Source organism: Elgaria multicarinata, chromosome 6 (genome assembly GCF_023053635.1).
Source record: "Elgaria multicarinata webbii isolate HBS135686 ecotype San Diego chromosome 6, rElgMul1.1.pri, whole genome shotgun sequence".
Classification (NCBI taxonomy): domain Eukaryota; kingdom Metazoa; phylum Chordata; class Lepidosauria; order Squamata; family Anguidae; genus Elgaria; species Elgaria multicarinata.
The window spans coordinates 83,142,734-83,431,091 of NC_086176.1; the positions used below are offsets into that span (position 1 = coordinate 83,142,734).

General features: G+C 42.5%; 1 protein-coding gene across 2 annotated transcripts; it reads left to right on the top strand.

The window, feature by feature from the left end:
- Positions 1-1,550: 1,550 nt before the first annotated feature.
- ARHGEF28 (Rho guanine nucleotide exchange factor 28) lies at positions 1,551-177,039 on the top strand. Of its 2 annotated transcripts, XM_063127928.1 has the most exons (37): positions 1,551-1,581; positions 22,328-22,371; positions 46,023-46,164; positions 48,568-48,861; positions 67,088-67,271; positions 69,706-69,886; positions 74,799-74,871; positions 78,887-78,939; positions 81,020-81,080; positions 103,647-103,777; positions 105,305-105,513; positions 106,921-107,128; positions 107,410-107,521; positions 108,676-108,718; positions 109,918-110,041; positions 111,211-111,343; positions 112,647-112,702; positions 114,465-114,516; positions 115,921-116,068; positions 116,155-116,276; positions 117,924-118,064; positions 118,820-119,070; positions 120,453-120,575; positions 122,451-122,568; positions 125,320-125,574; positions 127,136-127,212; positions 128,480-128,658; positions 142,538-142,626; positions 143,601-143,783; positions 144,642-144,770; positions 146,148-146,233; positions 146,541-146,579; positions 146,679-146,726; positions 150,059-150,541; positions 152,962-153,265; positions 172,842-172,955; positions 175,167-177,039. In XM_063127928.1, exons 1-37 carry the CDS (start codon positions 1,575-1,577, stop codon positions 175,325-175,327), a joined length of 5,157 nt encoding a protein of 1,718 aa, XP_062983998.1. In that variant the 5' UTR covers positions 1,551-1,574; the 3' UTR covers positions 175,328-177,039. The 2 variants fall into 2 exon arrangements, with proteins under 2 accessions (XP_062983998.1, XP_062983999.1); XM_063127929.1 differs by lacking the exons at positions 1,551-1,581; positions 22,328-22,371; positions 46,023-46,164; ... (4 more) ...; positions 78,887-78,939; positions 81,020-81,080 and adding an exon at positions 89,325-89,519.
- The last annotated feature ends 111,319 nt before the right edge of the window (positions 177,040-288,358 follow it).

Consider the following 288,358-nt stretch of genomic DNA (forward strand, 5'->3'; position numbering starts at 1 on the left):
GATAACACTCCATGCATCTAATAAGAGTGCACTATAGTCCAGGAAAGCTTATGCCAGAATAAATGTGTTAAGTCTTTAAGGTGCCACAGGACTCTGTTTTCTCTCTCTCTCTCTCTCTCTGTGTGTGTGTGTGTGTGTGTTTATATATATATACACACACACACCTCCCAACTTAGGTTATTTAATGTATCTCATGAAGTGGACTTTAATCCACAGACGTTTATGTTTAAGTGGTACTGCAAGATGTTAGGATTATTATTATTTTTTTGCTTCAACATACTAACACAGAAACCCCTCTGGAAGTTTATTTCTGTTATACTCTCCTCTCTGATTAAACAGGGTTTGGATTTTTGGTCACTCTTTAAAAGCCTGGAAAGTGGAGGAACACCAACGGATCAGCCCAAAGGCCTCTCCCATCCAGCAGCCTGTTTCCCTGCAGTGTCCAACCCTACACATGCCTACGGGAAGCCCACAAGCAGAACATGGGTGCAGCCTCCTTGCATTCCCCAGCAGCTGGTACTGAAATGAAATAAAAGTATGCTGTCTCTGTCTCTGAATGCAGCATATAGCCATCAACGACTAGGAGCCATTGATAGCCTTATCCTCCATGAATTTGTCTGATTCCCTTAAAAAACCCTCCGTCTTGGCGACCATCATTACAGTTTGTGGCAGTAAATTCCATGGTGAAGAAGTTCTTCCTTTCATTGTGGGAGAGGGGAAAACACATCTCCCTGTCCTCCTCCTCCTCCACACTACGCATGGGCCTTTACTTGCCTCCCCCCCACCCAAGCTAAATCTCCTAAAATATTGTAACCTTTCCTCCTAGAGGAGTTGATCGTTTTGGTTGCCGTTTTCTGCAACTTTTCCAGCTCTGCCGTATCCTTGTCGAAGGGCAGTGATCAGAACTCTCGGCAGTAGTCTAAGTGGGGTCACGCCATAGATTTGTAGAAATGCACCATAGGTCAGTTTTGTTTCATTCCCTTTTTTTAAACTGTCCACCCGAAACCCACGATCCCTCTCCGAGGCAGTGGCTACGGGCCGCTCCTGCCCAGCCACTTCGTTCAGTGAACGGCCCTCCTGGATGCAAGCCGCTCCCGAGATGCCCCCGCCGGCTTGCAGCGCCCCTCCCCTGCCGTACAATTCCTGCCCTTTCGGACGAGCAGGTCAACGACAGTCCGACGGGGGTCCGCTAGAGGCCGCTGCTCGGCTGCCGGGCCCGCCGCGCCTCCCGCCCGCCCGCCGCTGCCAGCGCTGCCTTCGCGAGCGAGCCTTTCGCACGCCAGCCGAGCGAGTGGAGCGACTCTGGCGAGCGAGCGCAGCCGGCCCGGCCACTCCCTCGCCGCTCGAGGCGGCCCCGCCAGCGCTCAGGAGCGACAAGGCTGGCTGGCTGGCTGGGAGGGGCGGGCCGTGGCCGGCTCCTCCCCTCGGGAACCCAGCAGCCGCGGCCGTGGTGGGAACAGCCGCCGCCGCCGCCGCCGCCACCGTGCCGGGCGAGCCGAACCCCCCGAGGGCGCGCTCTTGCCTCGCAGCGCCGCCGCCTCGGTGCCGCCGCGAAAACTCTCCCACGCGGCGCAATGACAGGTAATGCCGCGAATGGGGAGTCCTGCGGGGCTTTGGGGGGCGGGGGCGGAGTCGGGGAGGCGCGTTTTTTGGGGTGGGGTGGGGGTCTGTGGGGGATGACTGGATTCGCTTTAAAAAGTTTCCCGCAGAAGGCGGCTCGCCCTCTTTAACTCCCGGCCAAGGTTGTTTGGCTTTCCGTCACCGTGCAGAAATCCAACCGGTGCAGTCTCCTTGCTGTGTCGAGGCAGTGAGTGGGGAAAGGTTCGCCGGTGGAATATCTGCCTGTGGTGCGGCTCGTATCTGCCCAATAGCTTCCGGCCAGACGCAGACGGTGGCGGCGAGCCCTTCCAGATGGTGCGCTGTAGAATGTGGGGCGCCGGGGAAAAGATGCTCCTTTGTGTAAAATTGAGCCGCTGAAAGTGCATTCGGGGAGAGGTGTGATGGGAGGGGGGGGGGGCATTTTCGATCTGCACCTAAGTTTGCCGTGTGTGTATAATGTCAACGCGATAAGCTACGTTTCCATTACGTCTAATGAAAAGTTTGGAGTCTGGGATAAGTTTGCATTGATGAATCCCCTCCACTAGAAGAAACACACACTCACCTTTTTAAAACAAAACATAACACTGTAAATCCAGGAGAAAGTCAGGTGCCTAGTCTAGCAGAGTAGTGTGTGTAGTAGTGGTAGTATTTGGATTTCTGTGTCTGCAAACATTTGCTTTTCCGTCCTGCCCGATACAGAGTTCTGTGTGACTCCAAGGCTTGTGTGCATCTTTGCAGCTGTGACTTTCCAGACCCAGTATAGCAATAGCTGCCTGGTTTGCTCTTGTACCGTAATATAGCTCTTTTAACTTAGGGCTTGTCTGCGCTGGTGCCATAAAGCACGCTAAACTTGATTTCATGGTGGATTTCATGCATGTCTCACCTGTGGTATCTGCACAAGGCACAGCTGTTTGGTGTCTGAAAATTAATGCATTAAAAAAAAAAAAACCTTTTCAGATTGAACAGTGTGACAAGTTGAAATACAAACAGATCTTGAAATTGGCCCAAAAGGGGGTTGGCTATAGTGTCACATTGGTTGGAGGATCGGGGCTGTGAGTCCCATAACTTTTACCTCCATCTCCCCAGGGCATTTACTGTTAGGTCTTCCTACGTAGGGTGGAGTTCTCATCTGTCATGTATCTGTCATTCTAGGCTGCTGGGAAAACTAAATGCTTTTTAAAAAAAAGTAATACATGAATTTCTTTGGTGTAGTGATTTCCTAGAACGATTGCCTCTTCTAGTTCCCTCGACACACTGGCATGAAAACAACACCTGCCAAACTCTAGCATTTTCACCCTGTCCTCAAGTGTGACTTTGATGTAAGCCTGCCGTTCTTCAAGCAGAAGAACTTTCCGTGAGACAGAAATTAAATAATGAAAGACTTCTCTAAGCTGAAGGAGGAGGCTGCTTGTTTCATCTCTGCGCATTTGAGTCACTGCCTTTGCCTCGCCTCCTTCCAAGCAGGAAGGGTGACTGGGCCTTCCCTGTACTGGGTGCAATTGAATGATCCAATCACTCCCCATGCAAAGATGTAGCAGAAGTACCCGCCCGCAGAGGAGGTGGCCTATTGCCTCCCTGCATGAGTCACTGCTCTGAGGTGACTCATTCGGTTTTGTTTCTGCTTTCTCTCTCTCTCTCTCTCTCTCTGTGTGTGTGTGTGTGATTGAATCGTTCAATATAGAAGTGTGGCACAATTATTTATTTTTTATTGCATTTATATCCCACCTTTTTTCCTCCAGGGAACCCAAGGCGGCATACATAATCCTCCTTCTCTACATTTTATCCTCACAACAACAACCCTGTGAGGTGGGTTGGGCTGAGAGTCTGTGACTGGCCCAAAGTCACCCAGTGGGTTTCCATGGCCGAGTGGGGACTAGAACCCGGATCTCCCGACTCCCAGTCCAACACTTTAGGCACTACACCACACCGGCTCACACAATTACCTTCCCTCAGACACTGCCCTTGCTTTATTCCGGCCTTCCTCAACCTGGTGGCCTCCAGATGTGTTGGGCTGCAATTCCCATCATTCCCAGCTTGCATGGCTGGGGATGGTGACAGCTGCAGTCCAAGATGATCAAGTCGGGTAAATCTGCTTTATTGCGAATCAAGAAGCTTCCCTGGAAAATGTCCCTTGTACAGAAATGCAGACCTTTCTGAGGGCCGAGTGATTCTTACCTTTCCATGTGCTAAAAGTAAGCTTTTTGTGTTTGTGGGGGTATGAACTGTTCTTCCATATTTAATCTGTGGGTGGGGGGTAAGTTCTGGATCAAGTATCAAAGTTTGGGGAGGGGACACAGTGATTTAAAGTCCGCCTCTTGCACTTGTTAATTCAGAGGGCCCCTTCCTGAGATGCATCGCCTATGGAGGTGGGAGGGCAAAACTTGTGTTGATTGCCTGAGTTATGAAGGGTAAATTCTGTGTATAAACCCCTTTATAATAGGTGTAAGAAGAAGGTCCTGAGCCCAGACCTTTTGTAGCTATCATTCCTGGCTAGATTTTGAGAAGGGAAATACTCTAATTTGATTTACTTTTTAATAAACGTGTCTTCTGCCATCATTTCACCTCAAGGGGATTGCAATAGCAAAATAACAAGAACAGACAGCAGTACAGTAAATACAGTTGTGACCAAACAAGATAAAGCTGCAAAAACAGCAGATAAAAGTAGCCCTGAAAAGACCTTGTATATCATTAAAAGCCTGAGAGAATGTAAAGACATGGGATGTGCTACTTATAACTAATGAAATGTATTCTGTGTTTGGTTATCTGTTCCCATGAAGAAAACTGACTATAAGAGGTAGCAGGCAGAAGACACAAAACAACTAACAGAATAAAGATGCACACTTTTTTTTTTTAAAAAAAAAGAGTCCGCCACATGAAAACTATTTCATAATACCTGTAGACTTGCAGGTCTATTAATTAAATCCTGTGCAAATTCTTTTGGCACATATTCACTGAGCCTTACTAGTTTGAGGTTAAGATTATGTCACAGCGTGCAAAACTGTAAATGAGACTTATTGCCGGTGTACATGGCAATGTGCGGGTGGGGGCATAGCTAAAGGGACTTTTAAAAAATGAATAAACTGTCCACTTTAGTGAGTTCTCAAAAGCCCATGAAAAATGGTGGGGGGAGACAGTGCACCTGGAGTGTTCTTTCTGTGTTTGCTGGCATGTTCACAAGTTTTAAATGCGTTGCCTGCTTGTTTCTTTGATAAAACTGCACTTTGCACACTGATTTATTGGTAATATTTCAAATGTTCAGTATGCAAAAACGTGTCCCCTCAAAGCCCTTGTGTCCTGGGAGAGAGAAACTGGAATAACTTAAGATGCTTTAATGTTTGTTTCTATTGTTGCTGTCATAAGACGGATGGTGGCAGTGGGATTTGAAAAGGAATGAGAAGCAATGTGCATAAGGGCAGACCGACTTGGCAAACTGACTCCGAGGAACACTTTAAAAGCTTCATCCCACCTACCTGCTTCCCTCAGATTATCCCCGTAGTGCTAAGCTTTCGTGGTTGTTGTTGTTTTTGCTACCGGGCGACAACGATCCTTTGCATACCAGGAAGTGAGTATAAGGGGGGAAATGTAAAAAATCATTAAAACAACGAATGACCCAATTCAAATCAAATTTGGTATGCTTAAAGCTCTCCCTAATATCTGTTACTGTGCCAATTTTGGTGTCTTTATCTTTAAAGTTTACGCAGATGTAAGCATTTCTTTAAAATCTTGCTCCTGCATCCCAGCAGCGGCTTGGAAGATATGCTCAAAAAGTAGGGGCTAAATACGGCGAATCTTTTTGTTTTATTGCACAATTAAGGCAGGATGCATGGGAGTACTTCACAATCAAAGCAGATTATAAGGTGGAAACCTTCTGAGTCCTTTGCAGTGATTGCACAGTATAACGCTGGTGTGATAAAGCTCTTAAACCTGGAAGAAGTGTGGAAAAAGATAGAGCAGAGAAAGGAAACGTGGAGCCTAGCATTGCTAGAGAGGCTGGAAAGAGGGGGAAATAACGAGAATGCAAAGGTTTCTAGTGAAAATGGATATTGATGATATATTATAGGTAGAAAAAAATGGCTGTGACTACCGTGGAAAAGGATTTGGGGGTTTTGTCAAAGAGTTCACTGATAAACCTCAATTCATTGTGCAGGAGCAGTGAAAAAAGCCTACTTGGTATTGGGAATGATTAGGAAAGGATCTGAAAACACAATTGTCAGCATCCTATGTAATGCACAAAACAAAACCCCTCCATTTGTGCCAGTGAAGTTTTCTCTCTCTCCTTTTAGCCCCTGAGTAGGAAGGTGAAGTTTGGTGAGGGGTGGAGGAAGTGGGTGATTGGGAAAATTTAAATCTCCCCAATCCATTCATGGTGGATCAGGCTTTCCACATGCTTACACTGAGAGTAAAAGAAAAGGAAAAGGAAAAAAGGTAAGGATCACCTGCACACTGTGCATTTAGCTGGTCAGTGGTTGTGCAGGTTGAGTGTTTTGAACTGGTGGCAAGGAAGGGTTGATGACACATGCACAGTGTAGTGTGGGCTGAAAAGACAAGCACCTAGCCTATGGCTAGAGGCGGAGGGGCTGTGTGAATTAGCCCCGAATCTGCATGTAAACATCGTGTTGTTCCAGTTCTTACTCTAGCACCTTGTGTTTATGTACGCATTTATACAAAAATGTATATTCCTCCAAAGGAGGTGCTCAAACTGACTAAAAAAGTGTAAAAATATAATTCAATCCCATATTTCTTTATATATTCAATCAATCTGAAAACTGCTTGACTTCATCTAAAAAGACATCTTGAAGTGGTTTGCAGCATGCAAGTCTAAAATATGAAATGTCTCCAGATAAAATATTTAAAAACAGAGAATACAGAATGTAACAGTTAACCATTTTAAACTAAACAAAATACCATTCTCAATTAGAATATTTTAAATCATAGAACTAATTAAATAAATTCTTAAAAATAAACCCAGACTAAAAGCAGCGTTAAAAAAAGCGGGGGCGGGGGGAGGTTAAGAAGAAATGCAACTGAAGAGCAACAGGCAACCGCTTGATTAACCCATGATTAATTAACCCACGTTGTGCCATTATGTGTGAACTGGGTCATAGAGTGCATTACAATAATCCAGTCGAGTTGTAATGCTTATAAAAACATGGCCAGGAAGAGAATGGAATGTACATGTTCCATAGAATATATAGAATGAGGAGGAGTGTTAAGGACATAAGAACTGCCATGCTGGATCAGACCAAGGGTCCATCTAGTCCAGCACTCTGTTCACACAATGGCCAACCAGCTGTCGACCAGTTCCCATAAGCAGGACATAGTGCAACTGCACCCTCCCACCCATGTTCCCCAGCATCTGGTGTATACAGTGTTTAAGTATTTCTGTCCCAACCAACCGCTTTAGTAGGAAGCCCACAGTCACTGCCCACAACCCACAAAGTGGACTGTATCAAGATTGGGTTGGAGCTGTTGGTGACCATATTGGAATCTAGTCCTGGAGGGAGGGTGCCGCTGAGAGTGGGTTTGGGCCCTGGTGAAATTTTTTTGGGGGTCTCCCAGCAAGGGTGGACTGACTAAATTTTTTGCATGGGATTTGTATTGATGTGCAAAAAACAACAAACAAATATGCCCTGCTCGGTATATTGGCTGATAACTGACAAAAAATTATATATCGTTATTATTTTCTTTGAAATTCACCAATTTGACAATGGATGCCAAAAACAATCGACAAATAATGATACTACTGAGAAAGACAAAAACATATGCAACATAGCTCCCTTCCGGACCACCAGGCCCTGGTAATTTGTACCGGCTTCCTCCCCTCTCGTCAATCGACAAATAATGATACTACTGAGAAAGACAAAAACATGCACTTTATAACAGTTTTGAAAACAGTATATGGAGTGTGTCCTGGGACCCAACAGTTGTCAAAACTGTTATAAAGCTCTTTAAAGCAGTAGTGTAGATCCTGCCCTAGTCACAATCTTCCCCACTAGGGTAAGACATATTGTATTTATTTCTATTTAAATTATAATAATTAGTTCTACATTTGCATCTATAACTATAAATTAGCAGATGCAAATGTTATGCAAATCACTGACTTCTTTTGTCCTCTTTTTTGTTGATGCATTTCCTCTTTTTTGGCAATTCATAAATGGCCACCCTGATCTAAGGCCTAGATTTGGCCCCGGGGCCTCCAATTGTTCAACCTTATCTGGGTCGGCTGGTTCTCAGGTATTGGTTTATGATGTACAGCCTAAAGTAGGTTGTCCTGGAGACACTGCCACTGTTTTAAAGTTTTTAATTTTGGAGAGGAGAGGGAAAGAGTTTTTAGAGGAGGAGAAAGATGGACATACAGTGTGTGTGTGTGTGTGTGTGTGTGTGTTTGGGAATTAAAAATGGGTCCCAGGCTGAGCATATAGGTGGGGCCTGGGTCGGAAAATGTTGAAGACTACTGTTCTCATCAGCACCAAATATTTTTTAGCGGCTTGCCTCTCATCAGCTAGATAACAGAAGGTGTCAAGCAGAATGCAAGTGTGAGCAGGTTAGAGAGGTACATCTGTGGAAAACAGTGGAGGCTGGTGGCTCTGATGTCAGTGGGGTGCGGAATCCACTTCAGTTTTAGTCAGAATCAATCAGAACTCTAAAGGAGCTATCCAAGGTGATGTTGGAGCCTCCATTGGTGGAAAATGTAGCAAAACAATCCATATGACTCGGATTCCTTCTGTCTGATTGGGTTAAATGATCTGCTTGACAGTTTTATCAGAAGGAGTGATTGTTTTATGTTGTACATAATGTGGAAAAGATCAATGTAAATGAGCACCTGTACTTTAAGAAGCCAAGAACAGTCTTTAGCAAGGCTTTACAGTTGTGTAATTGTTTTTTCTAGGTTTGGAACTTAGTCAACATGTGCCCTTGATGTGTGAATAGTCTTCACTGCACTAAAGCAATGCATTTTTTTATGTACAGTTTCCTGAAAAGCCAAAGTAAAATATTCAAACAAAGATATCACACTACTAAAATACTGAGGTAAAGATATCACACTACAATAAATACCACCGTTTCCTCCTGTGCCTTTAACAGGTCCTTGACTGGTAAAATCAACATGAGCTTTTCAGTGAGGTGTTGTTAAAGGCAAAGGTATAAGTGCTGGTTAAAAAAAAAGTCAGCAGCCCTGCACTGCTAAATGGAAAATCCACAAAATGTTTTATTACTTGTATTAGTATCACAGGTCCCGATCATTTTATTTAAGCGTATTCCCTTGTAATGATAAGCCAAACATTCTGACAGAATAAACAACAATGTAAATAAGCTGTGTGCAGGTTTGTGCTTACTTTGCTTCTCCCTTCCCATGAGCAAGTAAACAAACAGGGAAGGGATAGTTTCATGTGAGGTCCAAACCTGGGATGATAGTTTATTATGCCTAAACAATCCAGGATTCATAAGCCAAGAACAAACCCAGGTTTAAAGAGGCTTACAATTCCAGCTTCTTTGGGAGCAGTTAACCATAATCCTGGGTTCAGATGTTATGCGAGGGAGTTGTGAATAGACTGTGTGCATCAGCATGCTTCACTTTTGCATCATGGTTTATTAAGCCAGATCTTTTGGCTTATCGATATATGTTAGGGTGACCATATGAAAAGGAGGACAGTGCTCCTGTATCTTTAACAGTTGCATAGAAATGGGAATTTCAGCAGGTGTCATTTGTATATATGGAGAACCTGGTGAAATTCCCTCTTCATCACAACAGTTAAAGCTGCAGGAGCTATACTAGAGTGACCAGATTTAAAAGAGTGCAAGGCACCTGCAGCTTTAACTAGTGTGATGAAGAGGAAATTTCACCAGGTTCTCCATATATACAAATGACACCTGATTAAATTCCCTTTTCAATACAGCTGTTAAAGATACAGGAGCCCTGTCCTCCTTTTCATATGGTCACCCTAATATATGTGGGATGCATCCATTAACTGAAAGAGTGCACAAGTTCTGTGCCCTTGAACCTTCTCCCACAAACAGAACTAATTATTACTGTGCAATATAAATGTTAGAATAGCTTTATCAATTAAAATTATTTTTTAACCCATCACTAAGGTATCACAATTTCCTAATTTTTGTGCATTTACGTATTTAAAATTCTTCATATCCTGCCTCTTCTGCTTTTCTCCAAAAGGTGGCCATAATGGTTTGCAACAATTGTGTCGATAGCAACCTAATAAAACAAAATTCCAAACAGAAAATCTAATTTTAAACTATCAGCAGCTGTCAGAAGCTTGTAAGAATGAGCAGGTTTTAACCTGGCAGTGAAAAGCCAACAAAGCTGGTGTCATTTCTGGGCAGGAAATGATGGGAATTGTAGGACGTTTTTCTGTCTAAACATGCATAGGATTGTGCCATTATATCCTGATGTACGGATAGTGAAGGCAAACCCCTTAATTTTTTTTATGCTCAAGAACACCTTTAGAAATGCCTGTGTATAATTTGAGTGGTGTTTTTTTTAAAATATAATCAAGATTAAAGTGATTCTGACTTAATTTTATAATGCATGTGTAAAAAAGAAAACAAACACCCTATATTGGCAAGGATTCTCATTTGCAATACAAACTACCTCTCTTCTGCATTAACAATAATCACATGTTTGTGTAAATAACACATGAGAGGTTCAAAGGCAATTTAAACCTCATGTATGAAAACTCTCATAGGGTAGACACTTCCTTACTGAAGCCAAAACAAACAACAACAACAAAACCAGGTTAACCAAATATCTACCGTATAGGCTGTGTCCTCAGGTCATTTATGCCGGCATAGAGAGCCCTTGAAATCCTTAGAGTTATGGTGATATCATAATGGTTTCTTTAGAATGCTGAAAGCAAATCAGTGCAAAAACTTTGGTGCATCTACAGTTCTAGCCTTTTTTGAGTAACTTCTAAAGGCCAAACTACATCTTGACATGGAAAATCCAAGTTCAGATGTCCCAATATCTTTTTAAAAAGCTACAAAGCAGAAGGGTGGTCTGGGCTCATGCCCACTTTCTGAACTTCAGGTAGCAGAGAGCCAGTTCCCAAGCTAAGCCGTGACTTTGCATACAGAACCTCCACTTGGCCTGGTCATAGGCTGCTGCTGCATGATGTGCGAACCCGTTTTCAGTTGTCCGTGGGTTAAATAACCCAAAATTAATCTCACGACTTGTTGTCGGTTAAATAACCCACTATTTGATTCTGTTATGTGTGAACTGGGTTGAAGTGTTGAACTGGGTTGAACTGGAGCAACTCCCCTGCGAGGAAAGGTTACAATAGCTGGGATTGTTTCTCTTAAAGAAAAGCCAAGTAGGGGGAGTAGGATAGAGATGTACAAAATTATGCCTGGTGTGGATAGGGAGACATTTTTCTCCCTCTCTCATTATACTAGAACTCAGGGTCATCCCACGAAGCTTTAGGACAGATAAAAGGAAATTCTTCTTCACACAGTGCATAGTTACACTATGGAATTCGCTCCCACGAGATATAGTGATGGTCACCAATTTGGATGGCTTTAAAAGGGGGTGGTGGGCAAATTCATGGAGGAGAAGCCTATCTGTAGAAGTCTAGTCCTGATGGCTACATGCTTCCTTCAGTATCAGAAGCAGTATGCCTGTGTACGCCAGTTGCTGCTTGTGGGTTTCCCATGGGCAGCTGGTAGGCTAGTGTGTGAACAGAATGCTGGATTAGATGGACCCTTGGTCTGATTCAGCTTGTCTCGTCTTGTATTCTTAACCCTTTCCCTTGCACTGTTTCCAGATTTGAAATACCTGTGCCTCCTGTGAGAGGTGGGGCAATTTGAATGGGGAGAAGATGGAGAGGAATGGATTATCAAGCCTCCTCCTCCAAGTGCCTCTAGTCATGATGGCAGCATGCCTCTGAATACCAGTTGGTGTGGAACATGTGTGGACGGCTGTGATTGTGCCTATGTCCTGCTTGTGAGCTTCCCATTGGAGCATCTGGTTGCCCACTGGTGGAACATAATGCTGGTCTAGATAGGACAGCCTTCCCGAACCTCGTGATCTGCAGATGTTTTGGACCAACTCCCAGCAGCTCTAGCCAGCATGGTACCAGGTTAGGGAAGACTGAGGTACTATATGTCTTCTGCCTGATCCAGTATGACTCATCTTATGTTCTTATTATGCCCCAAGCCAATTCCTCCCCACCTCTGTAGCTGCTGATAAGCTTTAAAAAAGATGTTAGGAATCTGATCGTAGATCATGGTAATGTGGACCTCATCTACTTTTTTAAAGTCCTTTGTCCTTTAAACAGCATTCAATGAAGTTCTCAGGAACTGCATTTTAACTTTCAAAACTTGTCTCTTTCATTTGTTTTCAAAACTGTGGTGAATTGTGGATCTGAAAATGGTACTTTAGAAAGCACTGTTCATATTTTGTTTTTATTTTAATAGTTGTCTTTTCTTTTCTTTTTTTTAAAGGAAGGTATATCTATTGAGCTGCTTCTTTTGACTCTCTCTATTTTCTTCATCAACAAAAACGTTTCTGCTCTTTTTTTAAAAAGTGCTAATGCAGCCATGGGAGAATGCTCTAGAACCCTTTCCACTTTACATATTGCTAATGTGACTGTCAAGTTCAGATTAAGGGATCTTTATTATTAATGGCAGCCTGTTAATTTAAGAAATGCTACACCCTGGATTATGAAGCTCATGCTGATTTACCCTCTGGGGGAGGAAAAAAAAATCCTCTTATCTATAAATAACAACTTTGGATCCAAACTCCTGAAGCAATCTTATATGTCTAACGTTGACTGATACTTTTGAAATTGGTAGGCTGGGGAAAGTGGGGGTGACCCCCACTATTTTCAGTCTCTCTCTGGTGCTGCTCCTTACTGTGTTTTTGTTTCTCTCCACCTCCATGTGCAAAGCTGCTTCTTGCCCGCAGCCTCTGTTGATTTTCTCCCCCAGCACTATCCTTTACTATATAGCAGCTAACCATGACAGACCAAGTCTCCACCCTGAGCATATGTCCCTTCCAAATACCTCCCAGTCAACAAGTTCCTGCCACTTCATTCCAGGGTTTTAAAGAACATCAGGAAGTATGTTGTGTAAATTGATTTACTGACTGGGTGGGTGAAGGGAAATGGGAGCTGCAGCAGGGAAGAAAGAAACACCTGGAATGGATTTCTTTGGGAGGGAGGGAAAGACTGACTCCTTAGTTTTAAATAGGTGCTTGCTGTGCTGGAACTTGCTAGGGAAGCTGAGACAATGTTTAATTTTCAGGAAGAGAGCTGCAGGGGACTCAGGTTTATGAGGTGCAATGCCAGCTGTGCTATTAAGCCCTTCTCCTTAATTCTGTGGGAGGGGCAGGCTGCCACTTGCTTGGCGGGACGGGAAAGGGAAACTGTATGGGTTCAGAGGCACTTTTACTATATGATTGTGGACTAGTAGAAAACAAATGACTACTGTCCAGACATAATTTGTGGACACCTGGGGAGAAGCTAGATGTGGCCATCCTAACCTTATGTGACCTGATCTTGGATTGTCTATGTGTTTTCAGCCAAAAGGACTAAAATGTACTTTTAAAAAGGAAAGAAAGAAACATGCCATTATCAGGATCCTAAATTTGATATATTCTACTACCTGCTGGCCTGTGGCCCACGTCTGGGGCCCATGGCCTGTTTTATGCCCCTACTGCCTCCCACCATTGCTGAATTCACTATAGCGGTGGCAAAAAGTGGCCATTTTTCTTGAAAGCAAGGCAGGTGCATGGATGGGGAGCATACACATTATTTGGAAACAGAAATGCACTACCCACAAGCCTTGTTTTCTTAGGCAAAATTGCTGGTGTCCCCCCTTCCCCCTGTGATGGGAATTTCAATGGGGCAATGGGCAACTGGGCGAGAGGGCAAGGATACACCTCCTGGCACGTTCTGGGAGGTGCAGTGCAGGCCCGACCCCTGGAAATTGTCCACCCCCTGCTAGAGAATGCTGCATTTGACTGGTATTGCAGAATATTTATAGCCCAACTATGCTCTTTTTAAAACTTATCATCAAGAATGAAGAAAATTTAGGTATTTGTATGTGTTGCTGCTTCCAACTCACTGCTTTTTCCTCTGATTTATTCCAAGATTTTCCCTCTGATTTCATTCCGCACAAGCCGTTCAAAACAACTTGGAAATGTTCTTCAATTGCAAATATTGATAGGAGTGCCAATTTGGGAGGGATGAGCGGCAGTATTTCCTCTTCCTGTATTTTAAGCCACATGTGATTAACTCTTAGCTATAACCTGCAGCTATAATTTTGACCAATTCATTGATTCTACATACCGTGGCTATTTTTAAACATAAACAAGTAAGGAGGCCTCTGTACTAGGTAAGCATGCCAAAGGCACAAATCCCTTTGCTTGAAAAGGTGCCTGACCCATGCTGGCAACAGTGCTATACTTATTATAATTAGGCATAAATAAATAAGGTCCCACATTGCCCTTCTAGAATTTAATCTTGGTTGTATCCAAGGGCAGATCTTTTGTCCCCAGCTGAAATCTCTTTGCTGCCCCCTCCTGATTCTGAAAGGCTATCCCTGAATTAGAGCGTCAACAACAATATCTCTGCCTGTCTGAAAGTGGGAGTTTTCACACTTAATGCTCTACTCATCACCCAAAAAGAAATGCATTGCTAAAAAAGAGGACATCAATTTGCATATATTTTGCATGTGATAATTAATATGTACAGGTGTAAATTTAGAAAGAATTACTCAAAATAGAAATACAATCATAGAATCATAGAATAGTAGAGTTGGAAGGGGCCTAAAAGGCCATCGAGTCCAACCCCCTGCTCAGTGCAAGAATCCACCCTAAAGCATCTCTGACAGATGGTTGTCCAGCTGCCTCTTGAATGCCTCTAGTGTGAGTGTGGGAGAGCCTACAACCTCCCTAGGTAACTGGTTCCATTGTCATACTGCTCTAACACTCAGGAAGTTTTTCCTGATGTCCAGCCAGAATCTGGTTTCCTGTAACTTGAGCCCGTTATTCCGTGTCCTGTACTCTGGAATGATCAAGAAGAGATCCTGGCCCTCCTCTGTGTGACAACCTTCTAAGTTGTCACACACTAACAATGGAATCAGTTACCTAGGGAGGTTGTGGGCTTTTCACACTAGAGGCATTCAAGAGGCAGCTGGACAGCCATCAAGAGGATAGCTGGACAGCCTAAAGCTGGATGCTTTAGGGTGGATTCCTGCATTGAGCAGGGGGTTGGACTCGATGGCCTTGTAGGCCCCTTCCAACTCTGCTATTCTATGATTCTATAAGTATTTGAAGAGTGCTATCATGTCTCCCCTCAATCTTCTCTTCTCCAGGCTAAACATGCCCAGTTCTTTCAGTATCTCCTCATAAGGCTTTGTTTCCAGACCCCTGATCATCCTAGTTGCCCTCCTCTGAACACGCTCCAGCTTGTCTACGTCCTTCTTGAAGTGTGGTGCTCAGAACTGGATGCAATACTCTAGATGAGGCCTAACCAGGGCTGAATAGAGAGGAACCAGTACCTCATGCGATTTGGAAGCTGTACTTCTATTAATGCAGCCCATAGTAGCATTTGCCTTTCTTGCAGCCACATCGCACTGTTGGCTCATATTCAGCTTGTGATCTACAACAATACATCTCTCCCTAGTGTGGAAGACTGACTAGCTAACCTGTGTGGCTGCTCAGTCCGCTGCCCAGGTGCTTCAAACTGTGGATGGGCAATTTCAAGGCCCTTGTTGCTCTCCCTTCTTATTATGGCTCTTTATGTTTAACTCAGGCCATAGCTAGACCTAAGGTTTATCCCTGGATCGTCCAGGGGTCAAACTTGTTCATCTAGGTGACACACAGGGGATCCAGTGCTCAGGCAGGGGTGAACCCTGGATGATCCCAGGATAAACCTTAGGTCTAGCTGTGGCCTCAGACTTAGGTAGCGCAGCCCTTCAAACAGAGGACTGTCCTCTGTGGAGCAGGACATATGGCCACCCTGTCCTGAATATTAATCTAGCATACAATGTACCATGACTGCAAAACATTGCTTTGTGTATCTCAAACCTCCCCTTTCCCTGGCCACATCTCCTGGGAAACTACTCTTGAATCAGAGAGAACTAAACGATTGTGATATGGGAGTTTGCTGCTCAAGGAAAATAAAACATGGCTTCCATTCATTTCTGAAGCTGAGGCACTTCAAACTTTTGATAAAGTTCCAACAAAGTACAGATGCCAATTCCCCCCGCCCCCCAGATTAATACACACAAACTCACAAAATGACATACACTTGCACACACTTTTTTTATATGGTGTAGAACTTGTATTTTTTACTTTCATTAGGTATTGAGTTCCAACTTGTTCCAGAAGCATATCAGTTATAGATTAAGATTTATAATTAGTGAATTCTTTTGTGTCTTTAGTGATTTTGATTTATTGTTATGTACGTAGGTTCTTCTTTTTGTTGTTTTTATTTTGCTAAACTTATTTCCAAATAAAATAAAATTTCATGATGAAAAAAGAAAGAAAATAAAGTCAGATACCCCACTTAAGTAGCTCTTTGGTCCTGGCCTTTGTCAAAAGACACTTTGGGCAGTATCCAACTCTAACTTATATTAGCACTAACATAAATTCCGTTGCACTATCATAAGCTGACCCTTGTACAATGCTGGCTGGTGCGACGGGTTTCCTCAGAATACCCGTTACGTCAGCTATCACTATTGGTGTTGCGCTAGAGTCAGCGTATTCTGGTGCAATCTAATTCACGTTAGTGCTCGTGTTGACTTGGATACTGCCCAAAGTGTCCTTCGGCAAAGGCCAGGACCAAAGAGCTACTTCATTTGTGTTATTGCTAATGTTGACTTGAATGCTGTCGTTTGACTTTATATACTACTGCTACTAGCGGTCATCGTACTTACTTATCCCAATGTTCAGGACATCTTAAAAATGCCTCAGAATAGACTGACTACATGTATTTCCCTTCTGATGTTATTGTGGCATCACTGTGGTGTAGTGCTACATATTTGTTTTTTCTCCCTTTGGGTTTACAAAGCAGCTTCCAGCTGGTGGCTGTTAACACACACAGTTCCCAAACAATAGCAGCATAAAATGTTTCTGAGGGGGAAGAGGGAAGGATAAATAAAGTTAATCTGTGTGTCCAGCGGTCGTTTTGCCAAGCATTATTACATAACGTAATCTGATTTCTCTTTGTTTGTTAATGAAATCCTTTCCCCCACATTAAAACAATTTGAGTTCTGTATGTTGACACAACACACCTTCAGGCAGGCAGAGAACTTTCTTTCGGCATGTCTACACCAGCCCTATATCCCGGGATTGTTCCTGTGCATCCAAATGTCACACAGGGGATCCTGGGAGCAGGCAGGGACGATCCCTCCATTTTCCTCAGGTAACCCTTAGGTGTAGAAAGGGCCTTATATGCAGCCGATAAAGCACACCAAGGAGGTTGGCATAATAAAGGACAAAATTACTTGTCTCTAGAAAGAAAGAAAAACCCTCAGCTTCACTTCAGGCTCTTCCAAACGAGACTTTTACTCGTGCCTCACTCACAGAATCTTACAGAGGGACTAGACCTCGTTTTCCCCTCATCACTTTCCTGTGTTTTCCTACTGCTGCTTCCATGATTTTTCTTACCTCAGAAAGAAACGAGAGGAAAAGATGGAATCGTTGCACAATGCCTTCTAATTGGTCATGGTTGAAGCCCTCCGTCTGGAAGCCTTCTTCTTTGGGTCAACTGTTCCTACTTACTTTAAATACTCACAAACAGTCCAAAGGCCAACATTGCTATTTTTCTTATGATCTTCACAAGATCTTATACAAGAGCAGGAAGCCAAAGAGGATCAATTATGTGTCCTGTTGCACGTCCCTTTCAGGAAATACCATTATTAATGTGTGACTCTACAAAGACTGGTTTAAAGGAAATAATGAGTGTGTTTTCAAACAATGGCTGCTGTCCTTTTTTGCGGGGAAGACGTATAAGATGTTCCCCAGGGTGTTTGGTTTGGCTTAAGGCTGCTTGAGACGCAGGCCAGAGAAATGCATACCGGCGTAATGTAAGAATGGCTATCGCATGTCTATTTCACTGCCAGGATGTGTTTGGAGGGTAAAAATTATAAAATAGTTTGGGTAAACCAGTATTATGGCTGCCAAGCAGAAAAGCATCATATCATTTTCAAGTATCGCTAGTGCATCTCTTAAGACATGCATCTGGATGGCTTGCAGTTGCAATCCTAAACACATCAGGGATTGAGCACGTGCTTTGGAGGGAGAAAGTCCCAGGTTCAATCCAGTTAGCAGAAAGATCAGGTACCAGGTGATGGGGAAAGTGTCTGCCATTGCTAGCTAGAATACTTTACAAGTACCCTACAAGTTCCAGCAAATAATGAGTGTGTTTTCATCCAGTGAGTGTGGGGTGATAGTTAAACAGTGAGTTAGCATGTTGTCTGAACCAAAAACATTTTCTGCAGGGTGGCTTGTTAACCATGCAATGTGGCCGGTTAACCATCCAGAACAATTGAACAACAAACTATGGGTTCTCAAGGTGGCATGTTAGACAAAAATAAGCCGCAAGGCATGGTTAACAAGCCACCTTGTGGAAAATGTCCTGGGTTCAGACAACATGCTAATTTATGGTTCAACAAATAATCCATGGTTCAACAACAGCCCATATTCAACCACTGAGTGTGGGTTAGTGTGTTGTGAGAACCCAGTCATTGACTGGATTCACACAACATGCTAGCCCATGATGATTTCTTTTCCGGAACAAACCTATGATGGGTTAGCGAGTTGTCTGTGGGATGTCTCCCCCTGTCAGTGGATTATTTCCCCTAAATAAGCCACCCCAAGAACCCCTGGTCTGCAGTAAGGCTGATTTTACCTATGTGGATTAATGCGTAGTCTGTCAAGAACATGTGGGGAAAGCCTCTCCTCTTTCAAGGAGCAACTTTCCATGGTATATAAAAAGCAGCATACGTGTAGGTATTTGGTGACAAAAGTAAAGCAAAGAAGAGTGCTTTCATGAAATGCAAATTTGGAAGTGGCCATGTATCTTATAGGGTAGGCATTAGCATTGCCAACTTTCTTCCTAGGGTTTAATACTGATAATCTTGGCCTGCAGTGTCCAGACTGCATTCATCTTGAGCTGGTTTTGAAATAGGCATTTAAGAAAAGCAATCATCATCATCGTCATCATCATCATCAGCTAGGTTTGACATTTTCATGGCCAGCACTGCAGACACTAACATCTGAGTCCTAAAGAAAATAAAGACAAAAAAAGATTAGACATCCTTTAATCACTTTCTCTCACTCCTTTCCCTCAAACTGTGCTTTATTGATGCTACATTGTTTTTATGGTGGTGGGTACACTTAGATAACCAAACCTTCTGTGTCAGTGTGACTGACCCACCTTTAGTGAAAAGAAGCTGAGTTCTGCAACTTACCGTGTATAAGCTGTACAAATCATGCAAATTTGTATAATTTTGCACAGTTCTCCTAGTCATGAACTAAGTGGCTGTGCTTGAGTCCCTTGTATTCTACTCCTATTTGCCCAGAGAAAGACAACAGGCAAACCTCCAATCAGCTGGGCCCTGTGCCAAGCAGGACCCAAGATAACAGCACTGGCTCCTGGTGGATGAGCTCCTTAATGGTCAAGGGCCAAGACAGATCCTAGGCTGTCATAAGGAAGGCCAGGTAGCCAAGCCAATCATGGCAGGTTTGATTGGGCCATTTATTTATTTATTTATTTATTACATTTTCATACAGCCCAATAGCCGAAGCTCTCTGGGCGGTTCACAAAAATTAAACCCATGAAAAGCATAAAACCAACAATTTTAAAACATGAATACAAAATACAATATAAAAAGTACAACCAGGATTAAAACCACACAGCAAAAATTGATATAGGTTAAAATATAGAATTAAAACAGCAAAGTTTAAATTTAAGTTAAATTAAGTGTTAAAATGCTGAGAAAATAAAAAGGTCTTCAGCTGGCGACAAAAGGACTACACTGTAGGCGCCAAGCGAACCTCTCTGGGGAGCTCATTCCACAGCCGGGGTGCCACAGCAGAGCAAGCCCTCCTCCTAGTAGCCACCTGCCTCACTTCCTTGGCAGGGGCTCGCGGAGAAGGACCCCTGTAGATGATCTTAAGGTCCAGGCAGGCACATATGGGAGGAGGCGTTCCTTCAAATAATCTGGCCCCAAGCCGTTTAGGGCTTTGAATGTTAGTACCAGCACTTTGAATCGGGCCCGGACCTGGACTGGCAGCCAATGAAGTTGTAGAAGGACTGGCATGATATGGTCTCGCCAGCCAGTCCCTGTTAATAGGCAGGCTGCCCTGTTTTGTACCTGCTGAAGTTTCCAGACCATTGCTACAGTATGCCATTTTTATGAGGAAAGAAAACGACAAAACACAGGCAGTAGGCACATAATTAGTTTTGCCTCTGTGCATACTTTAAAAAATGATGAACGAGGGACCTTGCATTCAGAACATATTCCCTGCACGGAGATGATCTAAACATAAGTTAAAAGTGCATGTCTGAGTGCTTGAAGCGTTGCATAGCATGAATCATAGAATCATAGAATCATAGAATAGCAGAGTTGGAAGGGGCCTACAAGGCCATCAAGTCCAACCCCCTGCTCAATGCAGGAATCCACCCTAAAGCATCCCTGACAGATGGTTGTCCAGCTGCTTCTTGAATGATCTCTGTGTTGCAGGTCTACTGATTGGGTAGCCACTGGTTCTGTCAGACACCTGATCAGTGACCGGATGGTGAAAAGAAACTTTGCCCTGTGCTTTAACTTATATGGAATACTCTCCTACCCCCACCCCCAACCTAAAGATTACTTCCCAGTCAGCAAGCAACACAACGTGTGAAACAACCGCTCATAGGAGTCCATTGAAGGAGTTTTGTGTTGTTGTAGGAGGAAAAGGGTACGTTTTGCATATACAGGGGGAGAAATGTTTAAACAATTTCTGACTCATTGCATCCTGCACGGTATGAAATAACAGACTGTGCAAAAGAGAAACATATTGATTTTGGAAAATATTCAACTTGAATAGCAAATCAGCTTCTCAGTGAAGGTGACCTCCTTTAGGTCTTATTTCTGTTGTTGTCTGGTTGTTGTCATGAGGACATTGTGCTTAATACTTTCATCCCTGAATTATTCTGAGTTGGAGGGTTTTTTGTTCTGAATTAATTTCAAGTAAGATGTTTTGGGGGATGCCCGTTGCGGCTTTGATAGAAGAATAAAGGTAAAGTGTTTAATGACCTGCAACCGTTCATTCATGCAGTCTTAATAGATGGATTATCCAATTAAAAACTCAGTACTGCAGTGTACAGATCTCCACACCCAGAAAATCTTACTCCTTGCCCTTAGGGCAGCTGTCTTCAGGTCCCTTTCTGCTTTCAGGTCCACTTTCTGTCTTCAGGTCCACTTAATTTCAATTAGGGTGATCATATGGAAAGGAGGACAGGGCTCCTGTGTCTTTAACAGTTGTATAGGAAAGAGAATTTCGGCAGGTGTCATTTGTATGCATGCAGCACTTGGTCAAATGCAAACTTCATCACAACAGTTAAAGCTGCAGGAGCCCTGACTTATTTTGTACCTGGTCAGGAGGGCAGAGCTCCTGCAGCTTTAACTGTTGTGATGAAGAGGGCATTTCACCAGGTGCTGTATGCATACAAATGACACCAGCTGAAATTCCCTTTTCAATACAACTGTTAAAGCTGCAGGAGCCCTGTCCTCCTTTCCATATGGTCACCCCAGATAACTCCCTCTCAAGAAGATCAGCGAGAGGAAAGAGCTCTAGCTAGCTTCTTGCTTGAAACAACCACACCCTGCCTCAGCCTACATGTGAACACATTTACTTGCAAGTAACCACCCAGGACTGCTGTTTGGAGAGAGAGTTTATGAGCTTCTGTAAGATGGTGGGTGAGGCATCAGGCAAAACATAAGAGTGTGTTGCAATAATTGCTGAACCACTGGAAGTTCTTTAAAACACAAACATAGTTTTCCACTTTAGAAATAATCTTGATTATATTTTTCCCTGCTTAATTTTTCATCAGACTGATATATTTCAGCTCTCTGTATGGTTATCAAGGCAGCCAGGTTTGCATAGGATACTGTCAGGAAATGCATGTGTGATGAGAAGCACAGGCATCAATATCATTCCATTCTTGTTTTCTTTACCATAGGGGAAAGTATGATTCACAAGTTTTAATTCTTCGGCTAACGGTTCCTGTTAAATTTTCACTTGTTATAAAAATCCACCGGCTTGTTTGTGTTACAGACATTACATTGTCCTTTACAAAAGGAAATGAAGGCCCTGCCTTTTAATAGGGTCACACGCTTTAATCAGTAGATCGATCAACAAAACCTTTCATTTATTTAAGCGATAAATTTTAATTGGTGGGGCTGTGAATTAAGAGCTTGTGTGATTCTTTTTGAACACAATTGGCAGCTGTCCTGAAGGTTTTATGCTGGGCAAATTCGTTTAAATGGTTTTTAATTGGTCGAAAGGTTAATGTTTCCCATAGTCCCACCTTTGCAATTGCCATGTTTCCTTTGTCATGGAGAAATGTACCAAGAGCTATGGCTCTTACAGATGCTAGGAAATTGTTTGGGCAGCCATTGAGATACCATGGGGATGGGTTTCGGATTCTGAACTGCGCACAGAATGGTGTCAATGCCTTTCAATTAAGTGTGTGATAATTCTTTTGGTTTTCTCTGTTTGTAGATGCTGCGAGGATGGAATTGAGCCCTGCTGAAGTGCCTCTTTATGTAAGTTCCACAACATTAGGCTTCTGCCCTAAAGGTCCTTTCTTTTGTTTTGAAGGCGGGTTGTTGTTGGTGGTTATTGAGAAGCTGCATGAATGAAGCAAACATTCTGTGGCCGGCTTGACCGGGACTTTAAGCCGTTGAATGCTGCTGCTTCATTTGAGCTGGTATAGCAAGCGTTCATGCCTTTCCTGCAGAAATAGTTTTCACATTGTGACATCCAGATTACTGCACTTTAGCCTTGTTAGGGCTGGTAGCACTTGGAATGGAGATGGTAACTGTGGTGTGAAAATAGTCATTCCAGTTTCATTATGGTTTGGGAAAATAAATATTTCTATTATAAATGTAAATGTTCTGTCCTACACCCTGATGTCAAAATAGCCCCAATGGCAAATAAGGAAAATTGGACCTGGGGCTGGAATACAACTTTTGAATGCTTTTTAGGGGCAGCCCCACTAACCCTAAAATACATTTTGGGCCCATTCAGAAGACAACTTAAACCATGGCTTTAACCATGGTGGTTAAGCGAGAAAGCCAGGCTGTGTTCAGAAGACACCTTAAACCACGGCTTCAACTATGGTGAATAAGGCTTTTTGCTTTACTCAGCATGGTTAAAACTGTGGTTTAAGGTGTCTTCTGAACACGGCCCGGCTTTCTGGCTTAACCACCATGGTTAAGGCCATAGTTTAAGGGGTCTTCTGAATGGGGCCTTAGTGATTTTATTAGGTTGGGTCTAGACAAAGGGTGCTTCTTGGAAGAATGCTACCAACCATAAGGCAATGTGCAGCTCGTTTTTTTAAAAAATGTAACAGTTTTTCTGTGGTAAGAAAAGAAACAGAAGTAGTGGTGGGAAAACCTGGGAGGATTGCGAGAGGAAGACATTGTTGTTTGGACCCCCTGTAGAATTCCATGAATGAGGCAGGGCGATGGTGCAATGAAAGCTTTGTCTCAAAGTGCCAAAACTTCATTGCATTTAATTCTCATTGAAACCAATGGGTTGGATCCAGACGTAGGGTGCAGGCCTATGCCTGTTTAGACAGAAATAAGCCCTATAAGTCCCAGCATTCCCCAGGCATCTTGGTTGGCTGGGGAATGCTGGAAGCTGTCTGAGTTTTCTCTGTCTAAATATGCATAGGATTGCACCCTTAGTCATGCTTAGAGTAGAACCATTGAGCCACTGGGGATTTACTTCCAAGTGCAGAAAAAGGAAACTAAAACAATCGGGGCTGGAGCATCTGGAATTGTTTAACTTGGAAAAAAGGAGGCTAAGGGGAGACATGATAGAGGTGTACAGAATTATGCAGGGTGATAGGGTGGCATTTTTCTCCCTCTCTCATAAAACTAGAACCCGGGGTCAACCATGAAGCTGGTTGGTGGGAGGTTCAGGACAAATAAAAGGAAGTACTTCTTCACCCAGCACATGGTTAAACTAAGGAATTCACAACCATAAGATGTAGTGATGGCCACCAATTTGGATGGCTATCAATGACTACGGGTCTTGATGGCTATGTGCTACCTCCAGTATCAGTTGCTGGAGAACATCCTGCTTGTGGTTCCCTGGTCAACAGCTGGTTGGCCACTGTGTGAACAGAGAGCTGGACTTGATGGACCCTTGGTTTAGGCCAGCATGGCTCTTCTTATATTCTTGGACCTCTCTTGATGAGAGGTTTGCCCTGGGGGGGATCTGCAGCATCGGCAGGTCATGTATATTACACAGCCGCCATTGTGGAGCCCTCCTGAGGCATTCTCCCAAAGCCCCTCTTTTAAAAGTTTGGGCACTTAGCCCAACTTTTTCAAGCCAGCGAGGGACAGACCTGCATCTTCCGTCTATTTCCCGCCTCTGGCATTGCGCCAGAGGTGTGTCCCCAGCCATTGGCCAACCCTGATTGGGTCACCATCGGCAGCGACAGGGGGAGGGGGCAATGCAGAAAGTCAAATGGCCATTAGGCTGGCTATGCGCCTCCGTGGGCCTGCAGAGCAGCTCAGTTAAACAAAACCAAACAAACAAAACCAAAATGGAGCCACATGTGGCAGGCCCAGACAGGTGGGAGGGGGCAGCCAAGCAAGGCAACTGATCATTGGGCTGCCTCCACACTCCTGCGCAAAACCATAAAAAAACCCAAAACACAACAGACAAGGTACTGGCATGCCGTGACAGGGGAAAGCGGCTCCTCCCTCCTCTCCTGTCACAACCCCCTTGCTTTCTCCTTCGGCTGCCGGGCCGCTTCCTCTCCTCTTCTGGGGAGAGCCAAGATGATCCCCGTCCTCCCAGAAGAGCAAGGTAAAGGGGTGGGGGACTAGGAAGGGACACGCTGAGCCACAGCGGTGCCCATCCGGTGGTGTGGCACAGTGGCTCCTCCCTCCCCTCCTGTCACAACCTCTCCTTCGCGTGGGGACAACGCAAAGGTGCGTAAACATGGTGGTTTGAGGGGTAGCGGTGCCAATGCACCGCCATCAAGACATGCCCCTTATGTAAGTAAACATGCATAGGGATGTACTATATGTGTTATCCTATTTCTTACATTGCAATGTTTTATTGTTGAGCCTTGGGTTAGGGTTGCAGTAGAGATGTGAAACATTTAAGTGTTATATAAATCAGGCAATGTTCTTGCTGGTTGGGAATGAAGGGGATTGTAGTCCGAGATATCTGGAGGGCACCAGGTTGGGGAGGGCGGTTATGAATAAATAATAACAAAATTAATTGTCTTGTAAAAAGACCCAGAACCACATAATCGAACATGGGCAATCTGGCTTTGTATGAACAGGTACCACATGGAAATCAGGCACAATTGCTCTACTGATAAAACAGCAAAGAGCTGGCCTGTAATTGGTTTCTAATTCAGTATATAAACCACTTGGGAGTTCCTTCCATTAGAGAAACTCCTGCCTTATTAGTATACCTTTCATGGGAAACAAAATCAAGGCTGTATTTAAATCAGGCACTGAAAGCGGTTCTTTTGTCCATTTTCCATGAATAGATTTCTGGCTTGCTGTGTTTGGCTGAAATTCTATACATTTGGGTTTTGAAGATTTCAAAGATGTCTAGGGTGGAGATGATGAAAACGATCTTCTCCTTGAGTTTAAAAAGAAAAAGTAGTGGCATGGAACTCATAGAACTACAAAAAGATGAGTCACATACAACCTGTTTTGTTTGTGGACTGGGAAGGAGAACGGGTCAAGGTGATGATTTAGTTTGACATATTGCATCCAGCAGAAAGTGAACTGAACATTATTCAGGGTCAAACGAATCAATAAAAACCTCGCCTTGAAAAAGAGCAAGACTGAAATCCTAAGGAGAGTTGCTGGAGTTCAAATTATAACATTTGAAGTGCTCAGGTTTTGAATCAGCTTCAGCCTCAAACAAATGTAATTTTATGAGATTTAAAGGAAATCATTGGGCATCTGCAACATACAGGTGTCGTGGTGTGATTAATAAATTGACTGGTTTTGAAGTGAATAATTGGGTCAGTAAAATATTTTTTTTATAGAGGCCAGCAACTACTTCATGACAAATCTGGTCATTTCTATAGCCACCATGTTTATAGGTGTGATCAGATTCTGATCCTGTTATTGTCATTGTGGAACCACACAGAGTGGAAGCGAGCCTGGATTTAATCCTAAATGGCATCTCCCAGGACCTAGTATGAGATGTAAATATTGTTGAGCCAGTTGGAAGCAGTGACCGCTATCGGATTTAATATATATTTAAGTGGGAAAATTCTCTAAAATGAGGCAACCAGTAAAAAAGAAGTTGAAAGGGGGTGTCAAGAGGGTTAAATCCCTTCTTAATGCTTGGAGTTTATCACCAGCATGGTTAACGAGCAGTGTCAAGGGGGCCATTAGAGAAAGGAGGGCTTCCTTCAGAAAACAGAAGACTTGCCCAAGTGAGGAAAACAAAAGGGAGCACAAACCTGCACAGAGGCGATGCAAGCAGACAATAAGAGATGCAAAAAAAAAAAAAAAAAGCATTTTGAAGAGCACATCACTAATAATATCAAGTCCAACAATAAAGAATTCTTTAAATATATCAGAAGCAGGAAATCAGCTAGAGAGACAGCTGGACTGTTGGATGATGATAGAGTTAAAGGAGTATTCAAGGAGAACAAGGAGACAAGAAGCTGAATAAATTGTTTGCATTGGTCTTCACTGCAGAAGATATAGGACAAATATTGTATCTGTGCTTGAAGTGTTGTTTTCAGGGAGGGAGTTTGAGGAACTGAAGCAAACAATGGTGACAAAAGATGAAGTTTTATACTTTATTGATCCTAGGTTGCTCAAAGAACTCAGGTATGAAATTGCTGATCTTCTAAGCAAAATATGCAACACGTCCCAAAGTCGACAGGAAGATAGCCAATGTAACTCCAGTTTTTAAAAAGGGATCCAGAGAATTACAGGTTGGGTAGTATAATATCTGTTCTAGATAAATTGGTTGAAAACATGATTAAAGATTTGTAAGCGTATAGAAGGACAAGCCATGCTGAAAAAGAATCAACATGGCATCTGCAAACATAAGTCCTGTCTCAATAACCTTTTGGAATTCTTTGAGAGTATCAGTAAACATGTAGAAAAGAGTAATATTGTTTACTTGGACTTCCAAAATGCTGTTGATAATGTTGCTCGCCAAAGACTCTTGAGCTAATTTAGCAGTCATGGAATAAGAGGAGAGGTCCTCTTATGGATCAGTAACTAGTTAAAGAACAGACACCTGAGAGTAGGAATAAATGGGAAATTCTCCCAATGGAGGGAAGTAAATAGTTGGGTCCCACAGGGATCTGTATTGGGACCAATGCTTTTCAATTGGTTCATAAATGATCTGGAATTAGGCTTGAGCAGTGAAAGGCCATGAAGTGATACTAAATTATTTAGGGTGGTTAAAATAAAAAGGGATTGTGAGAAGATCCAAAAGTATCTTTCCAAAGTGGGAGAGTGGGCGTCAAAATGGCAAATGTGGTTCATTGTAAGCAAGTGCAAAGTGATGCACATTGGGGTGAAAATTCCCAACTTCAAGTATTAGGTGGCGGTGACAGACCAAGAAAGAGATCTTGGGTTGTGGTGGACAGATCAATGAAAATGTCAACTCTGTGTGCAGTGGCTGTGAAAAAGGCAAATTCCATGTTAGGTATAATCAGAAAAGGAATTGAAAATAGAATTGCCAAGATCATATTCCCTTTATACAAATATGTGATTCGACCACACAGAGGCCCTTCCTACACCTAAGGATTATCCCAGGAAAATGGAGGGATCGTCCCTGCCTGCTCCCAGGATCCCCTGTGTGTCATTTGCATGCACAGGGATGATCCCTGGAAAAAGGCAGGTGTAGAAATGGGCTTAGAGTACTGTGTACAGTTCTAGTATATTGTAGAGTGGGGGGGGAGTGCAGAAAAGAGCAACTAAAATGATCAAGGGGCTGGAGCAACTCCCCTGTGAGGAAAGGTTGCAACAGCTGGAATTGTTTAGCTTAGAAAATAAGCGAGTAATGGGGGGCATGATAGAGGTGCACAAAATTATGCATGGTGTGGAGAAAGTGGATAGGGAGATATTTTTCTCCCTCTCTCAAAATACTTCATACGTCCTATGAATCTGATTCGTAGGAGATTCAGGACAGATAAAAGGAAGCACTTCTTCATACAGTGCATAGTTAAACTATGGAACTGACTACCACAGGATGTAATGAGGGCCACCAATTTGAACGGCTTTAAAAGGTGGTTAGACAAATTCCAGGAGGAGAAGGCTATCAATGGCTACTAGCCCCAATAGCTATGTGCTACTTCCAGTATCAGAGACGGTAGGCCTACGTACACCAGCTGCTGAGGAACATGGGCAGGAGGGTGCTGTTGTACTTGTGTCCTGCTTGTGGGTTCCCAGTTGACTGCTGGTTTGCCAGTGTGTGAACAGAGTGATTAACTAGATAGACCCTTGGTCTGATCCAGCAGGGCTCTTCTTATGTTCTTATCTTACATATTTTTCATTTCGTGTCCAGTTGTCGCGTATTTACAATGGTCCACTCATATATCATAGGTGAGGAAGTTCTTAATGGAGCTCTATAAAGTCCTGCTTCCTTTCTTCTCCAAACCTACAGACGTCCGTGGACTTTCATGAAGGCAGTGTGATAAGACATTGAATGAATGAGCATCCTGGTCGTATCCTGATCCAGTCCTCTATCCCTGCCTTGGAGTACAATTTTTTTTCAAGGCATGGAGAGAAAGGGCTGGATGGGGATATGGGAGGCGTGCATTGACTTCCCCATTCCTCCTAAATTACAGTGCTCTCTCTCTCTCTCTCTCTCTCTCTCTCTCTCTCTCTCTCTCTCTGTGTGTGTGTGTGTGTGTGTGTGTAGATGACTGCAGCGTTCTATTGAGACCTATTAGAATCTTCTATATGCAGGCTCTGTACCCCTACAGTGCAAGAAGCATGTGCCCAAACTGAGTAATAACATGTAATTATAAGTTGTTCGTGCATTGCATTTATTTTTGTTAATTGCTGCTCAAGATATGCATAAGTAGAGTCACAATCTGGATTGTGATCAGGCAGTAATCCAGAAAACCATGCAACTATAAGTGTGCTTTCAGAGTTGTTTTGATATGAAATCTTTCTCTCTTTTTCACACACACACACACACACACCCCAGCTGCATGGCTATTGCTTTAGAAATTCATGCCAGGTTCAGAAGCATTCTCGAAAGCATGTGGTAGTCAAAGGAAAAAATAAAGTAAAGATCTCCACTGGTCATTCATGCAAATATTTGAATGCACAAAACAGGTTTTCTGGATTGTGGTCACTATAAATAAATATTGAGCTCATAGGAACATAGCAGTTGAGGCTGGTGGCTCTGATGTTAGTGGGGCAGTGAAATCTGACTGATTCTGATTGAAACTCAGAATGGAGTTTTGACTGAAACCCAGAGCGGATTCACTGCTCCACTGACATTGGAGCCACCAGCCTGCACTGGAACATAGGAATCTGTCTTATACCAAGGGCATCTTCAGATGAGCGTTTTTGCGAGTCCTGTTCATGACATTGTCTGTGTCTCATGCTCATCCCTCCTCTTCTAGCCTTCTTTGCGTGACAAAAAAAGACCCTGGTAAATTGGAATTATTTTTGAGACTGAGCTTTGTGCTAACTCCTGCTGTGTGCAGGAAAAGCAGTGTGATCAAAACGGCCCACTGAATGGGCCACATGCACGTTGTTTACTTCTTCTTTCAAAAGAGGGAGTAATGAGGGACAAAAGCACAGGCAGAGAAGTGACGGTAAGGACATGCGATTTCCCCCGTGTGATGATTCTTTCTAGCTGAGTCTTGTCTATTGCAGTGCCTGCCCAGGGCTCAGGCAGAGGAGTTCCATGTCCCCTGCTCCCTGACCCTTTGAACTGGAGACTCTCCGCTTTACCACTGAGCTACACTCTCTCCCCTGAGGCCATGGCCATCTAAATTTTATTTATTTATTTGTTTATTTATTTGTTCATTTATTACATTTCTATAGCATCCAATAGCCAGAGCTCTCTGGGCAGTTCACAACAATTAAAACCATGAAATGCATCATAAAATATGATATAAAATGGAAAAGCCTATAACTACAATATAAACGTACAAACCACAATAAAAAGCTTGCAGCAATGCAGAGATTTAAAGTAGAATAACAGATTTAAAACAAGAGAGCTAAAAGACTAAAATGCCTTGGAAAAGGTCTTCTCCTGGCTCCAGAAAGAGCAGAATGTGGGCTTCAGGTGAACCTCTCTGGGAAGCTCATTCCACAACCAGGTGCCACAGCAGAAAAGGCCCTCTTCTTAGTAGTCACCCACCTCACTTCCTTTGGTCGGGGTTCCCGGAAAAGGACTGCTGAAGGTGATCTTAGCGTCTGGGGAGATACATTTGTGAGGAGCCGATGCTTAAGATATAAAAGATTATTTTTTTACCCATAAAAGACTTTTGAACGTTGATGGAGAAAAAAAAAATTCTCTTAATCATAGTAGAATTTCTCAAAGCTCGTAAGGCAAGGTGAGCAGTGTCAGTAAGGGCTGTAGGTCTTACCTGACCCTCCCACACAAGTCACATATCCCGTTGGGGAAGCACAAGTCCTTAGGCATGGCTGAGTAGCATCTTGAATCCCAACCCCAAACTGCTATTATGCAAAATGCCTCTTATGTCAGAGAACTGGCATTGCATTTAGTAATGATCACTTGCTTTCAGAAACTATCATCCCTTTGTGAGCACCTTAAGCTCTTTATTTCTGCAGGGTTTGGGGAAGAAATTGAGGTCAGGGTGGTGATAGTGATGGTGAGACTATACCATCTCTGGAGTTTATTGGAGGGCTGCAGGGGACTGAGGAAGTCTATTGCTATATGCCACTGAGAGATTTCTGATATTTTTCACATGGGATTTTATTTTGTTCTGAAACAAAATTAAAGTCAGAGGCAACAAAAAACAACACACGTAACAATACAACATGATCACTAATAAACTCATAGATTATAATTCTTAATATATTACTATTATTATTATTATTATTGCATTTATATCCTGCATTTTTTCCTCCAAAGAACCCAAGGCAGTATATATAGTTCTCCTCATCTCCATTTTTATCCTCACAACAACAACCCTGTGAGGTAGGTTGGGCTGAGAGTCTGACTGGCCCAAAGTCACCCAGTGGGTTTCCATGGCCGAGTGGGGACTAGAACTCGGATCTCCTGACTCCCAGTCCGACACATTAGCCACTACACCACATCATAGATATGCTTGTGTGACAGCTAGAATAGAACAGCGTGAGGTCTAGTTCACTAGTGAAATTATCTGAAGGACTCAAACAGGTTCGGGGCTGTTAAGTGCTGAACCACTGCAAGCCCAGAGTGAGTTTTTCAGGTAGTGAGAAATGTGTGATATAGCACAAGTTTCTCTTATCAGATGTCAATATACATTTAGCCTACAATGACAAATGCTCTCATTTATTTTAGATAACTATTCTCTGAAATCTTATTTTCATGTTGCAGTTGTACAGTCACGGTAGCATTCTTTTGATCCTGCGGGAACTTGCAGATAACCTTTCTTTCCTTGTTGGTTTTGGTTAACTGCAAACCTGTGCAAGGCAATTTAGCTCTTTTTCTAGTGTGAAAACATATCTATTGTTCAGTCATGAGTTGTCCAACTTTGCTTAGACCTCACATTTAAGCATTGGTTTATGCAGAATAGGCTGACCAGCTTTTTTCTTTTTTTAAAAAAAACCTTTAAAATTCTGTTTGCATATAATAAAGTAGAACCTCCCCCCACAAAAGCTTGTGCTAAAAGCAATTGGTCTTTAAATGCCACAGGACTCTGGGTCATCTTTACTTCTTTCAAGTTAACATCTCTACAAAGCCTTGATTGGCTTTGCTTACTCTCTGGGACTTGGTTTAATTTTGTCGGGTTTCCCCCCTCCTCCTTTGGGTGTGTGATGGTGGCAGCTACTTAGGTTTGCCGTATCTAGTTTCATTCTATTCATACAGGTAGTCACATGCTTTTTCCTTAAACAAAACATCAACAACTGTTCATTAGACTCTAATCTTCAGATAGAATGTTTATAGGCTCAAAAAAGTATATTGGCTACGTGTTCGTTTTGTTAGTTGACTTGGGTTACTTAACTGCCACTCCTTTCACATTTTATTTTTCATCTTTTGCGGTTAAGGTTTTTGTATTCTTGTTCATAGCAACAGCTGCTGGGCTTGTTAAACTCCTCCATGGATGCAGCGGCCCAGTCCTACCCACTTTTAAATCCCATTGATTTTCTGTGGGGTAGTTAAACATGTGCTTAAATCTACCCCATTAAAATAAATGGGACTTAAAAGTGCATAACTTTTGGTAATATCTGTCCAGTTTATATCGAATCATAGGAACAAATAGGGGAAAAAACATGCGTATGTTTATTTATTATTATTATTATTATTATTATTATTTATTTATTTATTTATATAGCACCATCAATGTACATGGTGCTGTACAGAGTAAAACAGTAAATAGCAAGGCCCTGCCACATAGGCTTACAATCTAATAAAGTCATAGTAAAACAATAAGGAGGGGAAGAGAATGCCAACAGGCACAGGGTAGGGTAAGCAGGCACAGGGTAGGGTAAAACTAACAGTATAAAGTCCGCACAACATCATTTATTTATTTATTTATTACAAAATATTTATATTCTGCCTTTCCTCCAAAGTGCGTAATGCAGTGTTCATAGATTCTCTCCCCTGCCCCTCCAGGTTTGTCATCCCAAAGGTAGGTTAGGCAGTGAGATAGTGATTGGCCCAAGATCAATCAGCTTTATGACTGACTGGGCATTTGAACCTGGGTCTCCCAAGTCCTAGTTCAACACTCTAATTGCTGCATAACACTAATGTCTTGCCATGTCAGTTTATGTTCCTATAGGGGCTCTAAATGAAAGCCAAAGGGTTGTATCCAGGCAGTGACCCTGGGTTGTTTAACTGCCAGGGACAAGTGGAGCATGCAAGCCATTTCCAATTTTGATTAACAACCCAGCAACACCCAAATCCAGAATCTGGGCTGTTCATGGGTTAAACAGCCCAGAGATTCTGTGTTGTTTCACTCATGAACAATTCAAAGTTTCTGGGTTTGGACATCACAAAACAACTGAGAAATGGGGCATTCTTGGGTTGTTAATTGAAATTGGAAATGGCAAACGCACAGTCTGCATACTCTGCTCTTCTGCAATTCCTGGGTTAAACACCCCAGGAATGAATGCTATAACATGCAAGCCATAATGGGTTGTGCTTGCGAGCCACCATTGTGAATATTTAAGCCTTGGTGTGCAGTCGCTGTGGCTTATCATGACCTCCAAACCTGGTGCAAGGTGGGTTGCCGCTGTGGTTAGCAAACCATCCACAACTCAAGAACAGCCCATGGGTTATTTAAGCTAGGGCGGGTGCCAGCGATCATGTGAACCAGGCCCACAGACTGGTAGCAGCTCTCCAGGGTTTCAGGCGGGACTTTATCCAGTCCTACCTGGAAATGCCGGGGATTGAATTTGGGACCTTCTGAATGCAAAGCAGGTCTTCTACTAACTGACCTAGTGCCTCTGCAACTTAGTTTGGATCCGACCCATTGTGTATATTTTCTTTTCACATCTTGCGTTACCCTTATTTTGTTTATGTAACAATGAAGTTCCATAGTGGTTTAACTAAGGTCACAGCTAGACCTAAAGTTTATCCTGGGATCATCCAGGGTTCGCCCCTGCCTGAGCACTGGATCCCCTGTGTGTCACCTAGATGAACAGGTTTGACCCCTGGACGATCCAGGGATAAACCTTAGGTCTAGCTATGGCCTAACTTTTGTTCTGGCATAGTTCAGAGGCCTCTTTTGAGCAAAGGGGCTGGATATTCATCTTTAAAAGTATCAGGCAAATATGGCAGTCCTGGTTACTGCAAGACTTTCCCTGCCTGCTGTTAAGTCTAGAACTTGGAAACCCACTTTTATCCTTGGCTGCTTTTGAAATTCCAGGTAATATTCTTTGGCCGAGGCAGATGCCATCTGGCTAGGCATTGCAGACATTCGATTCTAGACCCGGACTGACCTTGTGACAGCAACCTGTGTCTATGTGATTTTTTTTTCCAAGTAGGAAGATGTCAATAAGCTTCATAAGGTGTATCACTTTCAAAGGGTGTTCTCAGTTAAATGAACCTTTTGAAATTACTTTGCACAGAGCTCAGATTTAATTATAATTTAATTATAACAGAGGTGTGATATCTTAGGAACTGGCTTGGGACTCTGTTATGATCACAAAGCAAAGGTGGATCAGAACTCCAGTGTACATGATCCAGTGCCAGCCCAGCCTCTCTAGCCAAGCCGAATGAAAACCAGATGGTCATATCCTAAGCAAATGCGAGACGAGACAGTTGGAGACTTGGTGAAGATAAGATCGAAATGTGGAGCTGGAGAAAGCTGGGAGAAGGGACAAACAGTGATCACACCAAGCAAAAGGGGGAAAGAATTGGGCTCTCTTGCCTTCTTGCTTCTTTTTTCTGCCTTTTACAAAATGTCTGTCTGATTGGCAGCTCCCAAAATGGTTTGTTAGGTACTTCAGTAGTAAACAAGAAAGGCACAGAGCAGCATAAGCCAGTGGAGAATGGTGGCTCCAATGTCATGGGGTGGTTAATCGGCTCCTGGTTTCAGTCAGAACCGGTCAGAACTGTAAAGGAGCTATCCAAGGTGCTTCAGACTGGCATAAGCAAATGGAAGATGGTTTTTAATAATGCTTTTAATAATGTATTAGTTTTAAATGTTTTAATTAGTTATATGATGTTTGCATTCATGTTGTACCCCGCCTCGATCCAGAGGGAGAGGCGGGTAACAAATAAATGTATTATTATTATTATTATTATTATTATTATTATTATTATTATTATTGGGAAAGGGCCTTCTTAGTGGTGGCACCCCAACTGTGGAATGCTCTCCCCAGGGAATAGGCCTGGTGCCTCTTTCCATGTGGCTCTTTCCAGAACCAGGCAATCTTCAGGTCTTTTAATTAAAAGTTATCTATTTGTCTTGGCTGGTAGATATTATGTTTTTATGCTGCTCTTCTAGATTGTGCTGCTTCCAATATATTTCTTTGTTTTGGTTACTAATTTGGTCTAAAAATGTGCTTAAATTTTTTGTAAACCACCTTGGGCATTTGATTGGGTGTGTGTGTGCGGCGGTGGCGTTTACAATCCCTATAATAAATACATCAAGAAATGTCATGTGGGCTAGCGTATTGACCGTATTTCCCCCTTTTTTCTGATGTTTGGACTTGTGGGAGCCACTCCGTTGCACTCTGAGCTTATAGACCAGGCAGGGGGAACCTTCCAGGCAGCCAAGCATCTTTCCCCTGCTCCAGCACTGACAAAAGGAAAAGGGCTTTTCTTCTACCTGCCACAGTTTAGTGATAACCTTTCCCCCCTTTATCAGTGCTTGGGCTCGGCTAGCAGAGTTGGAGAAATCTGCAATGGTTTCGAATGAGTTCGGGTTTCTATTAGTCTGATCTGCAGAATCCACAGCAGGCCACCTTTTCCCAAGTCATGTAGATTAGATGGACTTGTGGACTGGTTTTTGTGGGGATGGGGTGTGTGTTTGTGTGGCACTAATTTGCCCCTAGCTCTAATACAAATTAGCACGAGGAGAACAACACTCACGTTAAAAAATACCAGATTCTGTCAATGAGTGCATGAGAGAACAAAAGATGCCTGGCAACCGCGAAAAACACAGAACCTGTTCAGACGACATGCTAAGCCATGGTGGTTAAGCTTTTTGACCTAAACATTATGGCTTAGCATATTGTGTGAACTATATGACTTAGTGTGTCATGTGAACCATTCCTAACCATGGTGGCTACATAACTACAGTTTAAGCACACTCACTAGCCATTTGCTGAAAAAGGTTGAGCGGCCTAACCATGGCGTACGTGTCGTCTGAGAAGGCCAATAGAGAGAATGGATTTAACAAGATCCGTACAACCCTGGGCTGGGCAGAGGGCTTATCTCTGATTTGCTGTGGATCAGAGAAAAACCCTTGCCCTACAGCTGAGAGAGGCTCTTCTCTCAGTCCTGGAGAAGGGGGTATGCCTTTCCCTCCATTGATCTGCACGGATCAGCGAAAGAGGTGGGGCTGTGAAGGGGGCGTGTGTGAACGTGAGGAGAGCCACAGGATGGTGGTGGTTCTACCCACATTGGGCAATGGCTTGGCTCACTGCTGGCCTATGACCATCAATGTTCTGGCTCAGGATCAGTTTGGGCCTCTGGCTGAAAATGGTTCCCCATGTGTTGTAGTAGACCCATGAAATGAACCCATCGGAGACTTGAAGAAAATACACACCACCATTCTATATGTGGTGTCCAGTCCAGTCCAGTCCAGAGTGGAATGTGGGGCTTGAGGGAGAATGTTAGGCTATCAGCCTTAACACAGTTTACTATAGTTATTTTACTTTACTAAGGCTCGATCAATGGGTCATTCTTGGGGCACAGGAACAAGAAGATTCACCATATCCCTAAAGTAATGTATGAGAAGGCAGGTCCAAATTACAAATGATGTTCAGTGGAGGTTGGTGGCTCTGATGTCTGTAGGGTGCTTAATCCGCTCTGGGGGCCTTCTTTAGAATTGATATCGTCAGTGGAGGCTGATGGCTTCGATGTCAGTGGGGCAGTGAATCTGCTTCAGTTTCCAATCAGAACCAGTCAGAACTCTAAAGAGCTATCTAAGGTTGCTCTTTAGAGTTCTGACTGAAACCCGGAGCAGATTCACTGCCCTACTGAGATTGGAGCCACCAGCCTCCACTGTCTGGCCTGACAGATGGCATTTTCCTGTGTTCCTATGAGAAGCCTGGATGCTCAACATAGGGCCTCGATTCTCCTTCTCCTCCTCCTCCTCAAATTGAGGTTTTGGTATGTATAAAAAGAGCCAGTTGTTCCAGGTCAGTTCTCCTATCTTATGAACATTAGTTCTCATTATACAGGAATGTTTCAATAAGGGCATAATTTTAGTCATAACATCTGGGACAGATCTTGAAATAGTCTTGGTTTTTCTGGCTTCATACAGAAAGTGCCTGTGAGTTTTTCCAAAGTATAGAATATGAAATAAACGTTTACTTTCAGTCCTTCTCTAGATCAGGCTGCAGAGGCCTAGAGAGAGGGGACAGGATTTTTTTTAATTTAAACCTTGACTTTTTAAACCAAGAATACTGTTGTTGTCTTTTAATGGGAAAGAGTTGTTATAAATATGTTGGTTTCTCTTTTCTTTTTCTGACTATTTTGTAGTAATAAACCACCTTAGGGAATGCATAGAATGCATGGAAAGGCAAGGAATAATAAAAATAAAAAAGTTAATTGAATGCATAGCTCCTCCTAAGGATATATCCAACCTGCATCTCAGAAAAGGCCAGTGTAAGCAGATGGGTATCCTTGCAGATTACCGAATGGAAGCTTTAGCGGTTTTTTGCCCAACTGTTAGAGAATCAACCCCGGCAGATGAGGGGCTGTTCAGGGAGTGGCAAAGGCTGTACAATCCATGTCTACAAAGGGTTAATGCTGTACAATCCATGGGAAATGGTGGTTTTTGTAAGGGAGTTCTTGGTGCATTCTGCCCTGAATGCTCTTTGATAATTTAAGAGCATCATATGACCGGAGAGGGGGCAGGGGCGGGGAAGAATCACATTTCCTTACCATCGCTTTCCCCCGCTTCTGTCCCACAATACTTCCTCTTTCTTTACACGGGGAAGAAAGAGGAAGTAAACAATGACCATGTGGCCCATTCAGTGGGTGTTTTTATCTTGCTGCTTCTCCTGCACACAGCAAGAAATGGCGGGACATTTCACTACAGCTGGAAAAAGTTGGATTTTCTGGGTCTTGGTTTTTTTTGGTGATGGTGAGGGGTGGGAGACGTGCAGGAGGTGGACGTCATTGTCAAAAGGACCTGCAAAAAAAGTGAGTGGCCAGTAATGAGCATGTGATAAAACACTTGTCTGATGATGCGCTAAATGTGACAGTTGCATCTTTCTGTTGTAGGCAATTACGGCAAAATGGGAGATCAAGGGAGATCTGTACAGCACCATGAAAACTAATGGCACTATATAAATAAATATTATTAATAATAACAATAATAATAACAAGGTGGAAGGTGATGGTGATTAGAAGCGCAATCCTATGCATTTCTCGACAGAAAAAAAGTTATAGGGCTTATTTTCCTGTCTAAACATGCATCCGATCACACCCTTAAATGACTAAGTCTGTTCCCCTGAGTCCAAGAACTCAAAATGCCATGACAGAGCTGAAGCTATTCATTTCTTTAAAACATTGATCCCCATTTATTTATTGAAAACACTTATAAAAACTTAAAAGGCAACTTACAGAACATCACTATCTTCCTGGTCAACAGCTGGTTGACCACTGTGTAAACAGAAAGCTGGACTAGATGGACCCTTGGTCTGATCCAGCAGGGCTCTTGTAATGTAAATGATGCAGAAATACAAACTACAAGCCATACTTAAAATAGCAAAAGATACCCAACCAGCAGCAATATCTAAAAAAGCAGAGCAGCAATGCCAGTACATTTAGCATTGTAAAAAGCTTGGGTAAATAAAATGCCCATCACCTGGTACCTAAAAGCCATTCAGATTTTGCCAAGTGGGCTTCACTGGGTAGGCACGAGGCACTACGACTCTGAAGGCCGTTTCCTTGTCCACCATGTACCTAATCTCAGATGGCGGAAGATGGTTTGAAAGGATTGGGCAGGTTCACGTGGGAGAAAATGAGAGATACCCGTCTTTCCTTGGTCAGGTTAAATCCTGAGGCCGGTATTATTTATTTATTTATTTATTTATTTATTACATTTATATACTGCCCCATAGCTGAAGCTCTCTGGCTGGTTTACAAGCTCTCTGGGCGGTTTGAACTATGAACATAGGAAACTGCCTTATACTTTAAGTCAGATCATTCGTCCATCTAGCCCAGTATTGTCGACACTGACTGGCAGAGGCTCTCCAGGGCTTCCGGCAGGATTCTTTCCTTGCCCTACCTGGAGAAGCTGGGGATTGAACCTGGGACCTTCTGCATTCCAAGCAGGTGCTTTATCAACACTGAGCCATGGCCCCTCCCATAATTCCAGAGGTGTGGGCAGACTTAAAAGCAATTACGGCAAGGGGAGGTAGCAGGGTATTATTTTGATGAATCTTAGTGACTATTTGGAATTATGACGGGGAACTGGTGGTTGCCAGGTTGCAATCCTGAATAGAGCACTTTACTTTTAACCCCCCCCCCCCCCACACACACACTGGGGCAGGAGACTCTGCACCCATGCCTTCTTCTGCCTGTTTCCCCCTGGGTCTTTTCTGCCCCCTCTCTTGCCTAATATAGACAGCAGGTTTCCAGGTGTGCCACACACTGGGCTTGGGAGGGGAACTGAGGAAAAGATCAAAGTGCCGGTGGGCAAGCTTGTGGCTGCTGAGTTTCCCTGTTTATCAGGAATGCAAAGGCATGTCCTCAGCATCCAGGTTGCATTAGGGAAGCAACTTGATGGAGACCCTCACCAGAAATGCTGGGATCTAAAGAGCTTTTTCAGGGTCACCCAATTCTATTTTTCCTTTTTATATCTTTGATCCTTGTGCTGTTCTCATAAACAGTTTTTGAAACTTTCGCCCTCTCCTGCCTCATAGGCAGTTTTCAATGTGGCAAAGGGGACTACCTTTCAAGATAATCTAGTCTAAAGCCCTTGGGTTATTGGACATAATTCCACAGTTTTTGAGATTCCCGCCCATGTATTACAGTTGTGGGTTTCTTATGTAAAATGGCAGTGTGTGCACACACCTAAGCCTCAAAAGTCCCCCCCACAGTATAAACACAGGTTTGAAGGATTCCAACAGGTGTGGGAGAAAGTAGATCCCAGGTGCAGGGGAGTGTCAGATTAACACTGATGGAGTTAGCTGTCACCTCCGGGCCAGGAACAGACGCACATACATTCTAATTATGAAAAGGCTTTTATTAATACTGTTTGGATACCAGTTGCCAACAGCTTCCTGCAGTGAGGTTTGCAGTCTGAAATTAGTTGTGTTGAATTTTAGCATAAATATGATTTCATGTTTGCCTTCTGTTCTCTAATTGGATGAACACTGGTTGTGTCGTAAAATATTTGAATGCGTGGAGTGGTGTTTTCCAGATTCACTTATGAGCATTTAGAAGAGAAAAACAGGCCCAAATTGGTTTCAGTAGTAGGTCAGCCAACAAAAAGAACAGCTGTACTGGATTGGACCAAAGGCTTATCTAGGCTACAACAGTCAACCAAGTGCTTGTGGGAAGTCCACAAGCAGGATATGAGGGCAATAGGTATTCTCCAGAAACTAGTATTCAGAGGCATGCACCCTTTGATCCCGGAGGTAGCACATAGCCATCAGGACTAGTAGCCATTGATAGCCTTCTCCTCCTGAGTTTGTCTAATCACTTCTTAAAGCCATCCAAGTTGGTGGCCATCACTACAACTTGAAGTGGAGGCTGGTAGCTCTGATGTTGGTGGGATGGTGAATCTGCTCTGGGTTTCCGTCAAAACCAGCCAGAACTCTAAAAGAGTTATCCAAGGATAGCTTCTTTAGATTTCTGACTGGTTCTGACTGAAACCTGGAGTGGATTCACTGTACCACTGACATTGGAGCCACCAACATCCTCTGATACCTTGGGTAGTGAATTCCATAGTCTAATTATATGCTGCATGAAAAAGTACTTCCTTTTATCTGTCCTGGGTCTCCAAATTTCAGCTTCATTGGATAAACCCCGGATATGAGAGAGGGAGAAAAATATCTCTCTATCCACTTTCTCCACCCCATGTATAATTTTATACCCTACTATCATGACCCATTTTTACCAGACTTTTTTTTTTCTAAACGAAATGATGTGTAAGGGGTGCTACCATGGGAAGCCATTCAGAAAATGTATCTGAGTCCATCTTTCTGAGGGATATTCCAGATTCTTCCCCTCCCAGCCCGAATTAGTTTTTTTCTTGAAAAGCAGAAGTATGTAACCCTTTTAAATTTCAAGATATAAGGGAAAACATGCATTGATTATTCTATTTAAGTGTTCAATATGCAGTAAACTTGCTCCTATTTTGCTGTGTTGTGACTGGTACCTTCAAAGGTACCGGCATTATTGATGAACACTTACCTAGAGCTATATAAAATTTTAAGAAAACAAAAACTAAAAATAAGTAAACACTTTAGACACTTATATTTATAGTTTTACTGTTTTGTGTTGACATTTTGTCAACACATAACATTTTGCTATGATCCTGATGTATTTCTTATTTCTCGAAGTGCAATGTTTGAATTGGACGAACACATTGATTTCATCACATGTTCACTGAAAAATCAGAATCCAGGCCAATTTCAGGACCCTCTGGCTGCTGCAGCCTGGCTTTCTGATAAAGTGGTGCAGTAGAAGTATAGCTTACTGGAAACAGGTTGTGTGAAGCATTAGAAAAGAGACTATTTTTCAAGCAAAAAATGGTGCCAAAGCTATAGCCAATTGAGTGTGTTGAATTGTCGTTGCAAGGGTTAGATGCCTCAAAGAGTCTGTCCCGCTCAGGAATATTCCAAATTCTTTTCCTCCAATTGTTTAGTTTTCATTTACCATCTTAAAAAAAAGAAGAAGTCTGTAGCTCTTTTAAGTTTCAAGATATAAGGGAAAACATGCTGACAGTATTCTACTCAATTGTTCAAATATGCAGTAATTTTGCTCCCATTTTGCTATGGTCTGGCTAGTGCCTTCAAAGGCATTGGACTGATTGATAAACATTTATCTGGCACTTTATTATATTTTAACAAAATGAGAACTAAAAATAGGCAAACACATTAGCAAATGGATGCCAAAAAGCTAAGCTGTACTGATCATGTGTTTACACTCAGCTGTGCGTGCGCGCACACACACACACACACACACACACAGAGTGAAATTCCCTTGATGAACCATTCCTGGCCAGTGCCACCGTAGCCTGGCCCTTTGGTACTGCAGTACATTGGCTCTCTAAGCCTTAGTATAGAGACCATGGAAGATTTCATCTGGCAATGACCATTATTGCTATCCATTGCCCCAGTTCATGGGGATTGTCAGTCACCATTTCCTGAGTTTAGTCTGATTCATTATCAATTAGTTCACCTGCATCCTGTCTCTCCCCAGCTGCCATCACAGCCTGATAGCAAATAAGCAAAACCAAGTTTGGATAAAAAGGAAAGAAAGCCATATGCAGCAATATTTGTCAAAGCTGTTCTTCAGAGCATGGAAAAGAGAGTAAATATAATTTGTTATTGTGAAGAACCATAAAGAAAATCAAGAAACCCATGGATTCCGCCTATATTTTTGTCTGTAAAGTGAAGGGGGGACCCTTAAATGTCTTAGCTTCTGTCAGCAACTGGATTTAAATTTGATGTGCTTATTTGTTTGTCTTTGTAATTTTTTAAAAAAGTGCTGCCAGCGGAGTGATGGAACCTCACTCCAAGTTTTTGACAATCTTTACCCAGTACCCTAAGGCCCAAACTACACATTACAAGGAATTTGTGGCTGCCGCTGACCTGTATCTTCTCAATAATGTTAAAAAAGATGTGTGATGTGACAACATGGAATTAAGTTCCCCCTATTTAATTGTCTGCACCCTGCAGAGGGAAGGGAAACTCTAGCCTAGTTTGCTCACTATGGCCACAGCTAGACCTAAGGTTTATCCTGGGATCATCCAGGGTTCGCCCCTGCCTGAGCACTGGATCCCCTGTGTGTCACCTAGATGAACAGGTTTGACCCCTGGACGATCCAGGGATAAACCTTAGGTCTAGCTATGGCCTATGACTACTCATGGGTTATTTAAATCACAGGTGGACATAACTGTGTTGGAGCAAGCGAGTGTGGCGTTACACCCCACAAGTCAGTTCCCAAATGTATGTCTGAAGTTTGTAAGTCTGTGGTTTTTAGAATGTTGGCCTGAGTGGGTGGAGTTAGAATGTCTGGGGAGGGGAGGAGTGATATATAAGGGAAGGACTGAGGGGATTGAAGGAGACTTTTTAGGTACTCTTAGAGTTTTTAGCGCTCTCTGTGCTTTAGCTCTTGGTGTGTAGAGTACTTGGGTTCCGGAGAGTTTGAGGTTCAGTGTAGAGAGTGGTGTCTTTTGAGAGTGGGGTGTGGAGATAGACAGTTTGTGTATAATAAACAATACTGATAATAAAGTTCAAGAGTGATTATGTGAGAGAAAGGAAAGCGTGTATGTGAATGGGTGAAAGGATTGGATGAAAGGTTTCAAAAAGGGTTTTAAACGTTTTATTTTGAAACAAAGCTTGTGAACTTTTAAAATAAATTTTAATTATTTTGTTTTAACGAACACAAAAATTCCACGTGTCTGTTTGGCATATATTATCTGAAGTTTATACATTTAGCACCCACTCTGACAATAATTCACCTCAGCACATATAACTCACAGCATATTTTATTCTTGAAATCCTTCTCCATTTAAACCCCTTTCTCCACATAGTTTGGAGGAAGGTGGTTTTTATCCCTTGCCTCAGGTGTATCAAGCGGTGGGGCTTGGCTTGAGCAGGGAGTAGCCGTGGCCAGGCCTGGTGTTCAGAGCCTGTGTCGTGGCAGCAAGCATGCTGCCTGACCACTTATGTAAACAACCCAGGGTAGTCATAATGTGCAAACAGCTCAGAATGGGGCATTGTTTCTGTGACGTCCAAGCCTAGCACCCTAGGAGCCTTTCTACACAAGGAATTTATTGTGTGCTTGTGATTCCTTATGGTAGTTTGTGGGTGTTTTACACTATGTTGTCATCCTCCAGGGCCTTTCCCGTGCTTTGCATCTATTTTAGCATTCTCCCCCCTTTCCAATGAGGAAAGTCTGGTATATCCCGAATGGCAGCATGGAACCCTAATGTATTTGCACAATTCTGCTATACTGCAGCACCACCTAGTGGTTCTGTAACAGAATATATAAAAATGCAGAGAAAGAAAAATCCCAGAATAAAAAATATGCAAAAGAACTGATCTCAGTCTCACAAAGAATCTAGAAGCAAATGTAGGATAAAAGCCTCCTTGTTTAGAATTGCCTCTGTCTTAATACATACTGCCTGATGCTGCCTTTTCTAGCACCCGGGCCCCCTGCACAATGTTGGTTTCAGAGAAAACAATGGAGGGTGGTGATAATCTTGAGAGATAAAGGGAGTGAGAATGAGCGAGAGTGGGTTAGTGATGAACTTGAGCTAAGATCATTACTAATCCTTTCTCTCAAGATTATCACCACCCACTCTCATCACCCGTTCTCTCCTTCTCTCTTCTCTCCCTCCCTCTCCCTCCCTCCCTCCCTCTCTTTTGATATCATCACTGCCCTCTCCTCTATGTTTCTTTCCCTCCTTCTCTGTCAGAGAAACTGTGTGGGGTGGTGATGATCTTGAGGGAAAGAGCATGTGGGGAGGGCCCTGGACAGATTACCCCTGAGAGGAGAAAGGTTCCTACACTTGATTGAGGGCAACGGCTCTGGAGACGGATGTGTTAAATGGGAATTTTGACCAGTGAAAACCTTGTCGACACTTTACGCAATTTGTTTTTCATATCAAGCTGCTTCAGTCACGTCATGACAATTCCGTCCAAGGGTTATTAAAAGTAACTGTAGCAACCAGGAACTCTTCGCGAAGCAAGTCGTTCTTCACTTAAGGAAATACAGCTCCATCTAAATTTCCTCCATAAAACATGTCAGATCTTTTGCTATTGTTTCATCTTTTCTTTTTTTCTTTTCTTTAATAATGTGTAAAGGGCTTGACTTAGCTTGTTAATATCAGTAGCTGTGTGGGTAGATATCTGTTAGAATTAGTATCAATTCGAAAATGTTAATATAGAAGTAGCAAATGGAATTTATTTTTTAACAAAATGTTTAGAATACAGTGAAGAATTTTGCAATAAATCTAACCTTATATAAGAATATGGTAGTGTAAGGCTTATTACTTGAGGTCTACTGGACCGACTTTGCTCATTACCTCCTCCTGGCTCTGCATCAGGCTAGAGTTGGAAGGCGCATGGAGCGGGTGCAGAACAGGTCAGGCTAAGCCAAGCCACTTCTTCTTCTGTGGAGTCAAAACGCATCACCTATATCATCTGTTGGTACAGCAACTTAAAAGGTCAAACTCCTCTCAGGCTTCCCAACAAGTGGTGTTTTTTTATCGCCCAGCTACCCAGAATTACAATTTGCAGTATGTTTTGCTCTCAAATTACTAGCACCCATTGTGACCTGGGCTTTACACTAATATGTACGGGCCATGTCTATACCATGCATGTATTCCGGGGTCATCTCTAGGTCGTCCCTGGGCATCCAAATGATGCACAGGGGATCCCAGGGTCAAGCAGGGACAACCAGATACTTTCCCTGGGATAACTGGGACTGTAGATTTCCTGGTTTTTATGCAGTCCCAGGACACCCCTGAGGACTGCAGCTGGTGTGGTGCATGGTCATGGGTTGTCCTTTCTTCCTCGCGTGTAGCCGGGCCCAGGAAATGGGCACGGAGCTGCGCGGTGGCAGTCCGTGCCCATCGGGGTGTGTGTCAGTTTCAAAGTGTGGTTTGGGTTTTTTTTAACTTGCAGTGGAGCCCAATTGTGCTCCGTTTCCGAGGGTGGGGGTGGGGAAATGGCACCCGCAATGTCCCTCTTGATTTCTGGGACACAGGGGGATGATCCTGGAAGCTGTAAAGCCCAGGATCCTCCCTACCCTCCCAGAAGGCTCATAGATAGATATAAATGAGCCCTTGGTTATATAAAAGTATTAAAATATAAAAGGCTCATAATTGATTATACTAGTTGAATTGATTTATTATTTTGCCAAGTTATTTATATGTGGTTAATATTCTTAAATTCTGCAGTGAGAGGATTTAGTTTAAACCTAATTGAATTTATTTGTACATCATTGACACAATCCAGTGTTAAATGCTTTCAACTTCCATTGATTTCAGTAGGAATTTTTTTTTAGAACGTGCTTAACTTTTCTACTGAAATCAATGGGGCAGTTTGGATCATATACAATATATATTGCCCCCCCCCTTTACATGTTGCCTCTTCTTTGTAGTTATAAGTAATTCTCCTTAAAGATATTGCATTGAAAGAAAAGCAAACTATAGCTCAACAATGTTATGTTCATTTTCCAGGGACAGATCACAATATATGGAAAATTTGACAACGTTCTCCAAGGGGATGCTGAATTTTACTTTGTTTACAGTGGCTCGACCCAGAGGCATGTGGTTTTTGCTAAGCATGTTACTGATAACACCCTTGAATCTATCGTTCCAGGTGAGTGTTGTAGTTGCACTACATTGACCCCGTTCAGATGACACGATAAGCCACAGTGGTGAAGCATTTTGAGCTAAACATTATGGCTTAGTGTGTTGTGTGAACCATTCCTAACCATAGTGGCTACATAACTACAGTTTAAACATGCTCACTAACCCATTTGCTGCAAAAGGGTTAGCGGCCTAACTGTGGCTTAGTGCGCTGTCCGAACAGGCCCATTGTCGGGTTGACTTCCCACTATAGCATTGTTATTATTGCAAGAGGTGGTTGATGAAGTCTGATATTTCAATGGTTCTCATCACAGTGGAAGTCCAAAGGCAGGGAGGGATCTGCCAGAGAAGCACGTGTTATGGCTGATCCACTTGAGGCACACTCTCTGGCCTGAGTGATGGTGACTTGCCTCAGGCCACTCTGTGAGCTTAGTGAACGAGGAGCCTTTCAACCCAAGTTTCTGCAGTCCTTGTAGGGCACTCTGCTCACTCTACTCAACTGGCTCTCAGTGTGAGGCATATTGGCTAAGGCATCAAAGCAACGTTGCCACAGGGGGCATTTAAGGCAACACATTGCTTATATCGTCCCTGTCCAGAGCCCCCATATCATTTTTCCAGGGCCATTAGAACATGGGTGGGTGGGATTCTACACACGTACCATGGTCCTGTTCCATATCCAATGAATTTCATTAGTTAGGAAATAAAAGTTTCTGTTTTAATTCTGAAATAACAGTTTCTACATTTCTGAAATTATGCCATACCCCACACTGGGTTTTTTTCTATCATGGCACTGAGCATGCACAGCATACACATGGTTTTGGGAGTGAGGATTCCCACTATCCTGGGATTAACATCTCTGATTATTATTCCAAAATCCAAATTAGTGTCATACCTTTATTGAGCCAACCAAAAATTCAACAATACATATTAATTACATTGAAAATGTGTGATTAAAACTTAATAAAAATGTTTTAAAATGTGCAAGCTTTTGACATCTCCAGATCTCTTCATTAGGCAAGTTGTTATGAAAAGCAGATGGGGATAGAAAGGCTGACTTGATGTTGAAGTCCTGATATCTGTATGATTACAGTTTTGAAAAGGAATGAGGTTTCTCTGAATGTCTGCAGAACCTTCTTCCTCATTCTATTTGTGATCCCGCTGGCCAAGTCCTCCCCGCACCCTCCCCAAAACCTGGCAGTGCCTCTGTAGCTAGACAGTGTGGCTATTCACACAACATATTTAATCCACAGTGAAACTGCAGTGTGTGCAGGTTGCATGCGGCTGCCATTTTGAATATGCAATCCCTGCTCAGGGGTTGTCGTGCTAACCTGGAGAGCATGGGTGATGTGAGGATTAAATAACCCTCACATTAAGCCATGGTTTGTAAGGGTTTTGCATAAACCATGGTTTGTGTGGGCATAACCCATGCTCACCCAGTTCACATGACACAGCAACCCCCAAGTATGGGGGGGTTGTATGTGCAACATGGTGCCCGCAGGGGCCACGGCTCATTGTAGGTTAAATAACCCACGATAAGCTGTGGCGTGGCCTCAGAACCTGGTCAATCCTACATTGCCTAGAGCAACATGGCTTGCGCTACCATAGTTGCTGCCACATGGGTGAGCAAATAGAGAGAAGCTCTTTTTTGTTTATACTAACGACAGCCTCCTCTCTGATGGGGCAACTCTAGATAATGCATCTCTGTATTCCTGTGGTTTATTGATTATCCCTCCACCCCCAACACCCCCCCTTTCATGTGTATAATCTCTGAAAATAAAATTTTAAAATATGGTCACTTTTAATCTTTGCGCTCAAAATATTTTTGCGCTTGGTTTAGTACACATTGTCATGACTAAGCCCACATTGAAGGAGAAAAGATCTACGTGAATGTAACTGAAATTGCTTTGTTCTTTACTTGTTTTACATAATGCAAGCCATAGCTTGTGAATGATCTGTATTTGCAAAGTTTAGTTATATTCAGTAGAGGCTGGTGGCTCCAGTGTCAGTGGGGCAATGAATCTGCTCCAGGATTCAGTCAAAACCAGTCACAACTTTAAAGGAGCTATCCAACATTGGATGGGCCCTTTAGCGTTCTGACTGTATTCTGACTTAAACCAGTCAGTGACATCAGAGCCACTGGTCTCCACTGGTTATATTAACAATTTAATGCTGCTTCATTGGGAGGAAAACGGTGCCATGGAGAGCATGAAGGCCCAGTTCATGACTACTGAAGAATCTAATCAGCCTGTTCTCCACTGCATCTAACTTAATGATGCAGACATTCAAGCTAATGCAGCTGACTCATATTCAGTCCAACTTTTCCATTCTTGAAGAAAGATGGGAATATGTATATATTTTTTCACCTGGAGGCATATTATCATGGAGTGTATAAATCTTTCTCACATTTTTTCAGCTCACGGAGAACAAGAAGTTGTTTCTGTCGCTGTGGTCATGTACACAAAGGAGGGTGTACCTGTGACTCTGGGCGTCTCATCTGTAACTTATAAGCAGGACACGGCCTGTGAGTTAGCATGGTATCTAGTGAGCCAAGTGGATTGCCTCACTCCCTCTGGTCACCACACACTTCTCAGGAGGTTTGGTTTAACGGTGGACGATGTTCAGTCAGTAGATCATGATGTCATGCTAGCTATGGCCCATGAAGAGATTCCACCTGCTTGGAATATCGTGGGGAATAGTTCAGAAGATGGTAAGTGCTTCTCTTTTACCCAGACTGTACATATTTCTCTGTAATACATGTCAGATTCTAAGACTGGATTCACACTTATTTAAGCCACGGTGGGTTGTGGTAAATGCTGGCGTGTGCCAGGCGACTTCTGAATATTCAAACCATGACTGGTTGTTGTGTCATCTGAACCCGACGAGGATTGTGGCGTGGTTAACAAGCCTTGAATATTCAAAATGGCCACATGCACATGCCACAGCTCACTGTGGCTTAAATAAACCATGGTGGGCTCCTTGATCATGTGAACTGTCTGTTACTGCATTGAGTGTATAAATGGGGGGGGGAAGTTCAGTAAGAGTTCAGGGGCAGCACTGCATCATGGGTGAGGAACATTTTTTTCTGTTGAAGGCTGCATTCCCTTGGAGGTAATCTGCATGCTGGTAGTGGGCGGGGCTGAAGCCAGTGTTGGGTGTGTACACCGCCCCTTTCCTATCTTTCACTTCCTTCCACCTCCCACCCTCCCTGTTCCTCCTACTGCCTTCCAAGGGATGGACAGATTTCCCTTGCCAGAGGTCTGAATTGATTGTTTACAGAGGATTTATAAATTAGTTAGAGGTCCCCAATCTTTTTGAGTCAGTGGGCACATTTGGAATTTTGAGAGTGTCATGGGCGTTCTCACAAAATGGCTGCCATGGGCACCTTGCCCATGCATAAAGTGGCTGCCATGGTAGGCATGACTGGTTGCAGACTACTCGTTTCTCAGAACTGGTGAAAGTAAAAGAATCGTAATTTGCCCAACAACCCAAGTACAAAGTTGAAGTGGGGTTTGAGCTACAAACCCCAAAACAGCTCTTTTGAACCTAAATAAGGATGGTGCAAGAGGGTAGCGCTCTGCTTTGCACCAACCTAGCCTTCCAGTTATTTTTTTTAATTAAAAAAAAATCTTAAAAAGAAATAAAATAAAAATCAGGAGAGGCAGGGATCCTGGCAGGCACCAAGAGAAGTGTTCGGTGGGCATGTTGGTGACCACAGGCACTACATTGGAGACTCCATCCCCAGGAGCCCAGGTTGCCCTGCACTACAGGTTCTGTTTCCTGAGGAGGACAGATAATTGGAAATGTGCAGCTTTTTTTGTGATAACTCTTAATTTACAAACATACAAGCCAAGTATGGGAACATAGAAAAACATCAATTCAGACTATGAGTCTGTAAAGCTACCTAAAAGTAAAACAGTAAGTGCCTAGATCTACAGTGTTTAGTTATTATTCAGCGCTGTGACTGCTTTTATATATCCTACTTGTTTGATTTTTTCTGTGCCTGCCTTCTTGTTCTTGTTTTGCGACCACTTGCTACTGGTTGTGGCCGGGATTGCTCTGGTTAATGCTGTTCTTCGCTTGTTTTATTTCTCTGGCTTCTTGCTATTTCTCTCTCCTCATTTTCTTCTCTCAATTCTTTTCTCCTCATATCCATTCCTTATGGCTCATTCCCATTTCGTTTCTCCTAACTTAGTTCCTATTCGGTGTCTCCCCTCTTCTCAGCTGCCTTTTTCGTGTTCCTTATGGAACTGTCAATCTCTTGCTTCTAAGGCCCCTGTCATTCACAACTTGTTTATCTCTAGGTCTCTTCACCTCCTTGCTCTTACTGAAACCTGGCTTCCTGCCCATGATACTGCCATCTTTGCTGCCCTCTCTCTTGGAGGACTCTCTTTTTCTCATACTAGTCGCCCAGAGGGTCGTGGTGGTGGTGTGGGTCTTTTATTATCTAGTTTGTGCCAGTTCCAGCCTCTTTCCATTCCACCATCACATTGTTTTTCCTCCTTTGAGGTACATGTGGTGAGGCTTTTCACTCCATTGCGGCTGCGGATTGCAGTTCTGTACCGCCCTCCAGGCTCGTCCTCAAAATTTATCTCTGATTTTGATTCTTGGCTGTCCTTTTTCCTCTCTGATAACTGTCCTACCCTTATCTTGGGTGATTTCAATATTCATGTGGATGACCCTCAAGACGCTGCAGCTCTACGATTTCACTCATTATCTTCCTCTTATGATCTTAAGCTTTGGTCTGATGCATCCACACATTCCCTTGGACACTGTTTGGATTTTGTTCTCTCAGCCAGAACACAGCAACATCTCTCAGCCAGAACACAGCAAAGACTCAAAAAGGCTCAAAGAATCTTTGTTTAAATTAAAAACAAAGTCTTTACTTGCACAGAGGTTTAGTTACAGCAACATACTCACAGATGATCATAATAATTTATAGCAGCATTACAGATGAGTGGAACAAAGATGGGTGCAGGATGGGAGGATGAAAAGCATACAAAACACAGCTACTTATATAGGGTAAATCTGTATAATCATGGAATCACTAATTGATTAATTGCAAAGCATCTCATGCCAATAATCCAATAACTGTCCAGCTGTAACCTTGGCATTTGGAAAAACACTTTTTTGCTGATTGCTTCATTTTTCTTCGTGCCTCCAGGCACTTGTAAAACAGTGGGAAAAGTAAAACCAGATCCAGTCCAGGATCCAACAGCTCTTTCAACGTGTTGGCTAATGGTAGCTCGTCTTCTTCTTTTCCCCTTTCAGTAGGGGTTCCGCAAGGCTCGGTGCTTGGCTCGTTGTTGTTTTCTTTATACATGTTGCCCTTGGGTAATCTTATTCAATCTCATGGTCTCCAATATCATCTGTATGCCGATGATACACAATTATATCTTTCATCTCTGGAACTTTCTCCTGATGTTCATGATCGTATCTCGGCATGTCGTATCTCGGCATGTCGGCATATCTCAGCTTGGTTGCTTCATCGTTGTTTGAAACTTAATATGGCAAAGACAGAATTGCTTGTTTTTCCTCCTAAATCTTCTCCTCATCTCTCATTCTCTCTTACTGTCAATGATGTTACACTTACTCCAGTCAAGGAAGCTCGTAGTCTTGGCTTTATATTTGATTCCTTGCTCTCCTTTATTCCTCATATTGAGGCAGTAGCTAAATCCTGTCATTTTTTCCTGTATAATATTGCCAGGATTCGATCATTTTTGTCTGTCTCTTCTGCCAAGACTCTTGTTCATGCATTGGTTATTTCTCGGTTGGACCACTGCAACCTTCTTCTCACTGGCCTTCCTTCTTCTCACATCAGTTCATTGGTTTCTGTTCACCACTCTGCTGCTAAGATCATCTTCTTGGCTCGCCTCTCTGACCATGTTACTCCACTTCTGAAATCTCTTCATTGGCTTCCAATTCACCTCAGAATCCAATATAAACTTCTCCTGTTGACCTACAAAGCTTTTCAGAGTCAAGCTCCTCCCTAACTTTCCTCTCTCATCTCACACTATTGCCCCGCTCGTGCTCTTCACTCCTCTGATGCCATGTTTCTTACCTGCCCAAGGGTCTCTACTTCCCTTGCTCGCCTTCGTCCATTTTCTTCCGCTGCCCCTTACGCCTGGAACACTCTTCCAGAACATTTGCGAACTACAAGTTCAATCGCAGTTTTTAAAGCTCAGCTAAAAACATTTCTTTTTTCTAAAGCTTTTAAAACTTGATTTTGATCTGACTTTTATACTGTTAGTTTTACTCTACCCAGTGCCTGTTTGGTGCATTCTCTTCCCCTTCTTATTGTTTTATTATGATTTTATTAGAATGTAAGCCTATGCGGCAGGGTTTTGCTATTTTATTGTTTTACTCTGTACAGCACCATGTACACTGATGGTGCTTAATAAATAAATAAATAAATAAATATAATAATAGATCCCCCAAGGTGGCTTTTGCCACCAGGTTGCAAAACAATCCCCACCCCCACCCTTGCTGGCTGCACTCCTAATCCAAATTGTGTTCTCTGTAGCCCCAAACTGGGCATGTGGAGTGTATCACGATTAGTAGCCACCAGCTATCAATATTACAGAAATATCTTCCAGCTATCAAAAACCAATGAGCAATCATCTTGAACTAAGTTTAGAAACATTGTCGGCTGACGATTGGTAAACATTTGTAAAGTATCAATTTCTGTTAAAAATGGTAATAACTTCATTAATATGTTACCATAGCAGCATTGGATACCACATTCTCTGGTAACTTTTTTGTAAAGACAAACCACTTGGGTTAGGCAAATGACGTAGTTGCTCTCCATGCCAGCATTACTGAAGAATGAATTGGTCTTCAGAAATGAAATGGAAAATTATAAACTGCTGTTGTTTTATATTGTGAAAATTAGCGTCCAGATAAGGAAATTCAGTTTGTGCCAGGAGCTTCACAAAGCTTTAATAATTCCCCCCCTATACTTTAGTCTCTCTCTTTCTTTCTTTTTTCTTCTTTTTTTAAACCTCCCATCCATTAAGCTTTGTTTCCTTAATGGATTTAGTTCAGTTTATGAATAATACTTGTCAACAACAGACGAAAACTTTGATCCTTCAAACAAAGCAAAGATGATGGTAATAAAATATCTCCACCTTGATTCCTAGCAGATGAAGTCTTTTTATTCAAAAATTGTTATTACATATACAAAAGGAGGAATCCATTGTCTTTAAACAATCAAAAGAATGCTGCAATACAGGAATTTTGGCTAAGTAACAGCTTATTTAGTACAATACCAGCCCTAAGGATCTGTAACTGGTTGTTTTAGCCCTATTTGGTAAGTTTTGCATTGAATCATATTAGGCATAGAATATAAATAAAGGCCTATACATATGTAAATAAAGCTGGGATTATTATTATTATTATTATTATTATTATTATCATCATCATCATCATCATCATCATCATCATCATCATCTTGCTTCAGAGGAAGTAGAATTATTGTAGGTGGAGTTAAAGAGTGCAGGCACTGTGACTTCTTTAACCCCTGGTTGGTCGTGGCATGTGCTGGCAGCCATAAACAATAAAACAGCACAGGAATCTGTTAAACAGCACAGGAATCAGTAAAACAGTCAATAAAACATCAACAAAACAACCTGGAACTAGGTCTCTAAAATGCCTGGGAGAAAAGAAAGGTTTTTGCATGGCACTGAAAAGCCTCCTTGGGGAGTTTATTCCATAGATGGGGTGCCGCATCTGAGAAGGCCCTGTCTCTTGAAGCCACCCACCTAGCTTCCTTGGATGCTTATAGGAGTTTTTTGATGCTGGCCTGCACCTTTTGTAATGGAAGTCAGGTCTGATTCCAGACCAAGGCCTTTGCTAAACCTACCATTAAATCTGCGCTGGATGAGGGGAGACCCCATGATGCAAGTATCACGGGATGTCCATCCTAGTCTACACGTCAGGCGCGATGAGCTCAAGGAGAGACCCGTTGCATCCGCCATTTTTTTTAAAGGAACGAAGTGCATGAACACTCGTGCGCCAAGGTAAGGGTTGGGTTTTTTTAAAAAAAAAATGGGTTTCCCTGCTCCCCCCACCCTGTCCCTGATGGGCGCAGTGCTCCTGGGGAGCGCTGCAGCCTGTGCGCAGCTCCCGGCTCCGCAGCTTTTCTTGTGCGGAGCCGGGAAAAGCCGCAAAAACGGGCCACACACTCGTGGTCTCAGGCTCAGCCCAAGACCGGGGGAAAAAGCGGGCCCAAAGGGGTAGGCTATATCCCGGGGCCAAGCGGGGTTGATCCCTGCTTGAGCTCAGGATCCCCTGTGCGTCATCTGGATGCACAGGGATGATCCCGGGTATTACCCCGGGACATAGCCTGGTCTAGCAAAGGCCCAAGAAAGATGTGAAATTTCTTCCTAAATAAAACATTCAGTTTTATTGAGATCACTGTCAGGGCTGGATTTAAACTTGTTGTAGCCCTAAGCTATAACATGAGTGAGGCCCTTCCCCCTTCAACAAATAATAAAAAATTTAAATACAAAATACAGGCTGTACATTAAACGGAATTTGACAGTCGTGTAATTTCAAGAGTAACAGAGTTGATGGAAATCCTCAGTCTCTTTGCTATCAGAGGCACTGAGTAAGGTATCCCTGGAGATAGTTTAGACTGACCCCAACCACATAACACTATTCCCCCTTCTGAAGTGGTCTTCATTTTGTAAGATGTTTATGGTTGCTCGGTGGCAATGTTGTAAACGTTTCCCCCCCTCTTTCTTTCTAATGGGAGCCCCCTTGTAATGTGTGGACCTACGCTGTAGCTTTTTTAGCTTGTATGTATATCTGGCCCTGATCACTTTATGGAGCATAGTTACATGGGTGTCACAAAATCTTTATTGGGTGTGATGTGACTAGTAATGAATAACCCAGCTCTCTCTTCCTCCATTGCCATGCCACCAAACAACCCTTTCTTTCACTTTTGAATTGGTTTGTAAATCAGTGTGCTCCTGTGCTCTGTAATCTTGTGGTGAGGTGAAACTGACCACAGTCTCAAGGAAAGTCTGGGTAAGTGGCTTGCCAGTTTTGTTTCAGCAGGCGCTGCCCAACTCAAGGCAAAAATCTAGATGATGATAATGATGAGCCAAGCCCTGCCCTGCAGTGGCATGCCACCACAGGAGTGTTCTTGGCTTCTGTTAGTCTTAATCAAAAGCGCCAAACACCATCAAAGCAGCCGGCTTGTGCAACGCCTCCCTATTTGGAAAGCCTTTTGTCTGCCTCTTTGATTTCCTTCATTTGCTGGAGGCTGTGCCCTTTCCATCATATAGAGCCTATAAGATGTACTAAAAGGGACTGGGGGAGACCAGCGCAATCTTCCCTATCCTCTCACCACCCACAGCAAAGTTGTTCTCTCCCCTTTCTGTGATGCACCGGGGTTTGTGTATGTGTGTGATAGGTTCTGAACTTTCTGTATGGGGAGTTGCAGGACTGTCAAAGGGAGAAAAAGGGTTGGAACATGCTTTGATTGACTTGGAGTTATCATTGGCACCTTTGCAAAACAAGCCTGGCATGTTTTTCATTCAAAGACATTTTGGATGAGTTTTGCTTCTGAGTGTTTGGGACTCTTCAAAGCAGAGGTCAGGTAATCGCCCTGCAAGCCTAAAGTGGGGAAAATAAAGCAAAATACTGGTACCAGGAAGGACAAGGGTCAAGCACACATGGTAGGCCTCACCTCGTCCTGGATCCTGTCCACAATTGCAGTACAAATTGAAAAGTATCCTTTATAACTGGACAAGCAAAGGCCAAAGTTACTGGATCTGTACCAACAATAGCAGAGGTGGGGAACCACTTTGGGTCTGGAGGTCTCTGGCCTAGGCCAGGAGCAGATAGGCCCTACGGCTTAAGAGAAAGAATCTGATTCAAAGTTAGAGCAGGATGGTTTAGAACCCAGTCCAGTTGTGGGAAACTCAGGGACTGGGAACTCCACTCAGCTCTGGTTGCAGGCTGATTGAGGATGATACCCCTTATCAGCCGCAGCTGCAAGATTTGGCCTTGAACGGTTTTCAGCCTGAGATTGTGACAACTAAGCAGGAGGTAGATTCTTCAGGGAAAGGGGTGTTTCTCAGTTTAAGGCATCAGCTAAAGAGGGCAAAACAGAGACCCCCTCTTAGACATGGTGCTTGTGAGAGACCAAAGAGCCTTTACTGGGAACATCTTAATTGCCTGGAATACTTTCTTACCCGGACAGATTGTGAATTCTTCTCTGCTTTGAATCCTGTATCGTTAAAACACTGACTTTGACTTTGTGTGGGGAACAAAGCAGCGCACGAATAGTCTGTGCCTAGTCTAATAGATGTATTGCTTTCTATAAACCTCGTAAACATTGCTGTTAGCTCTGGAAAGTTGATCTATGTAACCTGGACTTCTGCAATAAAGAGTTTTGCTGTTATTTGTTTCTGTGTTGGGTTGCCAGAGTGTGTCGGGAAGTTGGTCCTAACAGGGGGCCAATCCTCCATGGGCTGGATGATGTCAGGGTCCAGATGGCACCTCTTGGTCAGCGACCCAGCTTTGCTCTGCCTGGTCTTTCCCTGCCTAGGCAAACCCTGCATAGACAGCAAAGTCCACTGAGGTGCCTCAGTGTTCCCTGGCCTTCTCCCCACAAGGCAAGGTAAGCTGATGGAACTGCAAAGGGGGCTCAGACGGCTTCGTTGTGTCATCACTTTCCCCATGCTCTGTTGCTCTACTGCTCCCTCTGTTCTCTGAGGAAGCAAGGCTTTGGTGTGGGGAAGGCACCTTGCCTGAGGCCCTGCGAGCCGGTTGGGCTGGCCTAGAAGGCCAAATTTGACCTGTAGGCCATGGGTTCCCTATCTCTGAACTGTAGAAGCCAAGTTAGTATGGATATGAGCAATTCTATGTGCCAAGTGGTCACAACTGACTAGCAAGTGGCTGTTGACATATTTTCTTTAGCTTTAATTACTGGTTGCTCAAATGATGTTATTTTGGGATAAATTGCATTATTTCTTGAGCCTGTAGCCAAAATATACAGTTCAAGTGATAACATCGAGTTAAAACCAGTCTTCTCATGCGCCAGGATGTAATAGGCCTTTGACCACCCAAACAAGCTCTATGCAAACTCTGTGCAGACATTGCAGTAAGAGAATAATTAGGGTCTTCTTCAGTGAACTTTGAAATACAACTAATAAGAATCTTTATTCTCCAGTAAGTGTTGTGAACTAGTTCTTCTGGGCTAGGTTGATGAATCACATGCCTCCATATTAAGATTACTTGGGTGACTGCAATTGCTTTTTAATTAAATATGGATATTTACTGTTTCCTCCATCCTCAAATGAGGAATAATGAATAATAAGAATTTTATAATATTACAAAATTTGATTTTTGTGAGCTTTAATGTATGCTAAAATTAATTATAAACTCTAACTAAGGATATAGGTAGGAAATACTGCATCTTATTTAACTTTGTTCCAGAAATTGAATTGACTTCCTGTTTGCTTTTATAAATGTGTCGTAGTGATTTCTTTTTACAGCAGGCTGATGGTGAATTATTTTCCAGGATCGGTTCCTCTTTCTGCATTAAATGTCATATCCAAATGTAACTTTCCTTCAGATGTATTGGACTCCCAGCATACTCCAGCCCAGGGGTGCAGAACCAGATGGGGGAGACGGATGACCCCCACCCCCTTGAGCCCTCCATAGGCCTATGACATCAGGTGGACATGGGCACAGCCTGACGTCAGTGAGTGTGGCCTCACCCACTTGACATCATTTGCTCCTTGGCCCAAGTGCCATGTAGATCTTCCCATTGGGGAAGCCCTGCGTGCAGCAAAGCCGAGCTGGGCTAGCCCCTATCACTCCAACTGATGGGGATCAATGGGAACTAGGTCAGCTCTACCCCATTTTTGTATGCTTTGTTACCTTCCTGCACTGGGGAAAGGAGGTGGGGCATGCGATGAGGAGGTGGTGGGGACTCAGCTGGCTTTATGCCACCCGTCTCTTTCAGTGTGGCAGGAAAAGTATCTAATGTTGTTAACTGCAAGTAACTTCATGTGCACATGGAATCAAAGGAACATAGGAAACTGCCTTATACTGAATCAGACCATTGGTCCATCTAGCCCAGTATTGTTGACACTCACTGCCAGAGGCTCTCCAGGGTTTCAGGAAGGATTCTTTCCTTGCCCTACCTGGAGAAGCTGGGGATTGAACTTTGGAACTTCTCCATGCCAAGCAGGTGCTCTATCACACTGGGCTATGGCCCCTCCCCTAGATTCCAACCCACCCTTGCCCAACCTGGGGCAATGGGGGATTATAGGAACTGTAGTCTAATACATCTGTATAGCACCAGGTTGTGGAAGTCTGAGCTAGTTGCTAGAGCTAGTCATTTGGTGTTTGACTCTTAAAATATACTTGCTCTGGATTTCTCTGGTAGTGTCCCAACCAAGCCATGTAGGTCAGCAAAAGTCTCTTTGGTGTTAAAATATAGCAGTAGTTTCGGAACAGTTGGGCACAACGGTGGCTTCAAAACTGTATGGCAGGAATGGATAACTTATCCCCCTCTAGGTGTTTTGACCTACATGATCACTCACCCTTCGCTATACTGGTTAGGACTGATGAGAGTTGTAGGCCAAAACATCTGGATGGCCACATATTGCCCGCCCCGGCTGTATGTGTTATACCAGTCATGTATTGAAGTCTGCCAGATGCTGGATAAACCTTTTGTTTTTGTGCTGAGCTGCAAGGTTTATTGAGCATCTTGAGGACTACCTACATGGCCATTATACTATGCAATGGCTCAGGGGCCTCACATTATGCTGTCCAGCTTTAGATGTTTAAGGGAGGAAGCTTGGTGAAGGCCATCTGCCTGCGTTCCTTGCTAGGATAACTGAGTGCCAACTAGTTCAGCCTTTCCCAACCTGGTGCCCTCCAGTTGTTTTGGACTTCAACTCCTACTAGCCCCAGCCATCATGGCCAATGTTCAGGAATGCTGGGAGCTGAAGTAAAAAACAAACAAACATCTGGAGGCCACCAGGTTGAGGGAATGCTGTTCTAGCTGTTCATCACAGGTTAGTACTAAATTAATGGGTCCACACTGTTGACATGTTTTCTTTAGCTTTAATTACTGGCTGCTCGAATGATATTATTTTGGAATAAATTCACATGTGTACTAGTCAGCATTACTTCCAGTCATTCAGAAACTGTGATGAAGAATCTGAGTTGGCTCAAAGGAGTGGACAGTCCAGTGAGGAGGAGTTTAGATCATGTATTCTTTGCTTTGGATGGTTAGCATTAATTCAGACTCCCATCATGCTAAGTTATGTTGCTTGTAGTTGGGTGAATTTCCTCATTGCTCTTGGCAAATGTGTCATCCTAAACCATCCACTAACTTTCTAAATGTAGAGTGACCATATGAAAAGGACAGGGCTTCTGTATCTTTAACAGTTGTATTGAAAAGGGAATTTCAGCAGGTGTCATTTTTATGCATGCAGACCCTGGTGGAATTCCCTCTTCATCACAACAGTGAAAGCTGCAGGAACCCTGCCTAGCGTGACCAGATACAAAAGAGGGCAGGGCTCCTGCAGCTTTCACTGTTGTGATGAAGAGGGAATTTCACCAGGGGCTCCATGCATACAAATAACACCTGCTGAAATTCCCTTTTTGATTTAACTGTTAAAGATACAGAAGCCCTGTCCTCCTTTTCATATGGACTCCCTCCTAAATGCCGTGTGTAACACCATTGCAAACCATTCAAAACAAGGGTTGAGTACTAGCATGTAGAGTTGTGGCTTGCGCCATGGGGAAACCATTCAGACAACTGGTTTGCTGTAAACAAGCCAGAAAGGCAGTCAACGGCAAACAGCGTGGTTGTGTGAATCAGTCACCGGCTTCATGCAGTTGCTAAAGTTAGGTAAGTGTCTGCAGGATTAGGGGGTTCACATTAATAATGTGTTATTGGATATGAAAGCTTGTCAACACATTAGTAGCTCAAAGAAAGATTAAGCCTGGAGCAACTGGAAGCTGTCAGCCTGCTGGGACATCTTGTCTTCCCTCCAAGACACATCTAGAGGTTTTAGCTTCCTTCCTGGAAATGAATGAGCTACATCATCCAGGGAAATCTTAGTCATTTCTGTCAGGAGAAATATTTGTTTTGTTTTTAATTATGTCAGCCAGGGGAAAGGATTCAGGTGCAAGAAAGAATAAAAGAAGACTTATGTAATAGGTTAAACAGACTGGTTTTAGCTTGATATTATCACACGAACTGTATATTTTGGCTACAGGCTCAAGAAATCATGCAAAACAAGGTCTAGCTACTAAATCCTTGCCTGGCTACCCACTTCCTTGCAGCATCTCCAGACCTCTATAATAAGAGCTGGATGGCTGATTTTCATAAGAAACAGTTTGAGGAAAAACAGTTCTTTAAAACTGGAAATCTTCCATTGTTCCCAAACGAATTTTGCTTCCCCTACTTTAAAGTAAGCTCTGGCCCCATTTGTTTTAACCATGCATTTGCTTAGAACAAATGCTGTTTAGGTTCCCCCCCCTCTTTTATTTGGTTTAGTATTTTCATTTCCCCCTATAGCCTCAGATTTCAGTGTTGTCTTGCTACTGATAGTCTGACAGTTTTCTGAAAACGTACTTTAAAGTTGGCTGGAAAGTGGAAGGCTGAAAGTGTTCTGCTATCAGAGGACATGATTATGAACCATTTAGGACACAATCCTATGCATAAAGAAAAACATCCTATAACTCCCAATGTTCCCCAGCCAGCAATTCTGGGAGCTGTAGGACTTTTTCCTGTCTAAACATGCATAGGATTGCATCCTTGGTGATACAGCCAGTGGTAGTGCAATGTGCAATGTAGTGCAATGTAAATGGTCAAGAGTGTATCCTGCTACTGCCCAGTTATGGGCAGTGATATAGAGCATCTTTACATTAAGGAAAAATGTAGACGATGACCAAGGGCGACCATGTGATGTGTAATTGAAAACTTCCCATTTCAGCAATGCTCCATAATGCTCAATGAAACAGCGCCATCCAATGGCTGTATTATAGTGCAATGCCGACTTTACACCATAAACTGTGCTTATGGTACCTGTAGAGATAGTTGAAGTACTTAATGTGATAGAGCACAACTAATGCTGAACAAAATCTCAGATATCTAGCAACAGCTTTATTAAGTATTCCTTGGGTTCTTAAGGATGCAGCATTGTGGCGAGGGGCAGGTAGAGTTCCCCTTAGCTTCGACCCAAAGAAAGACTACAGCTATCTCACCTTACAGTCCTGAGGTGCAAATCCATGATTTTGTGACCAGCAAAGTGACAGCAGGAAAGGCAGTGAGACTCTAGCTTAATAGCAGTGGACTCACTAACAGTAATGGTAGGGACAGATCCGTGCTTATCATAAAGACGTTAGCTAGTATCTTCCCAGAAGTGCAGTTTTCAGCCAACTTCGAAGTACCTTTTCATTGAAACTCTAACAGCTATGGTGGCAATTTTTGCTCCTCTAGCTGTTGGCTAACTTGATAGATGACTAACAGTGAAATCTGTCTTGATGGAACACCCATCTTTTAACGATGTTCCACTTTCTAAAATGCTTCTGAATGTGGTGCATGTTTCTTAATAAATACTTTGTTGAAGAGCAGCACTTGGGTTACTGTACTCCTGTCTTAGAGTTTGCAACGATTTATTTATTTATTGCATTTTTATACTGCCCAATAACCGAAGCTCCCTGGGCGGTTCACAAAAATTACGATGTATGTCTAGATGATTTAAAGTGGCCCAGGGGAAAATGTTCTAGGTCAGAGGCCTCTGGGGAGATAGTAAATCAATAGTTGGTTTCCTCCAGGTTTCCTGAGTGCTGGGATGAATAGATGAAACCAAGTGTTTGCTATGGTTTCTTGTTGGTCTTCTAGAATACATAACTGGAATCTAAGCAATATAGAAACTAATGTTGTAAAGCAATTCATCTGTGTTATGTTAACTTTAAGGGGTTTCTTTCAGATATGCCACTTCATTTGTTCTGATAACACAAATGTTGAGCATGGGTTCTGTTTGGTTGGAATAGCAGGTCTTTGATTATTTAAATTATATTTTCGCAGTACATAGGAAACATTCTGTACACAGGACATAACCTTAGTTGACTGCAGCTTTTAACTGGCTTGCTTTGGAGCAGCCTACTAATAATATACTTGGAAAAGCGGTGGCAAATTGCCAGGGAGAGAGTGTAGTTGAGCAGTCGGTGTAGATCAGAGTGAAATTTGCTCTTTCATTTCCCATTTATTGTGCTTGTGACGTCAGTGTTTCTGTTAATCACAGCATATGCCTATTGTAATGGTTGCAAGGTCAATTTGCAAAACCTTTCTCTTGTTTTACAGGGTGGCATTTGATTTTCCAGCTATAATTGGGAGGAAAACAAATGTACAGTCTCACTGTTGATATCTATATTTGATTATACTAGCTGAAGAATTGCTCTGTAATATAATTGGGAGAACTGGAAACATAGGATTGTGCCCCTAGCTACTTGGGACAGTTTACAACCATAAAACCAGACAACAAAATAATAACAAGAGAAACAACAAAAATACAATAATAAAATTATCAAAATAATACTAGGTTTGAAACATTGAGGAGTCAGCAGTAAAGTTAATAATCAAGCAGCAGATGAAAGATGAAATGCCTGTTCAAAGAGGGAGGCCCTAACCTGATCTCTTAAAGTATAAAGTAAAGATGCCAGGTAGATCTCCCTGGGAAGGGCATTCCATAACTCAGGGGCTCCATTTCAAACCAGCCTGTTCTTGTGGCATTTGCCATGCTTAAATTGATACTGTGCACTCTTCTTAAAGGGAGGGCTGATCATGGAATGCTTCCCTTATAGGGGCCCTTTTCACCTTTGCTGTTGGTTCCCCCCATCTTGAAATTGTTCTCAGTTGCCAATCCACAAAGACGGACTCCACGAGCCTGTGCTATGTTCCGGGCTTCAATGTGGGAGCTTGGGGTGAAGTTCAGCATCTCGCCTTAGTGGAATTTCATTGCTCTGACACAAGTCTATTGTGTAAGGCTCTGTGCTTTCCATTCAGCTGTCTGGGCCCCAGGCCATGCTTGCAAGTGGAAGGCTGAAAGGACACAGAAAGAGGGCAAAACGGAAAGAAACACATGGTCCACTATTGTTGCACACCACCAGTTGGACCTCCCTAAATTTAGCCCTGGAAATGGTATGGCAGTGTTGTAACTACAGGAGCCAAAGAAAGTGCAGGGCTAATCTCTTATGGCTCAAAACGACCAGGATGAGGTCTTCGACCAGGATGAGGTCTTCGGGCAAGTCAAAGTGTTTGATTACAATACACATAGAACAAGACAATCAAGACAATTTGGATGAAGGCTGGGAGGAGGGGATTAGGGAAAGCAGCATTGAGTGCCAACTAATGTTGAGATGGATATTTTTATTGTAATAAATGAGTAGCTTCTTTGTTCTATAAACAATGAACATTATGAAGTCTTATAAAGAGGAAAAAGGAAGCATTCTCAACAAATGCAGTAAAAATACAATGGAGCCCAGTTAAGGATCTCATCCTAGAGTTATTGCGGTCCCAAACACCCACTGAAATGAGTGGGAACTTTGGAAGTGCAAAGAATGAAGAATGGGCAAGAATTGCATGTTTGCCTAGGATATACTGTTTCTCTCTCTTGTGCTCTTTCATTGACCGTTCTTGACATCTTTTCTCTAAGGTTCTTTTATCGTAGACAGTATGAAGCAATGCTCCTTCCAGTATACTTTACTTTACAGGTGTGCTTCATGGTGGTGGCCAGCATGGCTTTTTTAGCTTCAGGTATGTAGATTGGGGTGCAGCTGTTTCCTGATCTATGTGCTTGTGGCAAAATCACTTAAATGTTACAAAGTGCCCAAGCTGTCTCATGTGGATCAGTCTAGGTTTGGAGAAAGTGATGCTTAAACCGACTTTGCCATCCTCATGCCCTCCAGTTCATTGTCAGCAGCCATGTTGACATTACGGAGGAAACAAAACAGTGGTCTGAGGGGTGTCTTCATGGTACTGGGTTGGTGATGTCTCCCTTTATTATTTATTTATTATTATTTATTTATATAGCACCATCAATGTACATTTAGACTTTCAATCCCCGTCCTCTTCCTAGTGGAAGGCGACCAATCGCAGGTCACCTTCCACCAGGCACCGCCCGGCCATGCTTCTGCTGTGACTCTGGAGCGAGGCTTAGGGGCTGTCTTGATGCCAAATTGCGCACCCTCACCTTGCTCCAGAGAAAAAAGTTGAGGTAAGTCCCTGACTTTTTTTCTCCGTAACTTCGGTGGAAAGCCCTGGGGTGGGTGCGCAATTGCAGTGGCATTGTATTATCGACGCCGTGCCACCGCGTAACCACCCCTGGGCTTACCAAGAGTTTAGACAGCCCCTTGGTTGCTGAAAGAGGAGTTCTGCTGACAAAAAATGTGGCTGGGGTGGGGGAAGGGGAGATAAAAAGAAGGTGTTGTCACTGCTAATCTGGTGGCAAATTTCACTTTCCAAGGAAAAAAGATTCCCTAAATGGGCAGCCATTTTTTGGAGGGGAATTTTATATCAGGTCTATAGGCAGGCCGAAGCATCTTGAACTGAGCCTGGAAACAAATCGAGGAAGCAGTGGAGTAGATGCCATGGTCCAAGGTCTCTCTCGCTGCTGCATTTGGCACCACAGCTTGCAGATGCTTGTCAGGGGCAGCATAACAACCTTTTACATAAGGATACTGCTATTTTAGACTTTTTATGCTTGCAGTTTTATTTATTTGATAATATTGGTATTCTTTTCTTTTTTTCCAAAACATTGAAAGTGGCATTCTTAGCCTCACAACGAGCTTGTAAAGTAGGTTAGGCTGAAAGAGTCCAAAGCCCCATCCAGTGAGATTCATAGCCAGGCAGGGAATTTGAACCTGTGTTTCCCACATCCCAAACTAACAGTCTGAACCAGTGTTATGTGGTACTGCACCACAGCTGTGAGAGTCAAAATAAAAGTATCATGTGTGGATTATTTCCAAGCAACTGTTTAAGAGCACTATAACCGTGTGTGTGTGTTGGTGTGTTTCATTCCAAACTATGTACTGTACCATTTTGTTTTTCGTAGTGTGTGTGTGTGTGTGTGTGTGTGTGTGTGAGATTCACTCCCAACTAGGTACTGTTCCATTTTAGCTTTCACCTTCCTTTGATCTCCCTATTTACATGTTTAAAAGCAAAGAAGAAAGAGGCAGGTCAGAGAACAAAAACTCTGATGTCACTGTGTCCAAAAGAGATATTTTTAAAAGGCCAGTGAGCTTGGCTCATGGTATTTTTGAGCTTGGCTCATGGTATTAAGATCTTTATATGTTAAAAAAAATATACTCTTAAATTTAACTTGTTTAGTTTAGGCATCTCTAACCCTTGGGGCTTTGGGCAGTGGTTTTCAGACTTTCTACCCTCCAGAGAACCCTTCCACATGGCTCATCTGCATTACGCCGGGTTGGCCTGTTTATCCCTTTATCCCAGTCTTGTCTGCTCTCTCAAGCAGTGGCTCTCCAGGGTTTGGGACAGAGGTCTGTCCTGCCTAGCAGGTCCTTTTAAATTGGAAATGCCAGAGATTGAACCAGAGATTCAAAGCATGTACTTTATCTCGCAGATGTTTCTGCACCACCACCACCACCACCACCACCACCACTGCGGCTTGACTGACAGATAGGATTCGCCTTCCATTTCTTGTAGCCTTTTGCCTCTCTTCCCTGGAGAAGAATTGAAAGATGCTCATCAACACCAATGGAGAAAATCCAAGATTTTAGCACTGCTATGGTGGGGCACCAGCAGGTCCACCCAGAAGCAAAAGGCAACAGCTCATGCCTTTTCTAACTCAGCTTGTACTTTCTGTGGGAAAATGTTTTTAAAACATCAATCTCAATTTGAATTGGAAATAATAAAATTATCCCCCCCCTCTCAAAATGTCAGTTTCTGCTTGGCTTAAGTTGACCACTTGTGAATGGTGCCGCTAAGCATGATGAGTCATGTGGGCTGGCCCACCTGTTGAAAGCTTGTGGAGTGGTGAGAAAGCAGTGAGTTCTTTTAAACCTGACATAAAATTCTGAACAAGATTCTAAAATATTGTCAGAGTGAGTCTTCTGAAGTACACAACATATCAGCCTCCTAAGCGAGGACTGGCAAACGAGTGGAGAAGGAAAAGAGCAGGAATGCATAGTTTCTTGATGAAGAGAAGCAAACAATAAGGAATTACTGTATTCAATTAAGGCATATACAGAATTATGATGGGAGGTTCTGGGAGGAGAACCTGGGAGGTTCTTTGAGGGGTCTGTACCTCCTTATTGGACCCTGCGTCAAATTTTGAACCCATTGGGCTCAAATTGTTGTTTTCATTTGCTGTCCACCACATAGAAGGGTATGTGATCCAGAAGAGGCATCTGTCAGGAGGGGGCAGATGATTTTCAGGGATTCTCCCACTCTCCTCCAGCCTCCCATGTCCCTTCCACCCAAATATAATCTGGAGGGTCAAAACAGTGTTGGAGGTGGCATGTGTGGATTCAGAGGGAAGTGGGAATCCCCCCAAATTGCCTCCCTCCCAATTTGACTGATGGAACCCTCTGCTGGATCAAAGAGCCTTTCATCAGCAGAGGGACACCAGTTGGATACCATCTGTAGGCTGCGGCCATCATCATTGAGTAGACATTGAAATGGGTCTTGAGCCCAGCTCAAGAATTTAGGAATAAACTAAAAATTGGTTCCCCACTCCTCACACCCCAATTATGTTTTCAAGTTTCCCATCATAATAGGAAAAGGACTTTCGGATTCTGCATATGTGGATGTTTCTTTTTGTAACTCATTTATGTCTTAAGTGAATATTGGTGTTACATTGAAGCATACATACAATTTATAAAAAACCTATGTTGTGGATTTTGGATGCATTCAAGTGTATTATTTTCAATTTTAGATTCTAAACAGAAAGAAACCCTTCTCCATCTCACAATGAGATTCGGTTTGGTTAAACTTTCCCAGTTCCTGTTATTCCAGCCAGGTGGGACAGTTGCAATCACTGTACCTAATGAAGATGGGTTCACACCATTGGACTTGGCTTTACAGAATGGACACTTCAGACTTGCTGAAATTTTCTCCAAGTAAGTGCTTGATTTAGTGTCATTTTAATGGTAAGAGCCAAATTAAATGTCTACTTTGATTTGTATATCTCTGCTAATTTCATTCAATTACCCCAATGCAGGTGTTCAAATTAAATGTCTACTTTGATTTGTATACCTCTGCTAATTTCATTCAATTACCCCAATACAGGTGTTCAAATTAAATGTCTACTTTGATTTGTATACCTCTGCTAATTTCAATGGGTTATCCCAGTGCAGGTGTTCAAATACAATCACCCCATAGGAGTTCAATGGTAGACTTAAAAGAGTGTATCCTGTTCATTATAGAATATAAACTAATGTTTGGACTCCCTTTGAGGTTATTATTTATATGTGCAACCCAACATATTCCAAGATGTTGAGGTAGATAACAACATTATACAAGTACAACAAGGGAATGGACAGAGATCCAACCCTGCTCAAAAAGTTGTAGGACTTTTTTATCTGTCTAAAGGTGCATAGGATTGTGGCCCTTACTCTTTACACCATTCCATGAAGTAGACTGTGTTCCACAAAAACTTATGTCATTAGTCTTTACGGCAGGGGTGGGCAGACTTCAAGCTTGTGGGACCTACTTTGTGTTTTACTAGAATCCAAAGATCTACTTTTGCCATATCTACACCAAGCAGGATATAACACTTTGAAAGTGGTTTGAAAACGGTATATGGAACGTGTCACGGCCCCAACAGTTGTCAGTGCACTTGAATACCTTTATTAGGGTGACCATATGAAAAGGAGGACAGGGCTCCTGTATCTTTAACAATTGCATAGAAAAGGGTATTTCAGCAGGTGTCATTTGTATATATGGAGAACTGGTGAAATTCCCTCTTCATCACAACAGTTAAAGTTGCAGGAGCTATACTAGAGTGACCAGATATAAAAGAGGGCAAGGCACCTGCATCTTTAACTATTGTGATGAAGAGGGAATTTCACCAGGTTTTGCATATATACAAATGACACCTGCTGAAATTCCCTTTTCAATATAACTGTTAAAGATACAGGAGCCCTGTCCTCTTTTTCATATGGTCACCCTACCTTTATAAACCAGTAGTATAGATCCTGCCACTGCTATCCTGGTGGAAAAGACATACACTTAAAGTTAAAGAATTCTGGGCCCAAGAATTTGTTCTGAAAACTAGAACTGAATGTTGCTCACAGTCCTACACAATAATTCACTCCCCCCCCCCACACCCACCCAAATTTTCTTAATTTCAGCAGCCTAATTTGGGAAGGTGAGTCATTTTATTGTTGCAGTAAAAACCCTTGTTTATCTACTACAAATCCCCCAGAGAGCCACCAGCAAATCCAGATCTACTTTCTGCCCAGTCCTGTTTTAAGGCAGTACAAGACTCTCTGTTGATTTTGTGGCAAGCGACTAACCCAGTCTTTGTTAGCCTGCCTCCTCAGCTTCTATAATCTTTGTCTATTGACAACCTAGTTATTAGCTACCTCTTTCACTTTCCTTACCTGGGTTGCTTTTCTATCAGATCTTGATGCTCACAAAATATATAGGAGCGGAATAACTTTGAAGGCTGCAAGGGTCTATATCCTTCTGAGAATCTGAGGCTCGTGCAATGTATTGTTGCTGAATGATTGTTAGTTTTGCCCTCTACTTCCCTTTGTCTTTCAGTGCTAAATTGCCACCTGACACAGTGAGCAAAGTAGGCTGCTATTTCTTCTCATTGCTGTGTTTTTATTGGATGCGTATTAATGTTTCCATTACAACTTCATTTCCATATTTTATTGTCAGCTGCTTATTGTCAGAGTACTATATGTAGAGGAAAGGCAGAATATTTTTTAAAAAAAATATAAAATATATATGCAGAGAAAAGCAAAACGAGAAACAAGAAGAATGGTTTAGTTGTTTATTTTCCTCCTTTCAGCCACGTTGCTTTTTTATTTCCAGTTTTGAACAATGGGCAGTTTGTAGAAGAATTTATCCGTGCTTTCATTTGCATGAGAGAAATGGATTTAACGCTGTTATCATATATGTTGTTATGAAAGTCTCACTTGTTTGGAACATTCAAACAATGCAGTGATCCCTTGAGACTATCTGTTTTGCGCTGCAGTATGCTAATTAGCCTGCTGGCTGCTAGTTCTTTTTGACTGTTCTGTATAGCTCACATTTAAATAGGCTGCATCTTTTTGCAAATAATAAAGAAAACCAGGTGTTAGATGCCTATATTATTTTCTTCTGTTACTATTTTTCCAAGTTTGCTTTGTGGTTTCATGGACAAAACTCATCTGAAAAAAACACCACAGCATTTATCGTTGATGTTACATGCCATTCTTTGCAGTGGATAGGTTAGAATTTGAAATGGTGGATGCCAGCGTGAGTGAGGAGTTGCATAAGTTTGCATTTCATGGTTCCTCTGCTCTGTACTCTTACTTCATTCGAGTGAATGTCTTTTTTCAGAAGGCAGGTCAGCCATCCGTTTGAGATTTCTAAAGTGGAGCTTGGCGAGAATGCTGTCCTACAATTTGCTCATTCATCAGGAACTCTGTCAGTGACATTTAATCGCACGGCAGACCATTTGGTAGAATCTAACGTTCAGCTCTTCAGGAAATACTTCTGGGATAGAGCTTTTCTGCACAAGGTAAGTGCCAAACTACAATACAGAGAAGTGTCTTTTTCTGTTTGCAAAACGTTTTTATCTGTTTATTCATGTTTGATAGTTAAGTTGGTCTTCCATAGATTAAAAAAACTTTGAGAATAGTCAGAGCTTTTGGTGACACAAAAAGCAAGAAATTTGTGGCACCTTAAATGCTGTCTGATTTATTATAGCATACACTGTTGTGAACTTGGACTTAATGTATCTGATGAATTGTGCTCTACTCTACAAGAGCACATATCATAGTAAATCTGTTAGCTTTTAAGTTGCCATCCAGTAGAGTGGGTTGTTTATCTGTTGTTTCTCTTATGGTAGCAGCTTCATCCCATAAAAGATGGGTGTAAAATACCAACAGCTATAAACACTTATTTTATTTATCTAAAAGTATTTTTAATCCACCATTAAAGTCACTGGGACTTACTTCTGAGTGTATATATATATGATTATAGTGTAAAGCAGTGTTGTTGTTTTAAAAAGTGTAGCTGATAAGTCATGTAACTATTGGCAAGGCTAGCCCAAGACATTTTGCTGCCCCACCGAGGCTGGTCTGCACTTGGCAGAAAGTCTTACAAGTGCCTCTCCCTCTACTATGAATAACATAGTAGCTAGTTGAAGTAGTAGTTGTATTTACTAACTAAGAGTTTGATGTCCTTTCATGATTCTCAAAATCAGTCATGTGCCTACTGGTAGGGCCATACCTGGCTAATGGGTGAAACTAGGGTGACCATATGAAAAGGAGAATAGGGCTCCTCAGCTTTAACAGTTGTATTGAAAAGGGAATTTCAGCAGGCGTCATTTGTATACATGCAGCACCTGGTGAAATTCCCTCTTCATCACAACAGTAAAAGCTGCAGCAGCCCTGCCCTATTTTATCACTGGACAAGAGGGCAGGGCTGCTGCAGCTTTCACTGTTGTGATGAAGAGGGAATTTCACTAGGTGCTGTATGCATACAAATGACACCTGCCAAAATTCCCTTTTCTCTACAAAGATACAGGAGCCCTGTCCTCCTTTCCATATGGTCACCCTAATGAAACCCATAAAAGAATAGGTGCAGGGTAGCCTTAGAGGTGCCAGGGGGAAGAGGGCCTGAGTTTGGTGACTCAGTGTTGGTCAGTGTACAGAATGCAGTGAGCTAAGACAAAAAAGGAAAGGATAAAACAATAGTATCTTTAACCTTCCTCCCCGCACCAAAAAAAAGTTCTACAGGTTGTTTGGGTCTTAGCTACAAAGCATGATGTCATTTGTTCTAGATTAGAAAAAAACAGTGGAACATGGCTTTACTTTGAGGAGACACTTCCAAGCTTTAAAAGCATGGCAAATCCTATAAATATTATAAATAATAAAAAAGGAAGCTGTAAGTTGCCTCATGGAACCACCAAAGGTGTTCCTTACCCAGGGTGCTATTTAGCCTGGGGCTTATCCTGTTTGGGTATGCTTAATTCCCAGTGAAGTTGCTGGTATTTAGGGTTCTTCCAGACAGAGGGCTCCTGGCACTAACTATCAAAAAGCAACGTGTAACTATTCTCTTTTCTTCCTTATTGGGATTTTCCTGTTAAGGAAAATAATAATAATGGAAGGAAGTGATGTGGAGACCCAAGAGGGCTACAGATGGAAGTTGATGGTATCTGGACTCCCTGTAAAATTCTGTGGATGAGAAGGTACAATTGCACAATAAAAAAAAACTCACCTGGAAGCACCCTTAGTAAAAGTGAGTGATCAAGTCCCACTGATTTCTGTAGAGCTGAAGGGTGCCTCATTTTCTCTGAACTTGCACCTATTAGAGCTTTCTTACAAATTCTTTACTGCCACAGATCCTTCACAGTGGGATGGAAATGGAAACCAATAAACGTTTCATGATAATTTGTTTTCTTAAATTAGGGGCTCATCTACACCAAGCAGGATATTTCACTGTGAAAGTAGTATGAAAGCAGTATATAAACGGCAGGAGCCGCACTACTGCTTTAGAGCAGTATGGAAGTGCACTGATGCACTGACAACTGTTGGGGCCCATTGGCACACACCATATACTGCTTTCAGAGTGCTATATCCTGCTTGGTATGGCTCCTGCCTTTCATATACCACTTTCATACTACTTCCATAGTGCAATATCCTGCTTGGTGTAGATGAGCCCTAGGTTAAATGCAGAATGTACTGGGGTACCATGGAAAACATTGTAAAACCAGTTTTTAATATTGTTATAGCTAAGGTGAAGGAGAAATTAGTTTGGTTCACACTTTTATGCTAACTTATCTAATTCACACTTCCCAAGCCAGTAGGCAAGCTGCAATACAGTTATCCTTAGTTACTGATTTATAATTGATTTATTGTATTTCTATACTGCCTTTCTAAAGCCAGTCAAGGTTATTTATATTTACACCCAGTCAAAAAAATGATGGACAAGAATTCATTATATTAGAGAAAACCACTTGCAAAAATGCATATTAAGCCAAATTGCATATAAAAATTTGTATGTTAGAAGTAATGCACATGGCAATACCTACGAATTTTCATGAAGACTTTAAAAAATGTCTGCAAACTAATGTAGAAATAGGACAAAACAAATTTAGGATTGGAAAAATGAGAAACTGAGAGAAGCCAACACTGGCAAAGCCACCCAATCCTAACCGAAATTGCTGGTGGTGTTGCTATAATGAAAAGTTGAGGCAGTTGTATGCAAATTAAACTAAATTTGTCACTAATATAAAACAATCAGGTGCTTTGTACAGCATGCATATTTTAAGGGAAAGAAGCTGGATTATGCCTGACCCAGCAATATGCCCTCTACAGTACAGTTCAAGAGAATTTGTAGGAAATGTCTGAAGAAGTCCATAGTACACAGAATAAACAGGATGTCCTGGGCAGACAAGCCACAGAAGCTGTTCAAAATTTGGAAGAGAGGCTATAAACAAGATGTAATTGTTTAAGATTAGTAGAACGGCTGGAGTTTAAACTGACCTCTGGGGAAAGCTGACAGAACTTAGGGAGCATCCAGTTTGAGGAAAATCATCCCTAGGAGATGAGGCTGAAAATGTTTCTGATCATCTAAATATGGATGAGCTACAGGCGGTGAGTGTGCAATCGGATGTTATAGCCGTCAAAGATGCCAAAGGGTTGTTAAGAGCACATGCCAGAAACATTTGGGGAGGAATACCATGTACAGGTGCGTGCGTATGTATGTATGTATAAATACACCTAGACATGACGGATTTATATGTTAATGCTAGAAGCCTCTGAGCAAACATGGGGCAGTTGGAATGCTTGGTTTTCAGTGGAAACCTGCTGGAAAGGAGACATTTAGTGGGAAATGGTCAAGTCTGATGCAAATTCTATAGGAAGGACAGAGAAGGGCTTACTGCTTTCTTTGTATGACAGAGGGCATAGAGTCAAGCTGGAAAACATGAATGGGGAAGACGGCCCCACAGGATTGCTTTGAGTGGCAATATCAGGTGGCCCCAAAAGGAAGTTAATGTTGGGGACATGTTATTGTCCCTCTAATCAAGATGTTCAGGATGGTCTTGAAATGGAGAATGAAACTAGGGAGGCATCCAAGTGAGAAAGTTTTGTAATGGTGGCTGACTTCAGTTATCCTCATATAGACTGGATAAATGTGTGTTCTGGTCATAACAAACAAATAAAATTCTTAGATATCCTAAAAGACTGTTCCCTCGAACAGGTGGTTACGGAACCAACCAGAGGAGAGGTAACCTTGGGCGTAATATTAATGGTGCCACCCAGGATGTGGTGCAAGACATGAGTGTAATTGAATCGATTAGAAACAGTGACCCCAGCACTATCAAATTGTCCACATATAGGTGGACAATTGCCAAGGAGGTCCAGCACAATCATGCTTTATTTCAAAAGACAAAACCTCTTAAACATGAGGGGACAATAACAGAAGCTCAGCAAGAATATTGTATATCTGTATATTGCAGATCTGGAAAGCACGCTTGTTATAAAGGGTCTTATGACACCTTAAAGACTAAGAGCTTCTCTACACAAGCAATTTCTTGAATGTGCATGATTGGTCACTCACTGAAGTTTGCATGTCCTTTACACAACATCATCAACCTCCAGGACATCTCCTGCGCTTTTAGCCCTTTATCCCACTTTCAAAAAGATCAGAGATAAGCTGTAATATATGTTAATGGCGCTATATCACCAATGGGTAATACCAGTGTAGCACTATAACACAACCACTAGATGGCGCTGTTTCATAGAACATATAGAGCATTGCCAAGAAAGGAAGTTTTCAATTCCAAATCATGTGTTTGCTGTCTAAAGGAACCCATTATAAACCTGGAAAGCTCCGTAAGGGTGTGGGATATTTGCTTAATGTAGAGAAGCTCTAACAAATATTTTATTGCATAATCTTTCACGGACTATAGTCTTCTTCAACTGATGTATCTGATGAAGAGGACTATGGCCCACAAAAGCTTATAGTCTTTAAGGTAACCCCCTTATTACAGGGGTGGGCAACCTGCAGTCCTAGAGCTTTGAGTGGTCTTCAGCCTAATTCCAGAAGCCTTCTGTGTTCGATCGGTTCAGCCCTCTGGCAAGAGCAATCTGTCCCTTCCCTGGCAGTTTTTGCTGGGCAGGAAGGGTAAGAGAGAGAGAGAGAGAAATGGAGTGGCAAAAAAAGATAGAGAAAAGGGATAAAGTACCCAGTGTTGCTCTGTGCCTGCCCACCGCTGGCTTTGGCTCTACCCGCTGCCAACCTGCATCCCTGACATATTAACTGCACAGGAAACTGACCTTGAATAGAAAAAAGGTTACCCAGCCCTGCTTTATAATATCTTAGGATACTATCTGAATTTTCCATTGTAAATCTTACATTGAAGATTGTTTGATATGCACACAATAACTCAGCGAGGTTATTATTTTATTTTTATTTTAAAGAATCTCATTCTGAAGCAAGCTGAGACACTGGGAGAAGTGCAGATGCCTTGCAACTCTACTGCTTCTGCCGAAGGTATAGGCTTTCAGTCTTGATTGCGGCATTATCCACAAATCCACTGTCAAATTACATGAGTTAAAATGCATTGAAATAGCATTCACTTTCTGTGCAATCCGGTGTGCAAACATTTCACAATAAATGTTCCGCTCATTGCTGTTCAGATGAGCAGCCCTTTAATAAGGCAATTATGGTCTTTCAGCCTAACCTGCCTGCAGGATTGTTGCGAGGGCATGGGGGAATGAGATAAGCATAGTAAAAGCGCTGAAATGTTAAAGCTAATTGTAAAAGGTTTTATTAAAAACAACTTCTACAGAGAAAACTTTTCTGAAGCTGTCTGGGTTTCAAAGGCAGATATAGTAGAATCATAGAATAGTAGAGTTGGAAGGGGCCTATAAGGCCATCGAGTCCAACCCCCTGATCAATTCAGGAATCCACCTTAAAGTATTCCTGACAGATGGCTATCCAGCAGCATCTTGAAGGTCTCTAGGATGGGAGAGCCCACAATCTCCCTAGGTAATTGGTTCCATTGTCGTACTGCTCTAACACTCAGGAAGTTTTTCCTGATGTACAGGTGGAATCTGGCTTCCTGTAACTTGAGCCCATTATCCCGTGTCCTGCACTCTGGGAGGATCGAGAAGAGATCCTGGCCCTCCTCTGTGTGACAACCTTTCAAGTACTTGAAGAGTGCTATCATGTCTCCCCTCAATCTTCTCTTCTCTGGCCTAAACATGCCCAGTTATTTCAGTCTCACCTCATAGGGCTTTATTTCCAGACCCCTGATCATCCTTGTTGCCCTTCTATGAACCTCGTGTTGGAGACTCTGCCATTTTCTTCTACGTGGACCCATGAGAGTGTGGGGCTCAGTATGGCAGGGCAGAGGTGGATGGTACACAGAGGACCTAAGGCAAGGAAGGGGCTTGCTTTGTGGAGACCTGGGACAAATTGTTGCAGTTGACACACTCCTGCCCAAGCCCGTGTAGCCTGGACCTACACATATAAACAGGTCTCTGAGTGAACATATTCTCACAATAGGAATAAAAAGCTGTAGCAGTCTGACTTAGATGGGCAGCTCCCCCCTCAACTGGGCTCTTACATATCCCATGCTGCATCGGTGGAACTTTCAGCCCTTCACCCATGTTTGTGGGGTTGGGGGGAGAATCAGTTCACACTTAGCCTTCCTCTTCTTGCTAAAGATCTGTTAAGGTGGGAGGTCTTTATATGCTACTGTGATTGATATTGATCTCTGAATAGGGCAAACAGGTTCAGTCCTACGCAAAAGTCAGTGCAAGTTACGTTTGTCTTGAACGAAGTATGAAGGTAGAGTTGGGATTTAATTACTTTGACTCAGTAGTAACCAATTGTAATTTCTTCTAAAATGCCAGAAGAGGGCAGAATTCCACTGAAATTATTTCAGTGTGATATATAGGGTAATATATAGAATAAGTGTTACTGGTTTTGATATTGAGGTTTTTTGCCCTTTGATTTTGATAGTGCATTTGTAATTTGGTAAGATTCAGTCCTATCAATGCAAAAATCCTTTTTCATAAAGCAAATTGGTTCCATTAAGATATTGGGGGGTTGCCTCATAGTCATAAATTTTAATCAAGATGGATAGCAACAGATGGTTGAAACGGAAAGTATATAGTAATTTAATAGATAGTAATGTTTTCATATTTTCATAGGAATGTTTAAGTTCTTCTAAAGCACCAGGCAGCAGTTACAGGCCAAATAAAACAAAGAATGAAATGTTTGATCAGTGAAATAGTTATGCTTCACAACTTGGGTTTACTCAGAATCAAACCCCACTGAGTTCAATGGGTCTTGATACCCAAGTAAGTGTGCATAGAATGACAGCCTTAATTGTTCTTGAGATAGTCCTTTAGATGATTCTTTCAACATGTAACATATTTCCTTCATTTCTTAGTTTGCTGTGCATTCCTGGTGAGGGGTAGGAGGTCAACGTAAGGTGCTTTTTCTACCTTAGCAATGATTCTCCCTTAACTTTCAAATCCAGAGAGTGCTTTATAATTAATGAAACAACCTGCTTGCTAAATGAGTCCTTTAAGGGAGAGGGTTAGATACAAATTCATGGCAAATAAGAATTTCACTTTAGAATTCAATATTTGGGGAAAGTTCTAGGAAATATTTAGTAGAACCTATTAGACCATTTCCTGGGCATTAGTATAAAAGTTTATCCTCTATCTCAGTCTTATTTATCATTTTATCTTCTGTTTTATATATAATCGTGTTGCCTTGTCATTTTCCCTAATCTTCTGTCTCCTTGGTGGATAATGGCATAAAAGAAATGAAATCTCGTTAATGCTCAGAAGCATTTTAGTGTTATTGGCTGAGGCACGTACAGCGGCTTTTTTCAGTTACAATTACTACTGTTGGTGCTTTGCTTGCCTCTTAATCTGGTGCCCTACCAGCAGGCTCCCAGATGTGGGAAAGCAAAGAGGAATCACCCAGGATCTAGGGGGAAAGTCTTTCTAGGAGATCCTGAATGTTCTGTCTGTTAGATATGGATTATGGAATCGTTTACATTTGTGCCTGGCTAGCTTGCCAGCATGGTTGTAGAATAATGCAAGGTTCTGTGCTTGAGTTCTATGTTAATATAAATGGTCTAATCTTTATCAGTGAAGCTGGACTTTGCTGTGGTTCAGTAGCTCACTGCAGTGATGCACAAGATAAAAAAAATACTTGCAGTACCAATGTGCATCAAATACAAATAGTTTTGCTATAAGTACACAGATCAGGAATTTGATGCACACGGAGCAGCCTTGAGGCAGTATTTCTTTCTAAGGGAAGGCAATGGTGCTATGTTATATGTTATACTTCATCTGCATCATGGATCAAGCAAGGGTTGAAAAATCAGACACAGTTCCTGACCAAAACATTAAAATGGTCACCTGTTTTATAAAGAATGTACCTTAGTAGCTTCAGGTACACAGCAGCTGCTTTTAGAGTCTTTTGGCATTCTACAAGTGAGTTGTGTATTTTCTTTCTTTCTTGTGTAACATGAAAAGGGGAAACTTTTCCCTCTTTTTCAGTTGAGTGGATTCCCGGAGTGTGCTTGGATGTTACATAGGATGTTACATGGGAAGCCAAAAAGGCTAATGTAACTCTCTTGTGTTTCCTCGAGACTGCTTTTATATAACTTCTAAAGCTGCCATTACAGTGTAAACTCAAAACTGAGCACAGATTTGCCTCCCATTTTAAAAGACTGGATACAAAGATGACTGAATAAAAAATAACTAAAAGGAAAATAGCAACAGAATGTGTTCATTTCTTTTTGACAGCAATGTTTACTTTTAGCTAACCACATAGGTTGTAGGGTGAGGTGCTCAGGCACAGAATATTCATGCCACTCTTTCATAATAGTGGCACTGTCTGTGTGACGAGGGAAAAATGAATTAAACATGGATTTGGTGCACTGTGTTCTTCCTCCACAGTTTTGAGAAGGAGCCAGGAAGCAAAATAATAACGTAGTCATAATTGTTCTCTCTGCACTGAAAGGGAAAACTAGTTTTTTAAACACAAGAAATTGCTTTTCTCTTTTTGTATCAAGTGATGTACACTGTAATGTGCCTGTGGCAGCCTGTGCTGCTTGACAAGTACACATTAGTCAGTAAGGACACTTTATGATTCACCATGTATTTTCACAGCATGCCCCTTTAAGACAAAAGAGCTTGTATGCAATTAGCCCATTAAAATAACACAACAGCTTATTGTAGAACCATCTAATACTTCAACCACAGGCATGCCACTACTATGGGAGTCGTGTATATTGTAAAAGAACATTGTGTATTCCTGTCGGTATGCTTTTATTTTCCTCTTTTGGTGCATGGTATATGGGGAGGGAAAGAAGGAAGACGAATTAGAGCCCAATCTTATGCATGTTTAGACAGAAAAAGTCCCACAATTCCAATTTGCAGCATTGGGAACTGCATAAACGTGCATAAAGGATTGCACCTTTAACTTCCACAGTCGGCAAGCAGAGCCTAATGAGGAACTTCTTTTCTTTGAACAGATCTGGTGGATTTTGTGTCTGAGGAGCCATCTCTTAAAAATGAAGATGTGACGGTACAGTTCAATAACCTCTTTATGAATTGCTAAAATCAAATGAGGTTCCCATACCACACCCTTTGCTTTGATATCTGAGCACCTACCAGAATTGAAGATAACATTAGCTAATGCCTGCCAAGTAGCACTTCTTTGTGTACTTGTTCCAAGACAAAAAAAGAAGTTACTGAGTAATAAAAAAAACTATCAGCCAGACAGTATTCCTGGTTATGATTACTATAGAAAAGAAGTAAACTCTTTTGCTTGGGACTCAAAGCTATGATGATTCTGGCCAGTCATATTTTAGTCAGGAAAATACATGGTAGCCTTTGAGAACTCAGGTTTTTATGGTTACAGCATTAATGCATTGGTACTTCTATTTATCATGTTGTGAGATAAAGCTTATGACAATAATTTGCCATGTCTGAAAGCAAATGTGATGTCTGGCTGATGATAAACACATTCGCTCAGTGGAAGGACTGATGAAACAAAGTCACTGGAGTATCTAATTTAATGTGTCTTAGTACAAGGTTGGGCAGACATCAGGCTTGTGGTATCTACTTTGTGTGTTTTTCACGAGAACGACAAAATTCACCAGACAGACGTTAGTGAAAAAAGTATACACATAGAATTTAAGGAATTCTGAGCCCAGGAATTTGTCTTGAGTACCAGAACATAACTGAGCTCATGGTTCTTCCATACAAAAATGCGCCCCTGGTTACCCCAAGCTTTCTCTATTTGAGCAGAATAATTGGAGGGACGCAGGGGAAAGAAGAATAATTTTGTTGTGAAACAATTTGGAGTCAGAAATCCTAGCTGATTTATTTATTTATTTATTACATTTCTATACCACCCAATAACCGAAGCTCTCTGAGCAGTTTACAACCATTAAAACCAGAAAATACATCCTAAAATACAATATAAAATGGAAACGTTTAAAACTACAGTGTAAGAGTACAAGCCAAAATAAAACCTAGCAGTGATGCAGATATTTTAAATACGGGAACAGATTTGAAACAAGAGAGCTAAAAGATTAAAATGCCTGGGGAAATAAGAAGGTCTTCACCTGGTGCCGGAAAAAGCCCAAGGTGGATGCCAGGCGAGCCTCTCTGGGAAGCTCATTCCATAACTGGGGTACCACATCAGAGAAAGCCCTCTTCTGGGTAGCCACCAACTCACTTCCCTTGGTAGGGGCTCTTGGAGAAGGGCCACTGAAGATGAACGTAGGGTCTGGGCAAATCACCCATAGATGTACCAGTAGGCTCCAATCTATCTTCTGTCCATCTAGCCTAGATGGTGCTCCATGGTCTCAGCTGTAAGTCTTTCCAAGTTTTTCTACTATCTGAGATCCTTTTTGACTGGTGATGGCATGGCTAGAACCTAAAGCCTTCTTCATTGCAAAGCATGTGCTAGTCCACGGATGATGGTCCTGTCTCTTACCTTAGAGCGCCTTGCATTTCTGATCCTTTTGCAGTGGCCCCCAGTTCACCAGCACAGATATGAATGTCAGCTAGTCAGGCTACTGTTTGCTGGATTGAAGCCAATCCAGCACCTGTTTTCTTACATGGGCGTGGTTCATGGGTGTACTTCCAAGTCTCTAAATCACACTGGGGGATGAATTTGCCTTAAAAGGGAGCAGATGGCTCTGATCTTCTGTGATCTGCATTGTCTGCTTCTTAAATTTTTAAAGGGAAGTACAGGTTGTTGACCTGCAGCTTCTGGGTGTGTTGATTCTTTGTCTGATGCCTCTGAAAGAATAGAGGTGTCTAGCAGCACAGGTCCTCCTCTTTGCGTTCTTTGAAATATAAATTTCCCAGTAACCCAAAATAGTGGATGAAGTATTGACTGTTGAGACATCATAAACCCCATGATTTGTTGTTTGGGAAAATCAGACAGGAACTTGTTGAGAGAATGATCTCTTTTTAATCTGTGTTGATGATTTGGCTTGACATTTTAGGGAAAAAAAGGATGTATACTAAAATAAAACAAGAGTATCAAGTGCTTTTTGAAAAATATATATTCCTGCTTTCTAACATTTTTTTCCAGCAGTTTTTCATGAAACACAAGCTGAAATATAATCTAATTCCCATTTGTTTTGCAGTTTTACAGAGATCATATGATTCAGCCAGTTGAAAATGAAGATGAAAATGGATTAGATTTAGGTAAGAATCAACATGAGCTTTGACCCTTTTCTTTTCTTTTCTTTTTTACAAAATCATTTATAACGTGTCAGTTATCATTGGTGAGTAGAAATTGTCATCTGGTGACCAGAAGTGGCAGATTTAGAAATCCATGCAGATTCTTTTCTCCCTTTTCCCTTCTCATTTCCTCTTCCTTTCCATTGCTTTTGAGGTCCAGTAGCTTGCTCTATATTTCTGGGATAGGCATCTTGTTCTCTCTCTGGCTCCCTTCATGCCAAGCACACACTCAGTGGGGTGGAAGCCACTTCCCAGTAAGGAAATCCCATACCACTGCAACGTGTGTGTGATTTACGTCACTGTATGCATTTTTGCAAACTGTGTCACAAACTCTGGAAAAAATATGAATTTTGAGTCCAGCTGTGGTCCGGTTCATGTTTAGGTACTGGAAGTGCGAATTTCGTAAGTTTGCATTGAAATGTGAACTGAATGAATTTCTCACTCATTCTTATCCTTTCCACAGAACATCGTTTGATTAGGAACATGGCTAGACATGGAAGGTCATTTTTGTTTTAATTTATTATTATTACACCTATATCCTACCTTTTCCCCTTTTGCATGAAACACAAATTGGCTTGCATAGCCCTTCTCCTCTCCATTTTGTCCTCACAACAACCTATGAGATTAGTTAGGCTGAGAGTCAGGGACTGGTGCAAAGAGTCAGGGACTGGTGCAAAGTCGCCCAGTGAGCAGAATGGGGTCTAGAACCCAGATCGCCTGAGTTTCAGTCCAACACTCTAACCACTACTTTACCCACTATTATGGGCAATTGGTTTGTGAGAAACAAGTCAGCTACTACCTTTTGGTGTGTTTAGCCAATGAGTAAAGCCACACTCCACAATTCAAGAACAGTGTAGAATTACCACTTACCTTCCTGATTAATTTTGAACCCTTTTTTACGGGGTTGAGTGGGTCTATCTTTGTGGAATACTGATTGCTGGTCATAGATAACAATTGCGAACTGAAGAATTTTGATGTAACTGTGATTGGGCAGTAGCACATTCAGCCCAACACAATGATCCAGTTTGCATGATCACTGCAGCTTTAACAACCCTCGAACAACCCAACAAGGGGGTTGTTACCCACTCAAACAAGCTTAGGCCTCTTGCATTCAGATGACAAGCCACATCTAAATGGGTAATTAGGCAAGTGGCACCCACAACAGCATATGTCGTGGCTTATACAAGCCACAAGCGATGATTATGGGAACTGTGTCAGTAGGTAGCAGGATCAATGCTGTAAAAACAACAACAGCAAATTTTTATTTTTATTTTTGCATTATGAAAGACCTGATCTAAAAAGTAGTCCATTGTTGTTATACCCATATTACTGGGATGGAGAGTGACGTATGACATCAGTGCAGTGAAGTCCAGTATTGTCATACACTTCTCTCCTGCCCAGTAATAGTGATATAAGATTATATTGTTTTGGTTTGTGTTGGACTTGGATTTGCTCTGCTTGCACCTCTGAACATGAACGTATGTGCTTTTTTGGCAAAAAGTCACATTTTCCAAAATGTTTGTTCATGTTCAGAAAATGTGCATTCTTAAAAAATATGCATTTCCATGCTCTTGTCTATAAGGGGGGAATGAGCATTTGTGCACTTCTTTAAAATGTGAATTTTCCCTGCACACGCTCATTTTCTCCACTTGAATGAAAGGAAATCAAACTCAGGAAGTGAGGTAATCCAAGTGGAGAACCTTGCTGATTATGCAAATCGCTTGTTTGCTCATTTCTAGAATGCTTTCTTTGGGCCTGTTCAGACGACACGTGAAACCATGGTTAGGCCACTAAATAGTTAGTGAGTGTGTTTAAACTGTGTCTATGTAGTCACCGTGGTTAGGAATGGTTCACATGATATGCTACGCCATAATGTTTAGCTCGAAATGCTTAACCACCGTGGCTTAGCATGTCATCTGGACAGGCTGTGTGTGTGTGTGTGTGTGTGCGCGCGCGCACAAATGTCATGTATGAGGGCAGAATAGGGCCCCCACTATGGCTGGCTAGCCGCTGGGCCCATCATGGCTTTGATCCTGTCCCGCCTGGATGATGTACTTTGGAGGCTACAGCCCTTACATGGGAAATCTGGAGTCGAAAGATATAAGGTAGGAGACAGTGGTTTGTTATTAGCCATCACTAGTATACTATGATTTAGCAATAACATTTATGTTATGCATGTATAAAAGTGCTGAAATTAAGTGTTGCACAGCACTGGACAGCTGGTTCCTATTTTGAAAGCTGTCCTAGGGCCTAAATGTACGTAGATGCGACCTATTTACAAAGTTGCAATGGCTTACTTTTAACTAGAAAAGTATTTCTTTTCCATTTTTTAAAACTTAAAATATGTGAATGTAAATGTCTGCCCAGAATATCTGCTGGGCTGGGGGGCGCGGGGAGAGGGAGGCTGAGGGACTGCACAATTTGAAAGAATAACAGTCCGGTTTGCACAGTTACATTGTTCAAGAGACTCGGCAGCTGAAGTTTTTGTTTAGCTGAGCTCCCTGGCTTACATTTCTGAGGAGGTGAGAGATTCTACCGGCCACAGCTTGCACTCCTGAAGATAAAAAGCGCTGAGCCCAAATGTTTGGCATGCTCTGTGGTGTGACCAAGGTAGCAGCAGAAGATTTAAAGGAGTCTGTCTTTTGAGTTCTGTTTGGTTTCCTCAGTAATTCCAATTTAATCACGCGTCGCTTTGAGGTATTTAACAGACTGATCTGCTGCACCATGTGAACCACAGGGATTGCCGTGAGATCTGTGCAAATACCGGTTTCAATATCTCCTTTTCTTACATTTATTTTCTTATCGTGATTATAAAAGATTAAAATTTACTCCCTGCTCTTAAAAGAACAAATACACCTGTTTTTAAACGTTATGGTTGCCCCCCACCTGTGCTGTGTTAGCCTCTGATGGGTGAAATTATTATTACGTCTAGTGTTGATTAATAGGGAGTTTTAGACAGTTTTGTCTTCATCCACATGTGGCATACTGGTATTGCAAAAAGGTGTTTTGTAGAACAACTGGGCACAGACAGGGCATGGAAAAGGACTGGAAACAGACCATTTACATGGTATCCGTTAGGTTATAAGGCAGAGTTAGCAAAGCTAGAGTAACTTTTATGTGCATGGTTTCTCTGCAACCATAGCATAATAATTGGCAGAAAAAACTTGCCACTCACCGGCTTCGGCTATAGCTGTGCCCATAAAAGCCTTTCTGTGTGACAGCAATAGGATTGGATCCAACCCTGGTGCAAGCAGAAGGCCACTCGTGCAATGGGAATTCCCCTTACACAATAGGACTTCCCCATCCCCTCCCCCCCCCCCGTGCAGCCACCCCCATGTGTGCCCCAGTTCGGCTCCAGAGGGTTCCCCAACTCTCTGGAACAGATCTGGAGAAAAGGGGAAGGGGAAATACATCCTTCCACTGGCAAAACAACACCATGGGATACAATTCATTGATTCTCTTTGACACTCTTCAAGAGAGGTGTCAATTTGTGCCAGCCTGCTAAAGGCTAACACATATATTGTGGCCTGAGCTTTTTCAGAGACTGGAGCCCACCCTTTCAGCTGCAAGAAGGGTTATGCCCAGTAATGTGCTTCTTCATTTGGGGACTGCAAAGCTATCGCCATTTAGTCAATATTCCAAGGGGCAAAGTGCACCCATTGTGCTGTGAGAAGGGAGCACATTCCCTCGTTCTGAATGCCTGGGTTAGTATCCAGTTGTGTCCCAGCACTAGTGCTAGTGATGTTGTGCTACTCTAAGCCAACATTCACACAGCATAACTAGCACTTTCTAGGACAAGCAGCTGAATTTGGTGGTAAATTGCCACTTTTCCCCATTGCCCTAGGAAGCATTAGTTATGCTGTTGTACATGTGTTGGTTTACCATAACCCTATCCCTAGGCAACAAGGGGACACTTCCCTGTCTTCTTTCATGACACTGTGGAGCTGTTCACACAGCACGCTAAGCCATACTCAGTGGTTGAACCATGGGTTAGCCTGTTATCTAAAAAAGGATGTTTTCCGCAGGTGGCTTGTTAACCACCTTGAACATCCCAACAACAAACCATGGTTTCTCAAGGTGGCTTGTTCGAGAAAAATAAGCCGCACCGCATGGTTAACAAGCCACCTGGCAGAAAATGACTTGGGTTCAGCACTAACCCAGGATTCAACAACCAACCAATACTCAACCACAGTGTGGGTTAGTGTGTCGTGCGAGCCCAGGGGCAGCACAGTACAGTTAGAGAAGGAAGAGTGGCCAATAGGGAGAATGGCCTGCTTGCCTGGTAGTTCTCTTCCCATGCTGTGCTATGACTTGCTTGTTCTGTGGCTGCAAAGTTTGTGAATATTCACAGAAGTGAAGATGGAGAATCATTTTGACCCACAGTTTCAACCACCACCACCACCATTTTCATTCCAAAGAGTCAGCATGGTGATTCTTTGGTTTGGTATTAATATAGACATGGCTACCGGGGGGTGAGGGTGGGGGAGGAATGTAAACAGTAGGGTCCAAAAGCCATAAAATGTGGTAAGTCTGTGACATTTCTATGCAGAACCCAAATGTATACAAAATGAGAACAGAGTGATTGATTCACAGCAATAGTCAATGGCAATATTCTTTTGCAAGCTCTACAAATGCTTAATTAATACTTGTAAGTGGGTGGGAACATACAGACCCAAGGGCCAGTTAAGTCCATGCATAATAGAGTCAAATTTCCTTATGTACTCTGGTCCAGAACTTCACACTGGACCGCCCTTTGAAGTCTTTATTGAAGTGTGGTGACTTTGAGGTCCGTGGGGAGTGGGGGGAGTTGCATTACTGCATCCTGCCACCAGAGGGTGGTAAGCAAAGGCTGGTGTGTCCATAGTGTCTCTACAACCTGGTAACAGGGCAATGAGATGTCCAGAAGAGCAGTGAAAAACGGCAACGGCTGCTCTTTGTGGAGCTGAAAACAGCTTCAGATTTGTTGACTTTGAGAGAAAATGTTTTCCCCTGGGGCTGGACAAAGAGACTCCTGGAGGACATTGGGCTACTGGTTCCATGCTGTTTGCAGATATCTTGTATCCCTTGCTTTCCCTTCCTCCTACCATGTTGAATCCTGCCTTTTGAGCATGAAGGGATGGTGGCTCTCATGCCCATCTGTATGCCTGCTTTCCCCTCAAATACCCTTTTGGTTTGTCTTGTCTGAACATGGACTGTTCTACTATTCTGACTCCCCCCCCACACACACACCACCAGATCTCTTATTGGAAACTAGGCAACTAGTGGGGGATGTCTATGGGGGACTGTTACGATGAGCACTTGCATTTCAAAATTTACTATTACATCACTGGTTAACATACATCCAATCTATCATTGCATCCAGGCAACCATTGTACTCAGTGGGAACATGGGAAATGTTGGTAATTGTTCTCCTCTTCTGGGAAATAGGAAAACATTTTAACAAGGCTGAACTGGAGCTGGAACTACAGGGAACCACTCTGAATGAGGGACTGGATCCCTTATGCAACTGTAGCTTTAAAGCATGCTGAGAACATTACATAACTCCAGTGGAATATGCCAAAGCTTGTTTACATCATAGATAGTTAAAATTGGATAGTTAATCTTGAATTTGTTGCATAGAAACTGAGATGGGCAGTCACTGGTACAGACCTGAAAATCATTTGGTGTGAGACTCTGCCCCAGTTCATGACCCCTCTCCCCATAAATTTGATGACACTATGTACCTAAACCCACAGATTGATTTTTTACTTATTTCATTTTATAACCTGCCTTCTCAGGCCATCAGGGTGTTGCACAACATTATAAGCATTGATGCATCTTATCCAGGCCACATCGTGGAACAAGCCAGAGAGCAGAAGAAACAAGGTGCTCTCTGTGCCTACCTGAAATGTCCAGGTGCTCTTTGGACATCCTAGTTGTTGACTTCGTCCAGGTGTACATGTAATGATTCTTATAGAGGCATATGCCTAGGAAACTTTACGTTGAAACAGAAAAATACTAAGGCTGAACTGAACCACATTGCCCTCTGCAAAGTGAAACCACGTCTTTCTCATGGGAAGGAGGATTTATTTATTTATTTATTTATTTATTTATTTATTTATTTATTTATTTATTACATTTTTATACCGCCCAATAGCCGAAGCTCTCTGGGCGGTTCACAAAAAAGGATGGGCTAGAAAGAGGCTGAAAATGTTCACATACACCCAAGAGGCAGACCTGCTCCCTGTAACAGATGTCCCTCTCTGTGATCAGTTTTCACCTAAAAGAAAAACAGTGTCTCCCCAGTATTATATGGAGAGCACATGTAGCACCAGTCGCATCCCTTCAGGTTATAGCACTCCATGGAAACCGTCTCTTCACAGCCCCAACTGGCTGCTGCAGTGGTGCCATCTTTTTCCTCTTGAATCAGACTTCTTTTCCTGGAAACAGTGAAGTCAGCACATAGCTACCTGGTGTAGTTTGATGTTGAAAGAAGAACATTCTGTCATCTGTGGGACAGGAGGAGGGGGAAGGAGGGGGTGGACCAGTGAGCCAAATGGCCTCTGGAACACCTCCATGCTTGAGGAACGGGGCACATGGGCCGGTGGTGAGGTTTGAAAATGTGCATTTGCGCTCCTTGCCATGGGGATAACGCGAAGGAGTGCAAATGCGGGGGGTTTCCATCAATGAATGGATGGTGGAATGAAAGACACCAGACAATCTGCAAAACAAAGACTGAATGGTTTGAACAAAATCTGTACATCCCTAGTCTCAACATAAGCACTAGCTTTACCCCAACATGTTACTTGGACAGTGCTGTGAAAGTGCATTCAATTGATCATTGTGGTCCTAACGGAAATCTCTTTGTAGTTAAAACAAACACAATCAACTGAGACAAAACAAATTTTAAAAGATCAGGTTTATGTAATTCTATCCAGGAGATTTTAAGCTTGCGAAACCTGGATTTTAATTATTGATGCAAATTTGCCCAGTGATTGCATAATTCCATCTTTTGAATTGTACCTGAATTATTTTGTCCAGCAAGTGTGTCATTGATCAGTTATGTGAGTTGGGGGATCATTTTAGTCCAGTATGCAGAAGTGGCTCTGTATATCTCTCAGTGGTTGGAAAAGTAATTGATTTGGAATAGAGGAATGTTAACAAGCTCAGATGTCATTTTCTTCCAAACTGACATTTAAGTTGATCCATGTACGCACACTCCCTTTGTGGAGTGCAAAAAGAACGCACAATGTGGAGTGACTTTCAAAGCATTTTAGTAAAAACAAAACAAAACCAGTGGACACGTTAGTTGTGTGTCTGCTTTTGTGTCGCCACATTTGAGCCTTTAAAAAACAAAACAAAATCTTTAGTTTGTGTAGTGTAATGATGGGGGAGGGATAATGAGTTTCTGCTGAATTCTAATTGCCAATGAGTTGTTCAGGGAGACTGTATAAGAATGGGAGACTTGTTGTAAATTAGTCACTAGCTCTATTGTACATTGCCAGGAGGGCAGGCCCGTGCTGTAAACTTGCCAACCTTACCAAAAACAAAAAACAATTCACCGTCAAACTCCGTATTACTATGAATGAAAAACAATTGTTTTCAAGGAATGCGTTATTAGAACCAGAATGTCTGAAGGGGCTTATCTGTCCTTCTAATAAAAAAGAGGGGAAAATATGTACTCCCTCTTTACATTTAAGAAAGATATGTGGTTTTTAGTCAGCTGTTGTTGCTTCATCCAAAAAGTACTCTGGTCTGCCAATATGCTATAAATTCTGAGGGCAAAACTGGGGGTAACAGGAGGCAGGGAGAGTCATTAGTCTCACAGAAGGACTGTTTGTAGAATTTTCCTCTGGAGTTCCTTAATCCTTTATCAAGCTCAAGCCTTAACATAATTTTACGTACTGTAAAGCAAATACAGATTAAAAGGAAGTGTTGCCTCAGATTCCTCTGTCTCTTGTAGACACACACGAAGCGTTCTCTCATTCTCTAACAACTCAGGTTATTCTTCATTTACATTTGGGAAATGAAAAGGTGAGTTAATGATTCATTGGCACACAGTGACCTTTCCAATAACTGCAGAGCAAGATGCAGCAGCCCCACGCCTGGGTGTACATCAGGATCGTTTTAACTTGATTCTGTCTGCCGTAATATTTGCCCACATGCCTTGATGCTTGTAGAGGGCAGACTTGTACAGCCTCTTTCTCTCTCCTGGGTTTAGTGCGCAATTTGATCTTGCCTTGTTCAGCTTTCTTGTTCTTTTTTTGTCACTTGACTTGCTGCTCTACACAACAATAGCACAGCTCTAAAGAAGTGTTTGTTTAGCGAAAGAAAGAATGGACTCAGATTCAGATGCACCTTTTAATTATTCTTGGCCATCCTTGCCTAAAATGAGGATTCGGAAAAGGACATCCAAACCGAAAGGTAGACAAAACCTTCCTCTTTTTCTATTATTCCTCTCTCTTTCTCTGGTTCGTTCTATGATTAGTCACACGCAGGTGGACGTAAACAATCTCTGTTTTGCCTTTTCAGAACTATTTAGGCATTTTCTTTGTCACAGATGCAGAATTGGTTTGAACAACAAATTATCTTTATCCCTAAGAATGTATGTGTACTCTTTGTGACATTCTTCTGCTACCGTAGTTTAACTTTAGCTATTTATGCAGAGGAAACTTTTACATGATTTTAGCAGAACTTATACTTATTTTAAAGTAAGCAGTTTGAGGGGTGGGGGAAGCATATGCCAAATATTCTTTAAAAGAGGGGTGTCCTGTGCAGATGTTTTGTAGAAAGTTGTGCGAGTTCCCCCCCCGCCCCCAGTGGGTGACTTTTTGTTTTAGCTACATACACAGGACTTGTTACAGAGAGAGCCCACCTCACTTACAGAATACTAGATGTATGGCAGTCAATTTCTTTCTTTAAAAAAACTTTCCTACCCTCTTTGTAGGAAAGTGCTTGAGAACTGGGGTTTATCTTGCTGTAACCATTTCACATTGAAACAAGAGCAATTTTATAGGGAAAGGTATGTAGGCAACACTGAATGTAATGAGGTTGCTGTTAACTGGGGCTGGAGGGTCTGCACTGGCTTCCAGTCTGTTTCTGGGCCCAATTAAAAGTGCTGCGATTAAACTTTAAAGCTATAAAATCACCTTGTAGCCAGGTTACCTGAAGGAGCATCTCCTCCCATGTATACCTACCCAGACCCTAAGGTTATCTTCTGATTCCCTCTTCTGGATGCCCCCACCCCATAAGATGAGGCACGTGACTTCTAGAGAAAGGGCCTTTTCTGTGGTTGCACCTCAGTTACACAGTGCAGTTCCCAGAGAGGCTCACCTGGTGCTTACGTTATGCCAGGTGAAGACCTTTTTATCCTTTCAGGTTTTTAAAATGTGTTTTTAGATCCTTGCACGGCTATCATTGTTTTTACCTTGGCTATGGCTGTTTGAATTTATTTTAGATTTTACATTATATTTGTGTATTTTATTAGGGTTCCTGCAGCTCTACCTGTTGTGATGAAGAAGGAATTTCACCAGGTGCTGCATGCATACAGATGACATCTGCTGAAATTCCCTTTTCTATGCAGCTGTTAAAGATACAGGAGCCCTGTCCTCCTTTCCATATGGTCACCCTAATTTTATGCTCTTAATCTTTATTTTGTGATCTGCCCAGAGAACTTTGGTATTCAGCAATATAGAAATGCAGTAAAATAAATAAATAAAAATACTAATGACACCCTATTTCTGCTATGATAAAATGGTGATGTAGAAATGAAAGTTCAAGCTTTTGATGCTCTTTTAATAGAAAGAAAAATTAAGAGGAAAGAAAGCATACATGCATGCACACAACTCTGTACGCATACCATCTACATTGATGTTTACAGTGAATGATGACCCTCACATGTGAATGTTGACATAGATTAAAAAGTGACCTTCAAAACTTCAGGTGCTTCCAGACGGAGGGCTCCCAGTGTCAGCAGAAGGCCTTGTGCAGCTGTTCTGTCTTTTTCTCCTTAACAGATTTTCTGTGTTAAGAAAAAAGACAGAAGTGGTAAAAAAATAAAATAAAAACAAAAATGGGAGGGTAATGAGTAGAAGATGTCATTTATACCCTGAATGAGACGAGGGCAGTGGTGGCATAAAAGCCTAATGTGGACACACTCTGAGGTGCTCTGGCTTCATCAGTATCACAGTCATCTTCCTCTTTCATAATACTAGAACCCATGAAGCTGAATGGTGGGAGATGCAGGACAGATAAAAAGGAAGCACTTCTTCAAACAGCATGTGGTTTATACTATGGAATTTGCTGCCCCAAGATGTGGTACCAACTTGGAGGGCTTTAAAAGGGGATTAGACAAATTCATGGAGAGTAAGGCTTTCAATGGCTACTAGTCATGTTGGCTGTATAGTTTTGGACACAGTATGCCTCTGTATACCAGTTGGTGAGCAACATGATTGGGAGGCTGCTGTTGCACTCATGTCCTGCTTGTGGGCTTCTCACGGGCAGCTGGTTGACCACTTGTGGGAACAGAATGCTGGACTGGAAAGGTTTTCTTTGGTCAGATTCAGCAGAGCTCTTCTTACCTTTATAGTTCAAAGGGGAAAACTGGTTATCATATCATGAGATCAAGAGGTCTACGACTGGACCGCCCATGTTTTTTTCAAGGGCAGATTCAGTCATGCGTATGCAGTTTTAACTGAGGCCATAGTGCTGGGAGGTGTAACAATATGAAATAACTTCTGGATTCAGACTGAATGGGTTGTGCTTCCTGGGAGGAGCCACAAAGTAGTCAAGGGCAATGCCCACTGCTTCTGGCCTGAGGAGAGAGTGGCTACAGCCTGAGAGACCTTTGTCTAGGAATCTTTCTTTAAGTAAAACTTGAACATTTGTTTGGAAGCGTAGTCTACAGCCCTGCTCTACACGTTGGTTAAATGCTTTCTTGGATGGTAAGCTACTCTCTCTCAACATGTCATGTGAACCATTCCTAACCGTGGTTTAATACATTATTTTTACAAAAATACATAACCACAGTTTAAACATGCTCACTAGCCATTTGCTGCAAAAGGGTTAGCAGCCTAACCATGGCTTATTGTGTCATCTGAACAGGACCATTACAACTCCCCCATTGATTTTTGTCGAAATCAAAATTTTGTGGTCGCAAAACTGGAAATATTAATGGCTAGGATCCAAAGAGTCCTCTGCAGAGCAGAAAACACTTGGGAAAGGAGGAGTTTCTGATTTCCCTTTTTAACTTCAGTCCTTCATGTCTCATTGAGACCATTCCAGAAGAAGCCATGTTTGGGGGGAAAAGGCAAACCAGTGGCTGCAATGGAAAAAAGGGCTGTAAAACCCCCACTGCATGCCTGGACTTTAGGATAGGAACATAGGAAGCTGCCTTATGCTGAATCAGACCATTGGTCCATCTAGCTCAATATTGTCGACACTGACAGGCAGCAGCGGCTCTCCAGGGTTTCAGGCCACATTCTTTCCTCGCCCTCCCTGGAGAAGCCAGGGATCGAACCTGGGACCTTCTGCATGCAAAGCAGGTGCTCTGTCACACTGAGCTATGGCCCCTACTGACCAATACATATTTAAAAAGGCGGAAGTGCCTTCACGGAAACATTATTGGTGCCTCTGTTCTTACGGGTATTATTCATCTTTTGGGAGGGGAACATTTCCCATGTATTAAAAGCCTTGCACATTGTCATAAAGCGTGGCAGTTCGATATAGGTAATTGTAGGAGGTGGGGCAGGGGAACAGCAATTGTATGTTCTTCACACAAAGATGTCCGGAGTTTTTGCTCCAAGTGGGGAAAAAACCTCATATATTAAGCCAGTGGATCTCGGTGGGGCTGGGAATCCCTTCTGCGTTTCATTTGGAACTAGTGAGAACTTTAAAGGAGTTATCCGAGGTGCTGAACCCTAAACCCCCAGATAGGTTTAGTACCTTGGATAACTCCTTTAGAGTACTCGCCGTTTCTGACCGAAACCCAGAATGGATTCACAGCCCCACGAAATCGGAGCCACTAGACTACAAAACAGGCTGAAACTCAAGCAGATCTGTTCTCTTTGAAACACATGTAAGCTTTTTGTTTTGTGGACTCCTTAGGGTGTTTGTTTTGTTACTATGATATTGATCAGATGGAAGAAACTACACAGCACAATGTGCATAAGAACAATACCTAGCAATCACGTAGCGTTTGAGAATGTTCAAAGCCATTCACATGTAACAAACCAGTAATATCTGATGTTCTGATGCTTAGAAAGAAGCACAATTGAATATTGCAGAATTAAAAACAATGGGTAAGTTTATGGCAGGCTCCATTCTTTGATAACTATGTATGACAGTGGTAACTAGAGACAGAAATACCACTTTTGAACATGGGACATTTTATCCAGTATGATTAATCCTGTGGATTTCATAGCTTTAATTCTTCAAGCTATATATTAACCCATGTTTAGATTGTTAGAGGAAATTCTGGGAAACGATTTGAAAACTATTTGCAATTTTCTTGAGGTGGAAATTAGTTATTTTCCTCCTTTTTCATATTTTTGTTCATTACTTTATTGTTATGCATGGCATTAAAAAACTTTTCATTGTTTCCAGTGGAAGTAGTTTGTGAGCTCGTCTGGGCATGGCTTCCTACACACAGTGAATTGATTTAGAGTTGTAGGTCTTTGCGAGTAAGTGCCATCTATAGCATCATCATAGCTGCATAATCTTTAATTTCTTACTGCAATTGATCTTATTGAAAAGGCTGAGAAGCAATATTTTATTTATTTATTTAAAATTTAGCTCCTTTGGTGTTCATCTAGGTATCCTATTTCTAGGGTGGCCATGTGTCCTACTTTACAGAGGGCATTCCTCTATTTGAAGGCGTCCTTTATTTGAAGGGTTGCCCAGCCTAAGGCAGGTTTAAAGATGAAGAGCCAACCGAAGGGAGAGCAGTAGGGCCCTTGAAGCTTCCCAGCAACAGCAGACGGAACAAGGCACACTGGTTACCCATGATAGGGAGGTGCATTGTATTTCCATTTTCAGTTATAGAAAATATCTCTAAATGTGCATCTATGCATATAAGTTTAAATATGAAAACTTTATGCAAAGTCATTTTTTGCCCCTTTTGTGGTTGATGCATTTCCTCTTTTTTTGAGATGTGCAAGTGGCCACCCAATCTCTTTCTGATTTCCGAAAGTGTGAGGTTGAAGAGGGAAGTGGTGCCCACCCAGCACTGTGAAGACCACACCCCACCCCGTGTGTATATTCCTCCCAACTGTGAATAACAATTCATACATTTGATCAAGGGCACTGTAATCCACTTGATTTATGCATTATAAATTTGCTATTCTCGTAAGGTATCAGAGGACTCAGTTACCTAGGGAGGCTGTGGGCTCTCCCTCACTAGAGGCCTTCAAGAGGCAGCTGGAAAACCATCTGTCAGGGATGCTTTAGGGTGGATTCCTGCACTGAGCAGGGGGTTGGACTCGATGGCCTTGTAGGCCCCTTCCAACTCTGCTATTCTATGATTCTATAACACAATACTTACTATGCATACTCTGTGTTTTGCAAGATACTGTCAGCCCCTGACACAGCCCCCTCCTGCCCAAGGCAGCATATCGGATCAATTAACACAGAAGCCAGATATTCAAATCACAGAGGGTGGGGTGGGGAGAAACTAAACTAAACCAAAGGGGCAGTGGATCAAAAAGGTTATGGCAGCATGACAAAACACCAAGAAGAGGGGCCAATTAGAGTAGGATGCTCTATAATCTGGGTGCCACAGCAGTAAAGGCCTTGTCCTACATCCTCCCATGGTAATTGGATGTGAAGCAATGTTCCTGAATGCAGTTGCAATGGATGGATAGGCTTTTGTAGAAGAAGACAGTCATTTGAACGTTTTGGTGCCAAATTATTTAAAGTGAATATTCGGCATATATTTATTGAAAATATTATTCTGTATTGCTGGAACATGGAGAGCAGGTGTGGGCAGAAAGTAGATCCACAGATGTTTTGGACTTCAGCTCCCAGCATTCCTGACCACTGGCCATGCTGGCAGGGGGTTCTGGAAGATGAAGTCCAAAACATTTGGAGATGTTTGGAGAACCTTCTGTCCACCCATAACTACAATGGCTGATCTCCCTTTCTCCAGCACGGTGTGTCTGTTTATGTGTACTGTGCATATGCACAAGTCTGGGGGTGAGCATAGCACCTCCTACTGTTGCATTTGTAGATTTCTGACTCTGGGGCAGATCCACATGTACAGCAGGGGCTACAGGATACAAACGGTTCCTTCCCACCTCCCAAGAGCTTCTGAAGAACATGTCTTTCTGGAGAAGGCCAAGGTCCACCTGGCATTCCAGAGCAAGCAACCAGATGCGCCCAGAAGTGGCATATGTGCCAAAAGTCCTCTTAAGAAACCATTTTGAAATGCCTTCTATTTTTCACTTCTGTGATTGCAAATCTTTTGCATTAGTAAACCAGTAAACCGAAGTCTGTTTTGACCAAAGTGTGGCCCTTGCTATTGATTTCACTGAAGTCTAGAGAAAATATAGCCTGTGAGTCATGACTTTGCCAGAGTTGTGCTTAAGGAATTTGTGGAACTGTAGGAATGTGATTTATAACCTGTATGTTAGATATTGCTTTGTCATTTTTTTAAAAAACTGCATTGTGTCTTCCAGTAAAAATAAATAATTGATGGAGTCAATGTGTAATTAATTGTACTGCTTTGTGAACTTGGTGAAGTCTTGAAATACTTTTCCTATTACAATATTAGTCTAAGTTATTTATGCACATGGGAAGCTGGTGAGCTACTCTTTGTGAAGGAACTCTTGAGGGATTAGAAAGTTTAAGAAGTCTGCTTTGGATATTTAGCTGCCAAAATCCACTGGAATTGTCAGTGATTTCAGCTTTGAACAGGAACCAACAGAAAGTGTAGGTTCCTTGTGATGCTCCAAGTTTCAGTTACCATGAATTACTCTTTTATTAATAGATACTTGCAACCTGATTCCCAAAGAGCTCTGCTGATCCTTCAATTTCAAGGATGTTAATAATGATTCAGCTAGTGATCAGCCATGTGGAGAACTGACAGCCCAAAACTGAGGGGTGGAGGTGAGATGGTCTCCCAAAATCAAGGGGAGGGAATTTTGAGAGGGGCAAACATTCCTGAAAATTTGGAGGGTGGTAACAGTTTTGGGGGATTTTTGGCACATGTGCCACTTCATGCTTTTACTTTTACTCCCCCTCCTTGCCACTGCCATAGGCTGTGGGAGAACTTCTCTCATCAGCCGCTTTCTGACTGCTGCCATACTGCCCCCCCCCCGCCCATGAATGCACTGGAATGATGCTTCATCATGGAAAAATAATACATAAACAAACAAATAAATGGAAAATAGTAAAGAAGCCACTGCAAAATGGTAGGCTCACCCCAACAAAATATTCAGCAGCTTTTGCACAATGCTCCTACCCAAATTTGTTGCCTGCGAATGAGCGAGGGGCGTATTTGTGCAGCAATATGATCAGCAGTTTTGAGGACTGATGTGCAAGCGGTCATGGGGTTCCATGTCAATCACTGGGCCTTAAGCACACATAACCTTTAGATCGCCTCTATTGTTGGAATTTCATAGTAAAGCATTGTTCCTGCTTCACCTAATATTTTCTTGCGAATGAAATAATAACACATAACGCTTGACGTGAGCCACCGGCAAGGAGTATGTCATATCTTAAATAAATAATTCCAGGAATGTGCAGTTTTGCAAACCCTTGAGTTCCGGTAGCACCAAGGACTCTTAGGAGGAAAAGACATCAGAGTTGCTCTCCTCTTGGTAATATAAATGCCAACATCTAGAAGTAAAGGAAAACATGGTAGTCCTTAAATGAACTAAGCTAGAGATTATATTTTCGTGGTGCAGTAGGTAAAGAATGAATATTGGCTGAAATGATATTATCTAGTTTTTGAAGGGGATGCAGAATGCATGAACAAAAGCCCCGTTATCTTCCTCCCGATCCATTCCTCCACATTAGAGGCGAGGAAACCTTTTCAGCCCTGGGGCTGGATACCCAGCAGAGAAAAGCTTGTGGGGGGGGGGGGCTGCATGCCAGCAAGGGGTGTGGCCAGATCCCAAAATGGTCAAGCCCACCCACTTTCACACCTTTTTCACACAGACATATGCACACCATTCATACACACCATTCATACTGTTCACACACGCACAGACACACCTTTCCTCAGCCCACCTCCTCAGCTGATCCCTGCTCAGTGCTCAGAAAGGGAGGCCCTCTCAGCTCTGAGCTGGGAAAAGGGCTTATTTCCAACAGCAAAACTTTTCCCTCTTGGGAACGTTTGCCTGAGGAGAAGGAGTGGGCCTGGAAGAGGGCGCAAGGCCTGGGGAACAATGGTGTTTTTCTGACATATGATTTATTTACACATATAATCAGGCTGCGCATATGTGGAGGTTCATAGCATCAACATCTCAACAGAAAGGACCAGCCCAAGGTATTTTGCTACCTGACTCCAAAACAAGATGGCACCTCTCCAATTCCATGTACAAAGGTTGATTGGACTGGTAGCTAAGTCTTTCTGGCAATGGTACAACATCCTCCATTGCACCTGAAAGCAGTAGCATAGCTTATGGGGCTCAGGGCACGTTTCATGGCACACAGCTCTTTCCTCCAATGCCTCTATGAGCTCCTAGCATCTGCTGCTTGAGCTGCCTGCCTCACTCTGCCTCATGATGGGACCTGCCTTAACAACAGATTATCTTCTTGCATGAGGTTTCAATTTTTTAACAAATGAAGGTACTTGAGCACTCTGCCAGAGGCATTAACCATCTCCTGATCAAACCCTAATCTTACACTCAAGAATCTGAGCTTTAAGGGAAACCATAGAGGACATCTAGACTAACCCAACAAATGTACAACAATATAATGTAGAAAGGCAGTGGTCTGTATTAATCTCCTACGTGGCAAGGATAATTTAACTACACAAATGTATCTGACCTAAAATCCAGGGAAGCAGAGGAGTAGCAGTATTGTCAGCATGTGGGCAGGCAACACAGCCGTGACATAGCAGCACAACGCTAGAGATTTCTTACAGTGAGGTTGCCTAATGATATTTGCAATTACAACATGAATAACACAGCATATAGAATTGCTTATGATGTCATTATGTGGGATAAAGCACCAGAAATGCCTTTTAGTGTTTCCTGGTTTGACACAATTTGAATTTTTAAAGCAAGTTTATTTCTGGCCTACTCAAATGTGTACAAGGCAACAGCCTTTTTGGTGAAATGAGCTAGAAGAAGGGAGGTCGGTGGCTCTGGCATTTTAATAGCTTTTTAAATTAATAATTACACATGAAGTCAGTTCCTGAAGGAAAACTATGTGCAGCCTTCATTCCTAGCACCTCACCGTTAGCTCGAATCTTAATTTATTGCAATACTTTGTACATGATCACTTATTAACTCCATTATGGTTACTCTAAAGGAAAGGTTGATGTTGTTGCCTCTGTATTCTAGTTAATTTCACGGTGGGCCTTTACCCAATTTTTTTTAGGTTAACAACTTAATATTTTTTAAATAACAATCCTTGTGGTTATTGTGATAACGTTACTTTAGAATGCTAATGCAGAAAAATCAACAAAATGTCAGGGACGGTATCACAACAGTGCGGATTGAAGTGCTCATGATATGAATCTTAGAATTCTGGTGGACAAATGCATAACTTAGTGGGAAGAGTTTTAAACATGGTACAGGAGGTAAAAAATATAAAGACAAAAGCAGGAATAATAGTGTTGGATATATTTAAGGTGTTTGATTGTGTGAGCTGGCAAGCACTAAAGAGAATAATAGAAAAAATGGGGTTTGGAAATAGATTCAAAGGTTTAATTGAACAATTATACTCACAAAATACAGTGGTGATAAATGATGGAATTACAGAAAAGATACAACTGGCCCGAGGAACTAGACAAGGATGCCCACTCTCACCGGTCCTATTTGTATTGGTTATAGAACTATTGGCAAATGTGATAAGAGAAGATGATAATATAGAAGTAGGATGTAATAAAAATAAAATACAAATAAATATGTTTGCAGATGATACATTGTTGACAATTCAGAATCCATTAGAGAAAATGGAAAGAATTAAGCAACATCTGAGGGATTTTGAAGAAGTTACGGGATTGAGAATAAACTGGACAAAGTCAGAGATGATGTTACTTAATTATACTAAAAAGGAAGGGAAAGATTGGGAAAGTAAAGAGAAGAATATGAAAATTAAAGAAATGATTAAATATTTGGGAATTAAAATTACAAAAAATTTAGAGGATTTAGAAAAGGAGAACTTAAACAACTTGAAAAAAGAAGTTATAGATAAATTAGAAAAATATAAAGGATTAAATTTATTGTGGTTTGGAAGAATAGCTTTAGTAAAAATGAAGATATTACCAAAGGTAAATTTTGTATTTAGAATGTTACCAATAAGAATATCTGAAAAATAGATAAAAAGTTGGCAAAATATTTTAAATAATTTTTGTAATGGGGATAGGAAAGCGAGATTAAATAAAAAAAGGTGGCATTTAACACACAAAAAAGGAGGATTAGGACTCCCAAATATAAAATTATATTACGTAGCTAATAGATTAAAACATATAGTAGAAAGTATGTTAGGAGTAGGAGACTTAAGTTGGTTGGAGGATAGAAAAGGAATGGACAAAGATTGGAAATTGGAAAATATATTTTTTAGAGAATATAATAAAAAATGGGGGAAGAAATAGAGAACTTCCTTCTAAAAAATCACTGGGAAATATGGCGTGTATATAAAAAGGATTTGCTTCCAAGTATTTCCCCAATAACACCAGTGATAATGTTAGGAAACTTTCCAGGGAACCTAAAAGATAAATTGGGGGAAATTTTAATAGAGAGGGATATAATGAAGCTAAAAAATTCGTTAAGGAGGATGAACACTCGAGAAGAATTAGAAGAGGCACTAAAGGAGAAGAATTTATCGTGGTTAAATTATTATCAATTAGAACAGTGGACGAAGAAATGGTTAAAGGACAATGGAGAGTGTAGAGAAATGACAAAATTTGAGGAATTGATTTTAAGGAGAGAAGTTGAGAAGGGAGAAAATAAAAGGATAAAAGGTTTGACAAGTGAAATATATAGAATATTGGTTGGGAAGGGGGAGTCAGAAAATATGGGCAAGATGGTCTGGGAAATTGATCTGAAGGTACAAATAGGGCAACAGAGTTGGGAGATAATATGGAGACAAAGAGTGTTGAGAAACATGTCAGTGAGAATAAAAGAGAATTATTATAAGATTATATGGAGGTGGTATCTAACCCCGGTGAGATTAAATAAAATGAACAAGCTGAACTTAGGAAATTGCTGGAGAGGATGTCAAAAAAAAAAAAAAAAAAAAGGAACGTATTTACATATGTGGTGGGAATGTGAATTTGTTCAAAAATTGTGGAAAATGGTGTTTAAAGAGATAAAAGATATTGTTGGAATGGAGATTGAAGAGACACCTATGGTGGCATTGCTATCATTATATGGAGAATTAAAGTGTAATAAAGAAACAAGAACTGATAACGAATTTGCTGACAGCAGCAAGGTTGATCATATCTAGGAACTGGAAGGTACAAGGAGATTATCATGTCGAAGATTGGTATAAAGAGATTTGGGATATTGCTATAAATGATAAATTGACATGTAATGTAAAAGTAAGAAGAGGGATAACAAAAATGAATGATTTTGAGGGAATTTGGAATCAGTTCCTAGAATATGCATTATCTAAGGGGAGTGGAAAACCACTTCCAGAAGAAACAATGAGATTTTGGAAACAGGAATAGATCCCGGGGTGGGGGGGTGCACTTTATGTTATAGGATGATGTCAAAATATTAAATTAGAAATGTTATAAGGTTATTCAATTCTATGTATTATGATTTTAATTTGTAAATTTGTTTGTTTGTTTTGTTTTGTTAAATAACAAAAAATAAGTTGGAAAAAAAAAGAATTCTGGTGGACTCTTCTTTAAGAGTTTATAAAGGCAAGCTATACAAATATGGGCTTAAATCCAATGTTGTACGAGTGGGCTTCCCCTTGCTCTCCTGCGCATCCCCCCCCCCAAAAAAATCTTCCAGATCTGCTCTGGAGTTTTCGCCAAGCAATAACATTCCCTCCCTAGTTACGCATTGCTTTTATCTTATAATAAGATGGACTATTTGATAACAGATGCAGTGGTGCCTGGTGGCTCTTATGTCAGCGGGGCAGTGAATCTGCCCGGGATTTCAGTCAGAACCATTCAGAACTCTAAAGCAGCTATCCAAGGTGCGAATCTGAAGGTTATCAGTAGAAGTTGCTACACATTTTGCCTCCTTTTCCTTTATCTCTCTAAAATTATTTTAGCCCTGTTTGCCTCCATTTTGAAATACCTTTCAGGCCAAATGAGCAGCTGAGGCACCGGTTTCACTTCAATCAAAGCCTTTTGCCACAGCATTGCTGCGAAGGTTTTGTGTGTGATACAAAGACCTTGAGCAGCCAAGATCAAGGAGCCACAAAACCTGGAAGCAGCCTTACTACTCCAGTCTTGCACAGATGAAGGAGAGCAGGAAGCCAGAAGTCTTAGATGCGAGACCCAGCAACTAGAATTAGGATCTATAGCTTTATTGGAAGACATTCAGATTGGAGGAAATTGGCAGGCTATTGCTCAGATCCCTCAATTTTTAATCTCATTTGAGTCATGTTCAGTCTCATTTGATTGAATGCTGAGGCTAGACCGTTGACCAGAGACTATTACAAGGAGCATGTAACTCCCATGTTACAACAGCTTCGCTGGCTACAGTTCCGTTTCTGGGAACAATTCAAAGTGCTGGTTGTGACCTATGAACCGCCCAGAGAGCTCTGGCTATTGGGCAGTATAGAAATGTAATAAATAAATAAATAAATAAAGGGCTGTATAACTTGAGACCAGGCTACCAAAAAGACTGCCTTCTCCCCTCCAAGCCTGCCTGGGTTTTAAGATCACTGGAGCCCTTCTCTCAGTGCTGATACCATCAGAGATGCATTTCATGGGGACGTGTGTGTGTGTGTGAGAGAGCGAGCGAGCGAGAGAGTGAGTGAGAGAGAGAGACTTCTCGGTGACTCCTCCCATGCTCTGGAACACTTTGCCATGAGAGGCTAGGTTGTCCTTCAGCCAGCAGGCAAAGATGTTTTGATTCAGGCAGGTGTGCGGGAGGTAGTTTCAATTGGTTGGCTGCTGTCCATTTCTTTTATTGTTGTGTTTTTAATTATGTTTTAATGGTTATCTTTTTAATTAAGATTTTGTTTTGATCTGTATTTTGTTGCTAGACACCTTTAGCACAATTTTTGGGGGAGAATTGGGATATAAATGTAATAAATAATAGGTTTTTTATTTATTTACAAATATACAAGCAGAGTATAAATGGAAGCAAAGAGGTACTCTTATAGCAGGTGGGAGACCTGAATTAGAGCTGTTACAGCATTCTCTAAGGCTGCACTGCCACTTAGCTAGCTCCAGTGAAACGCTGGTCTCCTCTTTCTCTGTCTAAATGCAAACTGCCTGGTGCTGCCTTTTCTGGCACCTCAGCCCCTTGCAGAGGGCTGGTTTCAGAGCCCACTCTTGCAGGTGAATTGCTCATTCAAGAAATAACATCTGCAGCTTTTACGTTCTTTTATGACATCCCTGGCACGCATTAGACAACACTTTGCACGGAGCCATGCGCTATATGTCCCTCTTTTTAAAAATGAAAATAAAAAGTTCATTTTTTGTGTCACTGGAAAATATGTATGTGCAAAGTGCTCTAAACTCTGATACATTTAGTTCAGCCTTCCTGAGCCAGGTGCCTTCCAGATGTGTTAGACTGCAACTACCAGATGTGTTGCTAGCCAGCATGGCTAGCAACACATCTGGAGGGCACCTGATTGGGGAAGGCTAATTTAGCTGTAGGTTGTTGGCAGTTTTATTATGAGATTCATTTAAAGAACAATAATAATGAACTCACTCTTTAGCCCTATTCACACATTATCTGCGGCGAAAGAGGCAGTAGGACTGCATGGTTAGTCCTACCCCCAGAGTTGTATTGTTCCTCTCCGCTCCACTGTGACCATGTGCTTTATAACATCTGAAGTGCAATGACATCCTGTGTTCATGGAGGCTCCTTTGTGAGGACACCCCGGTTGTGGAATTCCCTCGCCAGAGTGCTTCAGCTATTGTACAGTATAGAGATGTGATGTAATAAACAAACAAACAAATTTAGAACCCTGCATAATCAGGGATCTAAATCACATGAGGATCTTCTATAAGTACAGGAAGTTCCAATATGGTAATTAGGCTGAATGCGTCAATGGTGGGGGCAGAAAAAGTGGTGACTTTGGGGGCGGGGCTAAAATGTGTGGCCCGCTGCCCCTTTTGCCATAGATAATGTATGAATAGGGCTTCCCTCCACACTTTAATCCCATCCCAAAGTAAAATTGGCATTTCTTTGTTCTCAATGTCTGTGCAGGAAATAACCTGTTTTCCTGTGATATGTTTTATTCCAGTTCAACAACATTCCCCGTTTGAGGCTTATAAGAAAACCTCAAATCCCTCCACTTTCTTCGCAGCAGCCAGACTTTCTGCAATGCTGAATGGAAGCGATGAAGTGTATGCAAATCGCATGGTTGTGGATCGGGTAAGATTGGCAAACATATACTTAGACTCAGCACTGCTGTCTTCCTGTTTAAAAGTTCGTGATAATATCTTGAAACAAGGTAGTGTGGGTCTCCATGAATGTGTTTAGTTCTATTATTGTTATTGTTATTGTTATTATTAATCTCAGCAAATTTGGGCCTTTTTCTGCGATTCACAACCTTAGCATGTTGACATATACACATATGAATAAAAATATGTTAGACACAAACCGGTGCAAAGTGGTTTGTGTCCAAAATATATTGTGTCCAAACTCACTGATTTCAGTGGAGCTTCACATAATTGTTCAATGGTTTGTGGCCATTCTCCCCCGCTCCACTTCCCAAGCTAGTCCTGGTATTTTATTTAAGGAAAAAACACTTTCTGCACAGAATTACCATAAATTTAGAAAAAGGAGAGAAAGATTAAGACTGAAAACAGAGCCGTCCCAAGACATTTGGCAGAGCATCAGTTGGCACTCCACTCCTCAATTAAGCCTTAGACCGCACAGGGTTTTGTTTTATCTGAGAAAACGCTCCCTAGACATGTTGCTGCAGGATCTGCTCTTTGCATATGCACTGAGACATCCCCTTCCTTGCTAGAACTTACTGGGTTTTCTGAGCTCAGCTCCTGGTTCTAAAAAACTGTCTGAAGTTTACAAAGAAGGGATATATTAGGGACTTAAGAATTTCTCTACTGAATCATAGCAAAGAGTCCATCTAGTTCAGCATCCTCCTCTCTCCACAGTAGTCAACTAGGTATTGTATCTCCCTGCCATCTAGTACTCAGATATTCTTCCTCTGAACACAGATGCTCCATTTATTTATCATGGTTAATATCTGCTAAACCTCTCCTCCTCCTTGAATTTCTTTAATTCCTCTTTAAAGCCACCTGAGCCCACGGCCATCCCAACAACAAATAAGTTAATAAGTTACTGTGTTATGTGCCAGTCCTCAATTTGCTACTATGCCCATCAACTCACTGGGTGTCCCTAAATTTGAAACAGATCTCCTTGGAAAGGAGGACATGAGTGAAGAATAATCAAGCTCAACTGGCACAAGAAAATCACAGCAATGGAGCATCAGTGAAATGCCAAAGGTGGTATAGAGATCCTTGGATGTTTCATTCCCTCTAGCCCTACAGCTTACTGGAAATGGCTGCAGTCCCATAACCACTTACCTGGGAGTAAGCCCCATTGATCCTAATGGAACTTACTTACGGGAAGACATGTAGATGGCCGTGCAATAAAACAGAATGATTCACTAGAAAACTTTTGGGAACATGGGGTTGTATCCCTGGCTGCCCACCCACCACCCTGCAGCCCTCTTCGTGCCACCCTAACCTCTGGGAAATCCTCTGGAGCGGATTTGGGGGCTGCAGTGGGGAGGAGAGCAAGGGGAAGTTGGCTCGTACGACATTGGGTTTAACCGATTGGTGCCTCAGGACAGTTCTAGAAATGTGAGTCAGCTTCACTTCGTTTTATGATACACCTTTTGTAAATCCACTAACTAGTTTTTATCTCACTTTTTAGATGGAAGATGCTGGTGTCAAGTACGTTAATGTTGGCCAGCCTGCTTCTGAAACAGACCAGGCAGACTCCAACGATGATCCAGAGGCTTCAGGAAATACCACGGACATTCCATCTAATTTGGAGATAACGGGTTCTTATGGGCCACTCAAAAAGATGCATGCATTTAGCAATCAACGAAATCAACGTTATTCCATTATGAAAAAAAGAAGGTATGGAACTGGTTTTCGCAGTATGGAGGGTTTCCTTTTCATGCTTGGCTCAAAGAGAACAAAATTGAGAGCTTCTCTACATGAGTCATTTATTGTGTGCTGATGATTGGTCACTCATGGAAATTTGCAGGTCCTTTACACAATGATGTCAATTTCCAGGATGTTTCCCTCTTTATCCTGCTTTCAAAAGTATTGGAGATAAGCTGTAATAACAGTTTATGGCACCATATCAGCCATTTGTAATGCTGGCCTTGTGCTATAATTCAGCCACTAGGTGGCGATGTTTCATTGAACATATAGAGCAATGCCAAGAATAGAAGTTTTCAATTCCAAATCATGTGTTTGTTGTCTAAAGGGGCCCATCGTAACCCAGAAAGAAGAAAGCCCAGTAAGGGTGTGGGATTTTTACTTAATGTGAATGAATGAATGAATGAATACCTTTATTGAATAAGTCTACTGACCATTTCAAAAAAAATCACATATTATTAAAAACAAACAAATACTTAAAATTTATGATTTAAAATTCTAAAACAATATACAGTTCATAATTAATACATTATATATGACTAACAGTTAATAAAACCCCACATATATTGCAACATTTGATAAAAACTTATTAATTAATCCATTTTTTCTTAATGTAGAGAAGCTCTGAATGAATCAAAGCATCTTTCTTGAAAGAAATGAAATATTCATTAGGTTACTTACCCTCCATTAAAGAAGCAGGATGGTGCCTTTTATTAGACTTGTGAAGTTCATCCCACCAGTCTTGTTTTTTTCTGGACCATGATTGCCTAAATGAGTAGTATGACAAAAGGGCGGAACTATATCTTATGAGGCAAACACGAGGTTCTCCAATCCCATGTATCTTGGCCCTGTAAAGCTAATGTAGAAACGGACATCTGCAGAGGAGAAACAGCAGACAGGAAGGGGTGCTGAAAACTCCCCTTCCTTACAACCTCCTCCGTTTGGGTGGTTTTAGTGTGCAATCCTATGCACATTTAGACAGTGCTGCAACTCCCAGCATTCCCCAGCAAGCTATGTGTTTGGTGGTGACCCAAGAAAGGGCCTTCTCAGTGGCTGCTCTCAGGCTGTGGAGCTCCTTGCCAGGGGAGGCTAGGTCCGCTCCCTTTCTGCTGTCCTTCCAGGCAAAGACCACTTTATTTAAGAAGGCCAGTAGACTGTAAGTGGGCCTCTTGGGTTGGGTACTGTTTTGAATAATATTTCCCCCCACAAATAATTATTGTGATTTTATTGTATTTCAATCTGTTGTTTTATTGTTTTAATCAATTTGAATTGATTCTGTAAGCTGCCATGAGTGCCATTTTTGGTAGAAAGGAGGGGTACAAATAAAATAAATGATGATGATAAAGCTGCACTTGTAATTTGTCATCGGTGTGTTCTTAGTTCTAGTCTTGATGACTTGGATGTTGACAATGGAGATGAAAGAATTCCTAACCGATCTCATAACTGCTACCCTTCAATGTCTTTCAACTCGTCTGTGGCCTTGGCTGGTATGAGAGACGGGTTAAATTCTTCAGAGACAACAACTGAACTGGAGTTTAGCATGAGCAGGGCTGAATCCCTTCCTTTGTCCAGCAATCTGCAGTCAAAGGTGTTAATTATTATTCTTATTGTTTCCCTAAAAAGATAATAATACCTGAGATTATTTAATTGATGTGAGAACTTATCCAAAGATGATATTTCTCTAACCATGACATACATAAGTATAGTAGCTGCAAGTGAAATAATGATAATGTATTCATCTGGTTTTGCAAAATAGTTAATTTTATTTTAATTTTTTAAAACCCCATAAGTTACAAATGAGATGGGAAAATCTGGACTTATGCTGCTGTTATTGAAAATTGGTTCTCTAAAATGTTGGATGTGTTGTAGGAATCATTACTGTCTGGAGTTCGGTCCCGCTCATACTCTTATACCTCACCTAAAGTCATATTAGGAAAATCGCACTGTGCACGGGACTTCACAATATGTGATCCAAATGATGGTGAGCATTAATTCTATTTTCATTTTACCTTAATTCTATTTTCATTTTATATGTTCCCTTATGTTCATAGCAGGGTGAGGTTGGAATCCTTTATTCAGCCTGAGACTAACCTGCTTAATGTGCCTTTTATATAGGAGGAGAGCTCTCTCTCCCCCATGCAGGCTCATTCAAATTACCTGCACAGCATTATGCTTACCATCTTCCATATCTGGAAGAGGGCTGTATATGAAATGGGCGGCTCAAACCAAGAACTCTTGGTAGATGGCTAAAATCATGGTGCTCTCTAGATGTGTTGGACTACAATGCTGGAGGGGGGTTATGGACATGTAATCCAACAGAACTGGGAGGCACCAAATTGGGAAAGGCTGCTACGATATTCAAAGTGGTGGGGGAAAGGGGCAGAATCACATACTCTGGCCCCATCCCAGATATCCATGTGTTGATTGGCTCCTCTGCATAGAGTCAAATACAAATTGTATATGTATAGACCTTCTTTGTACAATCTGCACCTTGCATTTGTGCAGCCCAAATCTGGGGGCTGTCTTCATGGGGCCCGGTTGGTGCCACCTCCCTCCTCAACCCTGTGCTTTCCCTCTCCTGAGATGACGTCGGGTAATCCTGATGCTGAGGAGGGAGTGTGGGGTTTCTGGGCAGCCATCCAGGTTCTGGAGCCACCCCTGCCCTCTTCCTGGTGGAAGGCGACCAATTGCTGGTTGCCTTCCACCAGGCTCCACCCCTGGGTTGGTCCTGGATTGGCTGTAGAGTGACATCACATGGCGGATGTGCTGTGTTGACATCACTCCCTTTGAAAAAGTTGGGGTAAATCCCCAATGTTTTTAAAACGCAGCATCTCAGGGAAGCCGCGTGGTGACTGTGAAGCTGCGCCTGCATCACCTAACCAATGGGGCGCAGATCCACAGCCACCGTGGGGCTTTCCCTGTGTGTAGACAGCACCAAGGTTGTAAAGTATTGACATTCTGAGAGAGAGGGAGCAAAGGGTCAGAAAGAAAGAAAGGTTTTATTATTGTGCTTTTAAGCATTTCAGGCATATTAGCATACAACAACTGAACAAATTTTAGAATAGAAATCTTGTGTTTCAGGCAAATGAGTGAATATGGTGGTAAAATTGCTTTAAACCTGTTTTTGTTTTGTAGAACAACATGCATTCAGCTTGCCTCAACAGTCGGGAGATAAAAGGTATGGTTTTTCTGAACACATTTAAGAATATATGGCCCCTTTCAGAAGACACCTTAAACCATGGCTTTAACCACGGTGAATAAAGGAAAAAGCCTTATTCACAGTGGTTAAAACCATGGTTTAAGGTGTCTTCTGAACACAGGAGACCAGCAAAAGGAAAGGAAACCCCAAGTAGCACATGAGGAAAAGCCAAAGGCAAGGGGTGGAAACGGAGACATATTTCAAGTTATTCATTGGTAAGTTGCCGGCGCGTTTCAGACAAAGTCCTTCTTCAAGGCAATCTAAAAGAAGTAATATAGTATTTACAAAAATAAGGAATTGTGAAATCGTATATGCTCAAACAAAATACTTCAATATCTTTGGAATACATTGTAACATGACATCAAGATGTACAACAACTCATATAAAAAAAATTAAAACATAGTAAAAACAAGAGGTAAAACTTATACACAGGAAAACGTACTTACAATGATTGTAATTTTCTCTGGAACAGAAATGACCTCCTATGGGTGGTGAGTTACAGAAGAATGTCAAATAGATAGACACTCAGCAGTTAGGAAGATCTGTTCCTCAAAGCAGTGCCACCAAAATCAAGAGATTCATTAAGGCCAAAGGGAGTGACTGTGTTAAGCCTAATTATCCACCTTGCCTTCTTTTCCAAAAGGATTCTGTCTTGATGCCTTGTTACAATGTATTCCAAAGATTTTGAAGTATTTTGTTTGAGCATATATGCTTTCACAATTCCTTACTTTTGTAAATACTATATAATTTCTTTTAGATTGCCGAAATGCGTCGGCAACTTACCAAGAAATAACTTGTAATATATTTCCGTTTCCACCCCTTGCCTTTGGCTTTTCGTCTCGTTTCTTCTGAACACAATCTGGCTTTCTGGCTTAACCACCATGGTTAAAACCATGGTTTAAGGTGTCTTCTGAACACGTCCATTGTGTGTATTTCAATACTAGCAACTGTTTTGCTTAAGAAGGTTTATAACATAAAACCACCCAAACCCCAATCTAATGTTATATTCAAATCTTCAGATCTTGCTGCTCACCTGGCAAGGATGGAAACAGGTTGGAAACTTGCCTCTTTTCTGTGACATCTCCAGCTAGGCAGTCACAAATATGTTATTAATTAAACGTATCTGATTTTAAGAGACTGAGTGTAACTTAATGAAAGATTTACTGGTGCATTTTTAGGATTCAGGAAGAAGAATGGGACAAGTACATTATACCTACAAAATCGGAATCTGAAAAATATAAAGTCAGTCGTACCTTCAGCTTTCTGATGAGTAGAATGGCCAGTACACGAAGTAAATCCAAGGTAATTTGGGACAATGTGTGCTCTATTACAGAACATCTAGTAACAATCTTGTGAATGCTGAATAGCTTTTTAAATGCAAAGGGCAAAGTTGGCGGACGGAAATATAGCATATAGAAGTTTTTCCTCTTTATAACTAGGAAAAGAGAAACCTCTGTTTTGGATGCCCTGGGCTGCCTTACTGAGTAGAAAATATATTTGTCTACTTGAAGGGAGTATTTATTATGTGGAGAGCATTAAAATGCTGTTCCCCACCTATAGCCTGAAGTAGTGCAAACATCTGTGCTCCTTCAAAACTCTACTATCTCATTCTGCTGCACAGGTCAATTCGTCCTTAAGCATCAAACTGCAAAGATGAAGAGCAAAAAAGGACCAGTTTTCATACAAGGAAGAACAATCATAATAGTGTTATTTGTAGGGCTGCAACAAATGCCCCCCTTTTTAATTTTGGGATGAAAGTAGCACTTGTTGAAGGAATATTTCCTGTCACCCCTGCCCCAAAATGATGAAAATGAATATTTTTTTTTGAACCAGGTCATGTAATTGTTTCCTGGATCTGCTGCTGCTAGTTTTTTCTCTAAATTCTCTTCTTGAGGATCATCCCATGAGTAAGCCTAGCCAATCAGGGATCACTTAGTGAATAGGATGGCATCATGATGTCACGTAGCCCATCAGATTTGTTTAATGTGCTTACAACCCTGAAGGCAAATGAAGCATCCTTCACTCTCAATGGGTGAACGCCTTTTCTTCCTTGCATCACAGTGCCCCCAAATCTCCAAACTGGAGGAGGTTATTTAACACATTGAAAAATGTTTATTAAACAAACACTTCCTTGTAGCATAGTTATTTGCTAGTATGATACAGAACAGAAAAACTGAGGGTTGTCCACCCAAGATTTTGTGGAAGTCATTTGATTTGAGGAAGTCACCACCAGGGTGGGAGATAAGGCACGTCTATAAAATCATAAATGGATGTTCGTCTGTGGAACATTGATCTACAAAGTGGGCAGGACAGTGGAAAGATTTCCTAAAGTCTGAGTACCTTTCCTGTTTCTTGTGAATGAGACAATGGTTGTCTAGGGAGGGATGCAACTGCTGTTGGGTATATTGATATTGTAATGTCTTGACAGCTAAATAAACCTGCAATAATTATTTCTTTTTCATTCTATCAAGGCTAAAAATAAAGATGCCAAAGAGAAGGAGAAGCTTAACAGGCACCAGTTTGTTTCTGGGACTTTCACAGGGGTAATGCCATGTTTCGCCTGTGAGAAACCACTTTTGGGGAAAGAGTCATTGCAGTGTTCTTGTAAGTAGCCGTATTTTGTTCTGTAGACATTTGACATCAACAGATCTTTTATAGAAAGTTGCATCTATGCTATGGATGGATCTAGACTTAGTCATGCTTAGAGCAGACCCACTGAAATAAGTGGGACTTAAGTTAGTTATGACTAACTGAAGTCCCATTGATTTCAATAGGTCTACTCTAAACATGAATAAGTCTGGATTCAGCACTCTGCCTCTGTCTAATTTCTGTTCTGTTTACTTCAGGATAAATTGATCATATCATGAGGCTTTGATACCACACGAAGACTCAGTTCACACAACACTTTTCTCTACACAGTGTAAAATCTCCACTCAGCGGTGGAGTTTTTCGGGGGTACTCCCCACACAACATGTTCCAACTCCACCTTTGTGTGAATGTGGGCTCCCATGGAGTACAGTAAAACTCAACACGGCATTTGAGTGACAGTTCCTCCACCCTCTCTCCTCCCTCAGTCCTCCAGATGGTATCCCATTAGCTATTGCTGCAAAAAAATAAAAAATAAAAATAAAAAAAATCCCAGAAGCTCTCCTATAGCAGCACTTCCTCCTTTGGCTTCCCTAGCCAGGGAACTCTGTAGCTAGCGGGGAAACTACACTCAATACGGGAAGAAACTCCACAGAGCCCTCCAGATAACATACAACACAACGGTTGTGCAGGAACTCTTGTCTGCACAATGTGGATATCCAGGGTGGAGTGTTTAAAAAACAACAACCCTCCATTGTGGGGTGTTTTCTCTCCAGGCAACAGGTATGCTTCCACCGTGTCTAGTTTGGCCACTACAGGATGCACTTACTATCAAGAGATTGGAGCCACAGCTACCATTTACAAGGCTGCCTCCCCATGTCTCCTGGTAACGTTCAGTTAAAGAAGAAATGTGACATGACCTCATCATATGTGGGGTTTCCCCACACCTGTTCCATTTCCTTGGCTGTTGCTTGAATGGGGCAGGGAAACTTTGTGTGTGGTGACATTCTGACTAGCGTTATCTTTAATTCAGCGTTACTGGGAGGAGATGGGGAACTGTTTCTCTTGGTGGCAGCAACCTGTCCTTCTTCGCAATGGCCTTAGGTGTAAGACAGGCTAATTTAGTCTTTCATTGTTAGGTGGAATATACATTGTACTTTTGCTGTTCAGATGGCTTTTTGCTAGCCCCTTTTGAAGAAAGGAACCAATTATCATAGCTGGAGAACAGATCAAAGCAAGGATTAGATCTACCATTTTAAAATTCAGATGATCGTTGTAAGCCTTACCTTTTGAGTGAGCCTCTTTTCTTTCTTTCTTGCAGATTGCAATGCAATTGTGCATAAAAGTTGTAAGGACTGCGTCCTCGCATGCACAAAAGTAAGTTTTAAAATGGCTTGGAGATATGATTGCTTGTTGTTATATAGTCTTATGTTGGTTGCCTCCATATTGTTACCTTGTTTTACGTAATCCATAGCAAGAGAGGGCTTAGATGAGATTATGTCTCAAAACGATTGTATTTCATACAGTGCTTCATGATGATTCAAAGAGTAATTAAAGTGAATCACCACTGTTCATCAGTAAAAAGTACCAGGACTTGTTCAGGGGTGATAGAAGACTTTCAAAACAAGTACTGTAGAACAAAGTAAATTTAGTACTGAAGGTCCTGTACTTTTGTTAGCGGTTCTGTGTTGGCATCATCCTCTTCTATTCTTCACGCTGATTTGCGCTTTCTATATTTCTTTCTTTCCTTCCATTTCTTTGCTACTTATCTCTTCTCAGTTTGGGGGAAACATGGTGAGTTAAGGGGGAAATAGACGGGGCTATTCACACAACTGTCTTTGGGCCTTGGTGGTGAGTTTTCTGGTCACCTAAAGTGAAAATTGAGGCAAAGTGGTTGCTTCTGAAACATTTGCAGTAGCATGCTGTGTTGGGAACTGAAGTTCAAGAGGAACACTAAAAAAAATTCTTCAACAGCTCTATTTTACATTTGTGGTGACAAAAAAGAGTAACTAATAATGGCAAATAAAGCCTAAAAGTATGTATGATGGATAGTGTTCCAGTCTTCTGTGAAATCCAGTGTCTGAGCCTAACTTATCAAGTAAAACCTCAGGAAATAGCGCCCCTTGGTCTACACCAGCTAGAATGCTATTGGAAAACTTCCACTCAACATCATTACGTTTTCCCCAACAACATTATGCTTTTCAATTCCCCCACTACACATACACCTAAGCTACCATTTCGCTATTCTCTCTGTACATAAATTCAAATATAACTACACTGCAAAAATAAATCAATGCTATACAGATAAATTTTAATTATCTGAAGGCTGCATCAGCATAAAATAGCTGCTGTGGTATTAAGTCACTAAGACCTAATACTTCAGATCCGTAATGTTTTGGAGGAGGGATTCCATTCACTTTAATTTTTATTTCTTATTTGTTTCTTATTACATTTAGAACCTGCCTTTTCCCTTCTTACAAGGGATCTGAGGTAGCTTAGATAGTCCTCCTTCTCTCCATTTCATTCTCATGACACCCCCATGACGCAGGTTAGGCTGAGAAGCAGTGACTGCCCCAAAGTCTCCCAGTGAGCTTCATGGCTGAATGGGGACTAGAACCCGTATCTCCTGAGTCTTAGTCCAGCAGTCTAACATGACACTACACAGGCTCTTTATTTGACATCCGAGGCCTAAGAGCAAAATTCTCAAATTTAACAAGAAGAAAAATCCACAAGTGTGTGTGTGTGTGTGTATGTGTATGTGTATGAAGTGTGTATATAGAGCAGTCTTCCCAAAACATCTGGTACCCTCCAGTTGTTTTGGACTACAACTGCCAGCATACCCGACCATTGGCTAAGCTGGATGAAACTGATGGGAGTTGAAGTCCAAAACATCTGGAAGGCACCAGGCAAGGAAGGCTAGTGTAGAAAGCTAACAGTACCCCAACAACTGGCATCTCTTAGTTTAGAGAACTGTATGGAATATGAAATGGCACCACTCAGGGGGAAAAAGGGGTTCCATTAAGTATAACCAGAAATGCATAAGAGTGTTAAAGAATGTCTTAAAAATAAAATGACTGATACCGTTACATGTTGTGTAACCAAATTTTCATATTAATAAGAAAGCATTCTTCTTTACCAGAAATCCCAAGAGAGATGCCACATTAAGAACAGGACACAAGCTGTCCAGACAAGTAAGCATTGCAGTAAGAAGGCTATGAGGTGTGCCTCTCTATGTTTTCGTGTTTGGGGCACTGCAGTCAGTTAAAATTACCAGGTTAGATCCAGAGTGTCCATTCTTTGAACTTGGGGCTACTTCCATTTATAGAAGGAACGAGGTCCAGCAGAAGCTCCCACTGGCCATCCATGGGTCTTTCCTACTTTAAGAAGGGGGGAAAAGTGATCTTCACTTATTTCCCCTCCCTTACGTCCCTCTATGTCTCCTGAAAAGTAATGATGATAGCAGTTCCACTGAAAGTGAAGAGGACCTCTGATGAAATTTATTTGTTAACCCTTCCCACAGAACAGTTTTTATTTTGTAAATTGTAAATTTTTGCTGAAGATTTTAAAAAACATTTGTTAAAAACAATTCTGCCTACTAAATTTCCTTTTTTTAATATTTCATCATACTCGTCCTGTTTGAAATTTTGTAAAGAACATTTGAACATGTTGAACTGTAAAAATCACAGTTTAACATATTCAAAATTATTTGTGCATCAGATTGAGAGATATTTAGGGTGGATACTTTTGAAATGAAAGCCCTGTATGATAAACTGTAAAATCATACAATCCTGAGAAAGTGAACGTATAACGAGATATCACTCATAATTCCCTAAGCGTTGGGGTAAACCCCATGTTATTATACATTTTCTTAATCCTCATTAAAAAAATGCAACTTTTTTGTTCTTGAGTATTCTTTCGGAAGTCGTATAGTTTTTGAGTAAATCATGGTTAAACGTCACACATAACCAATGTGAACATTGATTTTATATGTTCAAATGAAATTATCTCAAAAACTAATGGTGTTAACAAAAATGTATAATTACAAAAAGTATTTGTCATTAAATTTGAAACATTTCAGAAAAAATCATCTCTGTAGCATAAACGGGTGAGAAGTTATGCATATTTAAATGTGGCAACTACATAATAGCATGGTGGCCATATTAATGACATCATCATGCAGCCCCCCACCATAGGAATTTTGTAAGACTCACTTTTCTGAGACACTTATATCATATATAAACAAAAAATATTCACTAAGCTTTTGCACTCTTTGGGTAAATAAATCCTGGTCTGGGTCTGGGACTAACATGTGGAATGGATTTAACAAAATCCGCTCATCTCTCATTCCAGCTCTGGTTTGCAATAGGAACACAGGGTGCTGGTTTATACCAAGTTGGACCATTGGTCCATCTAGCTCAGTATTGCCTGGAATGACTGGCAGTTGTTCTCCACAGTCTCCGGCAGGGTCTGGGAGATTTTGCATACAAAACGTGTGCTTCACCCCTGAGCAACAACCTTTCCCCAAAAACCCTGGTGCGGAAGCCTTTGTTAGAATTGCCCAACATTTGAAATGATCTGAAATGTTGACCTTCCAGATCCATCACTCAGAGACATTCCACAGCCAACGTTCTCCGCAATGCATCCTTCTACCTCGACACCTGTTGGATTATCTACTGTGAAAAAAGATGTTTTGCAGCAACCACACTCCTTATCCAGAAGTGTTCCGAGTACTGGTTTTGAAAGGTAGATGGCGCTGTCTGATGTCTTGCAAGAAACAAGTTCCTATCTGAGTGGTTCACGACACCGGTGTGATTTTGTTTTCTCCTCAGAAAATGTGTGTCACCGTTGGAGCCAGATACGGATACCACCAGCTGGAGATCTAGGTCACACTCGGAAGAGCTCTTGCAATCCATAGGGACAGCTTCATCTGTGGACTCTTTTATAATTGAAGGTATCTCAGGAACTCAGTCAGCATGCATAAATGTTCACATTATTCACAATCAGTGTAAAATCATATCACTTCTAAAAAAAATAAGAAAAAATGTGTTGTCATTATTATATTCATTGTCCAGTAAATAAGGCCAACAATTTGGAGACCAGTGCTCTGAGGTAATTTGAGCTGTTCTCCAACCCTTAAAAGTTTGAATATCACTTTTAAAAGCTGTCCTTATTACAGTCGTAGGGCGCCTTGCCATGGTGCAAACGGCAGGAAAGAGCCAATGGTGCGCTCTCACCAGCATTATTGATGTTGCGCTAGCAGAAAGCAACACTTGCTTCTGTTTTTCTGGCTCCTTTGTTTTTAAATTGAATAATTTTAATTTTAATTTTTAATTTTTAATCTTCTTTCTTTTACTGTTTATATCTATGCTCACCGCTCTGGAATCTGTGTTAGATAATTGAGAAGTATATAAATCTTGTAAAGAAATAAAGAAATAATGTGACAGGTTTCCAGGAAAGCTCGTCATGCTAGCCAGCGCTAGTGGCAGACAAGCGTTGGTTTCCATTAGTAGCACTAGTAGAATTGTACCATTGGATCCTTCCCAAAGCATCCAGTCTATACTGCAGCAGCTCTGTATTACCCAGTTCCCAAAACAAAGGTGCATCAGCTCCTGCCACATGGGCAACAAACTGGCCCAGTTCATGCCCCAGGAGAGAACAAGGTGATGGGGAGTGATACTGAACAGTTGCCCTCCTGTCTGTGACAGCAAAGGAGCTTCTCCAAGATCACAAACACTCTGCAGCAATGATAGATGGGAGCGTACTAGCTGCGTAATGTTTATTCGCAAGGAGCCTTTTCATCTCAGGTAGGGATGTCGGAGGAATCCGTCCAGGGGGCAAAGCTCGCTGAACTTTCATCAGCTCACTCGCCCTGGACTTTGTCTCACTTTCCCATGAGCTGGCCCAACTCGATCTGTGTCGAGTCGGGTCAGTGTGCAGATCTCCAGGTTTTCTAATTTGGGTAAAAAGCAATTTGAGCAAATCACAGCAGCAATTTGCGCAAATCGTGGGCATAATTTGCACAAATTGCAGCTGCAATCTGCTTCTTAATGCCAATTTTTAAAAATCCAGAAAAGTTCCCAGATTTCGGGAAATAGCTGCCAGCTTGGCTTGCAAATGCAAGCCGAGTCAAGGGCGCCATGGAAATCCAGAGAGCCCAAAAGGGGTCGGATTTCCCAGTGACGGACATCACGAATCTGAGCATCTGCATTTTAAAAACATATATTATTATTATTATTATTATTATTATTTATTTATTTATATAGCACCATCAATGTACATGGTGCTGTACAGATTACACAGTAAATAGTAAGCTAGAGGTTACTCTCTTCTCTTCTCCTTTTGTCTAATGGATTTCATACTTGATATACACAAGCACACATTCAAAGCAATTGACAGCCATATCTGTGATTTCCTGGTTCACACGTTACCTAGGTCTATGCAAGCTCATACCTCTGGTCCACCAATATATTGCTTGGTTCACTGGGTGAACCAGCCTTAAGCCTTAGTTTTGTTACCTAATCGTTGCCTGAGTTAAACTTGCATGTGTTCATGTTTGTGTGGCTGCTACGTTTAAGAAAGTTCCCTTTGCTTGCTGCAGATGATGTCGATGCCTCCTTATGGAGTGACCTCAGCACAGACGCTTTGGAATTTGAAGCAGAGTCTTGGAGTCTTGTTGTGGACCCTTCATTCTGTAACAGACAAGAGAAGGATGTTATCAAACGACAAGACGTGATTTTCGGTTAGTATGCAAAAGCTCCATGAAGCTGGACAGAGATGACCATATAAAATGTGCTGGGATTACCAGTGGAATGAAATTAGAATGCAGGCTACTTCAGAAATCAGAGTCAAGATCTTATTTCTACTTTGAGCATTTTGCTATTGAGTGTTCCCTGAGAAAATGAGAGCTGCAATATTCATGTAGCTTTCTCCTGAGCTCATGGTCAGTGTCAAAGAATGTATATCTCATTTGTGATCATTTTTGTAAACTGCCCTGAGAACTTCAGCTTGGGGCAGTATAGAGATGATGATGATGATGATGATGATGACAACAATCTGATAAATATATGATCTAATGTGAATCTTTAATGGATTTTACTCCAGCAAGTGTATACTTGGGCCAAATGGTGGGACCAGCAACAAAACGTTGCAATGTGGAATGCTCCTGTTCAGGATTATAGCCAGCTGTATCCTTTTCCAGGACACTCCATTACATTCCCCTTCCTCTGATGTCACCATTTCCTCTTCCAAACAGCACACTCAGTCTTCATTGGGCTGTTTTTGTCCTCATCTCCTTTTAAGGTTCCCCCCATGACTTTTTTATGTTTCTGCAGAACTTGGGGTTCCCCCAGGCCTGCTAATACCTCTCCCTTGTGTGTGGGTAGTGCTGTTTTGGCTGTCTAAGGATTGGCACTTTGAGACCAAATTCACTGTTAGTATATAGGATGTCTAGTTTCAGTTATTTTTAATTGTGTGCCTTCCTTCTCTTCACTGCAGAGCTGATGCAAACAGAAGTGCATCACATCCATACCCTGTTCATTATGTCAAAAATATTCCGGAAAGGAATGAAGGAGGAACTGCAGCTGGACCATAGCACAGTGGACAAAATATTCCCCTGTTTAGATGAGCTGCAAGAACTTCACCAGCAGTTCTTCTGTAGAATGAAGGAGAGAAGACAGGAATCAGGCCAGGAGGGAAGTGATAGAAACTTTGTCATCAGCAGAATTGGAGACATCCTTGTGCAGCAGGTAAGGCACTGAACAGAAGCAAACTTTAATCATAGTGGTTCTATGAAAGAGGAAAGGTGCAGCCATCCTTGCAAGGTAAATAGAGTATCTGTATGTCTTAAGGGAGGATTAGTAAGTTGTTGATGTTTCATTTCCTGAAAGAAATTTGAAGTTGCATACAGCTGAATGCTACTATTTAGTGGGAAATTATTCGCATCACCAAATCTTCCAGCTAAATCAGTACTAACCACTATGTGCTGAAATGGATTCTAAAATGGTTGCGTTTCCCAAATTAACAGTTCAATCCTTTACATGTCTACTCAGAAGTAAGTCTCATTGAGCTTACTTCCACATAAGTGGGTCTACGTTTGCAGCCTAAACTACAAATTATTTGAATGAGAGTGGTTTTTTAAATGGAATACAAATTTTCAGTGAGATCTGCTGTCCCTTAAAGCTGGCATGGAAAGGACCAGATGACGTCCCAGGTTGGAAAATCAACCTTGAAGAGGGGAGAAAGGGGGCGTTCTAGTGGGCGGGCAGAAGAGGAGACCAGAGATGCCAGGATACAAGCTGTCCTGAGCTTCTTCCAGCCTCTTTCCCTCTCCTTCCAAAGCACCATTGCTAGACGGGCAGAAAAGCCAGTTTAGCAAAACACACAACGATTGGAGGACAAGGAGGTGAACACGATCGCCTCCATGGCTTCTCCTGGCTTGCTGGCTTCAGTCTCATAGGGTATTGGATGCATGGGCAGTACAAGGCCCAAGTTTCAGCTATACTCTGAATTTGGCAGCCCCAAAAATATGGCAGTTTGGTCCCAAAATCCAGTGGCAAACTTCTTTGGAGCTTTAGAAAGTGCAAATTTAGCTTGAAAGCAGTGGCGGGGTGGGGGGTGCAGAAGAGGATAGAGGGGTTGCATGCAGCTCACATATTGCTCCCCCCTGCTCTAATACTTTTTGTTCTGCCAACACAGCTCTATAGGCACAATGTCCTGGATTCTCATGTAGTGCCAATGAAACTGGATGTGATGTTGTCTTGGTGCTCTTCCCCAATACATACTTGTCCATGAGAATGGGACATTAATGTTGAATGTTTGATTCACTTAATCTTGTCTGATTGTTAAAGTGTGGTTTAGTCTTAGCAAAACATAACTTTTGGGATCCCTTTTGCAAACATTTAAAATTAAAAACCAGGGACTGCATCTCATTGGTATCGTTCACATAAATACTCTCGTTGCTAACTGTAGTGAAACAGGGATAGGTTTCATTTGACTTCTACTGAGATCAGAGATCAGTCAATAGGCTGCCTGAGGCCAGCATTGCAGCGACATATAGTGTGTCAATACATTCAGTGTAAAAGCATTTGATATTCCATGAGTGCTGTTTTTAATTGCTGCTTTTTATCAGTTTTCAGAAGAGAATGCAAACAAAATGAAGACCATATATGGGGAATTTTGTAGTCATCAGAAAGAAGCAGTCAGCCTTTTCAAGGAGCTGCAACAAAATAAAAAGTTCCAGAACTTCATTAAAGTAAGTTGGTAATAGCAGATGAATTACTGCTGCAGGAAAGATTGCCTGGATGCATCTTAATTAGAAATATACTCACATGAGACTGTCCTATGAATGAGGATGTCCCTGGTTTGAATGTCACCATACAAACGTTGAGTACTGTGATTGGTAGTAGTACTATTGTTTTAATCATTATTTTAAATTTCCGTAATAGAGACTTCTTTTAAACAAATCAACCTGAGTCAACTAAATTCTGTTGATACAAAAATTCTTGACATCAATTGCTTGGGATATTGGCTTGAGTTCCATTCTGAAACTGGGCTCACAGCTTTAAGTAAGGCTTTTAGTTAGTTAGTTAGTTTATATCCCACCTTTCTGCCAAAAACGGCATTCGAGGCATCTAACAGTAATAAAATGCGGGTTAAAAACCATAATAGAAAAACAGATGCATACAAGCACAATTAAGAAATCAACAATAAAAATAATTAGACAACACCCAACCTACCTGAATAAAAACATCTTTGTCTGCTGGTGAAATGAAAACGGAGAAAGAGCCAAACTAACCTCTCTTGGCAGGGAGTTCTAGAGCTAGAACTAAACAAAGGGGGTATTTTCACGATGCTGGGTTGGTGCCACATCCCTCAAAAATCCTGCACTTTTTCTCCCCCGGGGTGGCAGACGAGGGGGTGCAGGGTTTCTGGGTGGTCATCTGGGGATTGAAGCTGCCACTGCCCTCTTCCTGGTGGAAGGTGATCAATCACAGATCGTCTTCCACCAGGCACCTCCCAGCCACGCCTCCACCGCAACTCTGGAGTGAGGCTGTGGGGCTCTCTGGACACTGTCTTGCATGTCTTCGCCTTGCTCCCCCCCCAAAAGTCGGGGTAATTCCACAGCTTTAATTTGAATAATTATTTTTAAAAATGCAGTTCAAACTGAAGCAATAATTTGCACGTTGGGCAGAGCAATCCTACTGCCCCTGGGAGAGCATTCCAGGGGCCATAGGATATATAGTGGCTTTCCCCTGCTGAGGCCGTAGGCACTATTATCACTACAGGAGGGGAAATCCAAGCAGGGATTTCACACACACACACTGGAGGAAGCTCCATGGCAGCTTCTGTCCTGATATTGCTGTTGCAATTTCAGAGAGGGTTGCAGAGGGTAGGGCAGTGCTGGTGGGAAGGAAGGAAAGGGAGGTCAAGGATCTGCCAGATCCAAAGGCCTCTCAAGCCCTGGCCCCGCCTTGGCAGTGTGAACTCCACTAGATGTGCTCAGAGGCCCATCTAGTGCGTAACAGGGTAAAGGAGGATGGGGAGGTGAAATCTGCCCCTGTTGCTTCTCCCGCCCTGAGGTAACAGCCTGGTTGGGCATGGAATTCTTAGAAGCCTCCAGGATTGGAGGCTTCCGTTTAGCAGGCACCAGTCCAGAAAGATTATACCCTTAATCAACCATACAGCATGTTTTCTGTTGGCCAGGTTGATTAAATAAACATTACAAAGAAGTAAAACACAACCAGCTCAATCCATCAGGTGAGATCCGGAATAGAAATAGGTGTCACAGGACATCTCTCTCATATAGATGTCATTATTGCATACCACAGGTAGCACTTTATCGTTACTTACAAATATTCAGAGAAGCTGCAGACTCTCGTGATTCATTGGCTTGGGGACATTATCTGATCCAATCAGAACAATTGGATTTATATAGTAGCTAGCTTATTGTCCACACCAGCCAATACCATGGCTAAACACAGTGAATGATGAATTTCTCTCAAATGAATTAAGGCAGAGAAAAATAGAGGACCCTCCTTCCCCACCAAAGCAGAGAGGTTAAACATAAACTGCCTGTTGAATATGTCAGAACAAGGGCTGCATTAAACATTTCTCTCCATATTTAAAGCTGCGGAACAGTAATCTTTTGGCTCGACGGCGAGGAATCCCAGAATGCATCCTGCTTGTCACTCAAAGAATCACAAAGTATCCCGTTCTAGTTGAAAGAATATTACAGTATACCAAAGGTGAGCAGTATTTTTAAGTCCATGTTTCACGAAAAATCCTCAAGGTTTATTGAATAAGATTAGAGCCACCAAAGGTATCTATTTTATTGCCACATATTGTAAATAGGAAAGTATCCTTCTAAAGGAAAGAATGAGTTCTGGTTTTCAGATATTGATAGGTCCAGCAAGTTTTTCCATGATCAGTGAAGAAGGAGGTCCATTCCATATGCTATAGTAATAGTTTTGTAAAACAGGTTAAGGGGCTTGTTCAGCCCAAGGCATGGGCACTTCTGCATGTGCCCAAATTTTATTTGGCTTTTAGTGACCAACATACATTTGCAATTCATCAAGAATGGCACATTTTAAGTTTTCAAGCTCTACCGGAGTAGCCAAGTTAGTTTGTAGAAGGAAAAAGAGGTGTGGAGCCTTAAACCTCTTTAATTTTGTATACTGCTGTGGTATTTTTATGTTTTATGTGGTATATAAATGTGTACAGATAAATAAAGCTCTTGCTGCGATAATAAATAGGGCTGTGCAAGCGGATTCAGAAATCCAAATCACGGAGGCCATGTTATGGCTGATCCGCCATTTCCTTGCAGAGCCCTAGGCCCCCATACAGCCTGCAACTCCCATCATGCAGTGCCTGGGAGGGCTGTACTTACTGGGGCCCAGGAACAGAGGACATATGTGTTCTCTCCACTGCCACCATTATTATTTATTACATTTATATACCGCCCCATAGCCAAAGCTCTCTTTGTCTTCTGTAAAACTCAAAAGCCTTGTGAGGCAATTGAGGCAATTGTTTGGGGAGCTGTTGACATCAGTATCGACAGCAGTGGGGTTGAGCTCATGAATCACAAAGAGGATCCATAGATGAATTCAGGCCATTGCAATTGAATCTGGCCAAAAATGACTCAACCCATTACTGCAAAAGTGAACACATCCTTTGAGTGGATATATTAACTGCTGTGCCAGAATATCCCAAAGAACTATGTCACATAACAGACAGATGCTAATGGCAACACAATTGTCTAGGATGGGGAACCTTGTCTAGGGTGGGCAACCTGTACAGGGCTGCATTGCCTCATGGGTAATCTGTCAGGGGCTGCATGTTGGCAGTGGGCGAGGCTGAAGCCAGCAATGAGCAGGACTAGAGCCAAGAGTGGGTGGGGCACTCTGTTTCTCTCTTTTTGCCACCTCATTTTCTCTTCCGCACATCTCCTCCTCCCCCCGCTCAGCGGGCTGCCAGGCAAGGGACAGATCATTCTCGGCAGAGGTCTGAACTGATAGCATGGCGGGCTTTTGGAATTAGGCTGAGAGCTTGCAGCCATAGGACGGCAGTTTTCCTCCCCCTGGTTTAGGGTGTGTGTAGCCCTTTTTAAAAACATTTTTTTAAAGTATCTTTCATACAGAGCTTGAATTACGAGGGCCATGAGGCGCCACCCACTTTTGTCATGGCCCCCTTAGCTACTGTTTTTAGAAGCTTATGGGGTTTAATAAGGACCCCATAATTTGATTAGGGATGGACAAATCTGTCCATTTCCATTTCTCTCCATTTCTCATGTTTCCAATCTTAAGCTCAGTTTGAGATTTGTATGCACCTTTCTCCAACTGCATGCAATTTCATATGCATTTTGTATGCATTTTTCCTAATGTACACATTTTTGTAAGCAATTTGCCCAATATAACCCATTTTTTAACATGAGTTTCCCTAGCATGCACATTTTTGCATGCATTATTTAATTGGAGAACTCCAATGCAAAATTTGGAGCAGTACAGATTTCAAGGATAACTGAGTTTCTCTTGTCATAATGGTTTGAAAGGGCAAAACCAGGTAAAATGCGAAATGTGGAGAAACTCTAAACCAAAGTGTGTCTGTGTAGTGAGGGGAAGATTGGGGAAAATGGAGCAGTGCTATATTCTGCTATATTCACCACCACTACCTGCAAACTTATTCAGCTAGGCTCTCATCACTGGGACATGTTTATACTGACAGTTGGGGTTGGTCAGTCTTCTGTGCAATACGTTGATCAGAATTACATGGCTTTGCTTCATTAGCTTTTCCCAGAATGCCACTCTCTGTTGCTGTGGTACACGTATCCTTTCTTGCACTGTAGCTGCTAAAGCTGTGGGGAAAGTATTGGGTTGCCTCTTACATCCCTGTTCCTTTAATTATTATTTATTACATTATTATTATTTATTACATTTATATACTGCCCCATAGCCAAAGTTCTCTGGGCGGTTTACAAAAGTTAAAAACAGTGAACATTAAAAAGAAATATACAAAATTTAAAACCATAAAAAGCATAAAATACAAACAAAAACAGACAATAATTATGTCCACAACCCAGAACAACAACAGTAATCATTTCAGTAATATAAAGCAAGCATTTGAAAAGTATTTGCAGTTTTGAATACAAATAATCCTGTGACACAGATTTCCCTATTCCTTCCTTCCTCTCTCAAAACACAAACAAAAAAGCCTCAGAGCTATGGGTGTAATTAGTATTATTAGTCCTGTCATGTAAGGGCCCTGAATCATACCCAGAAATAATTTGAAAACCATGTTCCTGATCAGCTTCTGTTAAACTCTACTCAACTTATTTCAGCAAAAAGACTACCCTTAGGTCACAATCCTATGCATGTTTATACAGAAACAACTCCTACATGGCTGGCTGAAGCATGCTGGGAGTTGTAGGACTTTTTTTCGGTCTAAACATGCATAAGATTGTGCCCTTAATTGTATGCATGTTTTTGTTTGCTTTCATACAGAAGGAACTGAAGAACATCGAGATTTATGGGAAGCCCTTGGCTTGATCAAGGACATGATTGCAGCAGTTGATTTACAAGTCAATGAATATGAGAAAAAACAAAAATTGCTGGAGATTCTCAGCAGGATGGAAAACAAAACCTATACCAAGTTGAAAAATGGGCATGTTTTCAGGAAGCAGGATTTGATCAAGAAACAGAGGACACTTTTGCATGAAGGTTTAGTCTACTGGAAAACAGCTACGGGACGTTTCAAAGGTGCTTGCAATTTAATGATGACAGACCATCTATTGTTACTCCTTTGTGGCTTTTAAAATACAGCATGATTGCATTTTCAAATATGAGCATTTCTGAGATAATGGTATGGAAATGTGTTTTGCATCTGGGCACTATTAGATATGCTTGGTAGAAAAGAGAAGGCAGCCCTCTTAGGCAGGGATGGAGAAATTTCAGGCTTCTAGGATCTACTTTGTTTTTTATTGGAACTCCAAGATCTGCCAGCCAGACCCTGGTTCAAAAGACAAACGCACTTCAAATTAAAGAATTCCGAGTCCAGAAATTTAAGTACCAGAACTGAATGGATCTTAATAGGAACTCTGCTCTGCTTTCTTCTCCTCTCCTCCCCCTGCAGCCTCTCCAGCTCCCATCCCAAATCTGTTTTGAAGTGTCTCCCAACCCTCCAGAGCAGATTTTGTGTGGACGGGACTGCAGGGAGGAATCATCTCTTCTCAGTTTTGCTGACCTAAGCAGTTCTATTGATGGAAGCAGTTCCATCAGTGGAAGGACCTCTTTGGATTCTGCTCAATCCGTCCACACAAAATCCCACTCCTAGTTTTTAGTTTCCTTGAGCATCGAAAACCTTTTTATTTTTTATTTATTTACATAATTTCTATCCTGAATCTCCCTTAAAGATAAATTTATGTTCCCAGGCTAACGAAATGGTAAGAAACAATAAAAGCACAATTTAATGAAACGGAGAACCATCAATAGATGGGCAGATGGATGTGGGAGAAGGCACAGAGAGGGGCCGTAGCTCAGTGGTAGGGCACGAGTTTTGCATGTAGAAGGTCCCAGGTTCGATCCTCAGCATCTCCAGGTAGGGCAGGAAAAACTCCCACATAAAATCCTGGAGAGCCAATGCAAGTCAGTGTTGACAATACTGGGCTAGGTGGAGCAATGGTTTGACTTGATTTAAAGCGGCTTCCTAAGTTCCTCTATTCCTAGGTGGTCCAACAGGTATGTCTACAAATTGTTTCACCTTGAGTCTAATACTAGAAAATCAATTCAAATTCAATATGTGTGTGTGTCTGTGTGTGTGAAATATATACATATTTCTGCCCTAAGATAAGATAGGAGATATTTTAAAAGCATTATTTGAATTTCATCTTAGAGTTTATGACATTGATCATGATCATGATGCCCTGCAGGCATTTTTTGTTTCTGGAAGAGCAGTCCTATGTTGGGGCAGGAGATGGGAGTGATGTGACCGATCATCCACCACTTCCAAATCCCTGCCAATCCCAGCCAGGGTGTTTTTTTTTTAGCAAGGCTTTTCGTAAGGCTAGAAGTCCACTAAAGCTGCTCCCGGTGTTTGGGGGCTTTAGTGGTCTTTTCGCCTTGCAGATCTTTATGATTTGGAATTCCCTCTCTCTCAGCAAAGGGGCATCTCCACCTCATCCTAAGCCCTCCCAGCCACTGGATCTAGGGGTTAGGATAGCACTGTGTGAATCTTTTTAAAAATTGCACTTGTCTTTCATTTATTTATTTGATATGTAGTTAGAAATTAACCTACCGCATCTCTTTGTTTTCCTCTTAAAAGATATCTTAGCTCTTCTTCTAAATGATGTGATGCTCTTTTTACAAGAAAAAGATCAGAAATATATCTTTGCAGCTGTTGTAAGTATAAATGTCTAAAATGCTCATTGTACCTTTGGATTATCTTAATGATATATTGTAACTGTATATGTCCTGGCTTCTACACTAGGTAATTCCATTTGGTGGTGTCTTTTTTGGTACCAGGCATAATCCTCATTAAAAAAAATTTTATCAGGATGAAAGTCATATTTATTGTAGTGAATATATTATTTGTTTTATTTATTTGTGAACCAGAGAGCTTCAGCTATTGGGCGGCATAAAAATGAAATAAATAAATAAATAAAATATTTATATGCTGCTCTTCAGTTTAACAAATTCCTATGATGCAGAATATCATAAATTCATGTGATTCTGTAGTTGGCCTTTCACATATCTTCTTCATAGGATGTAATAATAATAACATTGGGCAGAATCCTGCCAAAGTTAAGCACTTTAATCTGGAATTCTATACCTACTTATCCAGGAATAAATTCTTTCGAAGTCAGTGGAACTTACCCTTAATAACATGTATAGGATTGTCCTGTTTAAGTCCCATTTATTTAAATTAAGTATATAAATACCTTGCCTAGAAATAATGATGACTTAAAATGCAGGATTGTGGCCATTATTTCCATTCCATAATAAAACAGTAGTTTAGCATGTAAGAAACATTTTGACTGTGCATTCAAGGATTTTGTTATATAACACAGGCAACAATAACAGGACATACAGAGCATAAATAACATGATAGACCATATATTTCCTGGAATAAAGCAAGTTGCACTAGTGCTGTAAGATACCTTAGCAGCAAAGACCTACTGGCCTGGTTCAGACGTAACAGTAAGGCAGAATTGCCAGGAGTTCTGACTTATTGTTATTGAGCAGCGTGCTCACGCCCATTGCCTGTTCACTCTGTCTGCTCCTCCCACCAGCAAGAATGACCAAACTAACCAAAAACTAAAGAAAAAGTAGTAGTAGTTTCCTGTTATGTCCAAACTCTAAACCCGGCTTGTTGTTTCCCTACAAACCAGGAATGGGAACCTTGATTTCAGATTCTCTTTTGTTAGGGGAGCAATAAACCAATTTTATTATTTCCTCATTAGTTTCCATTTAGTTAACTACCCCCACTGGCGGGAAGATCCAAGTAGTGGTGATAGGACCATGTGCGAAAGCATGCTGCTCACAACATTAAGCCAAAGGTCTTAGCAATACTGGCTTATTGTTATATCCAAACATGGTCATCATGTATTTCATAAGTAATTATTCTCCCAAAATTTTCATACTGTGATTTGTGATTTCTTCCGTGTAGGACCAAAAGCCTGCTGTCATAGCCCTTCAGAAACTTATTGTCAGAGAAGTGGCCAATGAAGAGAGAGGGATGTTCCTGATTAGTGCCTCATCCACAGGGCCTGAGATGTATGAGATTCATACCACTTCCAAAGAGGAACGAAGTCACTGGATGAGGCAGGTTCAAGAAGCGGTGGAAAGGTACAGGCAGGAGCATTCCTCGTCGCTTTTTGGCTGTATGCTTGGTTTTACCTTAGTGCAAGAATCATCTCTAGAAATGCTCGCTGGTTCAGATTTGAGATTGGTTGGCAAACTATTTTCTTTGTGGGCCTGATTTTCCTAGGAGGGACATGCACAGTTAGTAATGGAGATACTGGCTCTTTAGTCTAACTGATCTGTGAGTCTTACGTGCCCTGGACTTGAAGGTGAACCACCCAGCCCTTTCGTGGAAGTGTAACTGAGCAGTTTGAATAGCCATGTGTTCCCAATTTTAGGCTTAAAGTGGGGTTTTGGGTGCAATGGGGCAACTCCTTCTTTGGGTTTCTTATTCTTATTCTAAACCTGTGATCCTAGTGATATAGGATATACACATGTTTTTTTTAAATAAATAAACCTATTCTTATTTCTTCAGTAAAGCAAAACTTACAGTAGCCAAGCATAGCTATTTAAAGACCTAAAATGGCCTAGGTGACCGTCATAGGCAATACTATTTGCTAGCTATGCATGGCAAAGGATCCAATCCCTTTGCTTTAAAAGGGATGCTTTTTGGTCTTTTCATCATGGATATAAAATCCCAACAAATGCTCTTAAAATATACCGATTTTTCAAATACTAAACTTGAAGATGTGAACCTTGAAGAACTAGAAGAGCAGACATTTGAATTTGCCAACTTGTGCCTCTACATCAAAATCGCTTGTGCTCTACAGAAATCACTCCACCATCACAACATCTCCCAAAAAAACCCTGCAATGGTGTCTCAGATGTCTTCATTTCCTGATTTTTCCTTTGTATTGCATGCATGTACCACACAAATCTGAATTCTTTTCACCTAAATAATGCATAAAATACATTTCCCCTCTATCTAATTTCTCCTGCTACTGGTCCCTCTGATCTTGTTTAGACAGAGCAATAGTCACAGTAATATACACGTTTTGTAAAATCTGTTCTGTCTGCAATTCACAGATTGTGAGATGCCTTTTGTTCTGTCATCTGCTCATTGATGGAATTGTTTTTCCCCCCATTTCTCCTAATTTGCACAAATTTGCATTTGTTAAATTCACACTTGTAAAAATGCGCAAATCCCTCCAATATGCAAATCCACCCTCCAAATATGCGTTTTTATGCTCTTAGCATGAAATGGGCTTTTTCGGTTGGTGATGTTTATTGTACATATTTTTCAATGAATAAATTTGCATAACATTCCGGAAAGAAAAATAATAATTAAAAAATGGACTGCAGAATCCAAGCGACTCTGGAGAAGCTGGTCAGCTGATGAATCCATGGTTCGGATTCATAGAAATCCAAAATCATTTGATTCCATTGCGGATTTCTCCAACATCCCTACTATCTTGTCACATACCGATGTTCTAAATACCATTCTTAAGAGTTTTTTTTAAAGTAACTGGCAGCCAGTGGTTTGCCTTTGTTGAACATTTCTTTTAAAATTGGGGATGGGGGAGATAGAAAGGCTTGCCAGTCAGCTGATCAGATTGTATGTAGTCCACCCACCCAAAACCACTGCAATTTTTGCATGAACCCCATGAAGGTTGCGGGAGTTCTCCTTTCACTTTCACAAGAGAACAAAAGTCCAAAGAAAGGTTGGGTCACACATAGCTAGGGATGTCAGAGAAATCCACAATGGATTTCTATGAACCTGATCCAAGGACCCTACAGTGGATTGGTTTTCAAAAATTGCACAGATTACCTGGACCTGTGGACCATTTTTTTTAACTTTCTGAAATGTTACACAAATTTATGTATTGTGGAAAAATACATAAAATCAAAAAGCACCAACCATAAATGTACATTTCTCTCATAGGCTAAAGCATGAAAATGCACATTTGTGGGGGGTGGGCATTTGCAAATTCAGGACACTGGAAAAAATCCAGTTTTGTCAGTGCATGGAAGATAGAAGAAAAGAGGATTTGCACAAATCCAAATTTGCACAAATGTGGGAAATTGGAAGAAAATTTGTCAATGTGTGGCTGATGGAATGACAGGCACCTCTCAATCAATGAAACACAGATGGAACAGACTTTCCTAAATTTGTACTTTCCTATGCACAGCTCTGTGATCTATATTTGAGAAGACTTTTTGATGAGAAGGTCATTCAGACTGCTATCCTAAACATATTTACTAGAGCATAAACCCCATTGAATACAAGTAATTGTGCATAGGATTACACTGAAATTTTAGTTTACAGCCATAACATGTTTCTGTAGGAATTGTCTTTTAGCATCTCAAGACAATGATTAATTATTGTGGTGTAGCAGAAGTTGACATTTTACATATTCTGTACATAGGATTTTGTGTGCATATATTTTAGGGGTGTGCACGGACCCCCCGCTCCGCTTCACTTGCAGATCCGCCATTTTTCGGAGCGGGTCGCTCCGCCCCGCCCCCGCTCCGCCCACTTCCGCTCCGCTCCGCTCGGAGCTCCGGATCCGGATCCGGAGCTCCGTTTTTGCCCCCCCATAGGGTTGCATTGAAAGCTAAAAAAGTAAACAACTTTTTTTCCGTTGAAGTTAGAAACCTCACGTTTGGCACCATGACACCTCATGGGCGTATACACACACACGCCAAGTTTCAAGGCAATCCCATCATCCCCTGATTTTTGGCGAATTTTTGAAAATCGGGCACCCCATTCACACCCCTTGGGATAGCTCCGTCAATTTGCATGTTAGAAACCTCAAACTCGGCACCAGGGCAGCTTATCCATGTGTCCACATGCACGCCAAGTTGCAAGCAAATCCCATCATCCCCTGATTTTTGGCGCGGCTCTACCCTCTAACGCACCTCCCATAACCCTAATTCACACCCCTTTAGATAGCTCCGTCAATTTGCACGTTAGAAACCTCAAACTCAGCACCATGATAGCTTATCCACGTGTCCACATGCACGCCAAGTTTCAAGGCAATCCCATCATCCCCTGATTTTTGGGGAATTTATGAAAATCGGGCACCCCATTCACACCCCTTGGGATAGCTCCGTCAATTTGCATGTTAGAAACCTCAAACTCGGCACCAGGGCAGCTTATCCATGTGTCCACATGCACGCCAAGTTGCAAGCAAATCCCATCATCCCCTGATTTTTGGCATGGCTTAACTCACCCCAAATTGTCCCATTCTACAACTACGTCAATTTGCACGTTAGAAACCTCAAACTCAGCACCATGATAGCTTATCCACGTGTCCACATGCACGCCAAGTTTCAAGGCAATCCCATCATCCCCTGATTTTTGGGGAATTTATGAAAATCGGGCACCCCATTCACACCCCTTGGGATAGCTCCGTCAATTTGCATGTTAGAAACCTCAAACTCGGCACCAGGGCAGCTTATCCATGTGTCCACATGCACGCCAAGTTGCAAGCAAATCCCATCATCCCCTGATTTTTGGCGCGGCTTAAACTTTTTAACTCACCCCAAATCAAGTCCCATTCTACAACTACGTCAATTTGCACGTTAGAAACCTATCCTTTGGTCCCATGACAGCTTACCCATGTGTCCCCATGGACACCAAGTTTCAAGGCAATCCCATCATCCCCTGATGTTAGGGGAACTTTTGAAATTTGAACACTCCAGTATGTCAGGGATTTAAAGTTGCAATTGCAGACAGCTCAATGGGGCCAGTTCCAAGGCAATCCCAACATGCCACGAGATAACCCTAAATCTTCTGGCACATTTGAAAAAGGGATTATTGAATTTGATAAAGTCTAAGTGAGCGCAGGAAGGACTTCTCCCCTTAGTCAAAGCAAGACACATACACCATCGCTGCAAGGCGGGAAGGGGAGAAGGGAGGGAAAGCAGGCAGGCAGCATGCATTGTAGTGCCGCAAGGATGGCTTGAGCACTAACGCATAGCAAACCAACCCATAAGTGGGCGCAAAGTGAGGCAAAGATGGCTGGTTGTTTCTTTCTAAGCCAGCAGTTACGCCTTGAGGGGCACAGAGGAGGACGACTGGGAGCAAGCGTGCCGGAGGGTGCTGGCCACGAACCGCAAAGCCCATCTCCCAGGCACCAGGCGGGCAGAGCAGGCGAGGAGTCAGTCCTGGCAGATGCCCCACCACAGCAGCACCCCGGGGGAGGCGGGCAGACAGGCAGGCAGGCATGGGTTGGCGGGCCCAGAAAAGCTGGTACCTTGCACAAGTAAGCCATAGATCTGTGGGGGAGTCAGTCCCAGCAGATCCAGCTACCTCACAAGGATGGCTCCCAGGCAGGCGGGCAGGCGCCTCCACTGTAGTGGCTGTGCTCAACTCGGCGGGCGCACTACAAGACGAGTTGAAGTGAGAGCTCACTTCTCAGGAAATGTAGTGGCTGTGCTACGGGAGATCGGTGGACTGCTGGAGCTTAGCTTTTTCTCTGAGGGGAAGTCCATGAGTTGAAGTGACAGCTTGCTTCTCAAAGACAGGGTTACAGCGGAAGAGGGGTGGGACGAGACCGGGGAGACAAGCTCGACCAGTGACTACTACTAATCCCCACATCCTGGAGGACCACAGCATCCCACACAAAGTGGCTGTGGTGAAGTCAATGGCTGTCATGAGTCGAAGTGAGTGCTGACTTCTCAGGAGGAAACTTAAACTGTCCCTAGTATGCACTAAGTGGCTGTGCTATGGGAGTTCGGTGGACTGTTGGAGTACCAGCCACAATTGGGGAAGTGAATGAGTTTCAGTGAAAGGTTGCTTCTCAAAATCAGCACACAGATCAAGGACTCCATTTGATCCCCGAGCTATCTAAAGGGTGACCCGTGGACTGCTGGAGTTTTCCTCCGGTTCCCGGTGGCTGGGATGGGTCTCGGCTTCTCAAAGCCATGGCACTGCTGCATATGCAGTGCAGCTTCTCGAAAGAGAGCTGTCCCACGGAAAAACGGTGCATTACTGGAGCTTAGCTTTTTCTCAAAGGGGAAGTCAATGAGTTGAAGTGAAAGGTTGCTTCGGAAGTCTATGGCTTTCATGAGTTTCAGTGACAGCTTGCTTCTCAAAGAGGGCGTTACAGCGGAAGAGGGGTGGGACGAGACCAGGGAGAGGAGCTCGACCAGCTGCTGCGACTAATCCTCACCCACATCCTGGAGGACCACAGCATCCGCAGTAGTGGCTGTGGTGAAGTCAATGGCTGTCATGAGTTGAAGTGAGTGCTCACTTCTCAGGAAAATTAAACTGTCCGTACACACTAAGTGGCTGTTCTATGGGCGATCGGTGGACACCTGGAGTACCACCCGCACATAGGGGAAGTCCATGAGTTGAAGTGACAGCTTGCTTCTCAAAGATAGGGTTACAGCGGAAGAGGGGTGGGACGAGACCGGGGAGAGAAGCTCGACCAGTGGCTACTACTAATCCCCACATCCTGGAGGACCACAGCATCCCACACAAAGTGGCTGTGGTGAAGTCAACGGCTGTCATGAGTCGAAGTGAGTGCTCACTTCTCAGGAGGAAACTTAAACTGTCCCTGTGCAGTCAGTGGTTGGGGAGAGAGGCACGGCCAGCTGTGCCTCCACCGTAGGGGCTGTGCTCAAGTGTCTGAACTTGGAGTCGAAGTGAGAGCTCAAAATTGCTCCATATGAGACTGGGGAGAGAAGCTCGACCAGCTTCTGCTACTAATCCTCACCCACATCCTGGTGGAACAAAGCATCCACCGAGAAGTGGCTGTGGTGAAGTCAATGGCTGTCATGAGTTGAAGTGAGTGCTGACTTCTCAGGAGGAAACTTAAACTGTCCCTACGCACTAAGTGGCTGTGCTATGGGCGATCGGTCGACTACTGGAGTATCACCCGCACATAGGGGAAGTCCATGAGTTGAAGTGACAGCTTGCTTCTCAAAGATAGGGTTACAGCGGAAGAGGGGTGGGACGAGACCGGGGAGAGAAGCTCGACCAGTGGCTACTACTAATCCCCACATCCTGGAGGACCACAGCATCCCACACAAAGTGGCTGTGGTGAAGTCAACGGCTGTCATGAGTCGAAGTGAGTGCTCACTTCTCAGGAGGAAACTTAAACTGTCCCTGTGCAGTCAGTGGTTGGGGAGAGAGGCACGGCCAGCTGTGCCTCCACCGTAGGGGCTGTGCTCAAGTGTCTGAACTTGGAGTCGAAGTGAGAGCTCAAAATTGCTCCATATGAGACCAGGGAGAGGAGCTCGACCAGCTGCTGCGACTAATCCTCACCCACATCCTGGAGGACCACAGCATCCGCAGTAGTGGCTGTGGTGAAGTCAATGGCTGTCATGAGTTGAAGTGAGTGCTCACTTCTCAGGAGGAAACTTAAACTGTCCCTATGCACTAAGTGGCTGTGCTATGGGAGTTCGGTGGACTACTGGAGTACCAGCCGCAATTGGGGAAGTGAATGAGTTTCAGTGAAAGGTTGCTTCTCAAAATCAGCACACTGATCGGGTCACCCAGAGGTCCACAGCCTCTACGTAGTGGCTGTGCTGAAGTCAATGACTTCCATGAGTTTAAGTGAAAGGTTGCTTCTCAAAGGCGAGGACTTGCCTGTTTCATTTTCGCAGCGAGACAGGCAGCTGCAGTAACACTCACAACCACACACACAAGGACAGCTTTTGCACAGAGGCTCATGAGTTCAAGTGACAGCTTACTTCTCAAAACCATACTTCGGGATCAGGGAGTACGTCTTCCACTCCCAGGGCACTCCAAAGGGCGACCCGTGGACTGCTGGACTTTACCTCCCTCAGTTGGGGAAGTGAATGATGAGTTTAAGTGAAAGCTTGCTTCTCAAAGACGGGTTACAGCAGAAGGGGAAGAGGAAGAGGATGAGACTGAGGAGAGAGAGGTTGCATCGGAAGTCTATGGCTTTCATGAGTTTCATGAGTTGAAGTGAGTGCTCACTTCTCAGGAAAATTAAACTGTCCGTACACACTAAGTGGCTGTTCTATGGGCGATCGGTCGACTGCTGGAGTACCTCCCACACATAGGGGAAGTCCATGAGTCGAAGTGAAAGCTCACTTCTCAGATAACTTGAATTGCGAGACTGGGGAGAGACGCTCGGCCAGCTGCTGCAACTAATCCTCCTCACCCACATCCTGGTGGAACAAAGCATCCACCGAGAAGTGGCTGTGGTGAAGTCAATGGCTGTCATGAGTCGAAGTGAAAGCTCACTTCTCAGGAGGAAACTTAAACTGTCCCTATGCACTAAGTGGCTGTGATATGGGCGTTCGGTGGACTGTTGGAGTACCAGCCGCAATTGGGGAAGTCCATGAGTTGAAGTGAGTGCTCACTTCTCAGGAAAATTAAACTGTCCGTACACACAAAGTGGCTGTGGTATGGGCGATCGGTGGACACCTGGAGTACCACCCGCACATAGGGGAAGTCCATGAGTTGAAGTGACAGCTTGCTTCTCAGGAGGAAACTTAAACTGTCCCTACGCACTAAGTGGCTGTGCTATGGGCGATCGGTCGACTACTGGAGTACCACCCGCACATAGGGGAAGTCCATGAGTTGAAGTGACAGCTTGCTTCTCAAAGACAGGGTTACAGCGGAAGAGGGGTGGGACGAGACCGGGGAGAGAAGCTCGACCAGCGACTGTTACTTATCCCCACATCCTGGAGGACCACAGCATCCACAGTAGTGGCTGTGGTGAAGTCAATGGCTGTCATGAGTTGAAGTGAGTGCTCACTTCTCAGGAGGAAACTTAAACTGTCCCTGTGCAGTCAGTGGTTGGGGAGAGAGGCACGGCCAGCTGTGCCTCCACCGTAGGGGCTGTGCTCAAGTGTCTGAACTTGAAGTCGAAGTGAGAGCTCAAAATTGCTCCATATGAGACTGGGGAGAGAAGCTCGACCAGCGACTGCTACTTATCCCCACATCCTGGAGGACCACAGCATCCGCAGTAGTGGCTGTGGTGAAGTCAATGGCTGTCATGAGTTGAAGTGAGTGCTCACTTCTCAGGAGGAAACTTAAACTGTCCCTGTGCAGTCAGTGGTTGGGGAGAGAGGCACGGCCAGCTGTGCCTCCACCGTAGGGGCTGTGCTCAAGTGTCTGAACTTGAAGTCGAAGTGAGAGCTCAAAATTGCTCCATATGAGACTGGGGAGAGAAGCTCGACCAGCGACTGCTACTTATCCCCACATCCTGGAGGACCACAGCATCCGCAGTAGTGGCTGTGGTGAAGTCAATGGCTGTCATGAGTTGAAGTGAGTGCTCACTTCTCAGGAGGAAACTTAAACTGTCCCTATGCACTAAGTGGCTGTGCTATGGGCGTTCGGTGGACTGTTGGAGTACCAGCCGCAATTGGGGAAGTGAATGAGTTTCAGTGAAAGGTTGCTTCTCAAAATCAGCACACAGATCAAGGACTCCATTTGATCCCCGAGCTATCTAAAGGGCGACCCGTGGACTGCTGGAGTGTAACCTCCCTCACCCTCAATTGGGGAAGTGAATGAGTTTCAGTGAAAGGTTGCTTCTCAAAATCAGCACACTGATGGAGTCACCCAGAGGTCCACAGCCTCTATGTAGTGGCTGTGCTGAAGTCAATGACTTCCATGAGTTCAAGTGAAAGGTTGCTTCTCAAAGGCGAGGACTCGCCTGTTTGCTTCTCAAAAAACCATACTTCTGGATCAGGGAGTACGTCTTCCACTCCCAGGGCACTCCAAAGGGCGACCCGTGGACTGCTGGAGAGAGGCAGCCTGGCTAGTGGTGGTGGTGGTGCCAGGCATTGCCTTGCCCCCTGCTTGCACCTCACCTAAACGTGCAGTCAATCATGGACAAACGGTTGTAAACCGCCCAGAGAGCTTTGGCTGTGGGGCGGTATATAAATGTAATTAATTAAATAAATAAATAAATAAATAAATAAATAAATGGAGTCTTTTGGAACTGGGTGGAAAACTATCCGGATGAGTTGACTAAGCTGTACCGGACGCCACAGAAATGAAATGAACTCAAGTGCGGTGCTTTGCCCTCACAGTCAGTCACACACACGCACGGTGACAAACTCTGCCTAGTGCCTACAGAGAAAAAACCAGCCTGCCTGAACTGTAGTGTGCCTGCCAACCCAAGGAGGGGTGGAATTAAAGGGAGCCTGCCTGTCACTCCCACGAGGGCTTGAGGGTGGGGTATCCCAGCAGGGGGAGATTGCCCTTCAGAAAGACCAGCTGCTCCACCAAGTCCGGCTCCAAGCGAGAGCGGTGAGGGGTCACTATGTCGCCCGCCATAGAGAACACCCTCTCGCTTGGAACACTGGTGGGTGGGCAGCTGAGTCGATCCATGGCCACCCGCGCCAGGTCCGGCCAAATCTGAAAACGGGATGACCAGTAGGCCAGGGGGTCCATGGAGGAGTCCTCGATGGGCTCTGACAGGTAACGCTGCACGGTGGTTGCAGCGTCATCCTGGCTGGTGGCTGGGGAGGGTCTCTGCCCAAACACGGTGTGCAGAGCCTCTTCCCAATACCCCTCGCCTGTGCTGCTGCTGGGAGGGATGCAGGTGAGGCTGCTGCTGGTGCTGCTGGTGCTGCTGCGGGGAGGGGTGGCCTGCTCCTCTGCCTCACTCTGCCCCACCCTCTTGGCCCATGCCGCCCGCACTTCGCCCACCAGCGTTTCCACCCAGTGCTGCCTGCTATTTGGCCCACAAAGCCCATCCTTCACACGAGGGTCGCACATGGCTGCCAACATGTGGACCCTGTCGGTTTGGATGGGCTCCAGCCTCCGCGTCACGCCGTCCCTCAGCCTAGTCACCGCTTCGCGGACCTCGGGCTCGAAGCGCCTGCCGGTGACGGGATCCCTGTACTCCAGAAAGTCGCCCATCTGTTTCTGGAGATGCCTGCATACAGGGATCACCTGGCTGAGGAGGGCAGAGCTTTTGCTCAGGGTCTCGGTGGCGTTCAGGAACGGCTTGAGGACCGCCACCAGCTGGGACATGGCGTCCCACTGCTGCTTGCCCAGGTGGTGGACGCCCATGTCCCTGACCCTGAACAAGTCGTGGATGGCACGCTGTTGCTCCACCATCCGCTCCAGCATCAGGTAGGTGGAGTTCCAGCGTGTCACCACATCCTGCACTAGCCTGTGCTGCGGGAGATTCAACTCCTCCTGCTTCTCCCGCAGCAAGCGACTGCCCTTGACGCTGTGGTGGAAATGGCCTGCCACCTTTCTGCAGCTCTCCAGGAGGTTACGGATCCCGGACAGGGGACCGAGGTTGGGCTTGCTGCTGCCCATCCCAAGGCCATCCCTCACCACCAGGTTCAAGACGTGCGCGATGCAGCGGACGCCCTCGAATCCGCCGTCGCGCACCGCCTTCACCATGTTGGCTCCCCCGTCCGTGACCATGTAACCGCGGGTGACCTTCTGCCCAGCTAGCCACCCATCCACCATGCGGTTCATGGCCTCCGTAATCTCCCCTGCCGTGTGGGACTGGTCCATCACTTGCGTGTGGAGGAGGGCCCAGCAGTAGCCCTCCTTGCCAGTCCCTGTAGTGCTGGATCCTTCCTGCCCCACGGCTGCCCACCAGTGTGCCGTCAGGGACAGGTAAGCGTGCACTCCGCCCTCGCTGGACCAAATGTCCGAGGTGAAGTGCACCATCCGTGCCTCTGCCTGGCACAGACGACCCAGCACTAACTCCCTGCAGGAACGGTACAGGGAAGGCACCACCCGCCTGCTCAGGGTGGTGCGACACGGCAGCTTGTAGTATGGCACCACAAGCGCCATCAGCCTCTTGAAGCCTGCGTTGTCGACGAGGCTGAATGGCTGGTCGTCCAACGCCACCATCTCACCGATTGACGTGGTGATCTGGGAGGGCGTTGGAAAACGCCATCTTGTGGTTCCATACTTCCCCCACCCCATTTCCGGCAGGGTTGCCTGCCTAACCCTTGTGGGGATGGGAGATGGAGAGCTGAGACTGGAAGTGCCAGCAGCAGCAGCAGCAGCAGCAGCAGCAGCAGCCGCCGCCTTCGGCTTTCCCCTGGAACCAGTCGCCTTGCCCGCCTCTTTCCCCAGCAAGACCGACTGGTGCTGCCTCTTAAGATGCATCTTCATGCTGCTGGTTCCATAATGCCCTGTCGATGAACCCCTGCTTAGGCTGAGTTTGCAGTGGCGACAGACAGCAAAGCGGGGATCCGCTCCCAACTCAAAGTGGTCCCACACGATGCTTGTCTTTCGTTTCCGTGGTGACACCACCAATTGCCCGCCTGAGCTCTCTGGTGTTGCCACAGAAACAGGGGTGTGGGATGAGACTGGGGAGAGAGCCTCGGCCTGCTGCTGCTCCTCCTCAGCCCCCACATCCTGGAGGCCCACCGCCTCCTCCTCCTCCTCCCCCCCCTCCACTGTGCTGAGGACCTCGTCTAGGTCCATCATCGGGCTCGTGGGCTGAAAGGAGAATGAAGGAGTTGGGGATACTCCTCCTCCTCTAATGGCACTGCTGCCACGTGCCTCTTGCAAACGGGCACTTTTCCCATTCCCACCCTCAAAAAGAGAACGCCGGGCACAAGTTGCAGAAGAGAGTGGCTCTGCCTGCTGCTTGTCCTGCTTCTGTTTTGGAGCAGTCAGCCAAGGAGTTGCCCGTTTGAGTTTCACAGGAGGAGAGGAAGCCTGCTTACTGCTGGCAGACTGAGCCTTGCTGCTTTCAGCACGCCTGCTTCCTCTTTTCATGATGACTAACAAAATATTAATACTACTAATACTATGTATAAGGTACTACTAAGAATATGTATAAGAAGATATAATATGTTTAAATGTAGGGAAATGGGACAAGAACAATAAAATATACTACTACTAATATGTATGAGAATATACTAATATATATATATATATCTACTACTAAGAATATCTACAAGAATATAATAATATGTTTAAGAATATTACTAATAAATGTAGGGAAATGGGACAAGAAATGGGACAACCACTACTATAACAAGAACAAAATATGAATACTACTACTACTAATATGTATGAGAATGTATACTAATAGACTACTAAGACTATGTCAAAGAATATAATATAATATGTTTAAGAATAGGGAAATGGTGTGCGTATGCTTTCCCCAAAATGCTCAATCTGTGGCTGCCTGTTGAACTTGACAAAAGCAGCCCACTCCGTCGAAGTTACACAGAGAAGAAAAAGAGAATCCAATTTTTTTGGTATATTTGGTATATAGAAGATAGAAGGAAACACAATCAGGATTTAAGAGAGGGGAGGGGGGAAAAGAACCAACCACTACTATAATATGTATGAGAATGTATACTAATAGACTACTAAGACTATGTCAAAGAATATAATAATAATATGTTTAAGAATAGGGAAATGGTGTGCGTATGCTTTCCCCAAAATGCTCAATCTGTGGCTGCCTGTTGAACTTGACAAAAGCAGCCCACTCCGTCGAAGTTACACAGAGAAGAAAAAGAGAATCCAATTTTTTTGGTATATTTGGTATAGAAGATAGAAGGAAACACAATCAGGATTTAAGAGAGGGGAGGGGGGAAAAGAACCAACCACTACTATAAGAAGAACAAAATATGAATACTAATATAATATGTATGAGAATATATACTAATGGACTATGTGAAAGAATATAATAAAATATGTTTAAGAATATAAATGTAGGGAAATGGGACAAAAACTGTGTGTATGCTTTCAAAAGAAAGCTTTCACAAAAGCAGAACAGTCAGGCTTTAATACAGGGAAGGGGGGGGGGCAACCAACCCAACCAACCCAAACACACACTCCAAAATTCAAAAATAAAGTTTATATTAAATCAAAGTAAGGGGAAAACACAGGGCAAACTAAGCTACAAGTCAGAAAGAAGCAAACAAACACACACACACGCCAAACTAAACCTATCCTAATCTATCTCCAAAGTCCAAAGCAGGAGCACTAACTAACTAAGTGTTCCCTCCACGAACGCCAACCCACAAAGAGACACAAAACAGAAAGTTCTCAGGGTGGGTCTGCCTTAGTCCCCCCTCCAACGCTGGGATTGGAGGAGGATGCTTTCTGAGGAGATCAATTCTCATCAGGATTGGGAGTTGAATGTGCCTGTCATCGCTTCCAAAAAAATAAAAATAAAAAAATAAAAAAAACCCAAACCCCGATTTTTAAAAAAATATTGCACGTGAACCACAGCACGCAGAAAGTTGAGAGTGGTCTCAAAATGACCCCCATCCACGACTCTCTGTGCACAAGAATTTTCAGAACGATAGCTTAAACCCCCCCCCAGTTATCCCCGATTCTTTCCCTCAATGCAATCCTATGGGCGAAAAGCCGAAACGGAGCCCCGCGGTTGACCCTATTTTTAAAAAACTTCTAGCCCGCGACCCGTACGATGCAGAAAGTTGAGAGTGGTCTCAAAATGACCCCCATCCACGACTCTCTGTGCACAAGAATTTTCAGAACGATAGCTTAAACCCCCCCCCAGTTATCCCCGATTCTTTCCCTCAATGCAATCCTATGGGCGAAAAGCCGAAACGCAGTTTGAGCCCCGCGGTTGACCCGATTTTTAAAAAAATATTGCACGTGAACCACAGCACGCAGAGAGGTGAGAGTGGTCTCAAAATGACCCCCATCCACGACTCTCTGTGCACAAGAATTTCCAGAACGATAGCTTCAAAAACAACGTAGTTATGCGCGATTATTTGCCGCAATGCAATCCTATGGCGAAATGTTTTCAAGATGGCGACCGGAGCGCTCCGACTGAACTCGGAGCTCCGAAAAATGGTCGCTTCTCTTCGCCTTGCTTCTAGGGGGTCCGCGGTCCGCTCCTACTCCGCCTCTGGGTAAGGCGGAGCAGGCCAATCCGCTACTGCTTCTACGCTCCTAATCGGAGCGGAGCACATCCCTAATATATTTCACTGCCTATAGGTATACATGTATATGAATACACAAATGGCTTGAAAGGGAACAAGCTAGATTTTTGGCTTCATTTGCTTTGTTTACATTTCATCATGGAAGTTGTCCAGAGGAAGAGGGGAAAATGAGTGAATCTGATGACGACCGAAGAATAGCAGAAGCCAGAGCAGCCAAAATTCAAAAATGTCAAGGTATGGTATTTGCTCCAGCAGTATTAAAACAATAATTACCAAGGCAAAGAGTTAGGAATATGAAAATTAAATGTAGTTTTGCATGCTCCCCATAGTGAGACATTCCAGGGGCAGGTCTGCCTGGCTTGGGCTTCCTTAACTCCTGAGGAGTCTTGGAGAATATCCTCCCCCACTTCTTGTCTTGGCTGATATACTTCTTTGTATTCAAATTCTGAGCAAGATTCAGATCCCGAAATCCCTTCCCCCATATTAGGGAGAACAGGCTTGACCCTGGCACTATTGGTTCCCAGGAAAGGTATATAATAGTTTTGGAGGGGCTGTAATTGGGAAAACCATTCAGGGGGAAAGGGTTAAACAGCCTTACCTGTAGTGCCGCTCCTCTGATCAAGTTCAGCTTTATAGTTTAAAAATGAATTTTAAAATTGTAATTGTGATCAGAGAATTCATGCACCATTTATTCATTAGCAATATTTACAGGCTGCCTGTAAGAGACCTCTCAGGGTAGTTTCAAACAAGGCCCTTAACCACCTCATTCACAGGAACCTTTCAAAACACCTGTAGCCATATGAGAACCATTTCTTCATGGTGGAATACCATGGGATTGTGATCTATGTATGAATGCCTCAACTGTATGGGATTACACCACAGAGAAATGGCTCCCACCTGGTTGCAGGTAAGAGTGAGAAAGCCCTGATGTAGTCCATAATTGCTCTGTGCAAGAACTGTGTCTCTTCTTAGCACACTGTTAACTCTGTGTAAATGTTAAATAACAATATTTTAATTATAGTTAAGTTTTCAGATGGAATATATATTTAAAATGAGGTTTATGTGGACATAAATGAACACATGCCGAAACCAAATTGGTATTGTTGTTTTTAGAAAAAAACCCAATATGAGAACAATAATGATTCCATTATTATAATTAAGTAATAATTTTGATAGTTAACATTATGCATGATTTTGTATTACTACAGTAACCTTGAATAACCAGGACCAGCAAATCTGTAGCTACTTGGAAGATAAGCTTAATATCTATGCAAAGCTTGGAAATATGAGTGGGTTTGAAGATGTTCATGTAGAACCACACCTGCTCATAAAACCAGACTCTGGAGAAACACCTCAAGTAGCTTCACTCCTGGCTGCCGCTCTCAAGGAAGGTAAGGTTGTTACTCCAGGCACACACCACTTTTTCTACAGGTACGCCTAGTCACACTTCTTAACGTTTTGGCTTGTCTCTGGTTCTTCCTCAGTGTCTCATTGCTACTGTTTTCATTTTTTTCCTGTACATATGCTCATTCTCCAGCAGTAGTGTAGTAGTAATGCGCAGATGCTTATGATCACAGTCCCCCTAGCCACACCTTCAAATAAAATCCAAGCATGTAGGCACCTCTGTTGATCCACACCTCTCGCTCCCCACTTTCCCTATGATTCATATAAGTCTTTTCTATGTCTTTTGTAAAGCTAACAGGTCTTAATTATGCATTCAACTCCAAGCCACCCCCTCCCCCGAGTTCTTTGCATTATAGCAGGGATAGCTCAAGAGCTCCGAAGGAAAAGGGACATTTGAAGGGGTTGGCAGGTGAAGGCATCATCCCTGCCAATCAAAAGTCTTGGTGGTTCATACCTGTGAGCCCTGGTTGCTCAACAATTTTGGCAGTGCTTTGGGACAGGTTAATTATGCACAATTGGAAGAAAGCCTTTCCTATCCTTTTCTCCTACCCAAAAAAGCCCACAATACAATGTCTGTTGCTGTGGATTGCATTCTGCCAGGGCTGTCTGTTCTGCTGACGGATAGATGTGGTTGGTTACAACCCTAAGGGGCCATGATACAAAAATGACATAACTGAAAATGATTCAAATAGTCAATCATACTTTAGTTGTTTCACTTGGAGAAGAAGAGTTAGTTCAATCCTAGCCAGATCATAATCAATAGAAGGAAAACTGTTGAATCCACCGGCATTAGACGTGTACCCTAAATTATTGCCTGAACGCCTAAACTTTCCTTTTCTCTGCAGCGGAAAACCTCCACGTGGCTGTAACGTTATCACAGACGAATGACCTAAGCCTCTCAACAGAAGAAAGTCCTGGAGAATCTAGCTTGACAAATCTTAGTGAGGCTGAAGTCTGTGAACCTTTCACTGATTGTTAGTAAGAGCTAATACTTTTGATCATCAAAATGCTATGTTTCATTGCAATGCTTTTTATTTAACCTTTTTCAAAATATAAAGCAAAATAGGATCAAAAAAGGGATAATTACTCCTGTAAGATAATTACTCAGGGTTGGGTCATGTGTTCCTCAAGTTGGATAGTCCTAATCCCTTAGGTGCATGCTCATATAGATGTGTGAACTGGGCAAACACGGAGGGCAATAAGCATCAATTCCCATGATTGCAACAACCAAGAATTGCTGCTAACTATAGTAGTTTATGTTTTACATTTGCCTATGTTAACACCTGCCTGGGGATGATCATGATTGCTTGCACGGACAAAAGATTTATTTGTTAGTCGGCCTATAAGGCTCACACATGTAATGTAATAAAAGTAGCTAACTTTGTTGTATTAATAACCAGGCATCACATTGCTGCAACTTTACATGTGGCATCAAAAGTCTCTACTTGCACTCATGGACTAAAGTGGTGCACCCTACTAGCAGATAAGTGGGGCAAAGCTAGAGTGTTGTGTCTTGCCTTTAACAATGCATATGACATCATTTTGACAATGCGGCAACACTGGAACAGCAGTGGGGGTGGGGGTGGGGAGGGAATTTTAAAGAGCCATAAAATGAGGTGCAGCAGGCCCAAGAAAACCTCTGATCACAGTAGAACTGTGCAGGAGATTCCTGGACCGTAGCACAACCATGTTGATAGTGGCAACTGCTGTCCCAATGCAGATGATTGGGCAAAGTCACAGGTCTGATGGAAAGGAGTTCCATAACCCTGAGTGTGTGTGTGCATGTGTGTATGCTTATACACTATAGAGGTTGGTGTAAAGTCACACAACAGCAAAGCAACAAGGAGGCTCTCAATCCACTGTGGATACAGCCAGTCCTAAGGTAAAATGTAAAAGAAAGATAGAAAGACTAATGACAAAGTATTAAAATATATATTTTAAGCTTGCCCAGTTTATACCCTCATCAGGATGGAAGCTGAAATGTTTAGCTTTGGGCTAAACATTTTGGCTTCTTGTGTGTGTGTGTGTGTGTGTATATTATATATATATATATATATATATATATATATATATATATATATATTTAAGTTTGGATTTTTAAAAATAGTACAAACAAGTCATGACGAACAAGTCATAAGCTGAAAAGACAAATATCACAACTGGGATGGGGAAGACTTAGGAAAAGTACGTGTTGTGTAATGAGACAAAAAGGAAAAGAGGAGAACAGGAGAAAAGAAATAAAGGTAGGGAAGTGGGATGGGGAATGGAAGCCAGGAGTAATTTATGTTGACTCCAGAATTTAGTTCTGTAAATCTGACTCATATCCTTTTCCTGATGGTTTTAATCACTAGTTCCAGAAGTAAAGGTGGAGAATGAGCCCTGTGATTCAGACGTTCATGATGCAAACCACTTAGCAGAAGTTGACATGCTAGACAAGGTACTGTACTTGATACACGTTCCCCCAGAGTTATGCACGCTCTGCATCTGTGCAGGAATACGGCTGTGAACGTGGTGTGCGTAGGACCCGCTCCTTTCCCCAGGGTTATTATCACCAACCCCTTGCCAGTCTCAAACTTTCTCTTTTTGACAGTTTATTTCTCTGTACTTCTTCCATCACCTCAACACTTTTTAAAATAAATACCAAGCCACATTTGTAAATTGCAAACATTTTCAGATTATAAGATTCGCCAGAAGGTGGCAATCTAGATCTACAAAAATAAGCTAATGACGTTGTATGTTTGCAGGAAGGAAGCATGTGTTTCGCTGCTTCACCACAAACTGAGGTGAGTTGGTTCCACCATAAAACCTATTAGTGTTACCCGCTTTAAGGGGGCTGCATTTTGTAATCTTGAAAATTTGAATTCTTTTCTTTTCTTCCCTAGATTGTTCAAACTATCCAGAATTTAACCCGCCTCTTATACAGCATACAGGTGATAATTGCTTTGTCAACTTTTATTGATTTTTGTAATTGGGTGCCCAAGGCTGCTCACACATTTTTCAGATTTCAATAAAACAATTAGACTTTGTGCAGTAACCTGTCTGTGTATAAAATAGAAACCTCCTCTGGATTTTGTGCTTTTCCTTAAAATTATAGGCTTGATCCCATCCTTGATGTGCAGGGATCAGAAAGCGCAGGTGCACAGCTGTGCATTGGCCCCACCCCACAATAGTTACTGCACACAGGAGAAAGTGTGGTCCATGCCTGGGCCACCCCTGGATGTCCTGTTGGGAAGAGCAGAGGGTATCCTATGGCCATGCTACTTTCCCCCCTTGCCTCCCGTTTGCTGCTGCTCTTACTGATGGAAGTCACATCTGGAAACATTGTAATACAATTAAAACAGTGACATAGCATTTGCTACGGCAAACATTTATGGGGGAAATTTATGATCATATGCTTGAAGTGATATGGGGGGATTCTACATGTCGTACTGAGGGCGCTTCCATGCGCCCCCAGTGCGACCCCAAAGCGATCGGGTAGCTTGCCTGTTCGAAGAGACGAGGAAGAGGCGTCCTTGCCGCCGCCGCTGCCACCCACCTACCTCCTCGCCGGCCGGGTGACCCGGCTGGCGAGGAGGTAGGTGGGTGGCGGCGGCGGCAAGGACGCCTCTTCCTCGTCTCTTCGAACAGGCAAGCTACCCGATCGCTTTGGGGGCGCATGGAAGCGTCCTCAGTACGACGTGTAGAAATCCCTCCTAGGTGATTTGCAGGTGGATTTATCTGTGGATTACAAGTTCAGGTACTGGGCAGAATTCAATGCTGCCAATCCGCTAGTAGAGCTGGCTGCTGATTTTGGTCAGCCCTGCCACTTCCAGGATGCAAGCGGCCTTCACCGCTTGCGAATTATTTATTTATTTAAAACATTTGTATCCCGCCCTAGATCATTAAGATCTCAGGGCGGCGTACAGATAAAAGCATACAGAATAAAACAATAAATATACACAGCTAAAAACAAATTAAACCATGAACCAGGTTAAAACAATATGTAATTTAAAAGCAGTAAAAACAATTAAAACAGTGTGCCATCTTAGTGAATTTAACCATTAAAGGCTTTGTTAATGGTTAAATAACTATATGGAGGGAATATGGCGACAAAGAGTGTTGAGAAATATGTCTGTGAGAATAAAAGAAAATTATTACAAAATTGTTTGGAGGTGGTATCTGACCCCGGTGAGATTAAATAGAATAAATAAGACGAATTCAGCAAATTGTTGGAGAGGTTGTGGAGGGAAAGGAACGTATTTACATATGTGGTGGGAATGCGAATGTGTGCAAAAATTGTGGAAAATGGTGTATATTGAAATAAAAAAAATTGTGGGAATAGAGTTGGAAGAGACACCTGTGGTAGCATTGCTATCACTATATGGTACTTTAAAGTGTAATAAAGAGATTAAAGAACTAATAACTAATTTGTTGACAGCAGCAAGGTTAATTATAGCTAGGAACTGGAAGGTGCAGGGAAATTATCATATAGAAGAGTGGTATAAGGAAATTTGGGACATAGCTATAAACGACAAATTGACATGTAATATAAGGTTAAGAAAAAGTATAACAAATGTAAACGAATTTGAGGGAATTTGGAAACAGTTCCTAGAATATGTATTCTCTAAGGGGGGTGGAAAATCACCACCGGAAGAAACTATGAGATTCTGGAAGCAAGAATAGATCCCGGAAGGTGGTGGGGAGCATTTATGTTATGTTATGTGATTATGGAAACTAGATAAGTATAATTTGGAATTATAAGCGATGTATGTTTGTTTATTTTATTTTCTTATGTGGTAATTGTATAAAAAAAATTGTAAAAAAAAAATTGTAAAAATTGTAAAAAAAAATATTATGTGGTAATTGTATAAAAAAAGAAAAGGAAAAAAAGCCATGTTTTCACTTGGCGCTGGAATAAAATCAGTGTTGGCACCATTTGGGTCTCCAAGGGGAGGGCTTTCCGCAGCCAGGGTGCCACAACAGAGAAAGCCCTCTCCCTTGTCCCATCATAGCGGATGTGTTGTGCTGATGGGATGCGGAGAAGGGCTCAAGTCTCGGGGAGGCATATATAAGGAGAGGTGCTCCCTCAAGTATCAAGGTCCAAAGCCGTTTAGGGCTTTAAACGTCATTACCAACACCTTGAATTCCAACCGGAAGCGTATAGGCAGCCAGTGCAATTGGCTGACAATTTAGCACTTCCAGAGGCGAGCCCGAAAATGAGCAGAAATGCTTGTTTCTGGATGGGGGCAGGTCAGCATTTCTGCTCATTTTGGCTTGCCTCTGGAAGTGCTAAATTGTTATTTCTAAAGCGGTAGAGACCGCTTGCAAACTAAAAGTGGCAGGGCTGACCACGTGTGCAACAGCCGCTTTCTGCCTGCTGTGTAGAAAGGTGATGGTCCCCCTTGAAGCACCTTGAGAGAGAAAGGCAGAAAGAAGAGGGCCCAAAATATTGTGTTTGATTTGTTCATTTAATGCATTTTACTTCAACTTTTAGGGCACATTGCCCTTACAAAAAGAAGAATTAAATATATTATATATAAACATATGAAACAACAAAACAGAATAAATACTATAAAATATAAAAATTAAAAACTAGCATCAGTCAAAACTTCCAGCAGAGCAAATGAATCAAATGTGGACTTAAATAAAAATGTTTTCAAACTTCTTTTCAAAGCCACCAGTGATGGGGCCATCATATGTATACCTCAGGGATGAGGGAGTTAAATATAGTCACCATGGAGAAAGCCCTGTCCCCAGTGCTCATCAGCCAAACGACTCTTAACAATGGCCCTGAGAGCATGGCCTCGGATTCTAATTTTGGAGTTTGGCTAGGTGCATTCCTTCAGATGACCTGGTCCCAAACTTATGGGACTCAGAGCACATATATCCAGAAATGTGGTGTTAGTGCTTCTGAGATGATTCACTACAGTCTGTGGGATATCTCCTTTTAGGGCAAATAATGTATGTTCAAACCACTTCAGAATATGTGCCTCTTTCTCCTCTTAAATAAGTCTGCAAAGTGATTGAGTCCACTGAGGAAGAAGCTGTGAAGTTAGCTACAGGGCTGCTGTACAGTTAATACATAATATTGCCTTGACAATGGAATCAGTATGATAAATATATAACATACCTGCTATGTTGATTTGACAGTTATATAATTATGAGCTGGCATGAGGAATAGGCTTCTAAAAAAAGAAGTTGTTAAGCCCTAATGGTGTAAATTTCTCCAAAATGAGCCTCAAAGCTGATGGAAACTGATACAGTGTTTTGTTCCGATGAAAAGGCGGCCTTGACCATCCAGGACACTCACATTGAGATCCACAAGCTGCTTCTCCAGGAACATGAAAGGTCCAGCAGTGGGCATGGGCCTCGTAGCACCCCTCTCCTGGAGCCAGAAAAGCACCGGAATGTGAAATCCAAGGAGGAGCTTGTGAACATCCACAAACTCCAGCACCAATTTCAGCAAGAGCAGCAGCGGTGGCACCGTGAGTGTGAGCAGCGCCAACAGGAGCACGAGAGCAGGGAGAGCCGATTGTTGGAGAAGGAGAAGGAGTGTGTGAGCCAGGAGAAGCTGCTGTGCCAAAACCGAGGGGAGCTGGATGTCCAGCTGCAGGACTACCAGCAGAACCTGGAGAGGCTCCAGGAGAGCCAAAGGATGGTGGAGAAGGAGCGGGAAACGGTCAGGCTGCAGCAGAAGATCTTGCGCCACTGGAAGCACAGCCGCCAGAGCAGCCTGCCGTCGGTGATTTCGTCAGGGAGCAATGAGGTACGCTCGTGGCTTGGTAGATCTTGGTATGTTCTAGCCCGTTTCTTAATTGCATTGTGTGCGTTACCTCGGCGAGTTTCCCCATAACCCTCTTGAGAAGGGCCAGTATGATTATCCATATATTGTACATGGGGAGGGGATTGAAATGGTGTGCATGAAACCCACCTTAGGCAGTTTAAGGCTGAGGTGAGGTTTGAACTCAGGGATTTCTAGCTCACAGCACTACTCTACTTACATTGGGGCCATTCGGACAACATGCTAATTCACACTCTGTGGTTGAGTATGGGTGTTTGTTGAACCACGGGTTATTTGTTGAACTGTGGGTTAGCGTCTTGGCTGAACGCCCGCAGGGCGGCTTGTTAACGATGCAGTGTGGATTGTTAATGATCCTGAACAACCCAACATCAAATCATGGGTTCTCAAGGTGGCTTGTTTGAGAATATAAACCACACTGCATGGTTAACAAGCTACCCTGCAGACATTCCAGCAACATGCTAACGACAAACAACCCACAGTTCAACAACAAACCACACTCAAGCACTGGGGTATGAGTAAGCATGTTCTCTGAATAGCCTCATCATTTAAGGAATAGCAAAAGGATGATGGAAGCTAGATGACTGGGTGACCAACCTTGTGTTGAGATGACTGATTTAAGATAAGCCATTTTACAACATTCCTGCTTCTATCATTCTCCTAGGCCTTAGCATTTACATCAGATGGATGAGACTGGGTGATTGGGAGTAGCTGGGGATTGACAATTAGTAGTGGGGAGAAGAGTGAATCAGGTGGCTGATAGCAGTGGAGGAGCAGGGAAGGTAAGGGGGGGGGGTATTAAAGCTTTGGCCCAAATCACATGGTATGGAGATGCATGTGAGTGGCTTCTGCTCTGGGTGTTCTTCTTGAGTCTTCTCTGTAATTTGTACTTGAAAAGTTCACGATAATTAGCATTTCCTTAGCCCCTGCAAGTGACAGCCAATGAAGTGAAGGGGCAAGGGCATACTAATATGATGAAATCACACTTTTTCAACTACATGTTACTACAGGGACATAAGGGACATGTGAGTGGGTGATACCCACATATCTCCCTGTAGTGGGTCATTTGGCCATCATGTTAGAAGTTCTAGGTTCAGTCCACGGTGTTTCCACCGAAGGGACTTTAGGGAACAGACTTTGGAAGAACTGCTGTCTGAGACACTATGGATTCTCAACAGATAAGTTCCTTATATTTTATAGGGTTTTCCCCCCTATTTTATAGGCTATAGATTAAGAGGGGAGAGGAAGTAACATAACACAGACCATAGAGACTACAGAAGACTACAGAACTACAGAAGCATAGAGACTACAGAAAAACACAAAGAGGGCAATCCATGACCTTTTATGGAGTGGAAGGACTCAGGAAGGGTATAAAATTTTAAACGTCAAACAACCCCCAGAAAGAAATGGGAATTGTTCGCTCCAGTGCTGGGCGAACACAGCACACATTTTTCCAAAGGGGAAAAAAAGTAACATAAGAAGAAAGTATTCCAGAATGGTGGGGCATTGCTATAGGAGAGGAGGCAGCCTTGACTGAGTTCTTCACACACACACACACACACACACACACACACAGGGAGAGGGAGAGGGAGAGGGAGAGAGAGAGAGAGATCTACGTAAATACGCAGCAGAGCAGAATGCTGGAAAATAAATAAATGACATGAATTAAACTTTTGTGGAGAAATACAGGTTGGATCATGATGGAAGACCTGTTGTGTGGGTCCTTCTCATCCATTAAACTTGGAGTTAAGTGAATCTTTTACAAAGTGTAAATAACAGCCACTGGGGGTGGGAGATGGTTGCTGAGAATTGGGATCACAGAGCATGGGAAGGTGGCGGGTGAAGTGGTTAACATTTTATTTCCTGTGCCACAGTCCTGATGAATATCACCACGCACTTCTCCCTGTGGCTGTTTGACACAGGAGGGAAATTTTGTTGGATGTGTGGCATGGGAGGAAAGAGTCCTAAACTGTCCCTTCCTACATGCTGTAGAGGGAAACCCACTCTTTCTCTCTGATGAGCAGAGATAAGAGTGGGTTTCCCTCTTCAGCTCCACAGGTTTCCTGCTCAGAAGACAGAAACTAATCAGAGGTGAGTTTCTGGCTTCAGCACTACAGAAAGGAAGCCTTTCTCTAGCACTGAAGAGGGAAACCCTGCTTTTATCTCTGATTAGTGATCAGAGATAAGAGCGGGGGTTTCTCCTTTCAGTGCTCTTGATTCTCTTCTTTGCAGTGACACCAAGATATAGGAATGGGATTTATAATGGCAGGAATTAATAACACTTTGAGCTGCTTAGATTTTCTTCTTCTTCTTCTTCTTCTTCTTCTTCTTCTTCTTCTTCTTCTTCTTCTTCTTCTTCTTCTTCTTCTTCTCCTCTGTGTGTACAGATCACTGGACATAATAAATCGGACAGTTTTTGTGGTGAGAATTCAGTCTTCATAAATGAAGCCATAGTACAGATGTCATTAAACCACCTCAACAGATCGCATTCAGCTCTAGTTTACCAGGACAGTGTGCGTGGTGTAAATCTGCCAAATACAGATTTAGCAAGGACTTCTGAAAATCAAGTCAACCTCCACATGGATATTTCTTGCCAGCAAGTGTCCTCCACTGGTGATCTCTCCAAATCCACTGGAATCTGCCATCACACTTCCTCCTCCAGTACAAGCCATTCAGAGGCTTGTAACAATCGTAAGTGCAGATTTAATTAGATATGTCTAGTAAGCAATGCAGATAAGTAGTAATGTCCGGGATGGATGTCTGTGGTCTGGTGCAAATTTAAGACTTCCTACCTACTTATCTAAAGTACGTTTGTAGCCCTTATGGCTGTTGAGATAAGCTGAAATGCAGGACTCCTTACACCCGAAGGGAGACATATGCCAAGGATCAGCAAGCTGAAGGACTTTGCAAGGTGTTGCTTGGCCTGCAGATTGAGAGACAAAAGAGGAGGGTGGTAGAAGCAGTAATGGGGTGTGCTAGCAGGCTACTTTGAAGGTTCGGGGGCCATGGCTCAACCTTTGTAAAAGCTGTCCTCTGGTAAAAGTAGATGTTGATCCAAGCTCTTGATGTCTGTTGGAAAGCTCTGGCTGCCAGGGGCTGCCTGTTTCTCTTCTCTGCGTTGGACAATGCTGCATCTGTACACTGCAGATACATTTCCTCTGTGTATTCAGAGGAATTTCTCATGACAAAACAGCTTTGGAAGCCTTAGATCAGCCTTCCCCAACCTGCTGCTTTCCAGGTGTTGTGGACCATCTGTCAGGGATGCTTTAGGGTGGATTCCTGCATTGAGCAGGGGGTTGGACTCAATGGCCTTTGTTGGATGTGTGGCATGGGAGGAAAGAGTCCTAAACTCTCCCTTCCTACATGCTGTAGAGGGAAACCCACTCTTATCTCTGCTCATCTCTGCCCTTCCAACTCTGCTATTCTATGTTTCTATGACTACAACTCCCATCAGCCTCAGCAGGCAGGCTGATCAGGGATGATAGAGCTTGTAATCCAAAACATTTGGAGGATACGAGGTTGGTTGCCTTAGATTATGGCCATGAAATCTGAGTAAAAATATTTTTCTGCAAGTACTTCCATGAAGCAAAGAAAGATGTGTCACATGGGACCAAAGTCCAGCCACTTAGGCTTTAGCTAGACCTAAGGATTATCCCAGGCAAATGGAGGGGTCATCCCTGCCTGCTCCCGGGATCCCCTGTGTGTCATTTGGATGCACAGGGATGATCCCGGGATAATCCTGGGATATAGGCCTGGTCTAGCCATGGCCTCAGTTCAAGATGAATGTAGGCCAGCCTTCCTCCAGATGTGTTGGATTACAACACCGTCTAATACATGGACAAATGGATTATTTCATATCAAGTGAGGCTAGCTGGTATATATATTGTGTTAGACTAGCAAAGTTTAGGAAGATGTTTTTTAAGATCTTCATTTCTTAATATCTTCTGGGGGCTGCGGAACAAAATAATAATTTGCCCTTAAAACATATGTAAGATTGAAATAGCATTTGGTGATTTCTTTTTTTCTTGAACTCTTCTAGTGCTTTTGAATATTAATAATCTGACTGAGATGGGGTGAGAATCATAATTACAAACTGAAATGGATTTCAGGCAGAGTCTCTGCATACATTCTTTATTTCAAGTAAATGACAGTGCTTCTCTTATCAGAGCGCAATTGCAGTGATCCTCTTGAATAGACTGTAATCATTTAGTGATTGAGAGACTGGCCCTTATGAGATCCCCGCTGGGATTTGGCCCAAATAGCAAAATCGATTCATAGAACATTCAGGCACAAAAAGAGACCCTCACATAAAGGTAATGCTAATCATTTCTTGTGGGGGGAGGGAATAAAGTAAAATTCTGAAGTTAGAATAAAGCTACTTAATGCCTTTCAGGTTTTCCAAAGAGTTAAGTATGTTACTTTGTGTGTTCTTCTTCAGCCTGCTGCTTTCCATACAGGCCTCAATACAGAGAAACCTGTAGAAAGATGCCTGTACATAGGTGTGGACTTTTTCCTTGCTTTTCCAACTGATAGCCTCTTTCCCACACTATGTGGTACTGGTATTTCAAATTGCCATCAAGCATAAGGGGGTGGGGTGCTGTTTGGGGATAAAATGGGAAAGACCCACTATATGCATTCAAAGAGTTTTGATGGATTGTGACCATGGGGTACTTAAATGAGAATTTAAAGGCGAGTAAATTAGTTGTTGACTTCATAGCAAATTGTTGTTTTTGGTACAAAAGCTTTACCAAGGCCCTCCAGGGCAAGTTTCCACAAACACAAAGCTGAACACTAGATATTACATGCTTTATAATAAAGGTGTGTTACTTAACTTAAGAAGGTAAAGAAAATGATTGAAATAAAATCGCATTCATGCTAGGCTAATCATTGTCTTCTTTTGTGTGGGTAAATTAACAACCCATTTAGATAATTACAAACAGGAAGAAAATGGAAGCTTACATCAGTGTCTCTTGAAAACAGTAAATTCTGTTCAGTTGTCATGTCAGGCTGAATACTCAGTGCGGTAAGCTGGTACTTAGCGAAGATTTGTGCTGAGAAGGAATCTCATACACGGTTAAACTATGTGGAAATTCGTACTTCTCAATTGCCAAGTGAGCAACATTTCAACATATATCATTAAATGGCATTTGACTGTTCAGATGTTCACTGCCAGTGTTTGAATTGAAGACTTAAGAGGGACACTTGGTTGGGTAGACATGGGGCAGAATCCAATGGGTGTTTACACCCATTCTGATTCCTTTCTTATTCCCTTTGTCAAGCAATGGGTCCCACCAACTTCATTGTACAAGCAGGAACCACTGCTTACACAAGGATGATTTAGCGCTTCCTAAGGGAAACCCTGAAATGAGCAGAAAGACTCATTGCTGGAAGGAGCAGGTGGGTGGACCACTGCCCTGCCTCCTTCCAGAAATGAGCGTTTCTTCTGGTTTCGGGTTGCCGTGAAAGTGCTAAATTGCCATTGAGCAAGTGGTGGGGCCACTTGTGCAACAGAATTGGTGTGGAGCATAAGCACCTCATTGGATTCTGTCCATGGGTTTTAGAAACAGTTTTTATATGCATTGTGGCAATATTAATGTATGATAGAGTGGATATAATATTGCATATAATGTACCTTGGAAATATAACATGGTGTTGCAATGCTTTTTCCATCCTCCATCTGTCAGCCATGCAGATTTCTGAAGCTAGGCAGTCAGAGTGTCCCAACTCAAGGTCCGTAGTGCTGAGAGGCCTGGTAGCTGTTTAAGTAGTGTTGCTTATATAATGCCCACGTTTGGATGGAATGACAAGCCAGAGTTCTGGAGGACCCTGGTTTATCATGAATGAGCAGCATGTAATAAATAAATAAATAAATAAATAAAATGTTCATGCATGCTGCCTCCAGCCCAAATGCTCCCACTTGGCACCTCCTGCAAGTAGGAGCAACTAAACAAAGCATGCATCCTCCATCCATGGTCTGTTGTTGGCTTATGACTCTGACTTGCTTGGAGAGAGACAAGCCAGAATTTCCAGTTTGGACATTACAATAAACAAACTATGGAGAAGGAGTCAATCGGGGGCAATCAGGCTGTGTGCACCAGCATGTTGCTTGAGCGCCTTTCCCCAGAACCCTGGCTTATCATTGCATCTGAACCAGGCCCCAGATTCACACAAAATTCATACATTTTGCTTGGGAAACTTGGATAAGCAAGGGTAAGTTTAATGGGAGTTCTGTCTCCATTTAGATACTGTTTCAAATGGGAGATCTGTTCCCCTTTAGACTATGGAATCAATGCATACTGCTATGAACCCCACTATTTGCTGTGATACATGTTGTGGCTTTAAGATTGCCTGGCATCCTGTGCTGTCCTTTCTTGTATCTTCCACTGCTGTTGCTCAAATGTAGCAAATTGAGAGGGATTCAGCACAAGACCCACAGGCTGCCTATACAGTGGTGGGTTGCCACTGTGATAAACAAAACACTACATTTTTGCTGCATTGGGGTGGCAGTGGCTAATCGCAATGCTGCAACAAAAGCGCTGGGTTTCCGGCTGCTGGGCTCACCCCCGTCCTCTGCCCAGGTGGACGGCAACCAATCAGGGTCGCTATCTGCCTGGCCACGCCTCCGCATCGAGGATGGAATGCAGTTAGATGGCCGAAAGTGTGTGTTCACCTTGCTCCATCTTGAAATGTTGGGGTAAGTCCCCGACTTTTAAAAAAGTGGGGCTTCTCTGGAAAAATACATGATGGCTTCAAGGTGGCTGCTGTGTGGTATAATCAATGCAGCACCACCGCAGAGCTTCCAGAATGTTTTCCCTGCCCAATTTGTACACAGGTCTGTGGCCATCACATCTAGTTTTGCCCTCCGTTTATTCTTAATGCTAAGTCTGACCTCTTAGCAATCTGGGGTGATTAACATTCAAAAGAACCTGGGTCCCCAGTTTGGATGAAAGGGAGCTTTGTTTTGTGAAGCTATTGGTTGGGACACAAATATAATACATACATTTGATTTTTATAAATCATATTTTAAAATCTCATTGACATTTTTCAATATTCTCTCATAGAATATTGATCCTATAAAGCCTTAGAAGTTTCTTTCCTGGTTGTTTGTATTGCTGTGGTGACTAAAGACAAATTTGTTTTTGTTTTTTTAAAAAATGGGACAGTACTCAAATTTCCAGGTAAAATATACTGTCTGTGGGGCTGTTGTATTACTGCACATACAGAAACTGAGCAGAATGGACCTCTCTCTGAATTATTTATTGGTGATGGTAAATTTGAGCCATGTCCCTGACCGCAGAATACAAAGTTTCATGTTCAGCTGTAATGAAGCTTCACTTGCTGCATTCTTAGTGGAAGTGAATCATGGGGAAACTATCTCTTGGGGAATAATATCCCCATTTGTTTAAGACAGATGGCAAAACAAATTAAATCATATGTCAGTGCAACACCAAAGTGAAAAAACATGCATGTTATAGTCACCTGCATTGAAAATGTTTCAGCCAACAAAACTATTTGTAGAGGGTGTTCATCCTGCTTTTGATGCTAATCCATTCTTCCATGAAGAACCCTCACTGAAAATCCTTTGTCTAGTCCTTCAGTATGAAGCAGTATTATCATTCTGATACATAACAACATGTTAGCTGCTTAGACCTGGCTAATGTAAATAGAGGATTTCCTGTGCAATTTTAACCTTTCTAGTTTCTAAATGTTTTATTTTTAAACACAGACACACACAGGAAAGAAATTTAAATTAGCATCTTGCTTGTCTGGAGGAAATGTGTCTAAATGACCATATCTTGTTTTTTTAAATGCTTCTGGAATCTTAACCATAGCAGCCCATTAGCTGTTTGCAAATATATGACTTATTGATATGGTATGGTGTTTTAAAAACACACACAAACAACAAGCCAAAGCTGGTTCAAATGTATTTGCAAGAGCAGTTCCAATGACGTCATTATTTCAGGTGGAATTGTTAATTGCCCTTTAGGTAGAAGAAACAAAGGTAATCCTACTATTTTTTGTATTAAAAAATGGTGCATGTTTGTAAACATCAGATTATAGAGAAGAGCCACATGGGCACATACTGAACTTTTTCTTTCTCCATTTTCCTGCTGGTGCAGGTTTTAGTCTATGTATTAAAAACATTAATTCAGAAAAATAAAAATCTCATGAACCAAGCGCACCCATTCCTGTCACAATTCTGAATTCTGGTAAATTTTGGCTTAATTGTTTGGCATGATGTGATATGCAGGTGTTACCATTCCCATGCAAAACAAATATCCTGGTTAGATCTGCAGACTCCCAGTCCATCCCTCTAACCACTACACCACACTGGCTCTCAAAGTCTTGCCCCTATGGTACCACTGTCTGGAGCTCTATAAGCACAAGTGTGCATTCTCTATCACTCCCATCTGTGCTAGGAGAGAATTTAGAAGGTGTATGTAGAGATGGGTAAGCTATATACCCCTCCTCCCTTGATTGCTAATTTGCTATATACATATGCTTGCGCGCACACGCACACACACATTCAAGCATGCACACACACATACAAGCTCAGACACATAAATATATATATGCAAGCCTGGGGATCCCTCTGGGTTCTTCTCTTTCTAGCTCTAGCAAGAGAACCCCTTCCCTTATCTCTGATGTCTGATAAGAGACAAGCGAAACTCCAGGCAGTGTGTCAGAGGCAGGGGGGTGTCTGGTAAACCACCAGAAATAGCTTGGTGGGCTGTAGATTTTTTCACTGGCTTAGTCTGAAGGCACATGATGCACAACTTTGCAGGAGCTAAGCAGATCTGCATCTGGTCAGTGTCTGGATGGAAGACAGCCTGGGTATGCTGCTTTGACTTCCACCATGGGTAAAAGCTAGGTTATAAGTAAAGAAGAAGTAAAGATGGCAGCTGGGCAGCCATTTGTCAGGTATACTTTAAGGTAGATTCCTGTAATGAGCAGGGGGTTGGACTCGATGGCCTTATAGGCCCCTCCCAACTCTACTATTCTATGATTCTATGAAGAACTGCTCTATTTTCCATACAGTGGTCTGAGAACCAGAAATATATTTTGCTTCACAACAAAACCTAATCATAGGCAGTAAGGCTTTCTGAGATATGAAGCACATGACCTTAAACACAGCTGGGCATAACACAACCTAAAGAGGGTGACGAATTGCAAAGTGCAGGATAACTTTCTCTCATGCAACTTTTGAGGACAATCTTCTCTCATGCAATTTTTGAAAACTTTGTTATCATGCCTTGATTTTTTTAATTTTTGGCGGGGTAGGGATTCATAAGTTGCCAGCCTGCCTGTTTTAGATCTTTCTGAATGCCATTTTGCACTTTAGTTATTTGTTTCCATCACAAAATAGGACAGTTTCTAGACTAGTGAAAGTAAGTTTTATCTGATAGAGAAGGTTAGGAAGAGAGCGTTGGAGTCAAGTTGTAAAGAAGTAATTTGTGATCGTGCAATAAAGTCAAATCATCGTTAGGATAGGAAGATATTATGGGAGCGTGTATTACACATTTAATGAGTGTAGTCCGAACTTCCTTTTAATACTTTATCAAAGTTTTATGTACATTTCATAATGCACTTTAGAACCTGGAACAGATATACAAAGAATAAATAATTCATCCTAATGGCTGGGGAAACCCGTTGCGGACTATGAAATTTCAGAAAATAGCAAGTAGGCACTATAATAAAAATCATGATAATACTTAGTAACAAAATGTACTTTGCTCATTTTTTTAAAAGTGTTGCTCAGTTTTAATTATTCATGGTAGTATTTTTGGATAGTCTCCCTTGTCTTCCGTGTAAAAACAATAAAGAATTTGGGTGTGATCCATCACCAGTCAAAGTCCAGGACAAAACCTCCTGTTGACTTTAGTGCATTTCAGTGTTTTGATTGCTGAAAGCTCTTCCTTTTGGGGTGGGGCGGGGCGACCACACTAAGCTCAATGGACCCCTCTAGAGTAGTTTGAGGAGCACAGTTCTTAGGACACTTCGTGAGGACACTTTGTCAGAATGCTCTGATAGGATCAATTCAGAAGAAGATGTGCTGTCACTAACATCTACTGCTTAAAGAAGGGAGTGGGGGTGTATAAACATTTCCACACTGGTGTAACGGTAAATGTCGAAGTGCAGGCCCTCATCTTGACAATCCCCATTGCCACGCCCCCAAGGAGGGCCCCAAAACTGCAGGCAGCTGTGTTGAACCACAGCAACAAACCAGTTCTAACAATTTTCGTCTCCCACAAAGGTGTAGGTCTTTTCTAAAGGAAACAGTAGAATAAAAGTTTAAGAGGGACAGCCAAATACATTCTCAATGCATTTGTAAAGGATCCAAAAGTAATTAAAAAAATTGATCTGATTTGTGCATAGTGCTCTGTTAATTTCTAAGGTGGCTTATTCAGAGGCCAGTAATGATAGTATGCTAGTAATAATGGTTTAAAGAGTACCAATTTCTTTGAAGCGGCAAGATAATGACAAAATTAAAGATCATTATTTAACTTCTCACCAAAACACGTAGACAAGGAAATGACAGGATGTAAGGTGCTCTCTGCTAATATCTGCTGTGCTTAGACCACGCAGCTGCTTATGCTTGACAGAAGCTGGTAATTGCTTGCCGTAGGTGGCAATATTGAGGGACCAATGGGGTGCAGCTAATTTGCATATTTGATTCCATTACTTCCCATCTTTAAGAATATCAGGAGTGTCAACCCACACTTACGTTGCAATCTTAAACATACCTCCTAGGAAGCAAATCCCACTGAATTTAGTCTTACTTAACTTCTGAGCAACATGGATGGGATTGCACTTTCAATGGAGATGCCACACTTGTTTCTGCAGTATTCCAACACCCACCCACCCCAAATTTGTGACACTGAAATCTGCCTCTGGTGGGGACAATCAGTGGTTTTGAGCATCCAGGGGCATTTGGCTGGCCACTGCAGGTGGCAGAATTAGATGCTGGAGCAGTTTGGTTTTAGTGTGAGCCATTCAGGCAATCCTAATGTTTTTGCAAAGTGTGAATCAATCCTTTTACATATAGAATTAATTTCTCATGACTTAGAAGTCATGAGAAATTGAAGCACGTTTGTGAACATGATGCCTTGTTTTCAGCCTTTTACTTTTTTCTGTCTTGATTCATTAAGATTAGAGTAAATTCTCAGTGTTCTAACAAAAGTACATGAGTTGTCCAAACTGGTGGATAGTGAGCAGCACCCTAAAGAATACATGTAACCTAATGAAAGGAACAGTGTTCCATGGTCCATACCATGTCAGTGTATTAAAGTTTTCATCCACTGAGAAATAAAAATGAAAGATTTTCAGCTGCCCCATTTCCAGATGAGGGTAACTCTATAGTGAGATGTGGGATTGAGATGTGAGGCAGAGGCCTGGTTCACACAATCAATGAGGCAAACCATGCACTGTAGCTTGTTTTCCCCATCCCAGCTTGTGCTGCTCATATAACTGTCACTGTGTCATTCGAAGCTGGTGCAGTAAGCGGCGGTGGTGGCTTCTAATGCACCCCACAATACTACAAGCCATGCACCATACTAGGTTTGGATGACGTGGCAACCCATGATGCAGCATGGGTTATTAAGCAAATGGCGGGCAAAACAAACTACAGTGCATGGTTTTCCCCACCAATCATACGAAACCAGCTTCAGTGGCTGGAAAGTTAAGCACAGTCCTCCTGATCACAAATCAGATGGTTAGATTGTTTGCCTTCTTTTTTCAACTTTAATACATAGGCTCAGAAAAGCTAATGCAGTGGATAAAGTCATCAGCAGGGTATCTCATAGCATGAAAAGTGACCCCTGCCCCTGGTGATAAATGTCTAAAGATGCATTTAAAAATTCTATAGGTTCTCTTTTTTGATTATTCCTTATTGGAGCCCAGCTGTGTTTAATGAGCTGGAAAAGAAGCAAGCCAATAAAACATGTGTTCATTGTTAGAAGAATGCCGATTGGACCGTGTGCATGTGTGCCATTACACAGCCAAAACTTCAAAGCTTAATAGAAAGGCAGCATAATGGAGAGGTCATACTTAATGAATTTGAGGAAGTGAGCTGGCAGGCAATATCCCATATTAAGGGGAGGCTAAAGGTGAGCAGCATTGCTGCAAAGCTGCTTTCAGGGGATACCTGTCTTTAAATTGCTGTTACTGGTGTCCATTGGGTGGATGAAACACACATTTTCTTAAAACCTATTTCCAAATTCCCTGTAGAGTCATTTATAAACCGTACAATGAGGAAGGTTGGCTCAAGCCTGTATTTTTGAAACTTAAAAAGCTCTAGTCCATTTCTTTTAACAATTGCTGTGGGATTTAACTGTAGTATGCCCCCTCCTCCCACAACCCCGCAAATGCTAGTGGTATCAGAATCCACACCAAGCATTGTATGTACAACTAGGAGCTTCAAACATTACAGACTTCCACGATCAGAGTAGTTTATGGATTTTTTTTCATACATCCTACTAAAAGAAATGGGAACATATGTACCCTGATTGCTGTCCAGTTTCAAATATTCTCTAACTACCAAGTCACTTCACAAACCAATGACCATCCGTTTCGAAAACACCTACTTTTCCCATTTGTATTTTTGTTTTAGAGAGAGTGTTCTTTTTTCCAGCACAAGATCAGATGTCTGCTGTCTGTCCCATCTTAAAAAGGCTTTTTCCGCAGCAGAAAGGTTTGTGCTTGATCTTGTTTACAGTTTAGATGCCTATAGGCCATTCCATAAGTTGTGCCCAATGCACCCATATAGGAGCCAGTTGATGCGATGTTGTCCCCTCTGTTCGCATGTAGCATTGCTATAATGTGTAGTTTGGTCCTTCGCTAAGTATAAAAGTTATTGTGATGAAGTATGGCCAACACAGGGAGAAAAACACTAGGTCACTTACAAACGTGGAACCTGGGGGCAGAAAGGAGGAAGCATGAGAGAGTTTCTAAAGAACATCATAGACATGACAGGAGTTATTATATTATTGCACACATTTCATCTATTTCTAATATGGAATATGAGCCAGTGGCTGGGTTCACACAATATGCTAGCCCACACTCAGTGGTTGAGTGTGGGTTGTTTGTTGAACTGTGGGTTGTTTGTTGAACTGTGGATTAGCTGTGTTGTCTGAACCCAGGACATTTTCCACAAGGTAGCTTGTTAACCATGCAGTGTGACTTAAGTCCTACTTAGAGAAGACCCATTGGCATGAATAGGGTTTAAGTTAATCATCATTATTATTTATTACATTTATATACCACCCCATAGCCGAAGCTTTCTGGGCAGTTTACAAAGTTTAGTTCCATTCATTTCAATGAATCTACTCTAAGTAGGACTTATGTTGGATTCAGGCCCAGAGCGGAGTTCTCATGACCCTCTGCGTGGACAGATGAATCTCTGTTTATTTTCTCATATTCATTTAAAAACAAAAACAAAAAAACCCCTCAAGTTCTTTCTATCTTATTTATGAAGAAAATTTCAAAATGGGTGCATTTTTAAAAAGCAAAATTAAGCAAATGAAATGCGCAGTGAAAACATTTCCAATCTCATGTAATTCTTCCTATTGACTGTTGGGTGTGCTGTTGGGTTAGCAGGAACTCCATCAGTTTCTAGATTCTTTTACTCTAATGTTTACTCTATAGTCAATAGCTACTCTGCTCTGGAGGAAGAAATAAAGGCAAAATCTAAAAGTAAATTGGGATATAGATATATAAAACAACACCCTACAATTTTGAGATGGAATTAGGCAAGCAGAGAAATTTACAGCACTGTGTCCTCGTCCCACACATACACACATACACCATCCTACTCCTAAGTTTTATTACATTTACCCTTGCTTTGAAGTGCTCAGGAAGGGTGTATGTGTTCTCTCAGCCCACAGGCAGCAGCCGTATGTGAAGCTGCGTGCTTTCTAAATGCTGTGCTCAGCACCCCACGACCCACCTCTCAGACAGCAGGCAACTAATGCCAGTGCAGTATTTGAGAAGTGTCCCAGCATTCTGTGCAATATCACAACAGCCGCTCAGATGCGCCTTTCAGATTGTTCCAAGACATTTTCCTGCCTGAGAGAAAGCTGAAATCCCCCCCAATCCCCCCACCTGAACCGACACTTTGAAAAGTCTTGCTGCACCATTCAGACATCAATTCCTGCCTTCATCTATCTCCGGTTCTTCCTTTCTTAGGTTTCAATCCTATGCACACATGCCTTTGAACTTAGTGGGACTTATTTCTGAGTAGATATACACCGGATTGCTCTACCTGTCCCTCTCTTTCTCTCTCATGGATGCATACATGGCCTCAAGCCAACCATACCTCCTTGGAGAAGAGGAGAACCCCTAAAAAGATGAGACTGGAATGAAAGGGAGGGAGGGAGGGATGTGGAGAAAGTTCAGAAGCAAGAGGGAAGATGAGAATGGGGAAAGGAACAAAAGAGGCCTGGAGGAGAGGGGGGGTAGAGGGGGGAAAGTGAAGAAGAGAACCAGGAACAAGAAGCAGGAGGAAAATAAACAGGTAAACCAGAAAAAATGCAATAGAAAGAGATGAAGAGCATCCCTGCTGAAGAAGTGGGCAGAGCTAGCATGGGAAGGGAAGGTACTCAAAGCAAAGGCTTTCTGCTGTACTGACACATCAAGACAGCATGGCACTGTCACGGGAACTGCCTGCCATACCGTTTTGCACAGCCCCCATGGGGGTGAAGCCAGAAGTCGGATTGCCAGCTTGGAGAGAACAGGCCAACACTGGGGAAGGGTGAAGCCGTAGCTCCCGTAAGGCACCACCTGGGCAAAACGGCTCACTCTGCCTAGTGGTAGGGCCGGCCAGCTCTGGTATTACTGGCATTAGTGGCTGTGTGATCCAAGAGGCACAGCTCAGAGTCTCCTGGGGGACATTTCTCAACACATGTCCTATACCTACTTGGAGGCGGGGGGGAGGGGGGAACATGTCTTAGACTAGCAGTGTCTGCATGGCTTGTGCATGTTGCAACAACTACCCATGGTCCTCTCCATCCCCCTGCACCATGTTATGCTCATCAGCACCCATGTCAGGCTGAGAGATACTGGCTGGCTCAAGATCACCCATGAGTTTTAAGACTGTGTGGGGATTTCAACCAGATCCTCCCCAGCCCTCCTTGGTCAGCCCTCTAACCGCTGCACCAAACAGACTGCCTGGCCATTTGCACTGCCAATGAACCTTAAAACAAAAACTTGAAGGCATCTTCCTCTTTGAATTGCCTCCTTCCTAGACAAAAATGCCAGACTATCTGATGCTCAGAAACCCGAAATCCAGGCATTTTAATCTTAAAATTAATAAAGATAATCTATGGAGAAGATTCTGGCACTTCCCTTTACAAAAACATACAGTTTTAGCATCAGCAAAATCTAGCTGAACTGGGACAAAAACAATGGCATGAGCGGTTATTTTGGTTACCTTTATAGCCCATACTAAGATACGGAATAGCAACAACTGTTTCCAGCTTCATATAGCTGTTCCAGCCAGGCTGTTGGGTGCACTGTTGAGCTAGCTGAGATGCGACAAGCTCTCTGTATTGTAACAAAACAATCACTAGTTATTATCCAGTAGGGAAAAAAGAAAATCAAATCTAAGAGTAACTTTGTGAACTATTAAAAGGAAAAAAAAACCATAACAAGTTTTGTAACTAGTTATATGAGCAGAGGCATTAACAGTTCCTGCGAAGGTAAGCTAGTCTTTTGTAACTTTATCCCTATTGCAACAAGGTTTTACAAATGAAAAATCAATTGTTCATTCATAATAGAGGGTGGAAGAAGTGCCGTGCAATCCTACACATCTACTCAAAAACAAGTCCCATTTATTTCAATGAGATTTTTACTCCCTAGTAAGTATGCTTAGTATTGCCGCCTTAAGCTAAGAAGTATATGAACTTGTTCCTCTCTTTGAACAATATTTCAACAATTTCACTCAGGGTTTAAAATTGTGCTTCAAATGAACGCTGAACTCATGGGGGTAGCTGGGTTGGCCCGCATGGAGGTTGAGATGGGCTGCATCCTGACTCTGGCCCAAAAAGGAATTACTCTAATTTGACTTCACAACTTCATTGCCTCTGTGAAACTAAGGAATGGACAGATCTGACAATTTTGGTTTCTCTCAGTTTATGATTTTTCTGTTCTTACATTTGGTTCATCCAGTTTCCACATAAGTTTGAGAATTATTTTTTTTAAAAAAAGAGTTGGCATGAAAAATGCTTTGGGGTGAGACCATAGCTCAGTGATGGTGTGCATATTTTCCCTGAAAAAGGTTCCAGGTTCAGTCCCTGGCATCTTCAGTGTTGAAAATGGAAGCAGCAGCACATGATGAGAATGTCCTTTGCTGGAGCCCATGGAGACCCATTATGAGCCAAACAGTGCTGGGCTAGGTAGACAAATAGTCTGGTGTGGTATAACACGGCTCCCTGTGCGCCCTGCATGTCTACAGTCCTAGGAGCTACCCACCACATCTTCAGTTAAGCGGTGTCAGGTGGTAGGGCTGAGAAAGATCTTTGCCTGAGGAACTGAGACAAAACGGGCTGTGGTAAATTTTGGCTACATGAATCCTTGGCCCGATTAGATAGAAAGTGATTGCTGACACCCTTATATTACAATTGGTTCCTTTAAAAACAATGAAGAAAATCAAAATTCTAAACACTGCCAGCACCTTGTGTAGGTCAGATGTTTTTCAGAGTGGAGTTGCCATGGCAGTCCCTGGGAAAGATACAGTGTGGGTTTTATTGGATCAATGTACCTTCTGAAGTCTCTGCATTCTATTGAGTTTCACCAAATGTACATGTGTTGGACTGGTTAGCAGTTCATTGTGCATTAATGGGAAAGTGCACCATTCTCTGGAACATAGCTGTATCCCATGAGGTTGTAAACCATGTGCTTCAAAGTGGGCTATGTCAAAGGTTTCTTTTTGAATTTAGATACTGCAGAACATAATTGAGGCTCAATGCCCAGGATAAGTGCAAGCCCTCAAAGTAAAAGCACCTTTGCAGACTTTGTTAAAGCACCAACCTTCCAAGAACTCTAATATTGAGAAGACAAGTCACATTGCATCTTCAGGCTTTTCCAGGTGCTGCTGATGTTTTCCCAAGAGGACTTTGCAGCCAGGACTGGGGATATAACTTTCTACATCTGGTCTAGGAGAACTACTAGCCAATGCAAGTGGAATTCTCCTGGGAACAGACAGTACATCTAGAAAGATACTTGAGAAAAATTTCTATAGGCCTTTGAAGCTGCTGTTAAGTGCTACTAAATGCTAATTCAGGAGTCACGATAAACTATTATCACACCTAGAGTTTATGCTATTTGTGCAGTTTTAGGAATCCCAGCATCCTTTCTGCTTGGCTAAATAATGAATATCGGAAGCTGCATTACACTGAATCAGACCATTGGGCCATCAAACTGAGTATTTTTTAATGCTTCCTGGCAACAGTTCTCCAAAGTCTGGGACAAATGATGTCCTGGTGTGTGCCTCTCTTTGTTTTCAGTCGGGCTGCTTCCTCATTAGAGCCCTTTAGCTCTAATGGGGCATTGCTTTTCTATAATTAGCTGGACGTGGGATTAAAATGGAGGTTTCACACAGCACTTAATACAATGTTATACTATCCAGCAATGCCCAGAAATGGTGCTACCTTTAAAAACAAACAAACAAAGTGAGGAAATCACTAATTGAAGCTTCTTCCCCTTGTGGACAATTGAGGAAGCTGGACATGGGGTCATCATACTCATCTCAGCCATGAACAAACTGAAGCATGAAAACTTGAGGTTTTATGAAGCACCTACCATACTTTAGAAAATAACCCAATGTGACTCGTCTGATTCAGAGGCCATGTATTTTGTTTCTGGTACTGTATTTGAGATATTTAGAAAATACGAAGCTTCATTCCTGCCATTTATTTATTTATTACATTTTTAAACCGCCCCACAGCTGAAGCTCTCTGGGCGGTTTACAAAAGTTAAAAACAATGAACATTAAAAACAGATATACAAAATTTAAAACCACCAAAGGTATAAAAAAAACCAATATCTATTTAAAACAACTATTCTCGGGTCAGTTAAAAACTCAGCATATGCTGTTAAATGCTGTTAAATGCCTGGGAGTAGAGAAAAGTCATTGACTAATGAGAAATTTAAAAATAGCAATGTCTTTTTTCTCCTTGCCAGAATTGGTTGACATTTGCAGGCATAGTAGCCTCTTCTTGTTACAAATTTTATTCATGGCTACCCTAAATGGGTTTTAGCTGAACACATATTATCACACATTATTACATAAAAAATTAAAATTAGCCGAACTCAGTACAGCGATTACTCTCATCAGAACACATATTCTACAGTAAACATATCCTAATTTCTCATTGTACTCTGTATATCTATGGTATATTTATCGTTTACAATCATCCACCTGAACCTGTTCCTTCCTAATTTTTGCAGCTCTTACTGCAAAATAGGCCAAATTCAGTAGGGTCAATTTCTCTGCCGTTAGTAGGTAGCCTAATTTCGCCTGGTCTGTTAAATGCACCATAGAGGCCAAATACCTAGCTAAATATTTATTCCTAGGGCTATTGTATAATCTACAGTATAATATATAGTGAACAGAGTCCTCCACCTCTTGTTCTCCACAACAGCAAATTCTTTGATCTCTGGGTATATTATTAAATCTTCCTTCACTAAAATTCGTCTGCATGGTCTGCATTCTCAGGCTTGTAGGAGCTTTGCGTAAGACTGGATTCGTAATTTCAGTTAGGTATTTTTCTTCTCTATGCTTTAATTTTATGAAAGGATAAATATTGGAGAATTTGGAAGCTTTAATTGCATCAATATCAAGCTTACCGAAATAATTCCTCAATGTTTGTCTAATCGCCATGCGTTGTTGGTCTATATTTCCTTCTAATATCATTTTAGGATCTATTCCGAATTGTCTTAGCTTGGCTTCGCACCTTTCTATCCAGTTGCCATGTGAGAGGTATTTTCTCTGCTCTTTCACCACCAGCTTAACTAGGTTATTTGTTGATGTTTTCATTTTGAGGTAATAAAAAAACATGTTCCTCCAGATGGTGTACTCTATTGGGAGCATCCCAACTTCCGCCCTCATATAACATGTAATGGGTGTGTCGGGGGAAGACCCAACAATATCTGTAGGAATTTATTTTGGACCACCTCAAGTTGCTTTATATTATCATTGGCCCATATTTCTGCCCCATAGAATAACTGCGGCAAAACCTTTGCAGCAAACACTTTACATGCTGGGGCTATCATTTGTCCTCCTCTTATTCTGGCGAATTTTAACACTGTCTGCATTGATCTATTTGCTTTCAATTTTATTGCCTCCATATGATTCGTCCATGCACCATTTTGTTTAAAACATTTACCTAAGTAGTTAAATTGATTTGTTTGTTCCAGACAGTGTCCATTTAATGTCTATTCGTGGGCTTCTCCCAAAAACCATTACTTAGGAGGAGAGTATGCCTGCCAAATTCCAGAAACGTAGGTGTGGGTTTTTTTTGTGTGTTTTTAAGTGCTGCACACCTTTATATTTAGATTTTTTTGTAATAATGTTTTCTATTCCTTGGCAGAATTTGATGAAATTTGCTCTTTTGAAGGGTGTCAAAACAGATGAATAGGTGCAGGCATTTTTGTGCAAGAGCAGTCTAAATTTTGAGGGTACCCCCCAAAAAGGACATACTTTTCCTACTATGTTCCTTACAGGCCATAGTTCTAAAAATGACAAGTCAGTTTAGAGGTGATCCTAAGTAAGAAACCTTCAGAGTTTCAGAAGCATAAGTTCTCCCCACCCCCTCTGTGTTTATAGAGAAACTGAACCTAAATGGACAATATCTATATTTTTCTATCTATATGAAACCTGAATCTCAGAGGAAACTTTGTACAAAGTTCATTTTTGGTACCTGTTGCTTCAGAAGGAAGCCCACTTTGGCTGAGGAAACATCAGAAATGTTCTGAAGGGGGCATGATTCAACTTGGGCTTTTACTGAATCTGATGCACACCCCTAACTAAAACAAACAGAAAACTTTTAATTAAAGGTATAGGAGTTCTGAAAAGTTTCTGTAGTGCTCAACGTGTATGCTGGTTATAAATTGCATATTATAACCAAAAAATAACCACATTTCAGATCTGAAAAATGCAGGATTATACAGAAAACACTAGACTACAACATTTTGACATAATCCAGACATCATCTGGATTCTCTGTAAAAAGCAAGTGAACCAAGGACGACAATACCAGAGAAAAGACCTGGTGCAGAAGCATCAGAATCATAGATGTTGCCATAACTTTTAATGTGGGTTTATCCTTAGAACCAGATCCCCCCCCCCCTACTGAGAGCATGTTCTTGATGCCTGGTAAACCTGTTGAGATCACAGCTACTTGATAGGTATTGGGGAGATTAAAGAGAGTCAAAATGTGCTGCAGCTTGAGTGGAGTTGTTATCACCTTTACTGACATTGGCCCTGTTCAGACAACACGCTAAACCAGGCTACTTAACCACAAAATGGTTAATGGAATGTATTAACCTTACTGCATTCTATTAACCATTTTGTGGTTAAGCAGCATGGTTTAGCATGTTGTCTGAAGGGGCTACTGCCTTGTGATTAGTAAGTTCTGATTGGGTCAGAAACATGTCAATCATTTACAAACTGAGTTAATGAGAAGTAATTTGCAAAATAAATTATTTTAATTGCTGAATCTTTACTGTTTAAAGCGAGTAGAAAACATCCACATCTAAAGCTCGCCTTTGTCTTTTTTCTTCTCTCCCCTCCCTCAAAGTTATACTTAACACTTCACTAAGCAATTCTGTGATTATATTCTTTCTGTGCTGCCAAATAGGATAGACTGCTAGACCTATAAAATTAAAATGAGTTTTCCTATTTATTGTACACAGCTAACTAGCTAATTCTTTCTTTTCCTCGGGAACAATGCATTGCTACAATCCCATCCTATCGCCCATAAAGTGAGGAAAGGGTAGATCTGCCAGAATTAAAGGATTAAGAGTGCAATGCCAATGCTCAGAATTGCCAGTGGAGAAGTGCTCCATTGGTGGTGGGTGGGTGGGTGACCCACATGTTCTTCCCTGGCCCCAAATTACACCCATGGAAAGCTCTGCCGGCATAAACATTCCACCAGCGGTAGGCCCTGAAATGGGGCATTCCAGAGGAGGGATATGGATGGACCGAAGATGGATATGCTGGATCCAGGGCCTTCAACATTCCATTTTGAGGCTCCAGGATTAGGCCCATTGCCTGTGCCAGCCCCAGGCTGGCTTAGATATATTTCCTCACATTGGAATCACAGTGGGCCTCAAAGTACTGAAAGAGTCGTAAATAAAATAATAATAATAATAATAATAATAATAATAATAATAATAATATGTTGTTGTCTTTTATTCTTAGCTGCCTTTAGAGCCATTTCCTGGTAGAAAGGCGGGGTATCAAATAAATTGATTAATAAAACTTTTGAGAGACTTTTTTGATTTTAGAAAGGATTTGTCCATAAGACCAGAAAGAAATATGTAGGGAAAGGGCAATGTTCTTCCCTTTCTTTGTCCATGTTCACATAAACCCCTTCTTTGAAGGGGGAGTTTCCATTGGTGAGATCTTGTGAGATACAGTTTTTTAAAGTCATTCCAAATTTGTAACACTGCTCTAATAAATACATGGGGGAATACTTGTTGTAGTCCATATTTCCTCTCGCTATCAATGGTCAATGGAAGAAAAACATTTGTTCTGTCCAAACCTTACTGGATTGATGTTCTTCTATCATTTCTAAAATAAATGCTGTTTAATAGGGCATGTAAAGATTTGAGGCTACAAGTCCACTATCCATTTTAGCTATATGTAACATATGAATGTTCATCCTTGATCTTTTATTTGCCCATTTACATTGATTTATGCAGTGCTCAGATTATATGGGTATCAGGGGAGGCCTGGCTTCCTTACCTTTAACGCTGGCCCCCATAGCTGTTATTTTTAGAAGGCCGGGCATGGACATCGTGGTGGAAAATTGGAAAGAGGAAGAGGTGGCATGTATGGATTTCATTAAATTCACTTTTCCTCCTTAATTTAAGCACTGAATTCACTGTTTTTCACCCTTTGATGGGGCTTTCTCGGTTAACTAATATGAATGCATGAAATAAGATCATTCACAACTTTTTCATGCACTGATCATATTGTTGTTGCCACTTTTGAAATGATGTTTGAAGAAAATACTGGTCAATTAAAACTTCATTGTCTTATTTCACAGGCAGTTGCACTGAAAATGTGAACAGTAGAATGATCTCAGCCAATGAAGATTTTGTTAGGAATCCAAGAATGAACACAGATCTGTCACCAAAAAGCCAAATACCTAAATATCAAGGTGAAATGCAAATTCCTCCCTCCCTCCCTCCCTCTCTCTCTCTCTCTGTGTGTGTGTGTGTGTGTGTGTGTTAAATTGCATTGCTCACTGGAGAAATGCACACATAACTCATACTTGCTTGTGTGAGCATCCTGAATGTGTTTTTGAAGTTGTAACATGGCTGGCATTCTCTCTTGCATTAAAGGCAGTGACTCCCAAAGTATTTTTCTGTAGAAATATGTGACAGTGAAATATTGACCCAGTTCGCATGATCACCATTGCTTAAACCATGGTGGCTTGTTTAAACAATGAATTGTGCCATGCACCATTTGCCTAATTACTTGCCCAACCGCGGCTTGTCATATCATCCAAAGCCGGACAACCTGACTTGTTTGAGGGAGAAATAACTCATGGCCTATTGTTGGATTATTTGAGGGTTGTTTCCCCCTCAAACAAACCATGCCATCCATGTTCGGACAACATAACAAGCTGTACCTTTGCATTTAATGAAGCAAATGGCGCCTGGAATGCATTGTGGCTTAAACAAACCACCATGTCTTGTTTAAGTCATGGTGATCATGGAAACAGAACCATTGTCTTAGGGTTTCACTTGGCAATTCAGCTGGCCCAGAAATACCCAATTTTGCTTTGGACTTTTTTCTTCTTGTTGTAGTTGACAGCTTGGCTACAGTACCCTAGGATACCCCACTGGATCCTAGTTCAAAATTTGGAAAAATGTGCATTAAGAGGAAGAGCATGAATTATTTCCCAGAAATTGACAGAATAAGGTCATAATAGTATCCTGAATCACTACATAATCTTCCTGCAGAATCTGTCCGTAGGGAGAGAGTTTATCATACAGAAGGTTCCATTACGCCTATTTTTTCCCCTCTGGTTTGTCTCCACATTTTTTACCTCTGTTTCAAAAGTGCGTCAAGGGCTCCATCATGCACGGTCCCTTTCATATGGGTTTTCGCTTGTTTGCTCTTCCACTCCACCCTGCCCCTTCTCCTTCCTCCTCCAGTTCGTTGGGTGTGGGCTCTTCCCCCCACCTCGCTCTGGCTTTGCTATCTAGCGATTATTTTTAAGGTTTCATCTGGGCTCCTTTTCTGCGGACAGTGAGGGGTGGGGAGAGGTTGGAGCACTAAAAAGTCCATTCAACCGACTAACAAGTCCCTAAGATGACAGGCTGCAAGAGGAGACATAAATAATTTTCTTTGTTACTAATGTTGATGGTTTCTTCTGGGTTGTTTTTTTTAATTGTTTCTCTCTCTTTTTTTGCCTGCTCCTCATAAACTGACAAAACCAAAGAGTTCAGATATTCCTTGCAGTTCAAAAGCATGTACCTCCATTTATTACAAACAAATTTAAAAACTAAATTCAATTTGTAATAATTGTTTGAATACACTGTACTTTTAATATACCAAATGTGATAATTTCATGCCAAACCTACTTGTACATAATTACATTTTATGTTCCTAAAGTAACATTCAATCTGTAAAAAGTGCTAATATTGCATTATTTTCATCCCCCCCTCAAAAAAATCTGTTTGGAGGGGCTCCAATCTTGCCTAATTCCCCCTCCCAAGGTTGAAGGAATGTCTACAGCCACAGGAGGGGAAATCCATCAGCATATCCTGTGGTTCTTTGGATACTCGGTCGGGGGACGATAGAAATGCTCTATGACATTCTTACTCCCCCAGGCATTTTAATGGCTTGTATTTTAAGCAGTGGAAGGATACTGTATATTAAACACTGGAAATGATGTTTTCAGTCTACTCTTTTGATTGATATGTTATTTGTTGATTGACTTTAATTGTTTGTCTGTTTGTGTATTGTACACCAAACTGGGGAAAACATTATGATGGGTGGCATATAAATGTTTTAAATCAAGAAGAAACAGCCACTCTTAAAACATGACTCTGTGCCTGCCTGCCTGCCTGCCTGCCTGCCTGCCTGCCTGCCTGCCTGCCTGCATATGGCGTACCAAATTCCTGTGGCCACGAAAGGAAGGAAGAGTTTGAGGGGCCACCAGGAAAATGACCATGTTCAGTTCTTTAAAAATATATATGGGAACATATTTGCAACAACAAATGTAGGCCCCTCAAGAGGAAAAGAGAAGAAAAGAAGGGTTAATTTCAGGGACAAATGGGATCCCTCATTCTTTACCAGAGGTATGTGTGTCTGGCATGTGGAGCTGTAATTTTAACCTGTCCCTGCTTTTGTGTTCTAGACATGAATGCATTGCAGAGCCAGGGCTCAACATCACACAGTTCAAGTCACAGCAATGTTCAACCGCTGTGCCCTCCAGAGGTTCTGCTGCACAGTCTACCTTGCCACATGGGACAAGATTCAGAAAATGGAGGCAGCGAAGAAAAGATTGTTTATCTCTAATCTCTCCTCCTCTTCTACCAGTAGTACTTTGGGGTAGCTTTTCTAATTGTTTGTAGTTGCTCTTTGTCCAAATTGCTTTGAGGATATATTATTTATTACAAAAATGCAACGTTTTTCCATATCCGTAGGATACAAATTAAGTTATTTTTTAAAACATGTCTGTAATATTTAAATTGTGATACGCTTATTACATCTGAAACACTCTACAAGCAGCATCAAACATTGGTGGGCTCCCAAGCTAGCAGTGATACATGTGCGTTTGTGTGTCTGTGGCGGAAATCCGACATTGTGTGAGTGAACGTCCACTTGCATGACAGGACTTTCTCCCCCTCTCCTCTTCTCCTCCCCCTGCAGCCCCTGCGCGATCCAGATTTTCAGGGTGCATAGGGGGAGCAGAGGGCAAGGGGAATTCACCCCCTCTCCATTCCATTGATGAAAGCAGTTCTGTCAACGCCAGGACTTTGTGGGATACCACCCTGTGCATCTGTGTTTACCAGGGAGATGAGATAACCACAATTGGACTATGGCTGGAAACTTTTCTGTTTCAGGTCAAAGCTGCACATTCTTTGTGTGGCTAGTTCTTTGTGTAATAGGAGCATTGGAGAGTTAATCAGGCAACTTGGCAACTTCCTTTAAAAAAGAGTGCTATCAAGTGAGATCATGTGAAAGCAAGAGCAAGGGTTCTCATCTGGTTAATGTTGTGCCTTCTGCCTGCACTCCTTGGTGGGTTTACTCAACCTGTTTGGTTTTATAGGCATCAGTTCAACTATGTTCTGGATCAGAGGTGGGCCACGTGTGGTCCTCCACATGTTGTTGGACTGCAATTCCCCTCGCCCCACACCATTGGCAATTCCCACTACTCCACACAAGTTGCCCACTCCCAATCGAGACACGTCATAGTGGGCACATGACCAAAGTAGGTCTATCACAGAATTAGCACCCTTACAGCCATCCATCCCTGCACCCATCATCATCATCTTGTAGGGACATAATGACGGACAAAGCCTAGAAAAGCCTTGGGCTCACAATACAGCATCATGGTCATTCTATATGGGGAAGCACACCTGCAGCATTTCTCAAGTAATGTTAGCTAAGGATTCTTCTGGGTCTCACTTTGGTCTCCTAAGGTGATGATACTGCACTTTCTCTATAGAAGGCCTTCCGCCAAATGATAGTTAGAGTAACCCTTTGTTTCCACAATGGACATTCTGATTTATAACCTAACATGGCCCTAAGTTTTTATTTAACAAATGAAGAGCTTCAGGAAATGGATCCACGGCTGGATGTTAACCACCCCATGCTAGGTTTGCTTGGTGGATCCAGCTTACTCCTTAGCAGATGTTTATGCCACAAATTCAGTCTCATCTAGCATGTATATAACTTGCTTTTCAGATCACTCTAGGTCTGTTTGGGGACGCACTGCATTATAACTTGTTCTTGGCTACAGCAAGTTCCTTTTCTTATCAAAGCATTACAATTAATCACATGGACATTTCTATCTCATATGGAATTGGGAGGAGGAAGAGGAAAATGTCAAATTAAAACTTTTTTGGGGGCTTAGCAAAAATCCACTGCTTTTCTACATCTATGGACTCCAAATCAGTGTGTTTCTTTCAACACCCAGAGCTTTGATACATTATATAGAGTAATAAATAAGAATATTTTTCCCCTGTGCATTTTCCACCATTGCATATTTTTGAATTTAATAAATATTCTTATCTCCAAATGTGTGTGTGTGTTGTTCATAATTCTTAGTATTCAGAAAATGTGTTATATCAGCCCATTGCAGTTATAGTCATTGCAATGGTCTGATCCGTGTGTTGCAGCATATTACAATTCTTGTTGGGCAGAGAGGGCGGGCGTGTTGGGGTCTATGCAGATTGCTGTAGGTTTTGGAGACCCCAGTCATTAGGAGCAACAAGTTAGTGCTTGGCCGCTTTTCATTCCTACTACTCAGCACTTTCTTTGAATGGATTCTCTTTGGCCAGGTCTGTGCCAGTACGAATGTGAAAGCTGATGGAAATAGCAATGGCCTGTTATACAGAAATTTGGGGTGTGTGCCACAGCACATCTAAGCAATATCGGCATCCACACACTGGGTGGCATCCATGAATGGTATTCAAACAGTGAATGAGATCAGTATGGGGTGTTTCTGAACTATATCATTTCTGGTTAAAGAGGTGCAGTCTGCCTGCAGCCCTTTCCTCTGCATTGCACTATGGCAGTGACAGAGCCTTTGGACGATGTGGTTATAGCAAACCCTTGTTTACTGCACCTTCAAATTGCTCCAGGCCTTTAACATGAAGCATTGTCCATTTGGCTCACCCATGTTCACAGGGAAAATAAATAAATAGTATTGACTCTGTATCTAAGATGCATTAATAAGGGTGTGTGTGTGTGGGGGAGATTTAAAACGTAAGCCAATGTGCTGAATCTAGGAGGTCTTTAAACCAGCATGCGTTTTGTAACTCTATCCATCATTTGGACATTTTTAATGTTTAGTTGAATTAAACATGAGCTTTTGGAAAACATTAAAAATTCACCAGCTCAGAATAATAGAGCTGAGCTCCTTTGTTTCCCCTCCCCTCCCCACTAAGAGCTGCTTTGGTGGAAAAGGTCCCCAATGCACAGTCAAAATAGGCTCATGCGACCTCTCTAGAGGCTGGGTTGGCATGCCGGATGGTAGGGAAATGCAATATTGCTTTTACAGAAGTGTGAGAGTTTGCAACACACCAGGCTCATAGTTAAGAGGAAGGGCCATAGCTCAGTGGTGGAGCACATGCTTTGCATGCAGAAGGTTCCTGGTTTGATCCCTGGCTTCTCCAGGTAGGTCTAGGAAAGAAATGCTGCCTGAAACCCTGGAGGATTCACTAGTTACAGGATTCATCTTTTTCAAAGATCTCTGCAAGTGTGTGTGTGTGTGTATGTGTATATACACTCTCTCTCTCTCTCTCTCTCTCTCTCTCTCTCTCTCTCTCTCTCTCTCTCTCTCTCTCTCATATATATGGAGACATTTTTCTACCTCTCAAAATACTAGAACCCGGGGTCATCCCATGAAGCTGATTGGTGGGAGATTCAGGACAAATAAAAGGAAGTCCTTCATACAGTGCACAGTTAAATTATGGAATTCTTTACCACAAGATGTAGTGATGGCCACCAATTTAGATGGCCTTAAAAGGGGGTTGGATAAATTCCTGGAGGCAAAGGCTATCAATGGCTACCAGCCTTGATGGTTGTGTGCTATCTCCAGCATTCGAGACAGTAAGCCTGAGTGCACCAGTTGCTGGGGAACATGGGTGGGAGGGTGCTGTTGCACCATGTCCTGCTTTGTAGGTCCCTGGTCGACAGCTGGTTGGCCACTGTGTGAACAGAGTGCTGGACTAGATGGACCCTTGGTCTGATCCAGCATGGCACTTCTTACGTGTCATACAGTATATCCATCCTAACCCTTCAAGAAGGCTCATACTCATGGCTGAAATGCATAGGATTAAAACAGATATATTTTTCAACATCCAGAGATGTTGTCTCTATATCCTATTGAAACCTTGGAGTGCCGCTGCCAGTCAGTGTCAACAATATTGGGCTAGACAGACCAGTGGTCTGACTTAGTATATGGCAGCTTCCTATTTGTCACCAGCATTTGTCTTCTCACACTACCACACACGACAGGATGGCAATATCATCTCCAGAGCAGTTCCCTGTAGTGGAGGAGATCAAAGGGGTGAAGGGAGCACTCAGGCAGGATCTACACTACTGCTTTATATTGCTTTATAAAGTTTTGAGAACTGTTGGGGCCCAGGATACATTCCATATACCGTTTTCATTCAAACTCTTTTCAAAGTGTTATATCCTGCTTGGTGTAGATCTCGTTTACAACGTTAGAGACCCAGGGTCACGTGACGCAGTGCGTCATAGTAACCCATTCAAAACGTTAGAATAACATCAGTGTAGATTCCCACCAGTTGTGTGACTGATTAGCATTAAGACACGGATAGGAGATCCACCATATTGCTTAGAAAGGTGTTTTATTTAAAACTGTGTAAGATTGCTTGCTGCTGTCTCCTGTGTTGTGCAGAAACAATAGGCCAATCTGTTTCAAGGAAAATAGAGACAGACTCTCCCAATGTATTATATCGGGACAGATCTTTGTATCAATTTGATGATGTAGCTGGCAAATGGTGAGGGAAAGCCATTTAGTGAGGGAGAGACTAGAGCATAAACCCAATGGTAAATCAACACCAGTGAGGATTTTTCTTTTTCTTTTCTTTTTTTGACAGAAAAGAAAATGTGTCCTTTCATGAATTTCAAAATGCTTTCAGGAAACAGCTTTCTGTAAATCTTTATTTAAGTTTCCTGGGATTCCAAAGAGAATCAGGTGCTGCTTGGATTCTTTTTTCATAAAAAAAAAAGAAAAAAAAGAAACCGGTTCCTTGCGGCAATCACTTGACAATACAACATCCTCCTATCACAGGAAGCAGCAGAATACAATGGACTATGGGGTATTATTACAGTAATTACCAGGCTGATGCTGGGGTCCCTGAAGGACAAATTAATGACCTCTTCCATCTGGAATGCTCATCTTGATTCCAGCTGGAGCCCCGCGTGTATTGTGTTAATGGGTTTCAATTAATTCGTCGGTTGTAATTACCCACCTGTAAAAGCACAATGCAATAGCAACGGGCTGTCCTGACTTTGGCTCTTTTTACATCTCACAAAATTAGCCCAATGCAAAATTAGCCCTCTGGCCAGATTTACTTGTAGAAGCCATTCAGCTATATAACAACAGGTGTTAAACTGTGGATGACTGTATTGCAGTTTCTCTTAGTTCATTGAATGGCAGCGGCTTTCAGACATTATATAAAAACTAGCGATGTGCTCCGCTTCTAATCAGATCGGCGAATTAGAAGCGGAGCGGGGTGCTTTGCCTCCCCTTAAGGCGGAGGCGAAGAGGATTGGGGGGCCGGCGGAGCGTGGTGAAGAGGATCGAGGTGAAGGCGGATCCTTCGCCTCGATCCGGAGCTCCGCCGGAAAGGTAAGTGGGGTTTACCGGGCCCTGCCGCTGTCACCCATGCGGCGACAGCGGCAGGGCCCGGTAAACCCCCCTCCTCTCCCTTACCTGCCTCTGTCCGCGGTCCGTCGGCTTCTTCAATTGAGCCCGCGGTTCAACCAGGAAGTCTGGGCCACACTTGTGGCCCAGACTTCCTGGTTGAACCGCGAGCTCAATTGAAGAAGCCGACGGACCGCGGACGGAGGCAGGTAAGGCCGCCCTCCCCCTTGGTCCCTTACCGGGCTCTGCCGCCGTCGCCGCACGGGTGGCGACGGCGGCAGGGCCCGGTAACCCTCCCTGCCCTCCTCTCCCGCCCTTACCTGGCACCACTCCCCTCCACTGCGGAGCTCCGATTCGGAGCTGGAGCTCTGCAGCAAAGAGGAGTGGAGTATGGCGGAGCGGCGCGGAGCGGCCCACGGGGCGGAGCGGGGGGTCCATGCACATCCTTAATAAAAATGTAATAAATAAATAAATAAAATTATAACCTGAGTAGGCAACCTGGTCCTTTCCAGATGTGTTGGACTACAACTCCCATTATCCCAGACCATTGGCCATGCTGACTTGGTCTTATGGACACTGATGTCCAAACCATATGGAGGGCACTAGGTTACAATATATAATTTACAATATAGGCCAATACACAACATGAAGTCTTGAAAGATCAGGGGGGTGCGGAATACTCTTTGTAATATGGGGAATGTAGTGAGACTTTTTTTTCAAATTAGTCCATTTTCTTGCTGCATCACTGAAGCCATATCAGCAGGGCCGGCCCTACCATTAAGCAAAGTGAGGCAGCCACCTCAGGTGGCAGAGGCTGGGGGAGAATCAGGGAGGACAGAGCTATGGTCGCTGTTCAGCCTACTCTTCACTTTCTAAGCTACCCTACTGTCCTCAGGTGTGGTGGAGAATGGATGCTAATCCATTGCCGGTGTTAAAGTAAGGTTCAACTATTACTTGTGTTGACTGCTGTATGTGGAATGAGTGTGTGTGTGTTATTTTATCCTTTGCCTCAGGGATGGCCCTGTATACTAATGAAAACTGCCAATTTGTTTCTGTGATGTAGTGCCAAGACTTTTCTCTTTCCCCAGGCATTTAGCAGCATGTGATGAGTTTTTAATCGATCCCGGATCTGTTTTTTAGGTTTGGCTGATTGCTCAAGGTTGTTTTTAGATGAATGCTGTCTTCATGTATACTGTCTGTTGTATGTTTTTATGGCATTAAATTTTGTATATAGTTTTTAATGTTTTAACCTTTTGTAAACTGCCCAGAGAGGTTTGGCTATGAGGCAGTATATAAATAAATAAATAAATAAATAAATAAATAAATAAATAAAGAATAACAACAATCATAATAAAAGCCAGCCTGGTCAATGAACTGAGATAGCAGCTCCTGGACTGAATCAGACCACAAGAAGCACTGGTGTCCAAAGCAAGCCATGGAGATGACACGAGAGGAAGCATGGCAGAAGTAGCAGTGCTTGGGAAAGCCAGAAGGAGCCCATCCGCCATACCTTTCGTGATACTTTCCTTACTTGTTTTTATGAAACTACAGTGGGAGGGGAGGGGGGAATGACCAGAGAATGTGAGTTGTGGGAAACCTGAAGTCTAGTGAATAAAAAACTAGGCATGGTTTGGCTAAAGGAATCAAGCATTTCGTTAAGCCCCCACATTTCCTCCCATAATTCAAGCATTGAGGAGTAATATGGGATAGAACTGAAGGTTATTTAGGTGCCCTCTCACAGATCTTCCAGCCATCATGGGGGTCACCTACAGTGGCACAACCCTACAAACTGCAGATTATATGAAGCAGTTAAAATGAGATCCTGTTTGGGGTACTGTAGCAGCTATAAGCACTTGCCTTACATAGGACGCTGCTGTGGCTGTATCAGTGTCTCTGTCTGGCCCTTGTCTCATATGCAGATTTCTAAGGCTGATAGTGCTATCTTGTGCATGTTTACTTAGAATTAATATTCAATTAGGCATACTCACTAGTTAAGTCCGTTTGCCTACAACACCAAATTATTTAAGGTTGTTAAAAATACAAAAGGATTGTGATGATCTCCAAAGGGATCTCTCCAAGCTGGGAGAGTGGACATCCAAATGGCAGATGTGGTTCAATGTAAGCAAGTTTTTTTTTGCATGTTGGTACAAAAAAACCCAAATTCTGAGCTGGCAGTGACCGAACAAGAAAGCGATCTTGGGATTATGGTGGACAGCTAGATGAAAATGTCAACCCAGTGTGCGGCAGCTGTAAAGAAGGCAAACTCCATGTTAGGCATTATAAGAAAAGGAATTGAGAATAAAACGGCCAGTATCATACTGCCCTTATACAAATTTATAGTGCGCCCACACTTAGAATACTGTGTACAGTTCTGGTCACCATACCTAACAAAGGATATTATAGAGCTGGACAAAGTGCAGAAAAGGGCAACTAAAATGATTAAGGGTCTTGAGCATCTCCCCTATGAGGGAAGGTTACATCAACTGGGATTGTTAAGCTTGGAAAAAGGAGGCTAAGGGGAGACATGATAGAGGTGTACAAAATTATGCATGGTATGGAGAATGTGGATAGGGAGACTTTTTTCTCCCTCTCTCAAAATACTAGAACTTGGGGTCATCCCATGAAGCTAATTAGTGGGAGATCCAGGACAAATAAAAGGAAGTACTTCTTCACACAGCACGTAGTTAAATTATAGAACTCACTACCACAGGATATAGTGACGGCCCCCAATTTGGATGGCATTAAAAGGGGGTTGGATAAATTCCTGGAGGCGAAGGCTGTCAATGGCTACTAGCCCAGATGGTTGTGTGCTATCTCCAGTATTTGAGGCAGTAAGCCTGTGTGCACCAGTTGCTGGGGAACATGGGTGGGAGGGTGCTGTTGCACCATGTCCTGCTTGTTCATCCCTGGCCCATGGCTGGTTGGCCACTGTCTAAACAGAGCGCTGGACTAGGTGGACCCTTGGTCTGATCCAGCATGGAACTTCTTACGTTCTTATGACTGCAGCTTGACAGTTATAAGAAATACCAAGATCCACACATAGTTAAGACCACTGGGCACCAACTGGTCGATCATAGACATAGCCAAGTTATCTATGCCATATATCAATATTATTCCTGTCAGATGGAAAATAGCAAAAAGACATTTTAAAATTGACTGCAAAAGTAGGCAATATGCTCACAGTATAGAATGCTGACACCCAAACTTATTATCGTATGTGCAAGCATCTTATTGTTTACTTTTTAAGTAGCCTGTCAAATTCACAATCAGGTTAGATAAAGGTGGACTTTGTTTGCCTCTACAACGTTTGTTTGCCTTTTCAACACATGCTTGCAGGTGAATTTGAAAATTTAATATAACATCTTGATTGTGGGTGCAGAATTATTTGAGATTAATTCATGCAGGGTACAAGCTTGTGATCCTGTGCACAAAGTGGAAGGTACTAATTGGTGCAATTTCCACAAGGTGCCTTAGAGAAGATAATTTCAGCAAGCTAAGCCATGCAATAAAGAATGCATAAATAAGGAAAACAGCAAAGTGATTTGCCAATCTGAACTGAGGGGAAATTCCTCTCAACTCCTTACTGTAAGGTTTTGTAATGGATTTATGAATAACCTACCATAATACAGCCCTGGCCTTGTTAAAAAAGAAAAAAGAGAGAGAAAAAAAGAGAGAGTGAGCAAAAAATTAAAAACTCATCAGTTCCTGTTTGTTTTTGTTTTTTTTAAAGAAAATATGAATCAATCTGTCAGTTGCATATATTGTTTGATGAGGGATTAATGACAGATCATGTGCTTTGCATGTGGAAGATACCAGATTCTCCAATTTAAAAGGATCAAGTTGCAGGTCAGAGAAGATGAGACCCCAGAGAACTGCTGCTAGTCAGAGTAGAGACTACTGGGCTAGATAAATAAAGGATCCAACCTGGTATAAGAAAGCTTCCTGTGTGGGGTCATCCGATTAAGCTGAATGGTGGGAGATTCAGGGCCAACCAAAGGAAGTATTTCTTGACACAGCACAACTATGGAATTCACTACCCCAAGATGTAGTGATGGCCAGTGATGGCTCCAGGTTTTGGAGGGCTTGTGGGCAAGACACCCTCAATGACCCCCCCACTCCGTCAGTGAGTCTACCTTCTCAAGGCTATTGTCACCAGCTTCAATTTCTCTTCCTCCTCTTTATCATCATTGCCACGAGGCAGAGAGCAAGTCGTCAGTGGCAGCTGCTCCTCCTCCTTCTCACCGTTGTTTGGACAAGAGTCAGAGGCAGGTGACCAAACAGGCTGCCCTGGTGAAGAGGAGGTGCAACTCCAGGGGGCTCTTGTTAGTGGGGCCTTGCTGGGGTGTGCCTGACCCTAAATGTGATGCTGGTCCTAGTGATGGCCATGAACTTAGATGGCTTTAAAGGGGGATTTGACAAATTCATGGAGGATAAAGCTGTCAATGGCTACACACTACCTCCAGGGTCAGAGGTAGCTTGCCTCTAAATGCCAGTTACTGGGAACAATAGTGGGAGAGGGCTGTTGCCCTCATCTCCGGCTTTTGGGCTTCCCATAAGGAGCTGGTTGACCATTGCAGCAAACAGGTTGATGGAACATGTCAGCCTTTGGTCTGATCCAGATAACTCTTCTTATATTTTTATTAGCTTCCTGGCCTAAATTGCTTCATGCCTCAGATAGCCTTGGCCCAGTTCTTTTGTTTTTAATATATCCACTAGGAACATTGCCATTTTAAAAATAGCCCCCTCCTCTCCCCATATCATGGCTCCCCAGTTCATAGAAAGCCTTGGCTTGAAAATTATCTGGACAGTTGCTTTTGTGTCATATGTCTTTTGCAATCCCTACTGAAATGCAGGCAAATGTCCGCTGTTATGATAAGCCTCTGGATAGAACAGCATACAAATGCTCTTTGGCATGTCTCCCCACCACCACAGAAAATTTCATTCCTATGCAGCCTGCACATGAAATGATCTCCAACAGAGTAAAATAAGTAGAGCCCTAACTGTCCTTTTATTCAGGGACATTTGGAAGTTGCATTATTAAAGGTGGCTGAAATGACCAAGAAATGATTTCTTGCCATCTCTGAATTTCAATTAAATGTCATGTTATTCCAGTTTCCTGTCTCTGTAAATCCTGTGTCTGGTTCCCAAACAATTACAGAGGCAAGCAGGAAAGCAGAACGTATGGTCCCAAAGACCCCTAGCATTTTGAAAATCCAGTTCTGAATCCAAATGTGGTGACTTGGGACCATTTGGGAGTAATTCACATAATCTAAAACTTACATGAACAAGCTAGAAGCAGCAACTCCCATTTTAAAAACACTGGATTCATTACTGTTTTTAAAAACAACAACAAGCCTCAGTGAGAACATTTGAACAGAGGAAGTAATTGACAACAGACTGTAGGCCTGTGGCAATCAAATGCTCTAAGCTGGCCCAGGCATGGTGAATTGCACCTTCTGGAGACAGACACAGATAGAGAGGAAGATGTGATTGCAACGGAAGATGGGTGAAAGTAGAATCATAGAATAGTAGAGTTGGAAGGGGCCTACAAGGCCATCGAGTCCAACCCCCTGCTCAATGCAGGAATCCACCCTAAAGCATCCCTGACAGATGCTTGTCCAGCTGCCTCTTGAATGCCTCTAGCGTGGGAGAGCCTCTACCTTTTCCACCTCAGAGTGGGAGGAAAGTCTGGAGGGTCTTACTCTTACTCATACCCATATTTGAAGTTGGGAAGGGTTTTTTCCACAGGTCCATTTTACAAGCGATGTTGCTGATCTTGTTTTTCTGTTCTCTAGGGCTTGGCTTGGCTTGCTGGAGTCACCAGCTCTGAGGCACTTCCTGGCCATGTCCCTTCCTGGCCATGCCCTTCTGCTTCTGGTACTGTGTACTAGACTTGAGTTGTGAATTACCAAGAGGGAAAAGGGAATGACATGTGAGTGATATTGCCTGATCACTGGGGAGTGAACATGATGATTTCTTGGTCCCTTCTGACCTTACAAGATCATCTTAGAAGTTTTGTAGGAGCCCAGCCAATGCTCTTCCCTTATGATTTCATTACACTTTCCAGAACAAAATTTCCGAGAGAGACTCGTAGGGCATCTGGGCATTGCCTTAACTTGGCTCTTGAAGTGGTGCTACACATGAGTGTTTGCTCCAATGTGGCTATGGCTGCTGATGGATGAAGGGTGATTATAGTAGAGTTGGGGGATGGAGGGGCACTTGCTATGGTGGCCTAGCAGTCACAGAAATGCTACCAATGCCTTTTTCCTGGCACTAACAATTTAGTACCAAATGGCATAGGAAGACAAAGAGCAGGGTAGGTAGTTACAGGGCCAACACCCTGTCCAAAATACCTAAATGCCATGGCGGGCCTCATGTCTAGACCAAATAATAGGATACAATGTTCCCATTCCTGAGGCTTCTGAGACCAGACTCGTTTTACAGAGTAAGGATGAGTAGCATGTGGCCCTCCAGATAATTTTTGCCTACATTTCCCATCAGCTGTAGCCAGTATAGCCAATAGCAAAGGCTGATGGGAACTGTAGGCCAAAACATCTGGAGGGCTGCAAGTTTGCCCACCCCTGTTATGGAGAAACACAAAACAATCTGTGAAGACAACCATCTCTCCCTGCTCCTTTGCAGAAGCCATACTGGACCACGGGAGACTGTTATATGGTTATTATCAAAGCAAGAGGCATTGCATAAGGACGAAGACAAAGACCTTTGATGAATGGAGTTGGAACAAAATGATTTGTTGCTCTGTTGCACTCGCTACTAACTAACTTGAGAAATATTCAAAGGATCCATTGACACTCAGTATCTCAGTTTTTAACATAAATTAGATTGTGTCTGCCATGCAAAATGAAGCTTTCCCATTAATTTAGGGGGGTGGGGGCAGACTGAAAACCCTCTAGTGTGGTCGTACTAACAGCATGTGAGTTGTTTAATCTTCAAAGCTAGCTTTACATTGAAGATTCCATAATCCATTCAGTAAATATTGTTTTGCATACTTCAAAAGGGGAAAAATAATTAGATTATCCCAGAGTTGAGATTAACATTGAATTTGTGCATACCTTTGGAGCAGCAGTTTTGTTTTAGTACAATAGGAGAATAACATTATTTTCAAGTTCAGGGACACACTGTACTTGTTTAATGGAAATTATTATTAAATATGGAGCAAAAGAAGGACGTGGTTATCTCTCTTAATGCAAAGAAGTGCCAGCTTCACAGGGTCTTTTCATTCTGATGTCCTTCGTCGAGCTCATCTTTGCCCTGGTGTAGTTTATTAGAGCACTGAAAATAAATATTTTGGGAGTTATCTTTAAGCACACAAAAGGTTTGTATTGATTGAACTTCATTGTATTGCGTGGTTTTGCCTTGACAATCTACCTCTATCATACTAGTCAGTAAAAGAGAAACCTCCACGCCCACACACCACTTATGATTTAGAATTAATTTTTAAAAGGATTATTTTAGTGCCTGTCTACTGGGGGTATTATATATATATATATATATATATATATATATATATATATATATATTGACCAGGCCTCTAGGCCTTGTCACACTTGACATCATTCATGAGGAATGGGCAAGAGCCTAAAGCAGCCTTCCCCCAAACCTGGGCCCCTCCAGATGTCTTGAACAGCAACTCCCAGTAATGAATTGATTTTTTATAGTGGGGGTTGCAGTCCAACACATCTGGAGGACACCAGGTTGGGGAAGGCTGGCCTATTGCTCTCCTCAACCACCCTGTATTTCTCTTGACCTGTACAGGGCTATCCCTCCACTGATCCCCATGACAGCCAGTGTGGTGTAATGGTAAGAGTGTTGGACTGGGACTTGGGAGATCCCACTTGGCCATGAAGCTCACACTGACTGGGTTCACACAACCCTGAGTTGGATTGTTTGTTGAACCATGGGATAGTGTGCTGTCTGAACATTGTTTCTTGGACAAGCCACCTTGAGAACCCATGGTTTGTTGTTGGGTTGTTCAGGGTGGTTAACAAGCCACACTGCATGTTTCAACAAAGAAACCATGGTTTAACATCAACCCATATGCAACCACTGAGTGTGGGTTATTCGCTGTGTGAATAGCCCCTGTGTGACTTTAGGACAGTCACTGACTATCAGCTTAACCTACCTCACAGGTTTGTTGTGAAGATAACATGAAGAGGAGGAGAATAATTTATGCCACTTTGGGCTCCTTGGAAGAAATAGTTATAAGTGTAACAAATAAACAAGAACAACAAGAACAAGAATAAACTTTTCATTACTTACTGGAGGCCACAGGGTAGAAAACAAACCGTCCAGGGGAAGTGCTTTTTGAGCATTTAGTTTCTTATACAAATCAGCCCCCAACTCATGTTTCTGAGGGACGATAAATGTATTTCATTTGACTGCAAGGCTGTGTAACTTAGACAGCCCACATCCCTCTCTGAACATAAATATGTACTCCTGGGCATGCACAATTGTGTCCTCTCTTCAGTCGCTGGTGTCAGAAGTCTGCCAGAGTGAGGTGGGTTAAGAGAAAGTTGTTGCTACAACTGCACTACCAATCCAAAATTCTCATTTCTAATTGATTAAATTATGCAAATCGAGTAGATTTGCATACATATTAAGATGCATTGTTTGCATAATGGGATTCCCCTGTCTCTGGGAAAGTGCTTATGTCTGCACTAGACTGGAGAGGAGAAGGTAATGACTTAGGCCTATGTGTTGGGAATAGTAATTGTTCTTAATGAAGCAATCCCATTGTCAGGTGACTAGTTGGGCATCCTTTCCAGGGTCTTTCTGCTATAAAACTAGTAAAATTAATTTTGTATGGGACTAACTTCTCTTTTTTGGTGCTGAAATAGTCAAGCATTTAGATCAGCTTCATTTTCCCGGGCTACCAAAATGTGTACACTTTAATTCACACCCATCCATGCCATTTTCTGCCTCTTCAAATCCCCAAATTTGAAAACTCTGCTCCCATTGAATTCAGTGTTCCCATTCAGTCCAAAACGATGAGTGTGATATGCAAGGTGAGACACCATTTGTGACGAATAACGCTGAGAGGGACAAAAGGTCCTAAGCGATGTAACACTTAATACTGCTATCCTTATAGTTTCATGCAGTAATTGCTATCACTTGGGCATATATTTGAAAATGGATGATGATCTATTTATTTTATTTTTTGCACCAAAGAATATTCTTTAGACATCCATAAAAAGGGGAAATTTTAAAGGCAAGGTGCCTTTAAAGACAGAGTGCCTGCTTTTATGTTCTCAAGCCTGAATGCTGTTCTGCATGATAATAAGGCAATGTATAAAAGAAGGTCACCCAACACGAAGGAATCATCGTTCTGTTACCATCAGCCCTGACATTATGGAGCTGAAACAGAAATATTTCAATAATGACTACAATTTGAATAAATATGTAGTGCAAGGCTTTCTATTGAACATTCTGAGTCAGCATGGTCTGTGAAGCATCGTTGCTATGGTGACGATGCGGAGGTTCAATTAATTAAGGTCTCAACAGATGTTGTGAGCTATGGAGTGTCATTTCTGCTTTCTCCTTGTAATTAGTGTACGTGTGCAAGAGGGTGCGTGTAAGTGAGCATGAGGCGGAACTCTTACATCATTTATTCACTTTCAGATACAAAGAATAGCCAATTAATGAATACTGTTTCCTAAACACACACACACACTTACGTTTACCCCCAGAACAACAGGGAGATGTCAAAAAGGGGGCTCCAAAGGAGGTTTCCGTATCAGCTGGAAGAAACATTATGTTCTTCCTCCCATGTTTGTGCTTGCTTGAAATAGCGGGATGGCCAGGTGTCCTTCTTTACAGAGGATAGTCCTCTATTTGAAGGGCTGTCAGAGGACAACCCTCTAGTTGAATGGCTGTCTAGTCCAGTCCAGTTTAAAGATAAAAAGCCAGAAGAACAGAGAACAACGGTAGTAACTATTTTTAAATGTACATATATATTTATAAATTAATAGGTGCAAATGTTATGCAAATCTGTGCCCTCTTTTGTCCTCCCTTGAAATGAGTTTTGCATTTCCTCTTTTTGGGGATTCAAAATCACCAACATGTCTGTAGTACAGACATTCAAATGACCCATGGTGGGGCTGTGGCGCATGTGGACTATGTGTGGCTGCCATTTTGAATATGCAACCTCTGCTGGGGGATTGCCATGTCATGCTCACAACAAGTTGCTGCATGTCATCTAAATCCAGTCAATGTCAAAGGAACATGGTCTACCAGGAAGAAGATTGTGTGCTTTTAAATAGGGATTCTGCAAGGAAACTTCCCAGTGGATCATGCCCCAAGTGAACATTTTTCCTATGACCTTGAAAGAGTTATGCAAACCTTGCAGCTGATTTTTTTTTAAAAAAAAACCACGTTATTTTTAAACCCTCAGTACATAGTAGGCCACAGTGCACACACATAACCCTGGGACTGTAAAGATCTTTCCAACAGCCAGAGGTTCACATTATTCACAACTTGGTCAAATCATTAGCAATTGCACCAGTCCAATTTTCTGTCCCCCCTCCTACCTTGGAAGTGGAGTACCATGCCAGATTGCAGGGGCTGGATTATTATTTTTTAAGCTCATTGAAATGCTGGCTCTTAGATACATTCAATATAAGGTTGCAAAATCAACAACAAAGATTTTAAGGATGTTTATTGTGGTCATTTTTCATACCTCGTAATAATTACAGCAATGCTAGATCAGCACAGCAGTTTCCATTCTTTAAAGCAAAGGGGTGTGTGCCTTTAGCATGAGCACCTAGTACATATACCCCTGTAGTTGCTTATGAAATGTCTATTCAGTATGTAGAACCTGTAAGTTGGGCAGAAATAAAGGGGCTCCGGGCAAATTAGCACATGTTTGATCACTGCTATCAGAGACTGGAGCTAGGCATGGATAGGGCCTTCTTATGTTCAGAAGAGACACATGCAGCACCATCCATTTTGTATTCATGGTGCCTCATCCACTTGGGGATATGAGTGCAGAGCTGGGCTAGAGCAATTAAATACATCAGCCTTCTCTAAGCTGGCACCCTCCAGTTGCATTGAACTACCGCTTCCATCATCATGCCAATGGACATGATGGCTTGGTATGGTGGGAGTAGTAGTCCAACACATCTGGAGGGCACCACCTTGGGGAAGTCTGAAATATATGCTTGGAGCCTGAAGATTGAGGGGAGACATGATAGCAGTCTTCAAATACTTAAAAGGTTGTCACACAGAAGAGGGCCAGGATCTCTTCTCGATCATCCCAGAGTGCAGGACATGGAATAATGGGCTCAAGTTACAGGAAGCCAGATTCCGGCTGGACATCAGAAAAAACTTCCTGACTGTTAGAGTAGTACAACAATGGAACCAGTTACCTAGGGAGGTTGTGGGGTCTCCCACACTAGAAGCATTCAAGAGGCAGCTGGGCAACCATCTGTCGGGGATGTTTTAGGGTGGATTCCTGCATTGAGCAGGGGGTTGGACTCGATGGCCTTATAGGACCCTTCCAACTCTACTATTCTATGATTCTATGCTATGCCACATTCCCTCTACCTGTCTCAGTATTTCTCTTCATAGAGGACCATTGTGATGTGAACTAGGGAAAGGTCTTGATGTCAAATTTAGAATGATGACTTTCCCTCTCTGCTCTCTCCATCTCAGTCTCAATCAATCTCTCTCTCTCTCTCTCTCTCTCTCTCTCTCTCTCTCTCTCTCTCTCTCTCTCTCTCTCTCTCTCTCTCTCTTTCCCAGGAGCAAAGGCTCCTGTGTTTACCACAGGATAAAGACCTAAAGTGATCTACACATAGCAGCATTGACATAGACAAGATTATAAGGTCAGGAGAAAGATTTCCACAGTTGAGCTTCACAGTAAGTCTGTTATTCATTAAGCAGACAATTGGATTTCTTGGTTTTCAGTGCCCCCTCCCTCCCTCCCCTTGGGCAATGTGCGACGGATCTGGAAGTGGGCAAAAAACAGAATTACAAAAGAACTGCAAAATGTTCTGTCAAAGTCAGGTCACATATTGATCACAAGTCAAAGCTCTTGTAGCTTTGAACTGGTGGCCAGCATGCCCCACCAAAGATTGCTAGAAAAAAATAATCAATTCAACTTTCATTGACTTTGATGCCATAAATGAATGTTGAAGTACCTGACTCCTTCACGTACAAAGCAGTACTCCTGGACATGCACTGGTTTGAAGATATGAATTGTTTTGGAATCTCAAAGAGCAGAAGGAATGAGCGATTATTTTTCATAGGATTATGAACACAGGTTTAGGTACGCTTAAGCCCACTGATTGCATTGAACTTAAAGCTGCCTAATTTTGTGCTGGACTGGGGCCTCAAACATTTTAATAAGTTGTACACTGGAGACCCCAGCCAGCTTTGGCCAAAGAGGATTAATCATCTCAATGATGACTTTGAGGATTAGATAGAAACAAGGGGTCAAAATTAGCTACTCTTGGGAATTGACATGGCAGAAACACGGGGGCAAAGAAAGAATCTTGTTGGGCTCCAAGCACCTAACCTATAAATGACAAGAGGGATCTGAAATAAAATATTGCACTGTGGTGTGCTCCTGTTCAACATGCCAGCCATACCTTTTTTCAGGCAACTCCATTCCATTCCCCTTCCTCCTTGGTCTTCCAGGAGCCCTCCCCAGCAGATTGGTATGCTTGGTCCTCATCGAGTTGTTATGGGCTTCACCTCCTCCCCGCAGATTTTAATTTTTTAAAATGTTTTTATTTCTGCGAACCTTGGACTTCCCTTGAATGTGCCGATACCACCCTCTTGTTTACGATGCTGCTGCTGTTTTGGATCGGCACTCCAAAAATTAGTTTGGTATGAGTATTGTGTTGTGTTTCTAATTCCCATTTTTTGTGTGTAGAACGATCCAGTCCCAGCGTGCTTATAGTGAAATTTAATCTCAAGCATTTGCTGCCCACCTAATAAGCAGGGTGTTGAAAAAAATATTTATGAAATGGAATTATCTGCAGCTTAGAAATCTGTCCACATGCTCAGCAGGGCTGTGTGGTGAAAGGTGATCTGCTTTCGTTCAGCTGGCGAGAAATTACAGTTGAACAATTCAGTGAAAGCAGGAGCAATGGCTCTCTCTCTTCCTCCCTCCGTCCATTCCTCCCGGTTGCCTGTTTCTTTTCCCTCTCTCCACTTTGCCTTCTCAGTCTGCTTACATTTTTCACCCCTTTCTTCATATTCAAGGATTATCTCAGCTCTTCTCATGGGGCAGCTCCCTTGAGGTTATGGAAGAATTAGAAAGGTTTATGGTCCGTTTTTTTTTTTTTTAGCAGGTCTAGATTTATTTCTAATTTTTTCCTGAGCTAATGAGAAGTTTGCTTGTTCTCCATTGATTTGAATAACTATTCTACTCTAAGGGTTCACCTTGCTGTAGAAAGATGGAAATGCACAACAACAACAACAATGAAAAATGCAAACAAAGGTGAATACTTTTGTTAAAACCTAGTCATAAACAGTTAAATATTGTGTTGAAACATGTCATTTTCAGATATTGACAATGGGATGGTTGGTTGAAGGCCAGTTCCCACATACTTGTTCATCACTTGACCGCTGTGGCATGGTCACATATGTGAATAACCCGTCACAGATTAAACATGATAGAACCTGTGCCTCAACTCATATATCATTACAAACTGAATCCGTTTCAATGGAATTGCCCAGCCAGCTGCAAGTAATGAAGGTATGTGAAGCCACCTTCATTCAAAAGATTGACGGAATGCCTGTAACACTCTGTTTGCATCAACATTGATATCTTCATGTTTATTTATTTGATGACTGCCCCATCCTTTCCACCAAAAGATGGTGCCAGGTGGCTTTTTCCTTCCATTTACCCCAGCTGGAGGGAAATATCTAATTTTGTGGGCATGTCTGGGGAACAAAGGATCTTTGAATCCTAAAGATCCACATCCACCCTCAACACCCTTCTGGTATTTTCCATTTTGCTCTTCACCAAAGTACTCTGGTGGAGTACTCTGTCAGAGCTTTCCACGGGTGTACTGGGGAACCTCTGGCAATTTAGGTATTGATACACTTGCGGGCCTCCCTCTCTACTGGCAGAGCAGCACTTATGCTACTTCCTAAGGCCTGGCAGCTAGCTGCAGGATTGCAGCCTTAGGCCAAAGTGGATTCATTGTGTTGAGTTTTGAAGGACTAGGACTGGTTACTTAAAATATTTGGAGGAACCCATACAGTTGTGTCTAACACTGTCATGGTTTTAATTTTTGTGAACAGCCCAGAGAGCTTCGGCTATTGGGCGGTATAAAAATATAATAAATAAATAAATAAAATTTCGCAAGTGTAGTGATTGTCACCAATTTGGATAGCTTTAAAAGGGATTATCAATGACTACTAGTCCTGATACCTCTAGTATGAGAAGCAGTATGCCTCGGTTGCTGGGGAACATGGGTGGGAGGCTGCTTTTGCACTCATATCCGGCTTTTGAATTTCCCATCGAGAGCTGATTGGCCATTGTGTGAATAGAATGCTGGACTACATGGACCCCTGGTCTGATCCAGCAGGGCTAGGCACAAGGGGAGAACCCAGCTCCACTTGCACAAGCGTTTCCCAGGATCGTAGGTTTACAAAGTGGTCTGCTAGTGCTTCTGCAACCACTATCACAAAGGGAAAAGGCAGTGGGGCTCCGCTAGCACAGTAATTTCTTCCACAAACAGTATGGTGGATTTAGGCTACGAAGTTTTCAATGGAGCTGGTTAGTGCCTATACATTTTATTACTTTCATTTTTTAAAAAACTAAACAGAAGCAGTTTGGTAAAAGAAAACGGGTCAGGAAATGAGTGAGAAACATCTTTTAGGATATTTTCCCCACATGCGCATATTTTCTAATGAGAGAAAAATTATTATTAATAATAATAATAATAATAACGTATGTTTTCTAAATTCCTCAAAATTAAAAACTTTGACGGGTTCGTGAATGTCCCATTTACCTTCTCTCAGAAACTGCAGGGCTGCACCAAAAAGAGAAAGCAGGTGGGTAAACTAGTGAACAAATGGATGTTGACGAGAGCTTAATAGGCAATTCCAGATTTAGCTGGTATTTTAAAGACAAAGAGATGTGTATGCACTCAAGGCATTGTTTGTTATTACCATATTGAAAAATAAGGCGCTCTCTGAAAGAATGGCAGCAACAGATAAGAGTGCCAGGAAAATTAAAATAACAAATGCCTCCATTTTCTGTGCGAGAATCACAAGGCTGGGGTTGCTGATCCGGCATAGCTTTGCATTTCCCTATCTTCTTGTCTCATTAATGGTGACAGTTTGTTCCACGATTGTTAAAATATAGAGCAAAGGGTGGGAAGGCAGTTCTTGCATCTGTCACTTCTAAGGAAGAGCTCCCAGTTCATTTCATTTGGCATTTTAAATGTCACCAGTTTTTCAGATATTTCTGGTCTTAGGATGTAGGAGGCCTTTCCTGCTGAGAGCCCCCCTCCGGAATATATTCAGAAAAGAAATGTAAATTATTTTTGTTTCTGCTGAGAGGAAAGTTATAGAAGCTCAGGCAAATCCTTCCATTTATTCAGCTTCAAGGGGATTATAAAATGTAGGGCACTGGGTTTGCTGATATATGTATTACTATTTATTTATTTATTCATTGCCCCATATCGATGAGCATTTTGTGCACAAAGAACTTTTCTCTACCTTTTCTGTCTCTGCACAATGTTATTCATGACTCATCCAAAGACTATGGGAGTCTTGGAGCATAGCTTAGATCTTCACCCCCTTTAGGCAAAAAGAAAAAAAAAGAAGACAAAACAAGACTTATTTGCACAGGATTTGCATAGGCTAATTTATATGTAAAAATGCAAAATTAGAAATAATTATTAAAAATTAAATAGACTTACAGTGCACCTCACCATATTGTGGAAATGTATGACCAGGTGACCTGCATACCTGCCTCTTCTGGCTGCTGACCAGGTGTTCACTGTTGCTGGGCAACAGTTCTTATTATGGTTTTTATCTTTAAACTGGAATTGCACTGCTTCAAATTGAGGATGGTCCTCTAACAGATCCCTTCAAATAGAGGGCTGTCCCCTGGTGTGGTGTAGTGGCTAAAGTGTCAGACTGGTAATTGGGAGATCCGGGTTCTAGTCCCCACTTGGCCATGGAAAACCCCTGGGTGACTTTGGGCCAGTCACACACTCTCAGCCCAACCCATAATAAATAATAATAAATAATAAATAAAAGAGGACACAATAGACCCACACTAATTCCCTTCTAATCCATGGTCCCTCTCTCCACCCCACTTCTTCTTCCTATCCCTCCTTCATCCTTCCTACATTGCCTCTCTTCAAGGCCTATCGGTACCCCTTTTCCACCATGATGAGTTCCCCCTCAGTTCTTTCCCCCCCACACACACACCACACACTTGGTGTCCTTTATCTGGGAATCCATGTTGCCACCCTGACTCCTGCAGGTATTTAGGGAAAGCCTCCTATGGCTGCCTAGCAATTCTAGTAGTAGTAGTAGTAGTAGAAATTTCATATCTATATTGCCCAATAGCTGAAGTGCTCAGGGCAGTTTACAACAATTCATAAAATAATAAACTACAATATAAAAGTACAGCATAAAGTTACATATACAAAATTTAAAACAATTTAAACTGCGAAAAACAGTTTCAGTAAAATACTACACCTATTTAGATGACTGGCATAAACGCCCCATCATATGCCATGAAATGCCATGAAATTCTAGCACGACTGTCATCCTAAACTGAACTCTGTGTGGATCTACGCAATCTGTATTGCCAACATGGCACCTGATTTACTAGAAGAAACTGGCCCTCAGGCCAAAACAACGTGACTGCAGTGCTGTCGACTGCCGACGTGCCTCGCAACAAAGGACAGATGCATCCCTTTCTTCCCATTTACCACCATTCACCTCTCAACAAAGCTTTCTGTCTGCAGGTGTGTAAAGTTACATTTATTTCTACCGAAAGATTAATTCTGGGGGTGGGGGTGGGGGTGGGGGGAGGGAGACAAACAGAGTTAACAATGTTGTTTGGGTCAGAGAAGCCTACTGCTCCTTCCAAAATGCCCCACAAAAGTTTGCTAAGACCTGATCCAACTTTGTTACAGTTGTACAGGTTTGACAAGGCCAGAAAGGAAGTGAATGCACTTCTACCATTGGAATGGAAAGGGGTCTCAACATATTTTTGCTTTGGGGAGGTTTTTGTGTTTTTGATTGCCAGTTTCCAATTACCTTCCCGAACCCCATCTGGTAGAAATGGAACAATAAATTTGTATACAGTCTTGTCATTTTCCTCATTTAGTCATTTCCAGGATCTGTATCAGCAGAACAGAGCCAGGGGAATTTATTTCAGACTGCTCACTGGAAAAAAAAGAAAGAAAGAAAGAAAGAAAGAAAGAAAGAAAGAAAGAAAGAAAGAAAGAAAGAAAGAATTAATGACAATTGTTTCTGTTTGGCTGAGACTTGGCTTTGTTGCCTTTGAACTGTGTCTGAAAACCAATACCTTTCTTCTTTATTTCCCCCTTAGGACTGCCATTTGGTCTGCTTTCAGGTGCTTAAATGAGAAACACGCCTCTGTCAATGGATTTTAGGGGCCATGATTAAGTGGCTGCTTGACTGCTGCTAGGTGCCCATTGGGAAAACCAATGGTGGTATAGTGTTGTGGCTTTGGTGTGGAGTGGCTGTTCTGTGGTGCAGATGAATAAAATCCTGTGAACTCTGACATTCTCCAAAAGAAGCAGAAGAAGAAAACAGCAAATTCCTGTTTAGCTTTTCTTCTCACTGCACATTGCATTGAGACTTGTGCCATTGAGTGTGCTATTGCTTTGCAAACTCTATGCTAAAATTGTTATTTAAGATATTGATGTTATTAGAGGAATTGGAGAGAAGGGATTGTAATATATTGCATTTTTCTGGAATGGTTACTTCCATTAATGATCTTATCCATGGATGCCCACAGATGTATAACACTTAAATATGTTTCCATTTAGTTATTAAGGCATTTTTTCATTATATAATTTTTACATGTTGTTTCCGAATACAATCATTCAAGACTGTTACAATACTTCAACTTAACACATATATAGTATACCTATCATTGCTAAATCACATGGCTGGAACCTATTCCAATAATTGATAAATGGCATCCAATCTTTTTGGAAAGTCTGGATGGAGTTCATTCTTCCTTCCCATAGCACCTTATGATTTGCTATTTTATTCAATACCATGGCTGTCCAAATTTTCTTTTTCCATTGCACCAGAAGTAGTGTACACGTTGATTGCCAAACTAAGAAGATCCTTGCAGCTATTCACATATATCACCACCACCACTAAATCTCTAGGGAATTGATCTTTAATATCACCCAAGAGTATAGTTGTGGTTAACTGGAACTCAAAGCCTGTAATTTCTCTAAAGTTGTTTATTAACTTCTTCCAGTATTCCATATTACTATGCCACCATTTAAGGGAAAATGTTCCTCTATTATTGCACCTATCTATACTACTAGGAACATCCTAGAGATCCTGGCTGGTCTACATATAATACCACATATATAGTATTTTGTAGATGTTTTCTCTAGAAGTCACATCTAGTACATTCCTACAAATCTCTGCACAGGGATAATTCCATTGCTCCTTTGAGATTGTTATGTTAAATTCTCTTTCCCACTTTTGTTTAGTTACCTCTGTTCCATTATCTTATATATCTATTAATAAATTATATACTTAGGATAGTAATCCTTTCTATACTTCTCAAAATAAGGTCTAACCATATATATTCCCCTAGTTGCTGCTTGAATATAACTCCTAATTTGAAAATATTGGAAAAAGAGAATTCGCAGATTAACATTTCTATCTGCCTCTTGGGCATATGAAAAAAATAACTCCCTGAGAAATATAGTCTTTGACTTTTTTCCAGCCCACTCATGAACCACAGAAGAGTCGCCCAATTCTCTTGCTGTCTTAAACCCCAAACTATTAAATACTGGGAAGGGGAGTGGAATATCTGGTGCCAAATGATGTCTCCCTTCCCCCAAATTCTGAGAATTGTGTCTCTGAGTATATGTGAGCCCCATCACATTTAGGTAGAAACATGTGGCTCCTGTCGCTTCTCCATTGTTGCTTCAACGTTGCTTCCTGAAAACAGGAAGTAATGAGGCCCATTTAGTCCAGCAGGAGAGAACAGAAACCAGACTTTATCTGGGGGGTTTTGCGGCGCAAGGAAGGCCAGAAGAGGTGGAAGATGCGCGAGTGGTAGACAATGTCATGTGAGCAATCCGTGAGTTCACAGTAACAAACGTGCAGTAAAACGCTCAGCGGATGGAGCTTTGTGTGTGCATCCTCCTTTTCTCCTGCCAGTATACCACATCTAGGGTGACCATATTTGGGAAACCAAAAAAGAGGACACCTAGTGTGTGTGGGGGGAAGCAGCTTTCTGAGTCCTGCAGAAAGTACGTTATTCCCCCGCCACCTTAAAGAACCCGATTGGAGTGGAGGAGGGGAAAGGATTTCATTCTGCACCACCACCATCCACTCCAATTGGGGCCTTTTCTATAATGTCCACGAATGACCCACTTTCCCCTTTAAGACCTCAATTGGAGCTCGGGGTGGGGGAATGATGTGCCTCAAGAAAGCATGTCATTCCCTCCTGCAATGCTAATGGCAGCCTTAAAGGGGAAGGTGTGTCATTCCAGGACATTATTGAAAATTATAGAAAATCCCCCGACACCATGGAAAGAACAAAAACCAGGACAAATCCGGGGAAATCCTGACAGTTGGTCACCCTAACCACATCCATTCTCCTAAGGGTATATCTCTTCTTGCTTGTTCGCTAATCCAAGGTGGGATACCTTTAAATGGTTGGGACCACTGTGCCATTATTTTATTAAACACTAAATAAAATACATCAACATAACATCACACACATAAACAAGTCATAATACATAACAAATTACTTGATTATTTAACTGTTAGCATATAATTTTATCCATAAACATAATCAAAAAGAAAACAAAGTGCTCCCCCTTCCCTTCGGGATCATTCCTGATTCCAAAACCTTAAGACCTCTTCTGGAGGCGGTTTCCCACTTCCTTTAGATAACACATATACCAGGAACTGTCTCCAAATCCCCTGAAATTCATTCGTTTTTGCTATACCTCTTCTTACTTTAATATTACATGTCAATTTATCATTAATAGCAATATCCCACACTTCTTTGTACCATTCTTCAATAGAATAGTCTCCTTGAATCTTCCAGTTCCTTGATACAATTAATCTTGCAGCAGTCAGCAAATTGGTTATCAATTCTTTCGTTTCTTTGGTACACTTTACATCTCCATATAGAGATAGTAATGCCACTCTTGGTGTCTCATCAATCTTTATTCCTACAATATCTTTAATCTCAATAAACACCATCTTCCATAATTTTTGAACAAATTTGCATTCCCACCACATATGTAAATACGTTCCTTTCCCCCCACAACCTCTCCAACAATCTGCTGAGTATTTATTTATTTATTTATTTATTTATTACATTTTTATACTGCCCAATAGCCGAAGCTCTCTGGGCGGTTCACAAAAATAAGTACTGCTTATTTATCATATTTAATCTTACAGGAGTTAGATACCACCTCCATATAATTTTATAATAATTCTCTTTTATTCTCACTGACATATTCCTTAACACTCTTTGTCACACTGTGCCATTTCCACTAATATAGCTACATAATATTAGAGACTGAAATTCCTCCTCTCCTGTTGCAGTATTTGTGATCTAACGTTGCCTTTTTTAAAATAGTTCTGTATATATTGATTGATTCCTGACTGAATTTTATGTAAACATCTTTGTGGAACCCCAATTGGCAATGAAAGAAAAAGAATCCACATCTAGGCAAATTTTAAAGCATTTTGTGTGTTGCTTCCCCCTGCACAATAAATGGCTCTCAACAACTAACGGCAATTTATTCAGGCAAACCTATCATAATCCCAAGGTAAAATTGTCAAGCAGCAGGAAAAATCCATGTCTTATCTGCAAATAAAACAAGACACCAAAATTTAAAACAGTTTCACCAGCCTGTCAATCAAAAATAGGCACCGAGTTAAAAACAAACAAACAACAATAAGCTTAAACAAAACACTGAAAACTCAGACAAACAAGATAGCCTTTGCCTGGTATTGAAAATAAAATAAAGAAGGCGCTAGACAGATTTATTTGTGAGAGGAAGCTCCTCAAATGGGGTGCAACCACAGAAAAGCCTCACCTTCTGGTAGTCACCACCCTAACCACAGAGGGGAGGACCTCTGGTAGAGTTGGGGTGGCCACATCTGTCCTGCTTTACAGAGGATAACAATATGGTGAGATATACTGCATCTGTTTAAACTCTAATAATTATTTCTAAATTTCCATCTCTACAAATAAATTCGCAGTGCAATGGTTATGCAAACCACTGTCTTCCTTTGTCCTCTTTTTTTGGTGAAGCATTTCCTCTTTTCAGAAATTCATAGGTAGGCAACCGTACCACCAAGTCAACCTTTTCCTCTCTGTAGCTTTAGGAAAAAAGCCAGATCTACACTAAGCAGGATATAACACTTTGGAAATGGTATATGTAATGTGTCCTGGGCCCAAACAATTATCAAAACCATTATAAACCGTTATAAAGCAGTAGTGTAGATCCTGCCCTTTTCATTCTTCATTCATCAGAGCAGTGCCTATACCTCTGTTTTCATTTTGTTGATCCAAAGTTCACCTACAAGACTATATGTGAGGAAGTTCTTAGACATCAAGGATTCTCTGTGGACTTGGATGACAGGGATTTATGATTCTCAGAGGATTAACTCTATTTGAAATACAGCAAACAGTTTCAGAAGGTGTTCATGGAGCTAATTCTTAGTCAAGCTATAAATAAAAGCCAGCTGTTCTGCAGAGCTTTAGACAATTTCCATATCTCGCAGTAATTTTATGTGCACACACCTATCTCAGTCCTCTGTTGTCATTTTCCAGCTGTGCATCCTTCTTAGGAAGCAGATATGGTTATGATTTCTTCCTTTGAGTGTGTGTGTGTATGTATGTACATATAAACAAAATTTAGAAAGAAGTGGGAATGATATATGCCCTTTGAGGGTGCATTTAAAGGTTCAATTTAACACTAATAAAAGAGGGAATAATTACATGGTAGTAAGTAATGAAAACCCACAGAGGTAACATGAACAATAACAATTAAATGGAACAAATATGGAAATGCAGTCCAGCGTGGGGTATGAAAAATGACTGCCTTACAAAATAAAGATCACTGACCTGATGAGCCTGTGAACTACAAATATATTCATTTCCAAAGATGTTAATTGTTCTATTTTACAGCCTGGTTATGGTAGTAAAAAAAACTAGCAGAGTCTTGCATTTTCTAGATTTGCAGCATTTGTTTTCAGAATTATGTTCAGCTTTAGCATATCCCACATTATTAAGGGTTGGGTGTATTATAACCAGCCAGGAACCTTCCTAATAATGGGTTTCTGACCTGCAGTCAGTTCTCTTCTCAGTCATTAAACCTCAATCGACGGTGTACCTTACAAGATTGTTGTGTGAATAAAAGAGGAGAGGAAGAAACAAGCATGCCACTCTGAACCTCCTGGAGGAAACATGGGATATACAAATAATAATTATCAATATTTCTAAATAAATAATAAACATTGGATCCTTGGAGTTTTGTTTGTCTGGATCATACTGCTACCCAGGTGCAGATGGCTACATTAGGGATGGGCCTACCATTACACAGAGTGAGGCAACCACAGGTGGTAGATGCAGGGAAGCAGGAAGCACTGCAAGGTGTCATGGAGACCAGGGGTGTGGATCACATGGTATGGCCTACTCCGCTAGCCTTTAGCAGGTGTCATGGAGGATGCTATCCTATCAGCCATGTTGAAGTAAGATTTAACTTCCAGTCCAGATGGCTTCCGCATGTGGAATGGGGGCACCATCTTGTTTTTTGAATCAGACAAGAAAATGTCTTGGGTTAGGCACAGTACAAAAAAGGCCTAATCCATCTTTAATGGATCTTCCATAAACATTTGTATTTGCCCTTGGGCCTTCCAATGTGCAGCAGATGATTCTGTTGAGAACTCTATGCAGGCTGCTTCCTCGGGGCAAGGCAGTCGGTGCCTTATTCTGGACCCAAACAGCCAGAGGGCAAAGCCCTAACATCGTCCTCTGGTTCAGAGGATGAATCCCTCATAGAATCTCAATCCCTCCAGCCTTGCAAAAGTCTCAGGTTATGAAAATATATGAGGGTTCATTAACAATCCAGCCTTGGAAAGGTGAAGCTGACCATATCATAGGTCCTGCTAACCTACATAAGGCTTCAGTTGGCTTTATCTCCCTGATGAGACAACATAGTCCTATTCTCCTAGTAGGACAGAGTTCCAGCCAGCAGGACCCACTTGGAGCTATCCAAGGTCTTACTTTCGACCTGCTTTCATCTGCGTTGATTTCTTGAACTTGCTACCCACTTTCCCAACAAACATCAAGGGACCAGAGAATGGGACATTTTTGTTATCTATAAAAATACATTGCAGCTCATTTGTTTTATCCATCATCAGGCATACACCACAAAGTCTAAGAAAAACAGCAAGTACCATGACATCAAATAACAATGAATATTTCACGAACAAACGAATGAATAAGTTTCTGGATCCACCATGAGGTGGTTGCAAAGTCCAGTGTAAAAAGTAACACTGTACTGCATATATTTATTTCTCTAGGGTCATGCTTAGTTATTCTTTGGCTACTCATGGTGCACAAGTGGATATAAGCTCAGAGTGGCACTAAAGCCTTGGAAAAAGGAGCCTCTTCAGCTGTTGTCCTATACAAACTTTCCCCAGAATATGTCCAATTGAACTCCATGGGATTTACTTATGAGTAGACATGCATTGATTACACTGTCAATTGCACATCAGTTTCTTAAATTTATGGGAATTATGAAATCTATTAGCCTGAGATATGGAGGGCTAGATCTTAAGGTTATATGTACTGGTGTAGAAAGAGTAAAGTCTGCAGCTCAGAAGCCATTCAAAATGTAGAACTGTTGTTATCAGGGACAGGCTAGTTGTGACATAGAGCTGGTTTTTATGATCAAACAGGCGGCATGGCTTGCTTGAGGAGGAAACAACCCTCAAATTTTCTCTCAAACAAGCCATGCCGCTGGGATTAGGACAATTCAATAAGCTGCAGCTGGGTGCGTAATTAGTCTTATGATGCCTGGCACATACTGGCATGCACCATCGATTTAAACAAGCTATGGTGGTTTAAATAATCCAGAGTGGCTTGTTTTGATCATATGATCAATCTTTTCCCTGGTTTTGTGCATGTGTGTGTGTGCGCAGGGCTGGCCCTACCATTAAGAAGAGTGAGGCAACTGCCTCAGGCAGCAGATGCTGGGGGGTAGGCAGCAAGCATTGCAGGGAAAGAGCTGTGCGTGCTATGTGGACTGCCCTGTACTTCCTAAGGTAGCTTGTTGCCCACAGGTGTGATGTGGAGAATATTACTCTGTCATCAGTGTTAAAGTAAGTCAGTTACCAGTCCAGATGGTTTCTGTATGTGGAATTTTGGTTTCTGTATGTAGAATTTGTGCAGGTAGGATGGGGGAACCATGTTATCCTTCACCTCAGGCAGAAAAATGTATTTGGCCAGTGTGTTTGTGTGTGAGAGAGAGACTGAAAAGCCGCCTTGGAACGCTCCATGAGCAGTATGGCAGGAAGGTGAGATGTTTCCACCATTTCCCTTCTGTGGCTTGTCCACTAAAAATCCACCCAAAGTTGCTTTCCTCAGAGGAAAAAAGAAACAGTCCCAACCTTGGTGGGAAAACAGCTCCGGGGGAAGACTTTTAGTAGACAAACGATAGGAGAGGAAAATGCTAAACACCCTCTCTGCCTGCCTCCCGCCCCCCCCCACTCCTAATCCAAGGCTGTGCTTCATTTTAAAGGCAAGCGGTGGGCAATAGGGGGTGGGGACAGGCAGAGGAGACTGGGAACTTTGAGACACATCTTGTTATTATCGCTCCTTAGTCTCCTCTGAGAAGTGCACCTCTCAAGTGTTCTTTGACAAAAAGCTGTGGTTGTTACAATGGTTTAAGTACATTCTACGGACATCAGACACCTAATTAAAGAGAAACGCTACCTTTGCGTAGATAAACAGCAATGCTTGCTACAATGTAAGGCTAGATAGAGTGGTGCACGTTATTTTAGATACCAGGATATTTCAATAAATGTACACTGAAATGTTAGAATAATCTACCATATACTTACCTTGACCAAAAGCAATGTGTGCACTATAAGAACTTTGGAGATTATTGTAGCACAAGTATTTATTTTATAGAGGTATATTCCGCTTAATGAAAGAATTTACCAAAGTGGTGTTCAATACCAACACATGATCACAAGCACAATAAAATGCCATTTTTAAATAGTACATTATATTTTTCAACATATGCATATCTAAAAGAGAAAGCAGCAGCATATCTGATCAACAAAAATTACTCTGGGAATGCTTGGGTGAAAAGAAACTTTTTAGCATGTACTAAAAGCTCACAAGTGTTGTCACAATCCTTAATTCCAGGGGCAGAGTATTCCAGAGGGCAGAGGCAACTACACTAAACACCCTTCTTTGAGTGGCCACCAGTGTGCGAAATCACCAGAAGGGCCTCCCCTAAAGACCAGTGAGAGTGGTGAGGGTCTCTCCAATAACTGGGACCTTACATGTTTAATTTACAGTCCGGATCATCTTCCCAATTAGAATAAAAGTAACAGTAATTAGAACCAGTGTGGTGTACTGGTTGGTTGGAGTGTTGAGCTGGGACTCGGGAAATCTGGTTGTAGTTCCCAATTGGCCATGAAACTCACTGGGTGACTTTGGACCACTCACTGTTTCTCAGCCTGCCTCAGAGGGGTGTTGTGAGGGGAAAATGGAGAGAGAGAGGTGGATTATGTATGTTGCCTTGCAGGAGGAGTGGCGCAAGGCAGGATATAAATGTAATAATAAAATAAAAAAAAAATGTACTTATAAAAAAATAAAAAAAATGTACCCAGAAGTAATAACTGATGACAGCCATGAAAATAGCTGACTCTGGACAAGAAGGTAATGTGTCATAAACTATTGTATTAAATCACATTTTCTCTTTACTGGAAAATAGGCTTCTTCCAATTGCACGCTTAAAACCATTATAAATTCATTTTGATTATTCCCCACCCCCCAATACTTGACAAGCAGAGGATCATTAAAGCAGGGGAACTTTAAAGCTGGTTATGTTGCTCATGCTGCTCATATTTCATGCTTCAAATTGACTACACATAACATATTTCTTTACTGAAAAACATACATGTGCCTTGCCTGAAGGATCATTTGTTGCCTCCATGAAATACCAAATGTCCCATTATATGAAGGTTTGACAAGCTGAGTTTTAAGGATATGGCTCCAGCAGTTTTTTAAAAACGTAATTTTAAAACCACAATTAAAAAAAAATCCTAAAAATTAATGGATGAATGCAACTGCTTCAAACTTGGCATGGCTAAAGCCCTCCTTAAGAGCTATCATGGTGCCAAGTTGCATTTCTTTATCTGTAAAAATGATGAGTTTTTAAAAATTAATTTTAAAACCTCAATTTTTTAAAAAAAATCCTAAAAAACAACAGATGAACACATCTCCTTCAAATTTGGCATGGCTAAAGACCTATTATGGTGCCAAGTTTCATCTATTTATCTTTAAAAATGATGGAGTTGTAACAATTTTCATTAATTCCCATTAAAGTAGAGCTGCCTTTTGGGTGGGGAGGATGGGAAAATCCAGATTTTTCTGCAAATTTCATAATTCCCCCCTTCTTGGATTTGTTACCAACAATCCTAACAAATCTGGGTTATTCCTGTCATACAATATCCTGCTTGGTGTGGATTAGGCCCTGGTTCTAGGTTTGCACTATGGATGGATCATAGTGGAATCATAGAATAGTGGAGTTGGAAGGGGCCGATAAGGCCATCAAGTCCAACCCCCTACTCAATGTCCATCTAGTCCAACATTCTGTTCACACAATGTTCCAGAGTTTCAGTCATATCTAGAAATGCCAGGGATTGAACCTGGGACCTTCAGAATGCATAGCATATTCTATACCATTGAGCTATGGCTATATTGAGCTGATATTGTGACATTTGTTGTCACAGCTGAAACTCTTGTGAGGCTGTGGTGTGCATTGGCCATTGTGTTGAACTGTATGTAACAGACAATTGCCAGAAGAGAGCCTTTAAAAATGGGTTCGATAATGTTTGAAAATCAGTGTGCCAGGTGATCTAGCACTTCCCCGACATGGTAAGATAATTCCAGACAAAGGAAATTATTGGCAATAGCTGATTACATTTGAGTTATCTGGCTGCTTCTACAAAGCAGGCAATACATTTCTTTGTCCTGCTACAATACAAAATATTAATGCGCTGCTCATATAACTATCTGCTCTACATTAACATAAGGTGTTTTTTTTCTCCAGAAGGGGCTACCTAAATTGCATACATAAATCCTGCCGATGGGCCTGTGAAAGTGCAATGCAATAAGAGCCAAATTATCTGCCCTTGCTTAAGTGCCTGTGCGTGCAAATGTATTTCTGGGATTTCTTTGGGCTAGTGGAGGAGTAATTTCTGCAGATGAGTACCAGAATCAATGAGGAACAGATCATAATCATAACCAAGTGACCCAGGTGTTTGAACGGTTGCTTGGGTCCACTCCTGCAAGTCAATCGGAAAATGGGGACAATCCATTCAATCCATCCTCCATTGGTGATGCTATGCCCTGAGCATTACTGTACTATGCAAAGGCTCAGCTAAGGATGACTTCAGCCCATTGCAGAGATTATGCTGAACACTAGGAGAGGGGTGGACAGAAGAGGGATGTCAGCTTCTGGGAAATCTGGTTCTTTTTGACTCAACTGAGCTCCATGGCTTGATTTGCATTTGCAAGCCGAGGTTCAAGCTTTCCCCCAAACACCGGGAAACTTCTTTTTGAACATTTTTTTCACAGGTTTCACTATGTGCACAAATTTGTGAGCAATCCATGCAATTTGTGGCCGAATTTGCAAATGTTTGGCTGAATTTGTACAAATTCGGCTGTCATGTGCAGACATTGTTCACTGTGGTGTAGTGGCTAAAGCATCAAATTGGGAGTCAGGAGATCCAAGTTCTAATCCCCACTTGGCCATGGAAACCCACTGGGTGACTTTGGGCCAGTCACAGACTCTCAGCCCAACCCACCTCACAGGTTTATTGTTGTGAGGAGAAAATGGAGAGGAGGAGAAGGAGGAGGAGAAGGATGATGATGATGATGATTATGTATGCCCCCTTGGGTTCCTTGGAGGAAAAAAGGCTGAATATAAATGCAATAATAAATAAATAAATTTGCACACATTGCAGAACCTATGGGGGAAATGCGCACAGTGCTTGGAAAATCTACAAACTGGCCCAACCCACTGCAGATCGAGTCGGGCACTGCAGTGGGAACTGGAACGAAGTCTGGAGTGAGGCAACCCTAGGAAAACCTGTCCAACTCCACCCCTCGAACGGATTTCCCTGTCAGCCCTAGCGCAGGATCACTGCTCCTTGCACACAGCTTAACATCATTCTTGGGCCATCATACTTGCAGCCCTCCCCGCCTTGCATTTCCAGCTTTCCCATTTTGAAAAGAAGGTAAAAACAGAAGCAACACTAAAAGAACACACATAAGAGTACAACAGAGTTCCTAAAGAAATAAAGAAACCTGCTGGTTATTACTCTTAGTATACCATGGTTGTGTTTGTGGGAAAGCCAGAGGAAAATAATCTAAGGCAGCCTTCCCCAATCTGGTGCCCTCCAGGGTGTTTTGACCTTCAATTTGCATCAGCCCAGGTCAGCGTGGCTAACAGTGGGGAATGATGGGAGTTGTAGTATAGAACATATAGAGGGCACCAGGTTGGGGAATGCTGGTCTAAAGAGAAGCTTACTATGAAAGGTGATTGTATGTATTAGTTATACAGCATGTTGTGTGTGTGAGAGAGAGAGAGTAAGAGAGAGAATGTGTGAGTGTGTACTAGGAAAAAAATAGGGGCATTTTGTACCTGTTTGGAATTCAATCAGAAGTTTGAAGGCTTCCACATAGAACATAAATGAAAATTATGTTGCCATAATATGGTTTTAAAATAAAAAAAATATTAGGATTTCAACTGTATAAAGGGACATTTACACATATAGGCTCTATGCTGACATTAAGCAGGACATATGTGTGAGCAAGTCACTGCATGCCATCACCCCCTGGATTTCACCTATTTTTTAATCTAAAAAACTTTGATAATGAAAACACCCTCTACACACACACACACACACACACACACACACACACACACACACACACGTAGGTGATTTTATCTCCTCCATGGATTAGTAAAATTTGTCTACTGTGGCGTGTTTATTTTTTTAAGAGGTGCAATGAGAACATTTTTAAAAACCAGCCCATTCATTTGCATGCCCAGAGACCTGAGTTTCATGTTCCTTTTGTTCTTCCAGTGTTCAGCTTCCCTTCCTCTTCCCCCCCATTTTGATCCTAGTAACTATGGAAACAGGAATTTCACAGTAAAGGACAGGATGTGACAATGTATATGATACAATAATTTGGGGGAAATTGCTCTGATCTCTGAGAGTAAAATTGTGTGACACTGGAGATCACTGATTGTATCTTCCAGCATTTTTTTTTTTAAAAAAACCCTTTAAAGCAGTTTAAGGGGACTCTTAAGCGATATTCATATTTCCTTAGATAACTACATCGCCCTGTTATCATAGAGCACATGTTTTGCATGCATAATAAGGAGATCCCATCTCCATATAAACATCACAGGTATCAGGTGTGGGAAAGGCTTTGTAGAACTTCTGTAAACCAGACAGACAGGGTGAGAAATCTTTTTCTAGTCAAGGTCTGCATTACCTTGGTCAAAACTTGTTAGGGGTCCACATTTCAGCAGTGGGTGTGGTCAGAGACAAAGTGGGTGGAGTTACAGATGTGCCGCTTACCTTTGTTCAGTACAGACTGAGATCCAGCCATTCGTCTTCCTTGACCTGGTCAAGCTTTCCTTCATCAACTTTGTAATTGCTGGACAGAGTGAGATGGAGTAAGTCATGTCAATGGCCCACGTGAGGCTATTGTCTGTGGGGGTGGGGTGCGCGTGGGGGTGGGAATGCAGCCTAGAGAGAGGGTGGAGACACTGGGGAGCGTTTGGAAGTCCAGACTGACAGACTTGGAGATTCACCTTTGACTTACAGGCGGGAAGTTACCTACTCCTGAATCAGATGGGTCACTCTGTGGGATATTTTTTTCTCACAAATGCCCATCCATATCCCTCCAAGCCTTCTTTGCCTGTTCCCTTAATCCAGCCAGCTTTAAAACTTATTTTTCTAAATGATGAACACAAGAAATTGCAGTGCCAGTTTAATTTTGTTGTGGTCAGACTGGATTTCCATTGGATATGCTAAATAATTCCACAGCTCATGATTTGCATTGCATTTTCTGGCCCGATGCTTCATCTCACACTATGGAAAAGCAAACTGCTTAGTCTGAAAGTTCCACATGAACTGTATTGATTCATCATTGACTCTGTTGCTCATTGCATTTCACCAGTGCTGAACCGCATTAATCTTCAAGAACAGCAACAGCAAATTGATAGAGAAGCATATTAATCTCATTCTGACATTTAAAAGCCATCTTGCTCATTTGCTGGGGGTGCTCCCTCATTCTGGATCACCTCTAAGTCCGGGTTTTAAAGCGCTACGTTTCGCAGGGATTTTGCTCAGCATTTTGAAGAGACATTTCAGCAATCAATCCTCAATTCTCAGCAGCACTCTCATCAAATTATCACAGCTCTGGGGTACAGGACGATGGAGAGCAATCCGTCACTGAAATTAAATGTTTCATATTTTATAAGAAAATGTAGGACGTGGGTTTTCAGCTCTACATCCTTCCCTATCTGTAGCTGTATAGCTGTCATGCATTTTCAAATCAACCCAGACAGGAGGTTCTCCTTATGGTATCTTCTCGATTTAAAAATCTGCTTGTAGCCTACAGGTGAGATGTAGGCTTGGGTGATCTGGTCTGCATTATGCTGCATGGCTACCATAATGAGAGACAAAGGTTGTACTGTACTTAAAAAAAAATCATTTATAGTTCCTCATATAAGTCTAATAAGAAGAGTGACTCTGCAGGGTCTCCAGCAGGCTATAGACTTCAGTGTGTGTGTGTGTGTGTGTGTGTGTGTGTGTGTGTAGTTATTCCAGGCAGAGTTTTGAATATAACTGAAAGGGAATTCTGTCTCCCCTTCCCAATCCAGCAATCAGTCAGTTGTGTGATGAACAATTGAAAGGGCTCAAGCAAGCCAATAAGATAAGAAATTCATATTAAATTGTGCTGCTGAAAATTTGAGCGTTGCAGCAGGGATTGGTCTGCCTTCTAAAGAAAAGGTGCCTCCGTTGTGTTTGACTGATATCCTGGTTGTAGCATTTCTGCAATATTAAACCTGTTCAGACTACTTGCTAAGCCATGGTTAGGCTACTAACCCTTTTGCAGCAAATGGTTAGTGAACATGTTTAAACTGTGGTTATGTAGCCACCATGGTTAGGAATGGTTCACACGACATACAGATAGCTTCATCAGATGAGAGATTTATTGCACGCTCGTTACTGGACACTCATAGTTTTTCCAGGGTTAAATGACGTTATCTGCCTCCTGCACGCCTCCCACCCCTTCTTGCTTTCTACACGCCACAAAAAAACACCCCAGTAAATTATTTTTAAATACAGAACATGCCGCTATCTCCTGCTGTGTGTAGGAGAAGCAGCACAATCAAAACAGCCCACTGAATGGGCCCTGTAGATGTTGTTTACTTCCTCTTTCAAAAGAGGAAGTAATGAGGGACAAATGCACAGGCGGAGAAGTGACAGTAAGCAAATACGATTTCCCCCCATGTACGATTTCCCCCCATTTAAGTCACAGTTCAGCTCAAATGATATAATTAGCACAAAATGCTTTACCACTGTGGCTTAGCATATTGTCTGAATATTTATTTATTATTTATTTATTTAGAATATTTATATACCGCTCCCCATTGAAAAATTTCGGAGCGGTGTACAAGGTAAAATGAAAATAAAAACAGAATAAAAACAGTTAAAACAAAATTTAAAAGAAGCAATAACAGTAATCCAAGGCTGCACGTTAGAGAAAGGCTTCATGGAATAAAGATGTTTTCAGGAGGCGCCGAAAGGAGTACAAGGTTGGTGCCTGCCTGACCTCCAGAGGCAGGGAATTCCACAGGAGGGGTGCCACCACGCTGAAGGCTCTTCCCCTGGTGGATTCCAATCGGAGGATGGATCTATGTGGAACCACCAGGAGCAGGCCCTCGGATGACCTCAGTGACCGGGCAGGTTGGTAAGGGAGAAGGCGCTCTCTCAGGTATCCTGGTCCCAAGTTGTTTAGGGCTTGAATAGGGTCATTGGCTCTATTTTGCTGGTGTTTTGCTGCTGCTGCTGCTGCTGCTGCTATATGTGTTTTGTGGTGCAGGGGAAGCTGATGTGTTTGGCAATTGATAGTAAAGGTAGGGCTGGCAATGGGAGGAGAAGGTAAGGACCACCTCAATCCGTAGCACGGGAGAAGGAAATATGGGAAGGAGGGTAAGAAATCTCATTAGTGGAAGAAGAGACTTTCCCTTCTTCTGGCCCTCCATTCAGTGCGGAGATTATGGGGGAACCTGGTTGGCTTCCCACTGATCCTTAATATGATCCTCTTTCATGCCTGATCAGACCATTTTGGAGCTCTTGAAGATGTGGGAGTCACTCTGAGAGAGAGCTGCTTCCAACTTTTGAGAGGCCTTCTGCAACATGCTCCCAGTGAAAGGGTTCCTTGGCCCTTGCTACACCTAAGGACTATCCCAAGAAAATGGAGGGATCGTCCCTGCCTGCTCCCGGGATCCCCTGTGTATCATTTGGATGCACAGGGATGATCCTGGGACAAACTCAGGGGAAAAGGCAGGTGTAGAAGAGGCCCTTGTCTGGGCTCTCCTCCTCATTATTTATTTTAAGTATTTCTCTATTACTTTGCCTACCGGGGCCCTCAAGGTGATGCAGAATTGAAAACAACAATACAATAAAATCAAATAAAAGTCAAAATAAATTAATAAAAGACAAAACCAAACTTTCATTGAAACAAAGCAGAAGGATTTGAAAATCCATCACAGGCCCAGTGAAACAGTACGGGGGTGGATTTTTTTAAAGGTTTTTTTTACTGCTTACCTAAAACATGGTTGGGATGGAGCTCACCTGATTTCCTTTGGGAGGCTGCTACAAAAAAGGCCCCATCTACCAATCCTGTCCCTCTCAGTGGTGGGATATATGACACAATCTCTGCTGAAAACTACAGGTCACGGGCAAGCTCATTGCTGATCGTTCTCCTTGCTTCTCTTACTGCTCACTTGGAGAGGGCAGATGAACATGAACTGACTCGTACACTTGGTTCAGCACACAAGGCCTTCCTCTGGGTGCCTTTTCCAAAGGAGGCTCAGAGGGTGGCAACGAGAGAGAGAGAGAGAGAGAGAGAGAGAGAGAGAGAGAGAGAGAGAGAGAGAGAGAGCGCCTTCTTGGTGGTGAGATTATGGAATGATCCTGGCACCAACATTTTTTTTTTTTTTTTGGTACCAGGTTAAAACTGCTCTCTTCTCTCTCTTAGATATTTGGCTGCATATAATGAGTGTTTAATCAGGTTGTCTTTGGCTGATTGTTTAAAAAGTGGTTTTAGATATGTTTTGACTCTGTGTGTTCTACCTGTTTATATGTTTTAACATAAATGTTTTGTGTGTGCTTGTATAATGTATTTTAATAGTTTCTCATTTTTGTGAACTACCCGGAGAGTTTCAGCTATGGGGCAGTATAGAAATATAATAAAAGGAATGAAATTGCCAGCAACAGCAAGGAGGAAAAGGAGCAGCAGGGCCATGCAGCTCCAGGGATTCTCAGTGGGTGGCCCTACTGCAGCGTGGGCCTTGACATGTGCCCAGTGATACCAGCCCTGCTCCAAGACTCCAACAGTCCTGGCCAGTGTTCAGGGTGAGCTACGCATGTGCACTCAGTGGCAAATACACACAAGTTCAGGAGGCAAGTCTAAGTATTCCCTGATGGTAGCAAGATTGAAAACAATGAAGTAGAGAGGGGTTTGCCTAAAGCAAGGATGGGGCATTCCAGATATTATTGGACTCCTACTCATCAGCCCCAGCCACGATGCTCAGAAATGATGGGACTTGTAGTCCAACTACCTAAGAACATAAGAAGAACCATGCTGGACCAGTCCAAGAGTCCATCTAGTCCAGCACACTGTTCCCACATTGGCCAACCAGATTTTGACCAGGAACCCAGAACAGGACATGGGTGCAATAGCCCCCTCCCACCCATGTTCCCCAGTAACTGGTGTATGTGGGCTTACTGCCTCTGATACTGGAGGTAGCACATAGCCATCAGGACTAGTCACGATTGATAGCCTTCTCCTCCAGGAATTTATCCAACCCCCTTTTAAAGCCATCCAAATTGGTGGCCTAGGGTGGTTGTGTCCTCTTTTACTGAGGAAAGTGCTCTATTTGAAGGACTCTCCTGTCCAATTGCAGTTGAAAGATAATGAGCCACAAGAAATGTTGCTTGTCGACAGTGGGCACCCAGACATGCCTACAAAGCTCCCCTGGTCACAGTCTTCCCCACTATGGTGAGATGTACTCTATTTTTATTTAAGTTATATTAATTCTTTCTACATTTGCCCCTATGCATGTACATTAGCATATGCAAATATTAGGCAAATCACCATTCACTTTTGTCCACCTTATGGGCAATTGATCAGTGTCCATCCTGACAACATCTGGAGAGCCACAGGTTTCCCATCCACCACTGCTTTAAAAGTCCATAGCCACCCAGAAGGACAGGTTGCTCATCCTAACAAGAGTGAGAAAGAACAGGAGGGAGAAATGTTGGCCTCAAAGCAGTTGTTGTCTCCTCAGCCTTGCTTGGCCTGCCCTCAGGAACCTCAGCATTTGTCAGTTTTTTCTGGAAATGGCTGGTGCCGACCCAGTAAAGCTGTTTCTGCCCCTCATTAACTTTTCCTTCAACATCTCCTTTGATTCCAGACTCATTTTTTCTTATTCCCTTGGGCAAGAAATAAATACTGGGAAACGTAAGAGCCACATGAAACATATTTATTGAAACCCCAATCTTCTCCAGAGAGAGTTAGAGGGAAAGGGGAAACTAAACACACACACACACACACACACACACACACACACACAAACACACACACTGCAATAAGTTGTAGCACAGCAGGTAATTCAAGGGGGAATCACAGTCATTAAAAAAAAGAACATTCAACCTAGTAAGGCTGAAACAAAAGACTCACATGAAATACTTATACTAGCACACAAGGAGAAATAGAAGAAAATGAACAATAGAAGGAACATATATTTTAAAAGCTCTCAGTACAATAATGTCTGCAAGTATAATGTTAGGCTCTGTTGCCTAGGAACCATATCCTAGGCATTGGTGCATTGGAGCCTGGATATTATGCTGGGAGACATGAACACATTGAGATTACAGCCTTGTATATTTTTCTCTTGTCTACGAGCAGAAACTAACATGATTTTTCTTGTATGGTGTCCATGTTGTCTTTAAATACTTGATGTGCTCTTTAAAAACCTTAGTCTTTATATTCTGCCATTGGACTGCAAGCCTGCAAGCAAGTCTGTTTTTAATAAATTTTGTGCAGCTCCTAGTAATTTGTGGTTATTTATAATAAAGAAAGAACATAAATGAGATATAGATATAGATATTTAAACACAGCCTTCTTTCTGTCTTATCTCAGTTGTATCTCACCCTTTCCCCACAGAGCTCAAAAGTGGTGGGATGGAAAGGGCATATTCACACACATCCAGTGTTCTCCCTCTTTCTTTTACAACCCACAAACCATTCACAAAGACAAGCACACAAACACAACACACCACCACCCATTTGCACAGACACACAGGACCACCCACAATTCACACCCACCCATCATTCATTCATTCATTCATTCACACACACTCACACAAACACACAAATCATTTTCACACATACACACATGGGAGCATAGGAAGCTGCCTTATAGTGATTTGGAATATGGATACATCAAGCCCAGTATTGTCGACACTGACTGGCAGCGGCTTGTCAGGGTTTCAGGCAAGGTTCTTTCTTAGCCCTACCTGGAGAAGCCGGGGATCAAACCTGGGACCTTCTGCAAGCAAAGCAGATGCTCTGTCACACTGAGCTATGGCCCCTCTTCCACAGTCGTCCTCTCTTCATTGGATCCATGCAGATCAGCTGAGAAGGGGTATATTTACATTCCAATTATGGAACACTCTGTGATTTAAACCTACCGGCACAGCATGCCACCATGGGGGCAGCAACTGGCACCGCACTGATCTCAGCTCAGCTGTGGAGAGCTGCTAGTTGTAAAACTCTCTCCAGCTCTGCACAGTGGGCTCATCTACACCTGCAGCCCTTTCGGGAGTGCGGAGGGACGATCATGGAGTTTTCCACTTCTGGCATCATCCCTCAGGGCCCACATGCCAGCGAGTTGTTCCGGAAGTAAAGAGGGACGTTCCAGGGTGACATTAAAAAAAAATTCAAAAAAGAGCAGACATTTACGCCATTGCACAATTGGGTGGGCACGATCCTGCATGAAGGTGAGATTGTTTTTAAAACACACACACAACAAACTTGGCGCTGGAAGACACCACGCGCCATCCCGAAGATGGCAAAAATGTTCTCCTCCTCCCCCCTTATGGCCACCGACTCCTCCCGCACAGCTCTATGCCCATTTCCTGAGCCCTGCTACTTGTGGGGAAGAGCGAGGGCTCTGGGAGGGAGAACCACACTGCCCATGGAGCTCAGAATAGCTCCGAGGTGGCGGGGAGGGAGGAAAAAAGCAGTCCCCGCTATCCCGGGAGAACTGAGTGCTCGTCCCCAGTTCACCCCGGGATCAGCTGAGTGTCATGACCACCCCGGGTTAAATGTCAGGTGTAGATTAGGCATAGGCCAGTGTCAACTTTTATCACTGATCTTTGACTGGATCTGTCTGGCAAAGGCCCACCTAGCTGGAGGTGCCCAGGGCAAGTTGCATTCCCAGAAGCCCCACCCAAACCATGCCAGTCGGTCACCCTGCTTGTTGCAGACGGAGTAAGGCCGGCTGGTGGAAGATGGAACAGGGCCGGAGGGGCTGGGCCAACGAATGCTCATCAAGCTCCTTCTTCTCCTCTTAGACCAGTGTGCCATTTAAAAGGTAAAGAGGTTGTTGTTGTTTTTATTCGCATTTCTACTAGCAAAATTTGTAATTTTGCACTGCTGCTGTTTTTATCTGGTTGAGCTTTTATATTGTATTTTATATTATGGTTTTATACTGTTCCTTTATACTTTGAATGGTTTTAATTTTTGTGAACCGCCCAGAGAGCTCTGGCTATTGGGCGGCATAGAAATGTAATAAATAAATAAATAAATAAATAAATAAATAAATAGCAGCAGGCTCAGCCAATCAGACGCTGCCTTTCAGGGTGTGATGACTGATGAGGACACAGGAGTGGCAGAAGGGCAGCCTTTTATGTTGCTCCTGTGCCCTTATTGGCTATGTTCCCCCAAAGGGCAGCATCTGATTGGTTTAGATCACTCCTGCTCAAACTGGACATTTAAAGAAAGATCCAGGCATTTAACAGCATTTAACAACATATGCTAAGATTGTTTGTTTTTAACGGAACACAGAACTGTTGTTTTTAAATGGATACTGTTGTTTTTATGCTTCTGATGGTTATAAATTTTGTATACGTTTTAATGTTCACTGTTTTTAACTTTTGTAAACCGCCCAGAGAGCTTCGGCTATGGGGCGGTATATAAATGTAATAAATGAATAAATAAATCATTTTTTAAAATGGTGTGCTCTGGGGCATTCTGTCTCTTTTTACTGGTGCTGGGGCCAGGCCAAGCTAGAAGGAGAGGCTCCCGCTCGTGCCCCTGACCATGGTCCAGTCCTGGCTGTGCCACTGCTGTTGGGTCTGAATGGGATGGAGCCCGTAGGCTAGGCAGTGGGACAGGGGCATGGGGACATTGCCCTGCACACCCAAGTAATCCAGCTGCCTCTGGAACTCAGGATGATGTATGTTGTTTCACTCATTTTATTCTCACAGCAACCCTGTGAGGTAGGTTCGGTTGAGAGATAAAGACTGGCTCAAAGTCACCCAGTGAGCTGCATAGCTGAGTGGATATTTGCTCCATTCTAAGTAAGCTCAAGGCCAGATCTACATGAAGCAGGATATGACACTTCGAAAATGGTTTGAAAGCTGTATATGGAGGAGGAGGAGGAGGAGGTGGTGGTGGAGGAGTGTGTCCTGGGCCTCAACACTGCTCAGCACTGTCACTGCTGTTATAAACCATTTTAAAGCAGTAGTGTAGATCCTGCCCAATACTCAATCCACAGGGCAGGCTGTCTTTTGCACTGGATTTACTAGCTGCATAGGTCACTTGGGGCAATTTCTGTCTTGCTTTCCTTTTAGTGCATGACTTTGTACACAGACTTTCCATGTTTACTTCCTGGTTAATGTACTTAACAGATAATTAATGACTTCATTTTACCACCAGGTCGCTGCATATCTGTAGCTCTTATCACAGCAACAGATTAATTACTAGAAGTCAGTTTAAATACAGGGAAAGTATGGGCACAGAGCTACTGCAACCATATCAGTCAAGGGAGAAAATGTAAGGTACAACATACTTGCAATCACAAAGAACCTAACAGGCCATTTTTGCTCCCCTAAATCTGGGGCTATGAAGACTGCAGGGATGCTGGAAGATCTATGAATCCAAAAGAAATCATTGAGTTTCTTCACCCTATCTCCACAATGATGTTACTGCCCTTTTGCCTCCAAATTTTGAATCTAGCCATATGCAAACCAAAGAAAAGCATTCTGTGTCTCTGTGTACACACACACACAAGCTCTAGAGTCTAGAGCAACTAAAGGATATCCAGATGGCACTAGAACTGGGTACCTGTCTCTCTATGTGGAACCACAATCAGAACTGCAGATTGGAGCAACTTCCTGGGAAGTATTCTCCAGTTCCAGACTGGCCCTGTCCACATAAGAATGTCTCTACATTAAGGGGAAATCACATTGTTTACCCAGGGCTGTGTGCTTCCTGGTTCTTTGACGTGATTCTTATGGGCTGCATTATATGGGCAGTTCTATTGAGACAGTGCAATTCCGCAGATATTACCACTTTAAAAGTGGTTCTTTTCCAACTGGGATTTCCAGGAGAGATGTTCTGGATGTTGACAACATCATCTAGTGGACCCAAAAACTTCTGTGAGTGGCCAGTCACGAGTGTGCAATAAATTACTGATATAGAGGAGCAAAACAGTCTGGCCATTGAGCCCTCCTAGACAGGTAGGGCTAAATTACCTTTATGTTGAGACATTGCCTGAGCAACAACAGTCTTCCTGGTTTTTGGGTGTAGTTTTGCTCTCACCCTTGACTTGTTGCTTTGGCTCTTAGTCCCTAGAACCAATCCTGGTTCTGGAATCCCAGCTCTTGGCTTTCCTCTGATTGTTGTCCACAGCTCAGCCAGCCATGACTCAATCTTGTTCCATCCTTATGGTGGAGGGATTTGTGCTCCGTCTGCATGAAATAGGAGGTTGATGGACAAACATTCTTTCTAAGGGGTCTGGTGGCATCTGGTTGAACAGTCTTTGCCTTCGTGTTTTTTCCTCATTGTTCTTTGCAGGCCAGGAACCCATCGTGGAAATTTAACTCTTACTGCTCCAGGTCCTAGAATACCCATGAGGCTTTGAGAACCTCAGCTCTGAGCATCAACATGTGTGGGAGGCATAAATTGAAACCGCCTCTAGGCCACATTGAAGGAGCTCGTTCTCCAGTGGGAGCAAATGAGAGGCTGAGCAGACATACTCTCAAGGCCTCTAGGCAGGCTGTCTATACCAATATTTCTTCTATATATGCTATTTTGAGATAAAATCATATTCCTCCTCACAGGAGAATTATAAGGCTCCATCCTGACTACAGCCAGAATATAAATAGCCAGGCTAGCATTTGCATTCTAAAGCTAGCAGTCTTTAGCGAGAGCAGAAAAACAGCAACTTGAAAGCAGATTTCATAGTAAGAATCTATTAGGCCAGACGTGAAATGAAAGGGAATCAGTTTATCTAATCTCCCCAGAAAAAGCATCTCAGCACAAAGGAGCACGGATGTAAATGCCTGAGCCCAGAGTGAAGGCCAGTTTCCATAGAAGGGTGTGGAGAGAAAGACAGTCCCTGATGAGGACTGGAGATAAGGCCAGGATAAAACACAGAGACTGGCTGAGTGTTTAACCTCCTGGTTTTATAGTGGGGCCTTATCACTCGGGGAAGAAAATTGAAGTGATTATACACTTTGAACTAAATGGAAAGACAACAGATAGCAAGTGGAGGATTAGCTCCCCCCTTGAAAGTATTCAACCCCCATTAAATTGCTGCTCGGGCATTACTGGTGGAGACAACTTACTCTGCTGGAGGAGTGGGCCAGAATCCATGGGAAAGAGGACCACCACCACTGCCAAAGGAAGAGGTATGCCATAGCTAGATGATCATATGTGAGTCATACAGGGACCCTGATCACTGTGAAGAGCTCTTTCTCTGTGTGTGCATGTGTGAATAGTCCATGATGGCCATGTATAGTCAGGGTGCGTGTGTTAAGGATTCACAAGATGTCCCAATGGAACAGGGAGAAGCTGATCACATCACGCCAGTCCTTTTACAACTTCATTGGCTGCCAGTCCAGATCTGGGCCTGATTCAAAGTGCTAGTACTAACATTCGAAGCCCTAAACGGCTTGGGGCCAGGTTATTTGAAGGAACGCCTCCTCCCATATGTACCTGCCCGGACATTAAGATCATCCACAGGGGCCCTTCTCCGTGAGTCCTTGCCAAAGGAAGTAAGGCAGGTGGCTACTAGGAGGAGGGCCTTCTCTGTTGTGGCACCCTGGCTGTGGAACAAGCTCCCCAGAGAGGTCCACCTGGCACCTACACTGTATTCTTTATGTCGCCAGCTGAAGACCTTTTTATTTTCTCAGTATTTTACCACCCAAATTTAAACTTTGCTGTTTTAAGTCTGTATTTTAATCCTATATCAATTTCTGCTGTGTAGTTTTATCCTGGTTGTGCTTTTTATATTGTATTTTGTATTTGGGTTTTTAGATTGTTGGATGTTTTATTATGTTCTTAATGGTTTTAATTTTTGTGAACCGTCCATTGAGCTTTGGCTATTGGGCAGTATAAAAATGTAATAAATAAATAAATAAATAAATAAAAGTGTCAAGATTAATGGATGAATATCTGCTGATGTATATGTCTACATTCCTGGTACCTTAATTTGTACATAATATCTGCGTATGGTCCTGAGAGCTTGTACATGTGATGCTTGTTTTTGTGTAGCTTGGTAAGTTGGTGCACAGAGAACCCAGGTCCCAATAATATTTGCTTTTGTGATGCATTTCCTGTGCTTTGTCCATAGGCCAGTTAAAGATGGGCAAATCTGTTGATTTCATTTTCTTTCTGTTCTTCATTTTTCCATCTTACCTTTGGTTCATCTCGGACTTTGAGAATTTCTCCCATCTTAAGACTAATTCATCCTGAACATTGAGCATTAGTGTGCATGAAAATTCATTAAGAATTTTAGTGTGCATTTCTCATAATATATGCAATTTTGTATGCATGCTTATCCAATATAAACTTTTTTGCAAGCTGTTTTCCTAACATAATGCACATTTGAACATGATTTTCTGTAATATATGCATTTTTGGATGAATTCTTTGATTGGATGTGTCCATTGCAAAATTCAGAAAAGTGTGAATTTTGAAGGATAACTGCGTTTTAGTTCACATAGTGATTCAAAAGTGCAAAATTAGGTATGTTTGCATTAAAATATGAACTGAATGAATTTCTCCGCCATTCCTAGGGCCACTCAATGTATTTTTGCCTGTGTTTGATACATCATTTGCCATGCAACTGAGAAATCGGGTAGTGTATCAGATACATTAGGCAACTATCCAGGGATGGATGGATTATCTGAAATTCATCACTGCAAAAACTGTGTGGCTGATTTGACAACAATCTGATCATACCCAAATGTTTCATATAATTGATCTTCCAATCTGAATATATTACAAACCCATCACTTATCACCAAAGAGGTGTTCAGAATCATGCATGGTGTGGAGAACGTGGATAGGGAGACAATTTTCTCCCTCTCTCATAATACTAGAACCTGGCATCATCCAGTGAAGCTGATTGGTGGCAGATTCAGGACAGATAAAAGGAAGGACTTCACACAGCACATAGTTAAATTCGCTACCACAAGACATACTGCTTGGGATGGCTTTAAAAGGGAGTTAGACAAATTCCTGGAGGAGAAGGCTATCAATGACTGCTAGTCCTATGCTATACGTTACCTCCAGTATCATAAGCAGTATGCCTATGTGGACCATTTGCTGGGACCATGGGCAGGAAGGTGCTGTTGCACTCATATCCTCCTTGTGGTTTTCTTGTGGATACTTGTTTTGCCACTTTGTGAACAGAATGCTGGAATAGATGGTCCCTTGGTTTGATCCAGCATGGCTCTACTTATGTTCTTAAGTAACTGAGCATGAAATTGAGATTTAAGCTTCATGCTATAAATTTGCCTTCCTTGGCTTGTGAGATTTTTCTAGGCATGGTCCACATGTACTCAAAACTGTCTTCGCATCCTTAAGGTCTAGGAAATTGTACTTAGAAATAAGTTGAGATTCAGCTGAGGTTGCTATATTCTGCACTTAAATCTTCTCTTTCACCAGCACAGTGTAACTACACAGTCTTCTTGTTCAAGAGTGCAGTGCAACCGTAAATTAGGTTCATTCTGCTTTTGCATCAGGTTGCATTTTTTTTTAAAAAAAAGTCTGCACAAACATTCGTCCACACTTTCATTTATTATTATGCACATTTCATGCACATCACATGAATATGCACATTTTTGTATACACCTTTTGATAATATATGCCTTTTTTACAAATCATTTCCCCTAACATAATAAGTTTTTGTACATTATTTTAACTAATATACAAATTTTTGTGTGCATTTCCCCCTAATATACACATTTTCTAATTGGAGAACTGCATCACAAAATTTGGAGGAGTTCTAATATTGAAGTATAACTGTGATTTAGTGTTGGCATAGGATCAGGAAGTGCAAATTAAGTAAAAAGCAAACAAATTTCTTCCAATTTTTTTTTATTATTATTTATTGCATTTCTATACCACCCAAACCTCTATCCCTAAGAATATTTGACTATGCTCCAAAGTCGGAGAATATACTTCATTTTTATCCATCTGCTTCTAGTCTTCTTCACCTTTAGTCTGATCCCTGCTTCTGTTCCTCGTCTTATCTTGCCTTTGAGTTTTGCTTCAGTTTTTCCCAAAAACTCTTTAACCTAAAACAAATCTGAAAATCTGGTGCCCATGGCCCATGGCCATAGCTAGACATAAGGTTTATCCCAGGATCATCCCTGGTTCATCCCTGCCTGAGCGCTGGATGCCCTGTGTGGCACTTAGATGAACAGGTTTGACCCCTGGATAATCCTGGGATAAACCTTAGGTCTAGCTACGGCCCATGTCTCCATGTTTAACGTAGCGATCTGAGTTCAAGTCCTCCTGTGGGCCTTTGAAGAATCCCCACACTTCAGTTGCATGCATTTCCTGACAAAAATAAACACTACAAAAGTAGTCTGATAATTTGCTGCATCTCACATCTCACCCTCCTGCTATCATGATGTACATTCATGATCAGTAGGCTTTCTTTCCATGGTGCAAAAATTATTTCATAAAATGAGTGTTATTAGTCGTGGGAGGCAGTATGATATAGGAAACAAGTGGTTTTTTTTAATTTCAATTAGCTAAAAGCAAACTCTCACTGCATGCTACAAAGGAGCAAGAAAATGACTTCATTCTGAAAATAAACACCCTTCAATGCAGAGGGAGGGAGGGAGGGAGGGAGGGAGAGAGAGATAGAAGAAAGAAAGAAAGAGAAAGAAAGAAAGAAAGAAAGAAAGAAAGAAAGAAAGAAAGACAATTACACACTAGACCTTGCAACGAACAAAGTGAAGGTTACAATCTGTCAGATGTAGTACTTAGGTGTGAATACACTTCACTCTAGACTACGAACTGAAAAATAGCTTTCACTCCATTATCACCATATTCTAAAATGTGTGTCTGATCTGGAATGTACTAATGAATCAGCAATGTTCTACTGTCACTCATTTGGACTTTCTATTACAGAAGCCATTAGTGGTGAAAAAACCTATTAGGTAGAATGTCATTGCAAAAATAGATACAATAAGGGAGCATGGAAGGAACAGGGGGAAGAGGCCATTATTATCTCATTACAGAAATATATGAGGTATTTTGACACCCGTTCAGCAAATAGATAAGCTTTGGTGCTTGGCTTCTACAATATTCACATGTTATTACACCTAGAAAATCTAATCAGAGTGTAGTGGAGATGTCATAACCCTTGCTCATGGAGACACTGAAAGCCTCATTTAAGAGTGCAGCCTTTTAAAAAAGCATTGTCAGGGAATTGGGGTAGGGGGACAAAAAAGGAAAAATACTTTTATCCATTCTGAGCAAGAGCAGTTCAAGAAATAGACACAGTCTAATGTTGCTGATGTCAATGGTAAAGGGCGGTAGGGTGGTGGATGAACAGGAAAAGTATTCAGAAAAGCAGAAGTTAGCCTGAACAGGTAGATATTCCAGTGGATACTAAAGCAGCCTTCCCAAACATGGTTCCCATCATGCTCCAGCCCAGCAGTTTGGGAAAAACTGTCCTAAAAGGTGCTTCATTTCACGACACCACCCTTGTGTTCAAGGCATTGAGAAATGGAAGAGATGGCAAACAGGACCAGTCCAAGACATTTTGCTACCTGAAGTGAAGAGTAAGATGGTGCCCACCTGTCCTTCCCATATGCAGAAGCCAGCTAGACTGGCGGTAGAATCTTATTACTGATGGTTTTATATTGTGGTTTTCATATTATATTTTATGCTGTACTTATGCTTTTAACTTCTGTGACCTGCCCAGAGAGCTTTGGCTATTGGGCGGTATAGAAATGAAAATAAATGAAATAAATAAATTCAGCTGTGGTGACGGGATAGTGTCCTCCACCATATGGATGTCAGGGAAATCTCCAACAGATTGAAATGACTTCAGATTTCTATGAATCTGACCCATGAATTCCACCATGGACCAGCTTTTTCAGAGTCATGCGGATTCCACGGACTTGCAGACCAGTTTTTTTTTTAACTTTCTGGAATTATTCGCAAATTTAGTTGTACAAAAATAGAAAAGTTGCTGGAGAAGACGCCAGCCATTTAAATGCCATTAGAACACCACGCATACACATACACACACACACACACACACACACACACACACACACACACACACTGTTTTGTACCTCTCTCTTTAGCCTCTGCTGTATAGCAATCCTTTGTTTGTGTGCTCTGCTCATTGATTGTATCCAGAGCTAAGAAAAACATGGAAAATGTTACATGCCAGTAAAATTCTGTAAATTGTGGTGGACTTTTTTGTGGATTTTTCCAAAGGAAGGGGAATCCAGATCTGTCAATCAGATGACAGATCAAAACATAAGAACATAAGAAGAGCCATGCTGGATCAGACCGAGGGTCCATCTAGTCCAGCACTCTGTTCATACAATGGGCCAACCAGCTGTCGGCCAGGGACCAAAAAGGCAGGACATGGTGCAACAACACCCTCCCACCCATGTTCCCCAGCAACTGGTGCACACAGGCTTACTACCTCGGATACTGGAGGTAGCACATAACCATCAGGGCTACTCACCATTTGTAGCCTTCTCCTCCAGGTGTCTGACAATCCGCAAAACACAGATGGATTCGTTTTAACCAAATCTGTACATCCCTACACCTGAGGCAGCAGACTAGTTTAGAGGAGGAAGGAAAGGTTGTGACCCCAACAGAGAGGAATAACCAGACAGTTCAAGAGGAACAGGCTAGAGGCTGCTCCCTCTGTCCCCAGCATCTGCCATCTGAGGAGATCACCTCACTCTGGCTAATGGTAGGGCCGGCTCTAATGGCAAAGACAGCACGACAGAACGGAGGGGCTCGGTTTAACGTACCTTTGAAAGTGTTTTGAAATGTTTCCAAGCTCTTGACTTGTTTCCAGACATAGAAATGTAAGATGAGAAATCCTGGAACACAACATTTATTCTACAGGGCAGGTGTAAAATAAAATAACTTCCAGGGGAGCGCTGCCCACATCACTCAGGTTTAGTTCCAGGCCTTCCTGGTTACTGGTGTTTGGCTTCATTTAAGTTATTGCTGCCATGAGAATAATTGGAAACTGGAGACAATGTATCTGTGGCTTCCCTGAACTGCATAAAGTGCAAATCACTTGGTGGTGGTGCCTTTTGCGAAGGCTAGAAAATACAAAGTCAGAGCTCACAAAGAATATAGTTTAAAGCCACTAAAATCGGTGGGAATTTTGCCATGGACTCTCTTGGGGGGTGGATTGCACATTAATGTGCTTGATGTTAAATGCCATGCTATAATTTAAATCAAGAAGAAATGCATCCATTTTGTGGACAGTGTCAAAGTCAGCGCCATGATAATCCTGAATATTTTCCATTGTGTCAGATATGCTGGTTTGAAAGCTAACAGATCCATCTTGTAAACCTGGCAGCCGTCTGCCATTTTCTATACAGAACAAAAGAGAACATCCGATGCAATGCGCTTATCAGGAAACACAGTCTAGGTGTGTGTGGAATGTTGATAGTGATGCAGCTGAACAACGGAGATGCTATATTAATGCAATATAACGGATGCACAGAGGCAAACCTGTATTCTGCTCACCCGTGAACTGGAACTCCTAGATCGAGGGAACTGCGCACAGATAGACAGTCTTGTCACCTATTCAAATCAGAGTTCCAGTAGTCAGATTTTACAGTCAGATTCTATTAAATTCCTACGCCTGATTGAATTATAGTTTTTGCCAAAACAGGTATGTATTTTTATAGAGTCATAGGGCCTTGCTAGACCTACCTAGTAATCCGGTGGGGAGTAGGGGCGAGGCCATGCTGCAACTAGCACAGGCCGTCACCCCTAGCTAGACGTAACACGTGATGGGGTAAGGGAAAGCCACATCGCATCAGCCTTTTTTTTTTACGTTAAAGGCGCCATGTGCGCAGGAATGCACCAACGAAAAGGTAAGTCTTTTTTAAAAAAAATAAAGGGTTCCCCACTCCCCCTGCCCCCGATTTCCCCCCACAATGTCTGATGCCCCCCTGCCTGCTCGCTCGCCCGTCTGCCCCCACTCCCCATGTCCATCCCCCGCTCGCTCGCTCGCCCCGTCCGCCCAGCCCCCCGCTCACCATGTTCGCTTGCCCACTTGCTCGCCCGCCCGTCCCCCACTCGCCATGTCCGATGCCCCCCTCCGCCCCCCCCGGCCGCGATCTTCCCCCCTGCCTCCGCTCTTCCCCCCATCTCTCCTGCTGGGTCCGTTCTTCCCCCCTGGCCCCCATGTCTCCCCCCACGATTCCCCCCCCAGCCTGATGGGCACAGCGCTCCTATGGAGCGCTGTGCCCAGTGCGCGGCTTTCCCCTGCTACTTGCGAGTAAGCCGTATAGCCGGGAAAAGCCATGGAACCAGCTAGACCTTCCACACCCCCGGGCTCGGCCCGTTGCTGCAGAAAAACCAGGCCACAAGTGGAACCAGTTATCCCAGGTCAAGGGAGGGTTTAGCCCAGGCTGACCCCAGGATCCCCTGTGCGTCATCTGCACACACAGCGGTGAGCCTGGGTATCAACCTGGGCTAAACCCTCATCTAGCAACGGCCATAGACTCTGTGGTTAGAATCAAGCTGGGAGTAGCAGATACAGCAGTCAGCACTGACTTTGAAGTTGCTTGAAGAGGTCAATCACAGAAGATCTATTCCAAAAGGCCCTGCTCATCCCAGTGGACTCTTTGATTAAGTGTAATCCCCATACAGAGGAAAATTGCATTAAAAATGCCATGTTATTCTAATATATGGTCTGTTGCTTTTGCTGCCGCCAGTGAAAGGATTTTCCAAACGTGTGAGAAAAATACTTGCTAACATATGGTGGCACCTATGTTATGCTCTTTTCAATACCAGGTGAAGACCTTCTTATAATCCCAGTATTTTAACAATTTATAATCTTAGTCTTTTTACTTTGCTGTTTTAAATCTGTATTTAAAATTTGTATTTTAAATTTAAAGGATGATCAGGGGTCTGGAAACAAAGCCCTATGAAGAGAGACTGAAAGAACTGGGCATGTTTAGCCCAGAGAAGAGAAGATTGAGGGGAGACATGATAGCAGTCTTCAAATACTTAAAAGGTTGTCACACAGAGGAGGGCCAGGATCTCTTCTCGATCCTCCCAGGGTGCAGGACACAGAATAACGGGCTCAAGTTAAAGGAAGCCAGATTCTGGCTGGACATCAGGAAAAACTTCCTGACTGCTAGGGGAGCACGACAATGGAACCAGTTACCTAGGGAGGTTGTGGGCTCTCCCACACTAGAGGCATTCAAAAGGCAGCTGGACAACCATCTGTCAAGAATGTTTTAGGGTGGATTCCTGCATTGAGCAGGGGGTTGGACTCGATGGCCTTTTAGGCCCCTTCCAACTCTGCTATTCTATGATTCTATGTATAAATCTCTGCATCGCTGCTCAGTTTTACCCTGGTTGTGCTTTTATATTGTGTTTTTATACTGTTGTTTGTTTTATACTTTGATTCATATTTGATGGTTTTAACTTTTGTGAACTTCCCAGAGAGCTTCAGCTATTGGGCAGTATATTTATTTATTTATTTATTTATTTATTTATTTATTACATTTTTATACCGCCCAATAGCCGAAGCTCTCTTCGGTATAGAAATGCAATATAGTATATTGCAATAAATAAAGTATAGAAATGCAATAAATAAATAAATATGGTGGAGGATGAATCCTGCATGTGCTGGACGAATGCTCATGACTAGTAGCATTCCACAGGCTTGGGTACACCATGTACAGGCTTTTCAGATAACTGCCACATGCCCACATGAGCCTGGCCTTTGAGCATGTGAAGAGGCCTTCAATCCCCCGGCTTTAACTGTTGGTCTCCCAAAATATTTTCAGTTACTCATAGCAAGTGTCTTTCAGGGACATAAGATGAGGAAAGAAATTCAGTGGGGAAATCCAATTACTAAACAACAGAGATGCTTTGGCTCATGCTCTAGTAAAGAAATGCCAGAAGGAATTGTAGTTTTTCTGTCTCAAGGGTGCTATTATCAAGTAATTTGACTAAACTGTAATCGAAAAAGGTATTGTGGAATAAAAATGCTTTCTTTAATCTCTCGAGACCTAAGAATTCTCTTTTAAATAATGTACATTAAAAAACACTTTACCTAATGTTAACAAGAAAGTCCAAAGCTATATGCAAGATTACTATGGAGTGTGCTACTTGGCAAATTCCAAATACTGATAATAACAGTTATAGCTTTCTCTTGCTTCTTTATCAGAGCATGTAACTTTCCCTAATGTCAAATAAGATGTCATATTTTTATATCCCAGGATGGCTGTGGAAAAAGAGGTTTCGCTGGGGTGTGTCCTCCAAGGATTCTATTATGATCTCACAAATTGAACCTTGGATTCCTGTTTGATCTAATTCATGGATCATTTTGAATGCAAAGCATTATAGCATATAACCAGCTCTCTAAGACTATTTTAGGTAGAGTGCATCAATATTATCTCAGTCAGATAAAGGGCACAAAGATGGATTAAATGACAATTTAGGGCCCCTGACAAGGATTTGGATCCTCCAACGTGAATAAAAAAAATATCTGTAAGCATGAAAATCCAGGAGCCAACAATCTCATACAGCCCTAATTCATGGACTTTTGATCTAAGCAGTGTGGTTTGACCATGGCTCCTAAAGGCATTGTTGTTCTCTTCTGGCGTCTAATCTTTCGCAATTCAATTTACAGTGAATCGTTTCTTTTACCACTTAGGATGTTTACTGACCATTGAGCAAGAGAGCTAGCTTAGGCCATGATGAGAAAACTGCATTACCAGACTGACAGTACAAGTAGACATTCTGCCTTTTTTGCTTCCCAGTACACGGAAAATGCAGATCCAAAAAGGAGCTCTAGGAGTTTCCATTGATCAGTTTGTTTAAGCAAAACAGTTTTGGAAAGAAGGAGAGAGAGAGAGAGAGAGAGAGAGAGAGAGAGAGAGAGAGAGAGAGAGAGAGAGAGTGCTTTGAGTTGGCTAAAATACTTTGGGGGTGCAGGGTCTTTTCTGGGGATATGAGGATAGGACTGGCCTTTTTTCTTCAGTTATGCTCTGTTTTCTATTTGTAAATAAGACATATGCTACAAAGACACCATAACTGTCAGTGATCTCTTACCTAAGGCAAACTGGAAATTTTCAGTGGCTGGAGAACGGGGAGGGTGCATGTAACAGTTTGCTTTCAAAGGCTTTGAGTGCTCAGCATTTTCTTAATGCTGCATGAAAGCAGCATGGCAATTCGAGGCTTCCCATCAACCTTAAAACATCAAAGACAGCCTGTCCTGCTTTAATTGCCAGGTAAAACCCAAAGCAGGTGACAACGCCATCTCCTTTGAAGATAAAAAGGAAAAGCACATCTTCCCAGATTCGTGTGAACCTCCCTCTTTACCTCAGAAAAGGGCAAGAATGGAATAGGGACTGTGTCAGCCGGGATGTGTGTGTGTTCTGTTGACAACAAAATCTTAGGTGCATCCGAAACTCTCCACTCTGCAACAGAAGATGAAGATTTCAATAGCTGTAGCCAGGGCTTCTAAGCCCACCACACAAGGAGGGAGAGCAGGAATGAGCACGCTAACTCTGCCCATCCCCCTGAACCCATTGGCACCATCCTCATCAACATAGGCTGGGGATGGCTACCATAGCATAAAAGATCAGGTTCGTTGTCTGGGGCTACGTCTATATCCATCATTGGGGCCACTGAAGTAGCCGCTGTAGCTCGAAGTGCCTTTTACCAGCTTTGCCTGGTTCACCAGCTACAGCCTCCACTGGACAGGAATAGCTTGGCCACACTGGTACAGGTGTTAGTAAGACTGTGCTCTATGTGGGGCTGCCCTTAAACCTGTTCCAAAAGCTGGAGCTAATGCAGAATGCAGCAGCTCGGCTGTTTATGGGAGCTGTCCGTTTTCAGCATGCAACTCCATAGCTGAGGAACTGCACTGGCTGCCTATTTGTTACCAGGCCAAGTTTAAGCTTTTGGTACTAGTGTACAAAGCCCTAAACAACTTGGGACCAGGATGCGTGAGAGGGCACCTTCTTCCTTACCAACCTGAGGTCATCTGAGGGCATGTTCATGGTGGTTCCACATGGACCCATGAGTCCACCAGGAGAAGAGCCTTCAGTGTGGTGGCCAACAGGTGACAATGTTGTGTTGCTTCTGGCACCTCTTGAAAGCATCATTGTTTCAGGAAGCTTTCAGCAACTGACTAGCCACTGTTTTTATTGGTATTCTGTTTAAACTGAAGAATTTTAATACTTTTTTTTAAAAAAAAAATTAATCTCTTTACTGTTTTATTCCTATGTTTACTGCTGCAGAATCTATTTTAGATATGGAGCGGTATAAAAATATTTTAAATAAATAAATAATAAAGGAATGCTTGCAGTTGGTCGCATAGCTCTATCCAGATAGTTGAAAGTGTGCTCAGTCTGATATGGCACCAGGGAATCCATATTCAATTATCCCTTTCATTGCTACAAGGAATTTGAGCACCAGCTCTTAATCAAGAGGCATCTTCCATCTCGTCAACAATCTGAAAACTCAGAGGGAAAAGTCTATGGCATTCTGAAGTGTTCCTGTTTAATCTGTTGTTTTCAGGAAAATTATCCGTGGAACGAAGGTCATTAATATCACTGAACCAATGAGCTGGCAACTTCAAGAGAATTAATAATCGATACGAGAAAGGGGCAGCCTTTCAAGCTTGCGCTTGTTATTTACTGCACATTTCACCTTTGTTCTGGAAAGTTCACTAGAAGTGCTTTGGCCCTGTCTAAGTATTCGATTTCAGCTTCCCTTGGCAGTCTAGACTGTTATGACTAGCACAGAAGTTTTCAATCACGACCGCACACCTTAATCATGGCTAATCCCCCAAAGTAGACTTGTTTCAGTAACTAGAAGAGCTTATCTTGAAAGGAGAGATGGAAACGGGTGGGGTGGGGAAAGAGAAAGAAAGGAACATCGAAATGCCACAGTTTAACCAGCAGTTACTTCCAAAACCAAGGCTGTATATCATTAAATGCGGCTTGCATTGTTTTCCAAAGATAGCACTTGGATTCAAGAATGTGGATACATTTCGCTTCATCATTGTTAACACAAACTAGATACAGAATAATTTGATCAGTGAACTTTTTTTTGCCTATTACATCAAACCTTGCTCATTCTTTTTCTGCTGCAAAGACCCCTGGGAAGAGGCAATTTGCATCAAAAAAGGGAAGGGAGGGAACCTTGACCCTTTGCCTGCCAGCTACTTTCCCTCAAAATGTCCCCCAGATGCTTTCACTGCCCACCAGTGTTTCAGACCATTGTTTCCCTTGTGGTCTGAAACTCCACAGAATAAAAAGCAAGTTTTTTGGTGGGAGGAGGCATTTCAGGGGGGAAACAGCTGGCAGTGAAAGGTAAGTGAACACATGTAAAATTCTGGAACGCATGGGAAAGATATTTCTTGGACTTTTTATTAGGAATGCAAGTTTTAACCAGTAGATTACTCACAGGACCAAGTGTTAATCGGTAGAGGTGAGAGTTAAGGGAGTATTTGGGGTTGTTATAGGGTGTTATCACACGGGGGGGGGAAATCGTGTTTCCTTACCGTCGCTATGTTTGCCCCTCATTACTTCCTCTTCTGCCCAGAGGGGAAAGAGGAAGTAAACAAAACCCACATGGCCCATTCAGAGGCCGTTTTAATGGTGCTGCTTTTCCTGCACACAGCAGGAGATTGCGGAACATGTTTTTTTTAAAAGTTGGATAACAAGGGATCTATTTTGTGACAGAAAAATGAGCGGGAGGAATGGGAGGTGCTCAGGAGGTGGGTGACATCATCTAAAGGAAGCGCGCATGTATCCATAAGTGGGCAGCAGCAAGCGTGTGATAAAATGCTCATCTGATGAACCTCACAGTACTAGGGGAAGAAAAAAAAAATAGAAGATGGGATTTCCTTCCAATAATCCTTTTGTTCATTAAAATGGTTATTTCACACTTCCTTCAGTAACTGCAAAAGGCATGTGTCATGAGGGGTTTTGGTAACATGTATCTTTAACAGTTGCTAGCCCTACTTTTTATAAGTGCCTTGCAGTACAGCCATACTGCCTTCATAGCAGTGGAAGCTGGTGGCTTCGATATCAGTGGGCAGTGAAGCTGCTCTGGGTTTCAGTCAGAATCGCTCAGAACTATTAAGGAGTTTGGATAGCTCCTTTATAGTTCTGTTTGGTTTTGACTGACACCCGGAGCGGATTCACCACCACTGACATCGGAGCCACCAACCTCCACTGCTTCATCCACTGAAAGTGTAACCAGATGGGGAGAAATCATGTTTCCTTACCGTCGCTTCTACACACACACACACACACACTTCTGTCCCACAATACTTCCCCTTTCTTTACATGGGGAAGAAAAAGGAAGTAAACAATGACCATGTGGCCGATTCAGTGGCCTTTCTATCGCACTCCTTCTCCTGCACACAGCAGGAAACGGTGGGATGTTTCGCTACAGCTGAAAAAGTTGCATTTTCTGGGACTTTTGTTTGCAACAGGAAAACAAGCAGAAGGAGTTTGAGCTGCGCAGGAGGCTGACGGGCCCGTAAAAATCCATGAGTGGTCAGTAACAAATGTGCGATAAAACACTCATCTGATGATGCTCTGAGTATGCAAAATGGTTTTATTTTAGGCACAAACTTATGGGTTCTGCTTCATTAGATGGAAGCTGCCATTACATGGAGGCCACTGCTGGCAGGGCAGGAGGAACGACGGATGTGATTTTTGCCTCTTCATGTTCTTGCTACTAAGTTGGTGGGGGCTGCGCTGGGCTGGAGAGGTCATAGGATTCTTCATATCCTGGCCTCTCCCCTTCCCTTCCTGCCCATAAGAACATCCCCTTTCTGATCCATTTGCAACCCCAGGAAGTAGCCTTTGCAGTTCTTTTCCTGGCAGGTGTGAGGGTGGTGTGGTGCCCATGGCAGTGGGCGGGATCAGATTCTGGCACCCCCCCTTTTGAGGTCATAGCAACATCTACACAGTGGAGTCCAGTGGGACTGATTTCAGTGGGACTGTGATTCCATTCTGGGTCTTAATCAGAACCAGCCAGAACTCTAAAGGCGCTATCCAAGGTGCCAAAACTACTTTGGGGTATGTTTCAGCACCTTGGATAGCTCCTTTGGAATTCTGGAATGGGCTGGAATCACAGCCCCATTGAAGTTGGACCCACCAGACTCCATTGTATCTATAGCCTCGGAGGGGAGTGGGGTGGGTCCAAAGAATCCTATAGGCCCTGGGATGCTCTACCAGGACTGTAGAATTGCTCTCTCTGACACGATTAGCGTCCGTCAGCCATGGAGCAGATGCCAGCTAGAGAAGACTGTTTTAAGGAGGAGGCTTCATTTAAGGCTTTCTTACTAGTACATCCTTCCCCAACCTAGTGCCCTCCAGAGGCATTGCACTACAGGGGATGCTGGGAGTTGTAATCCATCACATCTGGAAAGTAACAGGTTGTGGAATGCTGAACTAAGCACTAAGTCCCACTGAACTCAAAGAGGCCCCGCTTCAGTGTAAATATCCATAGGATTGCAGTGCAACTTGTCTGTATGCTTTAAAGGCCAAATGACAGGGTTACAGGGACTGGGGAAAACGAGGAATGGGGGAGAATTTCATTTTAAAGCAGAACAACCTCATTTATTTATTATTGCATTTATATTTCACCCTTCTTTCTCCTGCAAGGAACTCGCAGCGGTGTACATAATCCTCCTTATCTCTTTTTTATCCTCACAACAACCACCCTCTGAGGTAGGTTAGGCTGAGTGAGTGGCCCAAAGTCACCCAGTGAGCTTCATGGCCAAGTGGGGGCAAGAATCTGGATCACCCAAGTCCCAGTCCAACACTCTAATCACTACACCATACTTCCCCCACTAGCAAGCAGGACAGAACCCAGTTCATTTGGATTGTGTGCTCCTCTGAATTTTGAGTACAAAATGTCTAGGTTAGGAAAAGGAAAATGGATGTGAGTTTTTGTGGGGGCGTGAGTGTTTCAAATTGCAGAATGACGGAGAAATTGGGACTGGATGGAACCTAACACAAATCAGATATGGATTGATACCTCCATCCCTACGGGAAATCCCATAGGGATGGATTATCACTCTGTTGGTTTGAAAGATGTCATCATAATTCTGTTGTTGCTGATCAAGCATGCATTGAAGAATGCACCGCTTGCACCCCCAAATCGGCATGATGTCCAGCCCTTGAGCTGATCTGAATACTGTTTAGCTCATAATTTCTGCAGTTCAATCCTCTGCATATTTCCTCAGAAGCAAATTCAGGGAGTCTCCCAAATAACTGTACATAGGAATTACAATAATTGCAGCACTCATTTAACACGATTTCAGCCAGGAAACCCGGCCCTATTATGTTTGCAGCATTTTATATCTGAAACCAAGAATTCAGCACCTTAATCACCCCATTTACTCAGTTTCTCCTCTGATGCCCATATTTCATGCACTAGGTAGCGGCTGCCCTGAAGGTGGCCTAGAGCAGAGAAGTCAAAAGGAATTCTGGATGACCTCTACAGAAACTCACTGGAGACCAATTACCTCTAAACCTGGTTCCACTGGAGACATGGAGACGCAGCCTCTGCCCCGCTCCCCCTCCTCTCTGCAGCCTTCGTGAACGTCAGTTAACCCTGCAGAATTTTGCCTATGGCTGCCATTACCTGGGAATAACCTCCACTAAAATCAGTGGGACTTTCTAAGCATGCATATGATTGGGCAGCAAGACTACCAGATATGTATGAACGCTGGCTCAGCTAGTAAGTGGCAAGTGATTTACAGACTTTGTTTAATTTCCCACAATGCACTTGACTTTTGGTGAACTGAGGGAAATTAAATGGTGGCTTCCCAAGCCTAACTATCCAACTCCAAGGGGGTGGAGAGGGCAGGTGTCAGTGGCGGGCTCTGGGGGATGCTAAGGACCAGACCTCAGCTGAGTATTTTGCATGGGGATGCTGGGCCTGGCTGCTCTCCCAAGTACCTGTAGGCTTGAATGGATCGTATTGCCTGTAGAGTATATGGAACATGTAAAATCCATTCTGTCTGCATTTCGTGGATTGTCAGGTGCATTTTACTCCATTGACTGCTCTTTGGTGGAACAGTTCCCTGCACCCATTTCCTGAATTTGCGCAATTTTTTATTTCATTTTTTATTTTTTATTACACTTATATCCCACCTTTTTTTCCTCCAAGGAACCCAAGGTGGTGTATATAATCCTACTGCCCTCCATTTATCCTCACAACAACAACCTTGTGAGGTAGGTTGAGCTGAAAGTCTGTGACTGGCCCAAAGTCACCCAGTGAGCTTCCATGGCCAAGTGGGGACTAGAACCCGGATCTCCCAACTCCCAGTCCAACACTCTAGCCACTACACCTCACTGGCTCACATGGGGGGGGGGATTTGCACACTGGTAGAAATGAGCAAATCCCCTCAAAGTACAAATCTTGTCAAATGTGCAAATCCCTCCCCCCCCCCCCCGCATGTTCATGCTTTAGCCTATAGGGGAACTGCACATTTTATTTTTATTTCATGTATTTTTCTATAACTGAATTTGCATATAATTCTGGAAAGTAAACAAATAAATAATAAAAAACAGTCTGCAGGTCCACAGAATCCATATGACTTGGGGAAAGCTGGTCCACAGCAAAATCTGTGGGTCAGATTTTCATAGAAATCTGAACTCATTTGCTTATGTTGCAGATTTCTCTGTCAGCCCTAATTATGTGTGGGGCAAATAGTAGCGGAGGGGGGGGATTCAGACTGTGAAAATGGCATGAGGAAGTGTAAACAAACAAACAAGCAAACAAACAAACAAACAACTCCTCCTCCTCAGCAGAATGATCCTGATGTGACTTGAAAGGCCCAATCGCTGCATTTAGCTTTTTCGCAAACATCAACAGAGGAATATCTTTCTCATAGACCCCCTGTTGTCCATTCTAGCTGTGCCCTGTGCGTAGGGTGCTTCATTAAAGATATTCTAGTAAAATAATGTAACAGATGTAGCAAAAATCTAACTGTCCAAACTGCAAACTGTGTAGATGGCATCTGGAATTGCCCTGGTTTGAAAATGATGACTAGGGGGCGTAGCCGGATTAAAACTTATTTTATATGTGTTACAATTCAAATTTAAAAGAGAAACACAGCCAAAATTTATATTATGTTCAAATTAGTGTGCTGCTTCATGCTGTGTCTTGCTTCATAGTTTTGTGACATTTTGCACTAACCCTAGAACTTATCAATTCGATGATTGTCCCCGTACAGCAAATATAAACATATTTCTCCAGAAGTATGAGATGACTTTCTACCCAGTTAAAGTACTTGTCGACCTCCATTTTTGTATCAGCAAAGAACTGTCATGCATGTTCTGCTTAAATTAAAGCAGATGATTTCTCACCCAATTGTCTTTGTGAGAATAATAGCAGCAGATGGATGTAGCACATTCTGAATTTCTTGCTTTCAAAGGTTTAAATTCATTTTATTGGTTTGGCCATAAGCCATACAAAGATAACGATAAACACATGCCAAATAAAAGCAATAAAACCAAAGCAATTATCATTCAAATTAAACTCCATAATATTTATACTTGTGTACGCACATAAAACAAATCTATTCATCCTGACAACAGTCTTATTTCATGATGCAATTGATTCCTTTTTGCTATTGCCTGGTGTGTTATGTTCTTATTATCATTAGAAAGCAAACAAACTCTCCCTGCTGCCCCTGCCCCTCAGTGCCACCACAAAATTATACCAGTGCCTCCAATTTTTCAATAGGAGTGGGAAAATATATTTTCAAATGAAAGGACAATAAAATAAACAGTATGGAGATTCAGTGCTCCCAATCTAGACTTAGAAAGCAGGGGAGTGCACAGCCTTCAAATAATATCAGACAGTGCAACTCTATAGTCTACTCAGTAGTAAGACCCATTGAGTTCAGTGGGACTTACCCCTAGGTAAATATGCATAAAATTGTAGCATAAAAAATCGCACTTAAAAACAGCAACTCGTCTAACATGACAATTGCAGATGCATTAACCTGGGAGTAGGCCCAGATGAATCCAATGGTGCTTACTTCTGAGTAGAAATGTATAAATTTAGGCAGTAAGGGTGCTTCTAAATGGAGAGTTCCTACTACCAGTCAAAAGGCCTTGCACACCTATTCCATCTTTTCATCCTTAATGGGATTGTTCTGACAGAACAAAGAAAGAAGAAGCAATAGGGAAGCATACTAGGGGCCTTCCTAGACGAGGCCTTAGCGCGCTTTGTGGGCCGGTTTCCCTGCTGTGCGTCCAGATGACGCACAGGGGAATCCGGCGCCAGGCCGCGCTGAAGCCTCCCCTAACGCGCCATAAGCAAAGTCGCTTATGGCGCGCCTTTTTCGCAGCCCCGGCCTCAGGCAGAAGCTGCGAAACGTCTAGCTACTTCCGTGGCTTTTTGCGGCTACTCGCTTACTTGCGAGTAGCCGCAGAAAGCCGTGGACTGGCCACAGCGCTGAGCACTGTGCCCATCGGCCGGGGGAGATCCCAAGGGGGGGAGAGGGGCAGGGGGAAGGCCGGACCCACCAGGAGAGAGGGGGGGAAGCCGGACATTGACGATGGCAAGGGAGGGGGCAAAGATCGGGGATGGGGCTGCCGAGGAAGGGGGGAGAAGATCAGGGACGGGATCGGGGATGGTGGATGCGGGGAGGACGAGCGAGCAGGCAGGGGCCTATGGGGAGGGATCAGCAGCTGGTGGGGGGGCTAAATTAAAAAAAACACCTTACCTTCTCCACAGTCTTCGGGCCGCACATGGCCCCTTTAAACTGAAAAAAAATGGCGGACGCAGCAGGGATCGCGAGGTCCGTGCGCGTCCGGCGTCTGGAAGCCCCGGGCGCGCGCACTAACGTCAGCGCACTGTCGCCCCGCCTCCCTGCCGGCTTATACCGGCAGGTCTAGCAAAGCCCTAGGAGTCCTCCATCTGGAAGCACCCTCGGTCACAAAAGGCTCACAGTAAATGTCCATGTCGGTTGTGGAATCATGGTTTATTGCAATAGCAATGTGTCAGAGAGTTGGGAAGTTATGGGTTAAATAATAGAAAATGTGTCCAAATTGGTTAAATGTGACTTCTTCTTTTTTACACCCAGACCCCCAATGTTCCTTCCTTCCAAGGCAACAGTATATGTTGACCTAACATGTTTCACACTGCTGCCTAATATTCTGAATTAGGGCTTGCTGTTGTGACAATTGCCCAAGCATCCCTATCAGTAAAGAATCTAAGTTTATGGTGAAAGGGAGTGGTCCAAAGTCTCCAGATTCCAGCTGGGTGTAGCTGGAACAATTTATTGTTGTAAGCCATCTTGTGAGGGCTTCTGCCCTGAAAAGTGGCCAGGAAATGTTTTAAATACACAAATGGTCATACTCCTTGAAGTCCAGACTGTTCTTCTGCCAGGAAGAGACTGAACTTTTGCTTCCTAGAACAGATCTTCTGTAGCACGTGAGCAAGAATCTGCCCATTCTACCAGCTGGAGAACATGTATTTCTTAAAGGCTTTATTTGTTTATTAAAGGACTGCAATATTATGTTCTCTGGAGTTTTCTTAATACAACTACATTTTTAGTTAAAGTAAGCTAATGTGTTCTGATCTGGGTATATTCTGAACCAATACATCTCATTCTCACCCCCATCATGTTGCCTTGGTGTTCAGCCAAGAAACAGAACTTCTTAACTCTTTGATTAGTTGAGTGGACAAGGTTTGGGAGCTCACAGAATGATGACTTGGTATCCCAGTCAGATCTTTCTCCCCAAGATATTTTAGAGTTCTACTCCTCTGCTAATTCAGCATGTGGTAGTGGCAACTACTAATTTGTTGGGATATTTTAGGGTAGATTTAGTCCTAGTGTCAAAGCTGGGGAAACTCAAAGCCATTTGTATTAGGTTACATGGTAATTTCTGGAGCTGCTGGCCAGCTTAAAGGAGAGGGAGGGAGGATCCCAGGTATCCTCCCATCTCACATGGTAAATACACTGAGCGTCTCTACATTAAGGGAAATTGTATTGTTTACCTGGGCCTTTTCTGATTCCTGGTTCTTTGGTGCAATTGTTATGGGCTGCGTTATCCAGGAGGAAAGGGGCGCTGAGGGTTTGAATGGAATACTTCCCCTCTGTTCAGTTCTATCAAGACAGTGCCATCTAGTTTGGAGAATGGCTTGGAGAATGGCAACCAGGGAGAGGGCCTTTTCAGTGGCAGCTCCTCAATTATGGAATGATCTCCCTGATGAGGCTTACCTGGCACCAATGTTGTTATCTTTTCGGCGCCAGGTCAAGACTTTTCTCTTCTCCCAGGCATTTAACATCATATGCTGAGGTTTTTAACTGACCCCAGAATAGTTGTTTTTAAATGGATATTGTCTGGTTTTGTTTGTATTTTATGCTTTTTATGGTTTTAAATTTTGTATATTTCTTTTTCATGTTCACCGTTTTTAACTTTTGTAAACCACCCAGAGAGCTTCAGCTATGGGGCGGTATATAAATATTAATAATAATAATAATAATAATAATAATAATGGCAAAATGTCCTGCTGTTTCCCAGCTATTACCACTTTAAAAGTGGTACTTTCTATCCCGAGATTTCTAGAGTATTCTGCAGGAGATGTCCATGAAATGGACTAGAAAACTTCCATGAGTGACTAATCACAAGCATACAATATATCGCTTGTTTAAAGGAGCACACTAAGGAAGAACAGCAAAATGCCACTAGTTTGGACTTCTATCTATACTTTCTATAGATGTGCATGAATCTATTTCAAATTCAGTATCCTAGGGAGCCATTTACGTTTTTCACAGTTACGATTTTTACTTTTCGTTTTTAAAGAGCTCTGGACTGGTCAGACTGATCATTTGAATGGACATTTCCTGGATGTTGACTAAGGGCTCTTCCTGTCAATTCTGTAAAATGCCTCCTCCTCCTCCTCCTCCTCCTCCTCCTCCTCCTCCTCCTCCTCCCCCACTCTCTTTCTCTCTCTTCTGAATGGCTCAAACCCAAACAAAGTCTTTCTTCTCAACTGAATTTGACATGCTGAATTATTAAGACAGATGGTTAAAATAAGATTTCCTCCTCCATTCAATCATTTTCTGACCTCTTCGGGGACCTGAATTTTGATAATGGATGAAGCCTTCACTATTAATAAGAATTCCCCTTGTTATTTTCTAAAGAGTAATTCATTAGAAAATAACCACAAGTCATGCGCCCATGATAAAAGTGCTCTTGAACTCAGCTCAGAGGGTGACCAGGACTCCTTGTTAAGGCCTGGGGGCAAATGGTGCATTGAATTCTCAGTGTCAGAATTGGACACAAAGACTTTGACCTATAATTGTCCCCGGAACAATGCTCAGCCAGGACACTTATAATCAAGGACGTGATCCTTTCGCTGCTCTAGTGGATTCATTCTGGGACAAAGAGTGTGGATTCTCCTCCTGCTCTTCAAATGTAATGGAGAACTTACAAAGGCCAGCACAGAAATTATTTGTGAATAAACGTCCCAATTTAGCCCAAGTGCCTGAGATCGCTTGAATTCTTATTCATGGGAGCCTGCTTTAACCCTTGTAATGGCGTAGGAGAGTCTGTCCAGGTAGTCAGTTTGCCCAAATGAGCAGTGTGCGTGCAGAGTTGGCGAGCAGCAGCATTTGTGCAATGTCTTGACAATGGCATGGTTTGATCCACTGCACTTGAGGGTAGACAGATATATCTCCCATATGAAGTAGATATTATTTGGCACAGTGTCTTGATTGGGCTATACCCAAATCCATTCCTGAAGGAGCTGGAAACCAGCAAGAAGCGGGAAGTTACAGTTCTGCTTATAGGACATATTGGATCCATTGAAAAGGCAAAAACAAGAGGCCAAAATCTTAGTGCTTTACTAGGCCTGGCCAATCAACAGGCTTTGTACTCTCTGCCAATCACAGGGGCATTTATATATCATAATGCTTCCCCTCCCCCAATTAATACTTTTATATATCATAATGCTTTTGTAACGTGAGGCTGATTGCTCCAATTTCATTAGGGCAATGAATCTGCTCCGGGTTTCAGTCAAAAGCAGTCAGAACTCTTAAGGAGCTATCCAAAGTGCAGAAACTTGGATAGCTCCTTTAGAATTCTGAGTCCTCTGACTGAAACTGAAGTGGATTCACTGCCCCACTGACATCAGAGCTACCAGCCTCCTCTGCCTTTATACAAATTGGGAAGCACCTTCAGAGTTCTGATTGGTTCTGACTGAAAACCAATGTACCACCCCACTGACATCAGAGCCACCAGCTTCCCCTGCCTTTCTACAAATTTAAGGTGTGACCACAAGGTGTGCAGAAAAGGGCAACTAAAATGATCAAGGGGCTGGAGCCACACACATGTGACTGAGGAAAGGTTACCACGTCTGGGACTCTTTAGCTTAGGAAAAAGGTGAGTAACAGGAGGACATGATAGAAGCACATAACGTTATGCAGAGTGTGAAGAAAAGGAATAGGGAGATGTTTTTCTTCCTCTCTCATGCTAGAACCTGACATCATCCAATGAAGTTTAATGGCGGGAGATTCAGAACAGATAAAAATCAGAAGGTCTTCATGCAGCACATAATTAAGCTTTGGTATTCACCACCACAAAATATAGTGATGGGCACCAGCTTAGACACATACATGTAGGGCCAAGGCTTTTCATGGCTACAAGTGGTGATAACTATATGTTACCTCCAGTATCAGGGGCTCTATGCCCCTGCATACCATTTGATGGGGAACATGAGCAGGACAGAGCTGCTGTGCTCATGTCCTCCTTGTGGGCTTCCCATGGGCATCTAGGTGGCCACTGTGGGAACAGAATGCTGGACTAGATAGTCCTTTGGTCTGATCCAGCAGCCCTCATCTTATGTTCGTTCTCTGCCCAAGGGGGCTCTGAGGTTTGAGACTGCACAATTCCAGCCACCAAACTCTATTCAGATTAGGGTTGCACACAGCCCCCCCTTACAACTCAACAGCCTTTTTGGAACCCCCAAAATGGCCCCAATTCGACTCAGGTGCTTCGGTGGGTGCCCACCTTGCCTCGGTGCTGAAGCAAGAGTCACCCCACCAAAGTGGGTTGGCCTTGTGGGTTCCTGGGTGCTGACTGTGTGGCCAGCACCCAGTAAAGCCAAGTGCAAGGCCAACCAGGAGTCCATGGGACTCCGCACTCCTGCTCGCAGCCCCCTCACTCCCCCTTCCTCCCTCACTCCCCCAACCCAGAGCCACTGCTAGGACTTACCTGTAAATCACTCCACCTCCCAAAGAGTTGAACAGTGATTGAAAGATAAGATCATGGGGTCTCTCTGTTTTTACTATATCTATGGCTGAAAACTATGGCAGTCGTAAAGGGGAATGACTGCAGGAGGTGGCTGAGGTGGGCAAAGAGGTGGGGAAGGAGAGGGAGGTGAGTCCAGTGAGTCCAATGGACTCACGGTCAGCCTTGCACTGGTTTTCCTGGGCAGGCGGGCAGGGGTGGGGCAGAGTGGTCCAGCACTGACCCAAATTGGCCCAAGGCACCCTGAGGCTTCAGTGCCAATCTGCTTTTGCCTCGGGGCACCTTGGGCTGACCTGGTACCACCTCAGAACTGGGCCAAGGCAGGCTGAATTGGCTTGGCTTGATTTCGGGGATTCAGCCTGAGGCAGTGCAGAGCCCTAATTTAGATTATAAAATTCCTGGTTCAAATCATAATACTCTTGGATGGGATTATTATAATAGTAGATTATTCTTTCATTTCTTTGTTTACACAATATGAAGACAGCAAACGCCAGAAGTAATATGTCAAACAGCTTTTACTAAAACAAAAAAACAAGGGGCTACATTTATAGCTCTTCTATTTGATGGTTATGTGTCTTGCTAAATGGCTACATTCTTTTCACATACGTTCTGCAACCTCCCCTTGCCGCTTTCCTTCCCCACTTTTTTGCCTCCTTATATGTGTCACATGGCAATCCATTCAATTTCACAGCCTGTTATAATTGGGAGTTCTTTTCTTTGCTACAGTAGTTTTTTTCCCCTCTTTGAACTTCCTAGACAATCACGTTTTATGTCCCGTGACCCACTATGAAAGAAGAAGACATTGCAAATACAAATCATAGTTCATTTGCTTTACGGTCTCTTAAGGTTAGCAAGATACAGCAAGGATAATTTCATCACTCTTGCTTAGCCTGACAATTATTGCGGCAAGACCGAAAGAGATCACACTCTAATAGGCTTTAAAGATTTCAGGCAATTGGGAGTCTGTGCTTTACTCCCAATTTTGTTAATTAAAGTTGTGCCTCAGTAGCCACAGAGGAGTAGTTCAGGATTATGGTTTATTATTGTCTCGCAGGGTCATGGATCTTGCAGAAATGTAAAGGAGGAAAACTTGGCATTAACGTAAATGAGCAAACCATAACATTTGTAAGAGAGTGATGTTTAATTCTGCCATTATGTCTTTACCTCATTCCCAGCTTCAGTTAAGCTAACCCACTAATACAAAGGATTCTTGTGGTATCCATGGTAGGGCCCAGATGTGGCAAAGCTGGGAACATCCATAATTTTCAAATTGGAGCCACCATAACAGAGCTTTGAGTGGTTTGGGGACAATTCCTTCAGCTACCAGGTAAACCATCGTTTGGCTAAATTGGGAAGGAGTCAGGAGGTGGGAGTGTGGATTTCATGAAGGGCCTACCTTTCTTCTCTCCCTGCCCCCGGCACAAGACAACTGCAAATTACGTTAGTGAAAACAACACGGACATTTTTATACCACGCCTTTTGGTCCAGTTTGTTTTGTATTTTTAAAGATTCCAACCAATATGAACAAACAAATATCTGCTTTATATCCATTTAAGTGAAATGGGAAGAACCATCTCCAGGTTTGTGGTGGGGGATGGTCCCATAGCAAAAGTACCCTCTGAAGGGCCTCGTCTTTCTATATCGGTGGGCTCGTTGGTCTTGCTTGGAAATGGCAGCAGTGGCAGAAGTTGGCCTGCAGTTGCCGCTTAACTTTTCCCCAGTCCCCTCGATGTAGCCTTGTTCTGCAGCTCTGTGGGAATGAAAACATCAGCTCCCCACATCCAGCTGCTTAAAGACCCCTGGCAGGGCAAAGCATAAGCAGCGGACTTTGCTGGAGCACTGGAGCACTTGCAGCCGACTGAGGGTGCCATGTGCCATGTGATGATGCCAGGCCTGATAATTGCCTTCTTCCCCCAAAGAGTTTTGGAGATTATACTTTAGGTGAGAGAGCTGAGCATCCTCTGCTAGACAGCTCTAAAGCTGCTCACAGAAATATAATTTCCAAGATTCCCTGGAGAGCGGGAATGACTGTTAAACATTGGTAGGGTAACTATGTCCTACATCAAGAGTACGCTATTGGTAACCTCCAGATATTTTGGACTACAATTCCCATAAGCCCTTCCCAACATTACTAATGCTTGGGAATTATGGGAGTTGTGGTTCAAACAACTGGAGGGTACCAAGTTTGGTTTTCTATAGCCCTACTCAGATATTCTTCCTCCCTCCCTTGCTTCCCCCACGTGGTTACCATTACATGAGGGGAGGGGAAGCATGGATGTGCCCACCTCTCCCACCCCTCCCTGTCAGGGTTCTAAATAACACAGGAGCCTACTCAAGTATAAAAGCCTGCCCACTGCAGATGTTCAGCCCCCAATTGTGGGGAGGGCTGCAGGGGGCAGGGACAAAGCGTTTGTCTCCTCTCTCCCCCTTGCGCAATGGTAATAACAGTGTTGAGGAGACGGATAGGGTGGCCATTTATGTGATGCCAGAAAAGAGGAAATGCATAATCAAAAAAGAGGATGAAAGAGGACACCGATTTGCATAAAATTTGCATATGTCGATTTACGTGTCTAAGCGCAAATTTAGAAATAATTGTTAGACTTTAAGTAGACATACAATCTGGAAGACTGTGACAAAATCAAGATACTCTAGAAACCCTGTCCCAGAAGTGACACACATTCAACATGCAGATGTTCTGATGGTTTCCACTTCTACCCTACAATTACATTGCAGTGCTGAAGTTGAATCTCCATGTTGGTCCCAGGTGACCTTCACACGCCTTCCTGCTCCTTGTCCCCCAAGTCTCTGAACCTGAGCAAAGGAAATAATGAAAAGCTCCACTTTCCTACAGTTCCTCTTTAATGAAAATGGAGCATATTTGAAGCCAAGTGCCAGATGGTGCTCGCGGAGCCTGGAATTGTACAGAGTTCCTAATTAAACCATTAAACTTGGGGATGAGAAACAGCAGTCACCTATTTCCAACGCCCCCCCCCCCCCTTTCTTTGACAGTCACATAGAAGACACGCCAGCAGGCTGCATAAAGACCCTTTCAACTCACCCTCTCATAGATCCTTCGGGAACCCAGAATGGCAAGAGGCAGTTAATTTAAAGCTAATTGAGAAATCTCTTTCCTGTCTTCACATAATAAAACTAGGTGTCGGAGACTCAGCTGTTCTTTGCACCTCTGACAGGAAGAAAATCTCCAGAATAAGGGAAGGAAAGATGCTACCTCATTTTCATGATCTACACACACACACACACACACACACACATCATAACAGCCTCTGTTTACTGTCTGAATGGCAAGCCAACCTATCAATAAGAGCAGCTCAAGGGAAATAGTGGAACTAGAGATATATAACCCTAAGACAAACAAGTCATTGTGGATACAGGCTGTGGTCCTCTCTGAAGCCTTCTTGTGCATATACAGCTGTGGTCCAGAGAAAAGGACAGTGGTGACTGTAATATATAGAAATAGTCAAGGATGCGTAGTATTATTGTACTCACACTTCGAAGTGCATCTGTTAGCTACATTTGATGAATGTCTTCTATATTTTGTTAAGGTTGGTAGAGCAATAGTTTCTAGGTTTGATCTGGACTTTGGAGTTTCCAGCTGCTTTATTTTCTCAATCTTGTCTGGGTACTAGTATTATTCTTTCAGCATTCCGTGTGTGACCAAAGTAGGTGACAATGTTTACTCTAATCTGCATCTTATTTGGATTTAATTTCAAGTTTTTCTCTCTGCACATTTCAAGATTGCAGCAATAAAGAAGCTGGAAAAACCAAAGTCCAGATCAGATCAGACAGAATAAGGGCAGCAGCCTTGGGTGGGGTTGGGATGGGTGAGAAAGAGAAAGGATTGAGGAGGTGCGTTGCCTAGGTTTGGAGGTGGCTAAACTAAATGCCCCCAAACCTATTCAAGGATTCACATCCAGTTAATTATTTATTTCTTTATTTCTTTATTACATTTTTATACCACCCAATAGCCGAAGCTCTCCGGGCGGTTCACAAAATCAACCTTATTTTAGGCAAAAATATAGGGAGAGGTGTTTGAGGGCAGAGATCAAGTCTGCAAGGCATTTTGTTTTATTTTAGATTTATTTAATAGGTTTATATATCGCTTACCATACATTAAAAAAAACACCCCTGTGCAACAGTCAATCCCACCTGTGGCCGGAAGCTCTTGCCCCAGAACACAGAAACCTTTTGCAGGTGGGCAGAGCAATTTTAAAACCTGGCTGGGAGCGAGGGGAGGGGAGGATAGGCCAGCCAACTTCACTGCACACCCTGCGATGGCAGAGAGGTGCCCTATCTGCTGTAGAGGCCCCTGGCAGGCCTGCAAAAAGCTCAGTGCATATAAGATTGCCACTAGTGGTTTTCATAGAATCGCAGAATAGTAGAGTTGGAAGGGGCCTATAAGGCTGTTGAGTCCAACCCCTTGTTCCATGCAGGAATCCACATTAAAGTATCCCTGACAGATGGCTGTCTAGCAGCTGCCTCTTAAATACCTCTAGTGTAGCAGAGCCTACCACCTCCCTAGGTCACTGGTTTTTCCTGATGTCCAGCTGGAATCTGGCTTCCTGTAACTTGAGTCCATTATTCCATGTCCTGCACTCCATGGTGGCAAATCCCCAAATGGGGCCTTCGTACAGCAAGTCTTTGGGTCCACTGTATTCACCCCCACCCCTGACAGATTCACAGATTGGGTCCATCATCTACAACAGATTAGAGCTGGAATAGTTACTTCCTCCCCTGTTGAAACCACAAGGAGGGATGGAAATGAAATTTAAATCACCACAAGATGGAAAAAACGACAACTGCCTCTCCTGGCCCAAGCAAGCTAGCCGGGCTTTGGAAGTGGTGAATCATCCACCATTTCATTCTCTCCTCTCCTGCCACATAGAGTTCTTCTCACAGTCAGTACACATTCAATATATTTTTACAATCATGAAGGCTAGAAATTTGCCTAACCAAAGAATGGAGGGATTCTTCTCAGGCATTCATGAATTTGTTTGTTTCAGCCTTTATATCCTGCCTTTCTATAATAAAATTAAACTGGTGATGGCTTACAAATAACAATATAAAGCACAAAATAAAATTAAAGATAAACCTAACAATAACAAACAAATCTATACCATATGTCAGTTTTTAAATAGATTAACATGTGTCTAGAATTAGAACAGATGTACAGCACTCCTTATGATGATGCTCCTAGCATATGTGCAGTGCAGAGTAAAAGACAGCAATATAATCACGGCAACTAAGTGTGCCCCTCCCCCCCCCTTTTTTTAAAAAAAACAAACATTTGAATTTCTGAAATAAAAATGTGGTACAAAGCAAACATCACCATGTGTTCGGCAGCAAAGAGTGCTAATTAAACTGGCATACAGCAGGCAGATGAGAGTTAATAGGGTAGGGATATGCGTGGTGGGATTATCTGACCTATCATTTCCTGGACAAATGTTGGGTGATGCACATGTAAAGACTGAGGGGGCATCAATCAATGTGATCCCATATCTGCCTACTCAGAAGTAAGTCACTGTGCTTTGTTGGTCTTATTCCTAGGTAAGTGGGCATGGGAAGGATTGCAGCCACAGTTAGTTGAAGGATGGTGGACATAGCATGGAGGAGTACATACTTTTCAGTAGAAAGACGTAGGCTCACACTGAGGTAAGCCTTCAAAGTCCCCATGCTACCTGCTGAAGCCTCTTTTCAGGCAATAGGAAGAGATGCACACTGATCCAACAGATTACTTCCTGTTTGGTTGGAATATAGCCCCTGCTGCTTTCAGTACCTGGAAAGCTGCCTCACTATGACTCTGCTTAGATACAACAGTTTTGAAATCTCTTCACTGGCTGCCAATTAGTTTCCGGGCGAAGTACAAAATGTTGGTTATCACCTTTAAAGCCCTACATGGTTTGGGTCCAGGCTGCCTGCGGGATCGCCTTCTCCTGACCCTGCACACTCAGGTCCTCTGGGAAGAATTTACTTCAATCAGCAAAAACTAGATTGACAACTGTTACCCAGAGGACCTTCTCTTCTGCTGCTCCCAGACTGTGGAATGGCCTGCCGGAGGCCAGTCAGTGTCATACTAGGGCCTAATCTATACTAAGCAGGATATTGCACTATGAAAGCGGTACAAAAGTGGCATATAAAAGGCAAAAGCTACACTACTGCTTTATAGCGGTATTGAAGTGCATCCTGCTTGGTGTAGATTAGGACTCAGCACATAATTCAAAAATATGCAGGGAGCCGACAGGTGCCAAAAGAGGTGTCTGTGGGCAAATTGGCGCCCACAGGCACTATGCTGCAGAGTAGTTGAGCCACGTCTCTTTTTACAAAAAGTGGTTGTGGGAGGCTCCGATCCTGATTTGGATTACAGTACAATGGCAGTAAACTTTTCCTCCCTGCAGTGTTTTTGTGCTCGTTCTGGATGCAGCTGGTAGGTAGGGAATGGGGAGATAATTGTTCAATTCACATTGCAATGTAAACTGACCTTTTTCACGCTCCCCCAAACCAATACACAGATGGAAATGCAGTTTCTCCTTCGGCATTTTCACTTCTCTGAATTTTGTGATGCAGTTCTCCAATCAAAACAGTGTACAAAAATGTATATATTTGGGGAATGTGCACCAAAAATGTTTGTTAGTGAAAATAATGTACAAAGATGCATTATATCATGGTAAAAGGCTTACAAAAATGCATATGCTAGGCAAAATGGCAAATACATGTAAAAAGAAATGTGTGTGAAAATGCTTATGTTTTTAATCTCAGACTGATGTGGAAAAATCAGAAGCTGAGAGAAACTGAAATTGACAGGTTTGTCCATCTTTGGTGGTGGAACTCCCCACACCCCTCAAAATATCAACTTATTAGATAGTTTTGTCATTTTCCAGTCAGAAAACCATTTAATTTTGACCCAATCTTGGTGCTGTATTTCCTGGAATGAGCAAAGGAGGAATTCCTCTCTAGCTGCTTCTAAACCCAATTACAGTTTAATGTTCTTTTTCATTGTTGAATAGAATTTCATGCTGTGAAAGGTCACCTTCTCTGCCTGATCATGTGAATGATCGAATAAGTATAGCAGTTGAGGGACTGGAATCACCGGACCTATAAGAAGTGACTGAAAACGGATGTACTGCTTTCAAGAACTTTATTAATGGAGTTGTGAAAATTACAATAAGAAAATGAGAACGATGTAAATATAGCTGACTAATCTAATGAAGCTAAATCTAATGAAATCATCATGATTATGAAACATTCTTCATATTATTATTCTACTATGATGCCATAAAGCCTGAGTCCGCATTCTCCAAGAGTGAAGGTTCTGAAAATGCAACACCCTCCCTTAATTTCAATTTCTGGGGAAAGCACTGACTGGGGCCCATAAAAAGGAGGCTCTGGGGAGATTTTGGAAAGATGAGAGATGGTGGCTCTCACTTCTGGAAACAGCAACAGGAAGGGGGAAGATGTAGCCTGAAGAGGGGGCGGGGAGAGACTGCACCAGGCCAGCTGGTTGGCTTCCATCAAGTTCCTTCTGGGAGAAGGATGCGCCCCTCTTCTGAAGGCTTCATGAATTCACTCCCACAAAAAGTGATGGTGAGGGGCACGTTGCATGGGAACCAAGGGCCGGAAAAAAGCCTGAAGTCTCAGTAAAATTATCTCAAGTGGCACATGACTCATCACAGTACATCAGGGGGTCCCCAACCCTTTGGGTCAATGGGCACATTTGTCATGGGTGCTTCCACAAAATGGCTGCCATGGTGGGCTAGTCACAAAACACTAATTTCCCAGAAGGCAAACTGGTGAAATTAAAAGGCAAGTAACTTGCCCAAGATCCTAAATTAAAAACAGAGGTGGGGATTGAGCTCAAAAAACACAAAGTCACTGTTTTGAACCCAAATAAATATGGTGCTAAAAGGGCAGCCCTTTGTTCTGCAGTATACCAGCCTTCCTATTCAATTTTTTTGGCTATAGTTTTTAAAACTCTGGAAATATAAAATAAAAAGCAGGAGAAGCAGGGAGACTGTCAGGTGCCAAAAGAGGTGTCTGTGGGCAAATTGGCACCCATGGGCATTATACTGCAGACCCCAGTAGTGGATTTCGGGGACCCTTCCAACTGCACAGCATGAGTCCTGAGGAAGCCTCCCTGACCCTTACAACAGCCCTCATTTATTGACAAGCCAATTTGTGTGACTCCCAAGCATCTGGTTGAACTCTGGATTTTGGTGCAACTCCTGAAGTTTGACAGGGGGCGGGGGGAATGGATGCAGTCGTTTTGATTAAGCAAACAAGGCCAGTGAGCAACCCAAACGAATGAGTAACTCCCGTGCCTGGAGCTGGCATGAAATATGGACTTCTGAGATGCATTTCCCTACAGACCAGGATGTGTATTTTATGATTTTAACAGCAGAAACTGCATGTTCTCCCCCACCCCCCGCCCACTCCATGCAGCTTATCTCAGTGATACAAGTTTCAAAGGTCAGTGCACTAGCAAAATTGAGAAATCCCGTTCTTCCATAAAATTGAACCAGCCCGGTAGAGTTTGATTATGAGTTAGATCCAGAATCTGCTTTCCACAGAGAAAGGGTTCCACTTGTAGAAGGTCCCTCTGCTTGATTTTTAGAGTTTTCACCCCTGACACCCTAGCTCATGCCATTTAGTGGGATCTGTCTCTCTGTGTAGCATGTCCAGGGGACTGGAAGGGGTGCCTTGGGAAGGAGGGGGCAGGGAAGTCCACTTCCACCAGCGGAGTTGATCCAGCTGAAACCTGGGTCCAACCCAATATTTTTGTATTGGTTAAACACAGGGTAAAACACAGCACAATGCAATAAAAAAACCAACACAAAGAAGTTGCAGCAGGCAGATTATCCACTCCTACAGCACTGGAAACAGACATACAGTTGGAAATCATAATGAAAATGAAGGGTTTCCCCCCCCCCCCGCCCACCCATATCAACTTCTCAGATGCAGCATTGTCATTTTTTAGTTGGGAATTTTTAATTTTATTTTTGACCTATTTATTGTATATTTGTAAATAAAGCAAATTTAACAAAAGCATCTTAAATCACCAGCGCCCTCTCCTCCAGAGGAACCGAGCTGTCTGTGGCACAACTCACCATTCAGGGCAGGAGGCAGCCTTGTATGAGAATGTTTTAGCTGCTGTGGGGCTTTGCAAATGGAACATCATGTGCTTCCAGACGGGCAGCTCCTACTAGCGCTACCAGTCCAAACACATTGGGCAGCTATTCTGTCTCTTGCGCCACAACTGATTTCCTGTGGTATGTCAAAAGACATAAAAACACAGGAGGGTTACAGATGGAAGACAACGGATCTGGACCCCTGTAAAATTCAACATATGAGGCAAGGTGACTGCAGGATAAAAACCTCACTTTTCATGGCTGATCTTCAACTCAAGCTAGTGGGCCGAAATAAGGTCAAGCATAACTATCAGGGTTGAAAAACACTTGAGAAACTGGGAAGAGGACGTTCTGAATGTGCCTGGGAGGCCGAGGCGCCATCTGTCAAGCGCAGGGTGGATGTGTGAAATGAGAATAAAACGAGGGGTTGAGGCACCATGTGTCAAGCAGAGGGGATGTGTGAAATGGGAATAAAGGGGGAGCGTCCAGCTCCGAAGAATCGAATGGCACCCATTGGGCAGGAGCAGAATCTTCCTGCCTTGCGGGCATCCACTGTCTAGAGGGAGTTGGGAGCTGCGTCGGCCATGTGCCTGGCAAAAACCAGCCACTGCACTGGTGCTTGGCATCATGCCAGATGGCCAGCTGTGTTGCTGAAGAGAGATGAAGGACGTACAAGTAGGAAGCGACTTGAGTCCGGGTTAGTTTAAGACTCACCAGCCGCCCATTGAAAAGATATCATTTGGAGTTGGCTCATCTTTCTTTCTCTCTTTTTCTTTTTGGCATTCATTTGTTCTCTTTGTCACAGCCCTTTCAGCCTGGGGCTCCTCGTGCGCACATAAAAACAAGATCCCGCTCCAAATGAATTCCGGCCCTGCAGCGCTGCTGGCTTGCACACTTGGAGCTGTTTGATTTTTTTTTTTTTGGCAGGTTTTGCTTGGAGGCTTTTTTTTTTTTTTTTATGATGATGATGGCAGGAGGGAAGAGTTCTCTCTTTGTGGAAAAGGACCCATTAAAAATGCATGGCTGATGAATAATAGAAAAATCCAGTCCTTTGATTGAACAAGGCCCGCCACATAGACTTGAGTCCTCCTGTCACTAATTTCAGAGTGGGAGTTGCTGCAGGGATTCCGAAAACTAGATTGTGTTTTCTTATTGCTATTGTTTCCTCTGGAAGGTTTGCACACATTGTCCTCTATCAGACTTGATTTGGTATGGGGTTAATTCACCCCGATTCTTTATCCCCTACCCCCCCACCCAATTTCCACCAAATTATAGCCCAAATTATAGGGCTAGTACAAAAGAGAGAGGTGCTCCCCCCTCAAATTAAAACACTGGCCTGGTGCAGACATCACACTAAACCATGCAGCTTAACCACAAAATGGTTAAGGGGATGCATGCATTCCCTTAACCATTTTGTGGTTAAGCAGCATGGTTTAGCGTGTTGTCTGAACCAGGCCTATGGCTTCAGTCATGCAGTGTGGTGCAGGCTCAGACAATTATTTGAGAGTAGGGGTATTCCAAGCAAATCCTTTTCCATCTATTTCACTAGAGGGAATGCTCTCTGCTGTCTCACCAAAAAACTTTTACTTTAAGCAGTGGTGTAGTGGACCTAGGGCTCATAGGGTCAAAGTTCAAGGACTTTTTGATTAGCAGGGACAAAGACATCATCTGCCACCCCCAGACTTAACTCTTAGCTTAGCTGCTATCCTTACATTGACTGGGTGGTAGTGGTGGGGAATGGATTCTCTCAGCAAAAATATCAAGTTGTGAGCTATCCCTGTTGTAATGCAAAGTATTTCGGGGTGGTTTGATCTTGAATGGACAATTAAGGCTCACTACCTTTATAAAAAAGACTGATGGAGATGAAAATGGCTAGAACTGGCTTGTGGACTTTGAGATAAAGGATTTCTCCCACATGCTAGGAAAATAAATTCCTGAGAAGTCTTGAGCTGGTTTATACAGTTTGGGACATGCTGACCTGGTCTGCATGAACACCGGAGCTTAAATAAGCGGTGGCAACTTATTTAAGCCATGGTGTGTTCCAGGCAGCAGTTCCCTAATTACTCACCCAGGGGAGGCTTGTTGTGTTGTCTGAATCCAGGGAAAACACCCCTCAAATAAGCCAACATGCCATGGATTATTTGAGGGTTGTTTCCCCCTGAAACAAGCCATGCTGCCTGGGTTCAGATGACATGACAAGGCAAATAGTAATGGTAAGAACCAGGCTGTTGTGTTCCTCTTTTCCTTTCTCATGAAATCTCAGATCTCTCCTGCCAAAGTCCAACATACTAAACACTACACTGCCTTTTGCCAGCTCACCATTGTCCGACTGGTAACTGATCCTGATATATTGGGTATTTTGTTATGTACTGCTGCTCTTTGGTGTGTGTGGCATGCTTCCAGCCTTCTCTCTTTCTCTCTCCTGTCCAAACTATTTACCAACCCCTGGGATTACTTGAGCGTAGGGACTGAGAGAGGCGTTTCTGCAAGAGAGATTGTTTCCACAACTTGTCTTAACTTGCCGCCATCTCTCTTGGCATTTCTTTTAACCCACCCACCCCAGCTTTATATAGGGGATGAGGAAGAGACAGGGCAAACAGATACAACAACCCACTGGGAAGTTCTGCTGCCCCTGTCTATTGACCTGAAGGGGAACCATGCAAGAGAGATCTATGGTTTGCACCAATGCTCCAAATCCATCTCTAGTTGGGCATAACTATTCATGCATAACTGCAAAGGGCTCCAGAAGAGGATGTGCATTCATGAGCTGCATCCAGCTCTTTACGCAGGGCCTAGGTGAGCATCTCATTATGGATGGGGATACATGTTTGCATCCCCATCAGATACATGCGCCAGAAGGCTGGTGTCATTCCCGGATCATGCTTGCTGAATTGGGATGAATATGCTTGAGATGTAAAAATACAGTTTCAATTTATTTATTTATGATATGCGTATAATGCTGAATATTATAAAATCCCTCAGCAGTTGACAAGCAATATTAAATACAGTTAATTGCAGTATTAAAATATGACATCAAAACACACTTCCAACTATAGTAAAAACAATTCAAGGAGCAGTAAAACTAGGGTGACAGTATGGAAAGGAGGACAGGGCTCCCGTATGTTTAAGACTTGAATAGAAAAGGGAATTTTGTCATTTGTACGCATGTAGCACTTGGTGAAATTCCCTTTTCATCACAACAGTTGAAGATGCAGGAGCCCTGCCCTCTTTTGTATATGGTCATCCTACTAAAATGGACCGGCATAATTAATTTCCTTACAGCCCAGGCAAAGCCTGGGTGAACAAGTGCATTTTAGGAGGTGTTTCAAAGATGTCACATTTTCTGCCTCCCAAACTGCATGAGGTGCTGCCCTGTGGAAAATATTATTATGAATGTTCTGCTTATGAACATACTCTAAGCAACTTACAAAAAAAGTAAAATAAGTAAAAACAACATAAAATAAATGTCAGTCACAAAGTAATTAATTAAGCCATACTTACATTTGGTACTGTTGAAAAAGGGATGACCTAGAATGCCCTTTAGTATTAACTGCAAGCTGTAGAACTACTTTATAGAATTTTAGTGTTCACATTTAATTTTCTCATTAAAAAAAAAAGACAGAGATCTCCTTCAGGCTTTTCCCCTCCCTCGGAGGTGTTGATTGAACAATACAAAGATAAGTATTGTATGCTTGAATGACAGCTTATATCTTTTATGTCATTCTAACATTGCCTCTGAGATGTTATCCCAAAATTAATTATCTCCAGTTCAAAATGTCTTTTATGTTTGTTTTTGTCATGATGTCTGTCTTTCTAATTGGGTATTGAACTACTCATTATGTGAGATTCATTCAGTATCAGTTTGATTCAACTGGAAATGTTTTAGCTCCATGCTAGCTGCCAATCTCTGTGACAATGTGCTCTGCAGAAGGTCAAAATTACCAAAGGCCAATTGATAGAATACTGCTTGTAATTGAACTGGGAATGGAACAAACAATGAGTAATATCTGAGAGACTGGCTTAATGGCAATTAAACGTTAAAGACAGTCAGCCCATTCCTAGTCATTGTTTCACACCCCCGCTGCCTGCAAATACTAATTCTCTACTGGAAGAGAATTAGCAATACATGACAATAAAATGGCCTTTGAAATCTTTAGGGCCATAGCAAAATGCTTCTCCCATCTCTCCTTCCTGGAGCCATCTGTGACACAGCATTGTTCCAATGCATTATGGGGATTTATACATGGCAGCTGGCAGCAAGGAGAAGCCCTGGCCATTGAAATGCACTCCACCTCTGATAGGCAAAAACGGGGGCTGTTTCTTTTGTCTTGCCATCTCCCATAAAATTCACACCAAACTGTCCTCCCAGCTCTAGAATTCTCTTAATGTACTGTTCCCCACAGGTTTTACTCATCTTTTACATCTCCTTTCATCTTGCAATTGCCCATGCAGCCATTGTCTAGTCTTGGCAGCATCTAATGTAGTTTATTTATTAGATTTTTATCAGTCTTTCCTTCTGTGTGCTCAGGGCAGCATACATGGTTTTCCTCCATATTATCCTTGCAAGAACTCTGTATGTAGATTAGTGACTGCACTGCTGCCTTTCAGCTATTCAGCCAAGTTCACAGTCTTGCTGTGAACGCCTTGGTACCAGGTTACCTGGAAGAACACTGCCCCCAATATTGACCTGAGTGTTTGCCAGAACATCTGAGGAGGCCTTGCTGGTTGTACCGTGACCTGCAGTCATGGCAACCTGGAAGTGGGTCTCCTCTGTGGTGGCACCAACTTATGGAATGCCCTCCCCTGCTGGTATTCGGGAGGAACTATGACAGATTTTAGGCACCTGTTAAAGACCCAACTCTTTACCCAAGCCTTGAATGACTGTGCTGCCCTGTTAGTCTGCTTATTAATTGTGGGGCTGTTAGCTTCGGTTTTAAATATTGTCAACATTTTAACTGATGATGTATTTGCATTTTAATCTGTCTCCATAAACTGCTAAGAGATATCATTTGATATGGTAAGCAGTATATAAAATGATTAAATAAATAATAAAAATATTTAAAACATGTATACGTCACCCTTCAGAGGGTAGCATACACAAAAATAAGATAAAATACAAACTTAAAATACAATATGTTGTTGTTAATTTTTTGAAAGTCAATTATCTATATATCTATCTCTTTCAAGAATGTATATACCACTTTTAATTTTTTTCCAATAAAGTAGTGAACAATAAATTACAATCAATAAACAAAAACACTTTTACATATAACAATAAATGATAGCTGGATTGCATATCAGTAGACCAATAAAATAATAGAGCAGCACCAATAAAAATAATAGGTCAGTATACCTATTATTCTATTACCGCAAAAGATGTTGCGCTAGTGGAAACTAGGTTCTGAACTATGCTCAAGAGATGTACAGATTTTGTAAAATCCATTCTGTGTTTCACAGATTGTCAGATGCCTTTCATTCCATCATCTGCTCTTAGATGGAATTGGATTTTTCCTGTAGAGTTTGCACAAATGCACACTTGGGAAAATGCGCAAATCTCTACAAAATGCACGTTTTCATGCTTTAACTTATGGGGGAAATGCACATTTTGGCAGGTTTTTTTAAAAAACATATTTTTCTAGGACTAATTCTGCATAAAATTCCAGAAAGTAAAACAACAAAAACAACAAAAACAGCCCACAAATCCACAGAATTTGTGCAACTCAAGAAAACATGGTCTGCTTTGGAATCCGTGGGTCAGATTCATAAATATTCAAACTAATTGGATTCCATTGTGGATTTCTCCAATATTCCTACTGGGGAAAATGAAGTTCAAAGTCATGAAGCTCACTGGATGACACTGTAGGCCAGTCGCTCTCTCCCAACCTAACCTACCTCAAAGGGTTGTTGTGAAGATTAAAAGAGGGGATGGGGAGGACCATGCTTGAGCTCTGTGGAAGTAAAATGAGATATAAATGTAAAAAATACCCAATAAATAACAAATGCTCTTAAAATACCTGGCTTTGTTGCAGTTTAATCTTGTAAATCCAGGAAGGGTGTCTGTATTTTTTTTAACCTTGTTGAAAATCTTGCCCCTTGACTGAACTTTGAAAAGGCACGGGTTATAGTGGAATCATGGAAGGTGCAACAGTCGGGTATCATTTCAATCCTGCAACTATTGAATTTCTGTGGGGAGGTCGACAACACAGCATGGCCACTTTCATTAACAATTAATCCCATGATATCTCACAGACAGTTTTCAGTGGCATTGCTCTGTGGCTTATTCTACAGATAATACCTTCAGACTTATCAGCCTGATTAAAAGGATGATAAGTAGCTACACCATTTGTAGGTTACTTGGAGCTCTGATTTTCCATTACCAGCATGAAATCTTTTTTTAAAAAAATCCTCTTTAAGACTTCTTATGAACAAGCAGAAGCTACCGTTAAGTTAAAAGAGATGTACAGATGCCTGCTGAATTATACAGTCATCAGAACAAAGGTTATTATAAAAAGACCCAGTTTAGCTATAGTTCAGATTGGCCATAAGGCTCCCAGCCAAAGCTGAAGATAAGCTCATTTTTCAAGTCTCAAAGCAATCTGCAGTTGAACAGCAATGTGAGATTTACTGTAGTTACTCTGCACATAGACATTACATTTCCTAGTCTAAATACATGCTGCCATGTACTGTAACATTGGGACATCCCATTTTCCACAGTTTGTTGTAGAAAAATCAGAGTTGGTTTAAAGTAGAGCAGTGCAGAAGGTAGACCTAAATTTGCAGGTTGATTGATGGATGATGTGTGGTAGATTGGCAAGGTTTTTTCACTCCCACGTGTTTAACAATAGCTAAGATGGCCACGTGTGATTTGTTAAAAAAAACACCAGGACATGCATCATCCAAAAAAAGAACAAAAGAGGATGCCTATTTGCATATCATTTGCAAATGTGAATTTATACATATAGAGACAAATTTAGAAATAGTTATTATAATTTAATTAGAAATACAGTATATCTTATCATAATGGGGAAGACTTTGACAGGTGACCTATGTGCCTTGCTCAGTCTACTGTCCAGGTGATGTCGAAGGGCAACTTCAAGGCCCAAGTGTTCATTCTGATGGGTCTATCTTTAAACTGGACTTGGACTGGACTGGGTAGCCCTTCATACATAGGATGTGTTCAAGTAGAGGAAAGTCCTCTTGCATCCCTTTAAAAATGACTCCTCCCCACTGCTGAAAATTATACTGCTGAAATGAAGAAAGCTTGGGATAAACATGAATGGAATAATCTCTGTTCAGTTCTGGAATACAAAACAACCCCCTGAGCTCAGAATTCTTTCAGTCTGTTACACCTAGTTCTTGCTGGTGGAACTTGGGGGTTCTAGCTTTTAAAATATATATGCAGATATCACAAGCCTGAAGTCTACCTACCTGTAGTTTAGAAAGGTGTGTATTCTGGTTGTTTCATTCAAAGGGGCTTTCCATATCATCAACTGGTTTATGCAAGGGCACCTGCAACAGAAAATTGCAGTATATGCTTCTTTCTAAAGGAAGTGCTCCTTTTCATAGTTCCAGCCAGCCATTGCTTCCAAGCAGGATATTCTACTTTCACTCCTGCCTATCCCATGTTCAGCTTTTCTTTTACAACTGAAAAGCTACATCCCATGGATACTGAGAATACTCAGTTTTCATTGGATTGTTCTGAGGTTTTAAAAAAGAGCTTTAAAAAGCAGTCCATCAAAGCTTCCTCCTCTCACCACAAGGCTATTTCCTCCTTGAAAAGGGAATTTCAGCAGTTGTCATTTGTTTCTGTACAACTGTTAAAGATACAGGAGCCCTGTCTTCCTTTCCATATGGTCATCCTATTTTACCGTTCCTTCATCTTCTGGACTGGAGTTTGGTACTAAACCTAACCCAGGTGGCGTTTTAACTGAATGGCTTGGATTGCATATACGACTATAGAAGCTTTAAAAAGGCATAGGGTGGAGTCAGCCAGGGGATATTTCTAAATGGCCTGGAGGTATCCAATTTCCCTCAGCTGAACACATTAATGTTTCATGGCAATATTGTGTTTTTCATTCAATGTTCCTGCCTTAAATGCCTATTCTTGAAGATTACCGGTACCTAAAGCGAATAAGGGTACAATTCTACACATGTTTACAGTGAAAAAAATCCAGGCATAGGTTGCTACTTCCATTCACATCGATGAGGATTGCACTGGAGAATTTCCCAATGGATCATGCCATCATGAAGGACATGGAAATGTCCTTACACAGGCCATGTGGAAACGTTATACCAAAAGTAGAGGAAAATGAGCTGCAAATGGTTAGAACTGGCATTCCACTGTCTGTGATTTAAATTGCTACAAGTTCTATGGCAGTGCAGGATTGACTGTTTTAGGGTGCAATCCTATGCATGTTTAGAGCAAAAGAAAGAAAGTCCTACAGCTCCCAGCATTCCCTAGGCATCCATGCTAGGTGTTATAGGACTGTGCCTGTGATGACCCCCACCTTATACTGCTCCTTTATTCCTTTTCTGAATCAAAGGACCCAGCACAGGTGTCAAGAGGTTTGGAATGCTGCAGCCATCCCTGTGACACACCTTCACTTCTTAGGACCCTCAGCTATACAGCTCAAAGCCCTTACCCCAAATTTTCCCTTCCACTGCCACCATATACCTGTACCCTTCCCAGGTACTCCAAGGACCACACCAGTTGTAATTAATTAACAAGTAGTTATTGCAGGTACAAAAGCTTAATGGTTTCTTCCGTTCTCAAGCATAATGGTTATAAAGCACAATGCGTCAGTAATTTCTCTGAAATGTTTCACAATATAACTTCAGGTTCTCCTGCCTACGCTATCCCTTCTAGGCTACACTATTCTCTCTCCCACACTCTAATCCACCAAAACAACAAAGCACAGAGACCCTTCCTATCTCTAATCCAAAACTCATCCAACATACCTTCCCTCCTGTCCGCAGCAGCATATATACTCCACAGACCTCCGACTCCTCCCATTCTCTCACACCAATCAAGACGTTCCATGCAAACATCCAATCAGCACTCTCCTTCCATCCAGCTCTCACTCCCCCTCTATGGCTTTATACTTACCACTCTGCTATAAATATACAGTGAGTACTTTCTTTAAACTTTTCAAACATTCTTATTAACTAATAAACCTTTATAATAAACTTAACATCATAGCCTCATGCAGTAGAACATCACAGTGCCCAACACCCCTGAGAGCAGTGCAGATCCTTGCATTGCTGGTGGTGAGGAGGAAAAACAATCTTCTATCCAATCCACTTCCCTGCAACAGGGATATGAGAAAGTAAACAGCTGCTATGGGATGCTCGAGTTTCTTGAAATGCGAGGTAGATGCACCTGTTTTCCACGTTGATCATTATATCTATGGATTATCTATGTATTGCATCTCTACACTCATGCTATTTCTAGAAGTCAGGTATATGAAGGCTGTGGAAATGTCTATGACTGTCTGTCAGCACCATAGTACCAAAACTCTGAAACCTAGTTACCTGAAACTTAGCAGCTATACTAAGGGGACCCTAGTGGCTTATTTTGTTTAAGAGTCCTTCTAATCCAGCATTCTGTTCTCAGCTGCCTCTGGGAAACCTGTAAGCAGGACTTGAGTGCAACACCACCTTTCTGGCCAAGTTCCCCAGCAACTGATCCAGCATAGCTTGTTCATAGGCTACTGCTTCTGCTACTAGAGGTAGCACATAGCCATCAGGACTAGTAGCCATTGATAGCTTTGTCCAATCCTCTTTGAAAGCCATCCAAAATGAATTCCATAGTTTAACCATGCACTGTGTGGAGATCCTTTTATCTGTCCTTAATGTCCCACCAGTCAGCTTTGTGGGATGACCCTGAGTTCTAGTATTGTGAGAGAGGCAGAAAAACGTCTCCATATCCACTTTCTGCACACCATGCATAAGTTTGTACACCCCTATCATATCTCTCTTACTCACCTTTTTTCTAAGTTAAACAATTGCAACTGTCATAACCTTTCCTTATAGGGAGTTGCTCCAGCCCCTTGGTCATTTCAGTTGCCTTTTTCTGCATTTTCCTCAACACTACAATGTCCTTTTTTTATGAGCAGTGACCACAGTATTTTAAGTGCGGTTGCATCATAGATTTGTATAAAGGCAGTATGGTATTGGCAGTTTTATTTTCAGTTGCTTTTCTAATTATGCCTCACATGTAATTTCCCTTTTTCACAGCAGCCTTATCTCTTTCCCACAAGTTTTAGAAGTCTCTAGCTTAGTGTGGCCATGTGTCCTATTTTACAGAGGATGGTCCTCTGTTTGAAGCTGTGTCAAAGGACAGTGTTCTATTGAAGGTGTCCTTTAAAAGAAACACTATGCAGTTTCTAATGGTACATTTGATATCCTGCCTAGTTTGGCCCTTGGCTACTGTTCCTTCCCAGGACTGTTCCCAGGACAGGGGGCCAGATGCTATTTTCTGAGGTTCCCACCGGGTTTTTTTTTGGTGTGGCCAAGTAAACAACACTATTTTATCAAGATGTGTTGGAGGTATATTAATCAATGATATATTAATGGTTTCTTCCATTCTTCTTCTGGTATATCAATCAATGAACAGCTGTGCTCATTGCTCAAAGGTATCTATAACTCTAATAGGATTGTTTCTTTCAAAAAGCCCCAAATACAAGTCTTTCTGTGGGTCACTGGCTCATGCTTGGCCTGTCATTGCGGCTCTGTGCTGCTCCAAATTGGCTCCTTTAGGCAAAGGTCACACCGCGGTATCAATTACTTGCTATTACCTGGAAAATTTAATTTCATGCCCTACAGTGGGTCTGCTTTCTTCTCCACAATGATTGGCAACTGCCTGGTAATGAAAATAGTCTTTAAAAAAAAGTTGCAGTGATTAAAAGCTAGAAGCTCCCTGATTCATGATGACAGTTTCAGACTGGTAGTATCACCAAAGACTTTGGGGGCTCTTGCGGCATTCAGATCCGGATTTATGTTTGTTTGTTTTCTAAATCAATTTCTTGCCTGTTGTGTTAAAATCATTGAAGGGCTTGTGTTGTTTGTGACTTGCCACTGGGGCAACATAACCCTTAAGCATAGATATTACTCAGGATGTCTTTTTGGCGATTACTAGCATAACAAAAAGCAAACTGATTGAAGGCTTCTTTTATAACAGTGTTTGAACTTGACGTCAGTCATCCATACTTTCAGGTTAGACTACTGTAATGTGCTATACGTGGAGCTGCCTCCGAAGGCTGTTTTTGGAAAATGCAGTTAGCAATCTAGCAGCTGCATTATGCGCTAACTGGTACTGGGTGTTATGATTACATGATGTCTGTGCTATGGCAACTGCACAGGCTCCTAGTCTGTTTCCAGACGTGATTCAAAGTGCTGCTTTTTACCTTTAAAGTCCTTTGTGGCATAGGGTCAAGGTGCTTGAAGGATCAACTGTCTCCACATGTACCTACCCATATATTACAAACTTCAGTGCAGGGCCTCCACCGTCTGAGGTGAAGCAGGTGTTTACCAGACAGAGAGCCCTTTTGCCTGGAACCTACATAATTGTTCTTTCTGTGCCAGGACTTTTAAAAGTTTCCCTGATCTTTCTATACCCTTTTGGAAGCGTTTTTCAGCTGAGCAGTGGGGTAAAAATGGTGCTGCTACTAATCATCATCATCTGTTATTATTTATTACATTTATATCCCACCTTTTTCCTCCAAGGAACCCAAGGCGGTGTACATAATCCTCCTCCTCTCCATGTTATCCTCACAACAATAACCCCGTGAGGTAGGTTGGGCTGAGAGTTTGTGACTGGCTCAAAGTCACTCAGTGGGTTTCCATGGCTGAGTGAGGACTAGAACCCGGATCTCCCGACTCCCAGTCTGACACCTTAGCCACTACACCACACTGGCTCCACATCATCATCATCTTTGTAAACTGCCAGAGAGCTTTGGCTATTGGGCATTTTAGAAATGTATTACATGAATGAACTACTACTACTACTAATGTTAGGAACTGCCTGGGTGTCTTTATTTATACATAAACAAGTATAAATAAGACTGCCCAGGATACAAACCTATGGTTCTGGTGAGGCTTCTTAAACCATGAGAGTTTCTCATATTTTTTGCATCCCATTTCTTTTCATCATTTTCCATGACAAATGACCCTCCAAAAGAGTTGAGCTTTTGCGGGGCGCTTTCCTTCATTCTTATTTATTTATTTACAATATTTATATACTGCTCCCCATTCAAAATTTCAGAGCGGCATACAAGATAAAATAAAATAAAACCAGAAACAGATAAAATAAAATAAAAACAGATCTTGCAGCTTTCTCCTAGTTGCCAATCGTGTCGCTTAGGTCACCTCCATTGGGGTGGTAGGGAATGAGCCCTTTGCATGAAAATGACCCGGAACAGGTACAAGCTTTAGGGTGGTAGATCTGCTAGTGGCGCAACACCATCCAAGCCAGGTTTGCTGGGAGAGTTGAACTAGCACTACCTCCCTGACCTTCCTCCTTGTTCTCACAAGCACAGTTGTTCTCTGCCTTGTAAAAGGAATGGCTTGAGGTTTCTGCAGAACTACAGCAGAAATGTGAAACCCCCTGTGGTTTTATGGTTTCATGCAAATTGTTTTGTTTTGTTTTAAATTATGGGACTGATTGCAAGGCGCATTCAAAAGCTCCAGGGTCCTCAGCAGACAAAGCATTTAGGGAGTTGAATCGTCATAGCGTAGCGTGTGTGTGGTTTGTTTGAAGTTAATTGGGCAGCATCCCTTAAAATTATGCACATGCTTATGCGTTATATCAAAGTCTTAAGGCTGGCACAAAGGAAAAAGCAACTCTTTTCACATGCCCCCCCCTCTTCCATAACAAAATTAGCTAAGCATTTGGCACGTTTGTTTTTGCAAATAGTTTCCCCCATATGTTGCTCAGAGCTTTCTCCAATGCCTGCCTTCTTCTGGCAGATCAAATTGTTGCTGTTAGGAATTGAATTACTCGCTTGTGAACTGGCACTGATGTGTTTGGTGATGTCAGATTCAACACCTCTGGCATGCCAAAATGTGCCTGCATCACAGGAGGCCAGGGCTAACTTAGTTTTTCTCAATCTTATAGCATCTGGCCCTCTTTTCTGTCATTCGAAATCCTTGTTATTCTGGACCAACTAGTGCTTCCAGTCGCTTGGTATTTTGCAGTTAACAAAACTAGGATGACCATATGGAAAACAGGACAGGGCTCCTGCATCTTTAACGGTCACATAGAAAAGGAAATTCCAGCAGGTGTCCTTTGTATGCATGCAGCACCTGGTGAAATCCCCTCATTACAACAGTTAAAGCTGTAGGAGCCCTGCCCTCTTTTGTATCTGGTCACCTTAAACAAAACTGTCCTGTATCTCTGGTTCCACAGGAGTAGCAAACACACACATTCAGAAAGAAATGCAGCAACATGAATTCACCCTAGCCAAAAAACAGGAAGATCAGAATGGTTTTGTTTAGGGTGACCAGATACAAAAGAGGACAGGGCTCCAGCCAAACAATGCCCCCCCCCCCCTAATATCTAGCCTCCTGGCCCCAGTCAGGCACACTTGGCGCAAGCACGGGCCTGCGCCCAAGCGCTCGCAAGGTGCCCCGTGAGCACGTGGCAGCCTCCCACTGTAGCTGCCGGCTTTGCGCCCTCCCCCCCCCCCCGTATTAATGGCAGCCGCATTAATGCAGCAGGGGGAACGGTATGATGTTGGCAGTCAGAAGAGGCTCACGCAGCCTGGCGGACAGCGGCAGTGAAAGGCGAGCATCTGCCAAGGTGGATGCAGGTGATTTTGCCCACCCCTAGCAGCCATAGATTTAGTGTTGGAAATGGTGATTTCCAGCTTGCTGTAGTTTACAATACTAAATCTACAGCAGCTCAGAGAGGAGTGCTGCCATGCAGCTGTATTTTGAAAAGGGAAAGGAAACCCCTTCCTGACGCCACCAGGTAAGTTAGGGGTAGGGAAAAAAAGTAACCAGAGCAGTGGGGGAGAAAATTGGGTGGGAGGGAAAGCTGGCTGGACAAAGTGGGGGCGGGGGGGGGCAGCAGCTTTGGAAAGGACAGGGTAGTGAGGAATAGCAACCCCCTCTCCAAGAGTCCCTTCCCCTGGCCACCACCCTCTCCACGCCCCTTGCCCTCAGACCTAGCAGTGCCAATGTGTCAGAATTCAATTTCAGTTTATTGGCCCTCATCCAGCCCACTAACACCTCCAGGCATCAGTTCTGCACCTTCACAGCACACAACTCCCCTGTTACAAAAGCTCCACTGGCTTCTGGTCTGTTTCCGGGCACAATTCAAAGTGCTAGTAATGACCCATAAAGCCTTATACAGCTTGGTTCCAGGTTATCTGCAAGACCGTATTCTCTCTGATGAGCCTGCCCATGCTTTGAGATCTTCAGGGGAGGCCTTTCTCTCGGTCCCACCACCATCACAGGCACGCTTGGTGGGAACGCGGGAGAGGGCCTTCTTGGTGGCTGCTCCAGGGCTCTGGAACTCCCTTCTCAGAAAAGTAAGACTGGCTCCCTTCTTGGTGTGCTTCCGGAGGCAGGCAAAAACTTTCTTTGTTCCAGTAGGCCTTTGGCAAATGGTCTGGATCTCTGTCTATGTGTCGTTTTTGAAATTGTCATTTGTATTTTAAATGTTTTAAATGTTTTAATATTGAACCACATTTAATTATATTTTTAATTTTTGCATATTTCTATTTATATGTTTTAATTGTATATGTTTTAATTTTGTTAAGCCACCTTGAGGCCCAGTATTGGGGAAAAAGGCAGAATACAAATAAATAAATGTAATAATAATAATAACTCAAATGTCACTGAGAAATAGAGTGTCTACCTCTTGATCTTCACTGGTCTATCTCATGTCTTTCCAATTCAGGAGCAGATAGGCATGCTGTGCATTCTGGGAATTGTTTCCCACACACGCCCTCCCTTCAATTTGGCTTTTCAGTCTCTTCTTTCTATCTCAGGCTCAAGCTCTACAGCTGGAAGAAATCAAGTGTCTGCCTAGCAAAACTTTAAAATAAGCATGGTTCAGTTTCAGCTTAATTCCAAGAGTATCTGGAAGACATTGAGATTAAAAGGGGGAAGCGTAAAAGCAACGGCTTCATATAAAACAGAAACATTCCTTCGCTCTTCATCTTCTCTCCTCCCAGAAACCAGTTCTCTTCCCAGTGTAGTAATGAAAGCCAATTCTATCCAATCAACATCACATTATCAAGTGGCTTCAGATTGTTCCTAATCACCTTATTATTTTACAGCTTCAAAGTTTGAGATCGATTTACTTAACAAGTCCCTCAAGGATGGCTTTATAATGTAGAATTGGTCTCCATCTGCTGTAAGCCAAGGGACACCTACAAGCAAGAGTTTGTCCTAGTTGCCCCTTTGCCACAGCACTAACCACAACAAAAGTTGGGTTGAGAACCATGGAAATCCTCCCAGGCGGGTCATAAAACATCAAGGATTTAATCGCTATACCACACTTCTAATGAAAAGCCAACACTGAGTCTTGCCCTATGTTTACGACCGATCCCTCAAGCATCAGATTGTGCTCTTTTCAAATGCTACCCATGTTATGAGCCGGAACATGCTTCCTATTCAATCAAATTATGGAACACTTAAGATTTGGATGTCCTCACCCAAATCCACAGATTACGCTTCATGGCATGCCCACATCACAGCTGTAATTATGTGATACGTAAGTCACCAGCCAAGATTAAACAATGCAATGAGATTAAACAACATACTGTCCAAACAATGCAAAAGAAAGAACTCCCTTGGGTTGCAATCCTATGCATGTTTACTTGGGGGAGTAAGTCCCATTTAACTTCTCTGTTCATAGGATTGGGCTGTTATAAAAAGCATAAAAGTAGAGCTGTGCCAAACCTACTCCCCCACCCAACCAAACCCCACCCTGCTTTTGGAAACATTTCCAGCAGTGCTGGAAAAAATGTGCATTTCTTGTGGGTAAAAAAATAAATAGTGCCTATTCCAAAAATGTTTGTTTATCCAGTGGCACTGCTCCTGTTTGCTTCCACTCTCCATTTCCCTCGCTTTTTGGATTGCTTCTGGAATTCTCCCCATCTGAATATTTCCCTGGATTTTGGCGTCTGGATCGCCTAGCCTTCTGGATCATCCAGAACAGGGTGAATCCCTATTTCTTGCTTTGCCTTTCAACTGACCAGGGCCAGGGGCACCTCTGTCTTATCTGGATTAAGCTACAATTTGTTTCAAGTTGATAGACATCAGCCCTGTTCAGAAGATACCTCAGTGGTTAAAGCCATGGTTTATGGTGTCTTCTGAACAGGGCCATTCACTCCCATCAGCCCTAACTAGCACAGCTAATGCTCAGGAGTGCTGGGAATTGTAGTCCAAAACACCTGGAGGTACTAGTTTGGGAAAAGCTGCTATTGGTTGAAGGAACAAAATTAAAAACAGACTAACATCAGGCCCAAACTTGTTGTGACATTAAATACTTTTTTTGCATTTAATGCACATTTATTTTTAGAAACAGATAGCACCTCTTGCAGGGGGGTGTCATTATGCAGACTGCAGCAGGCATGGAGAGAAATTTAACCTTTCTTCCCCTGCTGGGAAATCCCTTCTCTGAAGTTGGCACTAGTTTGAAGGGGAGGGGATTTTATTTATTTATTTATTTATTCATTTATTCATTTATTTATTTATTCATTAGGTGGTACATCAATGTGATTCTGAATGGCCAAGTTACAGGAGGAAACTATGACAAATGGAGAATGGACCTGAGGTCAACATTTGTTACTCCATTTAACACAGAAGCAAAGGAAGAGTTGATACTGAGCAGTCTGATTCCTCATTTTCTGCATTTTCAAACCATGGAGATACTTAAATGGATACAAAATCCTTAGATCACAAAAACGAAACTTCTGTTTACACAAATTTTTGGATTAAAAAGAAATCCGCCAAAGCCCCTGAGTCTTCTAGTTTGCTCTTTGCCAAGTTGCAACCATCAACTTAAATACATTTATAGAAATGTAAAAATTCACACCTGGGAAGACAAGCAGGATGCCAAGATTTCAAACTAATGAACTCAAAACAAATGAGACATTCTGCTGCTGTCCAAGTTTTCTAATAGAGTTTCCTGGCAATTCCATCTGTCCTTGGAGGTATTTGTTCATTGCTAATGTTCTCTCGCTCCTGGCAGCTAATTAATTGGCAGGATCTTGGAACAGGCCATCATTTCTTTTAACCAGAATTGCTCTAAATATCTCACTTATCTTTAGTGACACTTCATGTCTGGACCCCCTATCATGTGGGAACTCACAAAAAACACTGAAGGCCCCACAAAAAAGCCCAGCTTCATCCTGAACAACTTGTTTCCACGGAGCAACTTCTCAAGCATTAACCTATTTCCTCTTCTTTAACAGGGCCCGGGCAAAACTGGGATGCTAATAGCAGTTAGGGTGACCAGATTCAAAGGCAGGAGAACTAATCGTTTTGTAGAAGAGGACATTTCTGCAGGTACAGATTTTCTTGCCCTTATGTGACAAGCTGTGTAGCTGGCCAATTCCTTCCTCTGCATTAAAGAGGCAGGTGCCCTGCTATTTTCCTTAGCATAAGGACACAAGAAGATCTCTCCTGGATCCAATCAAAGGTCTAATCAAGGGGCTGTCTTCATGGCGCTGGGTTGGCACCTCCTCCCTTCTCAGCCCTGTGCTTTCCCTCTTCGGAGGCGTCATCGAGTAACCCGAGGAGGACAGATTTCTAGGTGGCCATACGGGTCCTGTAGCTTCCCCCCCTCTTCCTTGTGGAAGACAACCAATCAATGGTCGCCTTCCCCCAGGCTCTGCCTCTGGGTTGGCCCCGGACTGGCCTTGGAGTGACATTACACTGCAGAAGCTCCGTGTTGACGTCACTACCTTTGAAAATGTTGGGGTAAACACAACATCGCTGGGAAGCCTCATGGTGACTGCGAACTTGCATCTGCATCATCTAACCAATGGGGTGCAGAACTAAAGTCACCATGGGGTTTTTCCCATGTGTAGACAGCCCCCAAGATTCTATTTTTAATCTGTTTTTTAAATTATTGTTTGTCACTTTGGGTCCCATTTTTCGTAGAAAGATAATTGAAATAAATAATCTAGTTCACCATCCTTTTCTCCCCACAGTGGCTAACTCCTTCACGCATGCCTTGAAGGGAATAGTTTTATCTTGGTCTGAGAGAGTGTTAGGCCCTTTCTACACCATACCGGTATAAAAGGAGGGAGGGAGGAGGATCTCGCGATATCCTGATCATGAGATCCTCCCCTTAGTCCACATGTGGGCACGACATTCTGGGAGGAAGGAGGGTGTCGCACCCGCCATTTTTTTTAAAGGAGATGAGTGCATGTGAGCTCCAACGAAACATTGGATTTCACTGATTTCAATGGAACTTTGGTTCTTGATCCAAGCTAACAACAACTACAATGACACAACCTCAATATTGATAGAACAGTTAACAACCAGCTTAGAAAGTGTGTTGACCACCCCAGTTCATAGAATTATAGAATAGTTGAGTTGGAAGGGGCTTTGAGGTGGATTCCTCAATGCAGGAATCCACCTCAAAGCATTCCTGACAGATGGCTGTCCAGCTGCCTCTTGAATGCCTCTAGTGTGGGAGAGCCCACGACCTCCCTAGGTAATTGGTTCCATTGTTGTTCTGCTCTAACAGTCAGGAGGTTTTTCCTGATGTCCAGATGGAATCAGGCTTCCTGTAATTTAAGACCATTATTCCATGTCCTGCATTCTAGGATGATTGAGAAGAGATCCTGGCCCTCCACTGTGTGACAACCTTTCAAGTATTTGAAGAGTGCTTGTTTTTTTATTACCTTTGTCCAGTTTGAGAAGGTACCATTGAAAAGCACTCTTTGAGTCCAATTCTGTAGCCAACTGTGGATCCACCTATTACTTGTTCAATCTATCCCACTTTTAGCTAGTTTGCTGATCAAAATGCCATGTGGTAGTTTGTCAAAAGCTTCGCTGAAGTCAAGATATATTATGTCCACAGCATTCCCACAGTCCGCAAGGGAGATTACCCAATCAAAGAATGAATTCAGATTTGTCTGGCTCTTGACAAATCCTTGCTGGCTTCGAGTAATCACTGCATTGTTTTCAAGGTGCTTACAGGTTGACTTCTTTATAAACTGCTCCAAATTTTCCCAGGGGTTGATGTCAGACTAACTGGTCTGTAGTTCCCAGGTTCCTCCTTCTTGCCCTTTTTGAAGATAGGGACAACATTAGCCCTCCTCCAGTCATCTGGAACTTCACCCATCTTCTGTAATTTTGCAAAGATAATGGATAGTGGTTCTGAGAGTTCTTCTACCAGCTTCTTTATTACTCTATGATGCAGTTTTATCAGGCTCTGGAGATTTGAACTCGTTCAAAGGAATTAGGTGTTCCTTGACCATTTGTTTATCAGTCTCAAACTATAATCCTATCCCTTCAGCTTGTACTTCACATTTTCCAGGTGGTGGTGGTGGTCATAGACCCGCTTTTGGGAGAAGACTGAGCCAAAGTAGGAATTGAGCACTTTGGCTTTTTCTTTGTTATCAATTTGCCATCCTCGTTAAGCAATTGAACCGTCATATCTTTCCTCTGTTTTTTACTATGCACAAACCTGAAGAAAGCTTTTTTTGTTGCTTTTAGCATCCCTCACTAGCCTCAGCTTATTCTCAGCTTTGGCATTCCTGCACTTCTGTGATACCTGTCTGTACTCTTCTTTTGTAGCCTGGCCTTCCTTCCACTTCCTATATGTGTCCTTTTTTGTTTTCAAGTCATCTCTAAGCTTTTTGTGGAGCCACATTGGTTTCTTCAGTTGTCTTCTATCTTTTTTCCTTGTTGGAATTGTTTGTAATTATGCCTTTAACATTTATTTTTTAAAAAACTTCCACCTATCTTGGACTCCTTTTCTTATTAGGGCCACTTGCCATGGGACCTTACTTATTATAGTTCTGAGCTTATTAAAATCAGCTCTCCTAAAATCCAGAGTATGTGTATGGATATGCTCAGCATTTGCTTCCTTTAAAATCAAGAACTCAAGTATTTTTTATTTATTTATTTTATTTTATTTAAGGATTTTTATGCCGCCATTCAGCCAAAAAAGGCTCTCACGGCGGCTTACAAAAGTATTTCTTGACAGTCCCTGCCCACAGGCTTACAATCTAAAAGACATGACACAAAAGGAAAGGGGATTGGGAGGGTGATGTGATCACTTCCCCCCAGAATTCCCATAACTGCCACTTTATCCACTAAGGCCACAGCTAGACCTAAGGTTTATCCTGGGATCATCCAGGGTTCACCCCTGCCTGAGCACTGGTTCCCCTGTGTGTCACCTAGATGAACAGTTTTGACCCCTGGATGATCCAGGGATAAACCTTAGGTGTAGCTATCACCTAAGTCATCCCTATTGGTCAGTATCCTTTGATTCTCTGAATACTACTGCTGATTGCAGCATAAAATCATTGCATTCTATCAAAAAAGAAGTGTCCTCACCCTACTGGCTCACCTTTGAGTAGTTACCAAAGTCCCACTGATTTGAGATTGCTGTTCAAAAACATGGTTCCCCCCTTGCCTGCCAAAATTGGGTCTGAGCTCTAAGGAGCTCATAATGGAATACCGTTGAATGTGATGTCTTTGGAACATCTATCTATCTCCCAAACGGATCCTCCATAAATATCTGGGAATTGTCACCATCAACTGAAGGCTTGATCAAGAAATGAACTCTGGCTGACCTCAGTCCTGTTGTTGGTCATAATCCCTCACTTCCTTACTTGTCCATAGAGTTGGGTTGAATGCTCTGGGAAAGCCATAGAAATCCCTGTAAATCATTTATTCAGTAGGCTGTTGGTTCAGGGGATTTGGGGAACAGATTTCAGGAAGTTGCAAGAAATAATGATGTTTGGGGCTGTTTCATCATTTTCCATACACAGAAGAGAATTTACACATGCTGTCTGCTATTTCCCAGGTGGACATGTGTTTCCTCTTCAGGCGGAACTGATCTAGCTAAATGTTGAACTTTAGAGTGATATTAATCAAAATTGTATTTTGAAATTATCATACTTGTTATTGTGGGAATTGCTATTTAAAAAAAAAACAGAAACAGTTTGTCCATAAAAATAATAGTCCATTTGGGTGAAGGGCTAATTCCGTGAATATCTTGTTCTGTTTACATCATTCGTATGTCTTTTTTATTTTAGCAGCTGCCAGGTCTTGTGTACACAAACATTAGGGACTGATTTTCAAAACAGTCACTAATGGTTGCTATTCTGCAGATGCACAAAGAGTTTTTGCACATGTTTTTTCAGTAGCAATTATGTGCAGAAACGTACCCAGAAACCAGATATTCCTTATATAACTGTGATCTTGTTGAAATGTGAAAAATATTACTCAGGGTGTATTTGGTTTGTTGATGTTCATTTTTCTTGATAGTTGCATTGCTTACTCAGGCAAGGATAGAATATCAGTCAAAGGTTCTGGTTTTATTCCATGTCTGGAAAATGGCAGTGTTTTGAACTGTATTTACAAATACAGTTTGTAAGAACATAAGAAGAACATAAGAATATAAGAACATAAGAATAAGAACATAAGAAGAACCTTGCTAGATCAGACCAAAGGCCTAATTAGTCGATGGGCTAATCTACACCTGCAGGCATTTCCGCATGGAAGAGAGATGCTTCCGAATGTTCCTCACTTCCACAATTGGCACTCACGGGGCACACGGCATTGATGTGTACTACAATTTCAGGAGTGCTGTTGCACATGTGGATTGGCAGAACTGGGCAGTGCTGGGCAGATGACGTGACTACGGGGCAGAGATATTTTTTTAATGACTCATGAGGCCAGCCACAAACACAGGTGCACAGCAACACATGGGAAGGGATAGGAACTCTGTTGAATATGCGCTCCTGTGCAGAAATATGTTTGTATTTTAAAAAAACCGCACACGCTCAGCAGTAAAACATGCCGATACCCAACCAAAATTGCAGACAATGGCAGACAAGTCCACTCCCACAAACCTCTGATACCCATGCACACATCTCTCACAGCTAATTGGGGGCCTTGCTAGACCTGCCGGCTTACGCCGGCAGGGAGGCAGGGCTGAGGCGCGCTACCATTAGCGCGCCTCCCCCAGGCTTACAGACGGCGGAGACGCAGGGAGGACGGAAGCCCTGCGTCATCTGCCATTTTTTAATTTATTTTAAAGGGGCCAGGTGCGGCCCGAAGACAGCGGACAAGGTAAGGTTTTTGTTATTATTATTTTTACGGGGGGGGGGCGAAGGCTGGGAGGGTGGGTGGCAGGGTGGGTGGCACGGGGGGAGGGCGGGTGCGATCGCGCTGCGCGCCGCCTGAGCCCGGGCAATGCCTGGCATGGGGCGGCATTGCCCGGGCTCGGGCGGCGCGCGGCGCGATCGCACCCGCCCTCCCCCCATGCCAACCACCCTGCCACCCACCCTCCCAACCTTCGCCCCCCGCCAATGGGCAGAGCGCTCCTATGAGCGCTGTGCCAGGTCTGTGGCTTTTCGCGGCTCCTCGCGAGTAAGCGAGGACCCGCGAAAAGCTGCGGAAGTCCGGAGCTGGGGAAAAGGTGCGCCATAAGTGAATTCGCTTATGGCGCGTTGGAGGAGGCCTCAGCGCAGCCTGTCTCCGGATTCCCCTGTGCGTCATCTGGACGCACAGCAGGGAAGCCGGGACAGAAGGCGCGCTAAGGCCTCGTCTAGGAAGTCCCTGGCTGTTTACTGAGCCTGGAACTCATGGTGCACAGCAACAACCTCGCAAAGGGGGGCACACTGCGAACGTTCTTCAGAATGGAAGCAGGAGAGCCAGGGGGAAAAGTGACAGAAGCAGTCCGGGATATTCCGAGAAAACGGAGAGGTGGAGCTGAGATCACCACGAGAGCAGGTGAACGTCATGCACTCCTTTAGTGATGACTTGATACAATCCTGCAATTAATGACTGGTGTAGACTCCCCCTACCATTCTGTTCCCACAATGGCCAATAAGAGGCCCCAAATACTTGAAAGGTTGTCACACAGAGGAGGGCCAGGATCTTGATAGGCTCGAGTGCTGGCCTGAAAACAACAGAATGAAATTTAGTAGGATGATCAGGGGTCTGGAAACAAAGCCCTATGAAGAGAGACTGAAAGAACTGGGCATGTTTAGCCTAGAGAAGAGAAGATTGAGGGGAGACATGATAGCACTCTTCAAATACTTAAAAGGTTGTCACACAGAGCAGGGTCAGGATCTCTTCTCGATCCTCCCAGATTGCAGGACACAGAATAATGGGCTCAAGTTACAGGAAGCCAGATTCCGGCAGGACATCAGGAAAAACTTCCTGACTGTTAGAGCAGTACGACAATGCAACCAGTTACCTAGGGAGGTTGTGGGCTCTCCCACACTAGAGGCCTTCAAGAGGCAGCTGGACAATCATCTGTCAGGTATGCTTTAGGGTGGATTCCTGCATTGAGCAGGGGGTTGGACTCGATGGCCTTATAGGCCCCTTCCAACTCTACTATTCTATGATTCTATGAAATCCACAAGGAGGACATGAGTGCAACAGTGCTCTCTTCTCTCATGTTCCCCAGAAACTGAGGATTCTTATATAATAAGAACTGAGCCCAAAGTTGGGCTTCAGGCTATTTGGAATTGCTCCTATAGATGATGTTGGGAAGGCTACCATATGAATTGTCTTGAGTTTCCATAAATGCTTTATTTCCAAGGAGATATATATATATATATATATATATATATATATATATATATATATATATATTCTTTCTCCATTTTTCCAATGATGTCTCTTGAGAGGTATTTCAACGCCTTTTTCAGTAATTGCTTTAGGTGTTGTCTTAATTTGCCAGAATTATATCTTGTCTGTGGTCTATTGTTTCAACTGTCAAAATAGGTGTAATGAGGACTATATTCATTTGCAGCCTTGAATAGCATTGCTGAAACCTTCCATTTCTGCTTTTAATCACTTTAGGATAAGGATACTGCCTCATTTTCTCTGACAAGGGTTTCTGGGTATTCCCCATGCAAATTTCCACATTTCATTATCTTACCGATACTGGGCTGGATTCTGCTTTTGTTATACTTCAAGTAGACCCAATGAAATCAGTGAAATGTATGTTAGTCATGACTAAGTTAAGTCCCATAGATTTCAATAGGTCTACTCTATGTGTGATTAAATCAGGATCCAACCCATTTAGACTGTCTGGAGAGATTCAGCATTGAGATTTAAAAATAGCCCTGACTGTTATCTGGAGAACTTGGTGGCCGGGTATCCTGAAGGTGGTTCACAGCTTGGGTTTCGACTTTGTCCACAATACATATACCATGCAATACTAATCCTCTACCATTTTCAGATTCCCTCTTGGTCATGATACTGGGCCAGTCACCGACTCTGTGTGTAATTTAACTCACAGGGTTGTTGTGAAGATGAAATGGAGAGGAGGAGGATCACGTAAGGTACTTTGTGTTCCTTGCAAGAGGGGAAAAAGGCAGGATATAAATGTAGTAGTAGTAATAGTAGTAATATAGCCTTTCCACTGAGGCATTGGAAGTTAACATATGGTCAGTGCAAATGAATTTTCTGAGCCCTTATGACAGCCAAAAGACTGATATTACTATATTGGAAGGATAAATGTTCACCTCCCATAATGCAATGGATTGAGGATCTAACAACACTATCAACATTTGAACGGGCAATATTTATTTATTGATTTATTTAATTTATTGATTTAAAACATTTGTATCCCGCCCTATGTCACTAGGATCTCAGGGCGGCGTACACTCGCAAGTGGAAAAATATGAGAATATTTGGTCTGCTTTTCTTAAAATTTACACATAATCTCCCCTTTTTTCCTTTTTTAAAGAAAGAATGTTGTACTTGATGGAATTTTGATATTTCTACACATGTATTTTTTTGTTCATTTTTATTTTTATTCTTATGCTTTGTTTTCTGTTTTGTTTTGTTAAATTCATATTAAAAGGAAAAAAAGATTTTAAAAAAGAAAAAAAGAGGCATTTAGATTATGCAAAAGACAGGGCCTGCCACAAGACTTGTAAAGTCTGGTGTGATTTACAGCAGAATCGCTTTGCATAGAGAAAGCGTGATAATGCAGCATTTAGTATTAGAGGCGTTAAACCCAGGCTAGAGCCAGTTTAAAAGAAGTTCAAATCACCTCATTTTGTTAGTGCTTTTAAACATTTCATCAGAGAAGGTGTTGTGTGATTTTTTAACCATCTAAACATGCATAGGATTTTGCCCTTAACCTGTTGTGCCATCCTTTTATACAAGTAGCCCTAGGCTTTTCTCTGTTCTAGCAGCCACTCCCCATAGGGCAGGGATGGGGAATATTTGGTCCTCCAGATATTTTTGGAGTGCAGCTTCCATCATCCACTGGCTACGCTGGCTTGGGCTGATGGTATTTTCAGTCCACCAACACCTGGAAGGTTACAAGTTCCCAATTCATGCCATAAAGCATGCCCACAAATTACCATTTACCAAGAAAGGGCTAACTAATGTCCCAAAACAGGGAATGTCTATAAATTATGAACTATCACAATGCCAACCTATGGCTTCAAGCATTTGGAACAAGCGTTGTGCTTATTCTCCTTTGCACTTTTTTTCTTTCTTTCAAAAATCCTAAACTTCTCTCCATCTTTCAGGTTTAATCTGAAACATTTCTTTTGTCGTGGGCTACTTCCTTAGGATCACCTAATGCAATGTTGCCAAGAGAAAATGTCTGCAAAGCCATAATTTATCTGATCTGGGCGGTATAATGAAAAGAGCTAAGAGAACAGGAAATGCTATGGAAGAAAGAGACAGATGATAACTGATGGCATCAGCAAATATAGTGCTAGGATACCCCTCGAGAAATATTTATCTTCCTTCTTCCTTGGCAAGGCCACTACAGGGAACAAATGGCTTAATTTGCAACTGAGGGGAAATTATTGTTGTTGATTGCTAATAGTAATAGTGGCAGCACAGATACCAGAATGTACCCAAAAGGCAGCTCCCCAAAGCAGAAACAGAAATCTAACAAGTGAAAGAGACAAGTGTATTAATCCACATCATGTAAATCCTAAAGTGTTTCAAGCAATTAGCCGTTCATTGGGAGAAGACAGCCCAGAGATCCATGATAGAAAGCTTTTAAAAAGGATTCATGGAGAATAAGGTTATCAGTAACTATAAGTCATGATGGTTATACATTACTTCCAGTATTGGTGGATTATTATTTTTTTTATTTACAATATTTATATACTGTTCCCCATCCAAAAGATTTCAAAGTAGTGAACAACAAATAGATTAAAAGAATAAAAACACCATATTAAACAAATACTGTTTTTAAAAGTTATTTTTACATACCCAGGTAGGTAACCTTTAAGAACAGCAGAGGACGTCTTGCTGGTCATTCCTGGCTACCAGAAGGAGGGCTTTCTCTGCTGTGGCCCCCGGGCTGTGGAATGAGCTCCCTAGAGAGGTTCGCCTGGCACCTGCGTCGTTATATTCTTTTCTACGCTATATTCTTTTCGACGCCTCCCAGTATTTTAACAGTTTATCATAGTTTGAAATCTGCATTTTAAATCTCTATTTTAAATCTGTATAAATCTCTCTATTGCTGCTCGGTTTTACCCTGGTTGTGCTTTTATATAGTAATTTTATTGTGCTTTTATACTGATTGGTTGCTTTATATGGCTGTTAGTTTTATACTTGATTTGTGTCTGATGATTTTAACTTTTGTAAAGTGGCCAGAGAGCTTTGGCTATTGGGCAGTATAAAAATGCAATAAATAAATAAATAAATAAATTCTGAAATGAATGGAATGTCGCCAAGAAGTACCCAGATAGCAGCCTTATCTGTAGTGGCACCTGGGAAAACCTCCTTTGTGGTGTTTGGGAGGCAGAAAATGTGGCCTCATTTAAACGCCTCCTGAAAGATACCCTTGTTCACTCAAGCTTTCATAAACTCAAGCATACATAAACCAAATCTGCTACTCAGTTTTACTGCTCTTTTTACCATAGTTGGAAGTGGGTTTTATGCTATGTTTTAATATTGTATTTTTAATTATATATTTTAATGTTGTGGACCACTGAGAGATTCTATTATATTCAGCAGTATATTTTGTGCACCACCCAGAGAGCTTTGGCTATTGGGTAGTACAGAAATGCAGTAAATAAAATAAATAAATAAATAAATTTTATTTATTTATTACATTTCTATACCACCCAATAGCCGGAGCTCTCTGGGCGGTTCACAAAAATTAAAAACATTCGAAGTATAAAACAATAGTATAAAACCATAGTACAAAATACAATATAAAAGTACAATACAATATTCCTGTTATTTGGGCAGCTGAAGCTCACGGTTTAGTTTATTGTTACAAATAAATAAATAATAGAACCAAGTTCTGATAGAATCCGAGTTCTGGTAAAACTGTGATTGGTCATTCAAGGAAAGTTTCCTGAAACAACATTTTCAGGAGGTGCCAGAATCAATACAACGTTGGTGCCTGCCTGGCCTCCAAATCTTCTTCCTATTTCCAGTTTCTGGGGAACATGGGCAGGAGGGTGAGACTGCTTGTGTGTTTCCCATTGGGGCATCTGGACAGTCACTGTGGCAACAGAATGCTTGACTAGATTGGCCTTTGGACTGATCCAGCACCTATCTTATGTAAGGGCATTTCCACACGTCGTACTGAGGCCGCTTCCATGCGGCCCCAGTGCGACCCCAAAGCGATCACGTAACTTGCCTGTAAAAGAGACGAGGAAGAGGCGTCCTTGCCGCCGCCACCGCTGCCGCCACCCACCTCCCTCCTCGACGGCCGGGACGGAGAGCTCGGCGGAAGAAGGCGGGGTGGAGAGCGGAAGAAGCTCTTTAGACACTCCATTCGTGGCTGAACCTGAATGTTCCCACCTATACCTACTTGGTCAAGAGCTGTTGCTCTAGCTCAGGATAAAAACTAATTGATTTCCAGAGATACTGAAAGCAAAACCCCAGCTCATTTCTCAACTTTCTGTTTCCAGAAATCTTCTAAGCAGGATGCTCACCACTTTTGATTGCATCCTGCTGTAAACTTAAATGACATGACAAGATACAGGAAAATACAGAGTTCCCCAATCTTGCAGTTGATTATAAAACTTGCTACACTGTGCTAAAACAAAAGCAGATGACAGCTGAATTTTGAAAGCAGTGAAAAGTTAAGGGAGATCTATGTGTCTATGGACTTTAAGTGACGTTTCAAGACAAAACCATGTGAAAATAATTAAATGCTTTTGCTCAGCATAAACATTGCAGACGGACTTGACCACAGATCACTTTTAAGTAGCAACCACTGTTAGATACACATTGTAAATACACACAATGACCTCTAATCTATTCTTAAAAGCTGGGCAACATCCAATGGTGCAAACCCTTGAATCTCTGGGGTAAATTGTCCCTTTAATTGGGTGTGGGCTCACTGCAGTCTGTTGAACGCTGAGTCTAGAAAAAAACAGCTATAGAAAGAGAGAGATTTATAGTATGAATATATCCTATTATAGTATGAATATATTTCATTCCTAATGAGATAGGAACAAATAAAGGCTACACTGCATGTTAAAAATCCAGCTGAGGCTGAATTGTCATGTACTTTGTATCACTCATCTAGAATGATTGAATTCATCTAAAAAGCAAGCCACATATAAAGCTACTGTGAGTTTACTGGGATTTCAATAATCTGGTTCTTATTGCCTCCTTATATATGCATGTTAATTGCTTTATGGTCTACAAGGGTGCATGAGCCATCTCAGATCAAACATAATGGATGAAATTTTGTTGCCTTGTATCATGACAAACTGACTAGCAACTTCAGAGATGGAAAGGAGGATGGCACCACCGGGAAGAAACTGGATCAGGGAGACCGAAACCTTTATTTGTGTGTGGTGTTGTGTGGTGAAGCCACGGCAAGGGCTGCACAAGCACACTGCTGCTGAATGGCTAGTGGAGTTCATCATGTGTTCAGAAGAGCGTGTTCAGAAGAGGGCAACCAGGATGATCAGAGGTCTAGAAACAAAGCCCTATGAAAAGAGACTGAAAGAACTGGGCATGTTTAGCCTGGAGAAGAGAAGATTGAGGGGAGACATGATAGCACTCTTCAAATACTTAAAAGGTTGTCACACAGAGGAGGGCCAGGATCTCTTCTCGATCCTCCCAGAGTGCAGGACACGGAATAACGGGCTCAAGTTAAAGGAAGCCAGATTCCTTTAGTTGGACTAGATGGCCTTGTAGGACCCTTCCAACTCTGCTATTCTGTGATTCTATGATTCTATGTTGGTCGTTGCTAGCTATTCAGTCCTGCTTTAGCCAGCCTTTCTTCTGTATCTGTCTGCCATAATAAAGTGGGGCCCTCCTCTCCTTTGGTTAATGGTAGCAGCCTTTACCCATTCTTATCACCCATGACTGATCAAATATAACACTTCCAGATGGTTGGTGATGACCACCAGCATGGGTTCCAGAAAGGCTAGACAAATTCATGGTGGATAAGGCTGTTAATGGCTGCAAGTCATGATTTTTAATTATTTATTTGTTATTACATTTTCAACTTGCCTTTGATCCTCTTGCAAGGTTTCCATGGTCCTTCTCCTCTCCATTTTATCTTTACAACAATCCTGTGAGGTAGGTAAGGCTGAGAGCCCAGAGTCATCAAATGAATTTCATGGCTGAGTGGGGACTAGAACCTGAATTTCCTGAGCCCCAGCCCCACACTTTAACTACTACACCACACTGTCCTCCATGTCTATATATTACCTCCAATGTCAAATGCAGTTTTCCTCTTGATACCAGTCATTGGGAAATATAAGCATGAAGCCTACCTTGAATCCCCATACCTACCTCCTCCAAGATGTGTGGAGGCTGGCTGTGAGACTGACTAGCTTTAAGACTTGGACAGGTAACCTATCGTTTAGCTTAGAAGTGTGTTTTATTTAAAATAGTGCAAGATTACTTGCTGCCGTCTCTTGAAGCATGTGAAATCAATGTGCCTTTTTAAGCTAATTAGAGAGAGACTAACCCTAACCCTAACCTAAAATGGAAAACGAAGAGAAATTGAAATTGACAGATTCATCCAACCCCTACAGTAGGGTGCTGTTTCATTTGTGTCCAGCTTGTGGGCTTCCCATAGGCATCTGGTGGTTCCTGTAGGAAACAGGATATTGGATTAGATAGGCTTTGGGTCTGACTCAGGAGGACTTTTCTTCCCAATAGAATGAACGCACTCATTCAGCTTGAGTCATACAAGACATGTGCATCTACAGCAACTCTGCGTGTAGCTTTCCCTTCTACCACCATAATTTCTAGGCAACCTATTCTGATGTCACAACTTCCCATGCTTCCTTGCCCTTGGTCCAATCACTGGTTGGCTCCACTGAACAAGAGAAAGAGAATGTGGTACACTGTGGGCATGTTTACACTAGCCCTATATCCCCGGGGTCATCCCTGTATTGTCCCTGTGTGTCCAAATTGCAACTCCAGGCAGGCCAGATTTGGCCCCTGAGCCTGAGGTTCCTCACCTCTGCCGTATATGATGTGCCTGCAACTACCTGGTCAGTGATGATCCGCAATGACTGGCCAATATGTGAGGAGTCGCTGTATGGGCACACTCAGATGTATGTGACTCAAGAGTCCTTGTGATGATGAAAGATGTAGGGAGTGAAAATCTCAGTTTTAGCACTGCTTCATGGGTAGCTGCTGTGTAGGAGACACGAATTGTGTGCCGGGGTCTCTTGGAAATGGCAAAGGGTCCACCTTTTCTGTTGTGCTTTGCATCTGGGGGCCTCAGAGACATCCGCAATGGAATCAAATGAGTTGGGATTTCTATGGATCCATCCCACGGATTGCGCTTTTCCCAAATTTTGTGGATTCTTCAGACTTGCGGACTGTTTTCTTGGTTTCTTTCTTTGTTTTTTGTTTTACTTTGTGGAATTTCATGCAAATTTAGTCATAGAAGAATACGTAAAAGAAAAGAAATTTCCCCCATAGACTGAAGCATGAAAATCTGCATTTGGGAAATGAAAGGCACCTGGCAATCCATGAAACGCAGATGGAATGGATTTTGCAAAACCCTTCCATCCCTAACTGCAGCTACCTGGGATGACAAAATATTATAAAACATTGCAAGTTAGGACCAGGAACTGTAGACCTTAGGGAATGACCCACAAGTTCCGAAAAAGTGGCAAGGTGAGTGAAATTCTGGGTAATGGGGTTTGCATAATGTTATCTTTTGATCTGATGACGTTTCCTCTTAGATATCCTCTCAACAAATTCAGAGCTTTCCTTTCCTTCCTATGCATGGCACTGATAACAATGATGATCATAGCCCAGCAATTTAACCTCAGCCCTATTGAAACACCTGCCCACAACGACTGTAGGCTTTTGCTCATTTTCAGCTGAAAACCAGGTGAACTTTTTCACTCCAGATGGAGACATACATGATTCCCCTTCATTTTTAAAATTAGTTCGGAAGCCCCTGGGAATGACTGAAGAAAAGAAAAGGGAAAAACCACCATTCTTTCCCACCTCCTGTCAGCCCTCTTTGAGTACAGGCTGAAATTGCATGATAGCTCTTCGGAGGATTGTTATTCTGGATAAGTTCTAACAGCCTTGCATGTCTTCTTTCCTTTTATTTTTTATTATTTTTTGTAGGATGATGGCAGTAATAGCACTTGATTCATTCTCTGAGCAGCCTGCTGCTCTCACATAATATCTTGTAAGTCTGTTTCCCCCTCCCACCTCCCACAGCCCAAACATCTGAAACTGATAGCCTGCCTTAACTCAAGTCTGTCACAGCCACTCGTCTGAGCCAAGACCTGTCCTTGAGAAAGGAAGGAAACCGACTCCACCGGAAGGCAGAAAGGTTCTCCCCCTAGGCTCCAGGAAAGGGAAACTAACTCTGCTCAAGCCCTCTCATAATCCTCCACTGCTTCAGGTGTGTGTTCAACCACAAGGACATTTATTTGCATGCTGAGGGAGAGATTTAAAGTTTCCTGCACGGTTGATTACTCCTAGGCTATTTCCCCCTCAACCTGTTGCATATGACAGGCTATTATTACTATTACCATTATTATTAAATAGATTTATATACTGCTTACCATTTTTTAAAAAACAACAACAACACCTCTAAGTGGTTTAGGAGAGAATTTAAATACATTTAAACACAAATACATAATAATTGCTAAATCAGTTAAATAAAACATTTTAAGGAAGTGAGTTGAGTGGCTATCAGGAGAAGGGTCTTTTCTGCTGTGGCACCCCGGTTGTGGAATGAGCTTCCTAGCAAGACTTTACACCTTGGATTGCTCCTTTAGAGTCCTTTAGACCCTAACCCAAAGAGCCTCTAAAGAAGATTGAAGAATCCTGAAGATCTCAAAAAAAGTGTGAAGGCCTGTGGGACATGGAAGAATGGGTTCTTTTCAATTCTGTACTTCAGGGGGCATTTTTAAGCTCCAGGTGGGAACAGGTAAGACAAAGAGGTACAGACTTGGGTTGTCAATCAGTGTGTATGATGAGATGGCCAAAGAAAGGAGTGTGGGTCCTGCTGGGAGAGCTTTACAGGTCAGATGGGGAGATGACCCACAAGTTCGAGGCTCCCCATTCCTGGCTTATATGATCCAAGGGCATCTCAAGGTATTTTGGCACCCCAGACAAGGCACAATTTTGGTCTCTTCCCCCCACCACTCCCCCACAGCATGAAATGGGTTCATGTGGGAGGGGAAAACATGGGTTCCCTAGGATACTGATACCTTCTATTTTAAATTTTTCTCTTTAATTTTGCAACATTGACCAGTGTCACTGTACTGTAAGGTGTATTGGTTTGCTATCATTGCGAAGTTGCTGTGTGGATCCCGATGGAAGGCGTCCGGTGATTGGTCGCCTTCCACCAGGAAGAGGGCAGGGGGTGGCTTTGGAACCTGGAGGGCCGCCCAGAACCCTCACACTCCCTCCTCAGCATCAAGATTACCCAACGCCACCCTGGGAGAGAGAAACCACAGAGGGAGGCAGTGCCAACCCAGCACTGTGATGACAGCCTCCTGGTTTTGTTTGGCATTTCGTTCTTGGGCCAGACTATCCATAGCTTGCTCTGCTCTTGATCCTGGCTCCATCCTGGCTGCCCATCGCTGAAGAGCTCCCCCTTTTTTGCTCTGCTTCTTTTGTGCTCCCCCTCTTTTGTGCCTGCCCTACCCACCGTTCAGCTGTTTGGTACTGAGAGTCCCTTGTCGCATGGATGTTTGAATTAGGTGCTGACAGCCTATGGAGCAAACCGTATTGGGCTTTTGGATCTTGTTTACGTGATGAGTGAATTTAATATGGTCAATGATAAAGTAGAAGGCAGTGGGGAGTGGGTTGTTCTGGTGGTTGCAGAAATTACTGGCTTCTTTGTCTAAAAGGCAATGGCAGCCTTCCGTCCATGCAGGAAGGCATGACCGCACCACGAAATGCACGAGTGTTAGCCGAGATGTGCTGGCACCAGGCAGATCTCAACAGTAGCTGCAGCAGCTTGTAGGGTGGGAAGTCTTTCGTTTGGACAAAGGTAGCTTTTATGCATTGAATGCAAGCTCAGCCATCTCATAAGCTGCTTATTGTGCTGCCTTAATTGAAACGGGCATCACAACTCCTCAGACCTTCGTTCATACATGTAACTTGTCAGCCTTTTCAATCTGGAAGGTTGGAGATGAAATACTTGGGTATTTATTGTCAAGCACTGGGCCCAAATCTACTGAGAGCTTGGTTGTGTGTGAAAACGTTTTTAGGTAATAATGAAGATGCCAGTCCTGGAACCATTAAGCAAATGCTGGCATGTAGATCTGTGAGTGTGGCCTAATGAGGTTTGATCATAGCAGGGCCATTTCTAGGGTGGGGGCAAAGTGGGCAATGACCCAAGATGCCAAGAGATCCGGGGCATCTAAAGACCCCCAAGGCAAGCAAAAGGGCAGTAAAGTTAAAGCTATGGCATCTCTATTTTATTGTGTGCTTTATTGCGTTTTATTGCACATTATTTGGAGGGTGGGTGGGTTGGGCAGTATTTAATCTCTGTTTGTTGGTTGGGCAATTATTTCTCAATAATCCAATCCTTCACAAGTAGAAATGCAAACAGGGCTGGATCTACACTACTGCTTTAAAGTGCTTTATAACAGTTTTGAAAATGGTATATGGAGTGTGTCCTGGGCCTCAGCAGTTGTCAAAACTGTTATTAAACGCTTTAAAGTGCTTTAAAGCAGTAGGTAGATCCTGCCCTGCACCTTCTCACTGTTAATTCTGAAGAGTTTTGTAGGTGGGTGGCTGTGAAGGTGCTCAGTGAAAGCGATGGATTTTGGATGCTTTTCTGTATGGCTCTGAGGACATCATCATCATCACCACCATCACCACCAATGTTTTTGTCTTCTTGTGGTGCTATGTGGATTTCCATCCCCCACCCTCACTGTTTTGCCCTCATGATCTTAAAGTCACTTGATTTTCTGTGCACAGGAGCTGTTTGAGGAATAGAAGTACTTCTGTGTGGCTGTGTGGATTCTCCACCCTACTCAACCTATATAAACACAAAGTGACAATGTAGAAGTGGATCCTGTCACATCCCCTGCTCACCTTGAGACTCCTTTTTACATTTCTCTTTAAAGGATCCCAACCATGAACGCAGTTGGTATACGGCTGCCTACTCTGCGGATTATTTTTCTCTTCTGTTCCCACCTCTGGGCATCACCCGTTTACTCTCTCACTGTTTCTGTGATTCTATGCCCCCCTTTTTGGTCCCACAGAAACCAACTTGGCACTTTATGTTGGGGTTAGGTTTTTACCCACAGAAGGAAAAGGACTCTAAAGAGTTAAAAAGATGTCCTTGGCCAGATTGTCTCTGCCAGGAGAAGTCCAGTATGAAGCAGATTCTTCCCTGGCCTACGTGCGGTACGAGATGTACAAGATGAAGAGACTATTGGTTAATTGGGCCAAGGAGAAAAGTGT

Coding starts and splice junctions, on each gene's coding strand:
- ARHGEF28 (XM_063127928.1), top strand. Junction 103,778..105,304: donor ATCGCATGGTTGTGGATCGG/GTAAGATTGGCA, acceptor CTCACTTTTTAG/ATGGAAGATGCTGGTGTCAA. Junction 110,042..111,210: donor GTACACGAAGTAAATCCAAG/GTAATTTGGGAC, acceptor CATTCTATCAAG/GCTAAAAATAAAGATGCCAA.